Source organism: Betta splendens, chromosome 10 (genome assembly GCF_900634795.4).
Source record: "Betta splendens chromosome 10, fBetSpl5.4, whole genome shotgun sequence".
In the NCBI taxonomy this organism is placed as follows: Eukaryota; Metazoa; Chordata; class Actinopteri; order Anabantiformes; family Osphronemidae; genus Betta; species Betta splendens.
This window is the reverse complement of record NC_040890.2, coordinates 9804426-10038605: the sequence shown is the minus strand read 5'-3', so window position 1 is coordinate 10038605 and position 234180 is coordinate 9804426. Positions and strand designations below refer to the sequence as shown.

The following is a 234180-nucleotide window of genomic DNA, read 5'->3' as shown; positions in this document are numbered from 1 at the left end:
AATCAATGCTTTATGAATGTGAAAGAAAGAATAAAACATGTTTTAGTAGCATTTAAATTGCATTTTAACATACATGATATTATGTTTGATTCTGTTACGAGTTATTATTTATCTAGTAACTTCTGTGCCGGTCCCGAGCCCGGATAAATAGAGGGGTTCCGTCAGGAGTTATTATTTATTCAACCGTAAAGAAACTTTTAAAACTCTGAGCAAAAAGAAATACATTCTTCAGCAGCAGTGAGCGACTTGATCGTCACTAGTTATGCTTGTTCTTCAATGTTCATATTTTAAATATTTTTAAGTTTCAGTTTTTGAAGTAACTTAATACCAGTCAGCCTGAACTTATTCATCAGATCATGCAGATCAGGTTAGCTTCAAGGTAAAACCCTTCTGTCCTACTGCTCATTTTTACACATCTTTGACCTCTTCTGTTCTTTTTTCACGTTGGAACTGTCTTCAAAATAAAATGTGTCTGCTGATGCAGAATGTCTTCATTTTGTCAGTTTTATTTTTGCACTCAGATAGTGAATTATACAGTAGTACACATACACATTAACGCCCAACAAAGCACCTGAATGAGCAGCTGTCCTCACGTCTCCCTGCAGGTTGGTGTCATTTACAATGCTTTAAATGTACGTTTATGAGTCAGAACACTGAGAGCGCAGAACAAAGTAACGAGAGAGATGGAATGTTACGTCCCTGGTCCGACCTGACGTGACACATTGCAAGCACTTTACATTAGATAAGATGAGATTAGATAACACTCTACAGAAATCTGTGTATTTTAGGAGTGGGTGACAGTCATGAGGGACAAAAACAAATATAAACTCCAAACATGAAATAATGTACTATGTAAGTTATAATGTAACCAAAGCTAAAACCCTGAGAGTAGCTATTAAAATCGATGCAGTTGAGTATACACAGCTCAGCACACTTGGACAACCTTAAGCCATCAAGTGGGAACAGAGGTGAATAATTAACAGTATGTTGCGTCATAAAGTGCAGTGTTGTTTCTAATAAAAATATGACTTTGTCAAATTTAGTGTTGGTTCCCACTGGTCCTGTGAGTCGATCATCCGCTCACTGTGTTTGTGTTCTAGGTGTCCTGCTCTTCCTGTTCTCCGGTGTCCAGTGTGACAGATCAGGGCTGTGGACCTGGTGGTGGCGCTGAACAAGCATCTCCTGAGTGATGAGCTCCTGCTTGCTCTTTCATCTGAACGATGCCGTCATCACCTTGCAGCAGCAAAAGGATCAGCAAGTGGAAACCCCAGTCAGACACGCCACTACACCATGGAGCAGGTCCACAGTAAGTAATGCATGGGCCGCTGACATGAAGTCATTGGGACATTTATTGTAGGAGGATTATATGAGGGCTATTCAGTTTCAGTGGGTTCATATGCACAGTTTACTGCCTTAGGCCTTAGAATTGAACTTCTTTATTTACACTATAGGACGGAGACACATTGCTTGCCATCAGCATTCTCTGAAAAGTATATGATGGTGGAGCTGACACAATTTGATGTAATGCCAAGGTAATGTTTTATAACAGTTGTCAGATTGTGCGATCTGATTAGTTACAACTTCCCTTTATTTCTTTGCTTGCTGTGATGTGAATCTTTTTTCAGGTGTTTTAGCTTCATTCAGGTTGTGAAAGAAGGATCTGGATTTGCCATCACTCACTGAACCTTCCCAACTTTGTATTCAGCACGTGGATCTGCCATCTGCTGGGTGCTCCTGGTTAAAGCATCACACTTCGCCCTTTATCCTCAGCAAAATGGCCCACATTAAGTTGTTCACATTAATTCACAGGAATATTCCAGCAAGATGTACAGTAAGCTGCACAAGTCTACGTTAGTCAGATCCTCTCACCTCCTCATTTATTAAACCAATGGCATGTTGTTCAGGATGCAGCATTAGCTGAGTCAATGTTAACATAAAGATAACAATAACATTGATGATACTAATGCAGCCACAGATAAAACCAGACTTTCCAGTTTGGTCACATATAAAACAAGTCTTTTATACAGCTGTTAATGAACATCAGTGCTCAAAGCAACACTTTTTCACTAAACTTAGCATAATTTACATTGTACCTGTATGACGGTCGGTCTGCTTTTTAAAATTCAGGAGTTTTTAAGAAAATGTTCTTCTAAACTGACTCACTTCTGCTTTTAAAAAAGTTATTTTGTTATTAGCGTTCTAATCTGAAGTTGATGTGTTCTGCATTTTTAATCAAAGTCCTGCAGATTATGTGTAATACAATTAACACCTATAGCTTTTAAAATACATTTTTATGTTCTCCGTATCTGTTCTGATATTACATCTCATAGGTTTAACAGTTAAACAATTAGATTACTGTATATTTCAGACTGTGTCATACAGTACTGTAGTTGTTGGTGTTTATTTACAAGCACTGCCTAAAATATTTGGCCCTTGTACCAAATGCACAAACTTTATTATTATGATTATGCAGTACATTTATTTGTTGCCGTGATATTTTTACAATTTATTTTTGCGGGACTGTTCTACTGCATTAAACATAGACGCATAAAGTGAATCATCCAGTCAGTCACGTATATAAAATGTTTCCCATACGTTACTTCGTTTTTTGTTTATGTGCTGCCGTGATAGACATTCTTAAATATGGAGGAAATCTGCTTAATTGTGTTTAACCGTCAATACAACATGTCCATTTGGCTGAAATGTTCCATTTTCTTGCAGCTCCAATACAGTGAAGACTGGAATGAGCTGTTTTGCTGACTTTGTCCAGTTTGACCTTTCTGCAGTTTTTCTTCTTCCACACTAGAGAGCGGCAGTGATCTAAGTGGAGGCGTTATATAAGCAACGCTTGCTACTGTATCATGAAGTGTGCCAGTGATAACTCAGCCCTTTTTACCAGTGGATTCAGCTCGTGCACACTTCATTTCCACGGAAACATTCTTCTTCTTAGGCGAGGAGCCTTTTTATATTATTCTGACATTTTTGTATGTATATACACAAACACAAATGCATGTATTTTGCCACAGACATACAAAAACACTCACTACTAGTCACAGGCCCAGCCCATGGGAAACCTTCATATTCTAACATGGAGAAATTACAGTAAATTGAAAACCTGCCTCAGAGTCAGTTTGTGTTGTGACTGTTAATGTATCTACAGTATGTGCATTGAATATATTAAACCAACATCATGTTCTGGAGAAGTATTACTTATTGACTTATTGAAGGAGTGGGTGACTTGACTAATGAGGTTACAACTGTACTTTGAAAGTCCATCAGCAATGTAACAGACATTCATATGGCAGTTTATTATGAGGAGAAGCAGGATTGCTCCTATGTGGCCAATGGAAGAAATATCACAAATAAAACAGAGTCCTGGTGAAATAAATTATGTGCAAAATCCAGATAATTTGCAATCATTGTTTTCATCCACTCCAACCTCAACAGATTGTTGTTTCTCATGTGTGCGAAGGCCTTTTTTTACTGAATACATTCAGTGTGAAATCATCCCCCATGACATCAGAGGTGGTGGGAGATGGGGGATAAACGTCCACAGGAGTCTCCAGGGTGGGAGAGGGTGGGGTGGGTAGCCTGGGGCGGCCGACCTGCCCTCCACCCCTGAGACTCCTCCACTCCTTGATCCACTGGTCCCTTGAGGAGGGATCCAGCCGGTCCAGATGCTTGGCTTGCATCAGCGCCGAGGATGTGATAGAGTTCTTCAGCACGTGAAACACGTACCTGGGGGAGAGAGACCGATGATGAGAAAGTAGGCCAGCGAAAAACATGCAGCCCTTTGATGTAAATCAGAGCAATGCTTCTAAATATCAGCACTTTCAGTCGCATCAGCACCCGAGAGGAAGACCAAGCTGTGATGCTGTTCTTCATCACCTTCACGTTACAGTTCAGCCTTAACCGTTTATTCACAACAACATGTTGTTATAGTAATTTAAGATCTTCCTTAATCATGATACTATCCTTCAGGGTAGACTTAAATGTGTTGAAACAAGGATAGACTAGAACAGATTTGAGTATAATAAATAATTTAACTATTTTGACTTATTATAAATAGCATTTGAAGGAAGTTATTCTATAGCCTAAAAACTGATGTGAATTGAATTAATCATGCCACTGTTCATCTCTGTTTACTACTCGCTACATAACATATTTAAATCATTTCCTAAAATAACAAAAACAAACAAAAAATATTGAAGCTACCTTAATATTCTTCTGTAAGCTATACCATATACACAGTGTATATATGAATTCCCTAAATATGTGCAGGATATGTGCAGCGCCCCATTAAATGCTCTTGCCCTGGCCCTGCAGAATGAGAGACACAGAGGGGATAACACTGACAGTACCTGGGCAGAAGCGCTATTACGGTGGTGATGATGCAGACGAGGTAGAACATGGGGTCTGCCATCTGGCTCTGGAAGATCCAGTACGGGTTGGATGGAGGGTTGCAGGTGACGCAGGTGGCGCTGTAGATAAGTGTCACGATGAAATACAGGGCTACGCTGCCCACCATGATCAGCCAGTGAACCAGCGTCTGGAGGACAGAGGCAGAGGCAGCCATAATATTAATATCTTATTGAAGACCGCCATCCCTCCCTGGTTTTATTGCTCTTTTTGACTGATGACTGAGATTTGACTGAAACTATGTAATAAGAAGCGCTCGGCTCACTGGTGCTACAGTACACTGTGATTGTGTCTGGGAAAAAGATGTCAGCGCAGGACTCACCCAAGATTTAATCTCTATTGACAGATGCAGCAGGATGGTAAATAAAGAAACTGTGTTCAAAGGGGTTCCGAAGGTAAAAATGTCAATGTCTGAATCCTGGTATGTCTAAAGGAGAAATACACCGTGTCAATGAGCAAACTATTACATCACTCAAAGGATGCGTCAGTGACATCATGCATCACACATCAAGGATGGAGTCTCTTACCAAGTACGGAACAAAGAAGCAGACCAGACTCTGATAGAAGGCATCCAGCACGGAAACCCAGAAGGTGGTAAAGTTGTAGACCTAAACAAACGCAAAATCCCAGTATGTCGACCCTATTAACAGTTTTCACTCATTTGGGAAGTGAAACAATGCTTTTGAGGTATTCACACTGACCCCTTCACCCTGGCCTGTTTTGTACAGTTCAGGAACACCCAGCAGCATCTCTGCAGAAAGGTCCTTGTCCATTATCCCAAACATGATGGGCGGCGTCGACGTGAAGAACAGGTTGAAGAAAATCATCAGCCAGTAGTCAATCATGGCTGTGCCGGAGAAGCCGCAGTAGAACTGGTACCAGAACAGCAGGTTCACGTACGCCTGGGAGACACGCCACAATGAGGAGGAAAGAGGCTGGACTCAGACTGTGGAGCACTGCAGCGCAGATGCGAGGCTCACCACGTTCTTGTAGAAGAAGTAAATGATGGTGTTGGCCAGTCGGGTGTAGCACCAGTGTCCGTGGACCAGGAGGAGCTTCTTCAGGTGTTTGAAGCGGGATATAGCGAAATCACTAGCCATGACCGCCTTCGACATGAAAATATGACACATCAAAAGAGTCAGTGTGTGTGTTAGCGAGTTGTATTTTCAAAGCTGAAGGCGTGGGTTCAGACCTGCATGCCCTCCTGACCGGATATCCCAATGCCCACATCAGCTGCTTGGATCATGTTGACATCATTGGCTCCATCGCCTGAAGTCATAGAGTGAACGGTGGTTTAAGAGCAGCTGAAACATGTTGTGCACTGGCCTCATGGCATCTCATAACTGCATTGCTGCTCGTACCGACAGCGAGGGTCGTGACACCGAGTTTCTCTTTGACCACCTTCACCACCCTGCTCTTCTCCAGAGGCGTGACTCTGCAACAGAGCACGGAGCGGCAGCGCCTTGCCAGGTCCACGAAGCGGTCCTGCAGGTCCGGAGACAGAGCCGTGGTGAGGGTGTGTCCGTCGATCACCAGGGAGATGGCCTGGGTGGTGTCCACGTTCCGGGGGTCGCTGCTGTACCTCCTCACCTCCTCCAGGGTGCAGTCCAGGATGGACGTACACGTGACCTGCAAGGCGTCGGTTCAATTAGCTACAAACACTTTTTAACAGACATAACAGTGGATTATGGGACCGCAGGATGGACCTTGCAAATCTATAATTGGTTGGAAGGACACATTCTTCGTCTTCAGTCAGACTCTTCATCTCTAAATCCCTCCCACCTTTTAATCAAAAGTCAAGGGTCCCGTCCTGCTGTTGTGGTGCCTACAGTAGATTTGGATAGGTGTGGTAGGATGACGATCGTGGGAGTGCTTCCCCCAAGTGCTTATCAAGCTATAGTGGTAAAAAATAGTCCGGGACCAATAAGCCCCACATGGAGAGGAAGGGTATTTCCTCAGAGAGTTCACTATTATACTCCTAATTAGATATGAAAGCATTAGTAATTATGTTGGGGGTAGTTCTCTCCATTCATCATCAGTGACTAGGCCTCCTGAGAGAAGTGCCGTGGCCCCTTTATTCCAGAAATCTTACAGTATATTCGACACAACTAAACTATAAATTTGGTTGGAGGCTGTTACAAAGGGCTGATTCCTGTTCCTCCAAATCTTTAATGACCTGTGAGTATGAAGGCCACCCCCAACAATTTATGCTTCCTAAAGGAAAAGTGTTTGACCTTTACTTAAAATATGGCTAATATGTAGTTGGGCTGTTAAAAAACGGGTAAAAATTCCTAAAATGTATATTTTCTATGAAGATGATGCTTTACCGTTCCCATATATGATAGTTTCAAACCTACATGTTTTGTTTCTGTTTTCCCACTCGATAAAATCTGCACTGTTACTAGATCAATTATTAATTTCACGTGAGCTGTAAAATCCAGCAGCTGAGCAGTCAGAAAAACCAGGGCTGCAGCCTCCGGAGAGGCAGCTCACCTTGTTTCTGCAGCTCATGTTAATGACCAGGTCCTCCTCCTCCAGCAGCCTACAGGCATAGCCGATGTTGACAGCTGTCTCAGGCTTGTCACCAGTCAGCACCCACACCTGGATCCCTGCCTCCCGCAGTGCCACCACTGTGTCTGGGACACTGTCCTGCAGACGGTCCTCGATGCCAGTCGCCCCTACAGACGGACACAGATTGGGAGCCAGACTTGATACATAGTGCATTGTTCATGTGTTTATTCTAGATCACATGTGACTGGTGTGTATTACAGTACCTAAAAGAGTCAGGTTTGTCTCCAGCTGCATGGCAGTGTCCATTATTAGCTTGTCCCTGTCGTCTATAGCAGCCAGAGCTCTCTGTCTGTTCGCTGACCAGCTCGCGTACACGCTGTCACTCACAACCTGCAGCACATGGATGGAAAAGGAGTCAAACAGAGCTTGTGTTATAGGCAAATGTGTGCACATTTGATAATGTACCTTTTTTGCAATGCACAGAGTACGCAGCCCATCTTTAGCATAGGAGTTGAGGTGATGCTGAGTATCAGTGGCTATGGCCTTCTGGTTACCACTGAGGTGCTCTGAAGGGAAAACAGCACAGATTGCTTTGATTTGAGTAGAAATGACTCAGAGTGGCTCAGTGCCTACTGAGCATATAATAAGTGCACCATGTACCTGCGTACGGTGTTCCGAGCAGCTCCATGATTGCATAGTCTGCGCCTTTAGTGTAAAGCACACGCTCTTTGGTGATTGGGTGTCGCACCAAAACAGACATTCTCTTCCTGCTGTAGTCGAAGGCCAAGGTGTCCAGCACCTCAAAAGCCAGGTCCTCCCCAGACGGGAGCCTGACCGTCACCCTGTCAGGGGTCCGGGCCAGCAGAACGAAGCCATATGCTTTGGCTGCGTACACCAAGGCGGCCTCGTCTGGACTCTCCGCCTCGTAGCACAGATTATCCAGGTTCGCTGTGGGCGGTCCGCGGCGGGGGGAACGTGCCCGGACCCCTTTGGTGTTTCCAATCTCCTCCGTGTTTGCGTGCGGACTAAACTGGACCTCCTCTATGACTGCGTTGTCGGGGTGGGTGCGACGCTTTGGTTTGTGTCGGCAGGAGGTGAACACGTTTTTAATGGAGCCGGCACCTTTTAGCAGGTTGGACAGTGAATCCAGTGGACTTTTAGTTGGGCAGGCTTGGGACAATCTTCTCACCTGTAAAACAAATGCACATGTCACTTACTGTGAGTTAGACCCGAACATACTATATATGATGGCGATACACCCAATGTGTCAGAAACACTTTGTCATCTCGTTCCACTTGGCTTCTTTTTGTACTTTTCCCTTTAATTAGAAACTCAAGGGAAAACAAGCACAGCTTTCTCCCATCTGCCCGACCTCAGAACAGCACAGTCAGGAGCACCGAGAGCTCAAATTAATAAAAGTAAGCCTGATTGCTCCTACAAGCCTCCCTGTGCTACGTTGCTAATTTAGCAAAGCCTCAGACCCCGAGTCTCCGACTGGGGCTTTAAAGATGGAAGAGAATTACTAGTGACCAGTGATAAAACACTTTCAAATACGCTTAATCTTTAAGGTTAATAAGAATCATTTGAACTGTATTGTTGTGTGTGCTGCTGATGACATTGGTGCATTGCTGTAGAACGGGAGCCTAATTGTAAAATAAAATAACAAAGTCTATATAAGTTTGGCATCGTGTTCTAAGTTGCTCTGTTTAGTAGCTGTTGTAACTGTGTCCTTCATCTCTGCTTCCTATCTTTTGCACACAGCAAACACAGCGCTCACCCTCTGTCTCTGAGTTGTTGCCATGGAAACCATCACCGTGTTGCAAATGGCAAGCGCTAGAAAGAAGTCCAGGTACGGGCCTCCGCCGCTCGGCGCCCCGCTAATCTGCTGAAGCAGCTTCCTGTCTGGAATCACCTCAGTTTCCTGTTGAAGTGAAAGTGAATCGGTTTGTTAATTAAAGGCTCCAACCGGTGAACCGTTTCTGGGTTGTGCTCGGCTTCCACAGATCCTGTCAGGCCTTTGATTAGAAGGAGGCGAGAAGGACGCGCGTTTTCATTCACACAAACGTCCCCTGTTAGAGGCGCGGCAGGATAAAAGCTCAGGATGGCTCCGCGCGGCCCCCCTCCAACACAAACAAGTCTTTTTGTGTCTCTTCCTGTTTCTGCCCCTTCGCCCCGCGCACAAAAATAGACCCGCGGCTACTGTACTGTAAACCAAAACAACAGTGACTAATCTATAGTGCACGTTTACAGTTTTTATGTGGCATCAGCGGCCGGCGCCAGATGCCCAGCGTGACCATATGTCCTGTCACAGACACGGGGGCAGACGTGAGCCAAATGCATGCGCTCATCACAGACAGCGAGCACTCCGCCATCTGCACCAGGGACCGGCACCATGAGGCCTGCCGCTACAGACAGTTGGGCCAAGGAGCAGAGGAAGCGCAGAAAATTTCATCAACAGTTGTTGGGTTTTACACAAATCCTACTGTACAGTTAGCGTCAGAATGGTGAAGCCCCAGTATTCTGCATTCTCCTATGGCCTGGATGTGCTTTTCCAGCCTCCTACCAGTGGACTGCTGAAGGCCGCCCCTGAGCCCTGGCGTTTGCTGCAGCGTTGATGCTGTGCGTAGCCGCTGCTGGTTTCCTCCGCGTCCAGGGACCAGCCGGCGGGTGGGGGGGGGGTCCGCTGGTTGAAGATCACCTCCTCCTCTGACTCTTCTTCGTCAAAGACGGCCAGGCGAATGGCTGCAGGAAACACAACGCCGCGTTATATGTAGATCACTCACAGTGTTCAGTTGAACAAAAGAGATCTTGTGGAGCGTCACCGTTTTCTTGGTGCGGGTACTCGTTGCCCCCGATGGAGCATCGCCGAAACACCATCTTGTTCTCTGTGAGGGTGCCAGTCTTGTCTGAGAAGATGTATTCAATCTGGCCCAGGTCCTCTGTGATGTTCAGGGCCTTACACTGCATGCGGTTGTCGGTCTCCTCGTCATACAGGTCAATGTCGTTGGTGATGAAGAAGACCTGGCCGATCTTCACCAACTCGATGGAAATGTAGAGGGAGATGGGAATCAGGATCTGCAGGACAGGAGGGAGAAGGTGAGCAGGAGGAATGAACTTTCATTTGAACGAAGCCCTCCACCCCCAGCCCCGGTCCTCCACCTGCAGCAGGATGATCATGGTGAAGAACATGTAGAAGCTGGTCAGGCTCGGACTCTCCGGGCCGCCCTGGGGGATCAGGTAGGGGGGCGCGGCGGGCAGCGACAGCAGCCACAGGTAGTGACCTGCACGCGTGGGGACACGGGGATTAACCACACCTCCACTCCTGTTATCGCTGGAGTTAACCGTCGCCGACCAAGAGTGGAGGCGTCGAGCACGCGGCCGAGTTACGTAAGGCATCACTGACCCACTGCTCCGACGAGACACATGGCGACGAGGAGAATGACGCAGAAGATGACGTCCGTGTTCAGCTTCCGCTCTAGTTTGCTGCGTTTGTACCGCGCCCCGTTGTTGTTGAGCATCGACTTGGTTTCGTGACCTGGAGGATCAGACCAGACCAGCTGATCAAATTAGCATTTTAAAGGAAGATGACGCGTAATTGCTTGAGCACTGAGAAACTTTTGCGTCACGCCAGGATACATTTGGATTCAGGGCCTCGGCGCTTCTCAGCGAGCCTTCACTACAAGCTGAAGGTCAGGTAAGCAGATGGAGCCTGTACCTGCATACACCACGAAGCCGACGGCGTGGTCCGTGTTCCTCACGGTGCAGCCTCGTAGCAGCAGACTCTCGATTCCAGCGCCCACCCTCTCCTTATTAGGTTTCTCTCTGCAGCCGGGGAAAGCGAGAGGCCTGCTTTAGAACTTCACATCCTGTTAGACATTCATTACTGCTAACGTCTCCCTCATTATCTATCTCCTCTAGGTATCCTTTACAGCCATATAGCGGCCGGACACGGCGCGTTGGACATCCGTGAGAACGGCGGAGCCCAAAGGAGCTGATTGTAGTGCATTACGGCCACATTAAGGCCTCTTGTGCCATCAGACATTGCAGTGAGTGGGCAGTAATTCATTTTGCTCGCTGGGTATTTGATACTCACACATAACACTTGAAATGATTCAGATTATTGTTGGGCTTTTCACACACCACTACGCTGCCGAAGCTTTCAGGGTCCAGTTCAGGATCCTGGCAAAGAAGGAAAGTGTGGATCAGTACAGCTACAGTGCACTTAGCTGAGCCTGCACCTCCGAATGGTTTCATCAAAGCACGTTTAAGGTACAGTCATCCAACCAGTATGTGTTTCTGTCTGTCACCATGACTTCTACAAACTGAAGTGTGTTAAAAGCCAGTCACGAGGCCGCTCCTCTGCCTTACGGAGATGCAGACGTGCGGCACGGCCCTCCTCTGCTTCAGGTTGGTCTCCCCGTCCAGGTTGGCCGTCTCTATGTGACACACGCAGTCGGGGTCCGACGTGTGCAGCAGAAGGAGGTCTGCGGGAATGGTCTCGTTGCAAACCACTTTCACAAAATCTCCCACCCGCACATCCTTCCAGCGCCTCTCCACGAACTGCTTCTCCTTCCTGCAATTAGAAAGACAAATTCTTTTCACAGAAGCTGCTGGACGCCTTTGATATTGATTCGTCACTGCAGCGTTCACATTATGGGGGTATTTTTCCATGCTTCTGAAAATATTGACTCATCTATTACAGATAGATAATCTCAGCATCTGCTTAGGTTTGATTGTGATGAACAATCTCTTGAGCTGCTTTGGAGAGAAGCCCAGATGTGTTTCACATGTGTTTGAACAGTGCTACGTTTGGAGGAAGACATGTTGCCCTACACGTTAGGCGCTTCCCAGAGTTTGAGGCTTCCCACAGGGTTAAACGTGTGTGTCTGTGGTTCGGACCTGCATATCAAGCTGACACAAAGTTGCAGGTATGTTGCCCTGCGTGTAGGACCTGATAGGGTGGTAGCACTAACACCAAACCGCGCCTCGCTGCAAAGAAAGCCACCAGCAAAGAATTATTTCTGGTATTTTTTTTAATTAGAAGGTACAAGCTTTTAGCATATTTCCTGGGCATGTCTAGCCTGCTTGTGTATGTATTCGTGTCAGTCATGTATTTCACCTAAGTCACTTGGGTCCCAGACAGACAATATTGCTTTTACACTCCATCAAATATTTTATGCTTTATGTAGTACTAGTGCTGGTTTCTGGATTTTGTTAGCATGCACACACAGACTGGCTGTTAATCTGTGTTTTAATACCAAAATAAGATTATGGACTGTCTTCATATTCAAGAGATGTAAAGTAGACTCATTTTCTAATCTAACTATTAATAAATAGATAATAAACAAAGTGTAAACTGTAGAGGAAAAATAGTTTCTTTCTTATTCTATGCAGTTGTTATATGATTTATGACTTATGTTCTGCAATTAATATTGTATGTTTTGTCTTCCATCTGTTTTATGTATTTGACATTTCACCTACATTGTTCAATACTTGTCTCTGCCTGATAGACTCTGGACTCTAGTCTAGATAGACGCTGTGTCTCTGTCTGTTGAGACTTAGCGCTCCTTCCTCTGATACAGTAGTTGGACGCCAGTGATGCAGGTGTGAGAATGTAAACATCTCCACACATGCTTGTCTTAAAGATCTTATATCATCCTCATTGACTGACACACTTTTGTTTGATTTGTAAACTAGCTGTTGTTTCTTGGCAATAAAGCCCCAAAACAAGGTAGCGATGATACAGTGACGCTTTGCACAGATAACATGTTTGTTCAAGCGCGTGATAAGGTCAGAGATGAATTGAACTGTCAGAACAGACAGCAGCAGCCAGTGAGGTGTGGACGCTGATTTACAGACTTGCAGAGAGCAGGAAGTAAACATAGACGGGCCTGACAAAACAGTAACGGACATTCAAATAGCACGATTAACAGCACAGTGCGGCTCAGACCAGACTTTCATACTAAGACAAGTGGATTCAACGACCCTGGAGATGAGGCACCTCACGCTCAAACGCGCCTCTTTCCCTAAGAAGTGGTAGAAAATATAGGCGAGGGTGTGAATTTCTAAAATGTATTCCTGAGCTTCTCTTAGAAACATTTGAATAGATCAAAGAAATCCCAGACAATTGATTTAGTTTAATCTGTACAAGATCAGGATTAGGCTTCATCACCCATGTGAGCCACATGAGAGGCGAGAGAACCCGATTACCATGATTCACCTTCTGTCTGTCTGACTGCGTGAGGCGGACGCGACTAGTGTCCACTAACAGGCCCACGGGGCGGACGCGGTCCCGTAAGTGTCTGAAGTTCTGTGTCTGGAGTCTGCACACACACACACACACACACACACACACACACACACACACACACACACTAGTAGCCGACCAAACCAGCCAGCTAACAGTTAGTGACAAATCCTTCCAGAGATTGTATTTGTTGGGATTCATCATCAGAGGAGGCTCCATTCACACATGATAGAGAGGAAACCCACACCTTCCTCCTCCTCCTCCTCCCCCTTCTCCCACCCTGCTCCCGAATCAATGACCGTGCCCTGTGAATTATTCATTTTGCACCAGTAATTCAAAAATAGATAAATGCTAACCTCACTGTCTTTGCTGACGCAACGCCCAGATGAGGATTTCGTCAATTGTACACAATGCGACGCGAGAGCGCGCGAGGGAGAGCGATATTGTTGTTGGGCTCTTCAAAAGAGAAGTGATCTCCCACACGCTTTCTATTTCTAAGTCATAAATTCCCACGGGGTGTTAAAACCAGGAGGAGGAGGTACTGTAAAAAAAACACACACACGGTGCCCAGATCACACAGATCTACACACTGACTCACAACAGGGGTCACAAACACAGATGTGGAGGTGCTGCGAGGGTTTTCCTCGTGCCACATCAAGCACAGGCATCACCGGCTTGTCCCGGGGAACCCGCTGCTGGACTTACCTGCCGTAGATAAAGCAGGGCATATTGTTGAGCTTCCTGTCCGACTGGTACCTCCTGAAGTCCTCCCATGCGTCCTTCAGGGCCGTCAGAGACATGATAATGCAGATGGGGATCAGCGCTACTGCAGGCTGGAAGGCATTCACCACAGGGACGAAGTTCAGGAAAGCCAGGCCCACAAAGTATACGTTGGCCCAACGGTGAAGCTGCTCAAAGAGGTTCATGGGGATGAAGAAGAGGGGGGTGTATTTGGTGGTCTTGATGGCGTTGCCGGGGAAGTGGCGGTTGGGTTGGCGCGCTTTCCCGAGGCCTTCGTACGGCAGATTGGACTCCAGGCTGCGGAGGTCCGACCTCCTCGCCCTCTGGCCTCTCAAGGCGTCTCTGACCAAGGCCAGAGGACTCCTCCACGTCATGGCTGCCACTGCCGCTCTCCGCTTCTCACCGTCTTCTCCTTCCCATCCCAGATGCTGACACGCGCTGAGTTAAAGGGACTCGTCCTCTCGCCGGTGGTGACTCTCTGTGACTGTGCGAGACTGAATACCTGCTTAAATGACAGCACACCTCGGAGTCCGCCCCTTGTATTAACAGGTGTGTTTGCATTCTTTCCATTGTTGTGGAGAACAGAAATAAAGCAGCTAATTGCAGCTAAAAATGTAGCTTCCCAGGAGGCATTTTAGCGTTGAATCATAGTTGAATCAACGTCATATTATGGTTGAATGACCGTTGGATTATGTGTTGATTTTGAAATCAACGTTAATGGGGCAGTGTTGATTCAATGTTGATCAAGCATTGTTTTAATGTTGCATCAGTGTCACAACAATAACTGACAATATTTTAACCATATTTTAACCTTGAAGGTTGGTTGAAGGTCGGTTGCTGGGTTTGATCACTCCTTTGATTGCATTTTTTGTATTTTTTCTTTTATTAATCTAATTTTAGCTGGTAACTAACACTGGAACACAGCAAGGCGACAGTGTCAGTACACATACAATGGTGGATTTGATAATCACATACAGTGAGTCATAATTTAGAGATTTAAAACGACAATAGGACCTGGAGCAAAGCGTCACAACTACGAACGTGAAATACTGTAACAGCGTTTGTGAATGAACTCCACACCTCATGGAGTCGATGGACACTCAAAACCTGTTTTGTTGTTCTCATGTGATGCCACAGTGTCACAATAGTTTAAGTCTGTTCTAAAACAAAAGCTGAGTTTCTATATGAAGCCTGAAGCAGGTTTTTCTTGCTTTTGCAATGTAGTCTGTCTGTACCTGTCCTTAAGTCACAGGACCAAAATGCCAAGATACTGTATTAAAAACCTAAGGGTTTTCTTAAATGATTGTGGTGGAAATTTCCCATAAAGAGGCAGATGAGAGAGTTGTCTTTTGTGAGATTTATTTATTTTAGGAAAATAAAAATAATGGAGAAAGCCAATCAAAAACATGGATGTTGATCGTGCACATCAACAAACCAATAAACCAGCTGGGGAGATCAGTGCACACACCACGAAGGTGTGATGCAAAGAGCCCACGATCCTCAAGTTGCTTCTGCCTTTTAACCCCTTTCTCTGGCTCTGGTGGAATGTCTCTCTGCAGCAATGGAATTGTTTGTGCCACCTTATCTCGCTGTGAGTGAGAATGCAAACATTCTCACTTCTGCATCATCATGTCTTGTTATCCAAAGGAAGGAACACCGAGCTTCCAAGACAAGATGCATTCGCTTTAACAGCCTTGGGTCTGGTGGGGAGACAGATAGGATGGAACCAGAGCCCGGGTGTAAAAGACAAACAAATATCATAAACTATTATTCAGTCAAATGGAACATCAGATGTTTAGACTTAATGTACGACAGGGCGCAAGAGATTAGTTGTTTGTGTAAGAATGTTCAGTGTTGCACCTAACTAGCACATGACGACTTTGTTAGATAAGAAAAAGCACAAAGGCACAATTTTTCATTACTATGAATTCCAAAAAGTTCATATATTATCTGTCTAAAAGCCTAAAATTTAAAAACTTTAAAACTATGAAACACAAATAGAATGTAAAATTTTCATATAAATGATTTATTATTGCTTTAAGACACTCGTGAATGTGAATCTATCCTTTAATTAAAAGTAGTAACATCATGTTCTTTGCTGATGCCCGTACAAATTTTTGTTCGGCACAAAAATTGCAAAAATTGTTATTGTTAACTAGAAAAGCAGCTTTTCGCGCAGATGGTGTGCATGTAGGATGCTTTCTACTTCCTAAGGTGACATATGCTGCCTTTTCCAGCGCGAGCTGCCAAACACACCAGATTTTCACCAGGCCGCTCATGCATCGGACTGAAATTTTAAATTTCAGACATGTTGACAATGTTACCAGTGAAGCTACATGTACTGTAGCTGGTAAGTACATGCACAGCAGATAGGTGTTATTGTACAGCTAACGTCATAAAAGCAGCCGATTCCCCGTTCTGTGACTGAACAGCTGACGCGTGAAGGCTCGTTTCTCCTGGCAGCGCGGCGCGGTTTTCCGTGGCATACGCGTTTAGCGGGGGAGCAGCGTGGTGCCACTGTGCCAGACTCACCCTCTCACCTGTCCCAGTCAGCTCTAGCTGAGCTTGGCTCGGCTGGCTGCACCAACGGCACAGCGGCGCAGCTGTGTGCGTCCACACACACACGCACACACACACACACACACACACACACACACACACACACACACACACACACACACACACACACACACACACACACACACACACACAGCAGAGGCCTGCTCAGTCCTAATTATTGCAGTGATATGGACGCACTACAGAGCAAAAAGCATCTGGCTTTGTTACGCTAATACTGTAATAGTGAGATAATATATCTGTTGAACCGAGGAAGAGATGCACACACACACACTCACACACTGAATAAAATCTACTCCTGCACATAACTAAAATATTTACCAAACTCCAAATTCTCATTTCCTGCTCATATCTTTATTTCTTATTCATATTGCTCATTAGATATTTCCTCTGTTACAGCATCCTCCATTGGTACATTGTGTTCATTTTATTTCTCTTAGTTCAAACATATCTACACATTAGCTCCTGCTAAAACAAAAACCTTTTTTTTAAATATTAAATATTCAGTATTTTGCACAATAAAATATTCACAAGCATCCATTTAAGGGGTGTAACAGTGGTCAGGTCAGGAAGCGAGTGCAGCTGAGTGCAGTTGGCTGAGTGAGTGAGAGAACACAGCGCGAGAGGTGGAGGCATGAACGGATGGATGAATTCCTCTCTTTCTTTTCTCTTCCTATTTTTCCGTAGCTGGTGCTTTGGCCCCTGCAGCCAAGAGGCCACAGTTGATTCCACAGAGAGCCTTCATATCCGTGGCTCTCTGCAATAATGTCCCCCGAGGCCGAGGCCCCGCTCAGACCCCGGCAGAGACCGTCTCTGCGCAAAAACCGCCACTGCAGCCTCTCACTCCGACTCCTCAGCCTCCTCATCCATTATGCAGCCAACGGTCCCCAGCTGCAGCCTTCACGTCTCCCTGTTCCCCCCTACGTTTGCTTCCCTCGTTTGCCTCCTCGCTGCCTGCGTCTGGTTTAATTGTTCACTCACTCATTCAGACGCCCAATCAGCCATAAGCCTGACAGTCGGTAATCAGCCTCACAATCATACAAGACACATAAACCTGCCACCTGTGTCTTCTGTTACTGAAGTGATAGACTGAATTAAGTTTTAATTGAATTTAGATACATCTTCATAATTGCTGACAATCATTACACAATATATTTACAGTCATTATGAAATATTACAATTGGAATTTACAGAAACTTTGTACAAAATATGCCTGACTTCAATGCCTGGATAGTGGGGGTCCTCGTTAAGTCATTTCTGGAGAACGAAACCTTGACCAAAGAGTCACTGGTGTCTGGAAGTGCTTTAGTTTCAGCAAGTCGATGCTTTGAGAGTCCATTAGAAAGAAGAACCAAGAGAAAAGTTCAAAAAGTACAGAGTCAGCAAAGTTGTGAACTGTGTTTTCTTTTTTTCTCAGTTAAATTGCTTTTTTATTATTCTGACTGAATGGATCATTTGAGCTGTAATTTAACTGCAAAAACAACAACAGAGACCCATTTAAATAGAATTAATCCATAATATTTACACAATAATGCGAGTATAGTTTTATAAAAATGAAGCATCTGCTTTTCTTTAAACATGATTTATGTTTATCTACAGTTTATTTTTTGAAACAGAAACCTAATCACAATGAAACGCATCATACTTCTATCATTCAATTCTACTGGTAACGATGATTGTGGATTGCCATATTTATGCAGCAACTTTGGTTGCAATGAAACTCAGCCTGTCCATCAGCAAAGTCCTCGCGCCAGCTTTCGAAGCCGCTCCCCGTCCATCTCCCGAAGCTCTGCACGCGATGGCAGAAAATACAAGAGGAGTCACAAGTTCTCGCTAAAAAAATAACATGTGGTGAGATGGATCGGATTTTCAGCACAGCAAAAAGCAGAACCTAGACTTGGCCAAAGCGTCAGTGTCCATCAGTCTCCTCCGCACGATACAGAGACCTTCAGCAACTGTGGAAGATTTTTTCGTGTTTAGCATCGACACCGTCACATCCAGAGATGCTCAAACCGCCCGCCAAGACGGGTCAGAGCTGAGCCGAAGCTGCAAAGTAGCAACTGACAGACTAACCTCGATTAGTAGAACTAAAAAGCTTTGCACTCCATCATCAACATGGCTGAGATGCAAATAAAATCAAACATAAGCATGCTTTAAAGGATGTTTTTGATATACAGTAATTATAGGAAAATAGACTATCAAGGATGACTCTTTTTAAATCATTTATAAAGCTTTCCTGGATGCAGACTGCTCGGCTACGAAGTAAATAGATACTAAACAAAACAAATCCTTAAAGTATATTCAAACACAAGCATAAATATTTGATCCACAGAGAGTAAGCTACGAATGACAAATATTAGTGATATACTGAAATTCTGGAACAGGCACCATTTCTGTCTTTTTGCTCCTCGCTCTTCTTTTTCGAGTGTTTGTAAGTCTTTTTAAGGTGTTTCCCAAATCCTAAAAGAGTCACTGCTGACTGAAGTGTTGGGCGATCCATCCACAAGTCCTTGCAAACTTCCCACATTTTCTAAAATGAACCAGCTAAAAAAAGTTGGTGCACTGTTCATGTCTCGATCTCTCTCACGCGTCATCCCTCTTTCTCGGTTTCTCTCATCCACCCTCCGCCGCCTCCTCCTCCTCCTCCACCCCTCCCCACCCCCCCCCATGCCTGCTTGCCAGAAGCCGGCCACCGGACGCTGCCAGGTTTAATGGACGTAGTAGAGCCAGTAGACCACGTTGAAGAAGGAGAAGACAGTGGGGAAGATCATCCTGGACCACTTATCGATAGAGTTCACGTCGGACAGGTCTGGGATGTTGACCTTGAGCTGCGAGGCCCGTCTCCGTAGGCGCGACTTCTTCTGGGCGTGGCGCTCCAAGGCGCTGTGGCCATAGTTCTGGCGAGCCATGGCCGCTCTGCGGTACTGCAGCGTGGAGCTATCGTACGCCAGCATGGTGTTGCGGGGGTCTCCGGGTGCTCCCAGGCCCCGGGAGAGGTCCCCGGCACCGCCCATCTCGTTCTTCATCTCCAGGGTGCTGAACAGGATGTTGTCGTCGGGGGTCATCTGTGTGAGGGTGTAAAAACAGGTGGAGCCATGAGAAGTTACTGCTTAAGGGGGAGTTTCTGCAGTGTATTTAAAATCCAACTTAAACCAGGAACTATAATTCAGTACAGCTACAATGATCGCTTAGTCATTTACTGCGTGAAAAAATACTGATGAGGTGCTAGAATGGGTAATGCAAATGAGTCAAAACTGTGTTACTTACAGTGAAAAGAATTTTAAGCAGTTTTGAAGCCATAAATAAATAAATAATTGATCATCTGTCAATCAACATTTAAGCGACACTATGGCCACAAGACTATGACATTACACTCCTGGAAGAGCACAACGCACTCCACAAACTGACTCTTATGGAGAAATCTTCATTGTCATATCAGAATTTCAACCAGACTTTGGTTAAAATTCTGTCGATTCACAAGACGAACTGAATTGGAAGGAAAAGAAACAACAACAAAAAGAGAAAGCAAAGGAAAAAAGTGACAGGAGAAGGTTGAGAGAAAGAGTAAGGACTTTGCAAAGATGGAGGAGAGGCTAAAAAGGTTCAGGGCAGGTCAGGAAAGACGAGGGAATTGAATTCGGATCAACATTTCTTCATCCATAGCCTGACTTCTGAGAGAAAGCGGACCCATAATCCAATCCTGTCCTGCTGTCAATGGAGCTATTTTCATTACGTTTCATTTTGTGTAACTCTGAAGCGAAGGCACTAAGTTGGCACCATTCATCAAACTGCAAAAGGTCTATTTTTTTCAGTTGCTGCACTTAGTCTTAAAAGGCTCAATTGATTTCTTTTGTTGTGTATCTTAGTGCTATAATCTCGAAAGAAGCTACTGAAGTCGTCTGACTTTGTTGTATTTGTCATTCGCTGCACCTTTAATTTTGATGTGCAGCTCGAGCTGGGGTTAAACTGATGTTTGCAGAAATCAAACAGCTGGGTTTGTCAGGAAAATGCATGAAGAGCAAACCAAGAGAGGGAAAAACACAATGGTGGGAGTGATGATCAAAGTGGCCTTAAAATCTATAAAAATCAAAGAAATGCACAAAAACTACAGCATTTTCCTCTGATCTAGGTTGATTCAGACTGATGACATACTTAGTTTTGACTTTCAAAACCTCCAGTACCTTATTTCTTTGCTCGCCTAGTCCTAATGCGGCATCGTCCACAAAGATGGGATCCCACATCGAGTCATATGCGTCAATTTCCCTCTGTTTCATTCTGGCATACAGAGCATCATCTCTCTGAACTACATTTCCCACCAGCCACTGCAAGCATACAAAATCAGCACTGTTACTTAGGGGGAAATCGTAGCTTGCCACACTCAGGAGGAAAGGGTGTTTTATTTTGTCCGGCTGACTTTAGCAGCTGAATAAAAATTAAAGGGAGGGTTTTGGCACCACAGCCAGTGACTTTTCCAAGGCTCCTTGCCCTTTGAGAGACACAGAAATATGGAGATAAGGCAAAATCCAGTCATTGCTTTCAGATCCTAGTCTGAGTAATAAAGGTGATACACAAGGCTAAACCATTGAGAAACGCAGAGCTAGAGCAGGAGTAAATAGTGCTGCTAAAGGACATCAAGCATTGATCACAGCATCAAAATGACCTTGAGAGGAGAAGAAGTATTCTGCTGCCACAAAAAGAAACACACACATTAACCGACGGCACAGACACGTCTAAGACAAAGTCCCCGCACACGTACCTTGTTGGGATCGGGCCTCAGCTTCTCGTTATTGGCTGTGGCTGCTTTCTCAGCCGCCTTCTTCTGCCGCTGGGGGCCCTGGCCGAAGAAGATGTAGTTGACGAAGGCGTACTCCAACAGGGCCAGGAACACAAAGACAAAGCAGCCCATTAGGTACATGTCTATAGCCTTGACGTAGGGGATCTTAGGCAGCGTCTCTCGCAAGTGGGTGTTGATGGTGGTCATGGTCAGCACCGTGGTGATCCCTGGAGATCAGCGGAGTCACACGTTTAGAAAGAGGAGAAGATGCAGTACGACATCATTCATCTGTACATTTACAAATAAAGGTTGACAGTTTGAACAAATCAACAGGTAAACCTCAATAACTCTGGGATATACATTCATGAATCCGACCGTAGTGATCATTCGTCATGTCCTCCTTCAGCAAAACATCTCCAAACGTTCATATTCACCATAGAATGATTTCAGGTTAATTGTTTTAATATTTTATGAAGACGTCCCTAAAATAAAGACGTCAAGTAGCTAATTAGTGCTAATTGCCAAAGGGTTGTTAGCTACGAATGCTAACGTGCTAACTGAAATGAGCACGTTCAGCTCTGCACGTGTTGCCACTGTGCGCACGTTATCATGCTAATGTTAACATCTAGCTCCGAGCAGCACTGCTGCACATCCTCGCAGCGCCTCCAGCACAGCTGCAGACTCTGAATCCCAGCCTATTTATAAAGTAGTGAAGAGTTCTCACCATCCTCCATTTTATCGGAGCGACTCGGGCTGATTGCTAGCCACTAGATGCATTTTGTTAATCCTACGATGCAACGGGATGCTTTATGCGTGCTGCATGCAAAAACGACCTTTGTGCATCCTGTTACACAACGGCTGGGAAGCAAAATGATGCTGTTTACTCTACAGTGAGAAATAAAAAGGGAGTAATAAATAATTGGATGTTTCACTGGAACTCACATCATTATAAGTGAGACCAGGTGCTCAGCCATATCGTGAGCAAACTGAAGGTGTGTTTTTAATCACAGACTGTAAAATATATGCATTTAACGCCAGCGCCTTCCTCCGAACCTCCTGAGATTGTAGCTATGTGTAATATGCACATCATTTATCCAGATGGACACAAAACAAACTGTAGGCTAAATAAACATCACAACATTGCCACTGTAAACATCTGCTATTAGTCACAGCACAATTCACCTGTTTTTTTTTTTGTTGTTGTTTTTTTTTTTTACGAGCACACTTTGCGTTTGATACATTAGTCATCTGCATGCACAATCTGCATTTGGTTAGATTCACACGCATTATAAATAACCCACAGTGTCGCTGTAGCATCGCGCCTCGCCTCTCATTGGCTGCGTGTGCTCGCTGCACACTCGGAGGGAGCCGAGCGCAGGCACATCTTTAAATCATGTTACCCTCCGAACGCACCGTCTACAGCTCCAACCCGCATGTGTCCCACTTCAGAAAACAAATGGTGTGTGACAAGAAGGACACACATAAAGCTCTGAGCCATTTCCGCCGCTCGGCCTCGTCGCCGACAAGTTTAACACTGAGGGGAGCTTCGTGGCGTCTGACGTGAGCGGCAGCAGTGGTTTGACGTTGGTGCAAAAACATTCGCTCGCACACACGAGGCGCACGAGTTCCACATTCAGTTCAGCTGTAATTTAGCTGCGATTCGCCTCTGATAAGCTGGTATCTGCGAGCGGAGCAGCGAGAGGCGCCGATAGACAGACAGGCGGAGAGAGAGACAGCACGCTTCAAGGTCGAGCTGCAGTGCTTCTCGCTCTGCATGACTCATGCATATAGTCATCTCTGAACAACAGACATTTAGCCAGGCAGCCTATCACACACTGCTATCACTCACAGGCTCAGAGCTAATGAGAGAACAACTAAATGATAGAAAAAAACACTCAACAGTCAAAGCTCACACAAGGATAATTATAAAAACAGAACAGCTGAGCAACGACTAAGCGCCAAAGTCTTCATGTATGTTAAATTGGCCATTGTTTAGCTCTTGGTTGTTTCCCAGGGTCACTTTTCAGGAGCAGTGAGGCAATCCTACCCAAGGCCACTCTGGCAGCCGAGGCGTCGTAGTTGATCCAGAAGGAGACCCAGGAGAGGATGGTAATCAGGATGGAAGGCATGTATGTCTGCAGGATGAAGTAGCCAATGTTCCTCTTTAGTTTGAAGCTGAGGGACAGGCGGGGGTAGGAACCTGAAGGAAGCACGGGGAACAGGAAGTGGGATAGAAATACATTTTCCTCAATGACGCACAAGCAAAGCTTTATATTGGCTGGCAGTGAGGAGCTGTCTACAATATATCTATGTCCAATATGCAATGTTTTTTTATTCACGCTGACTGTTTCCTAGTATGTGGTTGTCAGCTGTCAGAGGCGTCAGTCGTGTACCTGTAGAGAAGACCACGTTCTTGGAGATGAGTTTATAGTCCACAATAGAAAACTGAGGTAGCTCTATTCTGTCCACTCCCGAAACGGCACCATCGCCACCTCGCCAATAGAACTCTATATCGTCTGTGGTGTATCCATCTGCAAGAGACAGCACAGATTCAGAACACTTACAAACATTATCATAGGCCTTAATGCACTGTAATACAACCTACTGTAGTATTTGGCTGATTCACCCCAAATACTGACAACCATTTGTAGAGCTGTGCTACATTAGGCTATTTTTGGGACGTCTATGTGTGTGTGTGTGTTAGCATCGGCCCTCTAAACATGATGAATAACCCTAGAAGGGGACACAGTTAAAAAACAGTTTACAAAAATGAGTAGATAAATGTTCCCTCAAGTGGAGGAGCAAGCAGTGTTTGTAAAATGCACTAGCATGAACTTGCTTTAAAAAATGTCTGTGAGCAATGCAAAGGAAACAGCAATAGAATTAAGAAAATGATGAATGACAAATCACTTTTATATGGAAAAATGCTTTCTAGAAGTACGACCATAAATACGAATAATAAATGAAGGATTTAGAAGCAAACACTCCACTTCCAGCTCCGTGCGTGTTGGGAACCACAGACGTCTTCCTCCTCTGGGTTCAACTTCATCTGCCTAGCACTCAGAATAGATGCAGTGACCTATTCAAATGTGATGAATAATTAAACTCGAAGGCTTTGATTTTTTTTTTTTTAAATCAACACATAATTCTTTTTGCTGTGCCACTGACATTCAAGGTGAAGTTAGTCACAGCGCGCGTGTTGCTTTGTTGTGGGTTGGACGGGCGGCTAACTTCAGCCGCAGGCCTTTTGCACAGCAGACATTTTGCTTGGTTCTAATAGAAAACAACTACAGCAGAGCTCAACAGGAGGGAAATGTATATTTGTATTATATATAGCTCTAATGCATAAAAGGTCACAGTACAGTATATATAGAATTAACCACATCCACTGTTTGCTCTTATCTGTAGAACTGACATGCCTCAAATGTGTTGTTAACACTTCTGGATAGAAATAGAATGAGCAGAAGCTGAAATACCCTCTCTTCTTAAAAGCACTATAGCTAATATAACCAAACACTGACTCATGACCATATACCTTTGCGTCTATAGGACCATATATTTTCACTCAGTGTTATTTCTCTTGAGCAAAGCTTCTATTGGCTCTTTGCTCCTGATGGGCTTAAAAAATGCTGCCTCTCCGCTCGTACACCCAGATTCTGTGTGGTTTGTAGCTGCGAGCTGCAGCAGCTGACTTCCTCCTTCCTTCTTCTTAAATAACACCTTGCACCTCGGCCTATTAGTTTTATTAGCATATGGCCATAGCCACGCCAAACAGCCCAGTCTCACTGGGATAACAACAGAATGTACAGTATGTATCCAGGAAACATGAAATGAGCTACAACAGCTGAGAGACAATTTGTTGTTCCCCATTTCTCAAATAACACAACAGTTTTGCAATCAAGTTTTTTTTCCTCTTTTCCCGCTGATTTGCTTCAGATGAGCTCATCACCCTTATGCTTTAACTGCTGTGCTCCAAGCCAGTGAGAAATAAAACCCAACAGCTGATACGTCCCACCCCTGGTGCAGCTGTGGAGCATATTGTGCTTAATGATGAACCAGTAGACACGCTCCCCTCCACGTCTGCGTTATGATCACCCCAGCTCTGCGCCTCCACGCATCAACCCAATTAGGGCCAAGTCGACCATGCTGCCGCGTTGTTGTGCAGCTGGGTTCAGTTGTGATCAGCCGTGATGGGCCGAGATCAGGAGGTTTTCGAGTGCGATGCAAAAATGAGGTTCTGGCATGGAAAGCAGCATTGCAGGAAGATTTCATGACTAAAACATAAGTTTGCAGCAGAAGCTTGCTGAATTACTGTAAGTCAAAGGGTTACTGCGCCAGAGCCTCGCAAGAATGATGAGCAGAGACAAACAATGCTCTAAGAGCTGTTAAATATGCACATATGTGCATGCCTTCAATGGGTCTTTAGCTTCCGAGGAGCAGGAATCAATTATTGCTGGAGCCGCCTAGTCACAGCACCGGCCTGAGCCACAGCAGTGCTGCTGGTGCATCATGGGATCCTGTGTCTGTTAAAAATGCATCAAGTTTATCAAGGGGTGTTGGAGTTCTCTGGGCTCATTAGTCTGAATAAAATAGCACGCTCTGGCATGAAGAGATGTCTACGTTAAAACTGTTGCCAGTTAATTCATGTGAGAGCAGATATTGCCTGGTGATCAAAACTGGAGCCGTGTGCGTGTGCATGTGCGTGTGTGTGTGTGTGTGTGTGTGTGTGTGTGTGTGTGTGTGTGTGTGTGTGTCTTGCTTTGAGAGGGCCATAAGAAAAAGAGAGTGATGGAAAGAGAGATAAAAAGGGTGGATGAGGATGAGACTGTGCAAAGAAAGGAGATGAGAACCGAGAGAGGGAGTGATGGGGAGAAAAATGGCAGCCTAAGCAGCGAGAGGCAGTTTTGACCCACGCCGTTTTTTTTTTTTTGTTTTTTTTTTTGTGCTGCTGGCAACCGTGTGATCAAACTCGAAAGACGGCGCCCTACAGCACATCCCAGCCCATAATGCTTTGCACTGGGGACCCTGAGAAAACACAGAGAGGGGCTTGACTTTTCCTCTCATGTTCCTCCGTCGGCTCAAACACGCAGCATTCCGATCTCCATACAAACATGAAGGCAGTTTGTGGGGGAACGTGCACATGCAGCAGCATCCACAGTGGATCCTTGGAACACTGGACCTAATCAGCCTCCTCTATGCCTTGGGAAGCCACTGCAGCTGGAGTTGAATTAATTAGGCTGGATGTTATCTGTCAGTGAGCCATTAGTGATGTTCCTCTCCTTGATGTGTATCACTTGATATCTCATCAGCCTTTCTCAGCATTTTACATGCAGCCTTATCAGCCCTCCCTCCACCTTGGCAGGCTGTTCTCAAACCTGACTCCGGAGCTCGGCGTGTGCACGGGATGTGTTCGACTCCACGTCTGCGTGTGGGTGTGAAGGCCGTGCCGGTTGTCAGGGACAACGGTACTTACAGCTTTCAATCTCCAGGGTGCAGTTCTGCTCATCCAGAGGGTAGCGGCGCAGGTCCATCATGCAGGCTGCAGTGGTGGTGATCCTGGTCGCAGAGCGGGACAGAAAACAGAGGCCACATCATCACAGAGCTGTTTGAGGTTCATTTCATTTGACCTTCACGACAGAATATGCCACACGGCAAAGCAGGATAATGGCGAACGTGCACGGCTTAACACCAGACAGAGTAAAACAGAGGCTTTTTACCTAGACTGAAAAAACACAGAGACCAGAGTTAGGTCCCAGTGTGGCAATAAAAATATAAGCAAATAAATAATTGGACTGAAGAACTGCAGCAATTTAAGCCATTCATTATTTATGAATCAAACCTAATCTCTGTTTTTTTCCAAACTGTCTGGAAACTCCAGCCCCGGCTTTGAGCACTTCCTTCTGAAGCCCAACAAATACACACATCCCGTGCTCACACTTCAGCCTTGAAGCCCAGCGTTTTTGCTGGTTTGATGCCTTCTTTTACCCTGTCACCATCTGATCTTCCTCTGTTCTTAGCAGTTTCGTACGTTTTTATGTTGCGCTTTCATTGTGCTGAACGGCTTTGATACATAACAGCTGAATAGGGAAATTCATTCAGGATGCTGTGCCAACTGAAAAACAACGGCTTTTCCTCCATCACGTGTTCAATAGAGTCTAAAATCCTGAACTATGACGTTAAGTTTGCAATAGAAAAAAGCATTTTAATCAATTTAAGGATCTAAAAACAAATTTAAAAATGAACTTCTGCTGATTGTCTCACAGCTTAATGGAAAGAACGGACTAGCTAATGAGAAGAGTAAAAAATATAACATATTGATAATAGATGTATGTTTAAAACAAGACTGTAAAGAAATATAACTACTACTTATTGCACTAAACTAATTATTACATTAAACATTTAATAATAATAAATTATTATATTATACATGTAATACTGCATGAGGAGTTAAAGTGAGGGGCTGAGGCACAGGTTCATTTGCACCCCTCACATGGATGAAACAAGTCAAGGGTTCAACCTCTGGTCAAACAGTCCTGTAATAAAGAGCCGCCAAGCGCGAGCCAGCCACGTCCGACAGGTTCGCTCAGCGCGACGCACTTCCCGCTGCACACGACAAGTTGGCCAGAGCAGAGACGGGCTGGCACCCGGCCGTGCCAGGGCCCGAGGCGCTCTGAGAGAGACTGGACACACAGTGTAACTGGGAATGTGAAATGGACTCAATCTAACATCCTACACTGGTGGGACAGAGCCACACACACACTGACTGCTATAAACCATAATAACATTATAAAGCCATTAACAATAATAGAAGAGTGTGGGAGAATTCCCCGGTGTTAAGAATCTCTCAGGACTTTGAGCCTCCACATACTGTAGCTGGTCACTACTCTTTTTTTATTTGCAGTGAAAAGATCCTTCAGTTCTGCTAAATAAAGTTTTACCTAAAACATGTTGGCTTTTAATAAAACAAAAGCAATGTAAACATTAAATTCAGAGTAAATAATAGAACATGATAGTCTTTTGTGATAGAAGGTCAATATATACATTTATAGTGTAGTGAAATATTATCATTCATGTACTTTGGACGTTATTGTGAATGCATCGATTAAAATGCTATAAAAATATAAAACTGTTAAACAAAAATAATATAATTTCTGAATTGTTACTTAAATCATAAACTGAAGTATGATATGCTCACATATTACAAGGCAGATAAATGATGTGAGGTGTACAACACACGCAGAGCAGCCCATTCAGACCAGTCTCCTCCCAGTTCAGCCAATGGGGAACACGCGGATACTGTAGCAGTACCAAACTCAATCACAATATGTTTCCTCGCTCAACTTCAACTACAAATTTATCTTGAGGAGTGCTTTGTCTTTAATAATTAAGAGCAAAAGTTGAAAATCCTTCTGCATAAGCTCCCAGCTCCCCTGGGTCCAGCCTGGCGAGTTTGGGATTTCATTTTTCGACAGACTTTCTTTCTCTCACACTCGGGCTGCGTCTCTCTCTGCCTCCTTTTTCTTGCTCTCTGGGCTCTTATGTAAGCGCTAGTTAGCAGTGCCGCGGTGCACCGGGGGATTAACACAGAGTCTTAGTTCTGTCCTAGTTTACCCATTTTACGGTCACAACTTAGGGAGTCGGCGCGTTTGCTTGCTCCACGCTCATCACTCACCATCACCACCACTAAACCATCACGTTGGCAGGAAAAGCACGGGGAAAAGAGGAAATGAGGCCAAAATGGCAGGGGTAAAAATAACAGCCTATTTATAGCCCACCTACATCATCAGCACAAGTCTCAAAGCTTTTTTGTCTCAGACTCTGCATCAATGATCAAGAGCCGCTTCTGCATCCCCGGGCCCAGCTAGCATGTCCGATACCCGCGCTAGCAATTAATAAACAATGACAAAAATGAGCAGGAGGAGAGACGAGCGAGGAGCGCTCTGCAGGATCCTTTCCCCGTCTCTGCCGTTCCTCCTCTTCCTCATCGTCATCGTCACTGCAGTGAGAGTCTGCTGTGGACCTCTGCAGCAGCAGCGGCGGCGGCAGCAGCGAGGAGGAAGCGCGGGCTTGTTTGCTCTTCATCAGCATCAGGACCAGCCCCTCGCTCTCATCCCAACCTGCCGGAGGAGAGGCCGAGCGCCGGCAGATCATGCAGATTCAAACACGCTACATTTGCTCTGCGTCTGAGCTAATAGGACATGGGGTTCTAAAAAAGGCTGTTTGTGTTTTTTTTTATCTCTCCTCACAGTTCAGTCCAGGGTCTGCGTGTGTGTGCATGTGAGTGTGTGTGGACCACCCTAAGGCAGCCGGTGCACCTTTATTTCAAATGACCTTGTTTACGGACATAACACAACCACCGCAAAACCCCAGACAGAATCTCATTTCGAGGGAGCATCACAGCGGAGAGCGAACGCAGAGAGGGATCCCTGCAATCAGGCTGCGGACCCGTGCAGCCTTTCATTAAACTGATTTTAGAAGTTGAATTAAGATGGAGAGGCTCCCTCCATTTTGGATTGAGAGCCCATGTTGAGCCGAGGAAACGTGGCACGCAGGATTGTCTCCCCGCGCTCAGTCGCTGTTGCCAAAATCGAACAAAAAAAAAAAAAAGTCTGCAGTGGCTCAACAAAGAGGCTCCTGCGTGTGCCAAGGCATGTCAAATCAAAAGAGCGCCTTCATTTCAAAGCAGAGCCACCTTCAAGCACACGCGCCGACGCGGGCCACGCCGACCGGCCGGCCGCCGTTTCCGTGTGTAGCTCTCAAGGAGATGCTAAGTTTGTTTTGATTTTATTGACAGGAAGAAAGGCTTATTTAAATCCCTCTCCTCCTCCACTCAGCCGCCGGCTCCTCCTGGGCATGCGATGTCATCCACTGAGCTGCGGAGTGGAACACTCCTCGCCCTGACAAAGGAGGACGTCAGTCTCCATAGCACAAGGATATGTCCGCTCGCAAAAGGAGTTGCAATATTCACAGACAGCGAGAGACGCGGGAGGAGGGAGAATCCTAATAATTTCCCCATTTTGAATGAAGCCTGACCTTCACGTCTTTCTCTCTCGGTGCAGTCGCACTCTGTGAATTTCCAGCGCCATGCTCCAGGAGTCATACACTGAGTGTCTTAGCTTTTTCCTCCCTTCCTGCATAAAATGAAAAGCTAAGTGGAGTTTGTGTTACTTCCTGTCGTGTGTGTGTGTGTGTGTGTGTGTGTGTGTGTGTGTGTGTGTGTGTGTGTGCGCGCGTGTGTGTGCCTTTTCTCGCAGCCTGGGCGGCATCTGTGTTATTGGCTGAGCCTTTTCAGGGGCTGGGTAATTAGATCAGACTGCCTCTCCCTGAGAGTCAAACCGAGCTCTAAAGTGACAGTCGGGAGCAGTGTTGTAATTTTCTGCTCCTCTTCGTAATTGAAGACGGGGGTTTGGCAGGTTTGGGAGGCACTCAATAACCAGGGAATGAGGCCTAAACGACACCATCGCTCTTCCACCTCTGCATGGACCCTAAAAATAGCACTGGCCCACTCCACGTCCACCCACGGGCCCAGATCCCACACGCGTACGGGCCTGAAATTAAAATTTCATTTCAAATAAAGCTATGAAACCAAACTCCAACTCAACACACTACAACACTCCTTATTGTTTCCATTGACCTCCTAGAACTTTTGAACTTCTTTGGTCTCCAGGACAGTGACGCTTTACCATGACGGTGATTAGAATGAATCCACAGGCCAACGGACACGGACTCGCTGGGCCGTTTCCACGTACACGCTGCTTTCTGCTGAAAACCCCGCGACCCCTCTCAGTTAGCCGTCGTGCACCGGCCCTGCTGTTGCAACCAGCCGGCCCGTCTCTACAGGTATGTGTCAGTGTGCTCAGAGCGCACGGGCATCTGGCCGGGCTGACTCTGACAGCAGCTTGTGTCTGGACTCGCTAGCATCAAATAAAACCCGGACCAAACCCACGAACCAAATAATTGAGGAGCCGGGAGGCAGCGGCACTGACAAGGACAACGTATCTGAGGTAACAAGCACATCCCCCTGCTGCACGCACGCTCAGACACAGCCCTCTCCCAGCCGCCGCTCCTTTTTGGCTGTTATGCAAAAATATGTGTTGGGCTTATATAATTTAGTCGGAGCGTTATAAATTGCTTTTCTCAAGTGCTGAAACAAAATGTAGCGATGAATAATCTGGTGCAGTGCAGAGACTTAAATTTTTTAAGCTGTCTTTGCGCAGGAAGGGCCCAGAAGTTGAGACAACTGGATGCTGCATTATCTTGAATTAGCAGCAGTAGTGTCATCGTTCAGTGTGGACGCGCACGCACGTACGCGGACACACGCGCGCGCACACACGCGCGCACACACACGGGGCGAGGTGACGGATCGGAGGAGGCGGCGGCGCAGTGATAGACGAGCTGCGCTCGCCTGCGCAGTCCAATTCGCAGCATCAGTACAAATACAGATTCTGTGTTTGTATTGAACTGCTACATTATTGATAATGAGTTATCAATTATGGATGACGGCCTCTGCAGAGGCATCACAGTCCGACACCGCAAAGAAGCGTCTCATGGGCAGCCGGAAACATTCTGCACGATCGGGCCCAGGCCGGCTCTTTGCACCACGCTGCTTCATTAGCCACATACTTCATATATACAGCTGTTGAAGTGTAACTACACCACAGTACGGCGGCTTTCATAGTTTTGCTCATTTCCACTGGTGTTGTTAAATCTGCATTTATCGCTATGTTCAGGGAACAAAGTGATTCTGCAACAGTGGCTGCAAAGCGGTACAGTGAGACAAGTTGTGAGCAAGTCAGTAGTTTAACACTGATGAGAAAGAATAACTTTTTTTCAAATGATATGCTTTTAAATTTGTCTGTAGTCATATTATTTCACTGATATCATTTTAGTGGCCTGAATTGAGTTTAGCAGTGTTTTTTTCTGTCTATGCGGCCAGAAGAAGAAATCTGCATTGAAGTAACATCATTCCTAAAACATCCATGTGATCAACATAACAATAACGGTACAAAAGCTTTATGTACCTGAGCCCATACAGCACTGTTCCATCCGGGTGGAGACGGATCATCCTGTTCTTGACGGTGACGCCGTGAACGAAGGACTTCTTGTCGTTGAGGAAGTAGGTGTCGGGGACCCACAGCTGATCGGCCACTCGGTTGTCCAGGGTCAGGTTGTAGGCGATCTCCGAGTAGGACAGACGCTTGTCCCGCCACGCTTGTTGGAAGTACATGGTGAGGGTGTAGTCCTGCAGCACAGAAGGGAGGGTGGCTCCAGTCAGTGGAGCAAAGCTGAGCTCTATCAGGTCATTTGTTCCAGGTTTACATAGGTCAGCGGTGGTCTGAGAGGTCAAGGCCTGTGGTGGAGCCCATGGTAACAGTCTGAGGGTTAATATTCAACTTCCCTCTCTTAATTTCAGGATTTTAACCAGAGGGAAGCTTTTCGCAGCTGGCTGACTATTGTCTTGCTCTAAAAATATCCGCTCGTCCACTCAAACGAACGAACCAGAACATTTTCTGCTCCACAGAGACGCTGCTGCCTCAGTCAGTAGGTTCCTGGCGCCCTCTTATTTGGCTTCTTTTTACTTCTGACGGTTTGTAATAGGCCGGGGTGGAGGACAGACATTTCTAGATTCACCCTCGGTTAAAAAAAAGAAAACCTGCATGTATTCTGTACAGTTTGTTATAACACGTGCTCGGAGATGTAGCGGTAAACTGTATCACCTCCTCTCTCGCGCTCGCTGTCTCGTTCCTCTGCTTCTCACTCTTAAAAAAAAAAAGAAAAAAAACTTAACACCCACACAGCAACAGTGGAACACGGCACTGCAGATGGATGTGCTTGGCTGCAGTGTGTTGCGGAGCAATCGATGAGCGGGAAAACAAATTAAAAAATACACTCCGTGAAACGAGGTCCTCGAGCTTTCGCTCCACGCAGACGCCGCCGCCGTCGCTTATCGACACGTTTTCCATGATTCCGAGCTTTTCCCACACACTCTGCTTCTTTAACTCTTAACATTCACCGCATGCGGGGAGGGAAACTGTAACGCTGCATAAAAGGGCATCTAAAAATACATGAGCTGCTGCCGCGTTGATTTTTTTCTTTCTTTCGGGAGAGAAAAGTCAAGCGAGGACGACGGCATCCTTATCCTGTTTTACGAGAGGCCCCCGCTGAGGCTCCTTCTCACAGCGGCTCCCTCGCTGTCTCGCTATCGGCCCGTCCATCGGACGTCTCTATCACCTTTGGGATCGTTAGCTGCAGCGTCTCCTGCAGTACGCTGTGCTGTGAGTCCTCCACCATGGTGATGGAGGAGCACAGGCAACCAGGTGGAAATCAAAATATGATGAGTCATTAACAGCAAATGATCACATTGAGAAACTAGAAAATGTTTCTTCTGATATTAAAATTGTTGTGTGATTGGATATTTGAATGCGGAAAAACTTTAAAATCACATGCTAGCAAAACGGTGGAGACCAGCTACTTGTCATCGATACATCTGCTGTAAAAATCATTTTTATATCAAAATGGCATCGACCCAAGGTTCTCGCTGTCATAGCTACAATAACAAATTGCATGTATCATTTCTGAACGAAACACAAAACAAAGGTCTCCCGTGTTAAAGTGCAACATCGCTTCACTTCCTCTTTGGCGCTCGTTATGCTGACGGCCACCAGGGGTCGCCACGGAGCAAGATCGCTATGTTCTGCTTGCGGTCGGTTAATAACTAGCTCGTTTCCGTTGGGGGAACTGCACGTGAACAGTCAACGATTCGGGGGTTAAAGAACTCAGAGAGCACCTGCACGCTGCCTCCTGGCTGCTCCGCGAAATGGCAGCATAATTACAGCCTCGCAGATGGTGCTGTTTACCACCTCTCGGACATCACTTGGGCTCAGAGAGGGACACAAACTACAGCTGCCTCCTCCATTTCTCAGCACCGGCGCAGAAAATACCGCGCGTTGGGGCGAAATGGGAGCTTTGTGCTGTGTTGGTGCAGGAAATACAAGGTGAACGCTACGCAGCTGCTCTCCTGCGAAGCGTTCGAGAAGCTCCTTGTGGATTAAAGGTCATTTTGTGTTGAGGATGGAGACGGGGATGCAGGTGAGCTGGGGATGAGAGCCCGTCACAGCGACCTTCACTCTCCTTGTTATGTGCTGCTCCTCAGAAGCTCCGACGTCCCGCGGACAGCGCCAGGGAGGGAGACATCTTGTGGAGAGGACCGATATTTTTAAAAAAAAGGGCCCGACAGCAGGCGAATATATAAACGTGATGACGATACACACACGCATCAGGGCTGGTTGCACAGTGACAGTGTATCGCCACAGATCCGTTTCTGGGCTAACAAACCTCCATTAGGAACCTGACAGGATGACAAGGAGTACATTTGTGTTTGCCCGAGAAATCTGACAAGCTCCGGCTGTTACACCACCACCATTACAACTACATCAGCTGTCACCAGCAACATGGGAGGGAGCTGCCAATGAGACGAGCTTAACACAACCAGCGCGGTGTGTTTGCGGACTCACGTGGGGAGAAGCCGTCCCCCAGATCTGATTCATAGATAAAAAATCTGATAAAAAAAAAAAAAAGCACATCTACCGGAAGGAAGGAGCAACACAGTCCTGCTGACGCCGTCACCCGCCTGCATGTCGCGCTGCAGACGCACTCCTGATGCTGGTAATAAACCCTTCCACGAGGAGCCAATTCAACATTTGGACAATAACGAGCTCGTCCGCTGAGCTCCTGAGGAGACGCCGAAGCCCATCAGCTGGTCGAGCTCAGCTTATTCATTTGTTTGCGCCCGCTCTGCGTCTGGTTTCAAATTAAATAGCAGGAGTCATGGGGGACGTGGTGCATTCTGATGGAGCTGCTGGTCATACGCGTCCGGAGGGGAGTGACAACATGGCCGCTTTTATTACTCCCGTTTCCAATGGGTCATTTTTCAGCTACTTAGCTTCAGTGGACAAAGTGCCTGACAGAATCATTAAGGGAGCCATCAACACATTAAAGGCTCTTAATGGAGCTGGCTAACTTACTGCCTGTTTTAAGACACACAGCTTTTTTTGGTTCCCATATGAACCGTAATGAAAGAATATTACGGCCAATTTACGCTTGGCGTTCCCCGTCTCCTGCAGCGCCATCAAAGGAACGAAGGGCTGACGGGAAACGCTTTCATCACCAAGACGAGCGAGTTTGACGGCGGCGCCTTCCAAGGAAAGCCCGTTTGAACCGCGAAGACGAAGCAAAGCTACACACGCGCTGTTCAAACAGGTGTCGCTACGTGTCAAACGCTCCAGCTCGGACTTTCTAATAAACTGTAATTTAATGTTGTGTAATGTTTTTTTTAAATTCACGTTCTGACACGGACGCACGGAGCGAGCGAGGAGTTCAAGCTGTAGGATTAAGTGTTGTTCTCGTGCTGTAATTATGTTGCTGACCATATTAATCTGTGACTCTGTGTGTCCACTCAGCATAACTAATGAGATTGTTCTGGACAACCTGCATCCTCTTTGGAGAAGCAAACCAAGCATGTAGAGTCAAAGCGGCAGCGGGTGAACACAGAGGTGAGAGATCTGCATTTATATGTCACGAATATGTTCAAATACGGCTTCTATATATGTAGAAATGGAAAGAATTATGGAAATAATTGAAGCTGAAGACTTATTTGGGATATTAGAACTTCTAGATGATGGTGGTTTCCGCATCGATCTACAATATTAAAACACCCGTCAGAATGAATAATAGTAGCTTGAGCTTCACCTGGATAACAAATGTATGAGAACTCCCTTATTTGTTTTTCCTTGACTTCTCCAGATCCACCACCACACATTAAAAAAAAAAAGCTGCGTCGTCTTGGCAACGCCGAGTAAAAATAACACAAGCTTATTTTCCACGAGCTGAGAATAAAATGGAACGGGATCAGTTTGGACAAACAAGATCAAAATGGTTGCTTATTCACGGGACTGCCTCCTCCTGTGAGGGGGGGGGGGGGTGACCTCTGGTCAGTGGCTCCCCTCGATCGGCCGGATCCCCGTACTCACGGAGGGAGCCGGCGCTTGTCAGGGTAATGATCGTAATAATGGGAACGCTCACGCCCCACTAATTCCTCCATCCCAGAAGCCACCACAGCTGGTTTGCTTAAATCTTTTAATTCACAGCCAGCTAATTAACATTCAGAGAGCAGTATTATAGTACAGGCAGTGCCTCTTAACAACCGCCAACCTCAGGTATTTTACATGCAATTAACAAGCAGCATGGAGGAAAGAGTGAGAGCGCTCCCTCCCTCACCGAGCAGAGCTCCTCTCAACATGCGGCTGTAGACGTTATCACGCAGCACGGACGCGCCGCCGACACAACGGACCCGAGATCAGCTCCCGGATCTGTGACTCGGGCCAGAAACAGAACCTGCATTATGCAAATGCGAACCTTCGGCTGCTGAGTGAGGGAGGTGAGTGATGGAGCAGGACGCCAGAGCTCATGCAGTGGAGGAGAGGGCGGGGGGGGTATGATATCATAGCTGTGCCACGTTCTGCACTAACCCCAGTGAACGATCGCAGCGACGGCGTGTGCTCACACCTAGGGCTCGAAGGACGCTTCCCTCTCAAAATAGAACGGTGGTAATGTCACGCGGGGCGAGGCTGCAGCCTAACCTTTGCAACCGGGCCGGACCGGACCTGGGGCCTGGGCCTAAAACTGAGCCTGAGCCTGAGCCTAAACCTGAGCCTAAACCTGGGCCTGAGTCTGAGTCTGAACTTGAACCTAAAACTGAGCCTGAGAAGGAGCCTTAACCTGAGCCTGAGTCTGAGCCTAAACCTGAGCCTAAACCTGGGCCTGAGTCTGAACCTGAGCCTAAAACTGAGCCTGAGAAGGAGCCTTAACCTGAGCCTGAGTCTGAGCCTGAACCTGAGCCTAAAACTGAGCCTGAGTCTGAACCTGAGCCTAAAACTGAGCCTGAGAAGGAGCCTTAACCTGAGCCTGAGTCTGAGCCTAAACCTGAGCCTAAAACTGGGCCTGAGTCTGAGCCTGAACCTGAGCCTAAAACTGAGCCTGGGCCTGAGTCTGAGTTTGAGCCATGGGTGCCTGCGACATACAAAGAAAACCAGCAAAAGTGCCCCCTCCCCCTCCTCCTCCTCCCGCGCGACACCGCCATGCCCTTCACGTCAGCGCAGACGAAAAGTGCCACAATGGCTTCAATCAGCCCCGAACTAAACGCAGAGTTCATCCTCCACCGGGGGCGTTTTTATCTTTAATTAGAGGAGTGAGCAGCTGTCTTCAGCCCAGACCCGCTCGCACACAAGCGCGGGGCTCCGCTCGGCTCCTCCATTTCCCTTCAGGTCCGAGGCCCGTAGGTGCCAACGTGGGCCGGTTTGGTGAGTGGCTGTAATGGATGCTGTCGGTGCCGGCGCCCGAAAGAGAGCGTCACCTTCTTCACGTGAATGCAAATTCACTGCAAATTCACATTTCACCCATTTCCCGCTCTGACTTAGTCAGAAATGCGTGTTCCCTTTTCATTTTGTGACCAGCCTTTCATCTCCAGGGAAGGTGACTCAGCACTTATCAGTTCATCCTTTTTAACTCTTAGTTCAACTTCAATGAACGCACACGATTCACCTGTTCATGTGAAGTTCGATTTTTTTCCCTCCCTCATTCACTGATGAGCGTGGGGATAATTGTGGGGCCTGGTGTCAGCAGCCTTGACCCTCCGCACTGCCTTGCAGGTTTCACGCTCGCCTCTCTCACCGTTGATTTTCCCCCTCTCAGCACTTTAATGTGAAAAGCCGGCCCCCGATGAGGACGATCAAAGCGGCCGCAGGTCACCGACTCCGTCCTCGTGATCGCGGCGCACAGCGATATTATTGATTGCTCGGAGGTCAATCTCGTCAGCTGCATCGAGAAGAGCTGGACGTGGAGGAGGAACGGGGGGGAGGAGGAGGAGATGGTGGCCTGTTACGCAAGGTACAAGGTAACAGCACAGACCACGGGGGTCCTGGACGTTGTCTGGGTCTTTAATCTTGGCGTGGAGAGCTTTTCGGAGGAATGATGGAGATGAACGCTCGTCCGTAGCCACAGGGAGCTGCGTGACGTCAGACGCCATTCACTGTTTGTGCACAGTTTTGCGTTTTGTTACACACACACACACACACACACACACACACACACACACACACACACACACACACACACACGATGTATGAAGCAGTGTTTTTTCCAGATGAATGCCTGCATAGATGCCTCGTTCTTAAGTACGCTAACCCAGAGTCACAGCCGGGGATCCAGTGGAGGAGGTGGGAGGAAAGGGAGGCAGAGAGAGAGGAAAAGGAGGGCGGCCAAAGCGAGTGAGGGGTTTCTATTTCAAATCTCCACAGACCCCCCGGGGCACCTCTGCTCTAGCTGCGTCGTCCACCAAAAATACAGCGTTTCCATCAAAGGGGAAATTCTGACCAAACATCAGCTGTGAAACTCCCTCAGCAGATTCCAACGACCAGCAGACACACAAGCGACAGGCTGCAACGCACAGGCTGACAGGAGGAACGAACCCAACGCCAAGGGGCTCGTTTAATCACAGAAAACGCACCTCGCGCCGTTCCCAGTGGCAAAGTTGTGTCTGCGCTCTTATATAACACCTGTTATGTTGCTCCTTTGTAACCCACCGTTTCTCGCAGGCGCGAGAAAGCCGCGTCTTTTCCCCAAATTTGGCGGAAGTCGGGCGCGTTGAACGCAGCGCTGCGCCGCCGCCGAGCACGGACGTGCCCGCGCGCCGCACGGATCAATAGGTGGAGCTCTCGCGCGGGCTGCTGAACTTTTCCCCCTGCCCCTCTGCGTGTCGCATATGACGTTCACGTGCGCATCAACTGCGATCGTCTCGTCGCGCGACCACCTATTTATGATCCACCAAATCGCTCGCGTCACGAGGCGAGCGGAGCTACGCTCATTTGACGTACAAAAATACAGATGAGATGATGCGGTTTTGAAGCGTCGCTCCGTTATACGCCATTAAAATGCCGGTTTGGGAGAGAAGAGCTTGTTTTTATTCATTCTGTAGGTGAGTGCCAGGAGAAGGGGGGGGGTGCGTGTCAACAGAATTACACCACCGAGGCTTGACAACGCGGAGCAGTCTCCGCACACGCCCGCGCCCGCCCGCACGGGCACGCGCACGCGCCTGCAGCTCTCGGGCGCGCAGAGCCCGAGCTGTGCTGTGCGTCCGAGTGCGCCAGTGAGTGTGTGTTTTGAATTCAAATGCAGCAACACACCAGAGCTGCAAATGCGGAGTCTGAGAGAGAGGAGGACGGCGGCGATGGGCTCCACAACTGATGCCTTCGTCCTCTTCTCGGGTAAAAAAAATGGATTAGCCCGGCTCTCTCTCTCACACACACACATGCTGACCCGTGATAAGTAGCCCACCTCAGCCGTGCCAGGTGGGCTGCAACAGCGCAATAATCATGAAGATGCACCTACCATATTGACTTCGGAGACCATGTCTATGCTGGCTATGTCTATGTTCATCCCCACGGCCACGGGCGCACCTGCGGAGAGAAGCGGCCATTAATACGGGACACGTGAAGCACTTTCTTATCATGTAAATTTAACAAATTCGTGACGCGCGCGCAGGTTCCTCTCCGCTCCCCTCCACCTACAGGAGAGTTGTGCATCATCACCCCGAGCAGAAATCCCAACGTTTAGCGCGCAGTTCGGCTGCGCTGCCGCCAATTCCGCCTTTTTTTTAGCGGAATAATCGGGCACCGATGAGCGGAATCGATCACGTCCAAAGCCCGTCTCGCGTCCCCGTCACGTGAAATACGCAGAGCATTTCTCCCAGCCTAATTGAAAAGGGCCTATTTGGCCGCGAAGCGATGATTATGTAAATTAAAGCAAATTCTGCAGGTTGTTTAACATGTATTGCACGTAAGGAGGGCGTGAAAAGATGACAGTCCGTGTTGCAATTTGCACGTTACCTCCGAAATCTGGCCTCAACCGAATGTCGTATCCTTTCATCAGTCTGTCAACTGTTTCCTTTACCAGAGGCATATTGCTCGGATCTTTGATATCCTTGACGCTGTGGAGAAAAGAGGCGGTGTAATGAAAAAAAAACAGCTTATTAATATCACACGCCAGGCAAGATTTAACAGACGCTGCGTGGAACGCGCGACGAAAAGCGAAAGATGCCAAAATTTACCTCTGAGCCCAGACGAAAGTCACTAGTAAGGAGAAAGTCAAAATCCCAAAGTGGTTTTTCCTGATCCTCCCCATCGCAACTGCTTTTGAGATGGTTTCGGGATGCGAGTGAGGAGAGCGCACATCCAACTTACTCCAGACAGTGCAGAGGAGCCAATGAGGGGCGCATGCGCACAGCCAGCCCGAGATCAAAGAGTGGAGACTGATGATGGTGTTTGAGCAGTTTTCATTGCAGAGAAAAATATTAAAGGGACAAGTGGACGTGCGTAATGAAGAAATAAGCATTTGCACAAGGAAAAGAAACAACAGTGTCAAATTAGGATTTTAATTCATTTAATAGTATATAAGTGAGTCTACATCCTGACAAGGTCAAACATTAAGTGGGCACATATTCAAGTTATGAAGTTGATCTTTTCTGTTTTTTGGGTCCTGCACATGTTAAATAGATAAGAAGAGACTAGCAAACGTATTATATACATATGTTGTACAACAATCATGCATCAACCACACAGAAAGGGAAAATCAGAGTCAGCACCGAATGCTAGTTCTGTTTCCAGAGACACTGCAGTAGACGTCAAAATGCAACAAGGAGCACTAGAGCAGCGCAATGGAATGGAAAACACAGTCCCTCAATTCAGGTTGCCAGGTTTGAGTACATTTCTGGAGCAGCGAGGACGGATGCGATGCCTCCTCTAAGTTGTCTTTGATCTGGTTGTAGTGGGAGATGCGCTTCTGTAGAGGGCAGGCTTCCGAAAACATTGATTCACTGTTGCATCACCACCAGTTACAGCCATCAACGATTATATCACCCACTTCTTGTTTGAAGTGTTGTTTTGCGTGTGTGTGTGTGTGTGCGTGAGGGTCCCGCGTGTGCGTGGGGCTCGAGGAAGTCGCGTCGTGTGGCAGGTTCGAGGCGGCTCCTGAGCGGGCGGCCGAGGTTGACTGTGAACTGAGGGAGTGCAGGCAGGAGAAGGAATGAGCTTCTGATTCACTTCCTCCATCAGATGGGAGCAGATGGAGCGCTGGGAGAGGTGTTGGATGGGGGGTGGGTGGTGAGGATGGGGGTCCTGAAGGTCCCTGCCAGCGCACGTGGGCCTTTTCGAGGCTCCTCTCAGCAGAGTGTGAGAGGAGCCTCCATCTGCAGTGCAGCGCACGGCCGCAGCAGCGGGGACGCGGTGAAAATGTGCAACGGGAGCGGGAGTCCACCGCCGCTTTGGCGATTTCACAGAACATCACAAACAAAAGTAGCAGAGAAAAAAAAATTGTGTGACAGGAACGCGAGGAGCATGATGAGCAGATTTGCACTCGCCAGTGTTACGTAACACAACAGCCCCCCCCCCTCTCTCTCTCGCTCTCTCTCTCATTTCTTTCTTGGACATGGAGCTTTCTGTTCTATAAGTGGCTCACTTAAAAAGCAGCGGAATGAGCCGTCGCTGCGTGTGCTGTGTGCTCAACGTACACAGCGCAGCTTCTCCTGTGAGACCCGCTCCCCACGGAGAAGCGGTGTTGTCATTAAAACAGCTGGAGCTCTGCCAGCCCCTCAGGTAAGTAAGCCTTATATAAAAGACCACAGAGTAACACGCATATTTTCCTTCTGAAATTAACTCAGCACCTCTTTTTTTTCTTTTTTTTTCGTATTTGTAAGTCTGCGGTGATAAAAGCCCCGGTGCCGACGTCAATGCAGCAACCACAACACCGTCATTCACATCCTCATCCTCCTCCTTCTTCTCCTCCAACAACCAGACATTACTGATGTCTTCACGGCCTGGATGAGGCTTTCACTACAATTCTCTTGTAGCGAGACACAAAGTGAACACGGATAAACACCATTCATCTGTCGTCAGACATTTTCTCCTCCTCTCCCTCGGTGGCTGAACACTGTCCGACTGTATTGCCGCTATTTTTATCCCTTTGCGTGAACGACTGTTTGGATCCGCTGCCTTGTCACGGGTGACTCAAAAGGTCGAAGGTTAAACTCCGGGGGGGAATCTTACTTGTTGGATGACGAGAGGTTTTCCCCCCGAACACGGGGGTCCGAGCGCTGACAGGGGGTCACAACAGTGAAGCGTGAAGCCTGTTTGCGTCTCTTTGGAACCTCCTGCCTTCATCAGAGTGAAACACCGGGGGTCCCACAGCCGTTGTGTTGTAGTTTTGCTTGAAAAGGTGAGTTCAGAAACTGGCACTATTTTGCTCCACTCCGTCTCAAGATCTTTGCGATCTTTGCGATTTCAGATTTCAGTTGCGAGTTTACCTGTCCCTCCCCTGGGGGTCATTGGCCAGGTACACGTACCAGTAGATGAGGTTGAAGAGGGCAAAGGTCATGGGGAAGAGCACGCGGGCGTACATGTCGATGGGGCTGGTTCCCGCCAGCTGCGGGTTCCGCGGGAAGGCCGAGCCCTGCTGCAGGAAGATGAGCAGCGGCGGCGCGTCTCCCGGGTCGCTGCGGCACACCGAGGGGTTCCTCCTCCGGGCGCCGTCCGCAGCGCCGCTGTCCAGCTGGGGGCGGAGCAACGGGAAAGAGGGTTGGAGACGGGGAGGTGGCGTCGGGGCGAGGGGCTGCTCATTTCAAGGCCTCACCGAGAACGTGTCCTCGTCCTCGCTGCCGGCGGCCAGCGCCTCCAGCTTGTCCTGCCGGGCCTTCTGCTTCCGCAGCCGGTTGGCCTGGAGCGTGGCGAAGTAGTTGACCGCCGCGAACTCCACCAGCGCCGACGCCACGAAGGCGAAGCACACGGCGATGAACCAGTCCATGGCGGTGGCGTAGGCCACTTTGGGAAGGGACTCGCGGGCGCTGATGCTCAGGGTGGTCATGGTCAGCACCGTGGTGACGCCTGGTGGGAAACAGCATATACAGATGCTGACACACACATGCACGCACACACACGCACACTGGATAATGGCGTACCAGCAACTGTGCGCGCAGGAACCGACTCCTTGTTGATCCAAAAAGAGACCTGCGACAGCACCACCACCATAATAAGCGGGATGTAGGTCTGTATGAGGTAATAACCCAGCTTCCTCTGGAGGAGGAAATGGACCACCTGCACAGAGTAGTGACCTGCAAGACAAACAGCACGTGTGTGGAGAGCAACCCCCGCGGGGCCAGAGCGGGGGCGACCCAGAAACAACGACCTTGCCTGCCCTTCAGGGAGCGATACCGGCGCCGCTGAGGCCGGAACAGTCCCCAAACTGGAGGACGGCGTGAGAGAGGACAGGGGAGAACGGCACTGGAAGGGAGGAGGAGCGAGGCAATGATCACAGCAGACGTTTGGAAATGGGACAAAGGAGGAGGAGGAAGGAGCGAGCGGGGAGGGGGCCGGAGAGGAGCCTGCAGTGTCACTATGCGTAACACTGCCCTGCTCAGTCTAAACACATGCATGCAGACGTTCCCCGACTGAAAACATGCTGCATCATGCGCCATGAAGACACTGACGCTGCTTCCTGCTGGGTTGTCTCACTGAGTACTACATCCACGCGTCACCACGCACACACACACATACACACACACACACACGCACACACACACCCACATACACACACACACGCACACACACGCACACACACGCACACACACGCACACACACGCACACACACATACACGCACACACACGCACACGCACACACACGCACACACACACACACCCACGCACACACACGCACACACACGCACACGCACACACCCATGCACGCGCGCGCACACACACACACGCACACGCACACACCCATGCACGCGCGCGCACACACACACACACACACGCACGCACACACACACTGCCAGTCTATTGACAGGCCTTTAAGTTCTTTTTTAAGGCACTCTGCGCATTAGGAGTGAACTAAGCATCTTAGATGGACGTTCGAGGAGGCTCTTACACCGGCTCAGGCTCAGCTCAGATCAGGGGCAGTAACGGACACTAGTGCAGCGCTGGGAGAAACTCGTTTGACCCCTTCGCGCTCACACGTGTCAGATCCCGAGAGCTTTGTGGAAGCGAACCCTGCAGCTGAAGCATAGAGTCACAGTGTGTTTATGTGGCAGTTACCGGTGTTGGACTTGAAAACCTCACTCGACAGAGTCTGTCCCACCAGCTCGTACTGCAGCAGGCTGATGGACTCTTTGGGACAGTCCACAGACGCTGCTGGACCCTTCCTCCAGGTGAAGAGGATTTCGCTGTTGGTGTAGGCGTCTGAAACAGAGATGAGCCGCGGGTCACAATCTGAAATCCGGGCGAGGCTTTGGACAAATGGACCAAACTCACAGCTCCCAAACTTGAGCGGGCAGGCGTGAGCGTCCATGGGGAAGTTGGTCAGGCTCATGGGACACTCTGCACTGATCGTGAGTCTAAGATCATTATCACATGGGTTACTGATCGTCCCATTCCCATAAACTACCACTAGTTACATGGAAGCAATCACCTCATGGTGTAGAGGACGGTCCCGTTCCTCATGATGCGGAACAGCTTGTTGGGCGTGGTCGTGTTATGGGAAATGGCCTTTTTGGAGTTCCTGAAGAACGTGTCGGGCGTCCAGATCTTGTCCACCATGCGGTTGTTCAGGCGCAGAATTTCGTTGGGGCCCTCGAATTTCAAGCGCTCGTCGACCCACATCTGACGGAAGAACATGTCCATCGTGTACTCCTGAGGCACACGTGGGAACGTTAGGCATCTGCAAAGCTACAGCCGCGTATTCGCACCCTGAAATGGGCAAAGCTCTGACCACTTATCAGCGCGCAGACGTTTCAACTTGCGGAAGGTGAGGAGCGATGATGAGGCAGTGATGGATGCCACTCATCCCATATAATCATTAATCAATCCATTCAGCCATTCCTTGTGTCTGACATGTTGTCATATTGATTTAGAGGCCATCAATAATAGAGTTATAGGGCTGGTCAAACAGATTAAAGCTCATTAGATGGTCTCATGGCAGATTGCCCATAAGGCAGGCGTCAAGTGGTCACTGGAGCACTGTCATGTTCGGCACAGTGAGCGCATAGAGTAGACGGCCCCTCACACATATGGCATCTTACCATGTCAACATCAGAAACGGGTCCGAAGCTGGTGACAAAAATGTCTGTTTTCACCTCTGTGACACCGCCTGCAACAAGCATCGGCGACTGTTGGACGTGCATCATTCATCATAATTCTGTCTGTCCATCTAGTTGCGCCGTGAATTACCTCCAGATCCAGGTCTCAGTCTGTTGTCGTAACCGTTCAAAAGCTCATCCAGAATCTGGGTGATGTTGTCCGAGTTACTCCCTCTCACACTCTCCAGGCTGCAGAGGAAGAGGCGCATTAACATCAGACGCTCAGTGAACTCTGCCACAGGCCGAAAACTTACCGTGTGCAGCACAGGAAGGTAACTAAGGTTAACCACAGGACGGCCATGCTTCAGTGCATGAGACCCGACGGTTCAGTCAAATCTGTAGAGGAGCAAGAGTCTCCGAGTGTGGTAATAGTGACTGATCCGAACGCATGAGGACACAAGAGGCACTAGGAGCAGTAATCTAATTAACAGATTAGTAAATCCTCTCCATTTTTACACAAGCAGAGCTGCTTTCAGGTTCCACATAGTGATATACATATGAAAATGTGAAACCGAGGCAACAGTTAAAAAATAAAACAATGATAAAGTCAGTGTAAATGTGTCTCCTTTTTGTGGATTTTTGTCCTTGTTGCAGTTCATATTATGAGACGGTGGGTGGCGCTGTTGTAAAACAAAATGCGTTCACAACCGGAAATTACGACCAAAAAGCAGAGAAGAAGACAGAGAAGGTGGTGAAACAGAAATAATGTAATCATCAGGTATTGAGCTAAACTGTTCTACTTAAAGCGTTTTTAGGACAGAGTTCGCCTTTATACGTTGTGTTAAAGCTTAACTCAGTAATTTACTCGTGAACAAAGTCATCTGCTTACTCATAGCATAAGTTAGTTAGCCAGCATTAGCCTGGCAGCTGGCGTGAAGCCGCAGCATGTCGGTGCATTTCGAAGAGAGGAGCGGCGTCGTTCCCTGCAAGACGAGCTGGGGCTCCTGGTCTCAAACCATGGAGGAGGTGTTTATCGAAGTCGACGTGCCTCATGGGACGTCAGGTAAAGAAGTCAAATGCAATCTGGGATCCAGAGACATCGAGCTGCACGTCAAAGGGAGGGAGATATTCAAGGTAAGCTCACGATGCGACTGGGAAGAGCTACAGTAAGTAACTGATAAACAGATGTGGATTTCTGTGAACTGGATCCACGAGTCAGTTCTTCATTCATCACAACTTCTCACTCAGTACTTGCTCCTGTATTGCGTGTCACTAGTGACAGATACGTCGTCATGAATTAACTTCACAATCTCATCTTTCTACGTTCCTTCAGGGAAAGCTGTTTGACACAACTGTTTCTGACGAAGCTACATGGACGCTGGGTGGGTTCACATAGTTTAACATTTGAAGTGCATTAATCATCGCGTTTTGTCTGACCTGTTGAACCGTTCTTCATCCTCAGAGGATAAGTGTTTAATCCGGATCGTCCTGATGAAGACCAACAGAGAGGCAGGGAACTGTTGGTCGTCACTCTTGGAGGGGGAGTATTGTGCAAATGCCTGGGTCCAGGATCAGATGCAGAGGAAACTCACACTGGAGCGGTTCCAACGAGAGGTTAGTTTGATATAACCCCAACCCTTTTAATTATTATTACAGTGTATGTTGCTTCAACAGCATAACTGTTCCGATTGTCAACAACCTTGTTAAAAACAGCACTGTATGTCACCAAAGACGTGGTTGGATTTTAGTATAAAGCCCTCGGTATTAGCCACTAGTTTGAACCTTTTCTGACAATATTGGTTTAAATAGTTCCTACTTGTGAATTAATTGTGTATATTTTTCCTAGAACCCTGGATTTGACTTCAGTGGTGCTGAAATCTCTGGGAATTTTGCCGGCGGTGGTCCAGATTTCTCCAGTTTACAGAAGTGACCGTTGCCTTTACGTTCTGATGTCCTTTAATTCCTAATGAACAGGACTAGGATTTTTCGATGTGCAGAAGAACAGTGGTTTCGTCATGTCACGTATTTGCAAAGTGACAAACATTTACCTCCACAGTACTTTGAATATAAAAGACTTGTTCAACACAGCAGCCACTTGCCTTGGTTATGAAAGGCTGTAACGTTATTTGGTGGAATGAAAAGCTGCCATCTTACAGGCAGTCTAGCAGCTGTTGGTGACTTGATTCTGGTTAAAACCCTTGGATCTGCAGCCTTAGGAATTAAACAAATGCACAGCAGTAGCTTTTCAATAAAGTCTTTATTGAAAGGTGCAAGTACATAAGTTAACCAGATGGTGTATTCAATTAACCATGAGAACAGATTTGTCACTAAAAAAAAGGAACTTAATCAGGGAAACTGGAAAAGAAAATTCACATTTCAAATCAAATTTCCACTGCAATCACCCCTTTACTGTTCTTTGAAGAATTGAAAACTAAAACCAATCAATACATGTGGTTCTTCACTCAGTGCCCACAAGATTGTCAGTGAAAAAAACTCATCTGTAACTGTTGATGCCATTTCAGCTTAAACAGTATGGCTAACCATACATGATGGGATCGTGGAGATATCCCCGGAGAGCTCCCTTGCCATATCAAAATAAAAAAAAATCACCTTGGGTAGGAGTGTGCATTCAGGACAGCTTAGCAACCTAGGGTGGGAGTTAAGGATTCCGGGCCCGATTTCTTGGTTCCATTTTTACTATTCACAAAATCCTTCTCCCTCCTCTTCCACATGGTGGACTGAGGACCTAGGTGGTTCTTTACTTATTAGCTTAAAACCAGCAACCCTTCCCAGGAATTACCAAACATCTGGGTACGGATTTTAACAAGAACATACTGTACACTTGTGCAAGCAACTCAGCCAGGAAAGCAAAAATTGGCAGTATGACACTACATTAACCTGTCTGACAAACAGTACTCCTTGTCAATGGGGAAGATAAGATACAGTGTGCTTGATTCAAAATGTGAGACAAATTACCATTTAGCTTTTTCCTTACAGAAATTACAGGTAAATTTCTGTAAGGAATGTAACTAGAGCTTTGGGTGACCCTACCGAAAAAAAGATGCAGCCAATTAGACAACAGAGGTAATTTAGGGATTTGTAAGGTCACCCACTCAAACGCCTAGGTTTTAGCAAGCTGACTCGGGTATGGTGGGAAGATGAGTGATCTTGTAGTAGCTGTGTTTTAGCTGACGTGCGGTTCTTCCTGAAATAATCCAGCGTAGCCTTTGGCTGTTGGGTTTTGAGCACTTAGTGGTGGCGTATTCAGTCAGGCATTTTCCAGCTAGCTCACGTGCACAGAGCAGGTCTCCATCTTTGATCTGACACAACGACAAATTATACAGCAAACCCCAAAATTAGACAACTGCAATTCTAACCTAAGAAAGCTACAACATAAGCTGCTAAAACAACATTTTACTCCAGTATTCCAAACCGAACAAATTTAAAATTGTGTATTCAATTTGGACTTACATTCAGCAGCTGCTGCAGACTTGTCAGAATCTCTGATATTTTGTCAGTGTGTATGGGGTCATGTTGTTCTTGGGCCTCAAAACTCAGGAGAGCCATGGCGAGCAGAGATGGCTACAGAGAAGCAGAACAATAAGTTAAGCAATCGAATAATTACAATAATCAAAACCAGTTATGAAAGCTCAAGAGCAGCCTAACGCCTGGACTTCTTAATTGTCAGTGTGGCAGAAGGAAAGTATCAAATGTATGGTTCACCCGATTATTCTTCAGACAGAGAACATGTTCTTTTTGCCTACCTTTACTTTGGAGAAGACAAATGAGCAGTGACAGGCCTTCAGCTGAGACTCCAGCCTCTCAAGACTCAGGATCATCTTACTGTAAAAATAAATTTCTTTTACTTTAACTCATCACATTAGATAGTTTTTTGCACAGCCCAATACAATTAAATTGACTTAGTGAATTTTTTTAAGAGACAATAAACAAATAATTCAACTGTTTAAAGCATAAAACAATGAAAACAAATAATGAACAGGAGGATTTCTATGTTTTCCAACACATGTCAACTTATCCATAATTCTACATGATTTCCAATGTGCCTGATGGCCTTAAAATATTTCTGGCCACTGTTCTCTTTAATGCCAAATATGAGAAGACACATTTTAGTGGGGTAAATATAATCTCGTTGAGTCACGGTTCAGCCCTGCAGGTTCGTGTGACCATCTGTCCTTACCTCTCCGTGTCAAGCTGCTCCTGGATGTGGCTGTGAAGAAGGCGGAGAAAACGCAGAGCTGTGGGGGCCTTCACCTTCCAGTAGAGCTTCTCCATGATGATCTTCTCCATCCTCATCATGTCAGACACAGTGAAGCGATTCTGGCTGATGCGGATCAGGTCGTTGGCCAGAGGCACATTTTTCTCCTCCTCTGAGGACTTCACAGCAATGTAGAAGCAGCAGAGGCCCACACAGGACAGGTGCTTTGGTTGAATCTAAATAAGACGGAAGGATAAGATTTACCAAAAAAAACAAAAAAAAAAAAACAGTTTGACTGATGACTAATCATTCACAGTTACATGTACATTTGTAGCATTATAGCATACACACCTTCATTACTGAGAGGAACCGATCCAACAAGCTGATGGCCAGGGAGAAGGTCTCAGAACTGAAACCAAAGAACCTGGTCAGAGACAGCAGGTCCTTCACTTCCAGCTCCCTCAGTCTAGTGGTCATCCTGAGGCCATTGTCTTGGGCTCCCTCAATCAGCCTCAAACCACTCAGCTTTGGTTGGTATCGGCCCTCCAGATCTGTAAGGGCCTTCAGCTGAACTGCAAAGGGCTGTGCTCCAGGTCCTGTTACTGTATCAATCATCTGGACATGTGAGAAAAAAAAGTTAATTATTTTGGACTAAATCCCTACTTGACTAATATCTTTCACTGATTGTATCAGTTCTACTGATTGTCATATCATCAGAATTGTGAAATGTTCATGATAACCACTAGATCACGATATAGTATGAAAGACTTTACAAGCATAGTTATGACTTTGCATACAACATAAATAATTAACCATTTGCCAAAGAGCCGAAACCTACACAGCATCACTGCTGGTTCATGTCAAGCATTTCAAGACTTTGCAAAAGGGTGATGTGGTCCGTTAGACAAATGACCTAATCACTCCACAGTAACAGTCAGGCGTGTTACAAACCTGCATGTGTGAACTACGTCAAGAGAACAGCAGTTACACAACGTTCCAAAAACCTAATTCCAGACTCTATCCTATTTAGCAGTTAGCATGGATTCCCCTTAACACCAAAAATAATAAAGTAATTTAGACCAAGTGTACAGTGCATTAACTGGATAAGGCGTTAAACTGTTAAATAATGTGTTTGTTTTATCATATCTGCGCTACAATATGCAAACAGCTAAGCAATAATAACCCCGGTTCCAATAAGAATAGAGTGATTATGGCTGCGTGCTGCTCCGGATTATGAAAGTCAGGCCAGCGTTTCCATATTTGTAGGTTATCCAGTAACGAGCCTTCCACCAACAGCTGTCATTGAACTGGACTCAACCAGACTAATCAGGTAGTGGTGGAACTGACGTACACAGTCAGCACAACTTCTCACACTTCTGTAATACGTGTTATTTAATGAAACTATAGCAAACACCCAGGTTTACAAGCACTGGGCTTCATACAGCAGGGCCCGTGTGTGTGTGTGTGTGTGTGTGTGTGTGTGTGTGACTGTAAGTGTAGGACAGAACCTGCGTCATGTCGGGACATGTCCCTGCGCACACACTAATGGAGAACGAAGCACAACCTCATGACAACATCACCAACAACGACGACAACGACAGACTCTGGACCAAACTACGCGTCTCGACGCCGCCATTGTTAAGCTAATGTCTCGTTATGATTTAGGAAAACCAGCGGAAAACATCAACTAGTTAGTTTCACGTAACGTTAACGGTTAGCTACCAGCGCTAACACCAGCTAATGCAGTTCACAACGTTATATGACACTTTCCTGATGAGCGGTCGCCACACAGCAACGCGTATTACAATCATTACCAGCACAGTTAGTTTCATATTAAAACAACTGTGACAATTTACTGTGACAAATAAAGAAAACCCCGGTTTAACGCTACTCACCTTTGCTCAAGTTACTGCCTACAAAACGATAAAAAATTAAGTGGGGGAAAGAAACTCGGTGTTTCAAAAAAGCGAATGAGTAGCGGATTAAAACACAAAAAGATGTAAGTATAAACTTTCCCTAAAGAAAGTTTTAAGCATAGGTTGATTTCTGCCTATGCACACCCCCTACCCTCGGTAAAAGGCGATGGGGAAAAGGGCAGTTTCAGTATTAGAGGAGGCATAAAAACGAGCTCAGGCCCAAAAAACTGAGCTATCATTGGTCGTCAATGGAGGACGTGCGAAATTTGAGCGTTCGATTGGTTGCTTTTTCAGCTGGTCATAAATATGTCCCGCCTTATAGATGCTGGAGAGCCAATCGGTTGTAAGAAGGCGGGACCTGATGTAAAGCCTGCATTTAATTCAGCTAATATTAGGAAAATCACATCATATAAACTGCGCAAAATACATTTTAATTAATAATAAATATTCTGGATGTTTATGATCATTAGAAACTGTCAGATTTATTTTTGTATAACTGCACATTTATTACCAACCAACGCTTAATTCTCCACTTTGAAAAAAAGAAGGGGAGAAAAACATTCAAATAGATATCCAGTAGATTTTCTACAAAACTGTACCAGAGTTATTAAAATGTCTAATACCCAAAATATGCTGCTTGTTGTTACAGAACAGATCTGGTCACAATAAGCTGCATTCCTTTCTTCTTGAATGGACACTACTGGCAGGTTTCTGGAACAATCTGGTAGTAACCTGAACATTCTGAAAGCACAGCCTGTCACAATCTGTTTTCTGTCAGCTGGAGCTAGGTTTCTGAACAGGTATAGAGAAAAAGCAACAAACATTCAACACATGAGCGAGGGGGCAGAAGAGAAAGACAGAGAGAGAGAGAGTAGGAGAGAGAAGAGAGAGAGATAGAAGATAGGAGAGAGATAGAGAGATATAGAGATATAGAGATATAGAGATAGATATAGAGAAGATATATAGATATATTCATAGAGATTGATATATCTATATTATATATCTAGATCTAATATATATAAATCTTGCTGTGTATATAGATATATATCTATATATATATATATAATAATATATATTTATATATATATAATATATATATATTATATATATATATATAATATATATATATAGTCCAGACTCATTTATGACATTAAATCATTGAGTAAATTAGTAACAAAAACAAATGACTATTTGATTTTAAATGATTAATCTTTATCTCACTATTCCCCCCCATGATTAAAAGTTTAAGCTTGTTTTTGGACTAAAAATCATTAAGCTTACGTTCAGATGCAAACACTGTTGAAACGAACTTTGGAATCATCACAGTAAACTCCATTTTAGCTAAAGTGACACCAGGTGCAATTTTTCATAAGATGCAGACAGAAGGACTTGGGGTCTCGGCGTTGACACTAGGATACCAGCGGTTACACCAGGAGAGCTGGAGCTGGAGATCTCTAAAATATGACCTCCATCAGGATAATGGAATAATTGGCTGCTCTTCTAGTTCTACCTGTGCTCACAGCGCAGCACCGTGCAGCCTAATTGCCAGTGACAAGAGAACAGCACAACTGGCGCGTCCACCGCTGCCCCCTCTCTTGACGGACAACATATAATGCACACTGAGCACACGTGACAGGCGTGAAAGAGTCTAGACATGCTGTGGTGAATGTTATGTTGCTTGTAACATCACTGATCGTGACCTTTTTGCTGTTGAGCTGCTGATGGGACCTCTATTGTGTTTCTCTCACTGCTTTGAGGTATGAAACTCTTAGAGCTATTGTTAGAAAGGACACTGGTGCAGTGGGCGCTGGGTTTCCTCCCACTGCAGGACAATGGCCAGCCACATGAGGCCAAAGTGTGGCCAAAGTACCTGGAGTCATGGTACAAACATTCACTTCAATTCAGCACCTGTGGGATATGATGTACCTTCGTATTAAATGCCAACAAGGACTAATGTAGACATTTCAGGACATCATCGATGCCCTGATGCAGCTCTGGAACATAATTTTGCTGACCTTCTCGATTAATGAGGTGATTACCGTACAAATGTCAACGTATTAATATTGTAATTATAGGGTTAAATTAATTCAGCTTGAGTCCATTTAAAGACAAAAAATAAAATCTGCTTGAACCATAAAACAATGAAAACAGATAACGAATAGGAGGATTTCTATTTTTTCCAACACATGTCAACTTATCCATAATTCTACATGATTTCCAATATGCCTGCTGGCCTTAAAATGTTTCTGGCCACTGTTCTCTTTAATGCCAAATATGAGAAGACACATTTTAGTGGGGTAAATATAATCTCGTTGAGTCACGGTTCAGCCCTGCAGGTTCGTGTGACCATCTGTCCTTACCTCTCAGTGTCAAGCTGCTCCTGGATGTGGCTGTGAAGAAGGCGGAGAAAACGCAGAGCTGTGGGGGCCTTCACCTTCCAGTAGAGCTTCATCATGTCATACACAGTGAAGCCATTCTGGCTGATGCGATGTTGACGCTGAATCCAAATGGAGGGTAAATTCAGCGACGGCTAATCATGCACAGAGAAATGCATACATTTGCAGCATTTCATACCTTCATAATTGAGAGGAAGCGATCCAGTAAACTGATGGCCAGAGAGAAGGTCTCCGAAGTGAAACCAAAGAAGATGGTGAGAGAGACCGCAGGTCATTCACCTCCAGTTCGTTCAGTCGCAGATCTGACTCCCTCTCATGTCAGAGTCGGTCTGGTGCCTTTTTGTGTGGAGTTTTCTGAAGTCAGATTACTTAAAAACTCTAACATGAGAGTGAATGGCTGCTTGTTTTCACAAGAGGTGAATGGTTACATTTCCAAATAAAAACAATAGGATCATGGTTTCTCTGTCTAAATGAAGATTTATAGACAAAAAAGACAGGGTTTCAATAAATTAACTCTTTATTACATGAGAATATACAAATCTGCATACAGGCCAATACAAATCCACTCTGTACTGTATCTACTGACATCAAGAGGTTAAATCCTGAATTTATTTATATCCATCCAGGGTTTTTCATGACAGCAGTTTATATAGTTCTTCCAGTTTAAAACTGAAATATTCATAACTCCGCCTTTAAGTGACACCAAATGGACGTGTGTATGACAGGACGCCCCTCGACGATGGGTAAGGATAGCATTTCCACTACAATTTATTTAAAGTGCTTGTAAATCATAACGTATATTCTATTCAACAGCAATAATATTTCACTTTATAATTTCACAGTGTAAATTGTCAGTGAAAAACTACGAGGTTTACATGGCATGACAGATTTCACATTAGTACAAAACAGACATTTTGGCAATAAGATCATTAATAGTTGCTGGAATGGAGGTTAGAAGTCATGCAGAGACCATGCTACAGAACGCTGCTCAGTCTAAAGGAGAGTTTAGTAGGCGTGGAAGTCTTCAGGGTGACGCACTTCCAGGGATGGTAAATGCATTTCTAAAAAAAGGTTATGTCACGGGTAAAAATAACAAACTTGAGTATTAGTCTGTAAGCGTTTGATGTAGTAGAAAGTCTTCTAATTCAAATTCCTTCCTGAGGTTAGGGAACACGCAGATGGGAGACTAAAGAAGCTACGAAAAGGAAAGGAAAAGCAAGTCATTTGTCGTTCATCACGGTCACATGTATTATTAACACTGAAAACCAGGGGCGTCAGACGACCAGACCAGATGGAATGGTGACAACAGGTGAACTATGGGTTGATGTGATGAAGTCTCACAGAACAGGAGGGGATCCAGCAAACCAACAGATGAACTGCTGCCAGTCGCTTGTGAATGATCAGTCTTTATTTTGAAACAAACTCAGCTCATTTATGGAGTAAAATCAACATCAGTTTAGTTCTTAGGTTATGTTACCTCAAAATATAAACAAAATTCAACCTTCAAGTTGTTAATGCTTCTATAAATAAATACACAGAAACGCTTACTCAGTATTAATCTCTAACCTAACTTACAGATTTATTTCTTATTCTGTTTCCTTAAATACATAAAAACCAAGAGGTGAAATAACTGTGAGGAATTCCCTGGATCTTTTACTGTGTGTTTAGCAGAGGCAGCACTAGGATAAAAATTAAAGACCCAAAGACATATAGACTCTGGCCTACAGTTGTCACATGTCACATATGTGCACAGTCACTGAGTCCACACACAGAGTGTCAGAAAGTCATGTCACATATTCACCCTGATGGCAGACACATTCCTCATTTCTCGGGAGGTTTGATCCACAAATCAACTGAAAGGGGAAAATAAATTAGACAACATGGGGAAAAACAATGAAGGATTTGAAGTGTGACAGAAACAAAAGGAAACAAAATGAATGAAATGAGTGGGAATGAAACAGTGTTTGAGATGGAACTAAAATCATTTTCTTCCTGTCGAATCATTCTGTTACTGACACTGTCTTCAACCGTGGAGAAGTCTGCTACTCTATATTTCAGTGGTAGCTCCCATTAAAGGAGTCTTTTATTTTGCCATTCAATGAGGCAGTGTTGTGATTGTGGATCTTTCAAACCATGCATGTAAAGTTTAATCATCTACAATCAGTCCTGACATAGACTGTCATGTGTCCAGCTGCAAAAAAAGGCCACGGTTCTATGTTAAATGTGTAAGTATCATCTGCGTTGGTGTGAGTATCAGTGAGACGGTGAAGAAAAGAACTGCTGAGACGCAGTCTGGCAGGTTGAGCCTGCAGAGAGAAACCCGTCAGGCCCTGCCCGGCACGCTGGGAGCCGTGCTGCTGTGTCCGGGCACACAGTGTCACACTGAATCTGGCCCCGTATCGGCCCCTGAGCCGACCTGGCGCCTGGGATGACGGCGCTCTCTCATTAATCACATTTTACTAGTTTAACCTGAGAACGCGTGACGTTCGGCCAGTTATCCTGTTGCCTGAGAGAACACGCAGAGACACAGACTTACTTCTTCTTGTCCTTGTCCTTCTTGAACGGCTGCTGTGAGCAGCCTTGGAGCGCTTGTCCCATCAGCGTCTCCGCCGCCACCTTCCTCCTGTTGAAGGCGTTCATCTCCTCCTCCAGCTCTCGCCTTTTCTCCTCCAAATTCCTTTTCTCATCCTGATGCATCCGCTTGAGCTGCTCGAACCTCTCATGCAGCTGGAGAGGATGACGAAGATGTGACAGGACCAAGTGTGAGACAACCCAGATATGAGCATATGCAGTAAGTATTTATTTTATGACGTTCACCTCTTTCTCCTTTTCCTTCAGCTCAGCTTCTGTCTCCTTCACTTTGTTGACGAACATCTGCCTCATTTCTTCCTCTTTGCGCTGCAGCTCGATGAGGAACTCCTTCCTCTTGGCTTCATATGTTTCCTGGAGGCTGAAGATTAAGAAAAATAATATGTTGAGCTCAATCAATTAATGGACCCGGTTAGTATTTACTCTCTGGAGCTGCAGCTCAGACTCAGATTAGTTGTAATATAAAGGCCCATCAATCTGAAATATCTTAATCCTATGTGCACAACTATTCACAAATTACAGCAATTTTTACACACACACACACACGTTTTCTCTTATTGCCTGCATGCACAACATCAGCGGCATTGCTGGTTTCACCTGAACGACTGGCTGTCTGGGTCGGTGTCCTTGAAGCCCATCTCCTCCAGCTTGCAGCGACGGTAGAGTTCATAGTGTCGAGCGTGTGTTTGCTCCCGGAGATCCTCCATGTTCACGCGCAACAGCATCTCCCTCAGCTTCACAAAATCACAGTGGTTTTCATTCTCCACTGGAAAAACAAAGATACGCTCAGTCACATAATCAGGAAAAAACAGAAATGGTAATTATATCATTCTACTATTTTTGTATTTTGTATAACAGAAAGGCTTTAATATTCCATCAGTGTGCATATGACTAAAGATTTTTACAGATTTTCACGATGCTGATGAAATCTGCTTGGTGAACCCACCCTGTACTGATCCCCAGGGGTACAGTCTTGCCTTTACCATCTTATTTCCCACTTTAATGTCTTCCACACTTCCAACCACAGCAAACGGCAGATGACTCTGTAACAGAGTATAGATATGGTTACAACACAGTATGATCAACAACACGCTTCACAATATATGTCCACTATAAACTACCAAGTAATAAAATATCCAGAACTAATTTGGTTAATGGTGTCAAAAGCAATATGACTGCATGACAAAGTCAAATATTTTCTCTCTGCTCGCGCGTCTCGCGCGCGCGCGCGCGCGCGCGCGCGCGCGCGCGCGCGCGCGCGCGCGCGCGCGCGCGCGCGCGCTCGCGCGCGCGCGCGCGCGCGCCTCGCGCGCGCGGCGAGAGAGATAGAGAGAGAGAGAGAGAGAGATATAGATATATATATATATATAGATATAGAGATATATATATATAGATATATATATATATATCTATATATATATATATATATATATATATATATATATATAATATATATATATATTATCAAATCACTCCAGAACAAGGAACCCAGGCCACATTCATTACAATACAATACTGTGTATTGTGACGGTGTCTTTGCAGAGCTCACGTTCATGGAGGAGTTGATTTCTGCCACGGCCTCGTCCTCCGTGGGGAACTGATAAATCTGCACCCCGTTGCTGACCAGCTCGCTCATGATCTTGATTTTTAATTTGTCCAGTTCACCCTTGGACACCGTGTCGGCCTTCGCGATGACAGGGATGATATTCACCTGCGCGGGTGAACAGAATCAGTGAGTGGAGTGAAAGGTGAGTGGGCTGGAATGCACAGAGCCACATTCACCTTGCTGTCCAGCTTCTTCATTGTGACCAGGTCCAGGGACTTGAGGGAGTGTCCGGTGGGGGCGATGAAATACAGACAGATGTGGATCCTTGTGTCGTGGTAATTCGACAGGGACCGTTTTATCTTTAGCTCCTCTTCGAGGTACTTTTCAAACTGGGCATCAATATACTCGAGGATAGGTTTATAGCTGCAGAGACACGAGAGAAAAGCAGGATTTCATCTTGGCACGTGCTTCCCTTCAGAACAGTTAGCATCCTGGTTACGAGCTCTTGAGTGGAGCACGTCCGGGTTTTACGCTCCCTACTGTTGGAGCACACAAATGTCTATTGAGAATGCATTCGTTCTATCAGTCACCCCACTACTTTCTTTCTCCTCCTCCAATTCACATGCCAACATCAGGGCAGATCCTCTATCCAAATTCTGCAAGTGGAAGCGGGGGAGATAGAATAACCAGAACCCCTTAAACTAAATTCCCCTTTTAAACTTAAGCTCGTGCATTAGTACCTTTGCTCCCGGTTGATCTGGTCTCCAAACCCCGCCGTGTGCACAATGGTCAGCTTGAGGTTGACATTGCTCTCCTGCAGATCATACATTTGAGGGCGTAGATGCACTTCGCTCTCATAGTGGCTGGATTCCTCGTTTTCAAATGTGGTGTTGAACAGCGTGTTCATTAATGTTGATTTGCCGATCCCTGTCTCACCTGAGGAAAAACCAGTAAATGAAGCGACCACAGACGGAGCAAAAACCATATGGACTATTAGTCCTCCTGTTCAGACTTACCCACACAGAGGATGTTGAAGCAGAATCCCTGCGCCACCGACTTGCTGACCAGCTGATCCGGAAGACTGTCGAAGCCCACGTGACCCCCGAGCTCCAGGCTGCGCTTTTCTTCATTCTGAGGTTGGAGCAGAAAGATATTATTAGAGTAAACGTCTTGCATTACATCAGTGTTTCAGAATTGCAACCACATACTGTACCAGTATGGGCTGCAAAAAAAGGCAAAACAATCAATGAAATGGAAAAGATTTAAAAGTCTTTCTGCCACAGCCTATCACCGCATTCAGCTTTCAAGCCTAAAAGCAGTCTTCGCAAATGAGGTCAACTCACTCTTGCACTTATCACGCAAAATAGTCTGGCCTAAAAAAAGCTTCTGTCTGAGTGTCACAAATTACACTGGGATAGTTGAAGCGCACATAATAATGTTTTCAATTGTCACTGCTACTTTTTGAGGATTAATTAAGCAAATATAAAATAGAAAACTAAATGGAATAAGGCTTTTGAGCTGTGTACATAGTGTGGGATGAGGTTTACTCCTATACAAAACACACCCTGGGATACTGGCATCTTTCAAAAGGCTCAACATGAGAACCAGGATGTGTTCAATGCAACAATCATCAGTTTCTCCTTTTCTTTACACACACACAAGCACAAACACACACAAACAGGCACACACACACAAAGAGCTCTTTATCTGGATGCTATTTCACAGGGTGAGAGCACATCCAAGCTGCTGGCTGCCTTGGTACCCATGACCCCCCTTCACAACTATACAAACACACACACACCGCCCAAACTCACAGCCCATAGTTTGTGATGCCATCTGGGTCCATTACACTAAACACTGCACACGGCTATGAAGCCTTTCTACTGTCACAAAGTGCACATTTGACCAATGAACGCTTAACCTGCACTGACATGATGAGTCTGGATCTATCTGGCTCGTGCTCGATCCTCTTAACTCAGCCTTTTCCTGCGTCCTCTCATTCAGAAGCGTCCTGCCTCTGTGGCTCAGCACCCTTGAACACCTGTCAGAGGTGCTGACATGGTCAACACCCGCGCGTCGATGCGCAGCTTTGCCGTTTCGAGGTGCTCGGATGCTGAAGTGCGCTCTTCCCCCCCGCGCGTCTCCGCGGATTCATCCAAACGGGCGCGGACGCGTCGTTTCTACTGAGCGAGCGACCCGCTGCAGAAAAGCCGTCTTTATCCCGATTGATTAGGGATGACAGGCTTTCTCGTTACCGCATCAGCGTTGCTGCATTCCTCACACGCGTCGCATCCCTATCACCTTGCTCCCATGCACCTCCACGCGCGCTCCAAGGACAGTGAATCAGACATCCATCATTATACTTACTGCGAAAACGTCCACGTCATTGGCCGCCATCGTCAGAAGTGGCTGTGTGCAGGAATTATCTGTCTTCACGCAGACCTGCTCTGCACATCACGAAGGGACAGACTCGCACTGTTTTCAATATGGCCACTTGGAGGCAACACCCCCTCGGTACCGGAGGGCGACATTACAGCGAATAAACAACCTAACGTTACATTACATCTACTTTATTCTACTCCTTGATGATTGTTACATTATGCAAAGCAGACCAGTTTTGTTATTCTTTTCAGGTTAGAGAAATGTTAAAATGGTTGTTAGGTAAAATGTAGTAATATTTTACAACAGCCTTTTCACTTTTAATAATTTTGAATAATTTGAATATATTTTACTTTTATTGCACCAGGAGCTACTGTCGGCGTCACGGAGACTGCAACAGCATTAGGACTTTTAGCTGTGTGTCCAGCGGCCACAGCTGGACACCAGCCGTATCCTAGCAACGCGATCCAGACGACCGATGACCTCCAGGGCGCAGCTGTGGTGGTACAGTTTGATATCTGTAATGTATTTGAGTATTTCCCTAAAATAAAAAGTTAGACTCTCATTCTAAAACGCACTTGACTGCTATAATTACTCTTATTACGATTTAGGTGAACAGAATATGAAATAGCAGAAGGCGCAAAGCTTATAATTACAGCAGCTACTGAGTGCAGGACACATATTAATATCCACTGTCATAGTCCTAAATATTATTTTTATTCTTGAGCTGTTTTTTTAAACTTCATAAGCTCTATTAAATTTAAATTAAATTTATTTAAATAAAAATAAATTGTGAATTTGAAACCGCGTTAGAACGTGACTTTTTAAAGTAGCTAAAACTGCGACATAGGATCATCTAAACAATGAGTCCTTTAGTAAAATTATAAGCAAAAAAATGTGTTTAATCAATATTATATTCGCGTTTAAAATAATCACGAGGCATAGTGTGGCCCTGGCAGCAGAGCCAGCGGTAACGGGGGGTTCCATTATCATAAGGGGGTGAATTCATTAGGAGACGCCGGAAGCAGCAGGTTGGTGCAGCACAACAGGGAGGAGAGCGCCGAGATTATCAAAGCCTCCACCCAAGCGGTCTGTCTGTCTTTTCAGCCCAAAATGTCTCTAACCCAGGAAGCTGTGCTGTCTTTTCTGCTGGAGCGCGGAGGTAAAGCGAAGAACTCGGAGCTCGTGAACAGTTTCAGGAGCCAGATCAACAGCAGCGACACCGCGGAACAGCGGCACAATAGGGAGCTCTTCAAGCGGCTGGTCAACAGCGTGGCCGTGGTCAAACAGCTCGACGAGGTCAAGTTTGTAGTCGTGAAGAAACGGTATCGGGACTTCGTTAGGGACGCGGCGCACGGCGGCTCGCCGGAAACGCAGACGGATGAAAGTGTCTCGAGCCGAAGCGCGAGCTTCGCGCACACGTCTCCGCATCGAGCGGACGCAGCCTGGATGATGCGCGCAGACATGGACAACAACAACCTCTGCTGTGCGATAAACGCCAATGACACCTGTGATGCCCAACAAACGCGTGGGGAGAACACGAGGGCGTTCTCGATGGACGCCGGTGTGGACGCAGCCACCGTCAAAGTCCTGAATATCACCGGAGATCGGACGAGCAGAGCCCGGAAATCTGGAGCCGTGTTCGCGGTCATCGCAGTCAAGTCCCCACCGAGAGAGTCCGCACCAGCAACTCAGAATGGATTGAGATCCCACGTGGATTTGCATGAGAACACAGGCAAGCCGATGGCAGTGGGAAGTAAAGTTTCTGCACCAACTGTGCCAAGTCTGAACTTAACCTTTCCGGCTTGTAAGAGGGATGAATTAATAAGTGGGACACTCACTGGGAAACTCAGGCAGACAGGATTTCCCCAGGCGAGGCCCCCGAACAAGCCCACAAGACAGACAGATGATTCAAAGTACTGTGAGTCAGTGCCTTTGGAGCCATTAGCTCACGAGTGGCTGGTGAAGTGTGCCGCGGGGCTGTGGGGGCAGATCTACGCTCTGCTGATGCTGGACACTCGCTTAGCGCACAGGAAAGACTTCATGTCAGGCTTCACAGCGCTGCACTGGGCCGCCAAGGGCGGCAACAGCGAGATGATGCACGCGCTCATGGACGTCGCAAAGAACACGGGAGGCGCCTACGTCAACGTCAACAGCAAAGCGCATGGAGGATACACGCCGCTGCACATTGCAGCCATACACGGCCACACGGAGGTCATGGTTGTGCTTGTGCGGGTTTATGGAGCCGATGTTCATTTGAGGGATAATGATGGAAAGAAGGCGTTCCACTACCTGGGCAGCGGCGCGTCCGCCGAGGTGAGAGCACTTCTGAGAGGACTGCAAGAGAGCGAGTACGTGGAGAAGACGGATGGGGAGTCCAGAGACCCCCCGAAGGGGTTCAACACCATCAGTAAACTGTTCCAGCCCCACATTGGAAGGAAACAAAAGGCATCAACCAGGCTAGCTCTGGACTGATGAGAGGGACATTGATGGACAATATCCAACTGTAAGACATAAAACAGGCATCAAACTATTGTTGCTGATGGATCACTTTAATTGTAGCACTTAATGTGTAGTTACTGACTATGTAAGGTCTGTTTGTCTTACACAGTGTATCACTGTATGTAGTTTAAATTGAATTTAACATATATTTTAGAGTTGACTTATTTAAAGTAAGTGAATTAAAAGTAGTTAATATTTTGCACGTCATGTAATCCTTGATTCACAACTTTAGCATATGAGAAAATGGAATTAGACCAAACCTGAAACCTATAAACACTGGTGTAAAATGTGTCATTATATTGTACAGTTTGCTTTTGTGTACAATGATCATACGTGTGACAATTTGATCATCAAATTTAGGTAAATCAAATTTATATTTAGTTGCAGACTGTGATAGTGTATATCCACACACACACACACACACACACACACACACACACACACACACACACATCAACGCCACTGAGAGCCCGGTTTGAAGAATGCCTCCTTTATCGATTCCTTTGTGAATGAGGCGTGTAATGGATGAAAGAGGCCCCCTTTTGTGGGACATAAGGGCCCCATTCCTGGACTGCTGGTAAAAAAGGCACAGTTAAGACATAATGTGACACTGGTATTCCTCTTTGTGCTATAATTTTGAATCACAACAATTACCTAGCAGGATAATCTGTGACATTAGCTCTTATAAAGAAATAATCAAAGAACTTGAGCTAAGATCAGAACAAATGCTGTTGTCATGATGGGTGAACAATTGTGCAAACTTTCTTTTCCAGTTCATCATGCATGAAAATAACATAATAGTTTTTTTGTCCCTCACAAAACATTGGTTATGTCCTAATCTGACCTAGAGAAAACAATCCCTAATGACATGAAAAGGTTCACACAATGAACGCACAAGCAAAAGAGTTCCAGAACAATGCCCTTTGTCTTGTTATCAGGAAAAGAAGTAGCTTTCCCAATGGTCCTGACAGCAGTAGCTGCAGCAGCAACTATCCACCAGCTCTTGCCTCAGAATCTCAGTTCTTGTGGTGCTTACTGTCAGTATGAAATGCTGAAAAGCAGCTATTATCTATGACTGTTGCTGTAGTTTAAGGAACAAAAACAAACCCATTACAGCATATTAACAGTAGTGTAAGTGGATGTTGAGGAAATGGGAAACAGATGTTAAATGTAAAGTATAAAATATATTTTAACAATAAACTAACAATAGACATTTTTATTAGGTGTAAAATACTCAATGGATGCTGGTCCATAATTTTGCTTGATATTTTAATAACCAGACCCTTGAACTAGTGTTTGATTTGACAAAGTGTTGACTATTCCCTCCCCCAATATTGTACACACAGCTAAAATTCCTGACTGAATAAACTAAATTAACTTACAAATTAAACAAGTATATATTACAATTAAATACTGCATCCGTAACATCGACTCTCTTCCAGTCTTCAAAGCCAGATTCAAAACTCACCTGTTCAAAATTTCATATTAACTGTAATATTATTTTACTTTCTTGCTGTACAGTGTCCTTGAGTTTTTAGAAAGGCACACTAAATATAATGTATTATTATTAATATTAAATATATTAACCTCAGCTGTAAGTTCACTTGAGGGATTCATTTACTGTAAAAAGGTAGCTCTCTGACAGTTTAAAATTACCTCCACACTTATTCACATTCTTATAAATTCTTTTCACAAGTAAAACTAATAGGGCGTGAGATAGTTTTACGTACGTTTAATTGGAAACATTTCTACCTACCGGAAGTTTTCTTCTTCTTCTCCTTCCTCCTCCTCCTCCTCCTCCTCCTCCTCTTCTTCTTCTTCGTTTGAAATAAACCACATGTCAATTTCCAATGTTTACTGCCACCTCCTGGACTAGAGTGTTTAGTAGCTGGAAACCTTTTAAATGTTGTGAGTCACTATGTGATGGGAACCAGTGATGCACTGGGATGTAACGTGCTGTAATTTAAATTAACTATGATGTCACCGTAAAGTGGTCCCCACGCGTTAAGCTCTCAGGCCGAATGTCGGTCTTAAATATCTCCCCCTGAAAAACTACTATGACTCTAAATTGATTGCAGACACCTGCGCGTGTTGATCAGCGGCGGCACGTGCGTGATCCCGTCGTCCTCGAGCTCTCAGCGGACAGTCTGCGTTTTGACTGGTTTCGTTGTTTATGATGGCAAAACAAACGCTGATGTCAGCCACCCTGCGTTACGTCCACACCGTCCTGCTGCTGCTGCTGCTCGCTCGCGGCTGGCCGCTCGCCGGCGGCTCCGCCGGCTCCTCGAGCGCGCCGCACGCCCTGGGCAGCGTCCCGTACCCGTACGGCAGCATCTTCTCCCCGCTGCTCAAAGCGCTGTCGGAGCACGGGGGGTCGAGGTGGAACCCGGGCCTGAAGAGGAAGATGAAGCCCGAACACAAGTACATGAAATACCTGACGGAGGTTTACAAGACGTCCTCCCGAGTGCAGAGGAGTGTGGACGGGAATCAGATCTACAACACAGTGCGGCTGATCAAGCCTCAAGAAGAATGTCCTGTAGAAAGTTATAAAGGTGAGCTGTGTTTATCCCCAGTGCTGGGGCGGTTGAAATGTGGAGCTTGAAAATGGTCCCTGAAACAAGTCCCTGAAACAGGTTTTACTCTAAAAGGACACCCGGACAAATCCATGAAGTTAAAAACATAGAGACAGTGTGTTTTGACTCAAAAAGGTGATTAGTCAAAATGAAACTAATGATCTTAAAATATCTTAATCTTATCTTAAAACGATTATTAAATATTGCTAAGAAGACAAAAATGATCATAGCAGTAGTTTGCTGGATGTGTCCATATCCATATATGTTTGGTACAAGTCACTGAACCGGTGTCTTATTAGTGGTTATTACCACATGATCAACTTGTTGACAGGTGATCTCTTAGTCCTTTTACAGTATATTCTGGCCAGTCATCGTGTGTGCACTGCTCTCGACCCACTTAAACGGTGCTTAACGTTTCCCCATTCTCCTTCAGAAAGTTTTATGCAGGATCTTTCCTACAGCCTTGATCAAGTACGAAGAAAAGAGCAGCTCCTGAAGTCTGCCCTGTTGTACCATTTTGATCACGACCACACACCACGCGGGAGCTTCATGTGCCACCTGAGCATCAAGGAGCAGGAGCGGTCCAATCAGTGTCAGCTATGTCCTGGGGTCAACCACACCGTGAACTTCACAGCCAGCGCTGAGAGGAGGAGCAGGAGGAACTGGGTGGAGGTGGACGTCACCTCGCTTCTCCATCACCTTTTCAAGTTCCAGAAGAACAACATACACCTGCTCATCAACGTGACCTGCCCAGAGGAACAAGGAGCCGGAGGAGAGTGGCAGCGGGGGCCGGTGGAGTCCAGCCTCAGGTCCCCTCCTCTGCTGCTCTATCTCAGTGACACCAACAAAATCGCCCACCAGAGTTCACCCCCCGGCGCCAAAGCAAGTCGCGAGTCATTCACCGCGGCTAACGCTTTTCACAAGCAAATGGTGTTCAAGGCGGAGAAGAGGTTCGGCCGCAAGGGGAGGTGGAAAAGGGAATCTCAGAAGAGCAAGCGAGGCGATAAAGGCCTGGATATCCACCTGCCCGAGCTGCTCCCGAGCTCTGAATTCCCCACCAGCGACTGTGCCTTGTATGATTTCAGGGTGCGATTCAGCCAACTCAAACTCGATCACTGGATTGTTTTTCCACCAAAGTACAACCCCAGGTACTGCCGCGGCATTTGCCCGAGGACCATGGGCTCCATCTATGGTTCTCCTGTCCACACCATGGTGCAAAACATCATCTACGAGATGCTTGACTCTTCTGTGCCCAGGCCGTCATGCATTCCCTCCCATTACAGCCCCTTGAGTGTCATGATCTTTGAGGAGGACGGCTCTTACGTCTACAAGGAGTTTGAAGACATGGTCGCAACCAGGTGCACGTGTCGCTAAGGCAGCTGCCAACATGTCTGGTTTCTCCCTCTACAGGCTGAAGAGAACATCGCCACAATGCCAACAGTCACCACAGGTGGATTCTGAGTGTCTCCTCATTATCAAAGTAAACATTCTGTCCACACGCAGTGATTTCATGAATTCATAAAATTGTGCATGGCCTGGAGCAGGTGTGTTTACTTAAAGTATTTTATGCTAATGAAATGTGACATTAATTTCCTTTTTGTTAAGGTGAGACAAGAATAGGTGCAAATGGATCCTGTTCCTCAGCTTACTGTTTGAACGTAGTACTGAATCTAACACACTTGAAGAAATGTGTGATATATAATTTGTATCATTTATTTTAAGTTATCTTTTTGTTAACTTATTTTTTGGTGGGTTGGTCTGTCATTATTCTTTAATTAAACACAGTTGCCATGTTTTAAGTAGCCCTGTTCTGCACAACAGATGAAAAGCAGTTGCATATTCTTATCAAACCTTTTACATATCGTTTTATTCTTGGGGATTAAGGGCAGCTGTCGGATCGATGGCTGTCTTCATAATGTCCAGAATGAAAGTTGTCAAGGTTTCGGTGTATATTTATTACTTCTGGTCACTGAGTGACTGCATATGTATGACTTTGTGCTGGTTGAATGTGCTTAAATGCATGTCATGTCTATTTATAAAACTGAATGAATTCAGTGTGTGTCTGTGCTCAGGGATATTTAAAAGAATGAAAATGTGTAGACGTGTTCTATGAAAAAATGGAAATAAAAAATGAGGCATAAATGTTTCTTTGTATGCAACTAGTAAAAGTCCAATCAGATATAATGAAAATGGGCACAGTTTTGATTTTTGGGTTTAACCTGTCTTATGACATGTTTTACATATTATAATAAAGGGGCACACTTGGAGAAACAGTATCAGTATCTGTAGCACAATCATCCTGAACAGCAGTGGCCACTTTATCAGAAGATCACTACATCAAACTCTATTTAATGAGACACAGGAAGTCAGTACATTCTTTATAAACCTAAATAAAAGACATGATAGTCAAATTCACTACAGTTACATTTTAATAGAAAGGTTGTGTATTTGGTAAAATAGCACAACATATTTGCCAAGCTGTGGTTTACGCAGGCTGGTGAACATCTCCAGTCCGACAGGTGGCGGTAGTGAGTGAGTGATAACAGACGCTTATCTGAAACAGAAGAACACGGAACCTTTTTAAAGAACACTGCTAGGAGTAAGACGGTGAGCTTCAATGTCATCGGTTTCAACACTTGTCTTGTTGTAGTTACACCTTCTAAGTTAAGGTTAGCTGTGGGTATACTGTGTGTCTAGTTTGTTGAAGGTTATTTGGCTTTGGGATTTATCGATGAAGTCACTGTGTTTACGCGTTTGTTAACGATGCGTTGTCTGTTTGTACCCTAGCAGCTAACTGCTAGCATTAGCCAATGGGTACTAGCACGATCTATGCTAACGTTATTTCCTTTCACCTTAATTTATACGTAGTCAATAGATTTAGAATTAAGTAGCCGTGTTACTACACGTAGTCATTGCAATGTTTAGTCTGAACAATTACGCAGCGCTAATTAGGGAAACTTTTACAGGGTGTTCATTATTTAAACGTGTTACTAAGATTTCAAATTGGTTGATAACACTATAATCCGATCAACTATCCTATTGCCAGTCAATTTTAAAGATGGAGGTTACTTGAAAATGTTCATAGTCCGAGATACAGCAGTAATTTTGAAATTGCAATACCTGGTACACAGGATATATCCCTGGATTTATCTTTGTGTCAAATGTTATTTGCAGATTAAAGATAAATAACATTTCTTGTGACAGTCTTATTCTCAGGTTACTGTATCTAACTCATCTTGCTCCCTGGTTTTTAGACTGGTCAGACAGCCATTTTTTTAGCTTTGCTTTTTTTCAGCTATTCAAAATGTGACAATAGAATCAGAGGACTAAAGCATAATTTTGCAAATTGCTTATTTTCATTGCAGATCAGATCTCTGGAGATCATGGGGCTTCACTTTGGAGACCTGGCCAGGGTTAGGCATATTATCACATACACTATGTCCCCTTTTGAGCAGAGGGCATTTGCCAACTACTTCTCCAAGGGAATCCCTAATGTGTGGAGAAGATTCTCTTCATCGTTCTTCAAAGTTGCTCCCCGTGAGTTTTTGTTTACAGTAAATGAATGTTTTAGAGTTAAAAAAAGATCAAAATATACATTGATATTTATTTGCTGAAGTTTTTTATGCTTACATGCCATTTCAGAACAGTTAGATTTGTATGAGTGCTTGCATATTTTAAGTAGATCCAAATTGGGATTTATAATCTACCAATAATCCACTGTCTGGTCTGGTCACAACCTTGTTTGGTTGTATCAGGGTTTATTGAGCCACTGATTGTGGGATTCTCAGATGCTTGACATTTCTTTTTCTAATTCTTTTTGTGATCTTTTTTGCAGCAATGATCCTCGCGTACGTGACATACACCTGGGGAAATAGTGTCCATGAGCAAAGCAAGAGAAAGAATCCTGCTGACTATGAGAACGATGAATAAATCCCTGTCTCCTTTTCACAAGCTGCTGGTATTTCCAACTCTGTATGTTCAACCAATAAAGATGAAAACATTTATGTGACATCAGCCTTGGTTAATTATATTCAACCCTTTTTTTAATTACAAGTTTGGGGTCCAATAAAGTATTGTAGTAATTTCTTCTACATGTTAAACATTAATGACAGTGGGCAGATTAATTAGTAATGAACATGACTTTGGTATTTGCAGAAAGCAAGTTTTGGGTGCACCAGAATTTGTGTGGGTGAGACAGATGGGTGTTTAGTGCAGTTTGGGAAACGCAGCATTCACAGGTGATGAGCAGCAGATTTAGATATTTTTGAATGTTTATATAATAGTTGTAGAACACTGGTGTAAACTATTTTGATTATAGATCAGACACAATGCCCCAATAAACAACTATTATTACTCAAAAGAAGTGAAAGCTATGATCTTAGTATAATTTACTTTACTCGAGTTACTGTAGTATTTGAACTGTGCATGCATCACTGTTAGCAGAAATCAAAAGGGTCTGTTATATCCGTCAGGGCTCACATGGGTACATAGCTATTGTTTATAGCTTTGACACCTGAGTATTTTTCAGAAGCGTGACTTTAAATGCAATCGTGTCTGTGTTGCTTGTGCCAATTTTCACTCGGTAACATCGTCTAGACAGGACCATGAATATTGGGTGTGCGGCAGGGAAATTAGACAGATCCATACCTGAAGACGCAGTCGTGGCGGTTTCAGGCCAGTGGGGGGCGCATGATCTCGCGGTTCAGCTCTGCAGTCGGACGCTATTGGTCGACAGGACACAGAAGATTCCTGAACGCGTTCAGTCACCAGCCGGCGTACGTACCGCATGCTGTAGCTCAGCTTCATGGAACAAGAACAAGGGTGGATCATCATCTACTGACTGTACCCCACTGTAGCTGCTGCTGTCACTTTGATCGCTGAACTGTATTTCTGTTCTTCCTATTACATACTGCACTCTACACCACTCGGTTAGCTAGTGAAGATGTCAGTTGTCGGATTTGACGTCGGGTTCATGAATTGCTATGTAGCGGTAGCCAGAGCCGGAGGGATTGAAACTGTCGCTAACGAATACAGCGATCGATGTACACCGTAAGTACCATTTGTCAAATGGTTATCTGAGGATTCTACCAACGCTATAGTGGCTGTGCTACAACCGGGAACATCTAATTGATTAATTCAGTTCTGGTTATCACAATACTAAGGGAAGCTAATACTGCTAACTAGCTACAGCGCTAGCTAGCATGCTAACAGATTTCACAACAGGAAACAGCATGTGAGTGCTGAAGCTAATGCTAACTGAGTGAAGTCATTGTGACTAAAAAGAAAACCTGGCACCACTTTACATAATAAAACTGTTACTGTGCTGTCTTAGTACGACAACGTCGTCGAGATAAGGTGGAGACTGTAATAAGTCATCTGCCCAGTCAGGTGATGTCTTTTTTTTTGTACTGCAGGCATGAATTCGCACATAAAGGTGGAGGCCGGTGGATCCCGGCTGTCAAAACGGCTTGAGCGATTCAATGTACAGTTCATAGAAACGAGGCAAAACTGAACAAATTGTATAGATTTACTAACATGAAAAGTTGTTAGGACTTTATCACTGCATTAAACCCACAGTTACCATTTTGTTAGCAGCTCTGTATAGCATGGAACAGAATCACTGTAAAATGTGCTTACAATAGGTTATTGGTTATCTGATGTTGTTTTTTTTATCTGAGTTGTAATTTTTGTTTTTTCTAGAGCATGTGTTTCTTTTGGACCCCGGAATCGATCCATTGGCGCAGCTGCAAAAAGTCAGGTATGTTTTTGTGCAATGAAGTGGGTCACATGGAGCCTAGAGAGAGTGGGAGCCCTTAGCAGCGCATCAAGTTCAGGACCTCACCGAACAAACGATTAGCTCATAAATGGTCAGTTCATGCATTTAATAGTGCTTTTCTATTTTTCTGTTAACCAGGTCGTCACAAATAGCAAAAACACAGTCCAGGGGTTCAAGAGGTTTCATGGCCGTGCGTTTTCAGACCCATATGTGCAGAAACTTAAAAACAGTTTGGTCTATGATATTGCACAAATGCCTTCAGGAACAGCTGGCATTAAGGTAAGAGACAAAGACACTTAAATCTATATGTTGTAATTTTGGCATATTGTACTAATTACAGCTGAGACAGATGCTGAGTTCCTGAATATACACGATATTTCTAAAAACAGTGTTTTAGTAGCCTCAGTGATGTAGAAGCTTTAATTACAACAAAACCAAAAGGAGCAACACTTACCTATATCTGAGGCTGCACCTGTGTGCTTCTCAACAGGTGTCTGTGCCACCTTTTAGAATGAACAGAGGATTTGAAAGTCTTGTTAGGACAGTGGAAGTATAATGATTGATGCACTGACAAACTTTATCTGTATCTATCTGAACAGTGTTTGGTTTTACTGTCTGCTATTTACCTTGTTGTACAGAACATTCATTTTGAACCATCCTGTAACATTTTCTGTTCTGGCAATTTGATTGTGTAGGTGATGTACATGGAGGAGGAGAAGGTGTTCAGCATTGAGCAGGTCACTGCCATGCTGCTGACCAAGCTGAAGGAGACGGCCGAGAATGCACTAAAAAAGCCTGTGGCTGACTGTGTCATATCTGTAAGAACAAAATCGTCCCACACGTTATATTATCCATACAGGTGTCTTCACTTGCATCTTCTTATTAAAGTTATGGTTCTGTTTGAAGACCTCATGTATTTCCCCACGTAGAGTTGTACTGAGTTTAGATGTATGTAAAGCACTTATGCAAAGATGAGCCTGTTGTATTATTACCAGGTCCCTTGCTACTACACTGATGCTGAGAGGAGATCAGTAGTGGATGCTGCTCAGATTTCTGGACTCAACTGCCTGAGGCTCATGAATGAGACAACGGCAGGTCTGTAAGATTCTGCAATAATGAATAAGTCCACTACTCAGATCGGGATTTGTCAAGCATTTTACGTGTATTTCAGTGCTAACAATGAAACTATTGCTCTTGCAGTTGCATTGGCTTATGGGATCTATAAACAGGATCTCCCTGCTCCTGAGGAAAAGGCCAGGAATGTAGTGTTTGTGGATCTGGGCCATTCTGGATACCAGACATCAGTGTGTGCCTTCAACAAGGGCAAACTCAAGGTGTGTGTGTATCAAGATATTTTGCATTCCTAATTTTAATCTGTTTTATTTTTACATATCTAATTTCATCCTGTCTTGCAGGTCCTTGCTACAGCTTGTGACCCAGAGTTGGGAGGAAAGGACTTCGACGAGGTACTGGTCAATTATTTCTGTGAAGATTTTGGCAAAAAGTACAAGCTGGATGTCAAGTCAAAGCCCAGGGCTCTGGTCAGGCTCTACCAGGAGTGTGAGAAATTAAAAAAACTGATGAGCGCCAACTCCTCAGACTTGCCACTCAACATCGAGTGCTTCATGAATGACATTGATGTATCTGGAAAACTGAACAGGTAAGGCAAGCGAAATTGTTTTGTTTTGTAATTATATTTAAAAACTCAAATCTGACATATCTCTCTTTTCCTTGCTGTGTAAAGGGGTCAGTTTGAGGAGATGTGTGGTGACATTCTGACCCGAGTTGAGCCTCCGCTGCAGAGCCTGCTGGAGAGTACAAGTCAGTATCAGTTTACCTAATCAGAATAGTTATTTTCATTTTAATTTGATTTTATTAATCACAAAGCTTTAACTACTTCTTTTTTGTTTAAGAACTGAAAAAGGACGACATCTATGCAGTAGAGATAGTGGGTGGAGCTTCCAGGATCCCAGCAATTAAGGAGAGAATCAGCAAATTCTTTGGGAAGGAGCTGAGCACCACACTGAATGCTGATGAAGCTGTGGCCAGAGGATGTGCCCTGCAGGTACAGTACATCATGTACCGTTGTCACCAGAAAATGTCACTTCTCAGCATGTGGCAAACTAAGTCCCAAACTAATTCTTTCTTTATTTCTTTTTATTGTGACTTTGTCTCCACAGTGTGCAATCTTGTCACCTGCCTTCAAAGTTCGGGAATTCTCCATCACAGATGTTGTTCCCTATCCCGTCTCCTTGAAGTGGCACTCTGCTGTCGAGGAAGGTGTCAGGTAAACCACCACACGTTTGTTTCTATACTATTTGTGCGTCTTCTTTAAATGTTTCTTCCATTAATATGCGAACTTCAATTGTTGCAGTGATTGTGAGGTCTTTCCTAAGAACCATGCAGCACCTTTTTCCAAAGTCTTGACCTTTTACCGGAAAGAGCCTTTCTCTTTGGAAGCGTACTACAATTGCCCTAACGAGCTGCCCTACCCTGACCCCATTATTGGTAAGCAACTACATTTTTGAAGGCAGGGGACACACCTGACAAGTCTCAAGCCAGCAGTGAATGTGATTTGATTTGGGCTTGTTGCCTAAGTCAGCTGTTATTGACATCATATTGTCCAATCTTGTGAAGGTACCTGTTAGTCCTCAGGTGTGTCCCTGCCTTTAGTGACTTCTAACCATTGGAGATATAAATACTCCAAGTTGGCAAAATGGAAATACAGATGTTTTACCTCCACTCCTTTTCTCTCTCTCTTCAGGTCAGTTTCTGATCCAGAAAGTTGTTCCACAGGCATCTGGTGAAAGCTCCAAGGTGAAAGTCAAGGTGCGGGTGAACATTCATGGCATCTTTAGTGTGTCCAGTGCCTCCCTGGTCGAAGTGCAGAAGTCGGATGAGACAGAGGAACCCATGGAAACTGAACAGGCCACTGAAAAAGATGCAGAGGTACTTTTACGGTCTTTTCACAATTCATTCTTTTTCAATGGGTCTTAGATTACAGATGTACATTTTTACCAATAGTTTTAACAACATTTGTTTTTCATCTTCTTTAGAGCAAAATGCAGACTGATCAGGACGAAGCACAGGCTCAGGGAGAAGGTCAGAAAGAAACAGAAGAGAAGACACCACGTGAAAATGAAGAGATGGAGGTAGGATAATAAACAGTGACTCACATTGTGCTTTTTAAAATCTTAACCCTAAATGTTACAATAGGTTTAGACATTCTGCTAAAATAAAGTGCATATCTGAAACAGTGCAAACAAAACCTAAGCTTTGTATGTTTGACAGAGTTTAATGCAATGCTTATATGATCATATAATATTGTGTTATTGGAAAAACAGTAAAATGTTGTTGTGTATTTTGTAGACAACAACAGAGGAGAACAAAGGCGAGAAGAAGTCTGACCAGCCCCCGCAGGCTAAAAAACCCAAAGTCAAAACAAAGGTGTTGGAGCTTCCAATTGAAAACAGCCCGCAGTGGCAGCTAGCAGATGACATGCTCAACCTTTTCGTAGAAAGTGAGGTAACTATGTCTCAGCCATCACATGCGCTTCATACCAAAATAACAAGTCAACCTGTCCACTTTAAAACACTACGCGGCATGTTTGGCAGTTACTGTTTGGTTTCTCTTTAGGGCAAGATGATCATGCAGGACAAGCTGGAAAAGGAGAGGAATGATGCCAAGAATAATGTAGAGGAGTATGTGTATGAGATGAGGGACAAGCTACATGGAATGCTGGAGAAGTTTGTCAGTGAATCTGTGAGTAAAACACTGCAGACTGAAATAACTGATGCATGAACATTCAACACATTATGGATTTGTTTGGTCTTTCACTTATTGTGGAATTATTCCACTCCTAGGACCGTGATGCTTTGTCATTAAAACTGGAGGACACTGAAAACTGGTTGTATGAAGATGGAGAGGATCAACCCAAACAGGTGTACATTGACAAACTGGCAGATTTGAAGGTAATTATTGTTATTGTTAGAGTAATATCCCTTTTTCCCTGTTTTGGATTTGTCTAACTTCTGATTCTGTTGATAACAGAAACTGGGCCAGCCTATCCAGGAGAGGTATGCAGAGGCTGAAGAGAGACCCAAAGCTTTTGAGGAGTTGGGGAAACAAATTCAGCAGTACATGAAATTTATTGAAGCATACAAAATGAAGGTAAAGCTTAGAGACTGTTAAACATCATCTAAAACTTTACCATTTAAAAGAAAAAGGTCAAAATTCTTGTGAATATTAGTAACGCAGCCATCTCACTTCTTTCTCAGGAGGAACAGTACGATCATTTAGATGAGGCAGACGTCACCAAAGTGGACAAACTGACCAACGACACCATGATCTGGATGAACAGCACCATGAACCAGCAGAGCAAACAGAGCTTGACGGTGGATCCTCCTGTCAAAGTCAAAGAGATTAGAGCAAAAACAAGGGTAAGGGTCTTTGCATGAGAAGGAGGTCGCTATGCTGCTATTGAACCGTAATTTATGCTTATTGCCCTCAGTCTTTTTTTTTTTTTTTTTTTTTTCCCTCTATTGACCCGATTTGTATGTTGTGACCTGTGTAATTTCCTAGGAGCTGTTCTCCAGCTGTAACCCTATTGTGACCAAGCCCAAACCCAAGGTGGAGCTTCCCAAAGAGGAGACGCCTGCCGAGCAGAACGGGCCTGTCAACGGGCAGGACAAACCCCAGGAGGAACCCGCAGACAAGGGAACGGGCGAGAGCACAGGCAACCCCACCTCAGAAACCACAGAAAGCAAGCCTGACATGGACCTTGATTAAAGCGGCGTTAACCGCCTCCCTTAGCGAAGCTGAACAGGAGCTGGTTGCCTCAGATTAGGAAGAAGCTTGGTGTATATCGGAGCAGGTGAAGGGTTTCAGGAACTGCATTCCACAGTCAAAAGCAGGCAGGGTGATTGGCACACTGAGCCCAGCTCCTCATGGTGTCTCTGTCTGATGACATAGCATGCCCTCTCTCTTTCTGGATGACATAAATCAAAAACCAGCTGCAATAAGCCTGTTTGACGATGAGCGCTGTACACATGATGGTATTTATTTCTGTTGTGTGCTCTGTAAGTGTTCTGGTCTGTGTCACAATATGGTTTTAATAAAGTTACTGGAAATCCTGATCACTGTGTGGATGTGTCTGGACCGAGAACAAGGTGAGCTTTGGTTCTGGGATCGGCTTTGGGTTCTAATGATTTTATATTTCTTGTGTAGCACATGCTAGATTTTTTAATTGAATTAAGTTTTAAACTAATTTTATTTCGGTTTTTGACACTTCAGTGAAAATCCAAGTGCGTGCGTCCGTGCGTGCGTCGCTTAGCAACCATTGCTAAACAACCGGCCAGTGAACCTCCGTTAAAAACCCAGAAACATGGTACCGCTTGGCTTCTTGTCGCACATAACCAACGTTAGAACTGCAAACCGGTCCGACAAACCCAGTTTCCGTCCTCAAGCTTTTTCACTTCATTTTTTTTTAAGCAAAGCTACCACATTAGCTTAGGAGCTAGCTAGCGGATACGTCACCTCCGAGTCCAGCGCTTCCTCCTCCTGCAGGAATCACATGATCCGCCAAGACGCCGTCGGCTCCGATAGAAAGCTGCAGCGATTCAAGGTATCCGTGTGGAAGTACTTTTACCTGTACTGTGTTTTTCGCCGAAGGCTATAGTCACACGGCGTTGTTGCGTCAGGATGACATAGTCTTAGTCAGCGCGTTTAGCAATGCATTAACTGCCATGCGAAGTAACTGAGGATGTAGTTACTTGATGAGGCTAAAGTCTAATTGAGGTGTGTTTTGTCCTCAAGTCGTTCGAGGCTCTGCTTCTTCACACACTCCGCTGTTTTTCTTTGCAGTACCATGAAGCTGATCATCCTCAATGACTATGACCAGGCGAGCGAGTGGGCTGCAAAGTACATCAGAAACAAGATATTACTGTTCGGCCCCGGTCCAGACAAATACTTCACTCTGGGTCTCCCCACAGGTAAGACTGGGCTAATTCTGCACACATGGGTGTGTTAGCTAAAACATAGCACAAGACCTATTTAATCCATTAATAAAAAAAGTGGTATTATACATTTAAAATGTCAAATAAAATGTGCTTACTGGGTTATGTTGAGCAAACCTGTCATCTTATCTGCATAGATCTACAAACAACAACAGAAAACATATTTATATACTAACTTCCTCATAGCAATGAATTTAAAAAGCCTATATCCTCAAAATGAATTCCCTCTCATGTTGTTGTTTTGTTTTACACTTCTAAGCTTTTTTCCCGCTTGTTTCAGGAAGTACGCCTTTGGGTTGTTATAAAAAGCTGATCCAGTACTGTAAGAATGGAGAACTCTCTTTCCAGTATGTAAAGACTTTCAACATGGATGAATATGTAGGCAAGTCTACACTTTGTTATTGTCTACATATAAAAGGTTTTGTAAAGACATTCCTCTAGTCTTGCATAATAAGCTGTCATAAAACCATGCACAGGCTTACCTAGAGATCACCCTGAGAGCTACCACTCCTTCATGTGGAACAACTTCTTCAAGCACATAGACATAAGAGCGGAGAACACTCACATCCTCGATGGCAACGCAGCTGACCTGCAGGCAGAATGTGATGCTTTTGAGAAAAAGATAATGGATGCTGGAGGAATCGAGTTGTTTGTTGGAGGTCAGGAGGGTATTCATAAATAATAGACCATTTCACTATCCTATTATCCACTGTTGTCACAGTCTTTAACAAAGCTGTTTCTGTGTCAGGGATTGGACCCGACGGTCACATCGCTTTTAACGAGCCTGGTTCAAGCTTGGTTTCCAGGACCAGGGTAAAGACCCTGGCAAAGGACACAATCATGGCTAATGCCCGATTCTTTGACGGGGATCTTTCCAAGGTGCCCACCATGGCGCTGACTGTAGGAGTAGGCACAGTCATGGATGCAAAAGAGGTTAGGAGCCCAGTTTGATATTGACATTTTAGGATTGTTTGAGTTACTTTATGATCAACAAACGGTCATACACATTCTGTTTTATAATTGATGACTGACTATTGCAACACTGATTTGAGTTGCACAGCTGTTGGGTTATCACACCAGAACCCATTTTTTCGTTGCTTTTCATCAAGGCCACAGGTCACATTTTCAGTTTCTTTTCAGGTCATGATCCTCATCACTGGTGCGCACAAGGCATTTGCCTTATATAAAGCTATAGAGGACGGCGTGAATCACATGTGGACAGTATCTGCTTTCCAGCAGCACCCACAGACTGTTTTTGTATGCGATGAAGATGCCACATTAGAACTGCGAGTCAAAACCGTGAAATACTTTAAAGGTGAGACTAAAGAAACAAGATACAAAACCCTTTTCAGCTGCATCAATTTGTAACTAGGTTAAGACAACGTTTTGCAAAATAGATGTTAGTCCTAGCAACAGTACTGATCAATGCTCTTTCTTTAGGGATGATGCATGTGCACAACAAGCTGGTGGAGTCACTTAATTCAGAATCTAAGAAGAAGTGATCTAAGGAGACCAACGCTGTGGGTTAATGAAGCATTTTGAAGCACAATTAACTCCTTAATAATTCCTTTGTGTTCTGGTGGAAACGCATTGCTATATGTAGTCATTTTAATCGTTGGAATCAATGAATCTCTATATTACTATTCAAGTGCCTGTATCACAGAGGTCTTTACCTATTCAGATGATTGTTATACTTTGATAGCTGTGCTATGCATTTTTGTTTTGTAATAAAGTCTTTTCCTGTCTCTTAAGTGCTTTGAGAAAGTAGTTTTTAGTTGCATCGTACTGTCACATGACAACACAGAAAAACTGGAGTTGCATTTAAGTGCTTCCTGTAAGTTTCAACATCCAGATTCGTATTAGAGTTTATATTATATGCAAATTAGTTTTCTGATTTCATTGTACGTTTTAAAAAGATGTTGTGACAACACGACAACGTAACTAATGCTCTACTACTGTAACAAACATTTTAAACAACTGATTAGCCATTATGTTAAGTAACGTTCTACAATATAAACGCAAGTAAAACGCTACAGTAATGCTAATATTTGTACAATACAATAGTAATAAAAGGGAAACGTTAGATCGTGGAGCTTTATATGAAGAAAATGTGACAAATCGTCTGCTAACAAACCGATGTTAAAAGTTTCTGACAAAACCTGAAGGCAGCAAAAGCGTCAGCAACAGTCAGTCAGGAGGGGTGAAGGAAGGAGATGGCCGACTAGGAGGAATCTTACCCCTGTGACTTCGTCTGCGAGACTCATTTGTATAACGCATCTGTGCAGCGGAAGTGCGAGGGGGACATTTTTAATACTTCGCTCCTCATCCACAATGGCAGAACCAAACAGCAACGTGAGATATCAGGAGGTAGGTGGGCGTTTGCTGAAAATGTTGCTAAAAGCTAGCTGCTAGCGAAGCTATTAGCAGTCAACATTAGCCTCTCGCCGAGAAAACAAAGAGCCCGACATTTGTTTACGGGTGAAGCGCATCCATTCTAAGCTATTATCAAACTAGTTTCTAGTACCAAACTAAGTCAAATATGCAACTACGATGACAACAACGCACGCGACACTCGTTTTCGTTTAGCAGCTGTACAAGTTGGAAGGCTGCTAGCGTGAACGCCTGTAGACTGGCCTCGACAGGGCAGGAAAGCTAGGCTGTAGAATGTCACTGCTGTGTGTGCGCCGTCCAAACATTATAACTGACTGCCCGAATCCGCCACTACTTTCAATTGGCCATGATAAAAGAGACGCACATCTGGTCTGTCGTCCCTTCACGAGGACTGGTTAAAGATGCAGACACTTGTTGCACAGTACGTGTCAAGAACGTGACACACCAAATCTGGAAGGTAACGTGAGATGGTGTTTGCAGGTTCAACAAAACACGAGATTCACAGTATTACACAGCAAAGAATGTCAGACTCGTTAAGGGGCTTCCTCGAATCCAAAGTGTATTACACCGTGACATACAGCAACGGTTTTATTGACCATATACTCCAAATCTGTGTACTCAGATTTAATTCCTTTCAGCCAAGAATTCAGGTTTTCCTTAATGGTATGTGACATCGACTTGTTTTCTGCAGCTGGTTAATGAGGAGGACGCAGCTCAGCCATCCCAGGATGGTCCTGCCCAGGATGCACCACCACCCTACAGCAGCATCGCTGCAGCAAATGCAGGTTAGAAAGCTCAGCGGAAACTCTACATACTGTTGGTTAAGTCTGGTCCAAAGGTGGAATGGGTATTTTTCAGTGAGACTGAAGGGCCAGTGTCAGTTTAATATTAACCTGTGTTTTGACCGAGATTTCAAAATAAGGGCAGACGGAGGAATATTTGTATGTATGTACTGTCCAGGCTTGACTCAGACAAAATTATTTTGCCGTTTAGTTTCTCATCTGTCTGATAGCTGTATAACCATATTGTGCTTTTATTGTCTCATCATGTTTTTAATTGCAATAACAGTATAATTTTGTCAGACCTGCTGGCCAAGTCCAAATATACATGACTTGTGTAGAGAGGAATTACAAGGCCATATGTGATGCTTCTAATGCTCTAATGCTCTCTGATGCTTTCGCTTGTTAAAAGGGCAAAGGTCAAGATGTTGCATAAGTGGTTGTAGCTTTGAGCCCTTCCTGTGTAAGCACATTGATGTGGTTCAGTGTTGTTAGGGCTTGAAGATCTCAAAGGATGCTGCTGGATAGCTGCCAGATGACCCTGAAAAAAGCCCATCTTTGCCTGTATGGAAAAGAACATCAGCAGTAATGGACACTTACGTGACTAATGACTTGCTTCCTGTTGTGACCCCTCCCCAGGCTGCTTTTGTAGTTCTCTATTTTGAAGGAAGGAAAAGTTCATTCTTGTCTGTCAGCATACCCGGATGTTAATGCTAATGAACCACTTACCCTTTAAAAACCTTCTGGTTAAGCTGATACCTTTTAACACTGTCAGATACAATTTTTAATGTAAATTTTGCCGTGAGTGCTCCGTCAGATGTAATAGATATTTGCTTGTTCCGCTGGCAGCTTTCTTCGAATATAAAGAAGATGGAGGCCGATTCCCCAATCCTCCATCTTACAGTGTTGCCACCACTCTGCCCTCCTATGACGAGGCTGAGAGGAGCAAAGCAGAGGCTGCCATCCCTCTGGTCCCTGGAAGAGTCACGGTATCTGCCTCTTTTTTTTTTAACCTTTCTCTCAATGATTCAGTTTTTTGTCACTTGCTAATGCATCAACAAAACTAACGTGTTTCGATATGACAAGTTAACGTGATGTTTGGCCATTTTTGTTGCTCTTAATGCAGGAGGATGACTTTGTCACGAGAGATGACTTTGAAGATGCTGATCAGCTGCGGATAGGAAACGACGGCATCTTCATGCTCACATTCTTCAGTAAGCCTTTGTTCAGGATCTCAGCCCATTATTCAGCCATTTTTGGGTAGGACCAGTCGGTAACCAAATGGTTAGACGGGGTTTATACACAGCTTTACAAAGTTTGCATGTCAGAAGGATAGCACGCAGCAAAGGCCAAAGAACGTTTTATGCTGAAGCGCTTGTCACACTAATAGTATGAACCATTTCTAAAGCTTTGGGTGTTACCAGGATCACAGTGGCCTAAATATTTGTGTAACTGGAGAAATGTAGCCCGACTGAGACTCTTCCTAGGGCTACCAGAAAAGGAGGGGAACCGAATCCTAATGTTTCCCTACCTAATAAACATCTGTTGTGTAGTTAATCTTGGAGGTTTGGTTTACTATTTTCTAAACGTGTTCACAAAGGCTGTTAAATACACCGCTGCAAAAACCCCCTCACACCAGACTAAACACATTATTTGAGGTTGATCAGGCAGAAATGATACTGCTACACTGGACAGACGGGTTTATTTAACCTCGTATGTTTAAAAAACTCAACAATGAAGTGATGAATTTTATAACCCAACAAGCAGCTTTATACTTAAAAACTACAGAAAATGTTTGTTTAACAACTTTTTACTGATTCTCGTGTTTCTCTCTCACCAGTGGCATTCCTCTTCAACTGGATTGGCTTCTTCTTGTCGTTCTGTTTGACCACTTCGGCCGCTGGTCGATACGGGGCCATCTCTGGCTTTGGCCTGTCCCTAATTAAATGGGTTCTCATTGTCAGGGTGAGATCTGTGGACTAATTATTCACCACAGAAAGCTATAAAACTCTATGGATGCTAGGGCACTGTAGGGGGGTTTATACTTCATTGATTATGTGTTTTGTGTTGATTTGCAGTTCTCTACCTACTTTCCTGGTTACTTTGATGGGCAGTACTGGCTGTGGTGGGTGTTCCTGGCCCTGGGTATGTGAGACTCAAACAAATAGATAGGAAAAAACATCACACATTGATAATCATCTTATCTTGTTTGATCACCTTTTTTGCTTTGTGGACTTTAGGCTTCATGCTGTTCATCAGAGGCTTTGTTAACTACTCCAGAGTGCGTAAGTTGGCTGATCCCACCTATGCCACTCTCCCCCGAACAAGGGTGCTCTTCATCTATTAGAGGTAAGGCAGGTTCTCACTGCAAGGGAGTAAAGGCACAATATTAACATTATGAACTCCGGTCATTCAACTGTACCACACGTCCTTCAATGTAGAAGAGATTATTATTATGAATGCAGGGTTTTTACATCTAACCATACCTTTTTAAAATTAAGGATGCTGGATGTGGAACAACTGGATACGACCAAGTCTCTGAAGAGGTTAAAATTAAATTAAAGACCCTTAACGAGAAATAAGCCAGACGAGTTCTAGATGAAGACACCTCCCAATAAAATATTCAGGAACTATATCACCCATTTTTCTTTTGTTTGGGAACTTGATTAATGAGAAATTGTTAACAGTAATAGTCCCTCAGTGTACTCATTAGTAGCAAATGTTAAGTGCTATTTACATTTCTGTCTGTATGGTATAAGTAATGCCTTATATAATTTGATGGTAGCGTACAAGCATGCATCCGCCCTTAAGGTCAATGAATAGGGAAAGTCTCCTGTTGGTCTACACATTGTAGACTTGCCATAGCATGCAACATACTTCGTAATCTGCACTAATCTGACTTTATGGTTTTATTGTGAATATTCTAGATTGTTTTAGAAACCGCACACACACATACACTTAAAGCTTTAGTTAAGCTGTAAATGCCAGTATATGCATTACCACTGCTTTCACTCGCCCATTTGGCTTTAAATGGTGTTTCTGTTCTGTACCAGGAGAGGGCAGTGTTATCTGTTGCTTTTCAGTCATTAGAAACTGGTCATTAAGGGCATTGTCATAACAAAGCGTGCTAGGATGTGATCAAAATGCAGTATAGCCTTTGCATCCTTGTCAGATTTAGATTTTTTCCTGGTTGATTTTTTTCTTTTAGGTTTTTTTGGTGGGTAAAACTACACTGGAAGTCTAGTTGAAGTTAAAGATATGATCTTGGATGGTGCTGCACTGTTTAATTAAACACCAAGCAGCGGCCATCAACCAGATGGCCACAAATGTCAAGTGACAAACCCCCAGAGCAGCTCGGTTCACGGTGAGGGGACGCGGAATCTTTGGACGGTGACAGCAGCGATTTCACGGGTGTTTGAGCACGTTTTCTGGTTCGCGTCCTGAAAATGCTAATTGAAATCTAGCGGGGTGGCTTTTTCATGACCCCTGAGTGAATCAGTGGAGTTGGCGTCATGTTCACTAGAGTCTTAACTTTCTGGGTTTGTCTTTTAACATTGGATCAACTTCTCTGAGAGCATGGAAATAACTTCTGTGTGGGTTTTGCCTTAAGACTGAATTGACACCTGGAAAATGGAAAAGTATTTTTTTTTCTTCTTTATAAAATATAGCGATCGACTATATCAAAGAATGTTCTTTGCAGGTGCACTTTTAGAATCGAAACCCCAAAAACCCAGATGTTCACATCACCAATTAAACGGATAAAACAAGGAATGAGTTTGTTTCAGTTTTCCAATGTAAAGTCAACATACTGCAGATTTCACCATCCAATCACAGTCCTAAATGGAACGAGTTAATATGAATGTTAATGTGGTCCAGCAAACTCAGTTAACCACATCCTTCATCGTGGCTTTGATACAGACCCATTGTGCTTGTTTCTGTGATGTAGAGCTGAAACCTTGGGGTTTTGTTGTTATGAAACTGTACAGAAGTTGTTTAGTGTTAAATAAATGTCACCTTTAATGCGTCACGTCTGACTTGTCTCGATTTGTCATTGTTGTTACTGAACTAGTGACGTGCAGGTCTGCAGATTCCTACATTTTCACTCACTCCTCTTGAGTTCTCCCCTGCAATATTCAGCATTTTCAAGCTTTTAGTTCACCCAGTTCTTGAATGAAGCGTAGACTGTGTGTGATGGTGACTAAGCCAACACATTTGGAGCAGCAGGGTTTCATGTGTCATTTCTGACATTTTTTCTAGGTCACGATGATTCTTTATGTGGCTCTGGATTCCAGGTTTTAGTTACTCATTCCTCTCCTGGCCTCATTGTCCAGCAAACTTTATTAACATCTGGAAATTTACTTCCTAATGAATGCAATTAGATGTTAAACTATTTATTTCCATGACTGAAGTTTATTTCTAAAATCGACCTCTTATTATTTTTCTGACCCAAGTTGCACTCAATCCAAATAGATTGAATAAAATAAGGACAAAGCATCCACAGACCTGCAGAGGCTCTTTGCCTTAACGAACATGCATCAGCTGTAAGAAGCCAGTTGACCTCATTGACTCACTTCTACCACCTCTTCAGCCGGCTCAGAAGCATTTAATATGTTTTCAAACAGAAGCATCCTCGAGCAGCTTTCGCTTCACTTTACGTCTTCACTCCCCAGAGTGGAGCCGGCGCGGCAGGAAGAACACGGCCTTCTGTCCAATGTGAGTCCTCGGACCCAGTTTGGGTTCGCCGTTCTTTTTCAGACCCACGTACCACTTCCTGTCCTGATATTTCTGAGGCTGATATGTGTTGTAGTGGTTTTCCTCCAGTTTCTCCAGGAAGTAACATTCGTCGGTGACCGAGGGCTGTGACACAAACACACAAGCACCGAGAGCTGACAGCACTTACGGTCGGGTTCGAAATCAAACGTTGAAGTCAGTTTTCATGACGACGACGACAGCTTTTCATGATCTACCTCTGTCACAGATACTCACTGAACTGTACAAAGTGCCCTCGTCGCTCATTGCCAGGTAGCGCCCGGCTTCTGTTCCCTGGACGACCACGACGCCTCTGTCCACAGCCTTTATCTTTAACACAGCTGAAAGCAGAAGGTGAAAGGAAATATGCTGGCATGCGGAAGGAGTCCAGAGTTTGAAGCGTTCATCAGACAGATCTAACAATTCAGATATTCCTTTGCACATCTGGAAATGGGCAGTTTATGCCACAGATCACGCAGATGTTGGACTTTAATGAGTCTGGGCTGTGGTTGGTTCACTTCAGGGCAGACTGGCTGGACTGTACGGCCCAGGAGAGCGGTGTGCGCGCTTTAAATACTGCTTGGTACATTTTATTTGTTAATCAGTAGTTTTGCAAGAATCTAAAGAATCCAGAAAGATTTGCAGTTAAATAGAGGCAGTGGAGTGAACAAACCACCTTTGTCTCTGATTTAAAAGGAAGCAAACGCTGAGCATTAAGTTCGAGTACAGCACCTCAATAAACGGACTCATTCAGATGATGACTACAGTATCTTTTACGAGGTGAACATATAAGCGTCGCCAACTGGCTCCAACGTCTCACTCCACCTTCTTCCATAAGTCGGGAATTCACCGGACGCGTGCTTCTCCTCCTGCTCTTTGAACCGCACACACACCTGCGTTCAGGCACCTGAACGCGTCACACCGAGGCCCGAGCTTTGAGCTGGACGCGCCGGGCTGCAGCCTTACTGTGAGCGTCGCCGCCATCCCTCTGGCCCCGCACCGTCCCGTCGGCCCGGATCTGGAGGTGATGTCCGCCATTCATGCAGTACAGCCGAGTTAGCCGCCTGTGGTCCCGCGGCGCCAGGCCGCTGTCCCCGATCCTCGGATCCTCTGCGAGCGTCTCGTCATCCGCCATCCTCGTCCGGGGGGAAGCGGCTCGGGGGCTCGGCGGCTCGGGGTGGGGGGACTCTGGGCGGTTCCGGTTGGGAAATAACCAGCGGGCTCAATCCCCCCGCAGTGGTCAGGTGAACAGGCTCGTTCACGCGCGAGCAGCTCGGTGCGCGCCCCCGACTCCTGGCATCCACCTAAAGCCTGTGGAGTGAGATCTCGGCCTATTGCAGTTCAAATATTCATGATGTCAATAAAGATTTGGATGAATCGTAAAACACAGATGCCGTAAAGAAGGACACAGATAGCGCTGTATTAATATATTCATATTACTGGGCTATTAAAGAGTCAATACTTTCCTGAGTGGAAGCTAAAATTGGTTAAATCACAGATTAACTAACATAAGTTCAGTCAGGGTTAAATATTTATACTGATTGCTTTACACAGGTTGTTCAATACAGAAATGCATGACCTCATCAAAAGTCCAAATCTGCTGTGTGATGTCATTTTAACACAAACCCCCAAAAGACACACAAAAGCTACTGAGACTTGCACAAAAAAAGCAGGTGTCAGGATGGAAAAGCGCATTTATTGGATGATGTGCTTGCTGTGAACATGAACAGTGGCTTACAATGAGCGGCTTCCATTTTCCAGAATTAATGAGTTAACATCATGGCAAACATCAGCATACAGTTGCTGTTTGATAAGTACCACACAGACACATACAAGTCGACCTTTAATCAATGGAGGGGAAGTTCAACCAGAGTCACACTATAGCAGGGAAATAATACAGGGGGGCATAGAAAATTATCTGGAGACAATCACAGAACATTTTTACAGTGGTTTATATGTACATATTCAGGTTTTAAGCAAAAAAGCTTCTTTAGAGAAAGCGTATACCTGTGGAACATGGTCGGCCCTTTGTTGTCAAAAGTTAATGTCTGCATATGTTTATACAAAATAGATTTTAAAACAATATCTGGGTAGTGCAATTTTTTTTTTTTAGATTCAAGCTGGTTGATTACTTTCACAAACAGTATGAGTGTGAAATAGACTGACTATCCTATTCACAGTATTACACAATATGACCAAAGTCACGATGTTCCGAGTAGAAAATGTTTCGTTAAAAACAATAACTGTACATCTGTCTTTTAGTAGCTACTTCGGCCACGCTGACATTTCAAATTTGTCTGTTCTCGCTTTGGTCACCTCGTAGTCAAAACTCAATTAGGCTGTTCTTATGCGGTCTGAGTGGACTGAATAAGTGGATCTTTTCCTGAAAATCTGTCCTGCAGAGATAAAGATATACAACCACCTCCCATATGCCCATAGCTTATATCAGAAAATAAGGAAGCAACCACATTACGCCATGTGATGGTGATAGATTATCTGTTTCTATTGCATATTCAGCTTTCCGCCTCAAAAATGTACAATTAGTGGAAAGAGATACATTTTTGAGAGAGAAGAGGCCAGTTTACGATACATATGCCACTCAATGGGTAGACATGTACAATCTAATGGGATCCAAAACCTTGGGAACGCTCCACGATCACTAGATTGTGCACGTAAACCCAATATATATGGGCCGGTCTGTGTGCGTGTGTATATATATATACTGAAATAAAGAGCAGCAGCAGCAGCAGAGATCTGGGTAGACTGAATGTGAAAGTAACCCTGGAGAAAATGGTTTTCAACTAGATCGAATAAAGTGGAAAAAGGAACCAGCGTATTCTTCAGTGTGCGTCTACGAAGGATAAAGTTGGGAGAACGTTCCTGAAACTTTCGGATCGTTCAAGTTCACTTCTTTCCCTAACTATAGATACTGTACGTATGAAATCCCAGGAGCCAGACTGAATGTTTTTTTGGTTCTTATCAGAACATAAATAACGAAACACGGACGACCACAAACTGTGAATCAGACATCAATCCTGAGCACGGAGTCGCTTCGAACTACAAGAGCGCTTTTACATTTGATGCTGGGGTTCGTTCAGCACGAGAACATTTTGACATGTTTCAACTATGAATGCACCTGTGATGACTCGTTCACTTGACACATTTATCCAATTATTCCTAACTGACGGCATTATCCTTAGACTTTTCAACGACTGAGGTTCACACTCGTGTCAGAACCTGAATAACACAAACATGTCAGGGTTTTGATACTTCACAGACATTTTCAACTGAACGAAAATGTTGCAACATATTTCAAGTTCTTACTTATAAAAAATAGAAAACTGACAGACCTACAATATTCTGTATGATCACGTCTGTGAGCGCCGTGTGCTCCCAACATTTATGACTCACTAACAAAGACCTTAATCCAGTGGAATGGAGCTCAGATAATTCTACACTCTTTCGCCTTTCAAGTCAAATCAATTAGTTTCAATTCTGGGAACAGTTTCCCCTTGAGTTACAAATACTGACCAACTTTCAGCATCACTGAAAACAGACAAAACAGGAGTTTGGCACTGAAATAGTTCCCAGAGAATAAAAGGATCCATTTTGCCTGCCCCCTCTGTCAGCGATGCTCCACTTTCACTGCGATACAACTCTGAGGTAACTAACGCGAAGTGCTATGAACATTGGGGCGTGACTACGACACAAGCAGTCCAATTAACGTGCAAAAGTACTCAAGACTCACAGACATGAAGACAAGGTGGCTACACAACACTGGGGAAGCAGGGGTCAGGGGTCGTCAGCATCCACACCATCCAAAGTGCTGAACACACAAGCCATCGATCAGACAAACGGTGCGCCTTGAAAGGAGCTGCTCCACGTTTCAGGAAGTCATCTATGAGCTCTCTCGCTGAGGGTTTGACAGTTGCACGTGCGCAACACTAAATGTGAAATAGCAGCTGGTGAACTTACAGAAACAGACGGGAAAAAGGCACACTTCCCAAAACGTTAAACAATTCCTTTCAAGCACACGACAAGCAAAGCAACAATACAGAGGCTTCAGTATCATACTACTTAGAGCAGATGCTTATTGAGAACGTGGACATTCCGTCGTCTGCACTTCTGTTGGTTTTACAAAGTAGAACTTTCTGTCCAAATGCCTGCTTCCATCTAGTTTGAGGTGTGGTACAACAGGAAGGAGATTTGATAAATGAAAAATGAATAAAAAAGAAAAACAAACCATGACCTTTATTTCTGATTGGTAGACGCACATATCTATCGCATTTCATTATCACACTGTCAGGACAGGAGGGGCTAAATAACCCCAAAAGGCTATTTCCTAGTGAAAGTCCTCCGCTTCCATCCGAAATCGTATAGAACTGACTTGTACTATATAACAGTCTTTCTTCACAGTCTTTAAAGCGTTTCGCCAAGGTACAAAGTGCTTGAACTGCACTCTGAGGGTGTGCTGCGCAGGAGAATGTGGGACAGAGAGCAGACTTTGAATGTTCGGTCTCCAACGAAAGGAGGACTTCTACGCACGAACGACGAGCCGAGCTGCCGCATCTAAATATACCACAGCCATGGAAGGTTAAAAGGAAAAACCTGCATCTGTGTGTGACATGACGAGTACAATCAGCATATGGTGAAGGTAGAGTATAATGGGCTAAAACTCACGTAAGATAAAAACGGCTAAGATGATATCTGAAGCAAAAAAGGCACATATTTTTCCCTTTTTATAGTATATGTGTGTAAACCTGGAAGAGGTTGGCTTGTGGGAGAAATCACCTTTTGAATGATCGCTTAACAATCCAAAAGAATAGCTTATTACGTCCAAAGTATCCACTAAAGCAAAAATATGCTTTTTAAAATGATTCAAAACATGATTACAACCTCCTAAAAAGCTTACAGTCTAAAAGCCTACTTAAGAGTATGTTAGTTATTCTTTGTTACCTTCCAAGCAACAACAATAACCTGGAAAACAGTAGAAACTGTTAGAATTTGAAAACATAGAAAATACTATCAGAACCTGTACATAGATATTTGTTTTATCTATTTTTAGAGATCACTCTGTATTTGAAGGTAAGAAACCTGAGATGACGTAGACAGTCTGTTATCCACTCTGAGATTAACTCTCTTATCTTACAAACATTTCTTGCTTTTTCTTACACACTACATCTCAGACTGCACAATGAAACAAACTGTGAGCTCACGGTCGGGTTTCCCACACAAACGTCCGCAGTCTGCCTCCTTCCAGACACGCAAGCCACCACGCAACGTTGCATAGTCGCTTTCAAAAAGAATTAAAAAATAAAACATAACAAGTGCCATGTCCCTCGTCTCACGTCGTCAGCGCTCTCCTTGTCGCTTATCGGGTGGGGATGATGAGGGGACGGTTTAAGGCATTCTGTCTGTTACGGGGACTCGTCATTTCTGGTGGAACAGGAGAGCTTTGACACTGCCGGCACGGAATTTTGGTAACTGATTGCTGATGATCTCTGCCAACATCTCTGGGAACTCCACACTCAGGGATTTATTCACAAAGGTGTAGAAGCAGAAATCGAGCAGCCCTCCGACCATCTGCAGACACACAGGAGAAAATATCAGAGGGTGATTTTCATATTCCCAACACCTGTTTAATCTAAATGTGGCCTAGTTAGGGTTTAAAGCTTCTGTTTCATGAAAACAGGTGCAAGAAATTGAAAACAAAGTTTACATGCAGCTAAACATGTACTGATTTCTGTTATTCATAACTGGCTGATTAAAGAGGCCATTTTCCATAATACAATAGATACAAGTATAGGTTTTAAAATCAGCAAATATATTCTTCTGCCTACAGATCCATCCAGTATATGTCTAAAGATCCATCTCATAATACAGACAGTATAACTGTGATCTGGAAACACTTAACCACAGGCAGATTTTAGTTAGTATCTAAAGGAGACTGCTTGTCAGCACGTTGTCAAGCAAGTTTTTCTCAACAACTTTGACAAAGTATTTTCTACAAAACCAACACGCACAGTCGGAATCCACCAGCGCTTTTATATAATTTGGACTAGAAAAGAGGGCGAGCTAACTGCTGATACCAATTTCCTGCTTTTATCATGTGCAGACTTTAGCACAATCTCTTTCAGAAGTGAATCTTGTTCCACTTCTATATATTATTTTAAAAATTAAGATGCACATCACATGGAGTGGCTTCGACATATCTGGGATGTAGCCATGCTTTCAAAAATGCTTAGCTGGAAAACCATTACTGCTACATTTACAGGGACATACATAAGACTTTAATATTGTATAGACTTCCACACCTAAAATGACAAATGCAGTCTTTATTAATATTCGACTGAAAACATGGGACTAGAAAGATTAGGTAGATTATATGATGTCATTGTTGCACCTAAATGTAAACACTTTCTAAAAACTGCCCAATGCAACTTTATATAACTGGAGCACAGTTCACTAAAAATAACAGCCAGATTATTCACTGTGTTGACTGTGTTTAAGGATCACCATTACGTCTTATCGGCCGCTCCTGATTACATGTAACCATGATGCTACACACGCAGGCTCTTAGTACCTCGTGCATGGAGTCGAGCAGCTTGGTAAGCTGATAAAAGCGCTGCCAGTTCTGGCTGGAGTTCTCCTCACGCTTCACGATGGCTTTCCCCAGCTCCTTGATGTACGACATTCGAATCTCATCGAACACCGTCTGGCTCTTCAGGCCGTCCTTTGGCACTGCAGGAGAGAGAAAACACCCAAGGTCAACATTTGGGAAACGGTAATGTACTTTGCCAGTGTAGAGAAGTTTGCAGCAGAAACTTATACTTCACATGAAACACTTCCAGGACCAAGTAGGAAGGACATATTTTATATCCTACAATATAAAACACATTATACACAGTGCCACATTCATTAGATGCATGGACTTTAAGGTAAAACCAGTCTAACCTGTGCTGAGCAACAACAGGACCTTCATGCAGAGATACTCTTCATGAGACACCTGCAGCCGGACCAACTCAGTGGAAATCTTCAGCATCTGTTCGCACTGCTCGGCCATGTAGGGAAGCTTCATCCGCTCCCTGACAAAAATCACAAAACAAATAAGTTCATAACTTATTAAAGGGCAAATACTTGTCTGTACAGCAGCCTTTGCATCTGGAAGATGAAGCAGTTCCCTTTAACGTCACTGTTGAAAGAATGTTTATAAATTTGTGGTTGACAACTTGTGGATTCGATTAAGACGTTCTTTGTGAAAATTCAGCTAATTACTTTGTTAGAGCAGAAAGTTAAGAAGTCAGTCTGAAGGTGATTTGGTGTCTTCTCAGTGATCATGTTGAGTGTGAAAATTAGGTCATGCTGATGCAAAACCTTATGAAATGTTTGTTGCTTACAAGCAGTTTTTTTTCCTCTTCTTAAATGAGACAAAATAAAAAATAAAATAAATGAAGATATACATAGCTCATTATCAAAAAGAGTTATTGGCTCCTATTTAAATATTAAAATGTTAATTAAATATTAAAAAACATTTATGCTACAGTAACATAAAGCAAATATGACAAACAATGAAGAAATAGGCAGAAGTTAAATTTGGCAACTGACTCATAAGAAAATTACCTCATTAGATTTTAATTACATCTTTCAGCTAGTTAACAAAATAAAGGCTTATTACATCCCTAAAAAGGTGGCTGTGCTGACGTCGCTCACTATGTTCACAAGGCTGTTTACAAAAGGAGGCATCAAGTCTATAAAAAGGACGAAACACGGATTACATGACAGCCGACAGACACTGATTCTTGGATGATACGCGCACAGCACAGAGCAGAGAGCAGCACTGACAGACATAAACAAGCAGATGGATGCGTTGGCAGAATGATGGGGAAAAAAAAAATCACAGACGGGGAAAACATTATGATAATCAGCACTTGATTTATGATCCATCTGCAGAATAGATGTGCAGTAGTGTTAGTGTAGTATTAAGAGTAGGACGACTTTCTGCAAAACAAACAGCACAGGCAGAAAACAGATACATACTCATTGATGACGAGGTCTGGAGCGAAGCAGAGCATGTTGCCGTTGCACTGTTGATAAGACCTCCAGCCAAGGCCGAACGACATGAGGAAGAGCCAGGAGCACTGCAGGAGGGTCATCTGATCATCCAGGTGTAGGTTCCTGAATCCTGAGGAGGATGGAAATACCAAATGAACAGTCCATAAAGTCAATATTTGTTCACCAGCACCATCAGATAACGCTGTGTAGCAAATGTGCCAAAATGTCAACATGTCTCCAGACACAGCAGATCCACGTGATTCCTTGTTTGAGACAGAGAACAACAATGTTTTGCACTTTTACAGTAAATAAACTCTCCTGCTTTTAGCTCACGTCTGTAAATTATTCATGCTTCTAATGTGCTGTGAGAACTGCAACATCCCAGACTTTCCTTTGTGCCGTTTTTTTTTTCTACATGCGCTGGAGACACTAGCTACAAATGGAAAGCATTGCACTCCCGATGGCACAGTGGAGCATTAACCTGGCAGTGCCTTGGCCCACTTGACGGCTGAGATGACCTGTCGCCCGCCCAACCGGTTGAGCGTGGTCATGAGGCGGGTGGAGGTGTCGGGCAGCGTGCTGTCGTAGCCAGCGTAGATGGTGTCCGGCTCGATGGCTTTCAGCAGAGACAACATGGTGGGTACGAGTTGAGGCATGCACTTGGGTACAAGGGAGCGAGTCTCCACGGGTAGAGGGGGAAGCAGCTCCTGCGGGTTGCTCTGCTGACGCCTTTCGCGGTTCATCTTCTTGGTTTTACGCGCTGCAGACGAAAAAAAAACAAACAGGCGCCAACATGCAGGAAGGAGTTAAGTAAGGAGAAAACAGGAGCAAACTCATAGATGTACTATCAGATGTTATCAGTGCGGCTGATGTGTACCTTCCAGGTTCATGCCTGCCATGAGACACTTGCGGAACCGACAGGCGGGGCAGTTTTTCCTCCTGATCTTGTCTATGATGCAGTCATTCCTCCCAGCACACAGGTAATTATGTTGCCCTAAGGGATGCAGATGAGGAAGATTAATCTCTTATTTACCATCATAGCCGTGGTAAGAAATCTAGGGAGAAACTAATTAGCTGTTTCATAATCCTCCACTATGTGATGACCTTGGATCCACCCAAAATCAACACGACACCAGAACTAGAGTAAACCATGACGACTAAATCAGTAGGGAAAAAAAACTTTGAGGCTTTGTACCTTCCACTGCTCTCTTAAAGAAGACCTTGCAACTGCCGCAGGTGAGAACGCCATAGTGGCAGCCTGAAGCCTCGTCAGAACACACCAGGCAGATTTTCTGAGCCTTGCTCTTTCCCTGCGCCGTGGATGTACCGATGCCCCCATCGAGTTTGGTGGTTGAACTGGAGGGAGAATGAGATTGTTGAGACAAAGCAGAGAAACACCAGCAGCAGCCAGTCTTTTATATCCATGCAGAAATAATATGCTTTGCAGTGACAGTGCTATCATCTAGTTGTGCACACATATTGGTCAAACCCATATTATGACGCACGCTTTGCAAGTTTACAACTCAGAGCTTCCATTAACACAGCACATTTTTCTAGCAGAGTCAATATGTTCCTCCCACTTTTCCCAGCCGTGCCTTCAGCATAAAAAAAGTGAGAGTGTCTTTGTGGGTTTAGCCTTTAAGGCGAACATATCTGAAGACCTGTGGTCGCATCTTAAATCCAGTGGTTGGCATAAATCAGCCCTTCTTCCTCAAATGTTTCCAGACCCAAATGCAAAAGTTAGACACTTCTACAAAACTACCACTAGAGGAAGTCAGGCCTTGCTGCATCTTTACACCAGGAGTCCACACCCCCTTTCTAACCCACTGGTCTCTGCAACAACAACGCCCACAGTGAGGGGATACTGAGCTGGAGACGTGCACGTCTGTCCATGTGTCTACGCAACTGCCACTGAAATGAAAACAAACTGCAGTGCTGCATATGATGTGATGTGCTCTGAAATGTCACTGCACACTGGAGTTCATTCAACAGCATGAAAGAATTAGCATGAAAGCAGGACGGGACCCGGCAGTCAGCGGGCGCAGTAGGACGGGCAAACATGAGTGAGACATCAAAGCGTAGAGTCCAGGGGCATTGAGCAGTCAGATTAGAAACCAATCAGGCAGAGACCTCGGAGGGGATGTCTAGCCATGACAGGACTGAAAGCTGCGTGAGCACCACTGACAGCACACTCCGGTCAATAGGCATGTTTGTATTCAACACAAGCGGTGGTAGTTTGCAAGAAGTTAAAATTTTTGTTTTTGTGCTTGGTCTGGAGGGATCATATTGAAATGCCTGGACTACATGTGCAACCTGACTGTGCTGCAGACTCTGCTAGCAGCAGCGGTAGGAACACTGGCACGTGTCCACTTGCCCCTCTATTACACCGATGCAGGTGAAATGACTTCACAATCCACCTGCCCCCTCAATGGACAGAATAATAATTGGCTTGGTGCTCTGCTGCATCTCTTATGCTAAACGCGGCCCGCGTTGCTATTTTCAAATCAGCAATGAATCAAATGACTTTGTGTAACGTGAAAGGTGCACACCACCATCAACAGCATATCTGTTTATCACCACCAACCAACGCTACCAGGTCCAGTTCTTCAGTTAATAATAAATAGTAGCTGCCATAACAACTTTCTTGATTATGTGATTATGTGCGATTATGTCTGCTGTGTTTACAGCATCTTTGCCTGACAGCAAAATGGAAAATGTTTCAAAAAAGAAGGAATAAGGTTTAAGGTCTAAACTAATGATTCAGTGCAGAATCAGTACTAATAACAAAAAAACACTATGTATAGGCTTGCCAATAATTGTTATGACAAACTAAAAGGTACTACAGTGTAGTTATTACTTGGAATGGTTATTAATGTTTCCTCAATTCCTCATTCCACTCTCTTAAGGAACATGCCTGAACATGCAGTCAAAAATCTAAACAAAACACCAGCAACCGCAGTGAACGGTCATACAAATGATGTAAAAGCTCCGTCGCTGTTATGACGTAAGCAGCATCTGTCTGACATGCACATTTAGGGCACTGCCTCTGACAGCTCAATCGCACACAGACATACATGTACGGACCCACACAAACAAAAGGCGGTTCAGGCTCGACGCAAGGGTGCGGCGTCCAGCAGGGAGGGTGGAGGTGGTGAACCTAACCCAGGGCGCTGATAATGATGTCAGGGGCTGGAATAGTGTCAGCAGGACAGCTTTACTATGGCTTTACGCTACTGCTCTAAATCCAATTACTGCAGCTGCTAGACCTGCATGTGTCCAACCACACAGTAGGTCACAAGTGGCGTTGCTGCTTTACTTCAAAACTCAATTTACAGCTGGCAACATAGTTATGTCATAAAGAAGGGCCGTGTCTATTTTGGTGCGAGAAAAACAATCAAAGCTGCACAGAAACGGGGGGAGAGTCCATTTCCTCTTTTTGAAGGCATCTGTTAAAGTGCGTGCTCACCATCGACAGGAAGTTCTTTCATTCCCTCACGGGTTTACTGTCGGTCTAAGCTCAGTCAGAGGGAGAGAGGCACCCTGACGAGGGCCTCGGCTTCAACCAGAGCAGTACGCTAAGAAGGGCAACTGCGTGTGTGTGTGTAGGACAGATCAATCAACGTGGGCTTTAATGAGCCAATCCACTTCACAAACGTGGCCCAGTGCCCTGCTTAACAATTCATAATCCCCTTTTAGCCTTATTTATCACAAGTAGCTCGTCAGGTCCCTTCACATGAAGCCATTAAAGTTATATTAGCGCTTAGCCATTTCCTTAAGAGTGTGATGGATCTATTCCTGTTGCATTTATTGCACATTAGTGACATAAATGCGTCACGTATCAACCTACAGTACTTCACTCAACCCAGAGACAAACTCTGAACAATATTTTTTCTCAACCGCGTGTGTCTGTGGTTAAATGCGGTGAGCACAGGCCCCTGAATAGAACTAAAATGACAGAGTAAGGATCCATACCGAAATGGCACAAGCGTCCACTTCGATTTCTGAATGAGTAACCATTAGCACCGACGCTGATATGGAACAACAGCACCACAAACCTCTGAACTTGAGTAAAGCTGTGCGAGTAAAGAGAGCAGAGGAGGAGCAGGCGGAGGTGCTCTTCTATGAGGTAAGATCCAACAGAAAAGGGGAACTGGTCTGCACGCACCAAACCATTCACACATGCAGAACAACACATCCTCTATGACGGAGTGGAGAGACTTGGTGTTTGGCCAAAGTCTGGGCTGCACGCCTTGAAAATATCTGCTCCAATAAAAACAGACTGTATATATTCATTATGACACTGACATTACATTAACACCCTTACTAAACACAAGCCAAGCTGTGGCAGCAAACAAATACATTTTCCATACTGTATAATATTCAGGATGAGATTAAATTGTACCTGTCTCCTGCTTGTGCAACTGACAAAACAATTTTAATAATGGCCACAAGCAGTAGCCTCAAGCAGCATCTACTACTAACAGCACAGGAAACGAAACTTAACCCATGAGCCCAAGAGAAATATCCCCAAAGAATTTGAGTTTCCATAGCAGGAGTCATTAGTGTGTAAAGGTGGCATGTAAAATGAATTGGAGGCTTGTCTGTGCACATAACTGCAATATCTTCAGCTGTACGTGTTTGCAACTAGATGTAGGAAGAATCCACTCCCAAAGTTTGAATCTGTTGACTGTGAACATAAAAGCAAGAAGAGCACGAGCACTGCGCAGGCCGCGCTTTACCCTCTTAACCTCAATATGGGGAATTTCTATAAGCCTGTTCAGTGTCAAAACACAACAAACTAAATGCAGAAAAGGCTCAACTGTGGTTACAGGGGAATGCAATAATAACCAAAGTAACTGGAATGGCTGGCATTTGATCTGCTGCGTTCAATCGGCGCCAGCTGCGCGGAGTCGAGACTAAAAGTAGGTCAGGAGAGTGAGAGCTTGGCGGCGGCGCTCTGTAGTCCACCTGACTAGCAAGGCACGCAGGGCACACCCACATGCACACACATGTGCACTCCTACACACTCTCGCACCGAGATATGAAACGCCAGCGTCACGCGCGAGCAAAAGTACAGCAGAGGTCATCCTCCACCGCGGGCCGAGGGGCCTCGAGCGCCTGCGGTGGAGGAAGAGGGGCAGAAGAGTGAGAGAGGAAAAGACGACAAACAAAGGGAGAGAGTGGTGAGGGGTGTGTCAGAGCAACCGAGGAGCAACGCTGACCAGAGATTACACTGAAACAGAGCTGAGGGTGTGCATGCACTAAATATAAACCCCTTATAAATATATACATGACTCTACATAAATGGACTAAGAAGCACAAAGTGCTCGTGTAACCAGGCTGTGAAAACACAGTTCTACTACAAAGTCGTGCAGTGTGACGCGCGGCCTGAGGCTGGGAAGCACAGCGGCGCCGGCGGTTCCGTGGAGAGCGTTCCAGCTCTTACTCAGGGTTCTAAAAGGCAAACGTGGACGCAGGACGCGCACCGGTTCTACGGAGGAAAACTCTCTCTATTTATACGTACTCTGTTCAGCGGTGAGTCAGCTTCCAAAGCTGACTCAGTCTTCCCATATGTGACATTCCCTGGAGTTTTACCACCTTGGTGAAGACAGTCAGATTTGTTGTTGGACTTGTTCAGGCACTACTCTATTTAGCGTGCCTCGCTCTGCACAGCAGGCTGTGGGCCAGCAGGTCGCAAACTGCATGGTGGTATCTACATATTATTAGGAGTCAGGCGGTAGGAGGCTCACGGCGCTGGTCATACCGCGACGAATGGCTGCATCTCTTTCTTTAAACACTGTATACAGAACATGTGAGGACTACAAACAGCAAACATGCCTGTGTGTGAGAACAGTGCTGTTCACAAAACCAGTTTTATTGCTCCTGCAAACAATTAAGTAAAATGCCTCCAAGAAACTCCAGGGACAGTGTACAATTAGAATGTTTTTATAGATCATATGTGCACAACGGTTTTAATCAAACAGCAATAAAACTAAGTCCAAGTCCAAGTAATTACACTTAACCCATAAACTGGACTATACACTGTGGGGCAGGAAATGCCATGCTGAAAACAAAGGTCATATAATAGAACTGAAGAAGCCTTTAGGAGGAGAATGTCAGGCTGTCTCAGCTGCCACAGCACTCGACTTCACGGAGTTACATAATACAGTCCTTCAACAGGAGCTTTGAGATCATCTACCACAAAAAATCATCCGCCTTTCCCGTCTTTCCAAGCAGGTTGTTCCTTTCGGCAAACGCAGTGTAAATCAGGTCACGTCACATCAAAACATGTAATCATATGATGAGGGTGTGTGAGTTGGAACAAAGCGGACTTTTTCTCAGGGTGAAACATTCCTCGTCTCGTTTGAAAACCGGTCGATGAGTCACACTGTTAAACCGAGTCATTTTGGGAAACTGTGAAGCAGTCAATGAACAGAGAAGTCACAGAAAAATGAAAAGCCGCGTGGCGGCGGCAGCTACGTTGAAAAGGACGTGCTCGGAGCGAGGCAACACTCACAACACTGCAGATCAGTAGTGACGCCAGAGCAGGAAGCACAAACGGCACCATTGCGTGAGAAACTGGAGGATATGGTGACCTGACGCCAACCGCCTCACAACCACAGATCCACCGCAAGCAGGCCTTCAGTTGATTTCTAGCCGCTGAATGTCATACAGGTTGAGGCGGAGATCCACCACAAAAAAAACAAACTCCTACTCACTAGGCAGACACACACACATGAGAAACGCTAAGTTTACACTTTGATAAGCCCAAATGTAAACAGCCATAGACCCAAATGCATACCATCATCAAGGTTCAGACTATGTGCACAAGATCCTGTTTAAACTGACACACATCAGTTAAATGACAGGATTAAAGCCATTTGTGAGTTGTATGTTGTGTTTCTTTTCAACTGCTCGTGCCCAGACATTACAGTGAGGGGGAGATTGTGAAGATCGCACCAAGCATCATTTGACCAGACTGTAAAATCCCACCCACACTTGTGCGTGACCATTTTGATCTGATCGCTTTATGCTAAAAATTGCGACTCAATCTGTCACGAGTGTGAGAGACACACACAAACAGGCCCCTACGATGTTGGATTCTGGCAGACAGCTGCTGGGTGAACATCTTCTATTCAGCTCTTCCACAGCTGAACCCATAAAATCATACTGGGACGCCAATAATAACTGAACAAAAGACACTTTGTAGGGCCGGGTGGATCCAATACTGTGACACACATTCATCTGAATGAGAACTTTCAGTGGAACCTTTTCCACAGGCAGAAATTCTTTCTTATAGTCAAACCATTCAGTAAAAGCCGCAGTTCATTCATCCCTATTGTTGAACCAACTCCCCCCAAGTCCTTGGAGACAGATCTGCCTCAAGTGAAGACACTGCACATCTCCGGTTTATTTTTGGCTCCAAAATGTCCTTATCAACCACCGTGTGGCTACTTCTGTGACAGACTGAGAAGGGCCGACAAGGAGTGAAAAGAAAAACTGCACTGTAATGCAGAATACACCAAACTGTGCGCCAGAGAATGCCGCTGCCTCCGTCGCTTACCTGGAAAAGGGGGTGGGGAAGGGCAGAGCAGCGGAGAAGGCTTCGCTGGCCCTCTGCATCAACAGGTCGTCCCCAAGACCTTGGCTGGTGTTGCAGGCGCCGCCGATGGTGGTGACCAGGGGGAACAGACCGGACACGGGCTTCTGGTCCTTGTGCTGCTGCGCTTCGGCGCCGCTTGCGTTCATTCCGAAGTGGTAGGTCTGCCCCCCCGACGTGCTGACCCCACAGATGGATATGGGATTCGAACTGGGCATATTTGCGGAGGACGCGCCGCTCATCTGACAGTAACTGTGGCCTGCAGATGTTTTCTCCTGCTTGATCACTCCCGGGCTGCACAGCTGGATGAAGCCCGCGTCCTTTTCTTTCTTTACCAATAAAGACAGAGGAGTTGAAGGGGTCAGCGGGGAAGCCGAGGATATGCCAGAGGTGGACTGATCTGGGCTTGTCATATTGCTCCCATTGAGCGCAACAGAGACCGCCCCACTGCCATTGCTGCTCTCGAACTTCTCCGATGTAACGTCCCCGAGAAGAGAATCGTCTCCTAGAGTACAAAGGAAGGCATCATCTCCCACATAAAAATCTGAGGGAGACCCTGTGAGCTCAAAGTCTTGGAGCAGGTCCAGCGTGTTCTCATTGACCAGTTTCTGGCTCACGTCCACATCTTTCCCAATCGGCCCAAAATCATGATCGAGGTCGATTGGATCCTGGTCTCCCTTATCCATGGAGAAGTCCTCGTTTTTCATGGGGAAGAAGTTGGGATCTGACCCCCCGGTGAGAGAATCCATGGAGCAATGGGTGTGGTCTCCGATGCCGGCCTCGAAATGTCCCGCCAGGCTCTGACTCCCTAGTGCCGTGGACGTGTGCGTGTGGGACAAAAGCTGGGGCCTCTGGACTTTGCTCTGGCTCCTGGGGCCGGCGCTGTCAAAGGAGGGCCGCAATGTGGCAGTGATGAAAGCGGAGGCGAGGTCCTCTGGGAGGGGGCTGTTGCTGAGGCCGTTCGGCACCTCTCCTGGCTGCATCAACGGGCTGGATGGGAGGATCACAGGGCCGGCAGACGCGATGGACACGGCATTGCGAGGGGCCACTTTCAACAGACCTCCCAGCTCAGGGCTTTCGGTGTAGACCAGTTTGCTCAGATGGTCCTCTCTTGGATATGGCACCTTCTTCAAGCTTTTATCCATCTGTCCGTGGGGGAGGATAGAGACAGGGAGCGTTAGCAGACATAACGCAACGTGCACCGGCGTCACGCCGTATTGATTAAACCCCCGTTTACAGCCACTTACTCACGCAGTAACGATTTTAACCCGGGTTGAGGATCGGCACGTGCAGAAAGCAAGCGGACCGGACTGTAGCGGGCACGTCCCGCATACGCGCCCTTGGTCGAGGAGCGCGGCGCGCCGCGGCGCAAACGCTGCGGGGCCGCGTTTACCGACGCCGCGCACAAAATGTTGCCCGCGCCCGAGGTGCTTGACACCCGACGTCAGAAGGTCTAAGCGGCGTCACGCGGCAACCACACGCGGACGGAGCCGCGAAGTTGATGCAAACGCAACACAAGCTACCGTTAGCTCCCGGCTAACTTTTGCCATGCTAGGTTACGGTTAGCAATGCGGCTATCGGGTGAAGTTAGCGTTTCGTTCCAGTAATATTAGCCTGCTCGCTAACAGCCCGTTTAACTGCACAAATAATGTGACGGGAGTTATGTTATTGGAGCCGTGTTTAACTAACACATATATTACATAGTGTGTGAGTGAAACGATATTTACCCTTGAAACGACTGTTTGTTGATAGGTGTCCGTATGTCGTCTGTCAACATTGTTTTCGTTGAAACTGGCAGTCAACACCACGCAACACAAGCTCGACTCTGTTTGTCAACGTTACACTCAACGCGTCGCGTCCGAGCTACATGTCCAGAAATGCGACGACACGCCAGCCTCGGTCTTCCTGTGGGGGTCCTCGGTCATCCAGTTCGATCTAGCTGGGAACAGTCATGCAAACTGCATTGAACTGGCTGAGCTGTGGGGACCTGCAGCTAGCCATTAGGAAAGTAGGCGCTAACCTCCAGGAAAAACATACAAAATGGAGAACAGAGACGAGCAGCCCCATGGTTGGTCTGTTTACAACGCGCAGCGCCCCCTGCGGGTCGCGCCGCGTCACTGCACGCTGCAAACGAGTTTAGAGCAGCTCTCAGAAGTTTGAGTATTTAAAATGAAACACACGGTAATCACCGCTTTTTTGTAATTAAATTATGGATATACACAAAGACCTACCATAAACAAAGAAACACCGTATGAATGTCAATCCTGACAACATTTACAAAAATTATGCTTATCATAATGTCAGCATTTGTCTCAGAATAGTCTCAGGCGCGATCGTCGACAATCATGGACTGATGCGTAACTCAGCAGTGGTTTATTTGTATTAGCTGTGCAATGCAAGCTACAGTGCATGCTTCGCATAAAGAATTGGTCGCACTTCTGAAAAGTCTTTTAAAATTATGTCTAATTAGTTGTTGTTCATGCTCATCAAATAGACAATAACAAATATGTTTACTAGAGTTACTACTGCAACTGTCTACACAGTGTATTGCCCCTAGAAAGATACCAACAGGCTGCATTTTCTCCTATTGACCTGTGACCCATCGTTAACCAATTAATGCTGAAAGTATTGTAAAAAAAATTAACACTCAAACTTAGTTAACATTTGATTAATCTAATATCTGTCTCGAATTAAAAAAGGAAATACACTAAAATCATGATAATAATATGTGCATGGGGATAAGGAAAAATATATAATATGCGCACCATACTCAGAAGATTCATCGTGCACATTGTTGAAATTTATCCTCATTCTATATGTTTATTACCGTGCAAAGAAAGCCACTCTTCTTCAGGATGTCAAAAAGTATTTTGGCACAGCCCATATTAAACATTAGTTATTCTTAAGCTTGCAGAACCCGCAGCTGTCAATTTAATGTTACAGCCCATGCCGAATTTCTTACTTCACTCTCAGCTGGGGCTCATATTGTCTTACATTATTCATGCTGAAGTTGCATGAAATTCAAGCCCTTCCAAAAGATAGAATCTAACCTGGGAGTAGCGCACGAACAGGAAATAAAAGGCAGGAGGCAGGGAAATGGGCTATAATAGCAGCGTGAGTGATATGAATAAGAAACAGTGTTTATAGCACATATGGGGAGAGAGTCATCCCTAAGCAACGGCTACTCAAAGTCACTTGTCACCCACATAAGAAGGAAGTTGATGAATCAATCTGAGCTCTGTAGAATAATTTAGATCATGAACCCTATTTCAAGGCTAAAATTACATATTATACAAAATATGACATTATTGTGTTTAACCCAAGAGCGAAACCTCACATTGCAGGAAAAGAGAGCAGTGGTATGCTCATTGTAGCTCCAAATCCCCTCTGTTTGAATCCCACTCAGTCCCCCGTGGCTGCTTAGCAACCCCTCTCCGGCACAATATACTCTGAATTAACAGGGTAAAGCGTGACCGCTGCCTCCTCAAAACCGCAAGTCAAGGGTGCTCTCCCGTCTCCAACGCCTTCGCTCAGCGTCGCGGCAATAAAAGCATTGGATTTATTACAACCGGCCTTCAAAAACACAAACAAGCCTGAAAGCAAACAAAGGCTACAAAACAGTCTGAAGCCCAGATTAGCGGTGCCAGTGATGTGGGCCGTGGCTACGTGGGACCTGAAAGTTCATCTTCAAAACAAACAGGCCGTGAGTAAATAGGAGCCCCTCACGATTCAGGTGAGCGTGAGCCTTTAAATGCATGTTGTCCGTCCCCTCCTCTGCCACACACATGCGCTCACACATTAACCTATGAACAATGACTGCTTGTGACCTACATGTGGCAGCATAGATGGTGTGCGTGTGTGTGTGCGTGCGTGCGTGTGTGTGTGTGTGTGTGTGATGGCACTGTCAAGCGTTAAATTCAGCCTAGCATCTCACTCCTGCAAACGGGATTTTCCACCCTTGGCTTTGTGGAGTGTTCTGATGGCTCTATGACAAATTCACTGAACAGACCCTGAGCAATAATATACAAGTCCCACTGCTTCTCCTCCTCTTCCTCCTTCTCCTATAATCCAGAATAAAGTGCTCGTAATAAGGATTTCACTCTGTATATAACCTGCAGTTTGTGTCAAAATGAAAAGCACATCAAGTTAATCGAACACATTACTTTGTAGTCATTTCCAGACTGGAAGGAGGAAAGATCACGCAACTGTGAAAGAAGTGGACTAAGATCTCTCCATGGTGCTGAAATAAGAAATAACTCGGTCAAATCAATGGGATCATTGAAGGGATACATTTGCATTCCCAGTCACAGTGGGACTATCTCGTTTATTCCAGCTTCCGTTCGAGCCTTTATGGACGTTTAGATAGTCCTGTCCTGTAGATCACCAGCTCTGGTCGCGAGCTGCCACTGCCGGTGCGTCTTAGAGCAAGACGCGGCATGGGACCTAACCTCTCACCCGCCTTTTGGGGATAAGCGCGTGAGCAAAGAGCGTTAAATGTAAATGTGAAAGCTTCTGTGAAGACTTAGAAGGAGGGATTAAAATCCGCAACGCTTGGATGTTAAAACTACATTGGACCTGAATCCCCTCTGCCAGCTGCACGTCGCCCGTGGCGAGATCGGAATTTCACGAAAAATGGCACAGATGCACCCACATCAGCCCGCCGTGTGTCGATCGTCTGCAAATGCAATTTTCCTTTAAGATGATGTAAGACGCTACTTCTTTCGGGACGATTTTCCCTCTCTCTCTCTCTCTCTCTCTCTCGCACAGCTTGGAGCGAAATGATCTCAGACCTTCTGCTGGACCAAGCGTTTCCGCACTCAGCAGTTTGGAGAGATGAGAGCGCGCAGGAGTCGCGCTCCTCCTCTCGCAGCCTCAGCATCCCAGCGCTCGGCGGCACAATGACGGGATGCGGGCGCGTGCCTAAATGGATCTTGGACTTGTGCGTTTGAAGTAGAATCCGGACACAGGAGGAGGACGTTTCCACGGAAAACCTGCGCGTAATACGTGTTTTGTGGGGCGTTTTGTTGAACGTGCGGGTGAAGTGAGGACTATATGTCTTTAAAGTCACAGTAGCCTGACGTCCCATCGCAGTGGATGTGTGTAACACGATGCCGGACAATCGATTGCGTTCAAAAAGGATGCAACCTGGACTCGCATATTTACGCACTGGGTTAAAGCACACGCTGTAGGCGCACCGTGGGACCGCTCGCCCTGACGCTGGATGGACTGCAGCTCGAGTCGAGATCGCGCGTTCGGTCTGAGTGCGTCCACGCCATGCAGCTGCGCCCGACGCGCTGAACTTCCTGGACGTCTTCGCGCCGTGACTGAGATTTCTCGACAGACCCGCGGGGAAAAATGAGCGAGAACTGCAAAACGCTACCTGCGAAAGAGCAGGGCTCCGTGCAGAACCCCCCGTCGGATGTTATTGAGCTGAATGTGGGCGGACAGGTGTATTACACTCGTTATGGCACTTTGACGAGCTTTCCGAGTTCTTTACTTGGGAAACTGTTTTCCAACAAGAAGGGGTCTTCGAACGACTTGTCCCGGGACTTCAGGGGCCGCTATTTCATTGACAGAGATGGCTTTTTGTTTCGCTATGTATTGGATTACCTCAGAGACAAGCAGGTTGTCCTCCCCGACCACTTTCCCGAGAGGGGAAGGTTAAAACGAGAGGCGGAATACTTCCAACTGCCAGAACTGGCCAAACTTTTAGCATCGGAAGAATCCAAACTGCTCCCGGACGACGTGTACTGCAGTGACATAGATGATGCGTCGCAGGGCAGCGAGCAGAGGTTTTACCCCCCGTACTCCCTGGACCGCAGGTACGGCTACATCACGGTCGCTTTCAAAAGCGTGTGCGCCGCGGGGGGCAGAGAAAGCCAAAGCGACGCCAAAGCCAAAAAATCACCGAGGATCTTCATCAGCAGCAGGATTGGTTTGGCGAAGGAGGTGTTTGGAGACGCCCTGAACGAGAACAGGGACACGGAGCGACCGCCGGACCGTTACACTTGCAGGTTCTACCTCAAGTTCAGGCACCTGGAGCGGGCTTTTGACATGCTGTCAGAGAGCGGCTTCCACATCGTGGCCTGCAATTCGTCCCTAACCGCGTCCTCCATCGGTCATTACGCAGATGACCGAGTCTGGTCCAATTACGCACAGTACATCTTCTACCGTGAGTGAAGCTTTATAATTACTACACCTGAGACGCAATGCGAGTTAAACCCAACGGCTTTGACTTTCAGGTGTCCCGCACACAACTGCTGAGTTAAACAGGAACAACGCCCAGTGGACACTTCCGAGCGCGAGTGCCACACCCTCCCCCATCTAATCACGTCCGCTACAGGGACGGGATGCTTCTGGATCAAATATGTTTTCCATATTAAGTAATGTAAAATTATTATTGATAACCGGGTGGAATCCATTTTTACATTTCTGCGTAACGGCCTGGATGTAAAGGTGTCACGCAGAGACCGCTGCGTGTTTGCGCACGCCACCAGGAGGCACGGTCGGGTTAGCGCCTGAACCTTTGCGTCGCATGTGGCGCCTTTAAACTCCCGTGTTGGTTCTGGGGTAAGACGCAAACCTGCCCACGGGCCTCAATGGAGTTGAGTCACAACGATGCTACACTTCAAGTACCCATGCGTCACGCGCAAACACGAGTTTGCCGCTCAGATTATGTCAGCCGGTGGGTTATGAATAATATAGCACCAGTGGGCAGCATCATTTCACGTGGATTCTGCTGCATTCCCCCGAAGGCTTGAAATTAGAGTCTGTTAATCCGGAAATGCCTTAATTAGCTTCAGAAAAAGATGGCGCATATGGGCAATTACAAAGCACTTTGATACTGATACTAAATAGCTCCCTTTGGAAAAGCTGAGCGGAACCCAGTCGGTGGGTCAAGGTTGGAGGTGCAGGAGGTTGGGCGGAGGAAGACGTGACATATGGTTTGCTAATGAGTCGTCAATAGTGTCGTTAATACAGGCTAATTATAATGGAGAGCTCTGCCTTGGCCCACATTAACAACCGACCAGGTAAGATTTTCCTGAGTCATTCAACTTTTCAACGCAGCATATGGCGTAGTTGTTTATCCCCTTCTCCATTAACAGACACAGCCCCAGGACAAAGACGAGGGACAGACAAGAGACTGCAATAAGTACAGCATGGATGGATAAAAGATGCAGGACAGGAGCAGATGGAGGATAAGGGAGTAAAAGTTGCATGAGTCCCGGCCATGGGGAGGAAGAAATGAGGCAGGAGGAGAAAAAAGAGCAGGAGCAATGAGCAAAAATAGATGAAAGTATCAGGAAGGAAAGTTCACAGGGTCTGATGAAGCAGGGGTGAAAACATTAGGGCCGGTGAGGCACGGAAGGCAAGGGAGGTTTCATTAAAGGGGCGCAGACGAGGTGGGGCTGAGAGGAAGCGTACGTAGTCCCATCCATATGGAATATTAGGCAGAGACAGAGGCCTGGTCGGGATGATGGATGGACACATCAAAGGCAGACAGGCGTGAGAGCCCTCTGCTTTACAGCAGCACAGCGGCCCGCATCCACTCTCACAACTAATACTGTAACCTGATTCTGGATGTGGAGCAGTGGCTGGCCCAGGGCAGGTAGTCCTCCACCAAGAATGCATGTAGACAAGTGGACCTTAGGGGAGGCATGAAACAGATGTGCTTTATTGCTGTTTGTTGTTTTCAGAGGAACATTTTATTGCTCTTCAACCCCCCCCCCCCCCCCCCCTCTCTTTTTTTTCTTACCCGTCTCCTGTCCGCTCGCATCTGCCGTGAGTCAGGGCCACTGGATTTGTGGGCGCTGAGTGTAAAAGAGCGAGTGGGTGAAGTAAACAGACGGAGAGACGTTCTCCCAGTCTGTCGGTTCCTCCGGCGGCGTCCGTGTTGCAGAATGTGTCAGTTTTCCCACAGGCTCCACTGGCTCAGTGTTAGTGTGGATTTCATTCCACGGTGGAGACTGATCCTTTTGCTGTCGTCTGTTAGTATTAGTCAATGCACTCACTCTCTCATTAAGTTAAGATACTGTCAGGCATCTGACCAGTTCTGACCAGTATGGACCGAAACAAAGAGTGTGAAAAGCACAACTAACTAATTATTCTTCATCTTGGGCTTCATGGAGCTCATCCTCTCAGGTTGTACGTCAGAAGAAATGCAGCTCATTGAGTGTAATGGGATCATTTGTTTTTTTTTTATGATTGGCAGTGACAACGTAATGGGTGTAGTGATAACATCCCAGTTGGCATTTGGGGATGGTCTCCTCATTGCCTATTATCTCTGGGGAAAGATGAGAGTGCTGGCTAATTAAAAAGCAATCTGTGATCCCAAAATATTTCCTTCTCTCCACTCAGACGCTGGAGATTCAATTTAGATACATGAACGCTGACCTATTTTAAGGGCAAGTTAAATATGGTGTATCTTATAGGGAAGGGATTCTTTCTATCAGCCAATGCACCATTGTTCCCATCAACATGTTAAATAACATACAGTAATAACCTCCTGTGACATGAGTGTCTCCACATCACGCTGTCAGAGCAAATTATTATTGAACATTAGGTTTAATAACATCAGCCACAGTTTCATTTTATCGAGAGAGAGTTTATTGTCACGCTCGTACAGTAAAGATGAAGAATGGTTCCGCTCGGATGCTGCGCTCCGCTAATGTACCTGCGCAGTCTTCAATTGGGTGGTGAATGAGGTGATGCGCGGCCGTAATGGCTCCCGAACAATGGCGGCAGCGAGGCAGCGGGGAGAGTAATCAGTGGCTTGTGTTTAATGGAGGCAGAGGCTGGGCCGCTCCCAGAGAGGCGGGTTGGGGTCCGGCTGGAAGAGATGGATGGCGCTCCCACGAATAACTCACCTAGATCTCAGAGAGCAACGGGGCAGAAAAATGGCCAGACATACAGTAAGGTGTGTGTGTGTGTGTGTGTGTGTGTGTGTGTGTGTGTGTGTGTGTGCGCATTGTTTCCTCACTATAGTTGCAGAACTTTGTGCACCACCAGCCACACAGCTGTTGGTTGGAGCTGTCAGTCATGCTGACCTTGCGGGGGGAGAGGGGGGGGGGGGGTCCTTAAGAATAGAAATCGTATCAGCGCTCGTCATACTTTGAGTATCACCTGTTCGACGCGACGGGGGGAGCAGACTTGTCGCTCCACCAGCCTCCCGAGGCGTCTTTTAGGTGATGACAGGAGCTCTGCAAACACTCAGGACAGCTCATCTTGCTTCCTCTGTGGAGGGGGTGGGGGTGGGGGGTGGTGGTGCTGGGTCAGGGCGCGGGCCTGCAGGGAGAGGCTGATATAGACGTTTCAATCTGTCTCCGCCGCTCGTTCGCCCCGCTGTCAGGGAGACGCTCAGCAGGCAGCCGCTCTGTGCCTCTGGAGGGGGACAGCGCTGACTTGCCATTAACAATCAGCCGGTGGAGGCGTCGCTCCCCTCGTGGGAAGCGGATAATTTGGGCCGGGCCGGCCTGTAAGACACTGTAAGAGGCGGTGTCCTTGAATTAGGTCACTTAAGGCTTGTTGGTTCTTCCTTCTCGCCGGCTCCTTGTTATCATGGGTGTTGGAGCAGCGCTGGAGTGATTAATACTGGCAGATACTAACAACGGAGCTTAACTCCCTCAGTGGCTGCATTAATGCATAAAACAGCCGCATCCGATCGTATCGATACCTTCACCACCTGCTTGTCTTTGCTCAGGAACCATATTTACAGGCTCACAGGACGCCTGTGTGTCTGGAGAGAAGACGGGACAGTAATGAAAGTGAATGCAGCGCATGTTTATTTCATAAACTTAGAAGTCAAGTTGTTTTTCTGAGTCAGATGGTCTTGGATGTAAAAAGCTGCTCGGCGTTCGGGCCTTATTTTCATTCTTTTCGACCGAGGGCACCGTTCGCATCGCTGCTTAGATTTACATTTAAAAGGCAGACAGCTTTGGGTCACTCCGGTCTGAATGTGAAATAAATTGCATTATGGCCTCCTGGTCATATTTAATAATAACTGGAAAATTGCTGAGTGATGTGTCTTTCTTGTTCCCCTCCATTTATTTATTTTCTTGGCTCTCGACTCTTAGCTTATTACAGTCATCGGACATTACATCAGCGCGGCGCGGGGCCGGCCTGCTGTTAAAGGGATGATCGTCAGACCCCCTTAATGAGTCATTTTGGGAGCGCGGAGAAAACAAACACACGAATGTCTGGCAAGAAACCCAGTGACATTTGAAGCTGCGTTTGTCAGAGCCCGCTGCCTTCAGCCCCCTGCGTGTCCTACTTTCCTGCCATTTAAAACCCTCTGCAACGCGTCATTCCGGGCCGAGACCAAACTCAAACACCGCTAACGCGTTGGGAGTTGGACGAGGCCGCGTGGCCGCCCTGTGGGACGCCCCTGTGCGTCCTTAAACAGAACCCCCCCCCCCATGTGTGTTGTTTATGGGGATCGGCCCTCGTCTGGTCTGAGGCCGGCCCTTCGCTGTGGTTGTAATACGATCGCTCATACAGGCTGTATGGAGAAAAACAGCACAATCAATGGCTTCCCTGAAAAGATACTAAGTGTATTATACACACACACACACAAACACACACTTGTTTAAATGACACAGCTTCTGGTTTGTCTGTTTTTGACTGTAAGAGCTGCGAGACTTGAAGCTAATTATCGCATGGCATACAATTAACTTCAGGGGCTTCAATACAGTTGATTCTCCTGCATGGGTCAAACATTCTATGATACTATTATTGGGTGTTGGCCCGCTTCCTAAACGGGTTGCCCCTCCGGACCATGGCATCCATCGATTTAGAAACAATGCTGAGCCTCGCCCCTCATGATCCTCCTCCTGCATCCATTTGCCTGGTGCTACTGGACTGAGCTGGATTCATTTTCTGCGTGTGTGTGTGTGTGTGTGTGTGGAGGGGGGGGGGGGGGGATACTGATTGGCCTCTTTACTCATGGATTAGCCATTAAAAAGCTGTTAGCGACTCTCTCACTATCAGCCCAATGCAATCATCGCGCCAGAGATAAGGTCATTATTACAGTGTGTGCAGAGAGTTTAAAATGCCCCTTGAACTCTGTTCGGTACAAATTGGTGCATGCAGTGGAAGTAGGTAATGGACGAATTACTGCTTCCTCTGAAATATCAATGATATGGAGTCTGTATCATCATACTGGGAAAGGCCATTAAGACGGTTTTAGAGACTGGGTATAACTTCATCTCTCTGAGGCTTGTTTATACTTCGGCGGCGCATATTTCTACCTGTTAACGTACAGTATCCACAACAAGGAGAACAAAGAGACCACAGTTCAGGGCTATATTTGAAAATGAGGGATGGCTACAGTGTTTACTGTCTTTACTTGAACACTTCACAAGCCAGCGGGCAGTACAATACAGTATTTCTAGCTCATAATTAGCAGTGTAGGAGGATGTGAGATGAGATAAGAGATAAGAAGTAGGAGGAAAACTACTAAAATATTCTGCTTGTACCAGATTTACCTCGTATCCCAACTCTCTGACAGGAGGTCAGGACACCACTACTCACTGACCTGCTTTTGTTAGCGCCCAAGACAGATGATTTCCGACTTCCGTCCTTCTTTGCCTAGAGAGCACGCGTCCGCGCCAATTTGACTGAATGGTCTGAAAATCGGTAAATAACGCGGCAGCTTCCCTGCAACCGGGTTACGTCTCTAATAAGCGCCCGCCGAGGCGAAGCAGATTGCTCTGGCTCTGAGACGAGCTTCGCCTTGGGAAGTGGAAAAGGTCCTTAAGAAACTCAGGGGTCCTGCTTATCAGAGGAAGCAATACGCACGGCCCACCAGCTCTTTTGAGATTCACTAATTAAATGTCAAAACTAATAACTTACACGTGTAGTTCGCCACACGCGCGCTCGACTAATGTTTGCCTGCATTCATTTTTGAGGCTGTTCAGGTATTTGTCAGCATTTGCTGGATGAGTATAGTTCCTTTTGCTGCTTGTGGCCTAAACGACTGAGTGGTGTGCTTTGTGTGTCTGCCTGTGCGTAGGTGGCCCCTCCAGGTGGTCTTCCTCGCACTGCGACTGCTGCTGCAAGAGCCACAAAAGCGAGCGGGAGGGCGAGAGCGGCACCTCCTTCAACGACCTCTCCACCTCCTGCTCCGAGACCCAGTCGGAGGCCAGCTCCCCTCAGGGCACCGTGATCTGCGGCCCCGTGAGGAGGCAGGCCAACATCCAGACGCTGGACCGCCCCATGCCCAAGGCGCCGGCCCACGTGCTGCAGCAGGCGGAGATGCGCCGGAAGACCGACATGCTCCGCGTCAGGACCTTCGGGGTGCGGGAGCGCGAGGCCGCCAAGAGGAAAGGGAACAAGGAGAAGATGACCCCGGAGCAGGAGCTGGAGAAATGCATCCAGGACTTCCGGCGCATTAGGATCCCCGATCACTTTCCGGAGAGGAAGTACATGTGGCAATCAGAGCTCCTGAGCAAGTACCGTCTCTAAGCGCGAGAGGGGGGGGCGGACGGTGCTGGGGGACTATTCAGCTACACAGGCGACAGACTGCACCCTCTGGGGCACATACTGTACCAGGATAAAGGGTCTGTGGCCACCCTCCCGCCAGCATGAGCCGCGGAGCACACACAGTATGAGGCCGCCGGCCGTCGCTTTGTAACGTACAGTGTCTGCACGGTGTTGTGTGTGATTATGCACATGTGTAAATCAGGTTCCTCCAGTTGGGGCTTCAATCACTAACGCTGCTCTCACCGTGGAGGGCCGGGGGCAGGCGTGCTAACGCTAACGCTAACGGCATCACTAGACGAAGCAACAAAGCAAACCTCAGGGGCAACATCACCTCGACTCATCAACCTATCACATAATGTACGTGCGATTGCCCACAATAGCCGTTTTTTATTGGATGTACCCAGATGGTGCTGTGAGTTAGCAATGGATTACTATGCTCCACTGATAACACATATATAATAGTAAGCTTTGATAACAGCACTGCATGTCATCTCACCCTTAGCGTTATTATGCAATATCCAACCAACCTTCGAGTGTTTTGTGGAGTGGGAAACCACGGCGGGTTGTGACTGAGCACTGCCTGTGTGTGTTCGCCATTGTGAAACCTGTGTCCGATGTCGTCACGTGTTGGATAGATGCTGTTGTGTAGATAGAGTGTAATGCCAATGGATATCGATCTAATCCTTGATTGTAAGTGTGCAAAAAAAAAAAAGCTAATAAATGGATTAGAATCGGACAGAGTGACCGTGGACCTTCTTGTGACGTGACCCCGGCACTGTTTTCCCCCTTTTTTCCCTGAGTTTTCATTTTGCAGCTTCTGGAAACTCCCCCGGACCCGAACGCATCGCGGCCCCCCTCACAAATCGCTGCCCCGATCAGGAACCAACAATCTCGCCCTCTCGAGAGGATCTCGAATAGGCGCGAAGGGGAAACCGTAGCCGCGCGCGGCGGGCACTATTTTTAGCCAACAGATTTCTGCAGCGTTGCCACGTTGGATCTGTGACCAGCGCGGGCGAGCGAGAGAGCGAGCGAGGGAGCGAGCGAGCGAGCTTTGGGGACTGTTTTGCCGCAACCCCCCAAAAAACTGTGCGTGTGATGATAGATGAAGAAGCGTCTCTCTCCTGGGACGGCGAGTGTCCTCTAACACAAGTTCAAAGGGAAAAAAGAGCTTTGTTAGGGCTTAGCGGTACATTTTGCTCTGGCTGCAGAAATACATATGACAATAGGCAGATTACAGCCATCAGATGTATACTGCTACAATCCCGCTATGTCTGTCAGGCAATACATGAAACTGGAACCTATAATCCTGGTCAAGAGGACGTTAGCCTTCACCCATATGGTACAAAAGGCCCTATTTAGCTCAAAGGCTAGATGAGAGCAACAAAGGGTGTTTTATTCCTTAAACCCAGCAGAGAATAAAACAGCAAAAACTTGGAGCGTGGCTGGGTCTTCTTCCCACCTCGCTCTGCATTCTAATACGCTGATGCAAAATCAATGGATGTGTTTTTGCATATGAGGCGCGCTCGGCGCCGGGGCCCACCCTGACCCGGCCCCGGACGCGTGCTTTGTTTCTTTCTTTTTTTTGCTCCTGCCTTATCCCACAGATGCACCTGAGCACAGCTGTTGTCTCTCCACTTCCCCTTACGGATCAATAGCCTCGGATCCCGGCCCGGCCTTGGCTGAGGGTCGATAACAACATCCTCCTCTAGGATGCAAAGCAACATTAAATCCTCAATCAGAAAACATCTCCGTCGCCGTTATCTGCTCTCAATTATCCAGCGGGGGCTGCCTGCAGGCCCAGCGGTTCCTACAACAGCCTCCCTCAGCTTGAGACAGCTCTGACAGCATGATAACAGCCTTTGTATTAGAAAATTACTCCAGAGCCTGTGTGGAGTGAAGAGTGGAAGAATTGCCCCGCTTATCAGATATTAGGCGCCCAGACAAGGCTGTTATTCACACAAGGAATAATAGAGGCGTGATGTAAAACTAAGCAAACAGGATTTGATTCCTTACTATGAATATAAGGATTAGGCTCTGGATTATGTCCCGTTTGGAAGACACTGTAATTTGCTTTCACCAACGTTCTAAATCCCAGCCAACGCAACATATAAGATGGAACTGTCACGGCAGGCGCAGGGTAATTTCTGCCAAGCCTGACATCTGGAATAGCGAGATGAAATATGCAATTTATCTCTTTCTTCTGAAAGAGACTCCTAGCGGGAGAAGTCTTGCCTGCAGCACATCTCCATAATTATCACATGTTTTCTGCTTGCTCATCTAATTTTAGATGACTGACGTCTCCGTTTTCTAAACACTGCATCTGACTGACTGAGCGAGTGAAGATCTCCCTTCTGAGGCTCGCGTCTCTGTCGTCGGGATGTTTGTTCATCATGAGCGACGCGATGAAAGCTGCGGCGTACTGTCGTCTCATGCAAAAAGCCATATGATAATTATGTGCAAAGGCGCTGGGCATCATCATACGGCCTCTCAAAGTGTTTGCACAAAAGAGTCTGATCAGTGAAAAACATTTCTATTCCTGTGCATCAAGTCAGGGCCCGGTTTTCTCGTAAATGTTGCTACTTAGCAGAGAAGAAATATGTATTTCAGACTTTTTATCAACGTTAAAAAAGGGCTGATTTTCCCTTTTCAAGCCTCATTGTCCCTTAAGCTGTGATTATATTCAACACAGTGTTCGCTCTGTCATGAGGAACCTGCTGGGACATTGTTAGAGAAATGGGAACCAATTTACAGTCTCAGCGTACATCTGAGGTCTTACACTGGCCTGATTCCGCTCTGCTCAGTGGAAATACCAGTGGAACATATTAAATATGCATACAGGGAAGGAACTGATGGGGCAAATTATAGCAGCATTATGTATGTAGCGTTATGGAGAATACATGTTTGGCTTTTAAACCCTTAAAACGTCAGCACTAACAGACTTTTAGACACTTCACTCCTGTACTTTGAATAAAAGACTCAAAGTTCATCCAAATTCCATATTTTCTGACTTTATACTGATGTCGGAGCACGTGAGTAGTTTTATTAGCCCTGTTTTTAACATGTGTCTCGCTAATCCGTCCTCCAAATAAACAAAGGTGCAGAGATTTTTTTTTTTTTGGTCACGTTGCTTGAAGAACTGGAAAATTAGAGTTAAATATGCAGCAGCAACATCTTTCCCCCCAAAACAGTGTCCTAGTTACAGTGGAAAATAAACAGTCTGCTGATGCAAAATGAGAGCGTTTCATCGCGGCGGATTCCATCTGAAGACAGGTCCGTGGATCACTCAGGATGATGACCTCCGCAGGCAGATGCGGTTTGTGCTGCGGTCGTCTCCCCTGAACACCTGCGTGCTCCATGAACACATGTAAGTAAAGCAGCGCATGAGATTATTTACAGGTGCAAACGCAAGCGGGGCAGATGCACAGTGTTTAAAATGGCTCCATCCTGTTCATGTACGTAAACCTGTGTGTTCTGATGCTGCTGCTGTGAGGAGATGGTGATTAAACATTATCATTATTTTAGCGGCTGCTGTTTGTGTCGCGTTGTTCTGACACACACACACACACACACACACACACACACACACACACACACACACACTGACAGGCGTCAGTCAATAATGCTGACCTCAGCAGGCGCGGCTGCTTTGGCACCTCCACGGTGCGGCGGCTCCTCCCTCGGCGCTGAGGTGCGACGGTGGAGGCGATGGTGGAGGAGGTGGAGGCGACGTGCAGGGGTCCACCTCCTCAGACGACCTGACAGCCACTGTCAGCGTTACACTTCGCATTAATCAATCACTGTACATTCTGCGCATTCCTGGGTGTTCGTCCAGTCCCCTCCGGGATCCATCCGGGCGTCACGGTTGGATAAAATTATCCTGAGTGACAGCGGGAAGAGGAGCGAGCGAATAAAGGCAGAAAATAGAAAAGCCGCTCCACTGATTTGTTATGAGGTCAGTTAAGTGAACTTGAGTCTCCTCTGGATTTGTAAAGGTGCGCTTAATGTTTTTTTTTTTTTTAAATGTCGCCTCTTGGCAGCTGTAAGGAGCCTGATTTACAACTAAAGTGTCTTCCTCTTGTCATTTTCCCCCTCATTACCTTATCCCCTTTTCAAGGACCGCTCTGGAAAATATACAGGCTCAATTAAGCTGTTCTGACCGCAGATCCCACGGCTCATAAATCACCTCCAAGGGCTACTGATCAACGCCGCTGCACCACAGTGTATAGAAGCCCACGGTGGCGAGTGCTGCTGAGCAGGACAGGGTCTAAAATAAATCAAAGGAAGATTACAGAGTTTACTGCAGGGGTAAAATACACCGGGAAGCTGCAGCATCAATCTGGACTATAATCAGTGATTGTCTGTGGGCCGTGACGTCGGACAGTGAGTACAGCAGCACAGGTAAACTGTTATGATGTCACGGGAGACTGAACAAGGACCTACTCACCTTCCCACACGGAGTCACACTCCTCAGTCGCACTGGCGTCAGCCAACGTCGCTCTATTAAACAACCAGTGGGGGAACGTGGTGTTAATTCCACCGACCTCCAACCTCCAGCTGCAGTTACTTTATAAAACACCCTCAAACAGCTCCAGAGCACTTGCTTTTGGAACCTGCTTTTGGAGATAAAGACGGCGTTGGCTGCTAATTTCCTGCCGGTTAACAAGGGAACCTGCTCTGGATGAGTTACGGTGATTTTAGCGTAATGAGCTCAGTCTTAAGTCTGAGCGTTTGACTCCTCGACTGGAGCCGAGGCCCAGGTTTATTCAAAACAGACTCCTCGTGCGTGTTTTCTGCTCCCGTCTGCTTCGACCGGGAGGTCGCGCACGCGCGCAGTGAAGAAGATTTGCCTCTTTGTCTGTAATCCAATCTATTTCCAGTGGTAATCTGCTGTTTTTAAAGGAATGGAGGCGCTGCGGCGCAACAGAAGCTGCACGTTACTGCAGAAACTCTCACTACCTCGTCGCCACGTTCCCGGCGAGGAACCACGGGACGCGGTCCTCTCCAGCTACGACGCGGCGCTTTGACCCGTCCGGACGCCAACGGACACGAAGCCAGGCCCCGATCCACGCGGGCGCCCATTAATCCCCGTCCAGATTAAAATGTTGCACACAGATGGTGGGCATGTTTCATCCACAGCAGCTGACCTGCTGCCGCGGCTCCGTTATCAGCAGAGCACCGCACATACCCGCACAGATTACTTAAAAGCATATTAAGCCTGGAAATGTAAAATCCTGGAAAAACATTCTGCACCAATACTTTAATGGCACGTTGACTTAAGCGTTTGCTTTTGCCGCTCTGAGCGTGATAACGGCAACGTTTCGTTTTTTCATCATAAATAGCAACAAGTGCAGAAGATCCAGCGGTGCGGATGCCCTGCGAGACTTTCCAGCATCCTGCCCACAGTATATGGCCCCTGCTTCATCTGCTCCGCTCCATTTCACAGAGGCTTGTGAGGTGTTGACGCTAACGCAGTCCAACAACGTGAGGCCAGAAAATGGTCGCTGGTGTGAAAGCAAACAGCGCCGACGCCGTCCCTCTCTGGCAGCGGAGAAACCCCGCGCTCTCATTAATCTCTATTGGCCCGTGTCACCGCTCCGATTACTCCCATCCCCGGCCTCAGACTCTCATCTCGCCGCATTCTTTGAGCCATTATTCGGCCATCATGGAAAGGCCACAAAACAAATGGTATTTACCTCAATGGCCATATTACCTCAGGGGCATGAGACGCTCGTATGAACCCGTCACCGAGCTCCAGTACATTCGCTTCCTCTGCGAGTGTCAGGCCGTCATCTGTCATCCAAGAACACGACAAACGGCTGAAATGAGCTGGAGAAGGATTTGACACAGATGTCTGACATTGCCATCTAATCCCTCACTACAGTCTGGAAATGCCAAGACGGGATGGACCCGATTGCCATGGCAACAAACTGAAAAAATAATCTTGCCGACCCTGAAAGCGCCGGTGATGGGTTTTGATTTTGATTGTGGCGTTCTCTCCGTGCCGACGACCGGCTGATTTCCACGTCGGGCTGCTGCTAATTAGTCGCCCTCGCCGCCTGTTACTGTCCACAATCAGGGAGGTCGCCGGCGTGGCTTTAAGCCACAAGCTTCTCAGGGCGAAGCTTAGCCGCGGCAGCGACGCTGATTAAATCTGCTCCACGGCGTTGTCCATCACTCGCTTTGCCGGGTGAGTTGCCAAACATCTGGCCCGTCGCTCCCTAAGCAGCGCCGGGCCTGGAGGAGGCGAAGTCAGGGGGGGGGGGGGGGGGGGGTGATAAATCCAGGGTGTGGGTGTCAGACACGAGCGGAGTCCAGCACCACCGTGTGATTAACTTCAGATAAAGGAGAGTGAAGCGCGCGCCGAGCGGGAGATGAAGAAGTCCCAGGTGGAAATAAAGGCCAGGCCTCAACACGGCATTTAAACGGCACGTAAAGAACAGCTCAATATAGGACCCTCCACCGTCCTCACACTAAACCCACTCCCAGACTCAGACTCAGACTCTGACTCTGACTCTGACTCCGGCAGGAAGTGCGACTGCTCCTCTCTGCGTTCAGTATTCTGCTCGTGCCGCTGCATTTGTGTGACAGCCTTGAGCAGCCGCATGAACCCCTCCAAGGGACCGCTGACATTTCCCCGTTTTGTGCACCATACAGATTATACCCGCGGTTAAACAGGAGTCGTGATCCGGCCCCTGGATGGAATCGGGTGTCACCTTAATCACACGTGACCCCAGGATCTACTATTTATCAGAAATAACGTCACAGCAGAGTGAAGCTTGACTTCATACTCCTTTGAGTGTTTCTGGCTTAAGTTTGAACCTGTTTCGTGGACTCACTCGCCGTTCGCAACCTTTACATTTTAAATCGCAAGGATCCGCATGAATGCTGCCGAGGCAAAGGGAGAAAGGAAGAGGTTGCATAACCTGTTTTGAAGCCTCTGTGTCTTTCTCCAAAACCGATACAGAGCAAACAGCGTGACACATGTATCTGCCTACTGAATGGGATTTAGACACACGCTAAGGCACTTCAAAGGGGGTGATTGTGATTGAGGGGGTTTGTTCCACAGGAGATGAGTGAAGGAAATACAGCCAGTCGTTTCAGATGTAAATGTCTTTCATCATCTTCACATTTACAGCAGGCCATAATAATCACATTAGAGCATTTACTTTGTACAAGGAGCATTTTGCTTTTGACAGAATCTTAGGGGAGACTTTTATTCACATGCAACTTGCTTTTCATGGCAAACAGACAAATCTGTAACAGCGCTTCACGTTTGATTTGATGCTCTGCACAATCACGGCACGAAATCCTTTTACCGGATGAGGCTGGAAGGTGATGTAAGGCGAGTAGTAACCGCTTGTTTATGGCCAAAAAAAGCCCCCAAAAATGTTTGAGTACATTTTCTATTATTCCATTCCTCAGGTCCATTTGTACACACGCGGTTTAATTTCATCTTTTAAAAAGCTTTTGCTGAAACGGATCAGCACTGTAGGTTGTGCAATCATTAATCAAACAGGACAAAGTGATGTATTTATCAGGGGAAATGTTCAGGCGTGGATTAATTCGGCGTCGGTGCCTGGACGGTGAGCGAGGGATTGATTGAAGCGAACCACAGCCGCGCCCTTTCTTAAATGAAGGATTACATTGCAATTTGTTGAGTTATGTGTGGACAGTGTATTATGCACAACCTGGAGTAGAATTGTACTTCACTTCTCATCTCAGACCTGCGATTACTTTAAAAGTATATGTAAAACGTAGAAAAATGTTGCCTCAGTCCCTAAAAGCTAGTATTTTAAAAAGTTTACTTTGAATTATTACTTGAGTTATACCTAATGACCCATTACTGCCAACTTTAGCTTAATGATGCTGGATTCAGGGGCTTTAGAACAAAGTAGGAAAAAGGCCAACTTTAGCTACACGGGCATTAGTTTTGGTGGATAGCTTTACTGAGGATTCGATTCTAAACAACATTCGTTTTCACACTGTTGCTGGAAATTTGAATTGCCAAAATATTTTGTCAGATGCCAGATGAGAGGTTTGAAGCTTTATAACAATAAGCAAGTGAAAAGTACACATGGGCAGTCTTAAATCCACCAAGGCCTATGTGATGTCCTGCCAACGTCAAGATAATAAAAAGCCAGGACAGTTTTAATCCAATGCCTCTTTGGTCACATTATGTTCTGTATTTGGGGTCAGTTTAACTTAAATAATTGGATCCAGGACTCATGTGACAGAGACTTCACAATTTCAGTAGTGGATCACCCTGTTCTAGTTTCCCATCAGGCTGGATAATGGACTCCAGTGAGAGGAAGCCGTGTCCCATTTCAGGGCTTTCATTCCAGCACACGACTGACCAGACACACAGGGCTCGATTCAGGCACTAAGGAGATGTAGTAACCTAAAGAGGCAGAGTGGGTTAAAAGCAGCTACTCAGAGAGGAGCAGAACAACGGGAGGACTGAAAGAGGAGCGAGGGGAGACGCGAGAGCAGTCCCAACGGCAGTAAAGAGGCAGCTGGCTCAGAGGTGTGCGCCGCCTATTTTTAGTTCCCCCGTCGTGCGCGTCTCGAACTCATGCAGCTGCTGGAGCGTTTGCAACAGCATCAACACACTTGGAGACAAAAAAAAAAAAAAAAAAAACGAGAAACACACGCGATGGGGGACCTCCTACCGGCTCCCAGCTCGGGCGTCGCAGCCGTCCCGCCCCCTCGGCCCCGCGCTCCCCGGGTTCGAGTCGCGTCGGGTTGAGTTGCGATCCGAAGCGGCTCCGCATGCGAGCGACGCATGGAGGGACGCAAAGGGCCAAGAGAGCCGGCGGGAGGTCAGCGAGGTCGTCCTCAGATAAGATGTCACTCTGGTATCACCTTTCTAAGACTGCTGGGAAAATCTATATATAATATATTATATTCAGATTATTAGATTTTTTTATATATTATAATATATATTTATATATTATATTTAGAAAGCTACAGTATTGACACATATACTGAAAAATGAATTAATGAAAAGCTTTACAAATCTTGAAACATGCATCAATAATGGCTCCAGACAGAACGCGCATATAATGCAAACAGTCAACGTGTTGTTACCAGTAGAATGGATGCATTATAAATGAATGAGACCCTGAGCCAAACCTCATTTAGGCAACGGCTGACGCAGTGTCAGCGCTGCGGTAATAAGCTCCGGTGGCGGCGGCGCAACTTTAGGAGCGCTGCCCAAAAAGTAAGAAAGGAGGTTGTTTCATTTATTTAGCGAATATGAAATATTTATAGGATTCAATCTTGTGGCGGAGAACGGCCGGGCAGAACAAAATGTGGGTGGAAGAATGGCGGAGTTGCTCCAGAGGGAGGTTTTAAAGGCGGCCTGCTGCTCCGCGGGCGCCTTCTCCCGGGTTCGGAGCAGCTCACCTGCACGTCTGCATATAAACGCGTGCACGGCGTCGGCTGCTCAGAGTCCCCGCAGGTGTTCCGGTTAGTCCGGTCGGACCGGAGTTCAAGGTGTCGCCTCTAAACACACCAGGCCTCGCCTGTTTACAGTCAGAGCCGGCTCCATCCGTCGCGTAGAAAAGAAAGGAAAATGCGTCACCAAACCAGCACCTGGGAACTTTTGCAACTGTAAAAGTACGTTTTGGGTAGAGGATTAGTTCTGAAAGGGAGAAGTTAATTATAGAGCTTAGATGCACCTAAAGTGCTGTTCGATGTGTGGCTAATCCTCATCAAACCGCCGCATGAGGATTATGCAGCTTGACTGACACCTTGTTCAAATTAAACTGCTGAAACACATCCTCATACACTTGGAGGAATATTTGCACATACGGTATGCCACAGTCAAATGATCAAACACAGGCGTTGGAAGGGAAGTGGGGGACGTTAGCCCCCCCCCCCCCCAAAAAAAGGCAAAGCTGAGACAGATCACGTTCAATGAGTTAGCGGCGCTCTCTGAGTAAGACAGCGTTTTAAATAAAACATGAGAGCCGGAGACGGCGACGCTCCTTCCTCGCGCCGCGACTTGTGACAAGCCATGATATTCTGAGAGACAGCGCCCCCGAGCTCGTCCCTGGGGGGGGGGGGGGATCCTCTCCCCTCCATCACACAGATTATCTATCAGAACCATCGCACGCGGGCCCCCGTCCGCCGGCTGGCCGTCTGGCTGCACGGGGGCCGATAAGGAGCCACGCGCAGCGGCCGAACGCCCCGAGACGCCAGCCGCCAGTCGAGTTTCAAACCAGCGGAGAACAGTGGGAACGACGGCGGAGCGCCGTTCGGCCTCCCGTGCGCTCCGCCGAGCCGTTTAAAGCGTAAGAGGCTTGAGAGGACGGGCCTGTATCAACACTGATATGAACATGTAAATAAGTCATGGCCAATCTCTCTGCCTCGTTCGCGTACTCGCACTCTCTCCGTAAAAAGGCACATGTACGTTTTTAGATTTTCCCCGGGTGCCGCTGACGCGAAGAAAGATATGAAAGATTCATGCTTGTTTAAAAAATTCAAACGGATGTCCCGAACCTTCTGTACACAGCCAATATGGTTAAATTATTTAGCCCCGGGATACAAGAAAGGGGAGTGGATGTTTAAACTGTGCAAATAAAAGCTGAAGATGAATTCATCACGCGGATGGAGTTGGTGATTATCCTTGTCTGGCTTTAACTGTGACGGCCCTGCGTGTCCAGTGGGAGGGAACAGCCCCAGATGTGCGCGTGGAGGTGATCGAGGGCGTGGTGATTGCCTTTGGTGCCGTTTCCGGGTGGGTCTGCGTGGACTGCGCCTGTGCTCCGTGAGGCTGCAGCGGCGCCGGTCAGTGAATGCACCAGCAGAGGGAGACGACGTTACGTGACACCGCTGTCGGACACTCCGGCTTCGTTCCTGTGCTCTTGATTTCGCCTCGCAACTGAATTGGGTCAGCTCTGACGGCTAAACACGGGAATGAGGAATAAGGAAGTACCGTAAACTACGTCAAAGGAATCAGCATGTGATCCACTGTTTAAGTTTGGCTAAAAGTGCAACCAAGACGCACACAAACATATAAAAAAACACTAAAAATACATTAAGCACCCCTTTCTTTTTAAAATTAATATTTTTACAAAATATCCCGTTTTTAATTGCGTTGTGCCAAAGCAGGAGCTGCGTTAAGGGTTAAAGGACGGAACAGGGCGTCGAAATCCGACCCACTTCCCCACTCGCCTGGCCGTGGGTGCGAGCGTGCGTGGCGCTTTACAGGATGCTCCCGGTCTAATTTCCCCCAGGTGACATTCACGTATTCACAAACGTGGACACGCGTGAATCTTGCGCGAGGTGACGTGCCCCGTCCCGCCCCGCGTCGCTCGCCAGCGCACTGCGTCGCGGAGACCGCGGCGGGGAAGTTACGCGTTTCCTAGTTGGGATTTATGGAATACCGCTGACCCAGATAATAGATGAATGTGTAAGTAGTGGACTCGGCTCGTGGAGCGCGTGTTAGACGAGACGGACGCGGGGATGGTTCGTCGAACGCGGACGTTCCCGGTTGCCGTCTTACCTGCGCAGCCAGGTGAGCTCACGCGACACCTGTGCTGTGCGCTGACGGTGCGGCGTCTCCTCCGCGCGCCTCATCTTATCGCCCAAACCTTATCACGGCGTTTTTAGTGCTAGTATTTACAACCGCGTTGTTCTGGGGAAGTAACAGGATCAGGATTTGTATAAACGCGCCACGTTCTGCCCCTGACTTGGCTTTTCATTGTGTCCCCCCCCCCCCTCCAGCATGGTGGATTACGGAGTCCCAGATGCGCCGGAATCACTAGACTCACAGAGAGGCGCCCCGGTTCACATGGAGCCGCTGGCGTTGGGCGCCTTGCTCGAATGTCCCCTGTGCTTCGCGCAGCTGGACGCGTCCGCCAAGGTGCTGCCCTGCCAGCACACCTTCTGCACGCGCTGCCTGCAGAGGGAGGAGGCCGCCGGCCCCCCGCTGCTCTGCCCCGAGTGCCGCGCCGCCGTCCCCGTCAGGACGGTGGGGGAGCTCCCTGCGAACCTCCTGCTGGTGCAGATCCTGGAGGGGCTGCAGCGCTTCACGGGGCCCGGCGGGGGCGGCGGGGGCGGGGGCGGGGGCAGGCACGCGGCTCCCCTCCCGGTGCCCGTGGCCGCGGGAGGCTCGTCGGTCAGGGAGAGTCAACACAGAGACAAACAAGGGCACGATGAGGTCAGTGCTCGACCCTGCTCCGACCTTCACTGCTGTAGTAATGTCATGTAACGTGACACAGAGCCGTATAATGGATGTTTTGGTATACTTGTGCATTAGATCATCTCTCACACAGCACATAATAATTTGTTGGCTCTGTGGTTTCCATATTACCAGTGTTTGGGTCTAAATTAGCCTGTTTACTGTAAATACACTACACCAGTGCTGGCTGCAAGGTTATTTGGACCTTCCAGTACCATAAACTTATGATGTGCACTATGGTTAACGCAACAATATGAATATATTAAAGTTGAGTCACAAAGTATATTAGGCTATGGAATGTTCTGACGAACACTTTATAAAATCTATTTTTAGTCCACCCACGTAATTAGAAGGAGGTTGATCTCAGTCTAGTGTATTTTAAACCCCTCACATTCATCATGTCACGGTCAGCCCTGTGACGTGTCATGGATTTGTTCGCTCACACTTTGAGGTATAGGCCGCGTGTCTCATCCGACCCACGGAGGCACTTACTCACCACCGCGTGACCTCACGCTGCGTCCGTCCGTCGGTCAAAGGCAGTGAAAACGCAGACACGGGGAGGCCTGAATGTTTACTGAGCGGTTTCTCAGTCCACCTAATGATTATAAAAATAATATGGTGAATAACAGCATTTACCCAGCAGAGATCTGAGGGTTGCGTTCAGTAAATCATCACACAGCTGCTGCGCCGGTTTACTCTCCTGGTGATGAACAACACAAACCCGCTTTCTCCAGAGTCTCCAGTTCAGAGCGTTCCAGAGTTTACTCGTAATCCGTAGCTCGAGTTCAGCTGCAGTTCAAAGAGCTCAGGTGTTTGTGGTCATTCTGCCGCGTCAGACGCTGCTCTTCAACGTCATTCTACGACTTGGGCCAAATATGGAATCAGCTAATCTGATGGTTTTTCAGCGTTAAGCGGACAAAACACAACCCATTTGGTAAAAAAGTTTGAAGGTCTAATAACCAATAACAATATTTGTGTTGTAAATGCGTTGTTGGCTTGTATGATACAGGTGTCAACCTCCAGTAGGAACAGAAATGTATTTAATATTTTCAAAAGGTTCTAAATATGTTTAAATATTCTTTATTATTTATGTAGCATTTAGCATCTGGCTGGATTTTGTCTTCATCAGCATTACTGGTAAAGTCTTGATATCATCTGAAAGAGGAAAAAGGATGTTTGATGTCAAAGCTCACATCCGTTTATTCAGATAAGAACCATAGAACATTATTAAAGTATAGAGGTTTGTCACCCGGCTTTTTTTAACGCCTATCACCACTTTGTTGACCTACATGACACACTTCTTATCACTTCGGCGAAGATCCTGATAACAAGCCTCACAGAGTCAGCAGAAACTGTGTGCACCACAAAATCTAGAAAACATTTAGCCACTAATATAACACTGTAATAATGAACATGCGGGCGTTGTTTGACGTGGCGTCCGTCTGCTCCTCAGCTGGTGCCGGCAGAACCGGGCCCGAGGGGCGACGACAGGCGGCGCCAGAGGAACGCGGGTGACGGCGCCCAGGAGCCGGCCCTGTGCCGGGCGCTGTACGACTTCAACACGGGCGAGATCAACGTGGAGGACGGCAAATACTTCCTCCGCTTCTTCAAGGTCCTCGCCATGTGTTTAAGCACGGAGAAATAGGCAAATTTATATCATTTATTATATATGTATATATACATTTTCAACAGTATTGCAGTTGAATTAATTCTGAAATAAAAAAACAATGAGCTGACTCATCATCAGCTTGGTCTGTAGGAGTCGGACTAAATCATTTATTCATTTACTGTGAAAATATGTGGAAAAATCCATCAGCTCTTGACTCATTCTAGGAACTTGTGGCGCTGGAGCCTCAGACCTCTGCTGCAGTGGTTGCCACTTGCCCTGCAGGATCTGTGTGTGTTATATAAGGGCTTCAGTACTTGTGTGCTCTCCATTAAAGCACACTTGAACTCACCTTTTTTTTTTTTTTTTTTAATGCAGATGGTCAAATGGTTTTTTAGAAAGGACTGGGCCCGCAGACACGAAGTAGCCGCAGTCACATGCTGCAGCAGAGGCACAGGGCTGGGATCAGATCCCGAGCCCAGTGCTCAGCGCGCTCTGCCTTCAAGTTGACTCCTCTGCGTGTGCTTTACAGGGCGACGTCCTCACCGTCATCAGGAAGCTGGATGAACACTGGATCGAAGCCAAGCTAGGGGACGCCGTTGGAATCTGCCCTCAGCAGTTCACAGAGGTGAGCCCTCGGTTGTTGTCGTTTGCGTCGCGGCCTTTTTCAGGCCCCGGAGCCGACGGCGCCGTAGACGTCAATTCCGGGTCGCTGCATTGATTTTCGTTGCGATCTTGGATTCATCCTGCGAGCGTGACCCGCAGAACCTGCAGAACCCTGCAGAACCCTGCAGAACCCCACGCGTCTGCAGCTGCTCGTTAGCGTTTCTCTGCCTCCTGGAATCAACTTCACGCACGTCGAGGACAGGGGTTAATACGACCCCCTACCCCCCCCCCCTCGTTCGTCCCGTCGCCTTTCGCATTCCCTCTCCGCTCATTAGCTCCCCCCTGCCCTCCCGTCCCTCTCTACCTCTGTCGTCCTCCACTCTCGGCGCTGAGCCTGCCTCTCCTCATGTCGTGCAGCCAGGCATAAAGACGCAGTAATGCTTTCTCTGCTTGGGTGGCATAACAGCACATCACTGTGGGGAGTGAAAGCATTAACCCTGGCGTGCCTGTCTGCGGCTCCTCTCCCAGCACCAGTCGGCCCTTCCTGGCTTAGTGGCTGGTATTTATCCTCTCGTCTGCCTCCCTGCCCGCCTGTTCAACAAGTTGTTGGGGTGAGCGGAGTAGTGATAAGTGGGTGTATTTAGACAGACGCTGGGCTGATTAGAGCAGAGGTTGACAGGCTCGAGTAGCAGGTAGAAGCGAGGTTGGAGAGGATTTTCTTTTCAGAGGATTGAGCGTTCTCTGTGCTGGGATTTATTCTGATCTTCACTGTGGGATTTTTTTTTTTTTCTTCCCTTTTTAATGCATCCGCCGTTTTCAGCCAAACTCAGCGGCTGCCAAACTGCTGGAGGGAAAGAGTCGGAGGGCGAGTGACTCAACAGAATTTCAGCGTCGGAGCAGGAGCGGGGGCAAAGACAAGGCCGCTGACGCACCCGGCGGATCCAGGACCGCCCATTACGGAGTCCCTCAAGTCCCGGCCAAGGCAGCCATCATCAATTATTTGCCCCTCTCCAGTCAGGGGAAGCAATCCGCAGCCGGCGCTGGCAAATCCTGCCCGACCCTCGGCGCTATCAATAGCCTCAACCGCCAGGGGCGGCCCCGCCGCCTCTCCGTGACCTCGGGCGTCCGGGAGTCCTCCCAGAACCCCCAGCGCAGCCGCCGCTCCACTTACAGCGCGCAGCGACACCTGCTCCAGGTGAGTCACGTGGCAGCACGTGCACATCTGTGCAGCCCGTGTTTTTGTGCATCGGCTTCCTCCGTCGGAGCCTCTGCTTTGTGTGCTGATGATCTAGTAGGAATCGCGTTGTTGGCCAAAGGTGTTCTCTGAGAGCGCGTTGTTGTTCGAGGCACTGAGGGATGGAGTCAGAATCAGGGAACAGGGAACGAGACGTTAAAGCTGAGGAATGGATGAGAGCCTTTGTATCGGCTGCTACATAAATAAACAGGTTCTCATTAAGACAACGCAGACGTGAAGAAGGCTTGTAGATTAGAGCAGAGAGAGGACTGAGGGGTGAGTGGGCCGAAACTTTGAAAGGTCTTTAATCATGTGTCCTGGGACACGAGCCAAGGTCTCCACTTGACAGATGGAAAGTTTCACACAGCCTGCGTCCTACAGTATCTGGGGGGGGGGGTCCTTTTTTATAATTTCCACCTTTGAGGCATTATTAAACCACAGCGTGTCCGTCAGCAGGAACGTTAGAGGTCAGTTGGGAAAGTTTACATAGACATTGACAAGTGTGTTTAGGTGAGTGTGGAACCATGACGACACACAAACTAGCTGTGAGGTCATGTATTTCATGTATTTCAGCATGTAGATGCCTACAGTGAATGTTGCATGAAGCCACTTATGTGAAATGCAGGGCCAACGTAAAAGCCTCAAAGGTGTAATAATATAACTTGCTGCCAAGGACCTGATGCCTAAGATAATTATTTCCCAAGTCGCTTCCACCCTGCAATTATAAATGTCAGACTGTAAAACAGGCTGCAGAGGAGGAGACGCTCCGGTGGCCGAGTCTCAGCAACGAGACAGGAGACAGGACGAGGAAACGCTGAGACGTAGCCCTGCAAACAGAGACTGTTCAAGGGAACGGGGATCAGAAATCAGAATGTACGAGCTGCGAAAAGCACAACACAACACAGGAGGTGGGAAGGAGGGCGAGTGAGAGATGGATGCGGAGAGTGGGAGGCTCGGAGAGTCCCTCAGTGTGTCAGCTTATCTCGCTCACGCTGATGATGATGATGATGATGATGAGTCACTGGTGAAGTCGGTTACATAACGGACCCCTCTCTCTCCCTTCGCTGCATTCAAACTCCTTCCTCTCCACTAAGCAGGTAGCACTCGCTTTCACATCACTGGGCCAGTAAGAGCAGACAAGCCACGACCCCCCCCCCCCCCCCTGTGAAAGAGGAGGGGGGGGGTCTCTGTCCCTGAAGCCGAGCCCGAGCGCTCCACTGACCAGGACCGCGTGTGCTATTCGCATCCACTGAGCTCTGGCTCCCACCTCTGGCTTCCACTGTGTTGTGTGGAGATGCAGCCTCCCACCCACTGTGGATGGAAGAATGTGTTTTAGTGTGAATATTGGCACTGGTTATGTAAGAGCAAAAGATTTGGGATGGAAATGAGCCAAAAGCAACAACGTCTTCACCATGAGAAAGTTCAGCCCAGATTCAGACTCTGCTGCGCACGAAGAGACGAGCTGTCGTACGAAAGCTGTCGCCTCACGTTTTTGCAGAGTGACTCTTTAGTTTTTATCCTTTTTTTTTTATATAATAATGTTTCCAATAATTATTCAGATTTTTCAGCTCAGATGTTTTTAATTTTACAGAGTTTGCCACAAACTGCATAGAGCAATTGAAAGACACTTACCATTATCTTTATACTAGACAACAAATAATAAAATGTCAGATTTATTGTATTTATTATAAGTAAACAATCATGTGACGGTCAAGGCTCGAGGCAGGTTCCATTCTGTGGATGAAACAGAGAGCGGCGGCCTCCTCGCTCTCGTGTGTCGGCGCGACGGCTCGGTGAGGTGGGTTCAAGTGAAACTGAAATCCAACCTGGCTGCATCGTGTCTGCCGGCTGTCAACCTGCGCAGGCCTGGCTCATCGCAGGCTTAGTGGACATAGGTCATATTTTGAATGCATTGCTCCAGCCGTTAATGTGACTCTACGTCTTTTCATGCAGAATAATTGAAGTAACTATGGTAATTATTCTGGCATACTCTCAGTTGTGCGCTCCCCCCTGGCAGCAACACTACCCGCCGTCTCCCGAACCACACGTGCACTTGAAACGTATGTTTTAGCCTGATGCTTGAGAAGACAAGATAATTATTTGAGAAGAAGGGATGAACCTTCGTTAGATGCAAAGTCTGGCCATTTTTGATCATCTTTTCTATTATTTACAGGATAGATTTAAAGGGGAGGATCACAAAGGGGTGCATGCATTAAAACTACTTCGGGTGACTCTGTATTGACAGCCTGTGGTTATGCACTGGATGACCAAGAGCTGAGATGCTGCCTCAACACAAATATAGCCACCGCTGCTGATGGGTCACTGCACCTGGCCATTGCGTGACTGGCGCAGGCTTTTTGCATCTGATAAAACCCAAACCAAGAATAGAAAAAAAGTAATGAAACCATCTAAATAATTCAATACGAGATGGAAAATGTTCTCCTGGCCTTATGCAACACTTTCCAGAAGATGTCAGCACAGTCCGCATGTTAAGAGATCCTGATTATTTTCTCACAACGTGCCTTATTTACTCACATTTCCTCAGTTGTGCGCTCGTAGTGGCACAGGGAAATGGCCGTACGGTTCTGGAGTGCTTTGCAGCACGGCGGCGCCCGCAGGACGCGCTGCATGGGCACGAGGCTCCAAAGGTCCCTCTTCAGCTTAGCAATTCAGTAATTGGGGATTAGGCATCGGCGCGCGGTTCACGGTTGTGACACAGACCTCGGCGTCACTCCCGGATAGTCGCTGACTGCGCCAGGCCTGACTCACAGTCTGCTGCCTTCAAGCCTGTCAGAGTCTCTTAGTTTTGAAAAATGAGGGGCTCAAAGATAAAATGCAAAATATGCCTCGCGTGCAGGAAGAGAAATATGTATATATTCCAACCTACAAAAATCTATGCAGCTGGGTTCAAAACTAGGTAAAGACTGTAGAAATGACTTCCTCTTCCGCTGATGAAAAACAAATTTTTCAGATTGTGTTGATACTATTTATTTGTCTGTCGTTTGCCTTATTTGATGCCTGCAATGCAAATGAAGAATTCGGCACAGGTTGGGTTTTGGTGCGGTTCTGAAGGAAGCGGCGCCTTGTGTGACTAACTTTGCATCCACTGTGTCAGCGGGAGAAGAGGATGACCGGCGAGCCCCCCCCCGCCATCGCCATGGCTCTGGTGAACCCTCAGATGTCTTCTGCTTCCGAGGAGCTCCGAAACGCCTCCACGCAGCAGCTCTCCATCAGCGTGTGAGTCACTGCCTCAGTCGCCACACGGACGCTTTGATTACGCCAGATCACGAGTGATGCGCGGAGACGAGTTCGAAAAGGCAGCGTTTATATATAGGTTGTGTTTATGAGTTGATATTTTGAAACCCTGGCAACCGTGTTGATGAACTGACTGCAGGTGCGGCGTGCTGTATTCGTACAAACCCCGGCGGCCGGAGGAGCTGGAGCTGAGGAGAGGAGAGATGGTGGGTGTGTACGGACAGTTCAAAGACGGCTGGCTGCGAGGGTTATCGCTCAGAACAGGCAAAGTGGGCATATTGCCTAGCAACTACATCACACCTGTGCTCAAGTAAGACACTCTGTGAGCCTCGCTGTTTGTGTGCAGAATGTGACGTTTGGTTTGAGACGGTGCTTTAATGAAGCTGGGACGACATGACATCATGTAAACAGTTCATATATTCCTAATAAAACTTCTTAACGGTCTAAAACAATGTGGCTACTGGAGTAAATGTGCCTCATTGCCTCACTGCAGAACCTCAGGGCGGCTCCTGGAGACCAAAGCAGCTAACGCGTCCTCACAACACAACTCAGCAGCTGTGAGGAAACCTGCAGCTGCCAGGAATCCTGCTGTGGTCCTCGCTCTGGATAGGGTGAACACTGATGGGACCACGTTCCCAACAGGACAGGGCCCATCTGTGCCCAATGGAGCCCAGCACGCAATGTCATCAGCTGCTACTGGGAGGTCTGCCTTTTATCGGGGTGCACAAGGTTGGGACACTGTGAGGCGTATCTTTAACCCACAGAAAAGTGAGTGTCAGACAGCAGCTGCAGCCTTCGTCAGTGTATTTGAGATCGTGCCGCTGAATAATGTCTGTTTAATGCGTGCGCAGGCTCAAACCATTTCGCCCACACATCCAACCTCAACATCCCGTCCAACTCGCAGCACTTTGCCCAGGTTCAGGTGTCCGGCTACTCCCCTGCGATGCAGCGGAAGAAAAAGAGCAGCATCATGTTCAACTCCGGCAGAACGCTGGGCTGGATGACTGAGCCCGCAGCGCCCTCTGCTGGCGCCGTCACGAAGGACCACGACTTCACTGCTTCACGGGAGACATTTCCTGCCAACGGGCCTCAGTCGATACTAGTCAGACCTGATCCTTATAAGAGCAATGCAGACAAGGTGATGTCAGATTCATTGTTGGTGACAATTAGCTCATTTTGTTTTGTAATGTGCATGCATTAATGCTAGTTGTGGTGGAAGTTATAACTGTTCTTGGCCTCCTCAGCCTGTGAAGACAGTGCGCTTTCTCACAGAGGAAGACTCCCCTCCTCCAAGACTTCGGACCTCCTCCTGGTCATCAGGAAGTCAGGTGTCCTCTAACAGCCGGCCCGGTCCTCTTCCGTTGGAGGTGTGGGCCCCCTCTCTGACCTTGGGTAGAGATGGACCAGGGATCATTCTTAAAGAGGGGAAAGCTCCTGTTCTGAGAAAAGGCCTTGAAGCAGCCGTCTCCGATCTGAACTCTAACCTGCCAAAGCCGTTAGTGTCGTCCCAGCCGTCCCTATCAGCTGTATCAGCTCAGTTCAGCCCCGTCAGGTATGTTGGATCTTCGTGCCCGTCCTTGACAAATAAGGGCAGACGGTGATTATCAGATAATTCTGTTTTCAGAATAATGTCACTGATATGACCTCCGGGCGTGTTTTGCTGTCTTTCCAGACATCGAGTGGGCACAACGCATTTAGCCCAGACAGATTCAGAACTCAGTCTGCTTCAAGGGGAGCTTGTCCTCGTCCACAGGCCTCGTCCTGATGGGCGGATTCTGGTTACTCAGGAGATCAGTGGGCAGACAGGGTTATTCCACAGCAGTGTGCTTCAGGCCCTGGAGAGGCTCAGCTGACTGTGTAGGGCCACTCTAGTAGTGTATATTTTTATATCCCACATCATCAAACTGCCAAAAGACTTCACTGACCTGAACAACAGCGTTCCTGTTGGGGTCCAAAGAGTTCTACTGCCAAATGTCAGTCCTATAAGAGGAACGAGAGTGTGGTTAAATCCTTCATCCATATATTTTTGTCCTTCTAAGTGTGTGCATGTTTGTGACACGTGCTATTCTAAGGTTTTGCACAAAAATCCATGTAATGACTTTCCCTTGTTTAATACCCATGTAATACACATTAGTGAGTGCCTTTGTCAGAACCAACACATAAACTATATTTAAATGCATTTAGAAAAATTATGAGGTAAAATGTCTGTACTGTTTATGTGTTAATAAATATACTTTACGAGTCACCGTAGTGTTAATAGTTTGATGTCTTACATCAGTGTAACACAGTAATGTTGTTTTGTAGCATTTGGAAATGGGCCACACAAGCCAGAACGTTGAGAAATGTATGGATTGGGAACATATGAAGCACAATGGAGTGAGTGTCAGGTTTATTGCCAGTGAAACTGACTGCATGTCTTTGGCCTGTGGGGAAAAAGCTGGAACCGAACCGCATAGAATGAAACATGTCTGACCAGAACTGAACCGAGGTCCTTCTTTTAAAGAGATAAACACCACACTATTAGTAAGTGATTCGTAATATCAGGAGGAGCCATATCAAATTTTTTGTATTATTTTTTATTTTACTCCATACTCAATTTCTATGCTGGATGAAGTGGCACGTGCTAAGGGACAGACCTTCTGAAATCCCTGTCCATCAAATTGTCGCTTATCATAAATACATTACATACATTACGTTAGTGAGTCCCACAACGCATGCGCAGAGCGATCTGACAACAAGCTATCGGATGTGAGCCTGGCTGTGATGATATGGGCACTGTGCATGTTTTTAAATTCATCGGATAGCTAAGAGTCAAATTATCAAAGCCTCACATTCATTTTATTGCCCGTATCCACATATTGACATATATCTGGTGCATTCTCATTATGCCGGTAAGTTGCTACGCCTGCTTGTATTTTTTTTTGTTTTGTTTGCAAAGGGGTTCCTCCCTCCGACCTCACTCATATGATGCTAACCGGTTAGCACCGGTAGCCTACCACGTACCACTCAAATGCTGTATCGGTACTTTTAGGTTTTACCGCACACTGCCAACTCATTAGCATTGGGTTTTAACTTGTGGGTCGTTACTAAGTGGATGAGTTGTGTAGGGGGCGGGTGTCACTGCTTGCTAAGCTAAGGCCAGTAACGCTAGTTAGCGTTTACCTGCCTAGCAACCCAGCAAACGGCAGAGACACAAGCAGAAGTGCTAACGCTAACCTAAGCAATGGTTAACATTTTTCAATATAATAAAAGTAAATTAAAAATGTCACGATAGTCCAATAAAATATAGTAGACTGACGAAGATACTGTGCTTTTACGGTTCATCTTTTTAGAGTAATAAGCTCGAGAAATCTGAAAAGCAGGAGGCCAGCGATAACGTCAAGGTGGTGGTGAGATGTCGCCCCCTCAACCAGAAGGAGAAGATGATGGGTCACAAGCAGGCCGTCGTGGTGGACGAGATCCGCGGGACCATCACCGTCAACAAGCTGGAGACCCCCCAGGAGCCTCCCAAGACCTTCACGTTTGACACCGTGTTCGGGCCAGATAGCAAACAGCTGGATGTGTACAACCTCACAGCCCGCCCCATCATTGACTCAGTCTTAGAGGGTTACAATGGTACTTATGATGCGATATTACCAATCATTTTTATTTATAACTTGCTGAAAATGTTGTCATCAGTTATAAAAGACGATATTGCATAAGGTTAGTTGCATCATCTATTAAAGCTAAATCGTTTATAATTTAATTAGCTTCATAGAAAACATTGCTTTATTAACTCTGTTAGCATCAGTGTTTTATTTATTTTGTATTGTATGGGTTCCATACATAGGGCTGATTGTGTGATGTTTATACTCTTCCTTTCAGGTACGATCTTTGCGTATGGGCAAACTGGCACAGGAAAAACATTCACCATGGAGGGCGTGAGAGCTGTGCCAGAACTCAGAGGCATTATACCAAACTCCTTTGCTCATATATTTGGTCACATTGCCAAAGCAGAGGGTGACACCAGGTAGGAGCAACAAAAAGTGTTACCCCTTATTTTGAAAGGTGGTATTTGTTTCATACATTTTTGTCCAGAAGCCAGTGTTTTCCTCTAGCGGGACTCCCCTGTTAGTAATGTCTTGAGTTGAGCAGATCTCTTGACTACTCGGAGCAAAAATAACACTCCACCATATATTTCTGATTGTGTTGACTGGGTGTGTGTTGGGTGTACTGTGCTACGTTACTGTGCAGTCAGTAACACCGCTGATTACCCAGAAGTGTCACTTAGGCATATTAGGCAATGTGAGAGTAAGGACTAGTGAAGTACTTTTTGTACTACTTTTGTTCTAGTACTACTTTTCTGTAATATAGTACAATACAAGATTTGTTGTTTATAAATATACAACTTAGCGTTTATCTGATATAAATATAAAATATTTAACGTTTACAGGTTCTTGGTTCGTGTTTCATACCTGGAGATTTACAATGAGGAGGTGCGAGACTTGTTGGGAAAGGACCAGCTGCAAAGGCTGGAGGTAAAAAGATATTTAAATGAATACCTGCAAACCTGCTAAATTGCAATATACTTACTTTCTTCATTAGCTTCTGTCCTGATCATAGTTTTCCATGAAAATCTATTTTTTATCGTAGGTGAAAGAAAGACCTGATGTTGGCGTTTATATTAAGGATCTCTCTGGTTATGTTGTGAACAATGCTGATGACATGGACAGGATTATGACACTGGGCCACAAAAACCGTAAGCAGAATAAATGACTGTGCTCACAAGGAAATGAGTACCCACAGAATTAAACAGATACCTATCTATGTAATGTGATGAAGTCACACCTCTCAAACAGTGTGAAACATCTTACTTGCATGTATCAGCACTATAGAAAAATGTTAAGTAGGGCAACATTTTCAGTCCTTTTTTTTTTTAAACATTGTATAGTTTAGCAAATTGATACATAAATCTATTGAATGCGTCTCAGTATTCGAAAAAAAGCAAATATGAACTTGCAGAGAATGAATTCAAAATATCTAAAAGCTAAGAAGTAGAGCAATCTTGAAGAGGCAAGTTGTCTGATCAGTTTGTTTTTATTATTATTATTGACTTTGTTTAGGTTCTGTTGGTGCCACGAACATGAATGAACATAGTTCCCGGTCTCATGCCATCTTCACTATCACCATCGAGTGCAGTGAGAAGGGTGTGGATGGAAACCAACATGTGCGCATGGGAAAACTTCATTTGGTTGATCTAGCAGTATGTATCTGCCACCGGACATTTCTGTGCTAAACACTGTGGTTATGCTGATGTAAATATGCTATTGTCATTCCATCAATGATCCATCTAGCCATTTATCTTCTAATCGAATGCTAATCTTCCTGCAGGGTTCAGAAAGACAGGGTAAGACTGGAGCCACAGGTCAGCGTCTAAAGGAAGCGACGAAGATCAATCTCTCTCTTTCCACACTGGGAAATGTCATCTCTGCCCTGGTGGATGGAAAGAGCACACATGTACCCTACAGAAACTCCAAACTAACCCGGCTGCTGCAAGATTCTCTTGGAGGAAACTCTAAGACAATGATGGTAAATTGAAACTTTTTCAACTTTTTCAAGAAATGTGAGCTATTAATTAATTATTGATAACCTCCAGGGGTCATTGTTTACTAAAAATCACAGTAGGTAAAATGTGCCCCACTCATCAAACTACTGTTCTAAAAATGTATAGCCTTGTAGTTTATTGTGAAGATAAGGCATTAACTCCAGAAATGAAATTCATGTAATGAGTTTGGTTTGATTCTGTTGTGTTTAATATAAGCTGTTTAGGTTTACAATAGCAGTAACTACTATACCGTGTAACTCAGCCACATCCGTTTATTATAAGCACAAGTACCGCATTTTGTCATCCTGACATTACTGCCTGTTTCTTACTTTTTTGAACTTCTCTCCACCAGTGTGCAAATATTGGCCCTGCAGACTATAACTATGATGAGACCATCAGTACTCTGCGCTACGCTAATAGGGCTAAAAACATCAAGAACAAAGCCAGGATCAATGAGGATCCTAAGGATGCCTTGCTGCGCCAGTTTCAGAAGGAGATAGAGGAGCTGAAGAAGAAACTGGAGGAAGGTAATGTGGGGAACATGTTTCATCTTCTTTTTAGACTTGCATCTTATATACCATAACTGTGCACAAATACTCACCAGACCGGAGCCAGTAATATAGAAGGGTACAAGAATGTGTCACTTGGCCTTCATGACAACATGTATATTCCAATTACTGTTCTGTAGGGGAAGAGATTTCTGGCTCCGAAGGCAGTGGATCAGAAGAGATGGATGAAGGGGACGATGAAGGCGGGGAGGCAGGAGAGGGCAGACGGAAACGAAGAGGTAAAGAATGAAATGCATATATTCAAGCATTAGAGCAAATGAAAGGTTTCAAGGTTTTTTTATTTGGCGGGTTTTATATATGATTTTGGTACATGGAGAGATATACTGTATATCTGTATAGTTTTGTATGTTATGTGAGTCAACATTCATTTCCTCACATAAACACCAGATTACTACATAACCTTTACACTTCAACTAACGTCTATACGTATGTTCTCATTTAGGAGTTCCCCACTTATTCACACCTTGTTTCATGGTGTGGAGAGGAAATTGGTGAACACTCATGAACAAGCATAATTAAGTGACCACATGTTTTTCAGTGTAAGGTTATCATCACCTAGTTGCTCCTTATGTGAATATGATGCCGTGGTGTGACTATTGTACTGTAACTATTTGTATTTGTGCAACCACATCTGACTAATTTTTTGATTAGGTAAAGCGCCTTCTTGTTTCTCACTGAGGAATTTAGTGGGTACGTGGCATTCTCTGTTCTTTTTCTAGACATGGCAGCAGTGATAATTCAGAATTTACCTGTTCCTCCTTGGCACCATTGTCCACTTAGAATAGTAGTTGGTCAGTCTTTCAACTACCAGCACACCTTTTGCAATCCTGAGCTCTTTTTACACAAATAAATACAAACCTAATACTGTTTGTATATGGTGTACATAAGTATGGTAAATGTATGTAATGGGTAATGTGGCCTCAGATCTTTATCAGTTTCTGAAATCACTAAAGCAAAATTCTACTAGGATTGTCTCTGTAACATAAGTGTACAGGAAGTATAGAGGCCGATTAAGTGGCCAGCATCAGGGCTTCAGGAGACTTTCTTCTGCCTCAGAGGGACGTTAATTATCAATTAATCATAAATTTAATAAAACTAAGCTATAAAATCTCTGTTGCTATATAGTTTTAGGTTGTTGTTGTGTACACAGTTGTGTTGAATACAGTTTTAAAAGGGTTCACAGACACTTGACTAATGCATCAAGAAACAGTTTTTCTAGTTTTGGGTAAGTGGTTTCCTGGCGGGGATTTCCTAATGCTTTGATGTCTAGCCCGAGTCAGTCATTTTCTTCTAGTACACGGCTTTATTCATTTTATATCTCCTGCATACAGTTATGTGATGAACAAAATAAACTTGTATTTAAGGGGTTTATCATAAACTGGGTGGTTTTGGATCATGATGCTTAACCATCGGACCACCACTGATTTTATTACCTTTATTTAATATTTGTATCGGTCAATCTTTCTTTCTATTTCTCCCAATGTGTTATCTATTGAAGTGATTTGGAGGTCATTCTGCTAATCTCTCTAACCATTGGCTCTATTTTTATAAAGGGGCTTTATGTTTTCCCTTTGAGACATGAAACCTGTCCTGATCTGTCCTGTGAACACACAGCCCAGAAAGTATGTACCAACAGGTCATATTAAGGCAAGCCATTTATCCACCCAGCCCTAACCACTTCATTCATCTACAGCCACACATCCACAAATCTTAATCTGTGGGAATTGCTGTTTCATTAGCCCACTTTCCCTTCTTTTAAACCTCTGTAATCTGTAAACAGCTATGCCAATAACCATCAATTATCCTTTAAGCTCCACTATGTATTTTTGTCTATTTTTCTTGTGTTCAATCACAGTCACGTTTCTTTTGAAATTTGATTATTTCTCCTGCTTTTTCGTTTAGTGTTCTACTCTATACAGTCATAAAGCCTTTCGAGATTATTCTGTAATGTGTCGCTCTTTGTCTTTCTCTCTCTTCTTCATGGTGCAATTGCCGCCTGTCTGACTTGTTATACCCTCTTAATTCCAGAAGAAAGAGGTTGGTGTAAAAAAAATGTAAAAAAAGGCCCTACTTTCCTGCAGTGTCCCCTACCTGCTTAAATTATTCACAGGGTTTTAGTTGCTTTTCACTAACACGGACTAATCTGGAAACAGATTATTTCATAATCAATGTAAACATTTGTCTAAATGTTACTCCTACTGTCACACACAGACATCTGCTTAACAAAGGGAATGTTGCACTTGGTACCGTTTGCTTTATTTTCACATTTTAGCAATAAATGCTTACTGTTATAAAACTAAATATCACTGACACTAACTCTCAGGAAAGATGTTCTTGAAGAGAAAATGCACCCTAAATACACGCGTTTAGTACTAATGCTATTTTACAATTGCATAAAATGAACTGATATGCTTCATTCTAACCCATCCACTGACAAGTACTGTACTGCTTGATCCACAGTGAAATCAAGCAGTCACTTAAGGACAATCTGGTTTGTCATATATGTCTAAGGGAGGAAGAAGATTTCCCCTGACAAGATGGTGGAAATGCAGGCAAAGATCGAAGAGGAAAGAAAGGCTCTGGAAGCCAAACTGGACATGGAGGAGGAGGAGAGGAACAAGGCCAGAGCAGAGCTGGAGAAAAGGGAAAAGGACCTGCTTAAAGCTCAGTGAGTCCCTAAACAAGAAGTAGACACAGATTCATTCAAATTAAATATGTTTTTAGTGTTAGTAGACTTAAAAATGACTTATTGTTCTTTTTCCCTTACATTTCACAAAACAATCATTTTATACTTGAAATACCTTTTAACTACTCAGGCAAGAGCATCACCTTCTCCTGGAGAAGCTGTCGGCCTTGGAGAAGAAGGTCATTGTGGGTGGTGTTGACCTTCTGGCCAAGGCTGAAGAGCAGGAGAAGCTCCTGCAAGAGTCCAACAATGAACTTGAAGAACGTCGCAGGAGGGCAGAGCAGCTTCGGAAGGAACTGGAAGAGAAAGAGGTAGGGATAGATAATTTATCAAGGCTGGTTCCAGTTTTTTCTTTATCAGAGATTTATCACCAATTTTCTTAACTGATGTGGTTAATAGACCATGAAATGATTTAATGTAGTTCATGTGTTTGACCCTGTCTGATTTTTCTTAAGTCACAGCTGGCAATGATGTCATCATATTATTTTTCTTGTACTAAATAATCATCTTTCAACAACAGAAAAATTACATCCATATCAAACGATCATTTCCCTTTTTAGGTACTTTAGGAATGTTACATTTTAGGCTGCAACATCATATTTTGGCTGAAAGTTGTTAGATTACTGTTGAGGACATAGACCTCAGGCTTATGGTGTGAGCTTTATGGAAGCGGGACATAGGCCAATGCCTCCTCCTTGCAAAAAAGCTGCTCAGGGCTTTGTACAAAATCGGTCAAAAGATGAAAAAAAAATCTCAGCCTACATACTGTGTTAACTCATTTAATCATTTCCATTGGAGTGGGTGTCTAATTTAGGTTGGAACATACAACTGTTCTAAGGAAGCAGAAACCTGTGTCATGTACTAATGATGCAGAATCACTGTTACTTTAGACAGGCATTGTTCTTACTTTACACATGTTGCTCTGTAGTCTCAGGGTTATGACCACTGACCACAGCATATTTACTCACCAGAAGAACTTACTTTTGCACAATTACTAAACTGTCTTCCTGTACTGCAGCAAGAACGTCTAGACATAGAAGAGAAATACACTAGTCTGCAGGAGGAGGCTCAGGGAAAAACCAAGAAACTGAAGAAAGTATGGACCATGCTAATGGCTGCCAAATCAGAAGTAAGGCTGAGAGCGTCTGATTAACAGCTTTTAGAAAGCAGCTGGATGGTCTGCGGTCATAATTGTTTTTATTTTTTTGTTTGGCAGATGGCAGATCTTCAGCAAGAACATCACAGAGAAATTGAGGGCCTCCTGGAGAACATTCGCCAGCTGAGCCGGGAACTCCGGCTGCAGATGCTAATAATAGACAATTTTATTCCCCAGGAATACCAGGTGTGTACATGGTGTATTAAAATGCGGAATGCTATGGCTCTGTCACATTTTTAATATGCCCGATGTCTTTAGTTTCCACTGTTTGCTCACATCTGTGCTCACAAAAAAGTCTGTCTTCCTCAAACTTTATGTATTATGATGAATGTAGTTCTCTCACCCAGTGCATGTGCCAATGGTTTTGTCCTTTTTCTTTATTTCTTCTTTCGTATGAGGCTTTATGTGTTTGACACCTAATGCAGTCAGGAATATTCACAATATCCCTCTAGGACAAATAAATGATAAATAGAGCATATTTGCATAAACATCTTGGCATCAGTATCTTTGTATCATTGACAAGTCTGTCTCTGTTTATAAATTTATATTCTCCAATGTTTTTCTTCTCAGGAGATGATTGAGAATTACGTGCACTGGAATGAAGATATTGGAGAATGGCAGCTGGTGAGCTCAACACAGTGGTTTTTGTTTTAAATAATGATCCTTTTAAAGGTAACGATTACTTGCTTGTAGTTTCTTTATAACTTTCCCTATGTTTTTTCAGAAATGTGTGGCGTACACTGGCAACAATATGAGAAAACAGACTCCTGCACCAGACAAAAAAGAAAAAGATGTGAGTTATACTGTAGAAGATTTATTGTGAAATTAGTGACATTCCTGCATTTCTTCCTTCTTAACAGTGTATTGTTTGCCTCTATCCTTCTGCCTGTCCATTCTATAGCCATTTGAAGTGGACCTGTCCCATGTGTATTTGGCCTACACAGAAGAGAGCATGAGGCAGTCTTTGATGAAACTAGAGAGACCCAGAACCTCTAAAAGTAGTAAGAGTGGCAGAGCAAAGACTGGACGAAGGTGAGACTGTTACAAAGGATTTTATGTGCTTAGTTCGCACAGTGTCATACACATGTCACAGTTTACATTCATTCTAGATTCCTAGGATAAATGCAAATTGGTGTAAGGAGCAGTGTTTTAGGAAAATTGTTAGTTCCCTTTTGTAAATCTTAAATAAAGCAGACACAATCAGTTGAGACCTTCTTCAGGATTTTAATTGCAAGGAGTGAGCAGTTTACAGCAAAGGCAACTTCCTCTCACTGAAGAGAAGACAAGGATTCAGCTCATAATATGTATTCCATTCTGGGAGGCGTATAGTCACACAGTATGTGGGAAATATTTTCTACACAAAGCAAGCATTGGGCACATCAGATAAGGATGCTACACACCGGTACTCCCTATTTCTTGTAGCGCAGAAGGGAGAAACCTTCAAGGCCATAGCACAGCTAACGAGGCTTCAGCAAATAATGTTTTAATGATTAAATGCAGTATTTTTCCAACATAAGGTGGTGGGTATAAACCAAAAACTGTTTGCCAGTTTCTAGAGGTTAAAATAACTTACTAGCTACTGTATAATAAGTATCCATTATGGTATTAGAAAGACACGTTACTAAACACATTAAACTCACTATTGGAACCAACTGCTTTCTTACTGTTGCTTATCATTAAACGGAGCCAGGTAGCTGGTTTCATGTCACTGTAGCTGCCAGTATCTCATCTCATCTTTCTTTTATGTCTACTTCTACGTAAGATTCACCTGCCTTACTTGTTGCCTAATCATCTTGGAAAGGCTGATGCAGGCACTTTTCAACATAGCTATAGTTATAGTTATAGTTACTATAGCTAGCTATAGTTCAGTTCTTTATTAATTCTTGTTTACATTTTCAGATTTTGATGTATATAAAAACACACTAATTATGTGTAAATGGGATTAATAGGTTTTGCCTGAAGTTGTTTGCAGTCCATTAGCTAAGATTTAAGTCTGACTAAATCAGTCACTCCCTTAAACAAACGGAAGCATTTTTAGTTTATAAATGAACAAATCTATGAGTCTTTTGTAGCTTTTTGGTATGTAGTGCTAGCATCATGGTATGTTATCTTGTCATATTGTTATTCCGAGAAATGAAAAACCTCAAAACTCCTAGAAGTTGTTGATAACCATTATCATGCATCCATCTCCCCACAGGAAAAGATCTGCAAAGCCGGATGCTGTGATCGAATCCCTTCTGCAGTAAAGACGATGTAGAGGAGAGCTACTTTTACACTGCAACTTTCATTTTACTGTAGTAAAAGAAGTCATTAGTCAAGTCTAAAGAAGTCATTGTTGAACATTATGTACAAGGTTACACTGTACAGGACAAGGATTTAATGTGAAGGAGCTGCAAACTGGGATCACTTGGCCTGAGGACCTGATGTTTTTATTATATTGGAACACTTCTTAGAGGAAAACATTTGACCAACAGCAGCTAAACTCTTCCATAAGCACTACTATCTTTACATAGGAGTTCTTCCCTAAATGCAGTTCACTTGAAATATTCAAATGATTAGTAGTTTTGAAAATGACAAAAACTAACGATTCAATAGGATTTTCAGCTGAACTTTTAAACTGCTTTCTGATTAAAGCTTCTTGCTTCTTTTTCCCTGAGCATCTACTGTGAGAGACTGATGTTTAATATCTTATGCTGACATAAACACAATCGAAATAGTATCGAAATTAAAGCAAATTCTTCTTCTGTCAGAACAAACCGACTTGTGTTTGTTCCACTGAACACAAGGACTCGTCACTATAAACAACATACATGAACACTAATGTAAGTGCGCTTTATATTTTTCATAATATTTCAGAAACATAGGGGTGTGCATGCCAACCAGCTGTTAGATGTTACTGCTGTTTGCTAATCTAAGCAAACCAGCATTTTATTTTTCAATGTAAGGACACTGTTAATATTAAGCTGTATAATTCATATGTATACCTAGAATTTGTTATTGAGTTTTTGTGGCAATAATTTAATGTCATGATGTTGTGTAGTAACGTTTTCATTTGTATCCTAAAGTTTGTCAAATGTTTACGTCCACCCAACTTTTGGATATTTTATTTATTAAATTATTTTATGCATTCTTCTCATAGTCTTGTTTTTTATTATAGCAGAGCAATTAATGGAACATAAATTGGTTATTGCTGTGCACAATTAAAGTTTTTAAAAATGTCATTGTTGCTGTGATGGGACATAAACCCATTAACCGGTGTATTCTGCCCTATAAAATATGAGAAGCAAGCATGATGTAAAATGAAAGACAACAACTAAGCGTTCTTGTATTATAATTTATTGACAAATAAATACAAATATTGAAATAAACAATAAATATAAAATAAATATGAATAAATTATAAGTATTCAAGAATGTACATGTCACGCTTTTGTGTGCTTCTTTGTTTGCACACCTTGTTTTGATTTTTTAAAGACCTTTGTACACTCCTTGACTTCCTCCAGAAATGTCTGCAGAGAGTCACTTGTGTTGCTGGTCAGGTTACAGGGGACAGAATGATTCTGAAACAATGGACAATTTTCGATTATTTTAAATGCACAAAATTTATTTGCACACAACTAGAATCATAGAAAACATTTTTGACTTAAAAACACATTCAAACAAATGCCTTTAAATGTCTCTGCATGTCATCTAAAAAGAACATTGAATCACAAAGTCTTCTTTACCTTGTTCTCCCTGTTGTACTGTTCAATAAGATGCTCGAGTGTTTTTAATTCAGGCATATCTACTTTCCTCAGACAGATCTCAGCCCTGCAGAAGAATCCAGCCTGTCAAGATAGGAACACAGTGAGTGATGGTATTCAGCAATCTGCAGTTAGTTAATTGGCTGCAGCAAAAAGAAACAAAAAATATGTACCATGTTTCATGAATTTTAAAGGCTGTAGACTGTTGAAAACTTTGTAACATACCCAGCATATGTTTCCTGGCTCTGATGCCACTGGAAGTTTTGTCTCGTTCAGCTTGAATGACAAGATATGGTTGTCAATGTATTATAAGACAACAATAAAAAGCCCCTTGTAGTTTGGTACTTTCCTTACCTTTGGTTTGGATAAATTGGAGAGCAAGTCCTTAGTTTCTTCGCAAATTCTAAACATTAAAACAGGTGATTTGGATTGTGATGCTGCAAAGATCCCGGCCACCACCATCATCAGAATAACAGAAAGCTTCATCATCATTTCAAAGAGATCAGTGCTGCTCGTCTCGCCAAAATGTTCAACTCACTCTTGCTCCAGTTGCTACTGATGCTGTCACCACTGACACTTTATACCACAGTTACAGACACGTCAGAGGAAAAAACCAAAAATGGAATCAATGATAGTATCAGTCTTACTATCAAATGTTCCACTAGGTTCATATCAAATAAAACAATCTATTACTAAGCAATTACCTCCTAATTCCTTATCAAAAAACACTTCTTATCATATCTTGTGACACCACTGGTTAACATTAATTTGAAGTTGAAGACTACTTCAATTTAAGGTTGGTGACAAAAGAGTGGACAACAATATTTAAATTAAAATTAGATGTATTTTTCATAACAATAGGGTCACTTTTTATGTAATAATTAAATTTAATGTAATAAAATACTGTTGAACTGAGATGCCTATAGAGACATTTTGACTTGCAGCAGAGAAGCACAGGTGGAAAACCTTAAATGAATAATGACTGAGTTCCTTGAACTTGTTGCATTGCAATGAGCCAGCATGAAGCTATAAATAAAGCAATATATATTTTTAATAAACTGTGCATTTCCTGTGCACAGACAAATTGAGTGCAGTGCGTAGGCACATGGGAAGCATTTTGACTCATGTCTTTACTCTTGTACCACACATTAAGTCAAGTAAGTTGTTACTGAGAAAATATGTTCCTGTAAATTTCTATGGCTGAGAAGACCCCCAAAAGGTCAATTTTAGACAGGTGTGGAGGAGCTGTCCAATATCTACAGTATTTATACCCATGCCACGAGTTTTGGAATAAAGAATTGAAAGGTAAATAATAAATGTTGCCTTAACAAAAGGACAGTATAACATATACCTCCCAATGCCCCTGAGTGAATGTGAATGTCTTCACACATTTGCCATCATTTTGTTGTGTCCTTTGCTCTGTTGCTGCAACTGACAATTCTTGTAAAGTGCCCCATCTTCAGGTAGAATTTAGTAATAAATGGTACAAGCGAAGAAAGTTATTAGCTATTTCAATCTTAAAATAACATTTTTGTGATACCCTCATCAAAACGCCTGAAGGGGTCCAAAACATATATTTATAAGGGTCTGATCTGTTTATAGAATAAAAGGTAACTATGTTCGTTTTCTAATATATTGAGTAATGCACCTTACAATTGTACCTTAGTCAAGTATTTCTATTTCATAAACAGTGATATTACTATATAGATATATTTAGTTCAAGCCAGTCCACAGTGGCAAGAACTAGTCTTAGGGTGGAAATGATGCAACGTTGTTGAAATTAAAATAAACTTTATTAAATGTTTGCAAATTATAAACAAATCCTTTTAGATCAAATTTAAACCAGCTGTTGACAGTTTTAAGCTCGTTGAATATGAACCCAACCATTCTGACTCCAGCTCCGGTACCCAACTCCTGGCCGCTCTCTGGCCCCGCCCCCTTTTGTCAGCGTAGCATAGAGATGTTTTGTTGATCATCTAGCTCTGTAAATATGCTAATATTGATAATGTTAAACGTGAAATTAATTCTTTACAGTGCTACACAAGGATGCGACGCTTATTGTATAGAACAAAAAAAAAATCGGCTAGACAGTTTTCACTGACTCGCTAAATTCATTAAATCAAAATACCATCAGTGATAAGACGGCACCGCTCAAGGTCGGGTTCGGTTCCCACGAATCGGTGAACTCTGGTGAGCCTGAACCACTCAAAGCGGCAGGGCCTGCGAACCGCTCGGCCAATCAGGGAGCAGAACGGAATTCGGCTAGATGCGCCATTTTACTGCGTCCAGAGCCATCCGGTAAGATGGTCCCCTCGCTTTGTCTCCCCTGAACGGAGTTGTTACGGTATTCTTTTCTCGCTTCGGTACCGTCGAAAATCTGGAAATTGGGTTAAAGTGAGCCGCATTTACTAGAAAGACGTGTCTGGGTTGGACAAGACATGACGACATTGAAAAGCAGGTAGGAGCGCGGTCTGGTGGGTTTGTTTAGACAGGGAATTCTGCATTGATTACTGTGCTACCGTGGCTAGCGGCGAGCCGGGCCACGGCTCTGTGTTGTCAGTGGGAGCTAGCAGGCTAGGCTAGCTGAGTCGTAGCTGCTAGCTGCGCAGCCGGCAATGTTCAAGTTCATACACAAGCACGATGAGACGTGATTCGGAGAGACGCGTGCATTTCCGGGTGCCTGTTGTAGTATTCAATATTCACAAATGCGTCTTTGAAACTGCATGTATTTTGCGCGGTTTTCCTCCTCCTAACTTGAACGTCGCTACACTCATTTAAATGCTACCAGGTAGTACCAGGCTCCCGCTAGCGCGCTAATTTGTGCCATGTTATCGTCACAGGGTGGGAAGGCCCGTGCTTGCATTTTCGGTGCATGCCCATGCATTGGACCATGTGTGCACTGCCGAGACTGCAAGGTTGCCAGGGCAACGTGGGGCAATGAAATAAGTGGTTCTGCAGTAACGAAGGCAGCTGAACCCGGTGGTGTTAGCGAGACAGAACTTGGAGTCCCTAATACTCAGGTATTCACGTGCTGTCAAAATGGCAACAGGCTACGCTGACGATAAATAGCGGTAAATGGCACAGCGTGTGCTTTTTCTCGGACTGACACAGGGTTTTGCACAGATTGCGGCCTAGCTGCTAGTGGCGGGACTGAGTGTGCAATCAGCACACTATGATGACGCAAACAGCAAAATAAACAGCAGAGCCTGTGTCTCAGCAGCGGTGCGCTCCACATAAGCGTATGTAAAGCACAGTGTTGTTTATTGGTGACACTGTCATTCCTGAAATTAGATCGGTTTGTCTCTAGCTGAGAGTATGAGACAAAACAAAACAAATGGTGACTGCACATTTTGTGAAAACGTTCCTCTTGTCTGTATAAGCATAGTGACAGATCATTACACAGTAATGTATCGTATGATGATAATAAATACCTGTGAATAGTAATATAGACAAGATCCATTATAAATATTCATTATACAAGTCTGAATTTGTAGATTTATGTTTTCTACAGTATGTCATTCTGACTAATGGTATAGACTGCCTGGAAAAAGAAAATTGTTTACAGTTTAACACCATCAGTACACAATAGGGTAATAGTCAATTTAAATACTTTGTGGAATTCTGTATTCATTAATGGTGTATAAAGAAACAAGAAATGGGGCAACTGAGCCCTGAGTCGTTTCTTGTCTGCCTAAAACAGTTATATGTCATTCAAATACATTATACGTGACCCTAACATTCCAATACATTCACTAGGAAACAAATGTCTTTCCAGGTAATCAATCTGGCTTCTTCTGAATTAAACCTAGAAACAATGGCGGAAAAAGCAGAAGAGGTAAGTATCTGTCTTTTCAGAAGTAGCTATGTTTTACTTAAATTAAGGATGACAATACTAAATAAAATATTTGTTTTATGCTGTTAAACTTAGCCCGGTAGCTCAACAGAAACAATTAAGCCCTCCTCCTCTCGCAACAAGAGGTGGGTATCAGATTACTAGTTGTCTCTATTTGTTGTTTTGGGATTTTTACCCTCTTGAAACTTTTCACAGAAACCTTAAATTGTTCAAATATTGTGTTAACACATTTTAGGAAGCCTGCTACTGTCACTAAGCACACTGGACGCAATGAATCTGATGTCTCAGCTGATACTGAAAATGAAGATTTCACTCCAGAGACTAATATGGGCAGCACATCCAAAGGTATGAACTAGAGACATTTGTCAGTCTTGATTGAGATAATTTTTAGGCTGAATATGAAGCAGATTTCTTTGCTATTCCTTTCTTTAGGCACTTTGGTGATGAGGCCAGCTGGAAATGAAAATAAAGGTGCTATGAAGCTACGAGTGGATTTCAAACAGAAACGGACAGGTACTTTCATGACATTATTAAGAATTGTTGCTATGGTCATGTTCACAAGTCAGAAAGAACTTGCTGTTGTTATAAATTAACTAGTTAATGTAGAAAGAAATGCAAACATAGTAATCAAAATTGGCTTTTGGTTTCTTTGGTTATTTTAGGTGATACCTTGCCAAAGAAGGTAAACTGCACTGCTTGTGGAAAACAAGTAAACCAGTTTCAGCGCAACTCATTGCATGAACATCCAGCTCTAAAAGTCCTTATTTGCAAGGTAGGAAATTGCAAATGAACAATTCATATGCTTATTACTGCTAAATTATTAGTCCTGTCCTGTGTTTGTAGTCTTTAATTTTTAATTTATCAAAAATAACAGTATCACCTCTTCTTCTAGTCATGCTTTAAGTATTACACAAGTGATGACATCAGCAGAGACTCTGATGGGATGGATGAGCAGTGCAGGTACAAAAGTTAATAAAATAACTTAGCATTAGGTAGTATACACAGTGTATGTAAGACCCGATTTGCTTGATGACCTAAATTCTGTTGTTCTAATTGTTTCCTTTTGTAGGTGGTGTGCCGAAGGAGGCAAGCTCATCTGCTGTGACTACTGCAACAATGCCTTCTGCAAGAAGTGCATTCTGCGCAACCTGGGCAGGAAGGAGCTCTCGACTATTACTGATGACAACTCAAAGTGGCACTGCTATGTGTGCAGATCAGACCCTCTCCAGGACCTCATCTCTAAATGCCACCGTATTATGGAAAACCAAGAACTTTTGCAGCTCAAACAGCGAAAAAATGATAAAACAGGGGGACATGAAAGAAAGAGTCACACTAACAAATCTGTCAAAAAGCACAAAGAAGTTGTCAATGGAAAAGAACACGTGGAAGGCTCAGGGACCATGACGTTTTCTTACAAAAAACTACAGGTACCCAAAGAACTTATAAAGAAAGCAAAAAAGCTTGTGGAAACTACAACTGGCCTGAACAACACGTTTATTCAGTTTATCCAGCAGGCATCTGAAGAGCAGGGAGATAAAACTATTAGGTATCGGCACCTGAAAGCCTTTAAGGCAGTGCTTGCTGATTTGAAAAAAGCCCACAATGCTCTGGAGGAAGCTTTAGAGCCCGAGTTTAAAAACATGGATCTGCAGAATGGTAATGAAGGGCAGCATATTGTGAAAGCGTCTCCTGATGTTGTGGCCTCTGTAGAAAATGATCACAAGGAAAATGTGGTGGTTACAGCTAATGAGGCTAATGCATGTGAGGAGCCAGAGCAGGAGCAGCATAAGGAACAGGAGGCAGCACATGATGAAAGTTCAAATGACACTGAGATGAAAGACTGCCAAACAGACAATTATGTAATCGAAAAGACTGTCAAAGCAGAAGTCTGTGATGATGGACCGATATCTGCTGGAGAAACATCCCTGGACCATGATATTATGTCTGTACCACCTTCAGTTCCTGAGGAGCTTTTTCAAATGGTAGAGAGTCTTGCAGAGTCCACCATTTTGTCACAAACTGACCCAAAAACTGACCCGAATTCGCCCGCAGACACTGACACAGAATCTAATGAAAACTCAACAGATGCCCAACACCCACGGCCTAAGGTGAAGAACCTCATAGTGAAACTGACCCCTGTGCCAGTTGTGACAACACGTGGGTCAAGAAGCTCCAGGTCCAGTAACAGAGAAAAAGAGGCAGAGCTGCAGAAAAAGTGTAAAGAAGAACCTGTGGAGGACAAAAATGCTGCTGATAATACAGTAGATGGGATAGACGGCCCACCACCCAGCCGTCGCTCTAGTAGAGTGAAGACCACTCCCTTGAGGAAGCAAACTGACAAGAAGGGGGAAGCGGAGACCTCTGAGTCGGAGTCAGAAGAAGATAAGAAGGCCAAATCCAAAAACACCAAAAAAGACAACGGGAAAAAGACCAAAGCCTCAGAGACTAAGACAGTGGACTCAGACTCAGATGAAGTTCCTCACGCACTGCTAGAGAAAGCAGCAGCAGACCACAGCACAGACGAGGACAAGGGCAACACAGGAGCAAAAAAACACTTCAATCGTAACATCACTTCAACACAAAATACGGACAAAGCATCCAAGCGTAAACGGAAGTCTGAAACCTCTGATTCAGATTTGGAAAACAAAAGTAAAAAGACATCAAAGAAAACGAGACATAAGGGCTCAGACTCCTCCAACTCTGATTCTGAGCAGGAGGAGTCCAGGAGTAAAAAGAGCGCAGCAAAGAGGAGATCTAACCGTGTGGAGAAGCAAGATAAAAAAGATAAAGAGAGAGGCCAGAATTCATCAGAGAGAAAGGGGGCTGAACACAAGCGGTCTTATGAAAAGAAGCGCAAGGGAAGGAGCTCCAAGGCAGCTGCCAAGCTGGATTCTTCCTCAAGTGAGCATGAGGAGGAGGAACAGGAGCAGGCTGAAAGTGGCTCCGGAGAGGACAGTGATGAGCAAAAAATCAAGCCCATTGTGGAAGATAATATGGTGGAAGGCAGTAGACGTTTTCATCAGTCCTCAGGTATTTGGCCTGCAGTGCTGGGGAACACTCTGATGTCCTTGGTGTTCATCATTATAAGACTATTACCTATTTACTGTTTCTGCTAAAAAATTTAATTAGACAATTGATCATTTTAGCTGTGTGGTAAATGTGTAGCTGTAGCAGTTGTTAAAACGTCGATGTCTGGTAATTTACATGTTCAACGTGCTTGCTTGCATCATGTGAACTGTTCTTTCTTAAAGGAGATGAAGTGGATGATAAAGAGGATGCCTCTCAGATGTGTGAAATAGGTGACGATGATGACCCGGAAAACAGGTACGTAAGTTACAATGAATTTCTGAATTACTCAGGATCTCTCAGGTTTACTTATTAGTCATCAGTGAACGCAGGTTAAACTAGTGGGATTTTTGTTTTTTTTTAGTGTCAGGGACTAACTGTGGCATTGATCTAACAATTTTATTAGTTAATTTTGTAGAGTAATCACCTGAGCAGCACATGTTTTTGTGTAAATAATGCATTTTCAGTAGTGTTTACCTTTTTTAAGGGTGAAAAGTAATTTAGCAGAAGTATTTTTTCTTTATATTGTAAACCTTAATCTCTGCTTGCTAATCTAATTTTTAAAAATCTTTTCCTCATTTAAGGATTGCAAAGAAAATGCTTCTTGCTCAAATAAAGTCCAACTATTCTTCTGGAGCAGAGAGCTCTTCTGATAATGAGGATGCAGAGAAAGATGAGAAGTCGTCCAACAAAGTTAAAAAAGAGAGTGAGGATGAAGAAGAGCATCAAGGTAGCATTAACTAACCATAGGCAGCTGTTTTCAAATGAGCCAATTTTATTGTGTCATATTTAATGCTTTGCGTCTGTTGTTGAAGACGATGTTACAGAAGACTCTGGTTCGGATGTTGAAGTGAAGAAGCGTGGCCGACGCCACAGACTTCTTCGCCAAAAGCTCTCTTTGAGTGAGGGTGAATCAGGAGAGGAGAAATCTCCAAACAAAGAGAAGAGCAAGGGAAGCAAGAAGAAATCAGGGCGGAAAGGTTCAGTAAAGATTTGTCATCTTTGTCAACATCTGTGTCTGATGTTCATCAATAGCAAATCTCCCGAGGGCTGCCATCAGCTATTTACTGTTGCAATTTCTGTTTTGGTTTTTCAGTTGACAGTGACGACTCTGACTCTGACTTTGAAAACTCAGAAGTCAGTGGAGAGTCAGGTGTAAGTGAGGAGGTTAGTGAGTCGGACAACGATGGGAAGAGGCGAAAGACCAGGTGAGTCCTCCCAACTTCAAACGATCAGTGTTTGTAAATTGGTTTACTGCCTCCCAAACTAGATTAATATGCTGCTTTTGCTTAGTCATCGTTTACGTTGTTTTCTTCAGAGCTGCAAAGAAGAAGGATGATGAGAAACAGAGAAGCTACAAGCAGAAGAAGAAGCGACGCAGGATCAAAGTTCAGGATTCCTCTTCTAGCAATGAAAAGGTATTTAAAAAGCAGTGCAATTGGTAGCAGGCTTCAAATACCCCAAGGGCTTTTTTGACATGGCTGGATTTGTCAATTGGTGGAGATGGACCCACATAACCTTTACTCATCCGTGACACACAATGTTATTTGAACTTACCCTGGAGTGTGTTGTGAGGATTAAGGGCACTGCTTAATTATGGAGTTGCTCTGATCATAGGAAGTGGGAAGTGAATTTTTTATTTTCCCAAGGGCATAACATCAGAGGGCTGAACTTAACGCTCATTTCCACAGAGTGGAGAGGAAGATGGTGACGACCAAGATGGAGAGGGACGGAAAGGACGCAAAAAGATCCGCAGAATCTTGAAGGACGACAAACTGCGGACCGAGACGAGAGATGCTCTGAAAGAGGAGGAGGACAGAAGAAAACGTATAGCTGAGAGAGAGGCACTTAGAGAGAAACTACGTGAGGTAAAAATACAAAGTTGTGTTTCTTTTCTTTTTTGTTAAAGACTTGCTTTATGTTCAAAGCTCCAAGCTGGTTCTCAACATTAGGGTGTGATCTTAATTCCATGATATGTTGATTATTCCGGATTATGAGGAGATAATGCACAGAGCCGTGTTTTGTCTTGTTGACACTGTAAGGTCTGCCTGCTGCAGTCTGAGCTTTGGTAAATTACTTATGTCCTGAAACTATTGGTCAAGAAACTAAATATTGTTCTGGGTGACTCAAGTGCATTTTTGGGGCATCCATCCAATATGCTCATGAGTGAGCTTGATGTGATTAAAATTAAATGTGATCTTTTTTTTTTAATATTGTTGTAGTTTTCGATGCAGAGTAATATGAGCACCACCTTTTAATGTGCAGAGGCATACTTACTAGGTACTGACAGGTTGTTGTGATTTTCCTATAACTGCCTTTGATCTCTCTTTAGGTGATTGTGTTGGAGGAGTCTTCTCAGGTAACATGTCCTATCACAACCAAACTGGTGCTGGATGAGAATGAAGAGACCAAGGAACCCATAGTGCAGGTGCACAGGAACCTTGTTACAAAGCTTAAACCTCATCAAGTTGATGGTATGTTAATAATAATGCACCCTATCCATTGCATGTTTCCATTGTCAAATCTGATGTGCAGCTAAAGGTCATATAGAAACAACACACAGTATTAGTTGAGAACTAATAAGTCGAACCAAAACTGTTATAGCACTTTGGAAGCTAGCTTTGGTACAAAACCCTCTGTAACACCTCTGGAACACATCTGCAGTAATCATACTTTTGTTTTTGTATTCTTTCAGGCGTTCAGTTTATGTGGGACTGCTGCTGTGAGTCTATGAAGAAGATTCAGAAGTCTCAAGGCTCTGGATGCATCCTTGCTCACTGTATGGGTCTAGGAAAAACACTCCAGGTTCGAGGGGCATATTCTGTTTTACCTAGATATTCATAATAGTGTGACAAATAGGTATAGAAAGAAATTGTGTTTTCAGTGTTAAACAAAAGGGAATCAGGTAGACCATTAGTGAACCGCTGTCTTCCAGCCCATGGGAGATGCCAATCTAATGTCATGTGCTGGAAAAGTATTAAACACTAAATATAAAAAATTGTTAAATTTTGGCTTAGGTTGCTTTTACTTTTTGGTACCTTCAGTGTTGTGCAATCTAAAGTTTAAACAATAAAGAAAGAAATAGATTGAATTAGAATACCTGAGGTATTCTATGTGATTACTTAAATGTTTTTATATATGAGCTGTCAGACTTAAGTGATGAACCTGTTCCTGAAAAGCCAACTCTATTACTGTGGATCTTCTCCATTTGCCCTGTAGGTGGTGACATTCCTTCACACTTTGCTTCTTTGTGAGAAAGTTGACTTCACTACTGCCTTGGTGGTTTGTCCTCTGAATACTGTCCTTAACTGGCTCAATGAGTTTGAGAAATGGCAGGAAGGAATGAAGGATGAAGAAACTTTAGAGGTAATTGCCTGAAATTGTAACCTTTTTAGGGAGTTCCACTCGGACCACTTTTTCCAGATGTTTACGCAATGCATTGACCGTCTTTATGTTTAACAGGTGACAGAGTTGGCCACGATAAAGAGGCCTCAGGAGCGAGCGTATGCCCTCCAGCGGTGGCAAGAGGTGGGAGGCATTATGATAATTGGCTATGAGATGTACCGAAACCTTACACAGGGCAGGAACATCAAGAGCAAGAAGCTCAAGGAGACCTTCCAGAAAACACTGGTAGATCCAGGTACAATTCAGTATGAAACTATGTAACAGTTATTGCTAATGTTTGAAGCAACCAATGCAAGTGTGGCTGGGAAAATTTAATAAATAAATAAAGTATGTTTATGTTGGTGTAAATGGCCATATGTAAATTAATGCAACTTTGAGATGTTGCTAAGGAAGGAAGATCATGGATACTACCTGTCAAAAGCTTTTTGTTTTCCATTCATTCATTCACTCACACCAGGTCCGGACTTGGTTATATGTGATGAAGGCCATGTCCTGAAGAATGAGGCATCTGCTGTGTCTAAAGCGATGAACTCAATCAGGACAAGGAGGAGGATTGTGTTGACTGGAACACCTCTACAAAACAACCTTATTGAATGTGAGACACCCCTCTAATATAAAGATGCTGTTAGATTGAGATTTATTTTAGTTTAACTTTTAAAACTTGTGTTTTTTTGTGTTTACCAGATCACTGCATGGTGAATTTCATCAAGGAAAACCTGCTTGGATCAGTTAAGGAGTTCAGGAACCGATTTATTAACCCTATCCAGAATGGTCAGTGTGCTGACTCCACACCACAAGATGTCCGGCTTATGAAGAAGAGAGCCCACATCCTCTATGAAATGCTGGCTGGCTGTGTCCAGGTTACAAATTATAGCATAAATAAATTACTCACATTTCTTTTGACCAACTATTGTTTAGCATCTAAAGAGAAGGTTTCTGGTTTCATCAGAGAAAGGATTACACGGCTCTCACCAAGTTCCTGCCTCCCAAACATGAATACGTTCTGTCGATAAGAGTGACCCCACTTCAGTGCAAACTCTACAGATACTACCTGGAGCACTTCACTGGTGAGAAGCATCCTTTTAATAAAAATGTTGCACAGGCTCCAGATGTTCAGTGGTACTTCAGTTAAGTTGCATATCATATACAAATTATTTGAGTGTGAGGACTAAAGGAGTCTTAGCTCAAAACTACATTGAGTTTAGAATTGTACTAAAAATCCCTGTAGTCCAGAACTAGGCCTGCGGGAGTCTTGTTTCTCTTCAAAGTGACTTGATGTTAGACGGGTTTTTAGATAAATGGAAGGCGTTTCTGGTCTTTTACTTTTTAATGCTGCATTGTTAAGTCGTTTAGTGGACTTTACTTTCCGAATGTGGCCTAGAACGTCCATGTGTGTATTAGAGTGGCAGCTGGCATCGTTCCGCAGGCAGGGTTTAAGCCCAGTTTCCCACGTCTCTCTAATGAAGAGCTCTGGGAGAAAGGGAACAGAGGGAGGGGGGCAAGGGGGAATTGTGGGGGTATAAAGGAAAGGGAAAGACATTTTTAGGGAGGAGGGACCAGAGGTTTTACACCAAAAGTGAAAACAAAGAACAGGAGAGTTGGTATGTAAGAAGAGGAGTGACTGGGGGGCGTTGGTGGTATGTGCTGTGGCTAATTAGGCCCGGGTTGTTCATAGGGCACAGTGCTGATGTTGTGACTCTGGTTCTGGACCTCCACAGCGGTGCCTCTGTGCATACAGGACCAGCAGTCAGCCTGCAGGCCCACAGCTCATTCAAATTCCACTGTAACTTCTGACCTCTTGGGGTCAGTGCAGGGCAACGTGCACTTCACCTGTCATTAACTTTTCAGTACCTGCCCTTCTTCATGAAGCCAGTAATCAAACGTATTATATATGTTTTAGACTTGGCATCATGTTTTAACTTTGTTGCTGTCTCTCTCCTACTTTTTCCTGTATTTTTTTACGAGCTTGAGGGCAAATATGTCAGTCATCAAGTCTACCGTTCACTCGTTCATCTATCTTTCTCCTATGCTTTGCCTTGTGTGCAGGTTTGGGGAATGCTATGGAGGGAGGCCGAGGCCGTGCAGGGACCAAACTCTTCCAGGATTTCCAGATGCTCAGCAGAATCTGGACACATCCATGGTGCCTTCAGCTGGACTACATCAGTAAAGAGAACCGGGTAGGAAGACACACAACCACACTAAATTTGGCCTGATAAACTGAATACATTAGTGCAGATCACACTGTATAAGTGGGAAGACCGTATAAATGTGATTGTGACGGGGTGTGCATCGTTCTTTTTTGCTTTATACCTGACACAAATGTGATGTTGCAGGGTTACTTTGATGAAGACAGTATGGAGGAGTTTATTGCCTCAGAAACAGAAGAATCTTCCATGAGTCTGACCTCTGAGGATGAAAGAATTAAAAAGTAAATTCAGTCATTTTGTATACGTAACCAGAGATGTAATTCTTTAATTGTACCACGTTTTATTGTACCCCTTGTTTACCCTGTCTCCTCTACCATTGTGCTCCCACTAATAGGAAAAAGAAACAAGGAAAGGGCAAAAAGAAGGGCTCCGATGAATCGGACAGCGATGATGTGGAGGTGATCAAGGACTGGAACACCAGCTCTCGTGGCAGAAATGGGGAGGGCCGAAACAGGGCGGAGTCTGTAGAAAAACGTAAGTCGGGTGCTACTAGGAGGTATTTAGTATTGTACCTATATCTACAGCACAGGTGGTGATGCATCATAGACAGGAGAGGGTTTGAGACAGAGGCCCCCTCTTAAATGTGACACAATGATTGTTTTGCTGAATGAGATGTCGAGATTTTTCTGATCTCAAAAGATTATTAATTGAGCGATGTGATAGATTCCTTTTGTAATGTATTATTTGTTCAGCTGGTGTAAAGAGACTAATCTGTAATATCACAAACAGCTCAGCCCTCTGGCTCTGCACCTGGGAGTCCCTCTGCTGACTGGCACAAGGAGTTTGTTACTGAGCCTGATGCTGAGATCCTGGAGCACTCTGGAAAGATGGTGATTCTGTTTGAGATCCTGCGCATGGCAGAGGAAGTTGATGAGAAAGTGTAAGTGTGTCTGTAATCATGGGAAAAGGGTTGTGATTAACACAAACACCTTCAGCTCAACAAAGTAGAGTGAATTGTAGCTGTAAAAGTGAAAATTCTATCCTATACATCCCCAGGTTGGTGTTCAGCCAGTCACTTATCTCCCTGGACCTGATAGAGGATTTCCTTGAACTGGCTTGCAGAGCTAAAGATGAGGAGAAAGTGTCTCCATACAAAGGTATTGCAGTCAAACCTCCCCCCTCTCATTTTCTTTCCAATTTGTTCCACTACTTCATCAAATAATGTTTCTATTTCCATATGATCAGCTTTAATCTAAATGTTCTATTGAACATTGTTGGTGGTTTCATGATGTTTAGACGGCCAACCAACATTGTATAACTTAAGCTGCCTTTGCTTTCCTAAGGTCAGATTTTGTGGCTTTTAAATATAATTCTTTGAACCTACAAACAGTTTGAAAGCTCTAGAGAAGAATGAAGTATTTTCATAAGGAAGTGCAGGTTTCACACTCACAAGACAGCCCACATGCAACATAGATTCTTGTACATGCTGATCTGCTTATTACCCTTAAACACACGCAGACACACACCGCCTCTGGTGTAAGGTCATGTTCCTAATTAAACTTGAGCAGCTGTTTTTACTTTCATTTTGAAAATGATTAGACCTTGACTTTATATTCCACAAAAAAATGTTTGCTCAAGGGTTTGTAATTTGTAATGAAAAGATCACAGTGCTGTAATTGGAAACATACTGAAATGTTGGTTATGAAGGCTGGTAGGGGGTTGGCCATCATGAAGGCTAAACACGGCCGGCCTCGCAACCATCTATCTGCTTTCTGCTTATACCCAAACTAAGTCCTTTTGACAAGGAAAAGGCCTAGCTGGCGGTGAGGCTTTTGAAGGTTTACTGCAGCATATAAGATGATGTTGAAGAGTTAACGCTGATATCTCAACTGTGATGTTGCTGCAAAGGTGAAGGAAAGTGGTTCAGGAACATTGACTATTATCGCCTGGATGGCTCAACCAATGCTACCACCAGGAAGAAATGGGCAGAAGAGTTTAACGACACCAGTAACACAAGGTGATATTTCTCATACAATTATAATCAGTTGTTATTGATGCTATCAATGTTTATAAAATATATTTCCATCACAATCTGTGCAAGCTATGCATCAACATAGTATGCAAAGGGGAATTGATGCATACTTTTTAAAATTTTTTAATGCTTTTGCAAAACTGTGATATGTTTTTATGTTTCACCTAGTGTGTGATAAAGCACAAAGCAAATGCTTTAAGCCATAATTTCAATGTTTCACTCTCACTTTCCCAGAGGCCGCCTGTTTCTCATCTCTACACGAGCTGGGTCCCTTGGCATCAACCTGGTGGCAGCCAACAGAGTCATCATCTTTGATGCCTCTTGGAACCCCTCATATGACATCCAGAGTATCTTCAGAGTATACCGCTTCGGTCAGCTTAAGACGGTCTTTGTCTACAGATTCCTGGCGCAGGTGAGCTTGTCAGTTTTTGTTTATTTCTATCTGTAAGTAAGCAAAGAATAGGTGTAAGAAGTGGTATTTAATCTGACAAAACTAAATTTCACCAATAAATGACAGTGGCTCCAGTGACCCTTGTTTTTTTCTCACATGGTTTCAAGCTATTGTTACATGCTGAGATGACTTACAGAAAAGTAAGCTTTTGTTTCCTCCTTTTTTTATTTAAAAAAACTTGTTTTTTTAAAGGGTACAATGGAGGAGAAGATTTATGAACGGCAGGTGACCAAACAGTCGCTGTCATTCCGCGTGGTGGACCAGCAGCAGATCGAGAGACACTTCACCATGAATGAGTTGGCTGAGCTCTACACCTTTGACCCAGACTTACTGGACGATCCGTCAGAGAAGAAGAATAAGAAGGCCACGCCCATGCTGCCCAAGGTATACATGTACACCTGCTCATAAAAATTTGTTTTGATGCCGGACTAAGTATAATTTTAGAAGTTGAACATAGACTAAATTGATCCTCTACCAACGCTGGACTTGGAATTTATAGTTTTTCTCAGGCTAATCCTCAAAGAAATATAGTTGTAAATGCCAAACCGGTCTTTTTTACTTGCACTAAGTAGAATGCTCTTTCCTTTTGAAGTGTAGCACTTCCACCTCATATCCTGCATGGCCTTTCTGGCATAATTCCGCGCTCCCCTTTTTCTCTCAGGTGCTGTGTCACTATTTGGGCCCCCTGGGGTTTAATAAGACCATACAGCCCTTACATGGGCCATCCAACCCTGCACAGCTGCAAAGATTTGTCTGTTTACTGCTATTTACTAAATAGTCTTCTCATTGCAACACTGCTGCTGCCCTGCTATAAACCTGTGCTTCTTTTCATTCATTCCTCTCTGTTTTTTACATCTCTGTTGATCTTTGAATTAGTCCCATCCTTTCCCACTCCTCCCCTTTTCCAGTCTTGGGGTTTATTCAGATCCTCTTAAGTGGTTTTACCTCTTTGTTTTGGTTTGACCTGGGTTACTCTGCAGACATCTGTGGATAAAAGACACACTGTATATCCAGCTTGCCTGCTCGTTCACAGTACGTCCAAGAGGCCTTTCAGAGCACCTTGATACCTCGGAAAATCTGTTTTCCATTTACACTGTCAAAAGATCTTTATCGGTATTGCCTTCATGGGTATTAACAGGTAGGAGCACTGCGTGAATCCACTCAGCTGGCAGCTGATACCATTGCTCTCACCTTCTGAATCTTTCTAAACCTTTCTTACAGCACTGAGAAGCACAGTTGGAGATTTACAGAGGAAAGATGTGTTCATTGAGTCGCGGCCTGTTAGATGTGTATGATCTTTAATGAGCCCAGTGACATTTATGTGAAACAGTATTAAAGACGGAGAGACTGACAAGTTCTTTAACAAGCTGACCTGTTTTGGCTCGGAGGTTAACTAGGATGTGGAAGCAGGACTGTAGTATTATGGAAGGAATTTGCCGTCTGGAATGATGTGAAGATGAGTCAGACACCCTCTGTGCTTTTCAGCCAACAGCTCTGCACAGGAGAAAACGATTGGAGCCAATGCAGAAGTTTAGTGCTTCTTCTCCTCAAGTCTTCACACTGTGCAGTGCAGGTTTCACAACACAGGACATATTGCTTTTAAAGTCGGGTCACGGAGGTAGTATTAGATACTTGTGCTTCATCAGTTTTGTTGAAATTTTTGTCTCATCCTTGTACAAAAACTGGTTGCCAAGTCATTTTTCTTCCTGGCCTCTGGTTAAGTTTTCCCCTGTTGTTTAGTCCTCTACCTGCTCATGTCCGTCTAGGCTTATTTCTTTACCTGCCTAGTACGTCTGTCCCCCATTGCCCAGATGCTTCGTCCATGCTGATGTCCCCACTCTTTTCTGTTCATTATTCCACATCAGCTTCACCCCCACCAACTTTGTGACCATCTGTTGTGTCGGACTCGCCATTCAGCTTCTGCATGTTCAAAGCAAGCTCAGTAAAGTTGTTTTTCTTTTTCTCCCTCTGGCCTCCCCTGTATGATGAAGGGTCATTATTTAAGCCCCTCTCTTTAAGATGTCTCTGCTCTCTTCAGAGAAACTAATTGGAGACAAAGGAAGCAGGCGCACTTCCCCCTAATAACAAAGAAGGCCTGCGCAACCCAGACATAAGATTTTTAACCCTCCACCTACTCTTCCTGATTTCCTGTTCATCACACTTTTCACTTCCTTCTAACATTTGATCATGTGCATTCAAGCCAGCGTACACAACTTAAAACACAAAATGTTTCTGCATTGTTTACTATCTGAAACTAGCAGACTGTGTACTTGATTTACTGGATAAGCTCTCAGCAGGTATTGGCTGCAGTGGTCATTAGGCTGTGGGGAATCACAGGGTGGAGAGTGGAGCACTAAGCCCCACCATGTTTGTCTCATTAGGTGTAAGACATTACTTTGGCTTAAATACCTCCCCTCAATTTGTTTTTTCCAGTATCCTCATCATATCTGTTATGATTAGTGGATCTTTAGGGCTTTTTGTAATTGAAGCTTGGTGGGCACACCTCAAGACACCTACTAGAAACAATACCGTCTCAAAGAAACATGCTTGTGCTTGTTGCAGGTGGAGAAAACAATAATGACTGTAAAACCTTGAGATTGAATAGTTTCAGGTGACCGATTTAAATTTGATCACACCTCTCTGTAAGTTCTGTCTGTAGAATATAGATACTGTACATCTGGGCTGGACTATCAGTAACAGCCTTTTTCATCATCATCCAACACTGCAACTCCTCAATATTGTTTCCAGTGCCACACTTTTGTTGGCCATTTCTGTACTACTGTAAATGTTACTTTGACTGGTTGGCCGTCTTACAGAAACATGCTACTGGATAGCTGACGCTTTTTTAGGAGTAAGTGTTTTGTCCTTTTCTGCCCTATGTCATATACATAGTGTTTTTTCTAACTACTAGTTAGTTGCACACTTTTGAACTCTGAAACACGGTGTGGTCCCGTGGCCCGCTGATGTCAGGCTCTGTGCCGTAGTTTCTGCAGAGAAACTATTTAGAGCAGGCCAACGCGGTTCTGTGTATCATGTGCAGCTGCAAGAGAAAGAGCTTGGACTGGCTATGTTTAGGTATTACAAATATCTCAGCCATTTGCATTCTTTCTTCCAGGATCCTGTCTTGGCCATCTCTGTTGCTTTGGTTAAACACACCTGTGCGTCTAAAACAGTTGCTGTAGTCAGGCAACTGAGGAATTCTCAATTTGGCGATTTAAAGGCGCTCTCTGCTTATTACTAATTATGTTGCAATCCTAACAAATTTGGTTTTCTCACCATCTTTTCACTGTGCACTTTGTTTTTCTTTATGGTGTTTTTTTTCTCTAGCAGAGCTTGACAGAAATATAATTAAGCAGTCACTGCAGAGACACAGTTAAAACATTCTCAACAAAACAAGTGGCTGTTTAGGTGCAGGAAATTTGGTTAACATGGTCGAGTTATTCTCAGCTTAAAGTATCTTGTGACCCAGCCAAAAAAATCCTGCATGCGTACAATCCAGCCGTATTAATGCAGACAGGTGTTTAATTGCCTCAGACCTTTTTACAGTTGAGCGTCACCTAAAACCTATTGGTGAAGTGGTGCCTCAGCCAAGTTGTTAAGTCTACACGAGGCCCACTTATGTCGACTTACAAGTTTTCATTTGTGTGATGTGAGAACTGCGGAGTTTGAACCTGCTTTATATCTTTTATGGACTGCTGGCAGTCTAACCATTTTCATGGTATATTCGTGTAAAAGAATTTGGCTTAAGGCACGCATAAATTTGTTTTCTGGAAAGAATGGGGGGAAAGGTTTCACACAGCGGTGACTATCGTGCATGTTGGATGTCTTGTTCGATTAGTTTACCATCTATGCTGTTTTGCTCCACTGACTCCTTTTTGTTTAGTATGGCCTGCCACCTCCATTATTACATCTGAACACATAAACACACTGCAATGCCAAGATTTCTTCCCAGATTTCTTGCACTAAGAAAAGAAAAACTCACCCTGCTTCCCCATATTTTTTCCTCAGAGGGGAAGAAAAACCAAATTGAGTTGAGTGGAGTAATTTAACTCTGTCTAAGCATCTGCCCACCCAGTGCTTTCTCTTTTCCCCTGCAGTAAAGTGATGTATGCAGCTCCATAAGGATGACAATAGGCCAGGTCAAGTTACCTACGATCATTAGTGCTGGCTCAGGACACACACACACGCGCGCGCGCGCACACACACACACACACACACACACACACACACACACACACACACACACACACACACACACACACACACACACACTGCACAACATGATGGAAGATGGACCGGACCACCCCAGAGCCTTGCATGTGGGCATTACTTAGGTATCCTACAACGCACATGGATCTGGTAGCTTCTGTCATTTGACCTGCAGCTCCACTGACCCATTCCCAGTGAGAAGTGCTCATCTGTCATGCATTTGAATAGAACCTATTCATATGTACTTTAGTTAACAGTTTGGTCTTTTCCAGCGAGTAGTTACTGTTATTTGTGGAAAAAAAGCATTCTAATATTTTTTAGTTAAGCCATTGTCTTTAAACAACACTATTTGCCATGAGACCTATGTCGTCCATGTTAAACGTCATGAATCGACAGAAAAGGCAAGTCCTTGTGTGAGTCGACAGGTGTGAGAGCTTAGATGTGTCTGAAATAACAGCAGGACGGGGCGGCTAAATGCTACACATGCTTTAACACAGCAGAGGCTGAAGCTACAACACTGAAATAGCGGCTTTAGAGAAGAGCCTTGGAGAGCTTCATGAATGTGGACAGAACTGTTATGTTAAGTGCCGCAGCATTTCAGGCACCAAGCTTTAGAGACTTGGTGGTTTATATAATCAGTTATGTTTGAACAGGTGCTTAATAACACATTTCCGTTTTCAAAATAAAACCAATGGAAACTCTCAAATGCATATATGTACCATAGATAGAAGCTCCGTGCATCTACCTGAGGGAATAATAAGCCGCTCAGGACTGAGTTACTGCGCAAATCATCATTACTGGCAATCAGCTCTGTCAGATGATCCTGTGCTCATATCTACGGAGGTCTTTTGATCTTCTACTCACCTATTTTTGAACGAAAGCCTTGAGCCATGCTTTTTATGAGTCAAGCCATCAGGACAATGTTTATGTTCTAATTAGAGAGTAAAGCAGCAGTTGCACCGCTGCCTGTGCTGCCGCTCTGAAAGGTCTCAGGGGTGGCCTGTATCCTGATTGACTGATTGCACAGTTGGCCCAGGTATTGACTCTAAGGGACATGTGGGTGTAAAGTTCTGTGTTACCTGTTTTAGCCACCTACCGGTCTCTCTCTGTAGTTGTGTAAGCCTAAAAATAGGTCCTGTAGTTTTCTTACCAGTTCTCCCCCTTTGACAGATCCAGTTTCACTCTGTCTGGACTGGTGTTTATTTTCAGCTTATTCAAGACAGATTTGCAATCATTGCTTAATTTCATTGTTTGGTTTGTGCTTTGTCTTTTCTCTTTTGTGTGACATCTATGATTAATTCTGGTAACTTTGAACTCATTGTCGCTATTAAATGTGAGAAGACGAACGGCAGGAGGTTTAGTGAGGAACCCTTCTGTGATTTGGCACCTGTGTAGGTTGATGATGCAACTTTGTGTGATGTTTGTTTCCACACTCTTAGATCCAGTTTAATGTAAAGGACAAAAAAAAAGCAAATGCGCTGGAGAGGGACAGTAATTTAAACCATGTTTGTGAGAGCAGAGCCCAGGTCTCCTAATTTTATTTAGGTATTGTTTTCAATAACAATGTAGTCTTGGAAACCAGAGCCCTGAAAGTACCTATTTAGATCCTTTTTAGAACTGTTAGAGGCTTTTTTATTCTTTCAGGAAACTGAACAGTGTAAGCTAGATAAAAAAAATCACTTTGGAGAAGTTAGATACACAGATTTGCTCAGTGTAAGTATACAGTGACCTTGTTCTTCTGGAAGCCAGTGCTTCAGGCCCATCTCTTCTTACCCGCTAATGAGGAGCAAGGACTTAGACAACTTTTTTTTTTGTCTTCATCTCTTCTAGGACCTTGTCCTGGCTGAGCTACTGCAGAACAATAAGGACCAGATTGTAAGTTATCATGAGCACGACTCCCTGCTGGACCACAAGGAGGAGGAAGCCCTGAGCGAGGAGGACCGCAAAGCTGCTTGGGCTGAATACGAGGCTGAGAAAAAGGTAGGCAACACAGACACGTGCTACACAGTGAAGTGTCTGACAGTTTGTCCGTCATCATCCAAGCCATTGACATCACAATGCAAGGTGAGCAAGAGGCCACACTTTTGTTTGTCAAGATGTGAGTTAGTTGGTTCTGTGTCACTGATGGTGATGTTAGTCTATTCATGCAATGTCAGTGTTACTGTTAAAGGGTTACAAGCCTTTTTTCCCCCTTTTTCTATTTTTGAGACAGATCAATAGGATATTAGTGGGTTTGAGTAGAGAATGGTCTGAAGTGGGGGTTCAGTTAGAGGAGAGCAGAAGCAGGTTCTCTCTCGCTTCCTCTGTAATCCTAGATTCTAATTCGTTCTAATGATTATTTTTCCAACATGCTCTCCCGTCTTTGCCCTCTGTGCGCCTTAAGCAGCTTTTCTCTCAGAGCTCCATTGCTTTACAAGAGCACACAAAGGGTTCCCAGTGTGGGGAAAGCCATGCAAGTGAAATTGATTGTTGGGATTCCAGTTGTATCATTGCCGTTTGTCACACTCTGAAGTGCAGAGGGTAGTCACGTTCATCACCGCCTGCTCTCACCGCATATATCCTGAGCCTTGTCCGAGGAACAACTGAAATGCAACTTTGCCTCTGCTAATGTCTTCACAACTTGCACGTTGGCCAGTGGTGGTCAGGAAAAGCTGATTTTTGAGGATTTGCAACTCAGGAAATGGGAAAACCTGTGAGAACATGAGCAGGCGCCCAAAACTAGAGTGAACCCAGGAGTCCTCCGTCTCACCGGAATGACTTCAGCTCGGTACAAAGCTTAGAGAGGCTTATTTCATAAATTCATATTTCAGATGCAGTTTTGGAAATGAAATCAAGTTTTTGTGTCTGTGTGTGAAGACGGCAGAACTTCTGAGATGCAGGCGAAGTGGGTCTGCTTGTTAACAGTCAACCGTCTGTGTGTGTGTGTCTGTGTGTGTGTGTCTGTGTGTGTGTGTGTGTGTGTGTGCGTGCGCGTGTGCGTACACGTTTGTTTCTTCAATGTGGGGACCATAAACCATCTTTTTGCTATTAAGTTGAGGACATTGTGACAACGTGGGGGACACTTGGCAGGTCCCCACCAGTCTGAAGGCTTTTTTGATGGTCAAGATGTGATTTTAGGGCTGAGGTTAGAATTGAGTTTTCAGTTCGGATTAGAGTACAGGGTAGACGTCTGCCTTTATTTGTGATGGTTAGGGTAAGGGGCTAGGGAAGGCATTATGTTAATGGCGAGTCCCCACGTAGATGTGACACACGACTGTGTGTTCTGTCTGTGTGTTTTTTTTTTTTTTGTACAGTTCAAACTGGAACACCTGTCTCTGACCAGGTCCTAAGACTCCCCACTGTCCTCTGACACACACACACACACCTACACTTACATACCGGATGGCCAGATTACAGGGCACAAGAAAGCCATCTGCAGCAGGGGCTCAATTACACGCAAACATCAGCATCCTGCTGTCCTTTACTGGGATACGACTGTTTACCTCAGGTCGCACGTTTGATACAAGAGGAGCAGACTGACACGAGGCAACCTGTTGCTTTTGTAGTAGCAGCCTGTACCTACTTGCTACACTCTGTTTCTTTGTCTCTCAGGGCTTGTCCATGAGGACCAACTACCACTCATCATATAACCAGATGGACATGGGCAACTCCAGCTACTTCTCTTACAGCATGGCCACTTTGGCCTCCATGACCAACCAGCAGCTGGAGGTAAGTAATGAGCTCCACATGTCCCTCTCCTGTCTCGCACTGCTCCCTCTCCATCCCCCACGGCATGGCATCCCACATTCCTCAGACCTCACTGCTAATTGTGACAACAGTCTAGTAGCCGACAAGCCTGTCTCTGCCCCACTCCCCCACCCGACAGTTTGTAACACTCCATGTCTGCGGCAGCAGCTATTTATACATAGTGCCACATCTGACTGGGGGAGCAGGTCCAAGAGTCAAATGAGTGTTACGGCTTTAGTTTTTGTAATATTGCTGGTACCGATAAGGCCAGATGACATAGTGAGATTATGGGCTGTGAAACAAGAGAATGGACTAAGCCAGTTTTTGTTCAATGTCAGCGAGTGAGGTTGTCACCACGAGTGACAATAAAATCATTTTTTAAATATATAAATACAAACTTTAAACATGAAATCTACGCTGTTCATCAAGTTGATGTCTTTTTGTTTGTGTCCAGGATTTTATTAATCAGGGGCGACAGAAATGCATTGACGCAACAAATGCATTGAAGACTTTAACGCGAGAGCCACTGGAGGATATCATCAGCAGAATAGTAAGTGTCAAAACATGAGCTTTATTATTTCTCTGTTTCTGGACTGTAACATTCTGCTTGAGATTAACATGCGTGAACTCTTACAGTGGAAGGAGAACCCATCCCTCACCGAGGATCAGGTCCAGTCCATGGCCCTAGGACGACAGGCCTCTGTGGAAATGGAGATCAAACGCAGGGAAGCTATTTACAGGGACGTTCTCACCAGTCAGCAGACGGTAAGAACGCTGGGCGTTTGAGCCACTGGGACGAGTGGCTTCAATACAAAATCAGTAATTCAGTAATTAGTGGTAGTATGTGCTTGATAATGTGTAAAGGAGATTTTAAAGTGTGGTTATGTGTGAATTGACTGTATATGAAGGGGTGTTACTGTAAAGTTTAATATTTGCATGTATGAGATCCTTAATTGGTAGTTACTTATGTTTGTTTGTTTCCTCTTTGTCTTTGTAGCTGATGATGCTTGTGCAGAAGCTCATCACCAACAGGAAGATGCAGGAGCAGCAGCTGGCCATGGCTAACCAGGCCAACTACCTGAACCAGCTGGCGCTGCAAAACGGCATGCTGGGTGGTAGTGGGATCAGCCAGATGGACCTACTGGGGCTTTACCAGCAGCTCCACGGCATGGGCTCCCATCAGGGCATGGGCAAGAATCCTGGGCCCTCCAAGGGCCTCTAGGTCAAAAGGACACTTCCTCAACCCCCCAGCCCAACTTGTCAGCTCCAAGTGGCCCAGTCCAAGCGAGGCCCTGTATCAATGCGCTGAGAGACCACTGGAAAACTCGAAGCAAAACCACACAAACCATGGGTGGTGTACTTCTGAGATGCTGTGGTCCACGGGGGCCTCAAGTGGGACACACTCAGTCTTTTATTCTGTAGTTCACTGAGAGAAGGTGGGAGATGATGTAAAAACGACTGTGTGAAAGGTCTGTTCAGTTTTAACAGGAAAAAAATGTATATACCGCCTTAATGTTACTCAAGTTCTATATTCATTTTCTTGTATTTAAAGACAAACAAGTTTTAACCCCCAATGCTTTTAGGCATTGTGTCGTTTTCCCCTTCAAAAAGGGTTTCCTTATTATTTAAGCTCAGTATTTTCTACTGTTGTTTATGCCTAACTAAACCTGAGTGGGACCAGTGTTGTTGGTGACAGGACTGCTACATGATAATTAGACCCACTAGATTATTCCAGCAAAGTCTAATCACGCAGAGAGTCCTGATCCTTTTTGGTAGGTGAGTGAAATTGATAACGAAAACAGAAAAAATGGCCTTATGTTATTTCCTAAAAAGCTGTAAAGTTCTGAGGTTTGTTGAGAATCTTTTCTATGCTTTTAAGTGTTTACATTAGTCGTCGCTGAACATAGTAACGGAATGCTTGTGTTGTTCAAATCTGCCTGCTGGTTCCTATGAACATTTTGTAACATTCTCATCGTCACGTGTTGTCTAGCGTAGCGTAGCGCAGCGCCGCGTCTCTCCATTGTTCACGTTCCCCTTGTGTTGATCCCACGTTCCGGTGACTCGGTCTCACAGGGCGGCTCCGGCTCAGCCGTGGGCCCCGCTCTCTCTCTCTCTCTCTCTTCGCTCGCCCGTGGAAGGCCGAGATGCGCGTCTCCCACGGCTGGTCCGTTTGGGCCGCTTCGCGAGACGCGTCGTCCTCAGCGCTCGTCTCACCGGGCCGACGCCAGGCTGCCTGGAGTCTACTTTGGCACATTCTTACTCGTAATCGCTTAAACTGGTGTAGCTGTTAAACACAAAGAACATATACATTTACACGGAGACGCCTGTTGTCTCTCGTTGGCTCCTGTGTTTGCACAAGGTGTATTTAATGTAGAGAAACTTTTTAGCCCTCTTCAGATGTTCTTATGTTCGCAAACACACCAATGTAATTTGCCATTTTGATTCTGCTATTATCTTGATAAGTATTTAATATAACATTTAATAAAGTGACCAAAAAGACGAGCATTGAATCTGAATCAAAGGTTTTTAATGGATTTGCAGCTTTGCTTAAGTTGAATGAGTCTGTTTTATTCCACCTGTGCCCTGATGTCTGTGTCTGACCCACAGGGTTTTTGCTGATTGATAACCATCGCTCAGGCTTTGGGGGAAGTCTGTGACGTTAGTGCACAGATGATGCACAAGAATCCAAACTAACAGCTAAGCAATGCGTTTTCTGACCTCAGCTTTTATTTACCACACACATCAGTTATCTATAGTGAATAAATGTTTATCATATTTCTGCCAGTTTTCACAATTTTAAACTTTTTTAACATGAGACAGAAATGTGAGGTGCTGCGTCCCTGTGTTTCACACCCACCGCAAAGTGGACCTTTGTCCCACTCTGTTCTCCTTTCAATCTTTCATCTATTTTCCCCTTTCCCAGTATTGTTTTCATTTCTCCGTCTGCCAGGGTTTTCCCCCTGCATGTCTTTTGACTTTTCCATTCCCTCCCCCCCAGGGGAGCTTGCTCTCAAAGCTTACAGATATCTGCCAGTGGAGAAACATTACAACTATTGCAGATGTTGAAATGTTGATCCCATCCCCTCTTAGCCCCAGATTACCGCCGCTCCAGGTTCGCAGCACATCCCTGCTGTTTCTCTGTGCGGCAGGCAGCTGTTTCTGTCCATTGAACAGACCTGCTGCACTGGAGTCTGAGAGGCCCCTGCGACGAACGACCAATCACGGCCCTAAATCCCGGCTGATGTGTAAAGCCAATTAGGAGTCAGGATCCAGTTGCATAAGGAATCTGATTTTGTACGGTGGATGTAGAGCGACTAAGACCTCGTGGAGACAGACGGGGCCTGCACACATTACTTGATAAAGGGTTTATGAGGGCAAATTTGCATGGGATAGCATGGGAAAAAGTCAGCTGTATCTTTTTACCAGTGTCTCCTGTGCTTGTTGCCTTTCAAGACCTTACATATCGGGTATTTCATAATCGTGACCTTGCTGCAAAGCCGTCATCGCCTTTCGCTCGCGTTGCATCAGCAGCGCCTAAGCGCTTGTCCAGACGAGGGGAGGCGGTGATTCAACGCGGCTCTGACAGGTCTGCAAAGAAGCACAACAGTCGCGGCCGCCGTTTATCTGGTTTTAATCGGTACATCAGAGTTGAATCCAAGCAAAAACGGCCCCTCACAACCAGCTCTCGGAGACAATTTCATTGTCGCGCTCAATTCAGTTCTCGTTTTCCTCGGTTCTCTGGTTTTTGTGTCGTCTCAGTAGAATCTACAGTCCAGATAACTTCAAGTTCATTACAAAATAAAATCTTTGCAATAAATAAATATATAGATTTATATTTATACTTTATATGTAGAAAATAAATATATTGTACATCTCATAAATAGGATCACCCACATACACCTCAGCTGCTTGCATTAATAATGTTCCTGACACTGAACATTACAAGTCGCCATGCTTCCTTTTGCCGCCTCAGTCGGAGAAGTGCTTTCATCCTGTGCTTCACCTACAGTTCCTGCTTCTGGGTGTTTCCACGAACGTGTGCAGTAAGTGCTCTCTCGTCCGTCACGCGTCGATCACAGGCGCCTTCCATCCAAACCTTCATCTTCAGTCTGATGTGACTTGATGAATCCCAATCCAGTATTTCTGACTGTTCCCTTCTGTGTCTGTGGAATGTGCCGTCTTCTGTCTTGACCGCGCTGGATCTCTGGATCTCCTCGTGGGATCTACTGCCCGAAACCACCGAGCGTCAGAACGCATGGCACCTGTTGTGATTGTCCGGATCGCTCCACAGCTGGGTGCTGGCGTGGGCCTCCTCCGTCCGCGTCGGCGGCGCTTTTACCAGAAAGCCCCTCCCTCGCCTCTGGGGTCGCGGCTCCGCTGCGGAGGCAAAGAAGCAACATCCAGGGACGTGCACAATGTTTATATGGGTGCTTGGCAGCGGGCCGAGGCACAAACACAGTGACCTCAAGGTAAACAGTCCTCCGAGTCCCAACTCCACCACCTCCCCCTCGCGCCTCATTTTATTACGTTCCTCCTAATGTAACCAGTTCTCCGAGTGTAAGCACTGGTCACCTGTACTGGAACACGTCCCTGTAGGCCTGAGGGATCTTCTCGATCTCCACCGGCCGCGGTAGGAAGTGGGTGAGCTTCTGGTGCTTTTTAGTCCTGCTGCCCTCCCTGGGCGAGCCGTCCTTGTTCAGGGCCACGTAGTAGAAGCGGCCGGTGTCCGTGTGCTTGTACAGGGTGGACGCGTAGGTGTTGTACCAGTTCTCCTCGAACTGCTCCCTGAATACGCATTCCGCCGTCAGCTTCTTCTGCGGGGGGGGGGGGACAAAACAACACGTCAGCCGACAGTCACTCGCACCAGCACCAGCAACACGAAGATGGATGAGGCTGTGATCTGGATGCCGTTTGAAACGTGGAGCCAACAGAAACAAAGTGGGGGGGGGCTTCTCAACGTGCTCCTTCCTCAGACCTGTTCACCTCTCACTGTGAATGAAGAACGAGCGCCTGCCTTGTGATGCAACTAGAACAGTGAGCGCGCACACACACACACACACACACACACACACACACACAGCAGCCCTCGCAGCCTCAGCCTTCACTGACAGCGCAGCATGAGCGATGGCTGTGGGTTCAGCAGGTGAGAGTGTGCTGGCCCAGTGAGCGTGTGGGAACAATGGGAGACATCAGAGCTGGAGCCGCTTTCCTGCCAAGACCAGTCGCTCTCTGCCGCTGCCAAACCTCAGTCGAAGCTATCACCGAGGACCAAGACCCCGACGGAGCCCCCTGGTGGGACGAGCCCCGGCAGCCTATCGGCTCCGTCGTTTGGATGCTCTGACTCTTGGACTGACTTATTTCTGGCTGAGGAGGCGTGCGCTCGCCGCGCGGCGAGACGGGTGTTCGCCATCCGTCAATCTCCGTCTCCGCCGCCATCTCTGTTTGTGCAAGTGTCCCCGTTTTTTTTTTTTTTTGTATTTTTTTTTTGGCTCCAGAGGCAATTTTGTTGATTGGCTGTCAGGCCGCGCTTGGCTGCGGCTGTGACGATGCTGTTGTCTGTAAACACGGCCCCGAGGGCGCATGACTGGGCCAGGGCCATCCTCACACACACACACACACACACACACACACACACACACACACACACACACACACACACACACACACACACACACACACACACACACACACATCATCGGATCAAAACCTGTCAAGGTCTGGTGGTTGGTGGGGGGCGGAAGCAACCCCCTACCTGCCCCCCCTCAGCCCCTCACCCCCCTCCCGGCCTCTCGGAACCAGACAGACATGTCCACATCGCTCCCTCTGTCAGTCAGGTGACTCGGTCAGGTGTGCAATTACCCCCAGCCCCTCAAATCACAGCCTCTCACTAGCACCCCCCCACCCCCACCCCCCCCCCCGGGGTCAAAGCTCCAGGATGCCAGACTCCGATAGCGCGCAAGTAACAATATCTGCACTTTCAACACAATGGCTGCGCTTAAAGGTAGCCTTTGTGTGAAGCGCTGTGAGCCGGGGGGTGGGGAGTCTGAACCCTGAGAGGCCCTCAGGTAATGCCCTGGGACACCCGATACAGGTAGCCCTCGCATACTTCCTCTTCATTGTGTTCACCCCCCCATACCCCCATATATCCCCCCTATATCCCCACATGCCAACCACATGTGAGAAAAGGTCAGAAACGGTCGGCTCATCTCATCTGGAAGGTGCAGCCGCTGGAACCCGAGTCCAGCTGTGCAGAACCGGGCCACAGCGCATCCCCGCGCTCCTGCCTCCGCTTTGGGGAAATATGTAAACACCTCTGCCCATCTCAAAGCTAAATCACAAGGTCGCTTTGCTCTCTCTCTCTCTCTCTCTCTCTGCGAAGCTGCACAATCCAAACCCGTTTACAGGGAAAACAGCTTTCATACATACATAATTCCTTGACTTTGTTGCTTTGTTTTGGCATAAAACGCGGCTTTTATTCACTTCTCTTGTTTCTGTGCCGAAGGAGAGCGACGTGCCAGAATCACACAGTTGTTTAGTCTCATTGTGCCCCCCCCCCCCTCACCACCACCACCTCACACGTGTGGGAACCTTGATAACAAACAGACCTTCGGGTCTCTTGACTGCAGGACGGCGGTGAATGAACAGGCGCGTTGTCGACTCACCGACCCGTAGAGCTCTCCTTTCTCGTTCATGCCCAGGTAGAGTCCGGCGTCCACCCCCCTGATGCTGACCAGGCCCACCGCCAGACTGATGAACTCCAGGATACCTGAGGTCAGACACACACAGCACCAAGTGGTCAGAGAAGCTCAGCAACACTGTTAATCCTCCTCTGGACGCAAACAGGGCGGAAGCACTGCTGCCCTTCGTGTGACTGAGCCTCAGTTGAGCATCTCTGAACTCCTCGGCAGGAAAAATGAATGAGAACAGTATAGAGGAAGATTTCTTTGATGTCTTTCCTTTTTAATCAGCCCTAACTAACATTCTAGTCTCTCATAATAACTTGTGGCGTCTATAAATGTGACCATCCTGCCTTTGGAACTTCCCAGCTGGCTACTAAAACGGACCGACGAGTCACTTTTAAGATGAGACGTGGGGAAGAGCTCTTTGAGCTTGTGACTCACAGGAAGCCGTCGCACATAAAGGCCGGTGAAGGAGCGGTCAAATTAAAAGCTATTGGCAGTTGTGATGCAGAGGTTAGTCAGACAGGGCTCAGCTGTCTGCGCTACCCGGCGCAGGGCAGCTGACGGCCACCTGGTCCCGTCTCCGACCTCAGCATGCCGGTGGATGGCGGAGAAGATCCCTCTAATTTCACGTGGGGTGAAGAGCGCGTTTCTTATCCCTCTAATCAAAACCATGTCTGCAGCTCAGACAAAGACCTCTGCATTTGAAAGCTAAGTGGAGCCAGAAACAAACACGCGGACCACCCATCCCAGCGAACCGGCTTGTTTTGGCACGAGTCTGAACGTTAAACCTTCCCTGAATTCCGCAGTGGTCATGCTTTAATTTAGAGCTATTCCGCTGTGTCCCCGGCGAGCGAGCCGGCCTGCACCTGTGAGATGACTGCACGGATATGAGGCGCGAGACATGTGCGCATCTGCCCCCCCCCCCCCCGGCCTCAGTCGCGTCGACGCGGGGCCGCGAGGCGCGCGCGTCGCTCCGTTTGCGTTAATGGCAGCAAACCTTGCGGTTGCGCGCGATGCGCACGCGCTACTTGTTTGCGGCGAGAGAGAGAGAGAGAGAGGGGGGGGGGGGGGGAGAGAGGGGGAGAGAGAGACACCTGCGTCCCGCACGCAGCGGGGATTGCCGGAGAAAGGTGTGCGGCTGTGCTTTCCCGTGCGCAAGGCGACGGTGACGCACGAACGGGTTTTCACTGGGGATGTGCAACAGGAACAAGGCAGCTAATTAAAGTTACTAAACCCTGGAGGCAAACGTAAAAACGGCCGAAACCTATGTTACAAGATATAAAATGTTACATAACCACATATTGACTACCGGAACGACAGAATGAGCATTTTTGTCAAGGTCATTTTTTATTCACGCCTCTCTCTCTCTGGCTTCAACAAGTCACCGGTCGTCAATCAAGCTATTTCTCCCATTTCAGACAGCCACGCAATTTAAAAGCATTCAACAATATTTAACAATATCCAAACGGCGTTTTGCGTTTTTAAATAAACCCTCTCACCAAATCTGCTGTGGTCCTGCCTCGTCCCGTAAACGGTCCCATTGGGGAATATCTCCAGCTGAAACCCTGTCCTGCAGTAGAGCTGCCGCCGTCTCAGAATCCCCTTCAGGTGCCCGAAATCCGTCGGCGACCCCCGCTGCAGCCTCCCTTCAATCTGCCCCAGCCGCTCATTCAGCCCCACCGGAGACTCCGGCAGAGGCATATTCCCGAGTGCAGGAAAGCTTTGTAAATCCAAGTCCACCGTCCCCAGGAAACTGCCCACCTCTGCCATTGTGTGCACAGCTGTCAAATTCAGCGCAGGCATCTAGAAACCGTCTCGTTGACTCAGAAGTGGAAGAGAAGTTTTACACAAGTCCGGTCCATGCACGCACGCACGCACGCACAAAGCGAGCCCCGCGCGCCGTGCTCTCCCAAATCAGCGGAGTCCTCTGAGTTTATAGGTCGTCCTTTGCTTTAATCACCAGTTTGATATCTCTGTTTATCAGATGGAAAGACTCTATTATATACATACTCCCCACGCATCCTCACATTGGATGTTCAAGCTCAAGCCACGCCTGGCTGGCATCCCTTCTTACGCGCATCAGTTTCCCCCGCTGAACGCGTTGCAGTGCTCCTTTAACTTCTGATGCTGCCGTTCCCTTCGCGCTGCCGTCGCTGCTCTTCCAGAAACGAGCCGTGCATCGCCCCCGCGCTCTCTCGCGCCCGCGGTCGGTCCGAGGCTGCGCGTTCAACGCCCCCCCTCCGTCCACGCGCAGCGGCGCCCGGCAACAGTTCGCGGCGCGCTAAAAGGCGCAAACGCAGGGAGCGTCATGGTTGAAACAAGAAGCTTCATGCGGCATAAAGTGCAAGAGACCTCCCCACAATCTACGCTTCCCACCGGCTGGCTGTCGGTCACACCGCAGCCGCAAAAAAAGCGGAAAACCGCAAAGTCTCAGCGGCTCGTTTCCACGTTTCCTTTTATCAAAAGAACGTGTGCACAGTCTGAGCGCAACCCAGCCTCGCGCACGAGCGCCAAGCACCGCACTCGGACCCTCTCACAGGCGCATTCCCTCCACCTCCTCGTTGGAAGCAGGTGCTTCCTCGCCCTCCTGCGCAACGTTCGCAATGTGCTCCGGCAACGCGGCAGCTTCACCCCCTTCCCCGCGCGTCTGGCGAGGAAGGGGAAGGGGGTGAGAAACGGAAACGCTGATGACGTGGGGGATCAAATCTGCCCGCAGATGCAGCGCGAGCTGCTGGATTCACCAGAACGGCCTTGGGTCGGTTTGAACTTTAAACAGTCCCAATGAAGGAGCCACGAAGGCCAACGGCTCTGCAGGTAAACTCACTGGAAGTAGTGCAATGACACCTTGTAATAATACTTCAGTGCTAAAATGTGCTTTTAGGTATTGTTGACTCACTGCATGTAGCAGTAAAGCGTGGATCAAAGAAAAGTGCAGTTCTTTATACGGATAAAGTTGCATAAGATAAGTGCCTGAATCAGGGAACAAATGCCTTTAATGTACGTGTTGACTCTGCTCCTCCGCTGATTATCACCTTCACATCTGCGCCGTTTCTCTCAACTCGAGCCAACGTCGCCCGGTTTGGTGCTTCAGGTGTTCATCGCGCTCACGAAAGGCAGAAAGGGGGAGAAAGCCGCAGCGAGGAATAATGGGCAACACGTGTAATTTATGATCGAATGGGGATTTCGCGTCGCCCCCTCTGCACCATGCGGCGACAGGCCTCGACCTGCGGCTTCTGCAGGAAAAAAAAAGCTGCCGTTTAGTTCAGTGAAGGTTTTTTTTTTTTTTTTTTTTCCCAAAATGAAAACAAACTCCGGGAGTCTTTTAATTAGACCACTGTTCTTGAGATATCTGTGACAGTGGGATGTGTGGGTGTGAGGGAGGGAGGGAGGGGAGGGCGTGATTACACCAATAACACAGTTTAACTATTAGACATGTTATGTTAGACCTCCTTCAATCAGTTTCGCTGGAAGGCCCCGTCCTCGGGGGGCGTTCCTGCACCCGGGAGCCGCTCATCGCACCCAGCAGCAGCAGCAGCAGCAGCAGCAGCAGCAGCAGCAGCAGCAGCAGCAGCAGCAGCAGCAGCAGCAGCAGCAGCAGCAGCAGCAGCAGCAGCAGCAGCAGCAGCCGACCTGCGGAGGAGATTTACGACGGTTTCTCTCCTCCGGCGACCGGTGACAAACAGCGTGTATGATTGTTTTGATGTCACTCGCCGGCATTTGATGAATTTCTCGGCTCCTTGTTTTTGGTCAATTCATCAACCTCTGTGGCGCGGGCACGGCCTATTTCCGAGCAGATGTGGCCGGCTTTCAGATACAGTGCGAGCGGCCCTCCAAAGCGCGCGGGACCTTTTCGGCTGCTACTAATTATGCCGCTATAAATCTTCCGGGTGTGTCGTGACTGCATTGAAGTCAGAGGAGGGACAGTGGCTTTCAGCTGGTGTGGGATATGAAAGGTGGTGGGGGTGATGAATGCCCATGGGCCTCCGCTTGATGAATTGGGCAAGGGGTTGACGAGGAGTCAGGGATGGTCAGTCTTTGTGTGAGCGGAGACCAGGGCCCTTGTTGTGGATGAGGATGAAAGAAGGATTCGTCTCAGCCAAAGGGGGGGGAGAGGAGAAAGCGAGAAAGGCCAAGATTGGGCGACTGAAAGTAAGCAGTAGGAAAGTCAAAGGAACCCCCCCCCCCCCTCCCTCTTCCCGAGCATGTTCTGACTCTCACTCACTGTCCATCTCCTCCGCACAGAGCTGGAATCAATCTTAATAGTTGCTAAGTGGTAGAATAAAAAATCTAGAGGTGGTAAATTGATTTGGGATTTTTTTGGTAGCTATTTGGAGCTACATCTGTTGCTGCTCAGCCATATTTTATAGTTGACGTGACAGATTTATGGCTACACACGCTCGCGCACACACACACACTGGAGTTAAAATGTTCCCATATGCCCAGGACCTGCAGAGGATATAGAAATGGAGATAATGACCTCAGGTACACGGCTGCAGCTTTGAAGTTTTTCTCCCATGAGTCGCAACGAGGGAGTTGGGACCGAAAGCGGGGTCGCGCTTGCGGCGGCAACGGGGCGGCTAATAAGGGCCTCGCCTGTTTACCCGTCACGGAGGTGGCGCTCTGCTTTTTCCGCTGAGTCATTTGAAGTTCGGGGGATTTTATACCCATTTAAATCTCCTTTTTGAGATGAAGAATATGAAAATCCTGCTTCCTCCCGCGAGGCGGCCGCGCCAGTGATGGACGCCGGCTGCAGCAGGAGGCCTCCTGCGGCTCCTGATAGCTTCCGCCTCATCCCGCTGCCTTGAACCCCTCTTGACCCCAGGCAAGTGGATGCATTAAAGAAACGGCTGAGTCAGCGTGAGTGGCTATTAGGGCTCAGCGCCTTATATCTCCCACCACTCGTTTAACGGGGCCGCTGAAGGGCTCGGACCCCGTATGCGACTGGTGAGTGGGGCTGCAGACTCCCAGAGAGAGAGAGCGGGCGGGCGAGCGAGCGGAGAGGATATCATCTGTTCTTATTTTACCTTTTGTCAAGCAGCATGTGGAAAATGATCTTAACTGTGAGTTATTTGCAGAGCTGGATCCCGTGTTATTTCATTCCCTAGCAGAGACATAACAGAGAGGGTCTCCTCTTTCACGCAGGTGGTCCTTCGGCCTCATTCAAGGGCACCGTGTGTGCCGGGGCGGCGGTGGGAGGGGACCCGTGGGGGGGGGGGGGGGGGGGGGGGGGGGGGGGGGTGATACAGACAGATGCATGTGAATTTAGGTAACGGTGTAGCATTTCTGCGCCTGTTCGGCCGCGCCGCACCACCGCCGTCCTGTTAATTAATGCGTTTGCTTTGCTTCGCGGCGCTAACGAACGCAGCGCTGCGGGTTTTCTGGGGGAGGACGCCGCGAGGATGCAAAGGAACACAGTCTAAAACCAACATTTGCCGTACAAATTGCCCGCATATGTTCCTGGGAGAGGAGAAAAGACCCCTGTCACGACACCAGCCGAGGTGTCCCGCTGTTGTTGTGTTTTTATTTCCTTTACTCGTGCTGCACTCGCCTCCCTTTCATCAGTGGCGGTGGTGCCGGCTAATGATGCTGATCGATCACGCCGTCCACGACGGGGCCGCGGTGGGTGACGTCTGAGGGGCGACGTGCGCGCTCACGGTCCCGCCCGGCGAGGGAACGGGCCCTCGGAGCGAGACTGTTATTCTTACTGCAACCCGGAGCAGGAATCTGCCCTCAAACAGATGTTAGCGGGCCTTTGTGGAGCCTCTGGCGCCGAGCCCAACCCTACCTATCTGCACAGCTATTTACATGGCAACGCAGCTGCTCGGCCTCTCTCCGTCTTTCTCTCACCCTTCTCTCTCTGTTTGTGTCATATATATATACACATATACCCCTCCCCGCCCCCCCACCACACACTCCCTCCCTCCCTCCCTCCCCTCGCTGCTAGAAACCAAATACCTGCTCTCGTAAACTTTGATCAATCAAACGCACTAATTTGTTTAGCTGTGGAGACAATGACACACTGATGCAGGTTCGGTTCCACAGATGTGAAAAAGGCCAGACGTCCCGTATCTACGAATGTCTCGCTGCTGACGCAAACCTCAGGCCCACACTTGTGTACTCAGTCATTCGCTCCAAATATATCCCCCCAAAAACGCTCTACCTGCTTCGGTGACTTATTTTCTCCTCTAGTCCGAGCAGATGTGAGAGGGAGGGATTTATAATGATTACCATTCCTGGAACCGTCGTTTATATTTGCTTTCTCACTAATCTTGGGGGGGTGATATAAAATGCTTTGCACTTCTCTTTTAGCTGGCGCTGCCTTTGATATGTGCAAAGCCATAGAAATGCCATTTGTAATATTAGTTCTTTAATTAGATTTAGCTCCTCAATCAAGTTCAGATTACTTAAGGGACTGTACACAAATGAGCGCTCAAGGAGAGTGTACGTGTTGGGAAATAAATATATACAATTGTTTCCTTGTTTTTTATTTTATTGCAATATATCTGACACATTAAACGCTTCCATGTAGCACTGGGAAAGTACATTAGAATTAGTCATATCCCTGCTCTCAAAAACCCAAGCCATTAAAACAAACAAACAAACAAGCAAAATCATTCAAACTTTCACTTCCTTCCCTCTAATAATTTGTGTACGGTCCTAAGTTGCTGCTGGTTGAAAAAGTCAAACTGTGAACTGAGCCAGTGTTTTGTGACAAAAGCCAACAGCTGTCATTTGTCTACGGTTTATTAACAGTCAGCGTGACTTTAATGAGGCGAAGCAGCACAGCTTCGCGCTGGTTAAAGCCGCAACGGCAGCGTTGTCGCAGGAGGATGAGCAGACAATCAACCTTCACGTACATGAAATCAAAGCGTCCGCTGGGGCCCTGAAGCTGACTGGCTCGTCAGTAGAGGGTGCTGAAGTCGCCCCCCCCTCTTTCGTTTAGAGTCCGGCCAACAGCTCGGATTGCCTCAGAATCATGCAATGTCACGCTATGACAAATGGAGATGCATTAGTTAATTAAAGTGGGGAGTTCAGAGTGGGGTGACGCAGGTTGTTGTGTTTTTTTTTTGCTTTCGTTCTTAAACATTCCTCTGTGTCACGATGCAAACTGGACCCGGGTCCAACTCCGCTGGCGTGAGTGGATTAGTTCCTTCTTCGTCTTTGCAATCAAGGCCTCTTCGGCCTCTGACGTAGCTTTGCTGTTATTCTCCACTCTTGTGTTGACTCAAGCGCACACTCAGATCTGGTGTATTAGTGGAGGTAATTTACTGTCAGGAGTGATTTACAGTTTGGGGTGATTGTGTGGGTCTGTGCATGAGAAAGCTTAAAGTGTGTACAAGAGAAAGGATTAACTAAAGGCATGTCTGTCATAGGCTCATTGACATTCAACAGTTCCTCCACCAGAGATCCCTTTAATTGATTTGAAGTGATTGTTGGCAAGTGATAAGATGACAAACAAACTAATGGAGGCAAGTGGGTTCACTTTGATAATTTGTATTGGAAAGCAAAAATGGAAAAGACAGCGCAGGAACCCACTGTTTTCATCTGAAGGCTTTGATGTTATTGGGGGCAAATAGTTGTTCGGTTGAGACAATCCCTCCGCTGCCAGAAACAAGGCTGGAGGCTGAGACAGGTGCACGGCATTCATCACATCCTGATGGAGGAGACCCAGGGCCAAGATGTTGCTCTCAACATATTGGAAGAGTTTGTTAACAGATGGAGACGTTCTGGCAAACGTTTCCTCACCTTGTCCAGGAGGAGGGGAGGGGGGGGGGGGGGGGGGGGGGGGGGTTATTGGGTGGGAGGCGGCGTTTCATTTCCAAACACATGAAGGACGAGGAACGATGGGAGCGAAATCAATCAAAGTTTGATTTTAACATCCGCGAGTCCCGATTCCACCTGTCAATCCAACCCGGAGGCAAAGCGATCGCGACTCGCGTTATCCTTGGGTTTTGATCGTAATATCCAATTGCAAATTGTGCAAAACCACAAAGCCGGGCTAAGGATTTCACCCCAGGAAATCTCCCGTACGCACGCGTTCCTCCCCGCCGCCTCTATCTGTGTTTGTATCGCAGCTTTCCTCCTCTTGTAAGGTCATGCAGCTACAGTACAGCTGGCATCAATATGGCAGGGCCGGCTCCGTCTGAGTCCAGCGCTGGAAAGTTATATTCACGGGGCTAATCAGTTTAAAAGATAATGAAAACAGAGATTGTTTACAGAGATTAGGCCCTTGGAAATGGAGTAATCAGTGCTTTGAAAGGGCACTGACAGCGGCGGCTGGATTACTGTCTGTAGAAACCAAGCAACGCCGCACTAACTCTCCATCTCTAACAAGCTCTCTGAGCCCTGATGTCATCGCAGATAGAAGATAGAGTACATTATCCTCCACTCCTCTCCATTTGCTCTTCTTTGCTGGAATGAAATTACTCAACGTTGAACAGATGGGGCACCTGTCAGCCAGATGTGTCTGAGTAATGAACCGAGTGTAGGGTGAAGTAAGCGTTTTGACGAAAATGTCCAGAGAAAAATTAATCACCAGTCTAATTGCTCCGCGGCCCCGTTGTTTAATATGCTGTGTGATTTATGTGGTAATGGATTGATTTATCTCCGAGCTGCGACGCCGGATTACTCTCGGAGCGTCGCCGGTCCGAGGCTCAACCCAGGCTTTAGAAATATCTGCAACGTTTGGCGCGTTCGTAAGCGTATATGGATTATATACTTATTCCGATAGGCCAGCGATTGTTTTCCTGTTTCTCTGGAGGCTCGGTTTTAATTTGCGTGGCTTACGTTGCGCGTCGGCCGCGGCTATTTGAGCCAGCTCCTATTTTATTGATTGGAGAGACACGTGGGGGCCCCCGCTTTAATTGGGGAGGGGTTCCCCTTATAAGAGCTCACCCCAGAAAAGACATGAGGGCAATTATCAGTATCTCAGATCTCATCTAGCATATGTTTGGGATTTGGGCTCGTGTGGCGTTGCCCCCTTCACCAGCCAAACACAACTCGGAGACTTTTGCCAACAATGCGAACGTATAGGCAGCAAGATGAGGGCAGAAGGATAGGAAGGAGGTGATGAGACAAGAGGTAAAGATCTGCGGGGCTCATGAGGTCCGAGTCTTTAGTTCGTTCTTGAAGAAGACACTAAAGCACCGATGCTATTGTGTGGCTTTGTTCACTGTGTGACTGATCACGGGGGCTGTGGGGAAAGCAACCTTCTGGAGACGGGAGGGTGGGTGTGAAGCTTTTGTCTCGGTTTGAGTCCAGTCTTGGCCGCAGCTCTGAGCCCAGCCGAGCCAGCCCTCCACCTCTGGCACCGCGGCGTCCTGGGGGATTCTTTATTCTGATCAGAACACCTCCTATAAAGTCCAACAATAAGGCGAAACAGAGGAGCCGTGGACCGTGCTAGAGAGTCATTTTTCATCGGGGGAGTCTGCTTTTACTTATTTTCCTACAAGGCACTTTTCTGCGTTTCAACAAAGAATAAGGAACCACCGCTGTCAAATTTTCAGCCACTTTCGCAGACTGACGTAGCGGGTTTGTAAAGCGCCGCGTGAATTCCAGCGGCATCCATTAGCGCAATGCCGGCCGCTTGATTTTTGAAGGCGACCCTGACAGTATACTTGACAAACAGTCTGCTGATCCATTTCCTTCCCAAAGGGGAATGACAGGGGGCTGCCTTTGCAGCGAGCCGTCCCACTGCGCGCCTGTAAGAGCCGAGCGTTGGGTGGTCTGTCCATCAGCGGCAGATTTGGGGCTAGGCCTGAGAAAAGCAGCTCACCCGTATCACTTTCAAAGAATGAAACCCAACACGCTCTGCGCGCCGCGGCCGCGCACGAACAAAGACACCTGTTGTTCGGCTTTAATACAAAGGCCTAATCAGTCTAGGTGTTTGCAGCGAAACAAACACCAACGCCATCTTGGTGCGACTGAATGTGATTAAATCTGCTCTGCGTGTTTAGGATTTGCAAGTGAAGCATCACTTCTTTTGACACCGGGCCTCGGCCAACATGCCTTCGTGAAACCTTTCCAAAACCAGATACAATCTTCCATTTGCCACAAGGCTGCAACGTGCACAAGGCGGTGATCTCATCTGCAGGACACCAGCGCGTCCTCGCTGTAACTGCGGGAACCTCCAGCCTCCTCCGTCTCCCTGCGGTTCACGAGCAAGGCCGTCGCCATCAGAAAGTCATTTTCCGCGGCCGCGCTCGTTATTTTCTCCAAACAAAGCAGGAAGGCTGTTCCTGAAGCTGCAGGTCAGAGATGATGTCTGCAGATCAAGGTCTTTTATTTTGAATCCTCGCGAATCATTTACTTTTCAAAATGTAATAGGATCAAACATGCAGATGTTAAATATGGAATATCGGGTGTGGTGTTTACATCAGGAGCTTTTCATAGAAGCGGTCATCCACAATTTAACACATTGGCTTGTCCAAACAAGAATCCAACATGAATGACAATCAACAGTGATGCAAATATTTATATAACCGCTTTATTAGGTACAGCTGTGTAGTCTGATTTAATGACTCAGTAATAAACATAATAGAAGTATCACCCATCTGTAGAAATTCTAATTGAATTCACGGCAGAGTTGCTGTATTGAATTAAACTAGGCCGTAGCTAATAAAGTGGAAATTCTGACGTTTTTTGTTTGGAAATGATGAAAGAAGTAACAACTGCAGAAATGTATAATTTTAATTAAAGTTTGTTTACGTTAGGAGAACGTGATCTCAGCCCGTTTGGCTGAATGTCTGACATTATTTAATCCAGTAGTTAAACAGTGCACAATAAAGAGAGACTGAAGTGTGCCGAGGAAAGATGGGATTGGTTTCTACCTAAGTCTTTCCAGTACAGGGGAGGCAGATATGAATAGCTGCGGTAATTTGATGAGGCGCTGCCCCTCTTCGGGATCACACACTGAGAGGAGGCTTTGTTTACGTGCCAGATGGATTTATGGAATCAAATAGAAGTTTTCATTTCCTTGTTTGAGTCGACGTGCGGGGGATTAGAAGGGGGGAAAAATGTGGGCAGAGATAAAAGCAGTTATCAAACACACCGTGGGGGAACAAAGACTCTTTGGTTTACCTGTTGGTTGCGTTGCCTTTTCCATCTTGCGTTGCTGTCGAGGGGCACTTGTGGTGCGGTCGACAGTTTGAGGAGGTTGTCATGGCGATTAGGCGAAACCCTCGTGTGAGGCCTCCAACTGAAGGTTGTTCAAATACAAATCATTTAATTGACTTTTGGCATATGCAAGAGAAGAATACAAACACATTAATATGCGAGAAAGGTGTAGCCGAGGGCAGTGTGAGGCTAGCTCTCGCTAACATCTTCAGAACTGGAACCAAACCTTTACTTGTGTGTATTTTGACTTTAATCATGCTCCCGTGTTACTGATTCTTATTATTTACTCTTGTGAACAACCAGGCCTGCACACAGTGTAAGATGCAGGTTGTGAAACCTATGACCCCCACATGATGTCACGTAGTTAGCTAACGCTGTGCTCCACCAGGTGGAGGTTCTGACAGCGCCGCTCGGCGTCGTGACAGATCCGCGGGCGGTGGGAAGCGGAGGGAACAGAGCCGGTGGTCTCGTTCCTTGTGCTAACTACATTTCCCTCTGTTGGATCCAGCGCTAGCATGATGGAGAGCGAACACACACGGCGGCGGCCTCTTCGGCAGGTACGCGCGTCACCTTTGAAGTGACTTGTGACAGTAGTTCATATTCGTCTGCCGATGGTTTTGTCAGGTGGCCGGACGTCCATAAACACATTCCAGAGGTTCGGACGTGAGCCACTTTCCGGAGAAGGTGCTGAGCGGCGGCGGCGTTAAAGACGCAGGCGCGCTTAGCTTTTGCCGCGTTATGAAACTCCCGCCTCTTCGACCCTGGGCTCTGGGAAAGCCCACGTGGACGCACCTGGCCCATGAGGTTCCACTCATTCAAACGCTGAGCGAAGGTCCAGCTGAACTTTTGGCACAGCGCTCCATACGACAGTACGAGGTGCTGTTGTCCATGAAAGATGAACCTGGGCTTATTTAAACGGGGCGCCGGCTCTGTGCTTCGCGCACAGGGGCACGGGCCTGCTGTGGGTCGGACCCGTCATGAGCCTAACAGATGTGGCCCTCTCTCTGTTCCCCGTCCAGGCTTCCATGGCAGTTGTTCAGTTATTCTCTGTCAGAGGTTCAGCCCAGGGACCAAAGGTTCGGGCCTCGCGTGCACCCTCCCAGTGTTTACCCTCCATCCTGTCAGCGGCCGCGCACTGGCTAACCGCAGCCAGCAGCTGATGCTGTCCAGGGCCCGATAGTCCCCTGTTTCCATTAAGGAAGACACCATCGGCCAGTGGTGTGAATTTAATGTTTGTTGTTCGAGGCCAAGCCGCCAATAAATGAGCGGTTATCTTTAGCTCTCTAATCAGAACCACGTTGGCCGTTGTTTCCACCACTCGGCCTCTCCAGCGAGTGATTTCATGACTTTTGTCCGTCGGCGTCACGAGAAACAGATGTGAGCGAGATCCCTGCTGGCTTTTGCTTTCGATGGAGACGCCGGCGGACCGACACAACGATGACACCGGGTTCGCTCGTGAAAGGGCTCTTAATTGGATTCATGGAGTGTCTGTCCACTTTCAGAACACCTGCTTCGCAGAACAAGACAAAGTATGCGAAAACATGTTGACAACTAATTTGTACAATTGGTGAGTATTTTGTAATGATAATAAAAGAACTTTTTGTACTATAGTGGTTCCATTACAACTAAAAGGGAGGCACATTCATCATTAATTTATGCCCCATAGCAAATATTATCTTGACAAATTGTGCTCTTTTCACCAAAGCATACTCAAACATAAAATATCACTGAATTATTGTGTTGCTTTATTATGGCAACCTTATCCAAGAATGCCGTCCTTTCATCTCCTGATGATTTAGCACCGTGTCAAATGTTAAATTGCTATAAATACAACAATATGATGCATAGCTGAGGCTATACATTAAAGACAAACTGGTTTGTTCTCGTGTTAGAGGTGAAATTTCGATGAGATCATTACATGAAACGAGCAGCATCACGTCATCAATTGCAATTCAGTTTGTCAAGCAGGAAAACAAGTAACGTCGGATCGAAGTGTTCGCTCTGGTTCGTCTTTAACCCGGTGCCTGAACCTGACTCTCAGACTCTCGGGCCTGAGGAGTGGACAGATCCTCGGCCGCGGAGGCCGTGTCACTTCGCGTTAGCGCTAACAGCCGGCTGCACCCAGGCCTGCTCTCGCTGGCCATCAGCTCCAGGGCCCGAGACACTTGCCGGAGGACGGCTGCTTCCACGGAATGACGCAGTAACTCCGGCAGGGAGGGGGGGGACAAATACGAGTGCTCGCACTGTTCACTCCACTGGAAGGAATGCCACTGTTTGTTTTTTCATGCTGTGCCCCCCCTGTTACCATAGGAGATCAAAGGGAATCTGTGATAGGAGATGGTCCGCGTGCACGACCTACACGTGAATTACAACCCCTGTTCCCTCAGTGCAACATGTAGCCCAGGTTTGTTATTATAAAAAAAAAATCAGAGCTGTTATGTCTTTATTTATGGGGGATATGTCAAAGTTCAGGCGTAAGGTTTAGCTCTATATTTGGATGAAAAAAGCTGCAGCGCAGTGTGTCTGTGGGATTCCGTGCATATCCAAGAGCATTAAATCAGCGGCTGAACATGGACGGGCCGAGCAAATGAGACACGAAGCCTCCTCTCAACAGCCTAATGTCTTTGCGGTATTTCCTGGACCGTCCTGTTAGCTGTGTTTGGAGAACACGACTCCCTTCTCGTTTCTCGCACGATGCGTCAGGATCTGTTCAGACTTTTCCTTTTTAACGTATCTCCGCTGACGCGCCGGCGCTTCGTGCCCGCGCGACTCCTCGTCCTTTGACGTGTTGATGTTGGAAAGCGAAGGAATCCTGCCTTATTTCAGACGTGCCAGAGTTGAACGTGCTGCAGGGAGGACGTGCTATCAAAGAGCTAGAGAGGAAGCGACTCCTCACACGTCTATCAACCCGCCCGAGCACCATTAACTCCATCACTCTTCGCCCGGACGGACTCAGAGCTTCTCGCTCAAACGCGCAATCTGACTTTAGTCAAAGGATCCTTTTTGCAAACTATTCCATGGATACGAGGTATTTTATTTTGAATTACTACGACCTCTAGTGGTAAACAAGAAAAACAATTAATATAAAATATGAACTATAAATACAAATATGGAAGATGAAGATGAGAGGTTGCATGAGTTTATAGCTAAATATAACACCTCCATGGTGTTGAGGTTTTACACTGAGCAATGGTTGAAAATATGTACTGTACTTGAGAGGTGGAACTTGGTGTTTCCTTTTTCCATCCTGTTCTTACCTTCATTTTTTCCACCTTTACCTGCTAAGACATGAGCAATTGTCTTTCATTCACAGGTATTCTACAAGCTGTCTAGCAGGAGCCTGAACGCCACACACACACACACACACACACACACACACACACACACACACACACACACACACACACACACACACACACACACACACACACACACGTGCACAAACAATTTCCCCTCTGTGTTGATGGGTGAGCGAAGAGGAACATTCCTCAACCGGGAGATAAAGGTGCCCTAAGGACTCTGTGTGTGTGAGTGTGTGTGTGTGTGTGTGTGTGTGTGTGTGCAAAAAAGAAGCAAAAAAAAGAACAAGCGAGTCATTTAATCGAAACTTTACTCTGACAGCACAGAGACAGTGAAGACGACCAGTAATAAGATGCTGCAGTGCAAAACCATCACAGCACGACTCACACTGACAACCACGGGTTAAAAGTGGCAAAACCTCTTCCTTTAATTTGAAGCAGTCACAGACAGACAGCAGAGAGAGAGAGAGAGAGAGGGGAGAGGAGCCAGGTGGATTACTGCAGGTGATGCCCTGTCATCTGCGGGGTGTTGATGTTCCACGCGGACCCGTGCGGCGAACTCTGCACAGGAGGTATTTTGTTGCGGCGAAGGCAAAACAGCGCTGAAATAAACATGTTGTCAAGGCGACATCCGGCGTGTTGCCTCATGCCGGAGCCGCGCCGCCGCTTCTGCACTCAAACACCTGTGACGCATAACACGAGCGGAGCCTGGGAAAACGCCTGGCGGTGGTCCTCCCGGGACGGCCGAGGCGAGCGTGCGCGTGAGGCCCGGAGACGTGCCGGCGGGGTTCTGGCTGTGTGCTCAGCTGGGCCCGAGGATGTTTTTTTTTCTTTTTTTTTTTTTATAAGGGGAGGTGAACCCCCCCCCCCCTGCGCGCGCGCCCACAGGCGCTAACGGGTTTGCGCGTCTGACGACGAAGGCTCGCCGCGTCTCTGCGTCACTGTCGCCTCGGGTTCATTTCACTCCTCTCGTCCGTAAAAAAACAGGTGCCCTCCGGGCCTCAGACAGACCTGCTCACATGGTTTCCCACAGGCAGCAGCGGGAGGAGGTGGAGGAGGAGGCCTGACGCTTGCAGCCAGCTCTGTGTCGTTACAGTAACCGCCTGGCTGTTCCTCCCCATCAGGACTAAATAAATAAATAAACAGGAGGGAACTCCACTTCGTGCCGTTTTAATTGGCTGTGGAGGCTGAGCTGCGGCTCGCCTGCGGTTACCGCGGTCGGGCGCAGTATGGAGCGCACCAGCCACTGGATGTTTCAGGCCCCCGACACGCGCACGCACGAGGAAGCTCACGCTCCGCAACCGCAAGCTCCCCGTCTGGCTCTCTCTCCGAAGGCCGCGAGCGGTGCCTTTGAAAGCGCCGGTGGAAACCCGACTCCGCCATCGCATCCCCGTGAACCCGCCGATGGCTGGAACCCGTCTCCCAAACAAGTCAAAACACACCGGGCCCGTCGCCGTCCGACCTCCCGTTCCGCTGTCGGTGTTTTGACGTGTTTTGACCTGGGGCGCGCGCGCGCGTGCGGTTTCCCGTGCCATTTGGAGCCGCGCTCGACGGGATCGTGTCATCGTGCGGCTGTGATGGAGGCTGCATGCGGTGATGTCATTACCTGCGCGAGCTCAAGGAGCGTGCAGTCGTGTTTGTGCGTGCGGGGAGTGAGCTGCTCGTGTTTGCTTATAACAGGAATTAAGCGGTGTTACAGGGCGGCCCCTCGGGATCCGATGACATGACACGAAGCGCAGGACGGTGTTTGTATTTGTGCCAGAGGAACCTTCAGTGATTGAAATGTTTGCAATTAGAGCCCCCGGTGTCACACATCTGCTGACCCCATCTCTCCAGCTCCAGGAGTTTCCTACCTACAGTATTTATGAGAAAGCCATCCATCTGCCTTCACGCCTCCTAATCCCCTAGCCTCCATTATTCCCGGGAAGTCCACTGTCACCATAGAAATCAAGAGTAAGAAACAGAAAAACAAAACAACTTGACAGGGTGGAGGAAAAAAAACTATTACAAAAATGCAGAAGAAAAAACGGGGAGTTAGGCAGGAAACAAATGTGAAACTTCTCCAAAGGTCAAACTGGTAAAAGAAAAAAAAGTACATACATTTATTTAACGAAAAGAAAGAATGAAAGAGAAAAAAAAAGAATCAGCCATGAAAGTGTCAGTGTGGAGTTTGTGACGCATTGTCGGAGCAGGGTTTGCCTGCGCGAATGTGTCTCGGGGGCTCTTTATTTTTGAAGCTTGACTGCAATTTGGACAAGGAAGCCAGAGGTCTGTGGGAAGGAGCCGCCAGAGCCCTGACAAGCTGCTGGAGGAACCCTGCGCGGGGTTACGGACCGAACCCTGCTCCCCGCAGCTCCGGGCGATCGCACGTGCGCGCGTACCGGGCGCGTGCACGCGCGTGCGGTGCGGGAGTTCCGTGCGTCTGTCGTTGTTTACTGCGGCCCCCCCCCCCACGCGCTGTCAGCGTCTTCCCTTTCTGTCTCCTCCACTCCTCTTCTACGCGAAAAACCCCCTGACTGGTTGATATCCTTATTACTCTGTCTCCAATAATCTGTGGCCATGGAGACCGAAAATACAATAAAACAAAAGGCTGTGAACAATTTGAACGTCGCAGGACAACATCAGACAAGCAGCGATTTCCCAACTATTATCCTGTTCAAGTGCATTCGCACAGACACATGAATGGTTCTCGGCATGCGCTAATATGTCAGCTGGCGCTTGATGTAATGTAATAAGGAGAGTGAGTGTGAAAGGAGCTGGAGCAGAAGGGAGACGGGAACCTGACATGTTCCCGTTTTGTCCGGGAGATTCCATTAGAACCGCAGACGCTAAGCCTCCACAAGGCTGGCTGCTGATTAGCTGATGGGATTAGAGAAAACATAATTGTTCGTTACATGTGTCATAAAAAGACACGCCGAGCGCCTTTGTAGGAAGGATTACGCGCCTTTTCCATGGATTCGCTGCTTCGGTGTGGGGGGGGTTGAGGGTGCGAGGGGGCCCTCCGTCGCGTCCATCCTCACAGCCGGGGTCCGACCCGCAGCCACTACCTTCACTTTCCACTGTGCGTTCACACGTTTTTACTGGTCAGCGCGGACACAAGGGCGCCACCGGGCCAAAGCCCGTAAAAGCAGCACAAGCATGTTTCATTGCTCTACAAGGTGGGACCTGATGGAGTCTTGGTGTTTGGCAGCGCAGGACGCTGCAAGCGAATCCCTGACCCTCGACTAACCACAGCAGAAACCCGTCCGCTCCGTTGCTTTTACTCAGGAGGACTATGAGCGCTTAATGAAACCTACTGTTTAGGTGTTTTATGGGCTGGACACACGAAGGCCACTGCCTGTGTCGTCTTTAAAAGGCTGCGCGAAGCTGTTTATTGTTCGCGATATTCATTTACTTTAAACGCTCCCACTTGCATCATAAAGTCAAATAAATTAGCCTCGGTTGAATCAAGTCTCCATCGTGAGGCGGCTGCAAAGACAATAAGACTCTGCTCATTCCAAACCGAGGTTTGAATTTCAATGGTGGGTAAATTGAAGCTCTGAGCTGCAAAAGGATTTCAATTAGATAAATAATATGTGCAAGAACATGCATCATCCATCATTCAGACAAACTAACCAACGGTTAATGAGACACATGCATGATACTGGGCCTCGCCTCTGTTCAAAGCAGTATCAGTTTACTAACAGGCGATAACAGAATTACTGCTAAGTGCTAACAGTTGACATAGTAACAGGACGGAGTGTGTGAAGGTGTTGTTTTTGAGTGTCTTCAGAAAGGAAGAAGAGAGAGGGAGAGAGAGAGAGAGGGAGAGAGAGGGAGAGAGAGCCGTGAACGCTGCCAAACATGGTGAAGCCTGAACAGAGGTGCTCTGGGCCCCCGGGGACCAGTCAGCAGCTCCCTGATGCTTTAACCCCTTTGTTTGAATTTCCAATTTCACTGCTTTCCTCCCGCTCCCTTTTATCCGCATTGTCCGTTTCTCTGCGCTCACATAATCACTTGTGACACAGGTGATTCAGGACGTGCGCCTGCGTTTGGACCCGAGCGCGAACAAGGCTAAGTGAACTAAGGCTTGGCCGCGGCGAGGAGAAACATCGGGTCTTACGTTGCGCTACAAACAGCAGAAAACTGCATTAAAACATCACAGTCGCATTGCAGTTTTACAGCCCATTTCAGCTCTAACTCGCAGCTGAGGCAATCGGTGCGCACGAAGCTCAGGAATCCCGGCGAACTTTGAAGTGCTCGTTCCTGTAATGAGTTTCCGCCTCTGCCAGGTGCTTAAATAGTGGGAAGCGTTGGGCTGCATGGACCGGAGCGACGGGCAAGAAGACATGGATGTGCTGGTTGTGTGGACAATGTTAGCGCGAGTATTTGTATGGCATCAACAGATCATGTGACCATGTGCAACGCTCCAAACAAACATCATCCCGTAGGTGAGAATGAAAACGCCCGCCGGACACATTGTCTATCAGTAGAGTGGGTGTGTTCCGTGCTCTCTCTGCGTTCGTGTGAGAACCCAAGCCCAAGCGTGGCGCGTGTGCGGTCCCATGGTGTCATGAAAGGCGTGAAACGGCCCTCGGCGGGGCCCGCCTCGCCCCGGCCTATCTCTCCATTACCAATCACGGGCCAATGTGCAAAACAGCTGTGGAAACGGCCTCATACCTTTAGTCTTTAATAGACTGTCCCTTTAGAAATGTTTTTCTTCCTCTCCCCGTTTTTATCAGAAGCCTTGAGAAAATCCGCCCACTTGTGTCATGTACGCCTGGTCCTCCTCCAAGTATGACATGATGGAGCTCATCTGGACTGAGTTAGGGTGGAGCACCCTGTGGAGATAGAGTGGACGGGAACGTCATTACTGAATCGATACGGCCTTGTTAGACCCTGGGGCTCGGTAGGATGCACTCACGCTCTACCATGACGATGCACCGCTTTCCTTTTAGGAAGCGCCTGTCACCCCCCCCCCCCCTCCCCCATCAGCTCCACCCATGCTCCTGCTTCTGGTGTGTTACTCATGAACCACATGTTGCCAATTGAGCTGTAAAGTGCTTATCGCTCTGGCAGGAAGCGGCATTATTTGGTTTTGGTTTGTCGCTAATGTTGCATAAACGAGTGTCAAACCTTTAAAGGTCACAAGGTCACAGCAGGCGAGTCTGTCTCAGTTTGAGGCACAGCTTGACCCAGGAATCAGCGAAGAGGCTCTTCCCATTTCAATCTGCCGTCTCCTTATCAGCGGTAGTACATTTGAATTTGCCTAATTACTGCTTTAATCGCGGCCTCATCCCTCGACCGTACCGCTCTCCTCTCTCTCCTCTCTCCGCTCCCCAGCGGCCGCTCATGGCAGATTCTCCTCCTTGTAAACATTTATGCAAGCGGACGTAAAAGCATAGCTGAAATAGCTGACATTTTCCCGGAGTCTTGTTAGATTACGTGAGAAAGGTTCTAATGAGAGACATCAGGCTTGTTTTCCAGTACTTCGTGAGCATGTCCAAGACTCGGCCCAGGACCCATCAGGCCCGTTTTCATAGCCCGCCTTTGATGCCAGCGCGGAGCAATCAGACTAATTGGCCATGGCAGTACTGATGAAACATTTCATAAAGAGCGAAGGAGAAAAACACAGCCTTGGAAAACTGAATCAATATCATTAATCACAGGCAAGAATCTGCTATTAATGGTGTCTGTTTTCTATTAGGGGCGGAACACAGACTTTAATCATGCACAAGGTTGGGATGGGTATTATCAGGCCAGAGCTGTGACCCCAGCTGTACTCGCCGTGACCTGACGGGTTCACAACAGAGTGATCACAGCGCCCGCCGACACCTCCTCGCTTCCTGTCAAGGTTAGGGCCAAACACACACCTGCACATGCAACTGTACGGCACAGACTTGATTAGATGCACTTTGTTTGCTGTATGATGTATCAGGGTGTCTTCTTATGCTTTAGACACAGCAGAGCTGTTGTCTATGAAGGGCAGATGATATGAACGTCTACTGGATCCAAAACACGTCTAATCACCCTTCGTCTGATCAAGGCCGTCGGAACAGCTGGGAGGTTTGTTCTCTAAAGTATGTCACGAACATCGTCGTCAACAAGACCATTAAAATCCACAATATTGCATGTAGTGATTTGCACGGACTGATTACTTTGACATGTGCCGTTAACAAGTTGACACTAATGCAGATTCTCATTTTTGAAATGTAGTGTACGACTATTGAGAACTTCAAAGTGAGCAAGAACTTCACCATAAAATCTAAATGAATTATGACAAAATAAACTGAGGTGCCGCTGTCTCAGATTTTAAGGTCCACTCATATAGTTTAGTTCTGCTTTCTAAAATGAAACTAAACATTTGGGGAATTAGCAAAATACTACAAACAGTCGTTTATAGGGTGTTTCATGTTGTAAAAGTCATTCTGGAATAAAAGCAAATCTATCTGTTACCTGTTTATTGTTTAATATCAAACCTACAGCCAAACACAATGTCCCCCTAAATAAAATTCAGCACATCTTTATGCAGATGACATCATCTTCTATGTCTCTTCATATAAGTAATAGATTGTTCATAATGATTTGTCAAGGCCTTTTTTATTTTCTTTTTGGTCTTATTCATGTTCTAAACATGGATGTACCCAATACTGAAAGATGCTGAAACCTTTGAAGGACTCACTTGATTTGATGGTTCCACTCTCCAAACGGCTGCCTGGCCTCCAGTGATACACGCGAAAAGGATCTGTGTGATCAGACATCCATCTGTGAGAAAACAGGCGCTCCTTTAAGACCCCACTTAACCAAAGAGAACTATGAGAGACATAAATCAAGTGGAAGGTTTGTTATGCTAATGTGTTGAGGGGCTGCTAGGAGAAGTGTCAATCGTGAAGTGTGTACGGCCGTTGAGGATGAATTGTTGGGCCGCGATCCCATCTCTTAGCTTCGGCACTCTCTTACTTGAGCCACTTTCTCTTTCCCTCTCCTCCCTTTGCAGTTCCTGACTTTGATGTAGCACTGCTGGTTATGCCATATTTTTCTTGGCCATTGAATCCAAATGGAAAATACATTGTAACAAAGCTCTCACCGCTGCCCAAGTGCATAAATTTAACTTTTTATGTGACTTTAAATGACGTAGGAACTATTTGGAGGTGACACTGGCACTCTAATTCCCCCCTAATCCCTAACTCAACACAGAGCTCTTTTGCGAATGAGAAGTCTCTTCCACACTCCACTTAATGCTCGAGCTCTCCTTTGTGTGGAGGCAGTGACATCATCATTACAAGACGTGTCCATTATCAGCCTCCTGATGACAAGTGGGCAAGTTGAAATTGTTGCCATGGAGACGGAAACACGGCTGTATATACAATCCATATCTCTGCCTGGCAGTGCAATGTGACACGCGTACAAATCTCAAACACTGTAACTAATGACAAACTCAGCTCAGAACTAATGAAGCTGAATAACAGTAGCTCAGTTCTTTGCTCTCTTTTGACAGTAGTTCCTTTTACAATAGTCTGTGGAATGAAGGGCCATAGTAGGCGCTCGGGTCACTGTAGGTGTAGTCCGCCGTCTGCAGGAGTGAATTTACAGCCACCCTGAGACGCGGAGGATCCCGACTAAGGTTCTATTTGGACCCACAAGAATCTCTTTCCAGGCAGCTGTTGGTCTGGCCGGTGACTCCTGACAGCAGTGGGACTGTAACACTGGATCCAAAGCAGGAGAGCCACAGTCAGCTGCCAGGCTTTACATGACACAGCCAATGGAAAGATGGAGTGTTTAAAATACATCAGTGGAAAGACGTTCGGTGGGAGCAACTTTCTTGTGCTGATAAAGGAGCTACACCTACAGACAAAAACAGGATGAACTGTGTCCATTGTGTCAAAAAGATTTGCAGTGTGGTGCAAATGTGTCATTTATAGTATCATATGATTAGATGAAATTATTCTAGCATCAATTGGATGGTAAACTTTGGTTTAAATATTCATAAAAGCCAGGGAAAAAGTGTCATTAGGTTCAGCAACTCCCTTGTTTTTGTTTTTGAATGTTTTATCACAGGCGCTTGTGTTTTGGTCTGATATCATTCTCCAGCTAGACTTCATTTAACTCAGGTGTTTTGGTTTATTGAAGTTCTGCAAACCAGTAGGTAGTTGCTCATCATCATCATCTATGCATATGCTGTCATACATCCCAGCTTAATGTCAGCATTGTTACTGAGCAGATTAGCATGATGATGCAAACAGAACTGAACATACGGAAACATCCAACCTGTGTTTTTAGTGCTCAGCAAAAGGACTTTGCTGTTTATTTTTAATTCCGCCCCCAGAACTTAGTCCAAACGCTTTCAAATAGCATTGTGGGTCATCTAATTATAGTACATAAACAATCAGCTTGACAAAACTACTGTCACAGTCACACTCTCAGTCTAATATGGTGATGTGGAGCCAAATATACCATGGAACCTCATGAACAAAACAGCTGTATGTAATTGGTCAACGTGGCTGGAAAAGCATCTCCGCGCGCATGAAACAGGTTTTTTGTCCGCGTGGAGTGAAACCAGGTCTGTGCGCAGTCTTTCATTTATTTGATTTCTCCACCTGTTCCGTGCATGACAACATACGACACTTCACACACCGAATGACACGCAGTATTTGAATTTGCATCAGACAAGTTTAGTTTAGTTAGTATTCATTTCTATTATCACAACTGATTACACAGGCACCAATGTCTGAATGGGATGGCGTTTCTTTACAATGTGAGTCCCAGCTTGCAAAACACATGGTCTATGTACAGTATTCATTTCTATTTTTAACAGCAATGAAGTGCTGCTGCTGTTACTGGCAGAGCCGATAATTCAAACTGTCTGTCTGTCTGTCTGTCTGTCTGTCTGTCTGCCTGCCTGCCTGCCTGCCTGCCTGCCTGTCTGTCTGTCTGTCTGTCTGTCTGTCTGTCTGTCTGTCTGTCCGTCCGTCTACCTGCCTGTCCGTCTACCTGCCTGCCTGTCTGCCTGTCTGTCTGTCTGTCTGTCTGTCTGTCTGTCTGTCTGTCTGTCTGTCCGTCCGTCCGTCCGTCCGTCCGTCTACCTGCCTGTCCGTCTACCTGCCTGTCCGTCTGTCTGTCTGCCTGTCTGTCTGTCTGTCTGTCTGTCTGTCTGTCTGTCTGCCTGCCTGCCTGCCTGCCTGCCTGCCTGCCTGCCTGCCTGTCTGTCTGTCTGTCTGTCTGTCTGTCTGTCGGCCTGCCTGCCTGCCTGCCTGCCTGTCTGTCGGTCTGTCTATCCGTCTGTCTGTCTGTCTGTCTGTCTGTCTGTCTGTCTGTCTGTCTGTCTGTCTGTCTGTCTGTCTGTCTGTCTGTCCGTCCGTCTACCTGCCTGTCCGTCTACCTGTCCGTCTACCTGCCTGTCTGTCTGTCCGTCCGTCTACCTGCCTGCCTGCCTGCCTGTCTGTCTGTCTGTCTGTCTGTCTGTCTGTCTGTCTGTCTGTCTGTCTGTCTGCCTGTCTGCCTGTCTGTCTGCACTTCAAAGGCCTGTTCGTATCAGAAAACGGCCCAAGATTCTTGGGGGTGTAGTCAAGGTCAGTCGTGTGCTATGACTACCCAGCAGCCCCCCTGCGGCTCCAGACTGCATCTGTTACATTCCTAGCAAAACAGAATAAATCCACCGTCTCTCCATTTGTTTTGCTAACCTGAAGGGGGGGGGTAAATGCGAAAGTCAAGATTTTGGTGTGTGTCGCCTTCATCTGCCTTATGTCACAGTGCTGTGAGCGCACAATAAGCCCCTACACGTACAATACAGTTTATACTTCCTTTTGTCAGGAACCCCCACATTCGCGTGTCTTCATAATCTCACGCTTTGTTGACTCTTCTGTCTGCCTTTCACTGCCTCAGCCGGACCGTCTTTTCCTCCATATACTTCCCACATTCATCTTTCTGTGTTCTATTTATTCCACTCTCACAGTCTGACTTTCGGCTCGTTAGTCTTAAACTGAAGCATGGAAACAGATTCCCTTAAGTACCTGCTCAGGAATCTCCTATGATATCTCCAGATCCTTTCCTCGCAGAATTTGGAAAACAGTTGAACCAACCTCATATTTTCAGGAAGAAAAAACACGAGCAGTGAAAAGTATTTGCAAGCTTTGAAGCTATTATCATTAGTGGGGTCACTTTTTTACTCAGGGCATTTGTTAGAATATTTATTAGCGTGTAATCTTGGAAAACATTGAACTGTGTATGATTCCAATGCTCGTAAATTACTGTACAATGCCAGAGCAGGAGGCGTTCTCCTCATGAGCCATTGCTGATTTCTTTGTGTGATCTGGCTCCGACAAAGTCGCATGTTGTCTTTTGGTTGTCATCCGTTATTTAATACTTGAGGGACAGCCAGTCCCTTTCAGTTTAATTCCAAAAAATAAAATAGTATTTTTTGGATTTTCACCTCCTGGATTCTCATTACTTCATGTAAATCATTAATCGTGAAAGAGTGACGGGTCGGTCTGTGGCGTGTGCAGGTGTGGAACAGAAGCTCATGGCAGAAGAAACACAGTTCTGCCCAATGTCAAACTGAGCTGCTGGTGTTAATAGAACTGAACCATCAGAACCCAGCGAGCCGTCACACAAAACCCTCTTGTGCCACAAGTCGTCTGTTTCTGAGGCAGCACGGAAAAAGGGATGTTGTCATATCTGAGTTCCTGGTATTGTTGACTGCTTAGTCTGTCTCAACACGGCTTAATACACGCCGTACGTTTGCGTCTTCCTCGTGTGCGCTGTTGCGTGAGTTGCGGTGGTGTGGCTGTGATTCATGGAAAGCTAGAGATAAGCGTCCTTGAGGAGCACAGGAAAGACAAACGGCACCTGAACCCGTGAGCTGAAAGACTTTCCAGCCGCCGTCTCTTTCCTCAGCCTCTGTTTCTCACCAGTGACTCTTGACAACCACGTCCTCTGCTACACAACCAGTGGCGCTTAAAGAAGCCCCTCGTTCTGTATGCAGATCAGATTTTCCAGTAGCACAGAGGTGGTGGGGCTTAGACAGATTACTGCGTTTCAGCCTTTAAAAAGGCCCGTGAAGGTGACAACGCTGCAACAATTGCCCTTTGATGATCTGGACCACGTTTTATCTTGCGGTTAGACAAAATGCATTAGTGAAATATCGCTGGGGAAAATGCGGTTCATTAGTGTGATGACAAGCCAGATGACGAACAATGATGGTGATGAAACACGCTGAAAAGGACGAATAAAAGGAGCTTTATGGATGTTTTCTAGGCAACGTGTGATGCAGGAATGATCCACAGAGGCAACGACATGCACATGTTACACCGAAACACATGGAGCTCCCCCTCTGCTGCACGGCCACTGAAACCGCCGCCGTTCCTGAAGACGCACAGGTCTCCACCCTTGAGAAGATTTATTTTCACACATGCTGGGTGAGGTGTCTGCAATCGCTCCCCGCCCCGTCATTGTTTGCTCTGCTGCCTTGGCGTGAATGTGAGCAGAGACCAGGCGGAAATCTAACCTTGTTGGAGGACCCTCTCCTCGCTCCGTCGAGGGCCCTTCGCTGATGTCACACTAACCCAACAGCTTTCCAGACGTGTGTAGTCGGCCGCGCCGTCAGCGCAGTGAGAGCCGAACCTTGAGCCTCCGCAGTCGCCCTCGGAGTCACAACATTTGGCCGCATGACGTAAAAATGCAGCGTCTCACCGAGATTTATTCATGCATTCGTGCACATCCGCCGGCTTCGAGACATTTCTCAGTGCAAAGCGTTGGTGTTAATAGTGTTAAGGGTAGAATACATCAAATCTTTTTCTGCGCTGTGTTCAAGTAAATTGCAAATGACGTCCGTGGCTATGTTCTGTGAAGTCATAGCTGTGTTTGCTCCCGCTGCTCTGTTTTTCTAATTACTCCTGTAGCCGTGTGTGATTTCTCGCACACATACCTTTTGTCAAGAGGCGGGCAACTCAAAACACCAACGCTTTGATCACCTGGACGTCCACCAATGACAATACGTTAAGATGAATGCAGACTTTCCAATATGTGCTCTATATTGACTTCAAACAGATGCACACATGATGAATTCCCTGTCCAGACACTGAAGCACGCAGAGAATGAAATGGAAATCCTATCAAACTCAATCCTGCATCACCTTAAAGCGCGAGCGAAGCAGACAGACGTACAGTCTGAAAGCACACAAAACAAATAATACCTCTGTTCCTCTTTCTCACACACACGCACGCACACACGCACGCACACACACACACACACACACACACATGCGTGATCCCGGCTGCTCCCATACGAACCTAAACACGCACGCCTCCCAAATGAATCACCCTCCCGAGTGCTTTGCATCATCAGCGTTCCCTGAATGAGCCATGACTGCGGAGCACAACAGCATGACATGAGAGTCTCAGGGGTCAAATGAAACACACACTCTAAGTGCCACTTCATCTTCAAGGCATAACAGCGAGCACGGCTCTAGAGCAAACTCAGATAACGCTGCACCGTGTCGCCCATTGTGCTCCTCTCGCCGGTTAATAAGCTCGCATGGTGGTACATTGTAAAGCCGGGTCCTTTTGCACTTTCCTGCAGCTACGCTCGACTTCTCCCCAAATGGGCTCTCCTCCAGCGCCTGCTGTCTGTTTATGTAGGCTACCTCCAAGGCGGCATGGAATGCACCTCCAACACGCTCTGCTCAAGCACATGTCTGCGATGAGGAGTCTGCCCCAACCTGCTGATACCAAACTGTTTGTGTTTTATTTTTACACAGGGGTAAATGTTTTGATTAAAAGGCTGTTACTATTTTGCTAGTCACAATGGCTTTGTAGTGGAGGGGGTTTGTGCCTGTGCTGATGGATGGACGGCCGCTCCCTGCCTCCAGCGAGCGGTTCCAACCAGAGAGGAGCTGTCATCGCGCGGCTGCCGACGCCGGTGCCTGAAGTGAGAGCAAAGCGGGAGGGAGGAGGAGGCGGCGGCGGCGGCGGCGAGGTCAAAGAGAGCAGGACCAGCTTGCCAGTCACGATCAATTTGTTAAAGTGGGAGAAGATGACAGAGAGAGGAGTGGGCCTAAAATAAGAGAGGGGAGCAAATGTCTGATGGAAGAGGTCAGTGTTGGGTGCAGCTCACCTCACACCCCTATCCCAGAGGGCCGTGCAGAGAGACTGTATTACGTAAAGGGAGAAGAAGCAGGTGGTGCTGTGAAGATCACGCAACGTCTCCACAAAGCCTGTGATCAACAGACCTGCTGGGTGTTTCAGGTCCACGCTTAAATGCACCAGTGGCTCCGGGGTCCCATGACTTGATTAAAAGTTTCACAGCGCTCATTACACTACTTGCTCCGCATTGTGTTGGAGGCCACGTCAGAGGATGACGGCGTGCTATAAATCTTCGGAACAAAAGGACTCAACGCGTGGAGCTGTGAGGGTCTTCCCAGCCGAAACCTGTTCTACAAAGAAAACTGGGAGGTACAAAAAAAACAGTCTATGTTTAAAGTCTAATTACTGGCTTAATTGGATACGTTGAGGTTCAGACAGACAGACAGACAGACAGACAGACAGACACACACACACACACACACACACACACACACACACACACACACACACACACACACACACACACACACACACACACACACACACACACACACACACTTCAAAAGGCCTGAAACTCCTCTGTTGCAGAAATCAAAGCATGGGACGGACACTGCTAATGAGTCTGCATTAAAATAACATCTGACTTTAATCACAATTGTGATTTATACTCAGAGCGTAGAGGTGCATCATGAACTAATCAGATGTCTTTGTCGAAAGGAAAATTAAAACAATCACTTAGTGCCTCCTATTGGAGAGTCCTGCAAAGTGCATCTGGTTTGGGTCCATTTTGTTCTAAAACATCACATAGTTATGAGGTTAGGGCAAGAAAAACACAAGTGGAAGCTTATTACAGACTTGTCACTACCTGATCCTGATCATATTTTCATCACACCTAGAGAATAGTGCAGAAGTGCAATACTAATGTATTACTACAAATACAGTATACCTCAATAGTTTGTCTCATCTTCCTTCAGTAAAATGTTTTTATATAAAAGATGAGATTTTATTCCATTAGTCAAGATGTGAGACAAATAGTAAACAAATTGAATGAATTGTGACCCTGATTTCACCAAAAACACAAAAACCTCAGAGAAAGAGGAGGCAGATATTAATTACCAAACAAGAGACTGAAATGACATCTGTCACCATCTGGAGGGAGCAGCTGAAGAAACCACACTCCCGTACCTCAAGTTAAACAATAGCACTGTGGCACTCCTCAGGCAAACCCACAGCAAACTGTTGTGCTCCATGGGTCTTCAGGCATGATGAGTCCTCTTTCACTTTCATTGGCTGCAACGTGCAACCGTCAAAATTAAAACAAGGGGTTTTGATATTGAACTAAATTAAACGTTTTCCAAAACATACTAGTTAAATTATGCATGAACTTTAATGAATCAACGACAGTCTTGTAAGGAAGAAGAGGGATAAATGGAATCTGAAAAGATACCACCCCCTCTCAGCTTCTTTCCAGATTGTGTAAGAAATAAAAATGGGTGTTTGAAATAGCAAGTATTTAAAAAACCTGAGAGAAAAATTGTATAAATTGGTATTTTAATTTCTTTGAGGATCATTTAACCCTCTTGCTTTTAAAAGGGCAATATTTTGAGCAATAGTTACATGTAGTATATCATAATAATAATACAGTACTACATGGAGCTAAACATCTGTAAAAGGTGTAAAATGGCAACCTCTGCTTTCTTAAAAAATTTAAAACAATTTTCTATGAAATTGCTTCTGACGTCATACTAAACATGAGAAAAAACAAGGGCGACATGAGCAAACACAAATTAAAAAAAAAGTTTTCAACTACAATGTCATTCATCAAGGTTTCATTCATCATTTTTTGACACCATATTTTCTAAATTTACTCTTTTGTTTGCGTTGCTGCTTTTAAGCCAGTTCACACTGCTGATTAATTTTTCTGTAACCACACACACCAGCGTCTATCACAGGTCTTCATTTATATGAGCTGGATGGATTGTTGACATTTTTGCCGCATTCTGTTCCGGTGGCTCGCTGCGGTTAATCGCTTCCCGATGTGGTCGATAGATAAACCCCAGGAATGTTAGTCGAGCGCAGATCGCGCGCAGTTTAGATGGACTATGGCTCTCTCCAGAGGTTTGAGATGCTGTCAAAGGGTTTTCTCCTGGATTCCTGTACTTATTATCACCTCGGTTGTATTGTGGTCATACTACGCCTACGTGTTTGAGCTATGTCTTTGTAAGTATACTCGTTTGTTGTGATTCTGACCGACAACGCAGATTGCCGCACAGCAGTGTTGACAAAAATAGGCTTTCTGACAGAGCAGGAGCTAGCAAACTAGACGGAAGTGGTTGAGGGTCTGTGTTTATTTTGATCACTATAACATTCACCTCGAAAAATACCCTCGCCATTGATTTTGTCCTTAATAATAACAGGTCGGCGTTAACTGTATTCATACACGGACTAAGCTAACGTTACTACTGTGGTGTCTCAGTAAATCTGGCTACTAGTGATAGCCGGTAAATCTACCCGAGATGTCATCAAAACCATGTTTTTTGAAACAGTTCGCGTTAGCTACGCTGTCACTGGGATCTACATTGTGTTTTTACTTTGCCATGTCCTTTCTTTACAGTTACACTTACCAACACATTAGAAAAAGGTGAGTTAACGCTCCCGAGTAAAATAAGTGCTGCGATCACACAACAGTGTGAGTTGAGTCATTGTTATTTAGCTGTTTCCTTGCGTTTGTACTTCCAGTGGTATATCTACTGGTATTTCATGTTTGCTTCGGGATGTTCTCCTGGACCTACTGGAAGTCCATCTTCACCTCTCCTTCGTCACCATGCAAAAAGGTATCCTGTAGTACAGTAACTACGTCAGTCTGAGCATAGAGCTATTTATTCACGGTACATGCGCAACAAACTGTTTGTTTATGGCTGTTTGTGGTTGTAGTTTCAGCTGTCATACTCTGACAAGCAAAGATATGAACTGGAAGAGAGGCCAGATGCACAGAAACAAATCCTGGTTGAGATTGCAAAGAAACTGCCCATCCACACCCGAGCTCAATCTGGAGGTACTTTTCTGTCAAGTCTGTATTTTCCTTATTCAATGTAATGTCATACAATCTTACAGTATTTAGTTTAAATGTCTAAATGACTGGAGTAACAAGGGGCTTTGTCCATAATGTTGCACATACTGTAATGTGTGTCTGCTTTAAGCATGTAGGCAAAAGCAATTAGCTTTGTGTATCCCTGATCTTGAGTAATCAGCCAATGTACCTCTTTCATTAGTGCTGATTGCTAAGACTAAGGTAGAGGCAGTAGGAAGTAAGTGACATCTCAGATGTCGTTAACTCAGCTGGCCATCTTCTTGTCTCTAGCTATCAGGTTTTGCGACCGCTGCCAGGTACTGAAGCCTGACCGCTGTCACCACTGCTCGGTTTGTGAAACGTAAGTCACTCCTTCCTTGGATTCATTCAGCTAGTGAGATAGCCTTAGGCAAACAGATATTTGTTGGTCAGGGGTGTTGGGATCATTACGTATTGCTTTGTTGGCACACTACAGTACATTTTCAGTGCCTCATCACATTACAAAGAATATCCTGCTATTCTATCTTTTAGAAAGACCTGAGAAACTGTATTATTTAGGCAAGATGTTCACTGCTTCTGTGTATGTAAAATAAAGTAAGCTTTACATATTTTATATCTTTTTTAAGATGTGTCTTGAAAATGGATCATCACTGTCCCTGGTAAGTTGTAAGTAGTCTCTGTTTACATGTAATGTTGGAGGTATGTGTTAATCTTGTTTTTACCATAATGTCTTTGTCTTTTAGGGTCAACAATTGTGTGGGCTTCGCCAACTACAAGTTCTTCCTGCTTTTCCTGTCCTACTCCATGCTTTACTGTGTATACATTGCAGCCACAGTCTTTCAGTATTTCCTCAAATTCTGGGTGGTGAGTGTCACATTCCAAATATGTTTACTGCAGTACATTTTCACATGCAGTCATACCAGTTTTAGTTTTAGTCAGCGCCTCTGCAATTTCACAACCACGTAGATTTAAACTTCCTGTTTTGAATTTTATTCATTTAAAGCAAATGATTTTTCTCAGGTTTCCAGTTCTCTTGTTTCTCTCTCCCAGGGGGACCTGCCAAATGGGTCTGCGAAGTTCCATGTCCTCTTCCTCATGTTTGTGGCGCTCATGTTCTTCGTCAGTCTCATGTTTCTCTTTAGCTATCACTGTTGGTTGGTTGCCAAGAACAGATCCACTCTAGGTGAGGTTTTACATATTTTTTGGTAAACTCCTTAGAATCTGCCCATTAACATGCTCCCAAGGTTTAAATGACTTTAGAATTAGCTGAAGGTATGAATTTAGATTTAACCATTAAAAAAAACATCTCCTGACTCACAGTGTTTTCTCCTTTTTAGAAGCCTTCTCAGCTCCAGTTTTTGTAGGTGGACCAGACAAAAATGGTTTCAATGTGGGCTTACGTAAAAACCTTGAGCAGGTATTTGGAGTGGATCGGAGACTATGGGTCATTCCTATATTCACAAGGTGAGTTTACTGGCAAGACGTTGCAAGTTATGCCCTTTTTAATATTTACGGTTAATTTTTAATATTAATATTGGCGGTTTTGTGGTTTGCTTCACATGTTGTCATGAAATATAATATGATATGTCACAAAAATCAACATGCACAATAATAATAGGCTGATAAAAACAGTCACGATCTTTAATTTCCTTATCAATGCCAATGGTATTTTCGTGACTGGTTGAACCACCTTTTGATAGTGTTAACAATAGGAGGATTTCCCTTTAGCTCTAAAGTAGACCTGCTGTACAACTTTCAGAAGAATCCTTCCACCATTCTTCATCCTGAGCACATGTTCTTAAGGCATCTGGTGCGAAAAGCTTTTGTCAGATGATTCCACAACACCTCCATTAGTCTGAGGTCTCAGCTTGGACTGGGCCACGACAAAAGGTGGATTTTGCGCTTCTGAAATCATTCTGTATCCTTCACTTCATCTTGCAGCCACTCCGACAAAATGATCACCCTCATCAGTTTTCTCAGCTAAGGAACATAGTGTTTTTTTGATATTTGTTTCATTGTTAAAAAACAGAACTAACTTTATCACCAAACACAAATTGGAAATGACTTTTTTTGTATCTTGGTATGACTGTTAATGATCAAAACATAGGATAGAAGATAACTGAAGGAAAGTAGGTAACAACAATTTTTTGTATTAAAAAGATCCATCTTTTTTTGTCCATGTACATGTCAGCCAGGGGAATGGCCACTGCTTCCCCTTGAAGAATCAGACATCTGAGTCACGGAGCCCCTTATTAGCTAATGAAAACACGTGGGAAGAGTCAGACAATAGCTCAGAGGAAGGAAGCTTGGGTAAGTCACTTTACAGTCAATCCTAATGCTTTGTCAGTCATATATTAAACAACAGAAATTTGAATCATTTGACTCTTTAAATAATTTAGCAAGCAAAAGATTCCAAATGTTGTGAGGTGGTTGATGCAACTATTTAGTCCTATGTAACTTTAGAGACTACACTAAATTTTAGCAAATCATAGGCAAAGAAATTTTCATTTAATTCAGATTTTCACATTTATACTAAAACTATTGCAATAATCTCTACAGTCTTAATAGCACGCATTACCAAAACACTGCACTTACACTGCACTTAGATCTGGAACTACACTACATTTTCTATAGCTTCTATGGCACTTTGGAACAATGGTAAATTAATAAACGGTTCACCTTCATATATCCTTTAGCGCCACAAGCAATTATAAGGACACAGTTCATCGCCTTTGAGAGATTCCTACTGCTGTGACTGACTTTGTACAGTAAAATTACATTTTAGTGATCTGTGGGAAGCCTTTATTTTATCCAGTTGACATCTGTAATTAATTGTTGAGTATATTTGGATTCTGATTGTAACATTCTACCACCACCTGGTGGTCACATGTAATTCAAACTCAAAAGAATGGCAAAGGCTAATGCACATGATCGACTTATTCCCTTTCTCATTTTAGTTGAGGACCAAGACCTGTCTGTTACCATAGAGATGGAGGAATGATAATTTCTATAAGAACAATTTACACTGATCCAGAGGATGTACATTAATATCGCACACCATGTGAGGTGAATGCATTCCATATCATACGGACGGCAAAATCTGAAGGCCAACGTGTGAATGAAATCCTGCATCTGGATCAACCATTGGCACATTGACAATGGTGTTCTACATGGTCAAGAATATAACACAGCCTGAAGCAGCTTCGCCTTTCCTCTCATTGATGGATTAACATTATCAGTTTGATTTATAGACATTTGACCTCAGTAAAAAAGGCATCTTACCTCTGGCTGTTCTTTTCAAGGCAGAGGCCTCTTTGAGATTATAAATTCCTGGTGATTGGAAAACCTCTGTCTGTCACTGTGCTTTCTTTTAAATCCATCTGCTTCAGTGTTGAGTTGAGTATCTGAACGGACCTCACACCCATCCTGCTCCAGAGGGCTTTAGTAGTGATTTCACTACTTGGTCTCTGCCTGTTCGGGTTTTGCAGCACATTAACAAGTTTGATTTTATTCCGTCATGTATAAACATATTACAGAACCTAATTTAACCTGCGCCTTATTGACATATCTATTCCTCTTAACTCCTGTATTTTATGGGAGTTCATTTCTGAATGTATTCTGCCTGTGAGTACTTTTAAATGTACTTGTCACATATTCATCCTAAATATTGATTCAATGCCATTGGCAATGTCAGATCAGCCTAGTGAAGTAAAAAAGGATTCAAGGCAAATGTATTTTAATGCTGGCATATTAATGGCAGCATTAAGCATTAAGCATAATTCTGTCAGTAATAAAATAATTATCATAACCTTGTTTTCGACCATATAAACCATCATTAGTAGGATGACACTTCTGTGTGGAGAAAGCAAAGCGAGCTATTATATTAGGCACAACATCACACACAGGTTCTTCCTTGTCTGATTCTTGATCTTTGTAAACATGCAGTTAACTGTACATGTATCGATATGTATAATGTCTGAACCTCATCCACTGGTTGGTAAAGGTCAGTAGTCTTCTGCAATATGATGTTCTGATTTTTTTCTACATGTATGTATTTTGAATTTTTTTAATACTAATGAAACAGTCTGCTATTGAGATTTATGGACTTCTGTCCCTTACAGTATGTATCTAAACAGTGTAATCAGTTGAAAACCACTGATGAGTGAACCCACTAATCCAGTATGAGGAAAACGCTGGGCCTTTATCAATCCTTGCGTGGGTTGACATTGAAATCTTAACTGCGTCATCAAAACAGTTTTTCTACCCTGTTGGTTCAGCCAAATAAAGTGTTGCTTGTGTCTGAGAAAAGTAATTTGCAGATTCAAACTCTTTTTTTTATTCTGATGTATGATTCAGTGTTTGAAATCATTAGGAAAGATGTGGATGTTGAGTGTGTCATGTAGTCGTGTCTATTTATTGTCATTTTTACTGCTGCAGGCGGTGTCTGTATACGTTGCTACTGTCAGTGACTTAAAACAATAAAGCGATGTGCTTTTATGAAGTAGGATATTTATGAGTGACAAATGACGTTATACTCGGCAGTTAAACGTTGCTAGAGCACATATGGTCCCTACTGAATCATTGACGTGAGGTACATGAATGTGGAGCTTTCCCTTTTAAAACACCTGTAGAAAAAAAGAGGGAGATTTGCTGTTCTGTCTGTTTACAAATATAAAGTCTTTATTGATCCATCAGTTGATGTAACATGCGAAATAAAATGATCCAACCTGAACGCTGAAGTGATTCTGTGTTTTCAGTATTGACAGCAAAAAACATAAATATAAGTGATGATATATATATGTATACCTACATATATATAAATAATTTTTATTGATTGATGAACTTTGGAGATAGTAGCAGTGTTTGGCACAACAAGGAGAACATGAAATATATTTTAAATAAACACGTCAGCATAAAAATATAATCAAAACAAACCACAGATCATGTTCCTCAGGTTGTCCCTGGTTTAGTCAGTGCCAAAGTACCTCTGTCCAAAATGTGTTGGAGCAACTGGGTGGACCTCTGTTGTTAAAATGGTGATATCTGGAAACTCCTGAATTATAGATTTTGCCCCTAGGAAAAAAGAAAGAATATTAAAATAAAACAAAAGACAGCTTAAAACACAACATAAATAAATCAATCTAAATACCAATTACCTAATTCTAAATTGCAGTATAAAGATTTGAGCTGAACTCAGACTTGTGCTGAACTCAGACATGTTTACATGCTCATTTTCCCTGTATGCTAACAATTTATGCCGAAACGTTTAAAAAATAATTTGATAGGGTAATTTAAATGAATTAGCTTAATAGCTTCATTATTTAAATAGACATTCTCTCTAAGCGACAGTATGAAACAAGTTCTCTGGGAACCAAATTTAAACTGCTAGGTGTAGTGTGCTGTCTGTTGGAGTACCGTGAGGTGTGGAGAAAAGGCTTAGAAGGATGATATGCTTTGGCTGGACTCTGTGCTCTATCAGCACCCTCACCGCCTCGATCACAGTGTTTCCTGTACCTGCAGACACAATAAAAACTCATGGTTAGGTGTACGATTAACAGCTTTTGTGTGTACGTAATAAAAACTTCCCTAAAGGTGAATGTTTATAAAATAATCTATAAACTCAATGTAACAACTGCATTGTATTAGCATGTGAAAAGAGGTTCTGATCTGTTCGCTATGTAACCTTTTATATATTATATTCTGACATAATGAAGCGTACCTCCAACCTGGCCTGGCTCCTGTCACGTTTTCCAAAAACTAAGCACAGACAAATGCTGCTTTGTGACACTGGGAAACCAGGGCTATTAAGATACTATTTTTGTTGGCCCTCATTATGCTATTCAGCAGCTTGGTGGCCATCTCCCAGGCACTGTATAATTTCCCCCATGAGAGCTATAATTATCAGAACAGTGTGAATGAGCCCGTATGATGTGGAAATGCAGAGTTGGTAGTGAAGGTCAACTCAAGGGAGATTTCTCAAAATGAATAAATACATGAAACTGTTTTCACATTTGCACAAAAATGGACATCTCTTGACATTTATGTGCTGCTGAAGGTGTTACAGTGGAGTCATCAGTAGCATAAGCCGTGCTCAGGCCCCTGTTACTTACTAAGGATGGGGTACATGAGCAGCACTTTTCTTCTGTACACGTCTGGAGGGAACTTAGCATAGTAGACCTTGGCTTTTTGTGTCTCCTCGTCGCTCTGGATCAAAATCTTGCCAATACGTATGGAGCGGCAGCAGTCCCGAAGACCCTGCTCCATGGCCTCACCTGCGGGCAAACACACAAGACTTAAGTAGGATCAAAATATTGACCTTTTAATAAATGTGGATTTATTTAGTGTTGTGCTTTATTCAGTAGCCCTATATCTACATCTCAGATCAAATAACTCTACACTACACACAATAAATCCAGTAGGAATCACCACCAGGTGAACAAAGACTGCTCAGCCAGCTCTCTATAAACACACAGATAAGTGTGTAATAAAAGCATGTTCCCTTGGAATGCTGGAGAATCCTGCATGTCTACGCACGTGTACGAGTCCAGATGCCACTGCTGTCTGGACTAAGCAGGTGCGGGTGTTCTGTGTGTGGTGCCTTTTTATGCTTTTATGTACTTAATTCCACTTTACATTTTATGAGCCTCATTGCTATCATAAAGGATTACAGATTCTGCATAGGACTATGATACCAGTCTAAAAAAAAAAAACGAGAAAGAAAGCAAAGTAGAGAAGTACAGAACTGTATCCCAATGCTCAGCTCATAATATTCGATTCAAATGATCAATCAATTTCTCTGGGAAAAAGGAAGTGGCAGTCCATAAAAAGTGTACGATTCAGCGCACATGAAAGCGTGATGATGAAAAAAAGGAAAGAACATAAAGCACAGCACTACTGCACAGTCTGCACAAACCACAAACGCATGGAAGACATATTACATGCCCTTACAGTACAAAGACTCTAATTATGTAGATGTGCTGCAGCAGGTCTAACTTACCACTCCTCATAATGCTGACTCCGCAGTTGCCCCTTTCAAACTTGACACCTTCATACTTGTAGCCTGAGGAATGAAATAAAGTAGGAACATTCACATACGTAGCTGTTCTGTAATAGTCAGCTCAGTCAAAGAACAATGGCAGTGTATTCAATAATGAGATTTACAGATCAGCGCCATCTAGCTCCATCCAGACGTATCTCACATTTAGGCTTGTGTTTCTCATTTAAACCTGAATGTTGACTTACAGGAGGAAGATTCTTACCTGTTGGAGTGGTCACAGTGCACTCTGAGTAGGGGAGCTGATTCAAGCCTTCTTCAACTACTAGTCTGATCTGTTGTTTGACAACAAAGGCATATTCATGTGATAAATGTACACACAGAGTTGCAGTACAGTATGTGGTATTTAGTTCATAACCTTACCAGTCGATCGGCACAAAATACAAAATCTCCTCTGCTGGTTGTCCTGGAAAAATAAACACAAATTATGAATTCATAACTGCCAGTACTCCTCTTTGTCCTGCTACAAGTGATTTAGTGTCTCTTTTAATATTTACCTCATTGTGTCACACCCTATCCTCCGTATCAGCTTAAAACTGTTTCCAGCTCAGTGATTTGTTATATGCTACATATCAAATTTGCCGTGTAATGTTCAATTGACAAATTTAATCCATCTATAAATTAATAACATCATGGCACAAGGCAGGGATGAAGACGGGACTGAGGGGATCTAAGTGCACCTTTATGATTATACTGATGACTCATTGGGACAGCATGAGTGTGGACACAGCTCAGACTCATAAATAACTTCACACCTACGCCAACAGACACAAAGAACATTCATAATCCGAGCCAGAAGCCTCATTAAAACGTATCCTTCTTGATAGTTACATTAACCAAGACACGTATTTCCGCCATAACGCAACCCGACTCTGATCAAATGATTAAAGACGAATGCGGCATTTTGTGCGTGTGTTAAAAGCAGAGAGCGTGAACGTACTTGTCTCTGATTATGGTCTGCAGTTCGCGGATCTGGTCGTTGAGAGGAAGCAGCTTGAGCTGAGGTCCCAGGTTTTCGGGGCTCGCAGGCTGGATGGGGGCTTCGCAGGGCTCAGAGTCGGGCGCTGCGGCGGCGCTGCTGCTGCTGCTGCTGTTTGCGAACCGTACCTGCTTCATCGGGTGCTCCTGGCCACTGCTGATAGTGTTCAGCTGCTGATTGTGACATGGCATCCTGAGTACGAGATCCACAGCTCTGCCCTTAAAACTGTGCTACGGCCACTTTCTCCGCGAGCGACCCACTTACTAGGGGTTTACCCTGTCTGACAAAGGAGACAACGTGCTCTTTCCTTCCTGGTTGTGAAGTCACTAACCGACCCACGCCGCTGCCACGCAGACTCTACGCATAAGAAACTAGCCCGTGTGCATGTAGACAGCCGGTCACGCCGCGTGGAAAATGAACTGCTCGCTAACACGTCAACTAAAACGTGGTATTAAGCGGCTAACCTAAGCTGCCTCTAGCTAGCTGTGACACTGACAGCGGTGACGGCGGGCGGATATGACGTAAGCGGCGTGTTCGCTTACCGCCTTCCTCCCCCCCGTCAACATGGCGCCGATGTTAGTGCCGCTGAAATGCGGCTTTCGCCTGCAAAGACGAAAACTAGCGCCGCTTCTTCGCCAGAGCGCGTCGTATCACGGCTGGAGTCGAGGTCCCGGCGAAAGCGGCGGCGGGCCCAAACGTCCGCGCGTCTGTGCGGTGAGTGGGGAGACTGCGTGTGTGTGTGTGCGTGGAGAGGACACGCACAGTCACACAAGCAAGGACAGAGATGGAAACACTCCGCAACTAACTTCCTCGAAAGTTACTTTGGACCAGACCACTGGCGCCTCTCGTTTCGTGGCAGCAGACGCTCGTTGGTGTGGACTCAATGTGACGCTATTCGGACAGATGTGAACGCGCGTGAGCGGTTAGCTTAGCTCACTGGCTGCAACGTCAACCAGGCGCGTTATTCGCGTTTACGCCGTTCATGTTAGTGTCACGTAACCATAACAACACGGTTAATAGTTGTGATAGCACCGACCTTGTGTCTCACGTGGGACCGATGACACTTAAATATATTAAAGCAAAAGTCTGAAAAATGTCAGGAGTCATCAGCGTCAGTCACGTGTTAGCCTGTCAGTCAACTTTAGATAAGACTGTGTCCTCATCACAAACTAGTTAGTGCTGATGTCACTGTTTATCTTGTTCCCTGCATGAGTTTTCACTAAAGTTGTAACTGTCAACTGAACGTTAGGTCACTTTAGGCTCAGACAATAGTTTCTCAAATGCAGTGTTTTTATACTGCTTGTTTTCATAATGTATGAGGTCATGTAGAGGTATTTATGTTTCTTTTTTCTTTTGAACTGACAACATATGTATCACTAGCCCAGCAATATCCTCAATTAGTGTTAGGTGTAAGGTTGTTATTATGTTAGCGTGTAGCTAAAGCAAAGGTCCAGTCTGAGCTCAGTCTGCTTATCTAAACCAGCTGCTCTATAACTTGTCTTATCGCGCATTCAGCTGCTGTAGGTGTGTTTGGTTTCATCTTCAAAATGTGACTGTCCTGAAAGTGATTTGTTTGCTACAGGCTCATAAAATGTTATGAATAACTATAGGAATAAGGTTATTTGTTGTCATAATTTTTTACGAAATGGTTTTTGCCTTCTACTAGCAACAAGTGTGTCTCCAGCTGACTACTGTATAACCAGGTGTAACCATGCTGTTTTTGTTCGTTTGTTTACTATGTTTGTTTGTTCATTTTAGGATGATAATGTTGTGTTTGCTCTTTTCATGAATATTAAAGGAACCTTTTAATTGAATTGGCTGTGACAACACCCGTCAAATGATTAATGTTGTATGTTGCAGCTGACTCCACATTTACGAACAGCTACATGGAGCACAAGCAGAAGTTTAAACAATCGTCAAATTTTGGAAGCGGCAAAAGTAAGTTATTATTTTTTATTAGAAGACATTGTGAAGAATCAAATGAATGTGTCACACAATACAACAAAGCACTGTTTCCACAGCATTTACAGGTAACAGACAAACGAACATGTTGGCATGGAAATGCAGGGGGAGGTCTAAGTGCAGATCCAAAAAATGTGGTGAGTGTTACTGTACCCTCTGTTAACCGTTGTCAAATACTTTAGTATTTACTAGTGTGTGTGTGTGTGTTTTAGTGGCGGATGTCAATATTATATCTGATGATAGAAGATCAACTACTCTTAACTGATCATTTATTTGCCCAGTGATGGAGATATTTATATTAACAGTTTTAATGAAAGATGAGTCAGACGTTAACTCACTATAAAACAGAACACCCAGACTATTACTTACTGGTCATAAACACATGCTGCAATATACTCCGTAGTCTGTTGAGCTCATAATATTAATCTTCACCTGACAGTATTACATATAGCCTGACTGTATCTGATCAAAGCAGGTGTTGGACACAATTTCACTGTAATTTGCTTGAGGTCTTGCCATACAGCAGCGCTGTGACACGGTGCCACCATATTGCGTGGATTAGGGGGACTTACTGCATAGTCTTTGGTCGGCGGAGAGTCCCCGCGGCAGGTGTGCGGGGGAGCGTAGGTAAACAGTCACGCTGGTGCCAGTGGGCTCTCAACCTCAGCTGAGTTGACAGCCCAGGTGTCTCCTGGGACTTTCCGTGTCAGGTGGGATCTCCGGGTCCACCTGGAGTCTGCTGTCGTTGCTTCTCGCAGATCTCCCACAGGACTTCCAATGACATTTGATGTTCCATGTGTGATTGTCACACTGAATGCAAAATTCGATTTAATGCCAGTATTAGCAAACACGGACTAGGTGACAATATTAACAATGTAGTTCAGCAAACACTGTTTGACTCATAGCATACAGAACACACTTGTTTATCAAATTATGGGCATTATGATCTAATTAGAGGTGTTACGTTTGTTTTTTTTCTTCGAAGCTGAAGGAGGTGAATTCAGCCAAGATCCTGTCTGCCATGCTGTCTTATGTGTGGCCAAAGGACAGACCAGACCTACGAGCCCGCGTTGCTGTCTCTCTGGGCTTGCTTGCTGGAGCCAAGGTATGTTGACAGACTGTCTAATAAAGCAAAAAGGTTTTACTAGAAATATACTCCAAAAACCAATTTAACCAATCAGAATTAGTAGCTCGCTTGCTTGTATTTTTTGTAAACTGTGCATATCTGCTAACACAAATACGGTCTTAGCTGTGACCATTTCTCACCATGTCTCTTTGTCCCTATACCCCCCATAAATACACAAGGTAAACAATAAGTATTAAAAGTTGTGTGCCTTTTTGAAATGAATGATTTCTAATTGTCATCAGTTCACTGTGTATTCCATCTACTACATCTACGTTGCTGCTGCTTAGCATAGCTCCCTCTAGCGTGTGCGAAGGAGGAGAGAACAACACACATGCTGTTTAGATGTCGCCTCCTGTTTTCCTGCTTTGTTTGAACCCAAAGTTTTAACAGTGTGGAGGCAATTTTTAAATGGTCAGAATAATTATGTGGTCACGGCATCGTACCTCTGAACTCCACATTATTAATGACATTTTCAGTTCTAGTAAATAAGCTTTTGTTTTTGTTGGCCTCTCTGTGTGCCAGTCTATTTTTCAAACTATGAGCCTAAGTTATTTTTGGATAGTGCAAATGATCTAGTCTCATACTTGACATTATTGCTTTTATAAGATGACATATCGGCAGGTGCAGATTGACATGAGACTGATTTAATATCCAGTAGTGGCTGTTAATAGGTTAGAAGAACACATCAGACCTTGTCATGTATTAGTGGTAAAATTGAGGACATGTTTTGGCTCTGCCATAATAAGCTCAGGCTATTTTTGTGTCATGTTCTGTTGTCTTGGTAGCAAAGTGGCAGATATTGTTTTTGCTGGAGGGTCTCAAAGGACTTTTGTTTTTGAGTATAATACCCAAGTGTATAAAGCAAGAACCCAGATGTAGCTTTTACACTCAATGGTGAATTATTAGCTGTCCCTTTATCATAGCAGGGTCAACATGGATTTTTTTTACTAATGTTGTTGCTGTTATTTTAAAATTATGCTGTGCAGAATTTAACGGGAGAGACAAGTTAAAAACGGCCTCCCCTGTGTTCGGCGGTGAGAGGTTCAGATGAAATTGGTTTCAAATGAAAATGCTTTGCTGCGTGCTGCTGTGCTCTGGCTGTCCTAATGCGCCGCGGACCGCCTAGCCTGAGTCACACAGCTGTCCCTGTGCTTTTAATTAGCCTTAATAACCATTTCAATTCCATTAGCAGGAAGCACCAGCACAGCCAGTTAAAAAGAACGCACACACGCGGCAAGCGCACGCACGCACGCACACAGCACAACACGGCATGGCATAGCTTGAATGCACCTGAATGAATTCTGCCTAAAATCGGTCTTTCCAAGAACGTGTGGTGCACATACATGAATGCTGTAGAGATGCTACTGAGGGCTCGAAAAGTGGCACTGGCCTACACTGACTATATGTCTGACTAATGGCCTATTTGAAACTATTTCCCATGTCCTTTTTTTCTGCTTCCTCTGTGAATGTGTCCTCCCTCCCTCTCTGCCTTCCCAGATGACCAATGTGATAGTGCCCTTCATGTTTAAGTATGCAGTGGACGAGCTTAACCAGATGTCGGGACACATGCTGAACCTGAATGACGCGCCAAGCACCGTGGCTACCATGGCAACGGCCGTGCTGATTGGCTGTGAGTCCCAGGCTTGTATTGCTCTGGCAGGTGCCGGCTCATCAGAGGGGACCGTGGGACTGCCTATTATCTACAGGTTGACCTTTCCCAGCACATTCATATCGATGCCGTGCCGCAACCTCTGCCTCTCTCTCGTCTTATTTACATTGTGCCCTCTGCTTTACGTTGGAGTTCACTTCTATTAATCCGCATGGCCCTATCATGAGAGCCGGCGACTTCTCAGTATGAAAGGCAAACTGAGCTAGATGCATTTCTGAAGTACAGGGGAAGAGTCTTTGAAAATAGTTTTTCAGTATTACACAGAGGCCAAGAAAGATTCTTTCACTTCATCCCTTGAGCGCCCCTCCCTTTTTATTCCGTTTTGTCAAATAGACCCTGTTAATACAAAGAGGGGTCTTGGGTGAGATGTTTCTTGAATGTGAAGTTCCTTTTTGATCAGTCTTTTTTTTTCTCTGAGCTGCTGATGAAAAGCAGTAAATAAATAAACATTGAAAACCTGACACCTACTGCAAGTCACTCTGGCCCTGAGTGAGATCAGCTGGTATGCTATGTACACGTAGCCCGGTAGCCTCTTATTTTAATGAGCTCACTTAGGTCTTGCACTCTTATGCTGCCTGGTGAGTAATTGGAGCAAGAATGAATTAGGATGACGAGGAAGAATCAAAGGGGTGCTCTTAAAGAAAGGAATTGTTTTTTTTTTTTTTTTTTGTTACTTGATGCCTGGGACCTGGCACTTAGGGCGTGTGGTGACAGGTGTAATTTGTCTGAAAAGGTTGCACAGTGCTCATCCTACCTTGTCAGCTACGGACACATTGTTCATTAGATGAGCATTCCTATTTAACGCCACATTACAGCCCCACGAAGACGGGCAGACAGAGCGATTATTACCCTGACAATGGTCTCCGCAGACGAGTGATGTTCACACAGCTCGGTGAAATCTCCACAGGAAGGCCTGCGTGTCATTCAAACACAGACTCATATTAATATGACAGTCATGTTAGCCAACTGCTTGTATAACAGTTTACAGCCAGTGGAAAGAATCGAATAACTGATTTTCTTGGAATTGAAGTGGCCCTCCACCTTAAAGAGAGGCTATGCTGCTGCTTTCCACCCATTCTTATGAAACTAAGCTGGCCGTAGACACATTGTGACGGCATTTCATTCCTCTGTGGTCGTATTTCTCACATGTGCATCTGTCCCCTGCCGCACACTCGCGCTCTGAACTTGTGTACTCTTAGATTCCCTTCCTTCAGTCTACAGGCAGTGTGCTGGCCTGCCATAATGCTTCAGACAGCAACCTGCCCCATAATTACACAGGCTGCAGAGCCTGCAGACCTCAGTCCATGTGAATAACCTGCCACTCCACATTGCACAAGCGCTCAGAGTATTAGAGGAGCATCAAACCTCCGCAGCCACAACTGCTTCATTTTACTGCATTACACCATACAGGACAGGAAGAGTTTGGGTCAGGATTGTTGTTTTGCTGCTTTAGATCAGTTATAGATTAAAATATATTCTAACTTAGCTCCCAGCCCTTCTTCTTGAACCCCCCCGCTTTTCACAGCAGGTGTGCTAAACTCTCTTTCTCCTCCGCTTTCCCAGATGGTGCATCTCGGGCTTGTTCGGCCCTCTTTAACGAGCTGAGGAACACTGTGTTCGGCAAGGTGGCCCAGAGCTCCATCCGACGCATCGCCAAGAATGTCTTCCTTCACTTGCACAATCTGGATCTAAGTTTTCATCTCAGCCGCCAGACAGGAGCATTATCCAAGGCCATTGACCGCGGGACGCGGGGTATCTCCTTTGTCCTCAGTGCCCTTGTCTTCAATCTAGGACCCACAGTCTTTGAGATGGGCCTTGTTAGTGCTATTTTGGTGAGTTTCAGTGTGAGAATGATGCACAGAAGCGTAGTCATTAGCAAACGCACTACTTACAGCTTGCTGGTGCTGATGTCTTGTTGCTGTTCCTTTTCACTTCTTAATGTTAGCTAAGCATCTTTCATCACCTCAACACTCTTTACAGCAGATTGTCCGGAAATTAATTTCAGGGATATTGTCTCATTTACATTCTAAATGGAATATGAATCCCCATGAACTTTTGGTGGCAACACAGAGCCCATTAGTGTCAGTGATGAATCCCAAAGCTTTGTAGCAGCTTAATGTCCTCCTGCAGAGTATGCCCTGAACAGATGCCCCCACCCTCCTCGGCCACCGCAGAAAGAAAGGCTTTTCTATAGCTTTGTGCTATTACTCCACTTAGGACTATAATGTCAGCTTGCTGTAATGAGGCCAGACTTCATTGCCCAAATAGCTAAAGCATTAGCATGATCACTTCTTGTAGCCTTCCCTCCATTTGTAACACTCAATTTCATAGTGGAATGGTCAAAAACTGCGCGCTCAAAATGCCGTGTGACGCCAGCGACGGCGTCCATTGATCTGATGTGGTCAGTTCATTTTAGAAAAAGAATACAAAGGCTGTTGAGTCAAGGCTCGTGAAAGATGCTTTGTCCTGACGGCCTCTTTCTTCTGCAGTATTACAAGTGCGGAGGGCAGTTTGCAGCAGTGGCCTTGGGTACGCTATCAGCATACACGATTTTCACCATTCTCATCACGCAGTGGAGGTAACGTTCAGCCTGTTTGTACTCATTCTGCGTAGCTCAAGTAGTTGGTACAGTATTTGTTAACACTTCACATTCAGTGAATAGATCTATGCCTGTTGGTGTGTGCTGCCAGTAAAAAACCGCTCACTCGTGGGCAGAAACGTGTAGAAGAAAACCCGCTTACATCACTGTGCACGTCTCTCCGCACACAGGACCCGCTTCCGAATCGAAATGAACAAAGCAGACAATGAAGCAGGCAACGCAGCTATTGACTCTCTTCTTAACTATGAGACTGTTAAGGTGAGCTCCATCCCACCACACACACGTACACATTTCCAGTGCACCCTTCTTTTCAGCCGCTCCCTTCCTCCCCTCATCAGCCCTTCCTTTCCCATCTTTTTCTTATCTTCACTTAAGCCAGGCACATTGACGTGAACAAATATTTACTCGTCTGTGATAATAGTGATTCACTGGCAAGATTGCCACTGTCACAATTTGCCTTTTAATCAAAGAAAAGCTCTCTCTCGCTCTGTCTCTTCCTCTGACTCTCAACACTTTCACACATAATCACTGTGTCAAAACAACTACAAAATACATTTGAAATTCAGTTTTAAGCATCTCTCTGAGTGAGAGTCAAAGCCAGTCTCTCTCATAGGTTTGCCAATCGTGTATATAGCCCACGTAGCCAGCACGGCAGTGTGATCACAGATTTCTTTCACATTTGTTCCATATTTAAGATCCTGAAGTCAGTAGAACATTTCGTACATGATATTTACACTAGATCAATATCACATCTTATTCAGAAGTGTTTAAATATCATTGTAGACTTGTGTTCATCACTATAGTAAGTATAAATTACATATCTATAGACCTGATGCAGTGATTATTGATTAAAAGATTAATTAGCTTCTATATAATGCATCATTGGAGCTGAAGGCCTGACTGATGTCTTCAAACAGCTACGTTTACTGTACAATTAGACCTTTCCTCTTTAATGTATTACAATTGATTTTACGTTTCTTAATTAATTAACTAATCTTTTCAGCTCTGCGTTGAGTCACACACGTATATTACACAACACTAATGATTTTAGTTTGCTCATTTTATTTTTCAGTGTCATTCTTTGACCTTCTCTTCTTCTCTTTGTGTCAAATTATCAACCTTTTTTTCTAAATGTCATTCCATGTACTACAACAATGAGAATTCATCATTGAACACTCAGAACTATTTCCTTAGTTTAGCCGATGACCCAAATTGTGTCTCGGTTACAGTTTTGGACTGATGGCGCCTGCTGCTGCAGGCCTTATTTTGAAAGCCAGGATCATTTGAGTGAATGTGCTCTCGCAGACACCTGACTGTTGTGATGCGGTGTGAATACAAATGTCGCCTTTTACGTATTCTCAGTGCGATGGTTATCCTAAATTTTCATCTTCTGCTGTTTTAGGCCTTTTTCTAAGTAACCGCCTTACGCACAGTACACATACAAACATAATCACCATCCAGTTTTGGCAGCTTTGTTGGCTGTTCCAGATATATTCCTGTACCCATGTTATTTTCTTTGCCATATTATTTTGCTTCCTTTTTTTGTGTCATCTGTGTCAATGCGGCCGGATTTAGCATCACTCTGAGCTGTTAGTGTGCATATGTAATTAGATCTCCACCCACTCAGAAATCCGTTCCACTTTCACAAAGGGCTGGATAAGAACCTGAACATGGTGCCTTGCACTGCTTTGGTTTGTCCTGTATGTGCTACTTTCCTCTCTCTCCCTTGCTGAATCCCTGCATTTCCTTATATGCAAATCAATGGCAAGTCGGTAGCGGCGCAGCACCACTGCCGTTAGCTAGAGAAGCAAATCGCCCACTTAACTGGAGCAGAGACACAGTAGTGCAAACTAAACAAACAGCAATATTAGGTAATTGGCAGCAGAGTTGAGGAGGGTCGTTGTTATGATTATGCTGTAGTGTGCTTGTGGCTGATTCATTAGGGCTTTTTTTCTAAATGATAGCTGTATGTCTTAATCAAAATTAGTCCTGCTTGTGTGGCGTAACACTTAAGAGCTATCTGTGCTCTGTTAGTAGGTGTCTGTGTAAGCTGCTGCAGATGTAAATAGAGGGACTGATGACAGCTCCAGTGATGAATACTCTGCAGCAATTCCTTTCCTTTCAGTCATAACTGCCTATTATTTTTCCAAACTGTTGTTCTGCCATAATCGCTGTCCTCTGCCAAAGCTTCACATCCGCAGCCTGCTTAGCAAGGCAGACTGGGGATTTTGTTATGTTGCCCTGCACGTCCTTTAAGATCAGCGGGGAGGAGATAAAGACACGAAGACATGAAAAAGCGCTTCGGAGCCCTACTGAGACGCAGACTACGCCTAGGACGGTCACTGAGAACAAATGTAGCCTTGAGGCAGCCTGTGCTAAAGTGTCTACCTGGCTGACACTGTTCTTCGCGCTTCCTTGACCTTTAACCTTAACCATATTTTATGTCTCTCCCTTTTTCTCTCCCAACGTACATTTTCTCTTCTTTTGTGAATTCTCCCTCTGCCTCCGTGCCCTGTGCTCCCATCTCTCATCTCTGTCTTCATGTTTCTCTCCTCGGCTACAGTACTTCAACAATGAGAAGTATGAAGCTGAAAGGTATGATGGGTTCCTGAAGATCTATGAGTCATCCTCTTTAAAAACTACATCCACGCTCGCCATGCTCAACTTTGGCCAGAGTGCCATTTTCAGTGTCGGCCTCACTGCCATCATGTTGCTGGCCAGCAAGGGCATCGCAGCAGGTGAGTGAGGGGCACTGGGTGGTGGAGTGTAAGTGTGTTATGATGCTTCGGGTAGATTTTGTTTTTTGGAAAAATAGTATCTTGTGTTCAGTAAGCCACAAAAAAATTGACAGCATCCAGGTATAAGTCTGCAAAATACATAACCTGACCTGAATTTACCTGTTCACGCTCACGCACGGTGTCCACGGCACAATAGGGAAAATTGTGCATTTAGAAATGCGAAAGCTTAAAAAAAGCCCACCACAAAACAAAATCAAATGGACAGATGAAAACAAGAAGTAAAACCCTGACTGAACTGGATAATAGAAAGTAAATGAGAACAAAGCACAGCAAGCTTGAAAAAAAGGCATGAATGGGAAATAAAGTAGCTTTGATGCAGAAAATGAAATCACACAGGGTGGAGATGGATTCAGACTGGAACATGCTTTGTCTGCTTTCGCAACTTAAAAGAAGGAATTGTCTGGGTGGCACTTTTTTAGGACACACATGATACAATGGAAGGGGATGATTTGATCTCTCCAAGTTGCTCTGTGACCGCCGTGCAGGTACAATGACTGTGGGAGACCTGGTGATGGTGAATGGCCTGCTCTTCCAGCTCTCCCTCCCTCTCAACTTCCTGGGCACAGTATACAGAGAGACCAGACAAGCCCTGATAGACATGAACACGCTCTTCACCCTGCTGAGCGTGGACACCAAGATCAAGGTAGGTTCATGCACTCTTTCCCATATTGTGCTAGTGGGTTCTTTCTGTTAAGCTGTCTGTGAATCAGAAGTCATTTCAAATGGAACGCTGTTTTGACGTATCCTGTCGTGTGTGTAAACCTCTTGGTCTTTTATTGTTCATCAGCCATAACGTGATAGATGATTGTGATAGTTGCAGTCTGTACCGGTGTTTGATAAAAGGGGATCACCCCGACTGTGATTCAAATATTTATTTTTTTTTCTTTCTGTGATTTTTAGCACAGATCATTCGCTTAATCAGCGATGGCTTCTCTAAACAGTGAGGGAATGATTGCTGTCAAGATGTGGAAGAGTGAAGCTGTTCTTAACACTTTGTTTTCAGTTTGTTGTTAAACTGCCTGGGGTTCTTGTTTGCCTCTGTTACACTGGCGTTTTTATTGATTTATTTGTTTATTTTTACTGTTTCAGCTCTAATTGAGGCTTGAGCTAAGGACTGTTTACAGTGCTGATCTCCTAGAGAGGAGGAGCCGAGGATCAATCTAACAATCAGAGGGCCGCTTGCTCAAATTCCGACAAACAGGCCTTAACTGTAACTGTGCATCACAATCAGACCTTAAAAAACACATGGATAAAAATGCCCAAAGTAGTTGTTACACGTGTACGTTTCCCTTTCGTCTGATAGCCATCAGTTGTTCATTGCATTTATCGCCCCCCCCCCCCCCCCCCCCCCCCACACACACACACACACACACACACCACCACCTTTTTAACGCGTCAGCCCATTTTGCGTCAGAAGAGCACACTTAAGTGCAAACGTGCGCCTCCTGCCTAACAATATAAATGCCTTTCTTGTCTCTAGCCTGTAATTACAGTAGGAGACATGAATCTGTCCAGTTATTTTTCACTCATCAGTAATACTCCTCTCCATTGTGATTCCCTGTGGAATGGCACTCCCCAGCAACCCATTACTGTCTGAATGCTTTTTTCTAGAACACATTGGGCTATTATGTAGATGTAAAATAATTTACAACTCCCCCTTACTTAAAACTCTTCCGCAAAATAAAAACTAAATTATTTTTGGCTATTTTCCATGTTGTGGGGTGTGAAATTATCATCTGTCTGTGCTAATGGATGGCGAGTTATTTGTATTAATTGGCTGAGGTGGATTGTGGGTGATTATGTTGCTATTAGGTAGTGCAGACGTGAAGCAGAGCAGGCTTTGACTCTCTGGGTAAGGACAGCGCTTTATTCACCGCTGACCTTGGCTGCTTCTCAGCGCTGCGGCTCGGCTCAGTACGTACCAAAAGTTTTCACGCCTATTGATCCTACAGTCGCCATGAAGGACAGCATGTGAAGGCTCTGACTGTCTTTTAAAACAACCCCCTGAATTAGCTGTGAACGTCTCTGTGTTCAGTCCGTTTTGTGCGAGCTCCGTGCTGCATCATTCATTATTCCCCTTTACAAGGTGTTGGAGTAACGTTGCATCATGCCCAGCCTCCACTGCCTGTAGGTGTTGTACTGTATCTGCGCGTGTCTCAACTGTGTCATGGTTTGCTATAGGAGCGGGATCTCGCGCCGCCATTAGCCGTCACGCCTCAGGAGGCCACTATCCGCTTCGAGGATGTGTACTTTGAATATCTGGACGGCCAGAAAGTCCTAAACGGCGTGTCCTTTGAAGTGCCTGCTGGGAAGAAGGTGGCCATTGTTGGCGGCAGCGGGTCAGGGTGAGTCAACTTTTCACAGCAGAACACTAACTACCAGACCTGTATCCAGCGGCGTGTCACCTCATTTGCATGTGCAGCCAGTCTTATCACCCGCACGCTGAGGGGGTGCAGCTCGATGACAATCGGTTCCACGTCTGGTTTGCAGGAAAAGCACCGTCGTGCGTCTGTTGTTCCGCTTCTATGAGCCTCAGCGGGGGAACATCTACGTGGCGGGGCAGAATATCCGAGACGTCAGCCTCGACAGCCTCAGGAAGGCTTTGGGTGTTGTACCTCAGGTCTGTGACACTAAGACAAACAATTTAAATGTATGTGTATGTATATTTGTCCAGATAGTGTTTCTAGTCAACAATATTTATTTATTTCCTAAAGTTAATATTGGTAATTATATACAACAAGAGGGCAGCATAGAACAATGCAACATAAATACTTTAATACGCCAACAGCTTTAGACATAAGCTGAATTCAGTCAGTCTTTCACTGCAGTGCACCCAGAAGCTGATCTGAACAGATGGTACATAAACAGTATTTTGCCATTTGCGTTCTTTCCCTTTCTCCCTCCTACCCTTGTCTTTGTATCCGCAGTCCTCTGTTACTGTCTATAAACTGCAATAAAAACATTCTCTGAAGCCTATTTTTTTTTCTTTAACTGTGTTGTTGTCAGGATGCTGTTCTGTTCCACAACACCATCTTCTACAACCTGCAGTACGGGAACATCAACGCTTCACCAGAGGAGGTGTACCAAGTGGCGCGTCTAGCAGGCATCCATGATGCTATCCTCAGGATGCCCCATGGCTATGACACCCAGGTTGGGGAGCGGGGCCTCAAGCTGTCAGGTTTGTTGTCATTGTGACTACAGTTTAAATATGTTCTCTCCGCACAAGCAGGTGAAAGAGCTCCGAGTTTCCTGTCACGCTCTCGTTATTATCTTAATAACTGTCTGTTATTTGAAATCTGGGTAGTACATTGTTAGTGTTGGCGGCATGAGACTGTAATTTTGATTATTGTTTACTCTTGTCATTTTCCTGTTGATTTTTATTTTCTTGAGTGTGCTTTTCTATAAAGCCACAAAAGGTTTAACAAAACCCAAGTTGACGTATTCAGACCACTTTATCTTTATATGGAAAATAGTTAAACCGCAAATATTAACACTTTAAAAAGCAGCCGCCGCTAAACGTTGGGCTTTCTTTTTTTCAGTGTTTAATTCTTTATCAAAGTAGCTGCAGAACAATTTGTTTTTCTGCTATCAGTGTTTTTATAGGAAAAGGGAAAATAATCTTTTGAACTTAACACACTATTTTAGCTGTCACATTTAATTACATGTTGACCTTATGAGTGACCCACACTATCTTATAAAACAGATAAAAACATAGTCTTACCAAGAATATCACAGCATTATTATAAATCATGACATTTTTTTGTAAAATGCTTCGGCTTTTGGTGCTTTTGTACAGTGAAACAGCTGAAGTCACAGCTTTGCTCCCTGGGTAATTGTTATACTGGTTTAATGTAGAGAAAAGACAGGAGCTGATGTTGTGACTAGGTAATGCACTGTATTACTGAAGGCAGGACATTTTACATTATATTCTGAGAGAATATATATATATATATGTATACTCGGTGCATCGGGTATTATTATTTAAAATGATTTAATTTGTTTGACTTTTTTGGTTTCACTTACTAATTAGATGTGACCTTATATATGGCTTTAATTTGTTATAGGACCTAAAAGAAATTGTGATTATGTCAACATGTCCTTCACTTATGTTTCTAAACTTGTTTAATGGCATGTTGCCTCCCAGTTAAGACTGGGACAGTCATTTGATCTGCACTGACACCGTACTCTGTAGTATTTGGCTCCTGGCATCACTCTGCAACTCATTTAGCCCACGTAAACACAGTGTGTGAGCACTTTCACTCAACAGTCAAGACGCAATTACTGACAGCACAGATTTCTTTATGTGGAGTGACTGAGAGAGCGTGTGTGAGTGAGAGAATGGCCAAAATAAAGACATGACTAACTTCTTATTAATTTCACTGCTGCTGTGTGGCAGCTGCCAGTGAGTCTGAGTGAGTGAGTGAGTGAGTGAGTGAGTGAGTGAGTGAGTGAGTGAGTGAGTGAGTGAGTGAGTGAGTGAGTGAGTGAGTGAGTGAGTGAGTGAGTGAGTGAGTGAGTGAGTGAGTGAGTGAGTGAGTGAGTGAGTGAGTGAGTGAGTGAGTGAGTGAGTGAGTGAGTGTGTGTGTGTGTGTGTGTGTGTGTGTGTGTGTGTGTGTGTGTGTGTGTGTGTGTGTGTGTGTGTGTGTGTGTGTGTGTGTGTGTGTGTGTGTGTGTGTGTGTGTGTGTGTGAGTGAGTCTGATGGGGCAGTCTGGGCTGTAAGGGTCCTAATTTCCTTCATTGTGGTTGTTCTCTGCTCGCAATATTTATATCTGCTGGATTCTACCTGCTTTCAAGGGGTCACACACAGCTCATATGTAATAAAGTCCACGTCAGGCGCAGTGGGAACATCTCTCTGTCCTACAGATTCTTCTTCACAATTAAATGAAAGTCTGAAGCCTGTGGCATTGTTATTGCAGCGCGCTGGCCCTCCGTTTGAGCTAATTATCTGACGAGAGGGGCCAGACACAGATCTGCTGCATCTTCAAACATTTCAGACCTTTTAGGCTTTTTATTTGTGACATCCGTTGTTTCGTTCCAGGAGGAGAGAAGCAGCGTGTCGCCATTGCCCGCGCCATATTAAAGAATCCTCCCATCCTCCTGTACGACGAAGCCACATCCTCACTCGACTCCATCACAGAAGAGGTGGGAATGACAGACACAGGCGCGCATACATAACTTACCCACTAATGCCCGCTCTCTGCTGCACGCAGCGGTTGACGCCTCGCTGTGTCTGCAATACACATTAAAGGGAACAAACACCCACTCAGTCACCTGCTGAAGCTTCACAATAATTCACCTCACTGCCGTGTCACATACCTGCTGTGACGTACACCCTCCCCCTACACACACACACACACACACACACACACACACACACACCATGTTCTCCCTTGCCACCTGCCTCTGTTTAATCTCCAGCTCAGCTTAAACCCCACAGTCTTTTGTAAATGTTACATTTAAGGAGAAAGTTCAGCTCGTCACTGCTGATCTTCAGGAGAAAGAATGGGACAATAGACGTGGTGGCTAATTTCGACTTTCCTTTGCATCGCATCACAATCGTTTTTTTTTTTTAATTACCATATGTACACATTGGAAAGAAAAGCATATGAAGGTCATTGTTACTGAGCAACATTGTGTTGACTTTCCGCGTCTTCTAATCAAAGTTTGCCGGTACATTTCATATATATCCTGTCATTCACGCACCTTTTCTTCTTATTTTAGCAGACCAGCATTATTGCAAACCTACTGAGCTATATTCACTTGAATTACAGGTTGCTCTTGTGTGTGTGTAGTGTAACAGTGTGATAATATTTGTCTTTGTGTGTGTCCAGACCATCCTGAGTTCAATGAGGGATATGGTGAAGGACAGGACGTCGGTGTTCATCGCTCACAGGCTGTCCACCATCGTAGACGCAGACGAGATTTTAGTGCTCAGCGAGGTGAGAACTCATCCACTTATTTTTTACTTGATCTTGTACCTTCCCTGATTAACATTTCCAGTTGCGGTGTCAGTTTCATAAAAGTGAATTATGTGGCGGTTCAGAGTTTCTGAGTGTAAACATGAGCTGTGTTAATTGCTAGTCCAATTAGACGACTTTGCATTGAAGGGAAAGCCGATGACCTGCACTCTGCGTGACCCTCGGTCCTGCTTCCAGCAACTGGAATTCAACACGCAGTCTGTGTTTTTGACACTCATTTATTTTTTTCTTACCTTTTCTTTAACATACGTGATAAAAACATGCTTTGTTTAGCTTTTCTCATTAACTTCAACAACAACAGGTCACTGTTAGTAGAAGTGAATGTTATTATTTTCTCCATAAGGGCTCATTAAAGCATTCAGACTCGACTGGCTGTTTTGGTCAGATGGCGTGTCTTGTTTGTCTCGGTGACTAATAATGTATGGGCCAGCTTCCCAGACACTGATGAGGCCTTATTCGGGACTAAATGTGTCTTTCAGTGATTGCCATTCAAATGGTTTGTCCATACAGTTTGTGGTTAGCGGTGTTGAGGTGGAGAAGCCGTGGATGCAGAGAAAATGTGCAGATGTGAGTCTTTCTGCTGTTCTGTCACAGTATTGTTCATCGGAGAAGCATTCAGCTAATGGGGGGGGGGGCTGCAGTGCACACTGGGTTTGGCTTGGAAACACTACGAAGCACAAGAGTGGGCAAAGCGAAGTCGGTTATAATGTGAGAAGTAAGAGTTAATATGAAATATAAGAGGTGAAGTGACATTTTCCACCGGTGCTCGAGTCGGATGGAAAAAAGATGAGAAGAGGTTTCTTTGAGCGGCGCTGAGTGATGGTGTGTGGTTGCGCGCTTTCGGAGTCAGATGGTGGGGATCAGAGGGTCGTGCCGAGGAGGCATGTTTTGCGTGTGATGTCGCCACGGCGTTCGCCGGTGTCACCAGCAGAGGACCGCCTGCGGTGCTCATTAAAATAACGAGCGGAAGCGATCACGTGCTCATCTGCATGCTCATGGGAGGTGGGGGAAGGGGGGGGCGCCGCCGCCGCCGCCGTTTGTGTTTGACTGTGTGGGAGGCATGTGTGTGCTGCCGCGTGCGAATGCACGCGTGTGTCTGCGAGGCCGTGTTTTTTGCGAGAGGAATGCAACAGTTGTTGGGGAGGCGGCAGAGATTCATGGGGGGGGGCTGAGTCTCTGCAGAGAGTGTGGTCAGCGTGGTGTGGTCATAAAGCGATGCTAAGTATAGGACTCCGTGTGCTTGGCCCCTTCATTTTATCTGCAAACATAATTTCTCTGCTGATTTGCGTTTCTTTTTTCCCCATTATTCGCCTCCTGTTCTCTTCCAGGGGAAAGTGGCAGAGAGAGGCGACCACCACACCCTGCTCAGCACCCCAGGCAGCCTATATGGAGACCTGTGGAACACCCAGAACAGCAAAATCCTGAATAGCAACAAGAGTGCGCCAGAGCCGGCCGAGCGTCTGTCCCAGAAGGAGGAGGAGAGGAAGAAACTGCAGGAGGAGATACTCAACAGTGTGAAAGGCTGTGGGAACTGCTCCTGCTGAAAGACGCCATTTTTACCTTTTAGTCTCTCCTGGTCCCTCGCAGACGGCCTGCACTGGAACCCTACACTGGGGGGGGGGGTGTCGTGCAGCCCCGCTACCCGCTCCCTCTCCAGCCAAGCCTCGCCCGCCTGACCACGTGACCAGTCCTCCTCTTACTCGTGTGAATTAGGGCCACCGCTCGCCAAAGTGAAGGAGGAGGAACAGCAGAACAGGGAGCAAGTGTGCCGAGCGCTGGCTGGCGTCCAGACGCGGAGCTTCTATGCCAGTTGCCTCATCTGAAGCCAAGCATAAGAGACCTTGTATATCACATACGTGTGTGTAAGAAATCTGTTAGTCAACATGGTTGCCCCCCCCCCCTCCCTCCACTCATCCTCATTTTTGACATCAGGTCTGTTGACATCCTCCATTGCACTGGGAACAGATGAGAGTAATGTAATGACTCGCTCACGTCTTGATTTTTGACACCAAATTCGTACTGATTTCATGTTTTAAATTATTTTACAATCTCTACTACCTTTGGTTCATTTTAAGGGTGTGATCGTATTGCAGTTTATCCTGCCGTTAAGTCATCACAGTTCTAATTCAGTCTAACAAAGATCTTTTTGCGGTGTTTGTTACAGTGAAGCACTTATTTTAGTGGGATTCTGTCTGAATGCGCAATCGGCTCTTGACACCGGTTTCAGCGCGCGTTCGAACTATAAAATCTGTCAGATAATCGCGTTTTCAGCATAATATGGATGTTTAGCCTCACGAACAGCTCCCCAGTCACACATCCAGTCACATTCATGTAGATATAACACTGAGAATGACAAGAAGTAACTCTAATAAATCATGAATGATTTTCACCACAATTGGAGCCACATTTAGAGGGAACAACTTGAAAGCCTCCTCTGGGAACATATCATTCAGTCATATTATTTAGCGCTGGTTGACGGGCGTCCTCTAATGAAAAGTCATTCATGGGGTTTTAATAGTGCAACGACAGCTGTTTGGATTGTGTGATGAGAATATGTGGACTTCCTCCTGAAGGTTACATGTAAATGCTGATGCTTAACGGCAGCACGTATACGTCCTCATTTTCTGAGGGCTGTTATGCTGCCATATGCACATTGCTTTCAGAAGCTTGATTTTGTATTGTATCTATAAATGGAAACAAATATTTTTTTGGGGTGTCTTGTGCTACACACACATAATAGAGATTGTTGCATAGTATTGTGGTCTGAGTTTGATTACAATGCAGACAGATTAATAAATGTTTGTCTAATTAACAAAGTTTCCAGATGTGTGTTGACTATGTGTGTTATATAGGTGGTTAGAATAGCCAAATAACATTTTGTCCTGTGATGGGATGAACTAGCATCTATTACAGGTTGGCATACTAGGACGTGTGTGTGTTTATTATTAGTATTGATGCCATACCTGTTTTTTCTCTATAAAGAAAATGTGCTGCAGTGGTTGGATTCCACCCATGTCGCTCTTCAACTTGTATTTAAAGGTGACTAGCCTGACTCTGTCCTAAGGTAACACAGTCCAAATGCCAGGCTTTTCTGAAGCTCGCTAATTAACATGTTAGCGTTTGTTTGTTTGATCTCTACATAAACCTAAGAATAGCTGTGACAATTCAGTTTTATGTGCCATACTACTTGTTGGCTCTGAGCAGTTGCCAGGAAACTAGCAGAATCTCCAAGAAGTTAATAGTTCTAGTCAAATAGTCACGCAAATAACCCCTGTAAAGTGGCGAACTGTAGTTTTTGCACTTTGTTCTTTGATTAGTTTGGAATAAACAAACAAGATTTGACACTACTTTAATTAGAGCTGACTTCTTTCCTTTGTCCGGGGTCTATACGTTGGCTGAGCTACCGGGGAGCTTCATCAAGACAAATCAAAGTACAACCAGGTAAATGTGACTTGAACTCTGAAACTGTATTTTAAATATAAAGTACCATGCATGTGTATATGACGCCGTCTGGGAGGGTGTAAATACAAACATATACTTTGACACAGGATGTCAATGTGTTTTATAGGGTTACCACCTGAAAATGGGATAAAATGCTGATGAGCATATACTCGATTAACAGGTTGCAATAAAATTACTTATCCTAATTTTTAAGTAATTACTTGGATTATTGAGAAAAAAGGTTTGAGTTTAGTAAAAAAAAAGTGTTTTGATACAGCTACAGTAATTAAAAGCTAGATTATGTCAGTAGTCTCTGTGATGTTATGCATTTATATTTGGTTAGTGGTGTGTGTGGAGTTTCCATCATCACCGTGTCTGTCTGGGTTTTCACTAGGTTCTCTGCCTTCATGCAGTCATGTTAACTGGAGGCTC

At 45.4% G+C, this 234180-nt stretch overlaps 22 protein-coding genes and 1 long non-coding RNA gene across 29 annotated transcripts; 14 read left to right on the top strand and 9 right to left on the bottom strand.

The window, feature by feature from the left end:
• The first annotated feature begins 976 nt into the window (after window positions 1-976).
• On the top strand, window positions 977-1763 carry LOC129604704 (uncharacterized). Its single transcript, XR_008695834.1, has 3 exons — window positions 977-1306; window positions 1452-1532; window positions 1626-1763. It is a non-coding gene; the product is annotated as an uncharacterized LOC129604704 (long non-coding RNA).
• Window positions 1764-2272: 509 nt separating this feature from the next.
• On the bottom strand, window positions 2273-14390 carry atp10b (ATPase phospholipid transporting 10B). The gene is made up of 21 exons (XM_029165847.3): window positions 13883-14390; window positions 11299-11503; window positions 11024-11109; window positions 10646-10752; window positions 10334-10465; window positions 10090-10211; window positions 9753-10005; window positions 9494-9672; window positions 8708-8851; window positions 7591-8119; window positions 7396-7496; window positions 7194-7320; window positions 6913-7097; window positions 5781-6048; window positions 5612-5688; window positions 5400-5525; window positions 5121-5321; window positions 4947-5027; window positions 4742-4846; window positions 4362-4549; window positions 2273-3738 (listed from the first exon to the last, which is right to left on the bottom strand). The coding sequence occupies exons 1-21, from the start codon at window positions 14290-14292 to the stop codon at window positions 3459-3461; spliced, it is 3906 nt and encodes a 1301-aa protein (XP_029021680.1). The 5' UTR covers window positions 14293-14390; the 3' UTR covers window positions 2273-3458.
• A 2437-nt stretch (window positions 14391-16827) lies between these two features.
• Window positions 16828-40594, bottom strand: gabrb2a (gamma-aminobutyric acid type A receptor subunit beta2a). Of its 2 annotated transcripts, XM_029164429.3 has the most exons (10): window positions 40432-40594; window positions 40211-40311; window positions 39714-39781; window positions 32291-32511; window positions 26743-26825; window positions 23663-23800; window positions 23317-23469; window positions 21252-21496; window positions 20677-20817; window positions 16828-19560 (listed from the first exon to the last, which is right to left on the bottom strand). In XM_029164429.3, exons 1-10 carry the CDS (start codon window positions 40503-40505, stop codon window positions 19204-19206), a joined length of 1581 nt encoding a protein of 526 aa, XP_029020262.1. In that variant the 5' UTR covers window positions 40506-40594; the 3' UTR covers window positions 16828-19203. The 2 variants fall into 2 exon arrangements, with proteins under 2 accessions (XP_029020262.1, XP_029020263.1); XM_029164430.3 differs by lacking the exon at window positions 20677-20817.
• A 147-nt stretch (window positions 40595-40741) lies between these two features.
• Window positions 40742-45984, bottom strand: gabra6a (gamma-aminobutyric acid type A receptor subunit alpha6a). 2 transcript variants are annotated; one of them, XM_029164434.3, is made up of 9 exons: window positions 45759-45983; window positions 45596-45693; window positions 45448-45515; window positions 44838-45058; window positions 44681-44763; window positions 44465-44608; window positions 43333-43485; window positions 43008-43258; window positions 40742-42926 (listed from the first exon to the last, which is right to left on the bottom strand). In XM_029164434.3, exons 1-9 carry the CDS (start codon window positions 45803-45805, stop codon window positions 42678-42680), a joined length of 1314 nt encoding a protein of 437 aa, XP_029020267.1. In that variant the 5' UTR covers window positions 45806-45983; the 3' UTR covers window positions 40742-42677. The 2 variants fall into 2 exon arrangements, with proteins under 2 accessions (XP_029020267.1, XP_040928503.1); XM_041072569.2 differs by having other exon boundaries at window positions 44465-44763; window positions 45759-45984.
• A 169-nt stretch (window positions 45985-46153) lies between these two features.
• nudcd2 (NudC domain containing 2) lies at window positions 46154-47730 on the top strand. Its single transcript, XM_029164432.3, has 4 exons — window positions 46154-46578; window positions 46778-46826; window positions 46907-47058; window positions 47291-47730. Exons 1-4 carry the CDS (start codon window positions 46390-46392, stop codon window positions 47372-47374), a joined length of 474 nt encoding a protein of 157 aa, XP_029020265.1. The 5' UTR covers window positions 46154-46389; the 3' UTR covers window positions 47375-47730.
• ccng1 (cyclin G1) lies at window positions 47683-51763 on the bottom strand. Its single transcript, XM_029164431.1, has 6 exons — window positions 51556-51763; window positions 50012-50275; window positions 49643-49896; window positions 49209-49287; window positions 48916-49026; window positions 47683-48764 (listed from the first exon to the last, which is right to left on the bottom strand). Exons 2-6 carry the CDS (start codon window positions 50273-50275, stop codon window positions 48573-48575), a joined length of 900 nt encoding a protein of 299 aa, XP_029020264.1. The 5' UTR covers window positions 51556-51763; the 3' UTR covers window positions 47683-48572.
• Window positions 51764-54471: 2708 nt separating this feature from the next.
• LOC114863953 (septin-8-A-like) lies at window positions 54472-60612 on the bottom strand. Of its 2 annotated transcripts, none has more exons than XM_029164517.3 (10): window positions 60475-60612; window positions 59124-59238; window positions 58848-59043; window positions 58344-58530; window positions 58111-58272; window positions 57508-57604; window positions 57159-57327; window positions 56790-56922; window positions 56509-56699; window positions 54472-55167 (listed from the first exon to the last, which is right to left on the bottom strand). In XM_029164517.3, the coding sequence occupies exons 1-10, from the start codon at window positions 60502-60504 to the stop codon at window positions 55113-55115; spliced, it is 1335 nt and encodes a 444-aa protein (XP_029020350.1). In that variant the 5' UTR covers window positions 60505-60612; the 3' UTR covers window positions 54472-55112. The 2 variants fall into 2 exon arrangements, with proteins under 2 accessions (XP_029020350.1, XP_029020351.1); XM_029164518.3 differs by lacking the exon at window positions 54472-55167 and adding an exon at window positions 55363-55825.
• Window positions 60613-60616: 4 nt separating this feature from the next.
• On the top strand, window positions 60617-63282 carry sowahab (sosondowah ankyrin repeat domain family member Ab). Its single transcript, XM_029165976.2, has 2 exons — window positions 60617-60740; window positions 60854-63282. The coding sequence occupies exon 2, from the start codon at window positions 61600-61602 to the stop codon at window positions 62959-62961; it is 1362 nt and encodes a 453-aa protein (XP_029021809.1). The 5' UTR covers window positions 60617-60740; window positions 60854-61599; the 3' UTR covers window positions 62962-63282.
• Window positions 63283-65017: 1735 nt separating this feature from the next.
• gdf9 (growth differentiation factor 9) lies at window positions 65018-67286 on the top strand. Its single transcript, XM_029164519.3, has 2 exons — window positions 65018-65540; window positions 65995-67286. Exons 1-2 carry the CDS (start codon window positions 65162-65164, stop codon window positions 66933-66935), a joined length of 1320 nt encoding a protein of 439 aa, XP_029020352.1. The 5' UTR covers window positions 65018-65161; the 3' UTR covers window positions 66936-67286.
• Window positions 67287-68099: 813 nt separating this feature from the next.
• LOC114863959 (cytochrome b-c1 complex subunit 8) lies at window positions 68100-69570 on the top strand. The gene is made up of 3 exons (XM_041072574.1): window positions 68100-68230; window positions 68927-69098; window positions 69397-69570. The coding sequence occupies exons 2-3, from the start codon at window positions 68945-68947 to the stop codon at window positions 69489-69491; spliced, it is 249 nt and encodes an 82-aa protein (XP_040928508.1). The 5' UTR covers window positions 68100-68230; window positions 68927-68944; the 3' UTR covers window positions 69492-69570.
• A 772-nt stretch (window positions 69571-70342) lies between these two features.
• hspa4b (heat shock protein 4b) lies at window positions 70343-76472 on the top strand. Its single transcript, XM_029164516.3, has 19 exons — window positions 70343-70610; window positions 71262-71319; window positions 71476-71616; window positions 72033-72155; window positions 72333-72432; window positions 72538-72671; window positions 72753-72997; window positions 73082-73158; window positions 73251-73402; window positions 73518-73624; window positions 73712-73845; window positions 74102-74286; window positions 74394-74489; window positions 74707-74862; window positions 74974-75099; window positions 75201-75308; window positions 75388-75507; window positions 75615-75776; window positions 75919-76472. Exons 1-19 carry the CDS (start codon window positions 70504-70506, stop codon window positions 76123-76125), a joined length of 2538 nt encoding a protein of 845 aa, XP_029020349.1. The 5' UTR covers window positions 70343-70503; the 3' UTR covers window positions 76126-76472.
• A 727-nt stretch (window positions 76473-77199) lies between these two features.
• gnpda1 (glucosamine-6-phosphate deaminase 1) lies at window positions 77200-79102 on the top strand. The gene is made up of 6 exons (XM_029164520.3): window positions 77200-77327; window positions 77632-77733; window positions 77828-78010; window positions 78100-78284; window positions 78492-78666; window positions 78792-79102. The coding sequence occupies exons 1-6, from the start codon at window positions 77204-77206 to the stop codon at window positions 78851-78853; spliced, it is 831 nt and encodes a 276-aa protein (XP_029020353.1). The 5' UTR covers window positions 77200-77203; the 3' UTR covers window positions 78854-79102.
• Window positions 79103-79523: 421 nt separating this feature from the next.
• LOC114863957 (NEDD4 family-interacting protein 1-like) lies at window positions 79524-84548 on the top strand. Its single transcript, XM_029164522.3, has 8 exons — window positions 79524-79718; window positions 80434-80527; window positions 81371-81510; window positions 81648-81735; window positions 82362-82486; window positions 82600-82666; window positions 82762-82870; window positions 83023-84548. Exons 1-7 carry the CDS (start codon window positions 79683-79685, stop codon window positions 82866-82868), a joined length of 657 nt encoding a protein of 218 aa, XP_029020355.1. The 5' UTR covers window positions 79524-79682; the 3' UTR covers window positions 82869-82870; window positions 83023-84548.
• fgf1a (fibroblast growth factor 1a) lies at window positions 84184-86599 on the bottom strand. The gene is made up of 3 exons (XM_029164523.3): window positions 86237-86599; window positions 85508-85611; window positions 84184-85378 (listed from the first exon to the last, which is right to left on the bottom strand). Exons 1-3 carry the CDS (start codon window positions 86403-86405, stop codon window positions 85181-85183), a joined length of 471 nt encoding a protein of 156 aa, XP_029020356.1. The 5' UTR covers window positions 86406-86599; the 3' UTR covers window positions 84184-85180.
• Window positions 86600-86946: 347 nt separating this feature from the next.
• nr3c1 (nuclear receptor subfamily 3, group C, member 1 (glucocorticoid receptor)) lies at window positions 86947-102969 on the bottom strand. Its single transcript, XM_029164787.3, has 9 exons — window positions 102650-102969; window positions 100887-102067; window positions 94518-94678; window positions 94200-94316; window positions 93804-94082; window positions 93308-93452; window positions 92225-92355; window positions 91854-92011; window positions 86947-90853 (listed from the first exon to the last, which is right to left on the bottom strand). The coding sequence occupies exons 2-9, from the start codon at window positions 102065-102067 to the stop codon at window positions 90701-90703; spliced, it is 2325 nt and encodes a 774-aa protein (XP_029020620.1). The 5' UTR covers window positions 102650-102969; the 3' UTR covers window positions 86947-90700.
• Window positions 102970-105201: 2232 nt separating this feature from the next.
• On the top strand, window positions 105202-114138 carry LOC114864129 (BTB/POZ domain-containing protein KCTD16-like). Its single transcript, XM_029164789.3, has 2 exons — window positions 105202-107094; window positions 112933-114138. Exons 1-2 carry the CDS (start codon window positions 106278-106280, stop codon window positions 113382-113384), a joined length of 1269 nt encoding a protein of 422 aa, XP_029020622.1. The 5' UTR covers window positions 105202-106277; the 3' UTR covers window positions 113385-114138.
• A 10518-nt stretch (window positions 114139-124656) lies between these two features.
• On the top strand, window positions 124657-134535 carry sh3rf2 (SH3 domain containing ring finger 2). Of its 2 annotated transcripts, none has more exons than XM_029164991.3 (11): window positions 124657-124923; window positions 125133-125568; window positions 127043-127201; window positions 127728-127823; window positions 128622-128996; window positions 132151-132272; window positions 132430-132600; window positions 132784-133058; window positions 133142-133428; window positions 133535-133842; window positions 133963-134535. In XM_029164991.3, the coding sequence occupies exons 2-11, from the start codon at window positions 125134-125136 to the stop codon at window positions 134141-134143; spliced, it is 2409 nt and encodes an 802-aa protein (XP_029020824.1). In that variant the 5' UTR covers window positions 124657-124923; window position 125133; the 3' UTR covers window positions 134144-134535. The 2 variants fall into 2 exon arrangements, with proteins under 2 accessions (XP_029020824.1, XP_029020823.1); XM_029164990.3 differs by having other exon boundaries at window positions 124658-124818.
• Window positions 134536-135002: 467 nt separating this feature from the next.
• kif3a (kinesin family member 3A) lies at window positions 135003-145417 on the top strand. Its single transcript, XM_029164993.3, has 17 exons — window positions 135003-135181; window positions 135623-135905; window positions 136155-136299; window positions 136723-136807; window positions 136923-137028; window positions 137393-137532; window positions 137661-137858; window positions 138227-138401; window positions 138563-138661; window positions 140955-141111; window positions 141260-141440; window positions 142148-142258; window positions 142346-142471; window positions 142856-142909; window positions 143010-143078; window positions 143187-143317; window positions 144483-145417. Exons 1-17 carry the CDS (start codon window positions 135176-135178, stop codon window positions 144529-144531), a joined length of 2115 nt encoding a protein of 704 aa, XP_029020826.1. The 5' UTR covers window positions 135003-135175; the 3' UTR covers window positions 144532-145417.
• Window positions 145418-148306: 2889 nt separating this feature from the next.
• On the top strand, window positions 148307-171418 carry atrx (ATRX chromatin remodeler). Of its 2 annotated transcripts, XM_029166098.3 has the most exons (35): window positions 148307-148485; window positions 148868-149047; window positions 149803-149862; window positions 149956-150005; window positions 150116-150225; window positions 150313-150393; window positions 150543-150652; window positions 150773-150840; window positions 150950-152910; window positions 153132-153204; window positions 153531-153676; window positions 153762-153926; window positions 154043-154154; window positions 154265-154364; window positions 154638-154814; window positions 155279-155420; window positions 155642-155751; window positions 156166-156312; window positions 156409-156586; window positions 156809-156946; window positions 157036-157211; window positions 157301-157418; window positions 158398-158528; window positions 158685-158779; window positions 158893-159032; window positions 159288-159438; window positions 159555-159655; window positions 160407-160515; window positions 160765-160942; window positions 161174-161365; window positions 167021-167170; window positions 168782-168898; window positions 169371-169466; window positions 169553-169681; window positions 169914-171418. In XM_029166098.3, exons 3-35 carry the CDS (start codon window positions 149842-149844, stop codon window positions 170136-170138), a joined length of 5997 nt encoding a protein of 1998 aa, XP_029021931.1. In that variant the 5' UTR covers window positions 148307-148485; window positions 148868-149047; window positions 149803-149841; the 3' UTR covers window positions 170139-171418. The 2 variants fall into 2 exon arrangements, with proteins under 2 accessions (XP_029021931.1, XP_029021930.1); XM_029166097.3 differs by lacking the exon at window positions 148868-149047.
• On the bottom strand, window positions 170334-178222 carry fgf16 (fibroblast growth factor 16). 2 transcript variants are annotated; one of them, XM_055512392.1, is made up of 4 exons: window positions 177099-178222; window positions 175522-175682; window positions 173489-173730; window positions 170334-173293 (listed from the first exon to the last, which is right to left on the bottom strand). In XM_055512392.1, exons 1-4 carry the CDS (start codon window positions 177400-177402, stop codon window positions 173140-173142), a joined length of 861 nt encoding a protein of 286 aa, XP_055368367.1. In that variant the 5' UTR covers window positions 177403-178222; the 3' UTR covers window positions 170334-173139. The 2 variants fall into 2 exon arrangements, with proteins under 2 accessions (XP_055368367.1, XP_055368368.1); XM_055512393.1 differs by having other exon boundaries at window positions 175579-175682; window positions 177099-178219.
• A 26908-nt stretch (window positions 178223-205130) lies between these two features.
• Window positions 205131-210873, top strand: zdhhc15b (zinc finger DHHC-type palmitoyltransferase 15b). Its single transcript, XM_029166113.2, has 11 exons — window positions 205131-205291; window positions 205686-205712; window positions 205811-205905; window positions 206006-206126; window positions 206433-206502; window positions 206768-206800; window positions 206885-207005; window positions 207192-207324; window positions 207479-207605; window positions 208333-208451; window positions 209099-210873. Exons 1-11 carry the CDS (start codon window positions 205174-205176, stop codon window positions 209140-209142), a joined length of 1008 nt encoding a protein of 335 aa, XP_029021946.1. The 5' UTR covers window positions 205131-205173; the 3' UTR covers window positions 209143-210873.
• uprt (uracil phosphoribosyltransferase (FUR1) homolog (S. cerevisiae)) lies at window positions 210788-214365 on the bottom strand. Its single transcript, XM_029166120.3, has 7 exons — window positions 214136-214365; window positions 213559-213601; window positions 213401-213470; window positions 213139-213201; window positions 212252-212413; window positions 211557-211655; window positions 210788-211214 (listed from the first exon to the last, which is right to left on the bottom strand). Exons 1-7 carry the CDS (start codon window positions 214363-214365, stop codon window positions 211108-211110), a joined length of 774 nt encoding a protein of 257 aa, XP_029021953.1. The 3' UTR covers window positions 210788-211107.
• A 373-nt stretch (window positions 214366-214738) lies between these two features.
• Window positions 214739-233660, top strand: abcb7 (ATP-binding cassette, sub-family B (MDR/TAP), member 7). The gene is made up of 16 exons (XM_029166107.2): window positions 214739-214888; window positions 216035-216112; window positions 216196-216273; window positions 217122-217241; window positions 218760-218892; window positions 220495-220763; window positions 221421-221509; window positions 221701-221788; window positions 224094-224268; window positions 224814-224971; window positions 226510-226673; window positions 226819-226948; window positions 227335-227506; window positions 229368-229471; window positions 230161-230268; window positions 231636-233660. The coding sequence occupies exons 1-16, from the start codon at window positions 214739-214741 to the stop codon at window positions 231849-231851; spliced, it is 2232 nt and encodes a 743-aa protein (XP_029021940.1). The 3' UTR covers window positions 231852-233660.
• The last annotated feature ends 520 nt before the right edge of the window (window positions 233661-234180 follow it).

Bases quoted from the DNA above. Each gene is read 5' to 3' on its own strand.
- LOC114863953 (XM_029164517.3), bottom strand. From the start codon at position 60,504: ATGGCGGCCAATGACGTGGACGTTTTCGCA. The intron at 59,044-59,123 runs GTAAGTCTGAAC...GTTTTTCCTCAG, and splicing joins CTTCAACATCCTCTGTGTGG to GTGAGACAGGGATCGGCAAA. The intron at 56,923-57,158 runs GTGAAACCAGCA...CTTAATCTTCAG, and splicing joins CCAGACAGCCAGTCGTTCAG to CCTCCAGGAAACATATGAAG.
- abcb7 (XM_029166107.2), top strand. From the start codon at position 214,739: ATGGCGCCGATGTTAGTGCCGCTGAAATGCGGCTTTCGCCTGCAAAGA. The intron at 216,274-217,121 runs GTGAGTGTTACT...TTTTCTTCGAAG, and splicing joins GTGCAGATCCAAAAAATGTG to CTGAAGGAGGTGAATTCAGC. The intron at 220,764-221,420 runs GTGAGTTTCAGT...TTTCTTCTGCAG, and splicing joins GCCTTGTTAGTGCTATTTTG to TATTACAAGTGCGGAGGGCA.
- sowahab (XM_029165976.2), top strand. From the start codon at position 61,600: ATGTCTCTAACCCAGGAAGCTGTGCTGTCTTTTCTGCTGGAGCGCGGA.
- fgf16 (XM_055512392.1), bottom strand. From the start codon at position 177,402: ATGCCTGCGCTGAATTTGACAGCTGTGCACACAATGGCAGAGGTGGGC. The intron at 173,731-175,521 runs GTCTGTTTGTTA...CCCCCCCCGCAG, and splicing joins TGCAGTCAAGAGACCCGAAG to AAGAAGCTGACGGCGGAATG. The intron at 173,294-173,488 runs GTGACCAGTGCT...TTGCCTCCGCAG, and splicing joins AGGGACGTGTTCCAGTACAG to CGGAGCCGCGACCCCAGAGG.
- nudcd2 (XM_029164432.3), top strand. From the start codon at position 46,390: ATGTCGGTGCATTTCGAAGAGAGGAGCGGCGTCGTTCCCTGCAAGACG. The intron at 46,579-46,777 runs GTAAGCTCACGA...ACGTTCCTTCAG, and splicing joins AAGGGAGGGAGATATTCAAG to GGAAAGCTGTTTGACACAAC. The intron at 47,059-47,290 runs GTTAGTTTGATA...TATTTTTCCTAG, and splicing joins TGGAGCGGTTCCAACGAGAG to AACCCTGGATTTGACTTCAG.
- LOC114864129 (XM_029164789.3), top strand. From the start codon at position 106,278: ATGAGCGAGAACTGCAAAACGCTACCTGCGAAAGAGCAGGGCTCCGTG. The intron at 107,095-112,932 runs GTGAGTGAAGCT...GCCTGTGCGTAG, and splicing joins CGCACAGTACATCTTCTACC to GTGGCCCCTCCAGGTGGTCT.
- gdf9 (XM_029164519.3), top strand. From the start codon at position 65,162: ATGATGGCAAAACAAACGCTGATGTCAGCCACCCTGCGTTACGTCCAC. The intron at 65,541-65,994 runs GTGAGCTGTGTT...ATTCTCCTTCAG, and splicing joins TCCTGTAGAAAGTTATAAAG to AAAGTTTTATGCAGGATCTT.
- atrx (XM_029166097.3), top strand. From the start codon at position 149,842: ATGGCGGAAAAAGCAGAAGAG. The intron at 150,226-150,312 runs GTATGAACTAGA...TCCTTTCTTTAG, and splicing joins TATGGGCAGCACATCCAAAG to GCACTTTGGTGATGAGGCCA. The intron at 167,171-168,781 runs GTAGGCAACACA...TTTGTCTCTCAG, and splicing joins AATACGAGGCTGAGAAAAAG to GGCTTGTCCATGAGGACCAA.
- kif3a (XM_029164993.3), top strand. The intron at 141,441-142,147 runs GTAGGGATAGAT...CCTGTACTGCAG, and splicing joins AGGAACTGGAAGAGAAAGAG to CAAGAACGTCTAGACATAGA. The intron at 143,079-143,186 runs GTGAGTTATACT...TCCATTCTATAG, and splicing joins CAGACAAAAAAGAAAAAGAT to CCATTTGAAGTGGACCTGTC.
- zdhhc15b (XM_029166113.2), top strand. From the start codon at position 205,174: ATGGCTCTCTCCAGAGGTTTGAGATGCTGTCAAAGGGTTTTCTCCTGG. The intron at 207,006-207,191 runs GTGAGTGTCACA...TCTCTCTCCCAG, and splicing joins ATTTCCTCAAATTCTGGGTG to GGGGACCTGCCAAATGGGTC. The intron at 208,452-209,098 runs GTAAGTCACTTT...TTCTCATTTTAG, and splicing joins CTCAGAGGAAGGAAGCTTGG to TTGAGGACCAAGACCTGTCT.
- gabra6a (XM_041072569.2), bottom strand. From the start codon at position 45,805: ATGGCCGTCCTGTGGTTAACCTTAGTTACCTTCCTGTGCTGCACACG. The intron at 45,059-45,447 runs GTAAGATGCCAT...CGTGTGCCTCAG, and splicing joins CCGTTTCTGATGTTGACATG to GAGTACACGATGGACATGTT. The intron at 42,927-43,007 runs GTGAGGCCTTGA...CTCCGCCCCCAG, and splicing joins AGGACGAGGACACGTTCTCG to CTGGACAGCGGCGCTGCGGA.
- uprt (XM_029166120.3), bottom strand. From the start codon at position 214,365: ATGCCATGTCACAATCAGCAGCTGAACACTATCAGCAGTGGCCAGGAG. The intron at 213,202-213,400 runs GTAAGAATCTTC...TTCATTCCTCAG, and splicing joins CACTGTGACCACTCCAACAG to GCTACAAGTATGAAGGTGTC. The intron at 212,414-213,138 runs GTAAGTTAGACC...GTTTGCCCGCAG, and splicing joins AGTCAGCATTATGAGGAGTG to GTGAGGCCATGGAGCAGGGT.
- nr3c1 (XM_029164787.3), bottom strand. From the start codon at position 102,067: ATGGATAAAAGCTTGAAGAAGGTGCCATATCCAAGAGAGGACCATCTG. The intron at 94,083-94,199 runs GTACACATCAGC...TTTCGTCTGCAG, and splicing joins GGCAGGCATGAACCTGGAAG to CGCGTAAAACCAAGAAGATG. The intron at 92,012-92,224 runs GTTAGACTGGTT...TCTCTCCTGCAG, and splicing joins CCTGTTGTTGCTCAGCACAG to TGCCAAAGGACGGCCTGAAG.
- atp10b (XM_029165847.3), bottom strand. From the start codon at position 14,292: ATGACGTGGAGGAGTCCTCTGGCCTTGGTCAGAGACGCCTTGAGAGGC. The intron at 10,466-10,645 runs GTACAGGCTCCA...CTGATCCTCCAG, and splicing joins CGGCTTCGTGGTGTATGCAG to GTCACGAAACCAAGTCGATG. The intron at 4,550-4,741 runs GTGAGTCCTGCG...TCTGTCCTCCAG, and splicing joins CAATAGAGATTAAATCTTGG to ACGCTGGTTCACTGGCTGAT.
- ccng1 (XM_029164431.1), bottom strand. From the start codon at position 50,275: ATGATTGATACAGTAACAGGACCTGGAGCACAGCCCTTTGCAGTTCAG. The intron at 49,288-49,642 runs GTAAGGACAGAT...TTATTTTTACAG, and splicing joins GAGCAGCTTGACACGGAGAG to TAAGATGATCCTGAGTCTTG. The intron at 48,765-48,915 runs GTAAGTCCAAAT...TCGTTGTGTCAG, and splicing joins GTCTGCAGCAGCTGCTGAAT to ATCAAAGATGGAGACCTGCT.
- gnpda1 (XM_029164520.3), top strand. From the start codon at position 77,204: ATGAAGCTGATCATCCTCAATGACTATGACCAGGCGAGCGAGTGGGCT. The intron at 77,328-77,631 runs GTAAGACTGGGC...CGCTTGTTTCAG, and splicing joins CACTCTGGGTCTCCCCACAG to GAAGTACGCCTTTGGGTTGT. The intron at 78,011-78,099 runs GTCAGGAGGGTA...TTTCTGTGTCAG, and splicing joins AATCGAGTTGTTTGTTGGAG to GGATTGGACCCGACGGTCAC.
- gabrb2a (XM_029164429.3), bottom strand. From the start codon at position 40,505: ATGGGGAGGATCAGGAAAAACCACTTTGGGATTTTGACTTTCTCCTTA. The intron at 23,470-23,662 runs GTACACGACTGA...TGCTTCCTTCAG, and splicing joins GAACGTGGTCTTCTCTACAG to GTTCCTACCCCCGCCTGTCC. The intron at 20,818-21,251 runs GTACGTGTGCGG...GTATGCTTGCAG, and splicing joins TGAGGCCCGATCCCAACAAG to TGGCTGGTGGGAAATGTAGT.
- sh3rf2 (XM_029164990.3), top strand. The intron at 125,569-127,042 runs GTCAGTGCTCGA...TCTGCTCCTCAG, and splicing joins ACAAACAAGGGCACGATGAG to CTGGTGCCGGCAGAACCGGG. The intron at 133,429-133,534 runs GTGATGTCAGAT...TGGCCTCCTCAG, and splicing joins ATAAGAGCAATGCAGACAAG to CCTGTGAAGACAGTGCGCTT.
- fgf1a (XM_029164523.3), bottom strand. From the start codon at position 86,405: ATGGCGGATGACGAGACGCTCGCAGAGGATCCGAGGATCGGGGACAGC. The intron at 85,612-86,236 runs GTAAGGCTGCAG...TTCTGCTTTCAG, and splicing joins GGATGGCGGCGACGCTCACA to CTGTGTTAAAGATAAAGGCT. The intron at 85,379-85,507 runs GTGAGTATCTGT...TTTGTGTCACAG, and splicing joins AGGGCACTTTGTACAGTTCA to CCCTCGGTCACCGACGAATG.
- LOC114863959 (XM_041072574.1), top strand. From the start codon at position 68,945: ATGGGGCTTCACTTTGGAGACCTGGCCAGGGTTAGGCATATTATCACA. The intron at 69,099-69,396 runs GTGAGTTTTTGT...TCTTTTTTGCAG, and splicing joins GTTCTTCAAAGTTGCTCCCC to CAATGATCCTCGCGTACGTG.
- LOC114863957 (XM_029164522.3), top strand. From the start codon at position 79,683: ATGGCAGAACCAAACAGCAACGTGAGATATCAGGAG. The intron at 80,528-81,370 runs GTTAGAAAGCTC...TTCCGCTGGCAG, and splicing joins CATCGCTGCAGCAAATGCAG to CTTTCTTCGAATATAAAGAA. The intron at 82,487-82,599 runs GTGAGATCTGTG...GTTGATTTGCAG, and splicing joins AATGGGTTCTCATTGTCAGG to TTCTCTACCTACTTTCCTGG.
- hspa4b (XM_029164516.3), top strand. From the start codon at position 70,504: ATGTCAGTTGTCGGATTTGACGTCGGGTTCATGAATTGCTATGTAGCG. The intron at 74,490-74,706 runs GTAGGATAATAA...TGTATTTTGTAG, and splicing joins GTGAAAATGAAGAGATGGAG to ACAACAACAGAGGAGAACAA. The intron at 75,100-75,200 runs GTGAGTAAAACA...TTCCACTCCTAG, and splicing joins AGAAGTTTGTCAGTGAATCT to GACCGTGATGCTTTGTCATT.